Source organism: Sturnus vulgaris, chromosome 7, assembly GCF_052056855.1.
Source record: "Sturnus vulgaris isolate bStuVul1 chromosome 7, bStuVul1.hap1, whole genome shotgun sequence".
NCBI lineage: Eukaryota > Metazoa > Chordata > Aves > Passeriformes > Sturnidae > Sturnus > Sturnus vulgaris.
In genome coordinates, this window is record NC_142249.1 from 24,964,741 (window position 1) to 25,252,640 (window position 287,900).

Below are 287,900 nucleotides of genomic sequence, written 5' to 3' on the forward strand. Positions count from 1 at the left end.
CCAGACACTCTGGGCATTTCCCTCCTGTTCTCTGTCCCATTTTGCTCCTTCTGAACTGCTAAGCACAAGATAAATGCTGGAGGAAATCTGCTATACTGCTAAAAATGAGTTTTACGTTACTGCAGCTATACCACATGGGTGTAGTTTATCAATTTGTGTAATAACTCGATGCCAACCAATGACAAAGCTGTTTAAGTGCTCAAATCCAGCTCCCAATTAGCAGCTGTAACAATAATCTATCCCAGCAGCTATTAGCAGAGTCAGTAATGGGATGTACATTTACAACCCAAGACTGAAGAAGTAATGATTATCCCTGAATCTCCTGCTTTGAAAAACATAGTAGGCTCTTCTCATTCTTGCAGTTTTTCTTCCAAAGATCTTATTGGTATGCAGTTGGAATAAAGTATGCATTAGGGCGTATCTGATAAGAATATTTGGGACTGGAATTTTCAGTGGCTGCATGGTGAGGCATAGAGTTTAGAACTTAGATTTATAAATGTTTTCATCCAAACCAAATTTTCAGACATACAGTTGAAGTGACTAATGCAGCTGAGAAGATTTGCCAGCCTATGCATTTATGACTGTACAATTCAGATATTGTTTTGGAAATATTTACATTAGTGGATAAGTACAATGAGAGCAAGAAGACAAAAAAAGCCTTTGCAGTGCTCTGCAATCTGTGCTCCTCTGAGCACAAGCCCACCCAGACTGCAGAGGGGGGGACGCTGTGTAGGCAACCAACACAAAGTTGTGCTGCAGAGCATCAGCTTAGATGAGGCTTTCTCTTCTCTTTGGTGGAATATTCTGAGGTTTTGTGTTTGGACATCTGTAATTTATATGGAGAAAGACAAGAACCTTAATAGATTGAGTCTTGCAGATAGTGATTTTCTGTTCTGTTCTGTTCTGTTTTGATATTCTTGTATCTAAATATTAGCAAAGATTTATGAGCTTTTATAGCACTTTTTCCTGTGGCTCCCTGTACCTGGAAATTGGCAAAGCCAAGCTCTGACATGAAGCAGATATTTATGTATCTACCCAGCTATTAGGATTTTTTGCATGGATCTCAAGAAAGCTCAGGCTTCTCCTTTGTAAAGCACACTAAAGCTGACTGCTTTGGGCATGACATTCAACCTCCAGAAGTGAAAACAGGTTCTTTTGCTCCAAGATAATAAAGTTAAGGAAGTTAATAGAGGAATTAGAAAATAATTGTTCCAAACTGCGCCACTGAAGTACCAATCTCCTTCTCCTGCTCTGATTTTTGTTGTCACTTTTCTTTCCTCAGTGATAAATTTCATATAATCCAACCTGAGTTCTCTGATGCCATGAAGCAGATATTACAAACAGTTGATTCACAGCTGTGGTAACAGAAAATTCCTTGTTAAGGTGCTGCAGTGCAACTTCTTGGTGCAATGTTTGGGAGAAACCTCAAAGCAGCTTTTTGTCCATAAAGGAGGAATTCCCATTCCTTTGTGCCAACAAAAAGGTGGAAAATGATTCTGTATGATGGCTTCCCCTTGAAGGTGTAACTAAGAAAAATGATTGCTGTTATTTAGGAAATTTGTCAATTTATAAAACATTGTTGAGAACAATAATCTGAACCATGGACTACATTAAAAGAGATACCGCAACAGCAATAAATGGTGAAATAAATAGAAAGTGCCTACAACCCTGCTTAAGATCCATGAGTCACAAAGACTACATTTGGCTCACTGAGTTAAATGCTGAATCACTACTCTGGGAGACAGATCTGTCCCTGTTTCACCAGGTGCAATTAAAAACCTCAGAAGATGTCTTGTTGTTCTATAATAATGACTTTTCTTTCAACACCTAAAAGGGTTGAGATAGGACTGCACACAAGACTGGGGGGGGAAAGGCTCATTTTTATAGGGTTATCTAGTTTTTCCGTTGCAATAGGAAAAAAAAATCTGTGAAATGGTTGTTTTCTTTTAAGGCAAGTTTTACAGATTATTGGTCCAATATGTTAATTCTTTATCCAGTATACTGAGGATAATTTAAAAAATAAATTGTACTCTTTTCATTTTGATTTTGTCGTTCGTTTTACAAAACCCACGAAACATCCACAGAAAGGACTTTCTGATCGTGATCAGCTCTGTGTTGATGCTAACGCATCTCCATAGTAATCAGTCTGTTATTATTAAAAATCTATTCTTTGCTTTTCTCTTACAATTGCCTCATGATAAGGAGGACAAAGGAACAAAAGTGTGGAAAGAAGCTCAACCACAATAATTAATTAGTAGGAAATAGTGTCAGGTAAGGATTTGCATACATTTTCACAAATGCAAAAGTATTTTGTACTGTGCAGTGAATAGGCAAGAAGGAAAATACAATGCTGACTACTGTAAGGTTAGGGGGCTAGGCATCAAACTCTTTCTTGGAAAGCTGGTCTTGATATCATTCCATCCTATTACAGAATATTTGCCACTTCCTGTGTGAAAGTGTGTATTCAATGGTCCCTCCCCTGGCACACACCCAAAAAACTCTATCCAGAGCCCTATTCAGGGTAAGCCTAGTGTAAAATGGGTCAATTTAACAGACTTTAATTGGATCAGTTTTCAACCATGAGTAACAAATATGAGTCTCTTCTTTTTTCACTTAACTCTAATTGCTACTTTCCATGTACTACATGCCTGCATCAAATGCTGAAGTACAAAGCTGTTGCTGTAAACTGAGCACCTCATTCTGAAAAGGGAGACCTAACTGGTTTCTCAGTAGAAAGCATAGAAAAGCATTGTACAGTGAGTTACTTAGTTCTTAAAAAGATTCATTTCTACTTACATTGTTCTCTATAAAAACAGAATTCTCTTCTCTCAGCTACTTTTTAAAGCCTCTCATTAATTTAAGCCCACAAAGTCCTTGCTGGTAGAAAAGGAAAATGGCTGAGAGATTGCTGATTATCCACTTTAGGATGACTCATTCAGTACGAGCAACTGTGAATCATGAAGAAACTATCTACAGGCAGTATCCGTAAGACTTAATATCTTCCATGTTACTGGATGCTTCTAATGTTTCACATTAATGTTGCTTTCTTCTTAAAAGCCCAAAGGCTCACAATATTGTATTGAAGAATTACCAGTTCAAAAGTTGCACTGAAATATTTATAACTAGTTACCATTGCATGGGCTTTAGCCAATCTTTTCAGATTCTTGAGAGTGTAACTTCAAACATCTTCAAAATTAAAAGGAAAAATGCAAAGATTTGTCCATGGCCACGTACTGTTATTACTGTGTACATGGGTCATTGCAAGACTGAAGTTTCTGGTGCACTGCTCAGCTGCTTCAGCTGGCATTGCCAGTAGCAGGATGCTCCCCTGGATGGTGAAGGGACAGCAGAGGGTGGGAAAGTAGCTCAGTACGATTTACAGATGTTGCTAAGAAGAGAGAAATGGTGAGATTTTTCAACATTTGGGTTCATACTGACTGCAGCATGCAGCATCCAGTAACAGGTGACAGTCAGAAGAGCAAACACATAGACTGGATTTCTACTGCTACTCCAATCTCTTTATCTCATCGTGATGTACTTAGACATCCAAGAAATCTACTGTATTTCTCATCCTGGCCTTCATCTTCCTCCTCAGAGAGACCTATTTTTCCTAGTGTTGCCTCCTGGCACTAATCCCAGTTTCCTAGCCAGTGTGGTACTACCTGTATCATCCCAAATTCTTTTGCCTCACCTCTCTCCTCCCTTTTCAGTTTCTTTGTTCCTATTTTTGGTCTGGTTTCTTCTGCGTCTTACTTCACATCTTTCTTTACTCTGCCTCACCATCTCCCCTTCAGGTTTCATTTTCAACCTTCACCTGACATTGAGCCTAGATCACAAGAGGTCTCAGTCTACTTGTCCAGTTGGTTTTATCTCAATATTCTGACTGGATGTATAGGCTGAATGATCTATAATCCAGGCTATACCAAACATGTCTGAGCTATTATATTGCTTATTGTTATATAAGCTATTTTCAGCTTACTTACTGGAGTAATCCTTCTTTGGCCAGTTCTACCTTGAGATCATTCTCTCCCAGTCAACTAATTCCCAGGCTTCCTATATTCTTCTTAAAAATTTTCGACCCTAACACAACCAGTCTTTCTATTTATTTCCATTTAACCACCCAGTCTCAGTATCACCAGATTCCTTCCTCCAGATTTCTTTCCCTCTTTACTTCCATATGCTCTCGGTATTCTGCCTGCATTTGTGTTCTGCAGCTCCTTGTGCACATTGTGAGTTCCAACAGGACAGTCTTGGAGAAGCTAGCTCGCCTTACAAAGACACTGTTCCTCAAGGATCCCTCTCCTGCTCTATACCCAGCTCAATTCATACAATTCTAAGCCCATTTCTGCAAGCACAGGAGTAGCCTCAGGACAAGCAGGAGCAGGCTCTGTGAATTCCCTGTGTGACTTCTTCCCAGGCAGTCCTGGAGCACATAGGATGAAACCCCAGTGGATGTGTTTGCACTGTAGGCGTGACTGCTCTGGTATTTGTGCTCTGCACAGAGTGCACACAGGGAGGGTGTCAGGAGCCCTCGATTGTTTGTGGGAGTGGCTGCACAGGGCCCCTGTACCCACAGAGCTGGAGACACACAGGTGATAGCACTTCTCAAATACTTTGTATGGTTTTAGCTAAATAACTGCTTCATCCTGGGGAATCTTTAATTACATTAAGAAATAGAAGTTGAGGTTTCTTTTTATGTTTATTTAATTAGTGAAATTATTCATTTGAAATGTTCTCATCTGTGGTTAGGTACTACTTTTATTAGTAGAAGAGTGGTCAGAACATGAGATATAAGAGAGAACACAGAGAAGACTATTAGGAAAAATAACTTCCTATGTCAGAGATGTTATGCTCTACTTTTGAAGAAAATTAATTTCCCTTCATAAATTGGTATGGCTTCCTGTGTTCTGAACATCTTTTATTGCCAGTGGTCCTTTATGTAAGGATCCTTAGATTAATCCTAGATGCTACTTATGTATAGCCAAGCATGAAAACTAAACACTTTGTTTCTGATAGTGCCCTTTTAATGAGTTGCAGGTGCCACAAACTTCATGTTCCCTTTAGTGCTTTATTGCTTACTAGATGCAGTAAAACAGTTGTCACACTGTAAATTATCAAGTGGTAATTATATTCATGGCCTCAATACAAGAAGAAAATCCACTGTTAAGAACATATTTCTTCCAAAATGTGGTAATGAGATGTGTTGCACCTCCTAAGAAGAGCTTGCAGGGTGACTCTCTATTTAGAATACTGCAATCACAGTTCTATTTTTGGCCAGCGTCTCCATGGTCAGAACGGAGAGTGACTCTGTACTCCCAAATATGTATTTCTCATTCACTATACCATTTAATTTTTACTCAGCCACTAATAGAAGGTAGTTCTGTGGTTAAAACTGGAAAGATGGGATATTTATTTACCAGAAAGGTATCAATGTGAATTTTTCATGTGATCTGATTTTTAAAAGGTGAGCTGTGAGCTACAATAACTTGATGGGTTAGCCGGGCTATTCTAGTAGTTTTCCAGTGTTCCAAATATCTCCTGTATGTAAAGACTCCATGACAGCCACATCTCAAATGGTAATAGTGTCTCTGAATAGCATAGGATGCTTCCTATCTCTAATAAGCTGCTTTAATATACCAGTCATATAATGATGCTCATCAGTACAAATTACCACTGCAAGGTCAATGAATGTTAATATGTTTCCTGCAACAGAACCTTGAAGAATAATATAATCCCCTCCTCCTCTCTAACAAAGATCATTCCAGGCTGAGTACTGTTCTACAGCAAAATAAATTAAGGAATACTGGAGTGTGTAGCAATGCTAATGGTGATTTTGTAAGAAAAAACAATCTCATCTTAGAATTCTCCTCAAGTGTTATACTAATTATTAGTTTTTAATGGTTTGTATTAATCCGTGAAAATTCTGTGGTAACTGTAAACAACTAGGATAATTAGGGAGCAATATTCACAGAAGATTTAATTTAAATAATTTCAGTTCTAATATTCGGAACCTTTCTGCAGGCTGCAAAACTCTACCCAAGCAAACACACACGTGGAGTCTATGTAATAGTCACACCATGAGAGAGCTGCAATAATTTCTGACCTTGTCATTAAAGAAATTGGGGTTTTAACAATTTTTTTTTAAGCTACTTTATGTTATACCATTTTTAAAAAGAAATTATCTGATTTCTAGTTATTTCTTAGGTATTTTTCTTGCCTTTTGGAAAAATGTACACAGAAATGAAAAAAATGTACTGATGTACACAGAAAATGAAAGTTAGTCATTCATATGCAGGCACTAAATCAGAAAAAATTTAAAGCTGTATTTGGTGCACCCCTACTTAGGACAGTATGTGAAAAATAAGAATAATTTCTTAACAGGAGCCTCAAGCAGATAAATGTTAGTGTATGAATCTTTAATTCAATATTGTCTCCAAAGATTCTTCAGCAAAGAGAAAAGGTTTTCTGAATATTCTGTCCTGTTTTCTTTCACAGCTAACTTAGCCACCTGTCATATTTGTAGCAGATAATTAATTTCAGAGCATACAATTAGTCTAGCTCAGAATAGTCTTTGCTGCATACTACCTTCTTATTATTTCTTTATCATGCTTCCCAGCCCATTGACTCATTACTTCTGTTACTACATTTACATTTTACTCTTGGGTGAATCCACAAAATAATAAAATGATAAGATAACAGACTGACACTGCTCATTATGTATTGTAATAACCATAATAAGAGGGATAATCACATCACGCTTATATTTCATGCATACTTCATTGCCTTAAACTCTGGCCTGTACTCATTGATGATTCACGGTTTTTTTCCTTGGTGTTTGCTAGAAGAACTTAATCTTAAAGAAAAAATACATTAAAGAGTAATGGACAATTTATTTCAAAATGAAAATGTAAAATAATGATAAACAGCTACTTGAAAAACACTTCTAAAAATAATGTCTTTATTTAAAATTATACTTCATCATTAAGATGATAGACAAATTAATAAAAATTTGGTTTGCTTCATAGCATATATTACAGATACAAAGGGGCTCTCATGAGAACAAAAAATGCATAAACCATAGTGTACTGCTTTTTCCTCAATACATAATTCATACATGCAAATGTTCTGCAGATATTTCACTATAAATATAATTAATTGCTGCAGATTCACAGATGAGGCTGTGTGACTGTGCATGCACACAGTGCCAGCCACACTCATTTATGCTGATTTCAGGCTAGAGACTCCTGTGACAAGCATAATAGGTAAAGAGGGGGGAAAAAAATCAGCATTTAGAGACACATAGCATCATGCAATACCATGTAGACAATCCTTTCAGAAATGACAGCATTTCCACCAAGAATCTGATTAAAGTGGTCTGAGGTAAAAAAAAGGAAAAGTCTCTCATATTAATAAATATATGTACAAAGTAAAGTTGCATAACATTAGCATACTGCAATTTGGTTGAATTTATTCCATTGTCACTCAGCAATTATCTCTTTATGCTGTTGCTTATTCTAACCATTGGGAAAACTGAAAATAGGTGTAAAAAGTTTTAATGATTATGATGTTTTTAATAGCTTTGCAAGGTAGAAGCTCTGTTGTTTTTCTTATGGGAGCTTTTGTTATCAAAATGTACAGAAATCTTAACCATAGTCTTGAAAAACAGGGAATTCAGGTTGATAAACATAAACGTAGGGGCCATTTTGAAAATTCCAAGCAGGGAGGAGTTATTTGGTTTTGGAGGAGGGAAGCAGACACAGGAGATGATCTAATAGGCCTCTCCTTTTCTATAGCATGTGATTTCATCACTGATAGCACAAAGCAGCTGTCAGCACAAAAAAAAAAAAAAAAAAGAAAAAAGATGTAGTAAATATTTTAGTGTTATTTCAAAATCTTAGTGTCAACACTGTAAATATTTAATCATAGTTTTGCTAAAAAGTCACTAAGACCAGGCACTGAGAAAGGGATTTTTCATTTCTACCTAGATTTTCTAATTCCTATCTTACACTGTGTCAAGAAAACAAAACAAAACAAAACAAAAAAAACCCCAACAAACAAACAAAACCAACAACAACAACAACAAAACACCCAGGAGATTCCATTTAGCGATGTATTTCCTATGGCATAATCAGGTGCGAAGTGTATACTCTGAAATGTCATTACAGTTACATAATCAATTTACCTATCTGATCAAACTCTGAACAAGCTGAGTTCACAGTCCTTAAAATCAAAATAAACCCCTTGATTTTTAAAAATCTGGCCACCAAAGGCTTCCAATGCCTCCAGCAGGAAATCAGTTAACCCCTTCTGAATACTAATGCATTCTCATAAATATTTAGAGATCATTTGTTACCACCTGGAACTTCTAACAAAACTCCAAATTTATGTCAGTGTCTAAAGACTGATGCCCTAATAGATTCCTGGAGTACAACATTTTATGGAATTTTTATGATTGTTGTGCTCCATTTTGTCCATTTCTGTGACTTAAAGTTTACAGGAATTCTCAGATTTATCTTTTCACTTGTCTTCTATGGTGTTCAGCTAATACCTTCAGCCTTGTTTGCTATACCTTTTCTAATTAATTTGTTGGCTATATTTAATTTCTTTAAATTATCTTATTTATTTTACATGGAGATAGGTTTGGTATACCAGCACAAGCTTCAGTTTCTCCTATTTTGGTATTACCCACTAAATATCAGAACGTGTTCAGAACATGCTGTCTGCATCTTTAGCAGCTTATGCACAATTTCCCAAAAGTAAATGAGACACAGATCCCGTGGTCTGCTTACACTGACTCTTCTGATATAGTATGTTCTAGAAGATAACTCCTGTTTTTGTGAATTGTTACTTAAAGCCAAAAAATATTTTTAATGATTTCCCTGTATATCATAAATGGTACAAAAAGAATCTAAAACAAATCTCAATTTTTGCTGACAAATCAATGTAAATTTTTTTGTCAGGTTCTCTTCTTCAACCTGATTCCCTTAAGGAAAAGGGAAAAAAAAACAACCTTTAAAATTTTCTATAGAATAAAATCCTACCTATTCTTCAACACTCAAAAGCTTATTGCAAGTGAAGATGAGTGGGAACATTTTTGTCCAGCAACATCTCTGTTCTTGCTATGAAAAGTTGTTACTATCATCTTTCCTTTAAAATTGACATCCCACAGGCTTTTCTTGTATATCCTTTGAAAAGCTGAAATACTTGCTCTTCTACCTTTACCAAGATTGCAGAATTTATAGACTGGTGTCCTACTCTTTATCTCAAAAAGAACGGCTTAATTATTCCCATCTTGTTATCTATTTTTTCAGCTCTTTAAGTGTCTATAAAAAATTTTAAAATCCATCCTGTGTATAATTTAGAATGGTCTTTCTCTTGTGAAAATGCTAGTGTTAGAATGTAATCATAACTCCACCCCGCCTTTGATTATAATTTCCTTTTCTCTCGTTACTGCAGATCTCATTAAGATTCTAAGAGATCACTCATCCTTTATAAAGACCATAACTAAGATACTATAGCTAGGAATATTTGAAAAGAGTTGAGAAAAGAATGAGAAGAAAGATAGATCTTCTTTTAAAAAATATACATTTTTCTAATTTGGGGTTCATCAATTTGTTATGAGTTAATGAGTTAATGTATGGCAATGTAATGTATAGCAATGTAATGTATAGCAATATAATGTATAGCAACCAATGGAGACATGGAAAAATTCTCCTCTGGAGGCACAAGTGCTTGCAGAACCCACAGCAAACACAAGACCAAATGGCAGAATTACAAAGATTCACTGATCAAAAATCCTATGCAGAGAGATGCTAGAACTATCCTGCTCAGAAAGTACTTTTTTTTTCATTTTGATTTCATCAATTAAGCTCATTGCTTGGCTGCACTGAATTAAAATAAATGTGGCAACTAGCAACAGAGGTTCATTGTCATGAGATTGCTCTGTAGAAGAATAGTCTTTGAATGTACAGAAAATAATTCATAGTATCACTATTCACCTATGAGAATTTACCACAGTCTATATAATAGCTATACTCAGTACAGCTACACTGCTATTGTTTTATAATATACTTGAGTTGTCATGGACCCATCACAAATAAAAAGGAAAATTGAGAGGATTAGCACGGATCCCATAATTTTTGGTGCTTGGTACCAACGCTGGTGAGCAACATTGTCTCTGAAGAGCCTTTACATGCCATTCTAAGAGCTTGGGCACCACGCAGAAACGGTGTTCTGAAGTTGTGATTTGCATGCATCCCGTAGAAATTCTCAATCCTGGTGCTGAAATTGTGGAAGATTACTTGAAATGAGGCAGAAAGGCAAAAATATCACCCATTAAATTCCAATCTGTTTTGTGAAAATCATATGAATAGAAAGAAAGAAGGAAAGAGACACCAGTCAATGCCCCCAGGAAGGGAGAGCATGGTCAGACTGTCACCAGCCAACCACCAAAAGTTGCCTGGCCAGCAAGCACTCTCTTGACTAGAAAGCAGTGGCTGGATCTGCTGCCTCTGGCTGAAGCAGTAGATGGAGGCAGAGGAGGTAATGTCAGGGAATGAGAGTGGCTGGGAGCACAGTAGGAACTGGCTTTGTCACAGGAATTGTGAAGTCGTAAGGGACACGAAGTTGGGTAGATGTTGATGAGAGGTTTCCAGTGCACAAACACACAGGTAATCGAACTTTGGTGGGTGTGTTGTTCATGGAATCTCATCACTCTCAAATTCTTCTGCTTCACAGAAAGACAAAGGTTTTATTTGTTTTCCATTCTATCTGTATAGAGATCTCTGTGTAGAAGTTGATGTGGACTTCATGGCTTCAATTTTTCCTACATTAAATAATTCATATTTGCATCTGTCCCATGTATGAAAGCATGTGTGCCCGCTTTCCTAGTGTGCTGCAAATCCTATTTGGAATAAGGACCTTTGGGAAGTGCTTTACAAAGGAAACTGTCACTGCACAGTTTCTGAGTGCTGTAAGCTGTTAGTAAGGAAGTAGTGAACCAAGGACAAGGAGAACAAGTATTTTCCAGCTTGCATGAAGAGGCAGAGAAGCTTTAAAAGGTTTATGGCCTCTAGGTCCCTTATTCTCATTTATCTCACATGTTCTGATGTGAACACATTAACTTTGAGTTATTCTGGATTTTGCCTTCAACCAAAGCCAAGGTGAAGTACTTTTCAACACTGAATGCTCACATGCTGTTGAAAGGGCCCTCCACAGCTCTAGAGATCAAAACTATAAGGCTTTTCACCGCTGAAGAGTTGTTGTAAACTAAAAACTAAGAAAGAAAAGTAAGGAAGGTTTTAGCAGAAATTTACCTCCCTTATTGAGAGCCTAGACACACTGTCCCTGTTCAGAAAGATTCAGATGTGGTGGATGAATCACTATAATTAATTCTTATACATTATCATTGAATTATGCTTTAAATTTCTAGTGGGCTGGTTGGGATAATGCTATAGAGAATGACTGACATCAACTGACATCCTATCAGATCCCCACCTGCTCCTACTCCTATGAGGATCCCTGGGAATATTTTTTTGTTGAAAGAAACCAGACCACAAAGTCAGTGTTTTTCCCCTCCATCCGTGTACTTCTCTCATGACCGGGTGGAAATACTAATTTTTATCTCCAACAAAATTTGATGGAAGCATTAATTTTAAACAGATGGAATATATGTAGATTGGGCTTGTCTATTGTTCTCTACTTTTACCTTCCCTGTTTATACCATCTGTTCTGGGTCTGTGTTAGTTTACATTTTAATCCTTTTGAAGGAAGAAATAAAGCATCTTATACAAAGCATCATTAATATGTAGCAAATAATAATGATAATGTAACTGGGAGATCAATTAGTTCCTTAATATTATCATACCCTACATGTTTCTATTAATGTTTGACTTGTAATGTACATAGTTCTGGATTTTTTTACTAAGGCAAATTATTGAAAGCATGTTTTCTGCTAAAATATTTACAAGGCAAGTATTTCTCTGCTGTTTTACAGTTTAATGCATGATACTATTGAAATTAAGGGGAATCACATTAATTCAGGGTAGACTTTTCCGTTGGTTTAAATTTTTAAAAAGCATTCTAAGTTTATGCTTTTTTTATATTCAGAGACTTTCACTTTTTTTCTTTTGTGTGTTAGCAGTTATAATTGTCTGAGACTGCTTGGGCTTTGTTGGCGCTGGGACTGGCAGCACCAAAATACCTTGATAAGGGCTGTTTTGTGCAATACTTCCTGCCTTGCCAAAGCCAGGAAGTGCTAACACCCCTGCAGAAATTTCACAAGTTTCATTGTCCAAAGCTGTTCAACAAAGCCACTGAGCTTTCTGGATGCTAAATGCTAACTGATCTGGGGGATTTTTATGCTTGCCTACCATTAGCACTGCGCCTAAAATGCTGCCGGTTTGTCCCTTTGCACTGTTGGCTGTCCTAGAAGACTAAACTCCTGTGCTTATTTATTCTTTCAGTATGACAACCACAGTTCTCCAACTTCTTTGCAATTTTTGTCCGATGTATCCCAATTAATTTCCTGGAATATGAAACCAGCATCTTGGGAAGTCACAGGTTAGGCCATAAGGAGTTTTACAACTCTTTGTGGTGTGACCAAAGTAAGTCACTCGCAAATCAGCTATGGTGAGGCACTGTTGAGAATCTTCCATAAGTGTAAAACAGAACTGTCAAACATGATGGTTTGGAAAGAAAATTACCTCTGTACAGCTCTCTTTTCTCTCTCTTTTTTTTTTTTTATTTTTTGTACAAATAGTATTTCCACTTGCTGTGAGTGCACAGCTACTGAGAAAGGGACAGACATTTCAAGGAACCTTTTTTAAGGAAGAAACAGGTTGTAAGAATTTGGAAGTTCATGGCAAATTATTACTGTGAACACTAGTGCTAAGTAAAAATGTTTATCCATCAGACTTACAAGAATATTTTTCTGATAGAGGTCTGATGGAGTTCTATGCTATGCAAAATGCAGGACAAGCCAGTGTTTTAAAGTAGTGCTTTTTTACTTTTGTGTGTAAGACAAGACTTGATAGTGAGATCATGATATAATTTATCTGAGAGCACGTATTGCAACTTCTTTTTCTAACCCAACAAAATAGTGTTTCATCTCTCCACCTGAGAGACAGGTCTACTTTAGGTGTTTTTGTGTTTGTGAGCATGTTTAAGTGAAAAGGGAAAGAAAAGATTCATAGGTGACAAGCTTGAAAGGTAAAACAGTTCTTTCTTGATAAGGTCCGCCCCTATCTCCACCTTTTTCATCTATAATTTTCAGAAACCAAACTCCAGAGCTGCAGAACTCCAGAGAGAAAAGTGCCTGCTGGTACTCTTCCTGGAGAAGGGAATCATTACACAGGAGACGATAAAAACAAAGAGACACAGAGGAAATATTTTTTTCCATCCTGTGTGAGTTTAGGTGCATAGAATAAAAACCTACAGCTTGCTGGGATCCTGTGCTCCATCTTCATGGAAGTCAGTCTATTCCAAAGGGATAGAGTCCAAAGTCTACCACATCAGCTTCCTCTTTATGAATAAGCTCTGTACAAGTTGTCTGCTTAGGCCACTTTTCTAGATGAAAGTGATAGCTTATTCATTCATTTTTTTCATAAATTGTAAGCAGCATATTTTTAAGATACAAAGAACCATAGCATAGATGACTCTTTATCCCTGATCCCTCAACCATTTAAACTAATCTAATAGGAAAGGATCAGAGATGGGAAGATAAACAGGGGCAGGGACAGCAGCATGGAAACAGTGGTGCAAGTAAAAGTAACTGGGTGACTATCACACCCATGAAAAGGACTATTCATAAGAATTGGATCATCAGACACAAGGCAAGGCCAAATGACCCATGTTAAAAGATGTGTAATGCTTACCTTTTAGCAATAAAATAAATGTTGTTCATGAGAAGATATGATCCTTCCCAAGCAATTTTCTCAGCTTCCTGAATGTACCCAGGGAAGGAAATATTGAGACATAAAAATTGACCCCTGGATTTGAATCATGCCATGACTGAATGGCAGACTGAAGAAAGGTCATTATGAAAGTCTTGTCTGTGAGCAGCTATATGAGCAACTGTGACTGAAGCCATGACTTATCTTTTCCTTTGATAAAGTGAAGAGACTGAGCTGAAATGTGAAGTCAAATATCAGCGTTCTTCATGTAAACATGTAATTTCTTTTAATTTTAACTATGCTATTTTGAAAAAAGGCTCCTCCCTGTTTGGAGGCCTTTTAAATCCACAGTCCACCAGATCCCCTCATTTGAGTTGATGATGTCCATGTTTATTTATGCCTACAAGGATACCTATCACACACACAAATGTGCTTAACTGCTCCCAGCTGACTTGGTTCATAAATACATTTTACAAAAGGACTTTATACCGAGCATGTGGTTTTTTAGGAATATCTTCACCTCTTTATCCTGCTAAGAAATTAGTTGATATCTCTGTCTTACTATATCCTGCTAAGAACGTACTTAAGTGGAAAGAAAGGAAAAAAATTGAAATTGAAAGAGCAAAGCAATCTATCCGCTGATTTAACAATCTATAATTTAAAAAGAGAGGTTTTTTTCCTTTTACTGGTAACAAGAATCTGTGCACTGTACTAAAAACTGACAGTTGTGCTTAAAATCTTCTATAAATATGTAAAAAAATATATGGCGAATTTCCTTAGTTCTGTTAAATATTCATGTAAACATATCATCAACAAGTATTCATTCCAGTTATTATAATTATTCAAATTTTCAGTTCGAATTTTACTTCCTCTGTGGGTGTTCTGAATGCTTAATTGGATTCTGAGATGGGGAAAATGTCCAGGGCTGGTAAGAAAATATACAATCAGTAGTTAAAGAAACTACTGTTATATGTATTATACGTGGCAACCATGATTAAAACAAATAGTATGAAAAAAAATATTAAAAGGTAGAAGGGCTTTCAGCATGGTCTGCTGTCTCTTTCTTTTTAAATACAAATGAGAAATAAGGAACAAAACTTATTTTATTTTATTCAGCATTCAGAATGATGTTGTAGCGTCCTTGCCCATGGCAGGAGGGCTGGAAATCGGTATTGAAGGTCCTTTCTGGCCCAAACCACTCAGTGATTCTGTCACCATGGTGGCGTGCGGAAAGGCCAAATTCCGCAAGGCTTCTAGGAATAGAAACCATCAGCGAAGGGAGCCGGTAAGGAGCCGGGCAGGAGCGGGGCCGCGGGATCTGCGGGCTGCTCCGGATCTCCCGTGGGACGTCACCTCCCTCATGGCAACCGGCAGCGTGGAGCATCTGGCACCTCGCAGCATCAGACGTTTCAGACGTGAGAACCGAAAAAAAAAAAAAAAGGCTGAGATGATGTTTCCGCGGCTGCCGGGCTGGCGGCATCCCTCGAGCTTTTGCCGGTACCGAGCTCCCCGCGATTCCCGCCCGGAGCTCGGCCCGGGATCCCGGCCCGCGGCCGGCCGCTAGGGGGCGCTGTGCCCCGCTCCGGCCCGGGCCGGCGGCTGCGGCGCCGGGGTCCGGCAATGGCCGGGATCCCTGCGGACTGGAATGGATCCCACCAGGCTGGAATGCATCCCACCGGGATGGAATGGATCCCACCGGGCTGGAATGGATCCCTGCGGACCACAATGGATCCCGATGGGCCGGAATGGCTGGGATCCCAGTGGGCGGGAATGGAGCCCACCAGGCCACAATGGATCCCAGCATGCTGGAATGGATCCCAGTAGGCCACAATGGCCAGGATCCCAGCAGGCCGGAAAGGATGGGATCCCAGTGGGCTGGAATGGATCCCAGCGGGCCGCAGCACCTGACAGCAGCCAGCCCGGCCTGACATCAGCAGCACACCTGGCCACGGGCACGGCCTGCACGGGGCTGCGCGCAAGGCGTCAGGAGCTACGGCTTCACAGAATCTGCTGGGCTGGAACGGACACACAAGGATCATCAAATTTGGCGTGTCCTGAAATATCACAAAATGGACCCAGAAGAATCTCAGTTTATCAGACTGACACTCTTCCTTTATAAATTTTCAGAAATAAGAAAATTTTTCAGTCACTGAGAAATACACCATAAGTGGGACATCTATCTGGGCCTTGCTCTTAGTTCCACAAGTTCCCATCAGCATTGGCATTACCGTCTGCCAGACAGAGCAGAATAAATGAAGTTGCTCAACTTTGCTTTGTCAGTGTTGCATGACTTGAGGACTATTTCAGAGCAAATGATGGGGCTTCCACAGCACGGTCATCAGCTAGAATGAATCACCCCAGCTTGACTGAAGAGCTGGCATTTCATCTAGACCACAGAGATGGATTCAAAGCCAAGGAGGAAGCTTCCATTTTTACAGGAGATCAAGGGTGCTGACACCTTAATATTGTTCTGAATTATGCAGTAGAGACACATCACCTATTAGTTCTGACAATGTACTGCACTGTAAGTGTTAATCTGCATGTACACAGTCAGAGTGTCCAGCATTTACAAATAGTTTGTGATAAACATGACAAATTGTGACTGAAGCTCAAATACATGGACTAATTCAAAATGGCAATGTGGTCTGGTCCTTTTGTGAGAAAGATGTTTCCTGTGTATAAAGAAAATAAAATAAAAACTGATAGGTATCTGTTGAGATAAATACTGTGTTTGGTTCATGTGAAAAAGGGGGCTCAAAAGTTCAGTAAAATTACTTATTATCTAGTTTTATTAAATTACAAATTTAAGACATCAAAAATGTAGAGCCTAATATTGTATATTTGATTATGGGTAAAATGCCTATGCTTTTTGAATTATTCATGTATTTTCTTAAGGAAAGAAAGCTCATGCAATTGTTTTCCCTATTCACCTTCATCATCCCTTATGCCATCATGATTTTTGAAGCCTTCAGCAGATTTCAGTGAAAGGTGATGGTAGAGCAGAGGTCACAGGTAGATGACCCTGAAAGCTCCTTGAAAGTCAGTCGGTGGGAAAGGGCAAGGAAGCTGGTGTGCTTCTTCAGGTGGGGTTCAGCCTGGCCCATCTGGCCAGCCAACATTTGAATTAAACCAGCTCACTCTTACATGGGACCACACAAAGGTGCGGGCAGCTCAAGGTGTTGCTGTGTGTGATGGAAGCAGCAGGAGGAGTTTGAGACACTGGAAAGATTTGCTAGATGGTTTATAAGCTGTAGAACTTGTCTAAAATACAACTGTGTATAGATTGGAGGGTGGACATTTCATGCTTTGGAATAATTTTATTCCACAAATAGGAAAATTTAGGGGCATTTAGTGTCTTATTGGAATGAAGTCTGAAGGATGTATCCTTCACTTGCTTCAGATGTGCCTAAAGACTGTGCAATATCACCCTAAAGTCTTTAGAAACAAGATGGCTGTTGTCTGTGATAATTAAACTTTTAATTTTTGTTTGCATGGCAGGCAAAACCTGACATTTGTTCAAAATTACCTAGAAATATTTAAAATCAATGGTTTGAATTCCATCAGGACCAACCATGGCTGGTTGGTCAGGCTGGTAAAAAGACACCCACAATTATTCCTATTACACTGCAGCCCACACAAAGCAGCCTGGGCTTGGTGTTTAAGGAGAAAGGGGAGGAATGGCAAATACTGCCCTGAAACTGAAATGAGAAAACTGAAAGGGAATGTCCTAATGGAGGAATTGTAGCTGGTGAATATTTTATAGAGGTACAATTATTCTGTTCCTTGTTCATGTGCTCACACAGTGAAGAGAGACTATTGCCAGAGAGACTCCAGGATAGTTAGGGACTAGGTGGGATAGAAGTTTCTGATAAATAATATATTAATAGAAGTGGGATTCTTAATTACCTCCACCCTAGAGAGAACACAGTCATGTAATACAAATCACTTTTGCCATCAGTGAGAAGACTATTTACATAAACCATGTATTAAATAGATCTATAGAGCTGGACCAACAAAAGGTGCCTCACAAGGATTTATGAAGAATGCTGGAAAAAAACAAATTGGTTTTAGTATGCAATCATCTCTGTTAGCTGGGCATCTTGGGGCAGACCAGAACTTAGAAAATATAGAAAATGGGGCAAATGGGGAAGGATGTTGGCAGGCCTATCTAAATGAGGAAAAGGTTATTACCGAAATTCATGGTGATATGTTTAGCTGCAAACACAAACAGTTCTCATGAGCAGTCTGGTGGCATCTTTTGTGGGCATCCATTGCCAATAGTGGGAGCATTGCCTGGTGCCTATGAAACCATGGAAGGGAAGGCTCAGATGCAGAAGCAGGTTAAGTGCCTGTATGTTAGTGCCAGTTAAATACTTCACTTGCACAATCTTAAAATAGTGTATAGCCCTGTATATTTTCAGAAGTGAATTACGGTGCCTGCAGCTGTCAGGAGCAGCTGAGCCAGTGCAGTGCATGGCTCAGCTGTAAGGATAAACAAGGGCACGCTACATTCAGCAGAGTTACAGGGAAATACTGTTGCACCAGGACAGCTACTGTAAAAGTACAGAATTGTAGTCACTCTGTTGAAATAAATACTTAAGAATTTGCTGAAAGGGTTAATAGCCACTAAAGCTAGAGAGCTGATTTAATTGATGACAACAATCAAGTGCTTTTCATCTTGGTGGCCCATGAACAATGGCCGTTTATTTAGCCTTTGTGCTTGAGTGTGGCCTAGTGCGACCTAAATTGAAGAGTCTTTCATTTGTGTTGCAAAGCAGTCAAGGCCCTGTGTTGGGTTAAGGGTGGCATTACAACAAGGAGGTTTTGCAAGTAATTGGAACAGTGTGTGTTGAAGGCGTGAGGAAAAGCAAAGTTTTGGTGGACAGCTTAAACCCCACCGCGTTTCTGTAGCCCTAACGTGCTGTCTGAGGATGTAAAATAGATTCTTGTTTCGTTAACATTTGTATGTGAATTAGGATGCAGTACCTGGCCTCTCTGCATCCACAACTGATGCATAGCCGCTGCTTCCATTTGTTTTAGTCCTTTTATGCGAATCGAACTCAGCAGATTCTTAGCAAGCGATTGTGGTGCCTGCACAGGCAAAGAATGGGGTGAATGTTTGACACAGTTTGCAAACAGAAGTAAGGCACAGGGTAATTTAGCGACTTGCTCACCCTCTCACCCACATGCTGTGGTACATCTGGTTTGGAAGAAAGACTCCAAAAAACTCCAGCTAGTATCTTAACTAGAAAAAAAGTCTTGTTCAAATATCCCTGACTGTGTCATAGTAATAAGGATTTCAGCATAAACATGTCTGTCTCTTTCAGCTCAACCAATGCAAAAACCACAAATGGTGCAGAGTACAGCAATTCCCTTGGTTGCTGAAGTGAGATGGTTTAAATACATTTCCCTCCTATTCTGCATTGCATTTGACTTTTTCCGCCTTGGAGTAGAACTCCTGATGTTTCAGTTAATCTGTACAGCATGAATGGAATTTCTCTTACAACACTATTAGAGCCAGTGCATAATCAGTGATTGGGTTCAGCTGAGTTGCCCTAAAATTCCTCTGACATGGCAGCACATACAGCGCTTCTCAGTCATTTGCAGCAAGAACTCAACTGTGTTTTCATCATATTTTAATCTCTCCTGATCAGTTAGAGAACATCCATGATAAAGAAGTAATGTAAAGGAAAAAAAAAGTAGAATTTAATATTGTTTCATTAATACTCAGTGAACTCTGGCCATGGACAAAGTTATGGAGTACTGTTTTCCTTAACATTTTGTAGGAAGTCAGCTTTTTACTCTTTTGAGTATCGACTTGCTTCCAGAACACACCTCAATGTTTATCTTCCTTCTTCTTCCTTCATAATTCTATACCTTGTGTGGTGCATAAATGGGGGAAGCATTTTAAACCTTGTGAGTATTTTGTCATGATGACAGGAGTTGGTACCACCAGACAGTATAAACGTTTTCAATTAAAAGTTTTTATGTGTCCTTACAATTAACATAAAATGAGTAATTAAATCCAAACATTTCCGTGAGTATGAAAAGTTAAGAAATTAGTAATTTGGTTTAAAATTTCATTTGCAATGCTATCCTGTCTGTATTTCACAACTTGCATTCATATTACTAAGTTAGCTTGAATAATCAACGTATTAAAAAGACAGAAGCAGAGATTGCCTTGTGTGATGCTAAATTTGATTTTTTTGACCCAAGAATTCTTCATTGATTAATTCTGTAAACATCTTAAATATAATTTTAAAAAATTAAACAATAAGAGTATTGAAGCTCATGTAAATGATTCCAATAAAATAATTATATCTTCTAACCTTTTTTTAATAAAAACTGGGTATAATTTTCAAACTCTCAATGATCATCACTGGGATCACTGCACTGTATAAGTTTGCAGTATTAAGTTGCAGGCTTATTTCTTAAATTCAATGATAAGTGTTAAACTATGAATTTTGAGCTTCTTTAATGTCAGCTTCACTGGTATTCCAATGGAAGTAGATCTTTAATTAGAAAATATTCTGGTTGAAAATGGAGCAAAATTGGTTTCGTCATTACATTAACAGTGACAAATGTTTGGGGATGAGATTAATCTTTAGAGCAAAAGACTTTGTTTGAGGAAGTTCTAAGTCTTTGCAAGGAGAGACTGAGGAGCTTGGAGAGCAGCTTTAGCTGTTATGGTTGAAATCAAATACTCTCTTAGCCAGATTTGTTCTTTCATCACTTCCAGGAGCTGTTGTGGCAGAGTGCATTGCTGCTCCTCTCACTGGCAGCCATCAGCCATTACCTATAACTTGACACAGTTAAGCTGGAGACTGTTGAAGTTGTAAATGCTGGAATGATATAGGCTGCATTTCCCCTCTTCTCATTTCCTAAAGTGTTTTTTTTTCCATCTGGATGCTTCTCTCCTCATTCAGGATTGCACAATATACTTGTGACAACCACAGTTGCTGTTTACAAGAAGATTGATTCTAGGAAAACACTCTTTATTTCCAGATGTCTTCAGTATAATATTTTCTTTCAGATCTCATTCTTTCCTTCTCCTCAGAAAAATCCCCGCAAAGTGCATCCATAAGTCTTTATTTCTTCTTCTTCCTTGTTTTGTTTTTCTTAGACAGAAACTAAGTGTACTAGCACCCGTAACCTGTCAGTTTATGAGAGGCCAACACACATTCTTTATAGTTCAACCAAGAACTTCAGACCACAGTTTGGCAGTTCTCAAAGCAGTCTACAACAGTATCCTCACGTATCTGGGCTGTAGGAACACATTTCCCCATGAAGCTCTGAAACTTCATTTCTGCTGTCCTCTGACCATGCACTACCCTGGAGCCATATTACCTGGCATTCCTTGCAGATAATTGCTGCCTGTATGCTTTTTCCACTGCATAACGCCAGTGTACAGAAGACAGCTGATTTTAGCCACAGCCATTTCAGCTTTTCCAGATGCACATTCTTAACCCCCTCAAATACCTGATATTTCTGTTCTGCTCAGCTTTCCCCTAGCTTTAATCTTTGTCCTTCTCACAGAAGACATTATCAGCTCCTATGTTTTCTGTGTTTCTCCTTGTTTTCATAGTCGTTCTAGCCGTACGCTAACAAACAAAAAACCATCTCAGAACAATCCAAACAAACCCCCCAAATCTAACCAAAACTCAAAAGCTTCCATGCCTCTTCTGGAGAAAATGCCTTCTCCTAAAGATGCACCTAGTCCTTTAATTTGTGTGGACTGCAAAGTGTGCACAATTCTCTTCTCTGGGAAAAAAAACCAAAAAACCAACAACAACAACAAAAAACTTTTAAAGTGATCTTAATAGCTGGCAAGGAGAGCTGCAATGTCATTTGCGTAATTGTCCTCTGCTCGGCTGGAATTTGGAAGAATATCTGCAGTTACCTCTCATTGCTCAGCCTGCACCACGGCTGCACAAAGGCTGCCTTTGCTATCACCCTGGGATGCCTGTACATCCTTCAGGTTTTTAATATTTCTGTCCACTATTATCACATTCAGTTTGGCTGATGCTAGTAAAACCAGGAGTTTTGGTGGACATTATATACATGTTTTATTAATCAAACAATGCCGCAAGACAAAAATGATTGTGATTAGTGTGACAAAGAAATGGCACCTGCTTAATGGTCTCAGGGTCAGCTTATCTTTGGGTTGAAAAGAGTTGGATTTGTCAGAAGTAAACCCACTGGACTGAGTTTTTTTACACATAACAGTAGAGCATAGTATGTCACTGGTCCCTACTTCTAATGTTCAGGAAATTAGCTTTCACAGAGAAAATATTCAAGTGAAAAAATACAGCTATTATTGTATAGAACAGGAATGTTTCCTGTCGGAGAACTCAGCACCACTGGCTAAAGTACAAATTTAAGAACGTGCAATGGGCCAGACAGAGAATTTGGTCTGGCTTTGTGGTTGCTGCTCTGTAAACTGATTTTAGCACTGCAGTCTCTTCTGCTCCGGTAGATAAATGGACCCTGTACCATTAGGCGGAATTGAAGACAAATTTGGTTTTCCAAAATTGTACCCAGTTTTCCCCTCCAGCTTGTGCCCTGCACCACTGCTCAGCAGCGGGATGTAGAAAAGAGGGAAGGCGATAACAAAGCTAATTAGGTCAGAGCCGAGCCGGGCGCGATACGGCCACTGCAGCCCTCCTCCTCCTTCTCCTCTCCTCTAGAACGTGGAAAGCCTGCGCTCCGCTCCCGCCGGGCACCGCAGCTTTCCCCGGCGCTGGAGCGGCTCTCGGGCCCCCCCGCCCCGGGGCTGCCCCGCCGCGGGGCCACGGCTGGGGCTCGCCCCGGGCTCCGAGCGGGGCTAAGCGCCTCCCCTCGCCCTGTCCCCCGCCCCTCCGCCAGCCCTGCCCCGCCGCCTGGCACCGCCGCGCCGGCCCCGAGCGCTCCCCGCGCCGCCGCTCCGCTGCCGCTGCTGCTCGGCCCGGCCGGGCGGGGACTTGGCAGGAACTCCCGGGCAGAGAGCGAGAGTGCCTGCCCCCGCTCCGCTCCGCTGTGGCTTTTGGGTGGAGGAAGGTCTGAGCTCGGCCGAGGAGCAGCAGCAGCCGCCGCAGCCGGAGAGGAAGAGGCAGGAGGGGAGAGAGAGAGACGGAGAGGCGGCTGGAGCCCCCCAAAGTACCCCCCCATCCCTGCACTGCAGGCTACATTTCCAGCTTCATGGGCAAAGTGTGGAAACAGCAGATGTACCCCCAGTACACCACCTACTACTACCCCCAGTATCTGCAGGCGAAGGTAGGGTCCGGCACGCCGGGCGGCGCGGCGGGTCTGGGGCTGGCCCCGCTCCGGGCGGCCGGACAGGGCCGAGCCGGGCGGGAGCTCCGCGGCTGGGGCACGGCCCGGGGTAGGCGGTCAGGTTGCACCGGGGGACGGAGACAGGAAAGAGCCGGCAGCCCCTTCCTGCCGCCCGCCGCCGCCCCGGGAGCCCCCGCCGGGCTCCCACCCCTTCCCCTGGCTCCCCACCGTGCAGTCTCCGACCTGACTCCCCTCTCGCCTTTCCCCTCCCGCTGTCGGTCCCTCCTCTTCCCCGGGGCTCTCGGCGTGTCTCCTCCTTCCCCAGCACGTCCTCGGCCACCCCGCCGCAGAGCGGAGCGCTGCGGGCCGCGCTCCCGCTGCCTTCGCCCAGCGCAGCCCCTGGAAGGCGGGGAGAGCCCCCGAAGTTGGGCCGGCTGGGGCTGCCATGGCCGTGCCTCCGCCGCGGCGGGGCTGCTGTGACATCCCCAGGGGTGACAGGGCGTGCTTACTGCTGCCTGGGGATGGCCGTAATTCCAGTTAAATACGGGCATTGGAGAAGCTGTCGGGCTCGGGTGGGTACTCATTGTCTGTGGAGTTGGACCTTTGTGAGCTGCCACCTCGCAGTTTTCAAACTGGATTAAAAAACGCATTAAGGGTCCAGCTCGTAATGATTAATGTTGTTCACGGGTAGCTACTGTTTGCGGGGATATTGATGTTAGTAATTCTTGCGGTGGAGGATCTCCGCCTTTTTCCCTTTCTCCTTCAAGTCTTTAAGGGCAGCCAGCCCCACTGCTCTAGAAGCATCATGCTGCAAACTGGCAGATGCAGAGGTGGTTGCATCAGCTGTCTGGAACATTTAGCATAAGCCTTTCCAACCACCAGTGACACTCCTCACAAATCAAAACAGACCCATATGAGGCTTCAATGTGTGAACTTTTTTTAGAGGTTATAACCGTGATGTGGGTTTGGTTGTGATTTTTTTTTTTTTCGCTGTTGAACTGTCTTACCTCTTCGGCAATGGCAGGAAAGAATTCCCTTCCCTTTATCTACACACTTGATAGGCGCTTCTTTTTATTGTGTTTGTGTTACTGTATTGTGAAATGTATTTTAGACTGCTTGGCTAAAAAATAAATTCCATTTGACAGTCATGAGACATTTTACAAGGCAGCAATGAGGAGGCTTTGAAATGTGCTTTCATATGTATGAAATTGACAGAAATGTGATGAAGGTCTTTAGGTGATTTGAAATGACTAATCTGTTAAATGTGTGGTTGACATCAGGCTAAAGATGTACAGACTATAGCCATTTAAAGATTAAGCTGCAGAGTAATCAGTACATTACTGTTTACATATATATTTAATGCATTATTTTAAAGAAAGGTGGAATGCCTAAAGGACAGCCTTTTGCATCTCTTAGCTGTATGACTGTATGCACATTCTCACATGAAACAAATGTCTTTATTCAGAAACTTTTACCTTCATGGTTTTGTGTGGCAATAGTAAGTCACAAACCAAGTACGTAACATGGAATATGTATAAAGCAGTATCATTTGGCTCTTTCGACCTGTAAATAATTGAAGAGGGAGATAAATTCTAATAGCTTATAGTAGTTAGTAGAGAATGATCCTAGAAATCCGTGATCCTATGAGAAAGCATGATGAACTGTCTTTTGAAAATGTTTCCTGTACAGATAATTTAATATTGATTTGTATTACAGTCAATGAGATCTTCAAACTGTCTTGCAGTCTTTGCTATAAAATTAAACAGCCTGAAATTGCATTGCTCTGTTTCAGCAGAGAACACAGAGCTGTTTGACCTACACACATGAAATGAAATATATGAGATCCAGGGAAAATTTCCTGTTTTCAGAGATCTTGATTTTATAAAAGAAATAATAGAAGAATAGGTGTCTCCTTGCTATAGATACAGGGACCAGTGACTGTAGGTTTTGATACTCAAGTATGCAGAATCCAGTAATAGAAGCAATCTTCCCACTATGGATCCTCTCTGAATATGTAGAAATTTGTTTAATTCATATTTTTTAGCTGTTACTATTCTTTGGGCCCTAAAACACATCACTGTCCACTCTATGTCCACTCTTTCAGTAACTCAGGAGAAATCTTTGGTTTTTATTAAACACAAGTGGTAATAGAAGTGGATTGCCTTTGCTGAATGAACGGTGGGTAATAGTACATAATTGCACTGGGGGAGGTAGGAAAATCTTCTAAACAAGAAGTTCTTCTTCTCATCTTTTCCTTATTTAAATAATGATAGAAAATCTGCTGACTAATAATCTGCAAATCAATAACTAGGAGGTGACAGGAATTTCTTGAAGATGGATTTTTCTGCGGCACGCTCAGAAATACTCATTAGATAAATTGCATACATTCCTAATGGCTCTTTAGGTTAAAATGTTGATGTGGTCAACTATTTTAATTGATATTAATATGTTTTAGATTTTTAAAAACAGATTTTGTATTTGACTGTTATGATCTTCACAATATTATTCATGAAGTATTCAAGCTGGTTCAGTGATATATTCTGTGAGGAAATATAAACATTTGCTATGATTCAGCACCTCCCTCCCCCTAGTCTTTGGGAGTTCATCATCAAAAGAGATTAGTGAAACCATGGACTTAAATGAAATGAACAAAATTAACATTGGAAAAAGGCTTTTAAAATGAAATATCATTATGGCAATGAAAACAGTTTGAAATGGCTTTAAGTTGAAGCTTATAAACCCTTCATTTTTAGGACAGTTTTTACTCTGGAATGATATGTTTGACATATCTGCTAAATTTTGTGTCTTCTAATGGGTGTATGCTTTAGGACAGTTCCTGTATTGCAGAATTGTATAGCTTGTCAGAGAGCATTAAAAATATTTTCCAAGTTCAGTGGATGTTTCCAATGGTTTAGGTGCTTTCTTTAACCATATTTCTGTAACATTGCTTTTCAAATTTCAACTCAATTGTATTTGATTTCCATACTTGAAGCTGTACTTGTAATTGAAAATTTTTGTATTTCAACATTTTTGAAAATTATTTTCATTAAGAATCCATGTGTTCTACCAGTGCTTAAAGGCCTGTCTGCTCAGGAGTAAACCCTGGCTCTGCCAGGCAGAGTATTGTAATATTTAACAAGACAGAGTACACATAAACAAATACAAATGTATAGAGACATGTTTAGGCCACAATCTGTTCGCTTTGGTCAAGTAAGAAATAAAAGTGAGTTTATATTTTGTTTTCCCATATCAAATGGAATTCAGACTCACAGTGCACACAACAGTTTACAATTAAATTGTGATAACTACCTGTATTACTGGTATTCCCTTGGAGAGTCATTTGACAATATGAGTAATTCCACTAGTGGGCTTCTGTATCATAAAGGAAAACTCTTGGTGTAAGAGAGAGTTTGTAGAAGACAGCAAGATTTCCTGTAGATAGCATGGCTTATCTGAAGTGTAAGCATTTAGTAGTTGTAGATAATACCTATGTGATACTTGAATTCTAGTTATTTTGTACGGTATTAAGTAAGAAAACCTAGAACTAATGGAGTCTTGTGAATCTTGCTAAATTATCTTCGAGTGGGCTTTGAACTTTACCATTTGGTAACTGCAAAACTGGTGCTCTGGCAGTTCTGAGAAGAACCAATATTTCTAGAATTTGTGTGGGTTTGTAGGCAGGACTGTAGATTGATATAAACTGTAGTGAGCAGGCAGATTCTGCCATGTCAAAACCTTGTTCTCAGGTTGTTGAAAGCAAACTTTAAAATGGGAACACTTAATTTTTATCCAAGGCTGTTGATGGCAGAGTAAGAAGGAAATCAGTCAACAGTATTAAACCAAGTAGACATGAAATTTTCTTACTAGCAGACACTGGATAAGCTGCAGTTTAGTGTCAGTATATGAAATTAATAGACCAGTGTAGAACCTTCTGCTTCTAAAGCAGAAGTAGGACCTGCTAATTGTCTGCTGCTAATGTTACCTTGGCACTGCACTCTTCACCAAGCACAGGTCTGTCACCCTTTAAAAAGTTTCAGTGGCTTATGAGCTGATTTTCATCAGCATCAATGATTACTAATTCTAATCAGTTTAGTTAGATTTATTCCCTATGCACCAAGACTGCAAAATCTGTACGTAGTAAAAGACAAGTTTAAGTGAAGCAGAGTACGTGTGTTTATAAGGTTGGACAGAAGTAATTTGCACATTTTATATTCTGGGAAGTTGTATTCACTGTCCTTAGTTGTGATCTCTGTGGTTCTTGACTAACTTAGAAATTCATTGAAATAAAAGAAAACACAGGTTAGTTGCAGGCAAACTTTTTGTCTCCACGGGGTTACCTGATCCCATTATCCTCCTCAGCTTCTTAAATGTGTTCTCTCCTATTCCAGACAGGCTGGAAGTTTATTGTGAATCTATCCAAAGAATTCCTTCCAAAAATGTACTATACTGTGGAAGGGAAAGAATTGTAAAAATCTAACCATTCTAAGAAAAACGTGAATACTTTGGTGGCAAAATAATACCTCTGACTCTATAGAATTATTTCAGAGGATGGAAAATGAAGAGTATTAACTAGAAAGAGCATTTTCTCTTCTTCCAAACATCCCAGTCCAAAACTGAGAACATCTGTTTGCACCCATACATCAGACTAGTAACTTTTTGTCACTGGTCACAATGATTGTTCCACGTGATTGTTCCAGCGAGCTTGTTTTGTGAAGGGCATCTCTATCCTTGTCCCAGTTATAGCTACTTTGAACTTCTAAAGTTTGGTTCAGGTAGCCTGTGATGAACTAGAAATATGCCCTTCAGAAAGTATTCTAGAAACTCTTGATGGAATAATGCTTATATATGCAAAAACATCTCTAGAAATGGGTTGAGCAGAGTTCATACAAAGCTCTGCACGTGTTCATATCATGCATTTTAGTGTACTTTACTAATTAATTTACTAAGTTATTTTACTCTCTAAATAACTCTGATAAAAGAACATGAACTGTAGAAACACTTCACACTACCGTCATCTTGAGGACTGACTTCATTGAAGTCAATGTGAGTTTTGCCTTTCATTTCAGATAAGCAACGTTTATTAGAAACTTGATTTATGGTTGGGTTATGCTGATCATGCTTAATTTGGAAGTGATTTGCGATGCCATGATGGTCATACTCTTCACTTCAGAGGAGCAAAAGTTGGGGAGTGCAACTCAGAGATGTGTGATCAGGGCTGGAATCAAGGAAAAGTTGCAATGGCATCCATAAGATGTGTTAATTTTGTATTTTTCTCCTAGGGACTCTGTTAAAGAGAGTTTTTAAAAAGCCACAACTTTCCTCCGTGAATCCAAGCTCCTTATAGAGAGGGATAGTATAAATATACACATGCTACAGACTGAATTTGCAAATGACAAAGTAAAAATATTTTCTCCACTGAATCAGTGGTGGAAATTAGGTTCTTATTAGCTTTGTAGGTCTAGAAGTTTGAGACTAAACTCATCCCTGGAGTACCCCACGCTTGGGGCTTAATTTGATATTGTGTGATTTGCCTCATTTAACAAATGTCAGCAAAATCTTGGTCCCTCTTTGTGTTTCTGTAGTAACTTTGCTGCAGACATATGAGCAGATCCTGAGTCTGATGGTCTTATGGGACTGACTTTAACAGAAAAGTGATAAACCGATATATGACTTGAAATAGTCTTGAGACATTTATTCAGTGCTGTTTTCCTTTTGTATTTGATTGTTAACCCCCTCCAGGCACCAGATTTGTGAATGTGAAGTTTATATCCAGTAGGTAGGCAGCAGCTGTAAGAAGCCAGAATTACACAATGTCTGATTTGTGCTGGTGTATTTTCTAGCTTTACCCTCAGCACAGGATCCCAAGGCAGTCATGAAAGGTGTGCAATAAGTTTGTGTGGGGAGAAGCTAATTTTCTTTGAATAAAACAGTTCTTTACAGCATGTATTTTTCAAAACTCAGGTGGTACTCTTCATAATGATAGTAGTTTTTTTTCTCATTACTTTTAAACCAGAATTGAGCATGCTATGTACTTCTAAATACTTTGATTCTAGTTAGAGCATGTCTCTAGATCTCAGTCTCAAGGATGAAATTTCCTTAGTAAATTTCTGAGCTTCCACTCATGTTGAAAGAACAAAGAAAATGTAGGCAAACTTATTCATGTTTTCCAATGAAGAACGATACAGTGTAGTAAAGCATTATTTTCTAAATCTATTTTTCTATAAAACAGTACCTTTAAGAAATATATCTTTTTAGTATATACATCAAAAAAACCACCTTGGGCTCAATTTTTCATCTGGTTTGAAGTCCAAGTAGCAAAGTTTGAGCTATCAATGTTGATAGTAGATGCATCACTCAGAAAGAGAATTGATGCTACTAGCACAGTGCTTCTAATGAAGGAAATGAGATTGTGGTAGTAGTAAAGAAGTTTGAACAAAGGCGTAGTATTAAATGGGAAAATATGTCTTGGTACAGTTATGTATTTCAGTTTCAGTCTTCCATAATCAAGAGCAGTTAACAATGGTTTTTAAGAGAAATTGTTTTTCATTAAATTATGTTTTTTGTTTGAGAAATAGTCCCTTGAATATGTATGCTCAGATTTAGCTAAACTTATATAATTGTTTTTGTTAAATTGCACAGACTTCTTGTGGCCTGTGCAAAGTAGTATTCACAACTATTTCAACTGGGGAAACTCCTACTTTGCTAAAAAAGTGAAAAATGATGGAAAAGCATGTTGATAAAAATCTGTTCTATCGAGTTTAATTAATTTCATTCAAAACTGACACAAAACAGACTCAGGTCATATTTACTGTAGTTAAATATTATTATCTGACTTCATGCATCCTCTTAGTCTTCCTCAGCTGAAAATACCAAGATCTGTGTTTAAATGTTATTTCATTTATTAGTAAGGTAGTTAACATTAGTTAACTTACTAATGTTATTAGTAAGTTCTAAGGTGAATTATGTTATCTCAGAATAGAGGAAGACAAAGAGCTTAGACATGGGTAGGTATAATCAGAGACATGGCTCACTTGTTCCATGGTAGCTTTTGTAGCACTGTGTTCTTGTTCATGGTCTGAGATTGTAAGAGCACGTTTCGTCTCAGCTGCTCCAACTTGATGAAAACATTTCAAAATATATTTAAGCTAAATTTGTGAAATCTCAGCATGCATGTAAGGCCTCATGCTTCAGAATTATTCCAGGTAGATAAACAGAGCTTACTGATACAAAATGTTTGGTGTGACTCTTGAGAGGGAAGTATTGAGGTTTTCTAGAGAGGTAGAGTGAACAGGCTTCACTTTGGGGATTTTACAACAGGTTAAGAAATGAATTCCTGTGCTTGTCTCTTGGCAACACACACTGACACAATTTCCACAGCAGTTTATAGGCTGTGGTAGTATCTGTGACCTCTTCTATCCCTCAGGCCATAGCTACATAATCACTTTAATTTTACATAACTATGCACAGCAGCCAAAAAGGGCAAACTTGTCTTCCCCTATTGCTCCCAGCAACCCGTTCCTCTCCCTTCCCCTGTGCTGGCCCTGGCATTTGTACAATCGGTCAATGAGCTGAATCAGGAAACCAGTCTGGTTGAAAACTAAGCCCAAACCCCCCAGCTGCAGTACCGTCTTACAGTGGAGCAACTAATGAGATACTTCAGAAATTTGAGATTTACATGGCTATGGGTGAAGTTGTCTCCAAAAGAAGTCTACTCCCTTGGGTCTCACTTTTGTCTGATGCACTGGTGCCGTGTAGCTCCTCTGGATAAAAGGTTTTCTGGGGCCTTGGCCAACAGGGCTGCTGATTACACATAAATTTGCTGATTACACATAAATGCAGATAACTGCTAACATAATTTTTTCTATGAATTTATCTTCTTTTTTGTTGTTTTAAATTGTGTTAAATATTGGTTCTCTAAGAGTTAAAAAACCTTTTGAGTCTGTCTTTCATTCTTAGGACCAATGATTGTGGAGGTAAGTGTGAAATAATTTGCTGAGAGGGCTTAAGTTAGGTATAGGCCTGGGAGGAAAGAATCAAATGTAAATGAAACTTCCAGAGGCCTTGTAGCATAGTGTTACATCTAACTTTCCATTTTCAGCACAGTGCAACATTGATATTTTATTTCATTCTGGGGAAAGAGGGGAGAAGGCTGGCACTTCAAATTAGCAGCAGCTGCAGAATTAAGACAAGGGTGTTAGTGACTCATTTGGAAAAGTACTAGCTAAAACATTCTGTCTCCTAGAAAAAACATTAAAGAAGGGTTTATGATACAAACTTTGAATTTTGTGAATTGTCTCAGTGACCCTCTGGTTCCCTCCGGGTAGCTTTCCTGATTAGTGACCATTTGCTTTCGACTATTGTACATGAAAGTGAGGAGAATACACAGGGACATTTTGGAGGGGGAAACATGGCTCCTGTCAGGGTCAAATACTCCAGAATAACTCTTAACTTCTTCTGACCCAATCAGTTGTCCAAAAGCTCAGACTATTGTTGTTTCAGGTAGCTGGAAAAAAGGGCTATTATATGTAGTCGTTTCTTTGAAGCGTTTGAGTAAATGACAGAGTAGTCAAGCTCCAGTTTCTCTGAACACAGGAAACCTGGATCATAGAAGAAGTTTCTTTGTTCTCAGTCCTAAATTTCTTTCCCCAGTTCACTATTCTCACTGTTCAAGCCTTTTACTAGACTGTATTCAGTGTTTATATTTAGGTTGTTCTCTACTCTTTCCACATCTGTATTTGGGAAAGGTTTTTTTCCTTTCTGTGATGAATATGGGTATTTCCCTGGTTTATGCCCAGGTCCTGCAAGTGGCTTTATTTAGAAGAGCAGGCTATTTTAAGAAGAGAAGGCTAAGGGCAGATCTAATCACTGTCTAAATGTATCAAATAAAAATGCATTGAAAAAGTGGAGACACACTTCTTGGAGATGCATGAGGATAGGATCGCAGGATTATTCCGGTTGGAAGGGACTCCAGGAGCTCTCTAAATCAGCCTTCTGCTCAAATCAGGTTTGTCTAGAAGATCAGACCAGGTTGCTTAGAGCATTATTTGGTCTGTTCTATAAAGTCTCCCAGGGATGGAGATGCACAGCCTGTCAGCACAATGCTGTTTCAATGCTAGCTGTTCTTGTAGTGATTTTTTCCTTATTTCCAGTCTGAACCTCTCTTTTCTCAATTTAGGCTCATTGACTTATTCTCAGCCATGGACCACTGTAAGAACCTGGCCCCTTCTCCTTGATAACCTCCTCATAAATTTCCATTCTATAAATGGAATGCTATTAATTCCCACCAAAGCCTCCATTTCTCCAGCCAGAACAAACCCAGTTCCTTCAGCTTTTCACAGAATATGTGATCCAGCCCTCAGCCATCTTGACAGCCCTGCACCGATCTCACTCTGGTTTATCAGTGCCATTTACTGGGGGCTCAAAGCTGCGTGTGGGATTCTGAATGGAGCCTTTCAAATGGGGATCGTCTCCGCCCTTTGTGAATGCAGCCCAGCAGGAACACCAGAGCATGCTGCTGGCTTATGCTGGGCTGGCTGTCTGCCACAGCCCCCAGGTCTGTTCCAGCAGAGCTGCTCCTCTGCCAGCCAGCTCTCAGCTGACATAATTTCAAGGGACTCTTCCTCTACAGGTGCAGAACTTTGCACTTCTCTGAGGTAAAAATGTTAAACACACCAGTCCCAGTATAATGACTTGCAGTGCTCCACTTGGTCCAGGCATGACATTCACTGCTTTCCCCTTGTCTACAGAGCTGGTGGTTTTATTGTAGAGGGGAATAGGCAATAGGGGGCAACACAGTGGACACAAGTTAGGACATAAGAAAATTGGAATTACATATGAAGAATTTTTTTTTTTTTCATCATAAGTGTGACCTGAAGGTACTGAGAAAGGTTCTGGAATCTCTTGGAGATGGTAAAGAACTCAACTGGACAAGGTCCTGAGCAACCTGCTCTTGGAGGGAAGTTGGACTGTATGACCTCCAGTGCTCCTTCCCAAACTGGTGTGATTCTGTAAGGCTGGCCCTGGTAGCCATCCATCAGCATAAGAGGCTGTAAAGAAACTGTTACTGTTCCTTCCATGTTCCATCCTTGTAAGCTGTGCTATTGAATTTGGAAAGGAAAGTTATAGGAGGAAATCCCTTTTTCTGTTTAACAGAACATGCATTATACAAGTATGCAAATGACATTTCAATAATCATAAATCATGCAAATTCCCTCATCCCATTTTAGCAAATATCTTGTTTAAGCTTCTTAAAATTTGAGGTTTTAGGTTTGTCTATTTATTTTTCTCCTGGCAGAACATTATAGTGCTACAAAATTATGCTGTAAATTGTGACAGATTTGTATACAGTCTTATACCAAACTACTTTTTTCGGCTGACATTTCTTGTTCCTGCATCAAATCAGAATGTGTTGATAAGTTTTTGTCTGGAAGATGGATTCAAAATGAAATAAAACAATAATTAACCCCCAAATCTTGTTTCTTTCCAAGCAGACATTATGCAGAGGTACAGTAGAATACTGAGGAAGGCAGTATTCTTTCTAGTAGAAAAAATTGGAAGAATTGACATATTCCTATTGCTTTTCACTAACAGTTCTGCTATATTTCACATGACTTTTCTTCCAAATTACAGTAAGTTCATCAGCTGCAGGAGCTATGGATACATGAAAGGCTTCCAAAGCCACCCACCCAACTTCTTTAGCTCTCTCTGCTTTTATTAGCACTTCTTTCCAGTGTCTTTTATACAGTCTCCCCCAGATTTTCTAAGGATTTTCAATGGCAAGTATAATAATAGGAACTCACATGTTCTCAAATCCCAGAGTTAATCTTAAAGATGCTGCTTTTACTAGATCTTAAAAAAAAAAATCACAGCTATGGTTGTCAACCAGATTGGTGATGAGAAAAACATGTAAAACCCACCAAATGTCAGCTCATTTTCACACTGCTAACTAAACTGATCATAGTTGTCCATTAATTCTGAAAATAAGGTTTCTTGTTAAGTGCCAGAATATAAATTTAGGGACCCAACACTGGACTAAGTTAGCCCTAAGGTGACTTTCAGTGCCAGAAGGTCAAAGATAGCAGCATTGTCACTGCAAGTCATTATACAGAAGTTACCAGTTGAACACTTTACTTTTTTTTCTTTGTCCTGGAGTGTTTACCTTGATGGTGACTGGGTTATCCAAATATAAAAAAAAAAAAAAGAAAAAGTTCAGATTTTTCCAAAAATACAGAATTGGGAAAACATGAAGATACATTTGTATATTGGGGTTGTCTTTGCTCTTAGGAATTTTAAATGCTATTCTTGGAAATTTATTTAGTTGAGGGCCTGAGACTAAGGAGGAGTGTTACCAAGCATCTAACACTTACATGCTGAGTAGCTATGCTGCTTTCTGGGAGAAATAGCAAAATACCATTTTAAAAATGAAAGAGAATGACAAAAGTTTACTTTGTCATATTGCCTCCAGAATAGGCAGAAAAGCAGCTATGTATATTTTATATTTGTTGCCCCTTTCCTTCTTTTAAAGTTGAAAGTGGAATTCTATGTCAGATGAATAATTGAATAATGATCAAATGAATAATAGATACCTTTTTTATTCATATGAAATATAATGGGTCATTTTCCATGCTTACTTACACTCTAGTCAGCTCTGTCAAAGTTAGTATAAATGGCTGTTCTTTTACTGATATTTATATGGAGTTTAGAAATGTATATATGCTGAACAACAGAACTCCTGGCATTTCCGTGGCACAGCTCTTAAGAGTAGGAGTTTATCTGAGTTTATTCTGGTCTTCTCATTGGTGGAAACTCTGCTACTGTTGTCATCCATGGAGGATGCTGCACATCCCAGTGCTCTGGTGGTGGTTGTATACACACATTTTTAAAATGTGTTGGATGTATAGTCTAGTTTAGATTTACGTACTAGTTGTTAAAATATATTCATAGTTGATTCAGTTTCCTTGATTGATTAGTTACTGGTATTCTTTCATCTTTGAAAGTGTGATGCCTCCTCTGCAGGATAGCCTGTGCTTCAAGTAATTTAGATGTTGGGCAACTAGTGAAGTATGGATGTGCATGTGTTATTTATACATACTCTGGGTTGCTGTCTGTGTAATGAAGGTATTCATGTGTAAAATGGGCACAAGTTTGTGACTTTTTCTTAAATTAGGACCTCCGTCCTTCTCTTGACGCTGATACTGAGCTCCATGTTCTTTAATTTAAATGTCCCTAAAATCTCGTCTTTGCAGAAAAATCATGCACCAGAATCTTCCTTTTATGTCACGAAATAATAAACATAATCTTAAGTTGAATATTTATTTTATTACAGCCCCCCATTTTTCAGTTTAAATGATCTGGAAAATCTCCAGACCGTAGCAGACAGGCCATAGCTTTGAAGCAGAGTTCAGGAGCCTCTGGATGCCTTAGAGACAGAGCAAAGAAGTCTCACCAGTATCAAGGGTTGTGTACAAATTTGAGCAGCTTTGTCTTGCCTAATTATTGGAAGGTGTTGGGAGCCTGAGCTGGGATTTCTGGGAGTAGAAAGCTGAGAGCCATGTCTGAGAGTGACAAATGTTTCACAGTTTTAGTAAGAATCTTTTGATAATTTGTACTTATAGGAATAGCATCTGGAAAAGAGGAAAGGAAAGCATGTCTCAGAATGCCACTGAGATAACAGCAGAGAAGTACTCTGGGTTCTGCAGTTTTATTTAATGTTGGCCTCATGGAAATGACAGACACCTTTAGAACTACCCACTGTTAGTCCTTGTGCCACGTTGGGGCACCGAGCCTGATCTTGAGAGTGGTGGCTTTTCACAGAAGGGAGATGGTTCCATGGGACTGTTCCAGTTTGATTTCTCTGCCCCCAGCACTGAGCTCGTCTCTGGAAGTGGCTTAAATAGGCTCTGAAAAGCTGGCTGTAGACCTGCCTCTTGAGCCTTGTGCTGTCATTTGACATAGGAAAAGAGGAAAAGGTGACTGAAAAGTATGAAGCCAGATGGAGGGAAAATGTGAGGAAAACTAATTTTGAAAGAGGAAATTTGCTGTAGGGAACAGATAAAGGAAAAGAATGAGTGAAAAGAGCAGAGAAGGGCAGAAGCCAAATTCAGTGGAGAGGCTGTGGCATGTGTGCCAGAGCATGGCACAAGAAGACACCTCCATCTGCCAGACCATCCATGGGGAGTTGCACCTCCAACAAAAGGAGATTGAAGGCAGTATTCTGCAAGAGCTCAGTTTGGGGACTGCTAAAGTTCAGCAAGAATAAAAGGTTACTTTCACAAAAACAATGGATGATTTTGGGGAACAGACAGACAAGACCTCTGGGTAAGGCCTTGTTTTATACAGATTGTGAGAGGACAATCCTGTTGTGATACTGGATATAAAGTTACAGAGGTAAACTTCTCAGAACTGAAGAGTTTGGTATTTCTTTTTACTTCTTGTAGTGTATACATTTGTTTTATTATTACACTGAAACTAGAATAGATTCAAGAACTTCCTGAACACTCTCTCAAGCAATGTGGTGGTGGTGTAATTTTTTGATATTTTATATGTTCAAGAATTCTCTTATCCTGATAGGCCTGTCATGAATCTGAATCCAAGAGAATATACAGTATAGCAAAGACTAAATGGAGTTAGTGTCCACTTAGTAGACCGAGTATTACTGCTCTAAGCAGAAGTGGCTAAACAGAAAAGAAACCTAAAAGGCTCCCATCTCAATATAAAAGATCAGAAGAGTATCCATGGGGAATAGAGCTTAGTTGAAATTATGCAGTATATCAGTCAGAATGAAACTTAGAACTTACAGTAAGATATTCTTTTGTCTTTAGACTTCATGCATAGAGAGACATGCTTTCTTACATTAAAGTTTTCCTTGCTCATTTGTGCTGTTTGTACTACGCCAGAACCCTTATGTGTCCAAACACCCTGCTCTGCCCATGTGTCAGTCAGCTCAAGGCTAAGGCCCATCACTGCAACCCGAGGAGATCCTGTGTTTGGACTAGAAATAAAATTCTAGCCTCCTTTGGTGACCAGAGAAGTGGGCTTTCTGTTTAAATTAAGATCACTTGGAGGAAAAAACAGGACCTAGAGCAGGTTAGAAGTGCTCAAGTCATCACTGCAGAATAGCATTTGTAGTTTCTATAACTGAAATAGAATGATCTGTATATTTTAATTCATTTTATGTGAAGTGGCCAGAATTAATGTGTGTTATGGCCTTTGGTGGTGGTGGAAATTATGATACTCCAAAGGAGTGGCACACAGTTTGTGTTTTTCTGTCACAGTCTACCCTTGTGGAGCAACACTGCCACAAAAGGGCTTCAGTTTTATGAAGGAGTTGCAAATAATGCAGAGTGATTTTGCACTTTGAGTGTACTGTCCTGAAGCTATAACGACATCCAAACAAGAGAAGATCCTTTTTATTTTGTTCAGATTTAGCATCTATTTAGCTCTGTTCTGTAGCTTTTGGTTTTCTTTTTTTTGCATGTTGGGTTGTTTTTTTGTATTTTTTTTTTTTTAATTTCTGGTTATATTGGTGATGTTAACACTCAAAAATGATAAAATCTCAGAGTTTTGCAGCATATAGTTCCATCCTGCATCTTTCTTGTGTGCAGTCATCCCCTGAGAATGGTAATTGGCATCTAGTTCCTTGATTCTGACAGCAGGGATCCTTGAGAGGTAACTGCTGTGCCAGCACTGGGCATAGTATTGGCACAGCGAGCACTGGTAGAAGGCCAGGTATAAGGATTTGTTAGGTATTCTGGAAAATTTATTCCCAAATAGTTTCAAGTGGACGGAGATTTCTCCTTGAAAAAAAAGAGTGCCATTGCCCAAAACAACATAATCCACTTTCAAAGCCAGATGAACAAGGAAGGGAATTCTTCTTCTGCAAGGTGATTGCCTTGTCACAGCATTACTGGTAGAAATAGTTAAATTTAAATGTGTTAATGGATGCTCAAAGCTTCTATTCCTGCTTCTTTCCAGGATGAGGCCTTAAAGGTTTGATGGTTCTCAAGTAAACACGCTGGAGTGTTGGAGAGTAAAAGCTGTCAACGATGCAGAATATTGATGCTAACTAGATTTAGAGCTTGTCTGCACTTAAAAATATAATGGAGTTTATAAGGAAATGCTTTTCTGGAATTGTTGATGATATTAAATTCCTATATAGATGCTCATGTATCTACACATCCCTATCCAAGGTTATTTCAGAGTAGTTCTGGTAATTTTCCAAATGTAGACAAGACTTAATTAAGCTGACTCAGTGTGCTAAACTCATGTCACCTAAAACTCTATTAACTATATTGTCCTCTAATTAATGATTTTAACAGTTTTAATTATATGACTAAATCCAGTGATAGCAGAAGTAAATAAATGCACAATGAATATTTATTCTCCTCACTAAGTGAGCATTTTGTCTGCCTGCAGTATTCAGGACTGGGCTGCAGAGCACTTGGCAGAGCACAGATGAGATTTCTCTGCATTCTTTTTGATGTCTCTTTTCTTGAGAATTATAAGTACCGAAATTGCACATGTATCTTGGATTTAATTTTAAATTGAAAGGTTTCTAGGATGTGCAGTATTGCAAAACACAAGTAATTACGTGAGTGTATCATAACTATATTAACACATTTAATTAAATACCAGGAGTTTTAGAAGCCAAAAGTTATGTTGTACAGAGGAATGAATATGAAGTTGCTTAGCTTTATAAAAACCACATTTACTGTGATGCATATAGAGATGTATATTTAATTTAGTTACAGTAAGGGTTGGCATGAGAGACCAGCTCTGCTCAGTTGTAGCCCTCCAATTAAAATTGGAGGGGAATGGAGTTAAATAAGTAATGCTGAGTAGAATTTGACGCTAAATGCAGAAAAAAACTCAGCTGAAGTGTGCAGCATGTTCTACTTGTGACTCTTACAGACTTCAAGGGGAATTGTATATTTGCATCCCAGGGCAGAAATTGGCCGTGTGCTTGGAAGCATGAAATCTCTCAAGGTAATACTTCATAACTATGGAATGTATCCCATGACTGATATGTAGCTAAGAACTGAGAATCAAGTTACACATTAGGAATACTTGAAATTAAATATTTTTCTAGTTAAAGAGAGCATTATGCTGGGTAAACAATCTATGTTTTCTTTTTCTAGAGATGCATTGGAGCATAAATATATGAAGCATTTAAATATGTATGTTTGTATTTCCTGGTCTTTATTGGATTTTAGTAATAATTCCTTAAGAAATATTAAAGATCTTTCTCCTTGAGTTAATTTATTAGAGTTTTATATTTGACTTTTGAAGTATCTATTTTAAATTTCTTTTTACATTCTTCTTTTGTTTTCATTCCAATTAAGTTTGGAATTTCTGATTTTAGGCAATTAATTTCCAAACATACCAATTTGTTTCAACAAGAGAGGACCAAATATCCCTAAAAATCTTATTAGCATCTCCATAGAAGCATTTACGAAGGCACTGTCAGTGGTCTTTTATGAAAAAATGTTACTGAGAACAGAAAATAGATTGGTGAACTTTGTTGTATCTAAGATGTACAATAATTTCCTGACTTTTCATTTTCTCACTGACCCAGACCTTTCAAGGTACAAGGGAGCTGTTTTGTCCTCAAATGGACTCTTTCTGTAGTGTCAACTCTGCTCACTCTTCCCTGAATCCATTCCCAGTACAAGCTGAAGCCCCATACTGGGCAGGTTTAATGAGGGGTGTTGGATCCCTTCTGTCTTGTTCTCTTCCCATGATACTTCTGCCTTCCTAGAGTGTTGCTGTGCCAGGGAAGGTGATGATCATGATTTTGGCTAAACAGCTCTCATAGTTGTGGAGACCCTTCTCCTGCCTTTGAGCAATATAAGAAATTACTGAGGATCCAGCCAAAACTTCAGAAAGCAATAGGAGAGGATGTTTATTCGAAATTAAATAGTAAAGGAAAAGCAGATTTTCTTATATTTGTTCTTTGGTTTGATGTTCTGTTCCTGTGAGCCCGGGTGGTCAGGAGAGTTGTCTCTGGAAGCTGGGCATGACACACTGGAAGGTACTTGGCAATGGATGCAGTTTATTGTTCATTCCTCTTTGGAATGTCCCCTTGGAGCAGGCTGGCAGCCCTGCACAGGGGATTTTGTGCCTCAGGGAAACCCAGGGCACAGTGCTCTTAGGAATAAACAAAAGGAATCATAGAAGTGTTTTGTGTGATAATCCTTGGGTTTAAGGTAGACTAGTACTTCTTTAAAAACTTTGTTGCATTCTGTGAGTTCAATATCCTGTGACTAATGGGTACTATTAGGGAAATCTCGAATGTTCGGAGATAATGTCAAGCTCATCCCAGACCTGATAAAGAGCAATGCAACACATTAATCTCATTGTCAGAAGACCTATATATACATCTCAGCTGCAACAGATATGGTATTTTTTGCTAATACTTTATTTCTATCAGTTTTAATAGCCTTCAGCTCTGCGTCACAATTCATAAAATGCTTAATTATGAAAACAGAATTTGGAACTTACTAATGTAGTTAAGAATATTCACATGATTAAAAACCTGAAGTTCTATGTGACCTGTGCAGGTCAAGTCTGAAGTCTTGTGCCTGTCTTTACCAGATCTGTGAATTGCTTAGATTCTTACAAGCACTGTAAATTGTGTTCTTTCAGTAATAAATGAACTTTCTTCTTAAATTGAACTGAAGTTTAGGAATGCAGTGTTCTTTGTCTCATAATTGTCTGCCTACACACACTCAGTCTGCACTTCGAACAACTTGCCACTGAAGAAGCACATGTCCTGTATTTTTGGTCTCAGATGTATATTTTTGTAGCTGAAGATATCTTATACTAACAAAAATAACTTCATAATGATTATACATTAGAGGTAATGGTGCCAGTTTTACATTATTATGTGCGTACATACATGTTAGAACATGAATGATATTTTCAGAGTAACCAACCATACATTTTGTGGAACTTCTAAGTATTTCTGGCTCCATTAAAGTCTTCAACACCCCGTTGGTTTTTCCTTACTAATCCAGTATTGCCATTTGTTAGGCAGTGATGAATATGTTCTCCAGACAAACTAACGAAAGAAAATAGATCAGTTCTCCATCCAGGAAAACAACACGATGTAAACAGAATATTAGACAAGGGCTTTAGAGGACAATCTATCAATCTGTAAAAGAAAAAGGTCAGCCTGGTATGATGCCTCTAACTGTGCTTCAGAAGAGGTAAATATAAAACCATAAAGAAAAGCAACTGTCATTAAAAGTTAAGCCTGAAAAGCACAAGCTTCATTATCGTGCTGATCTGGATGAACCTTAAACAATGTTTACAGTAAGGTTTGGAGAGTTGCCTAGCACTGGGGTATACACAATTAAACAACATAGCTGAACTTTTCTTTCATGTCAGCATACTGCTAAAAAGACCTCCATTGTACTCATGTGATAGTCATTCTTGGAACTTACAACATAAACAGGAGGAGAGAGCACTGAGTATAATTCTATCCCATGGTGGCTGAGTGCATCGAGGAGCATGACTGCATTTTCACCTGTGCATCTTAAGGAGTAAATTATATATACAAAATAATGGTAAGGGTATAGCAAAACCTGAACTCAATTCAGACACGTGAATGTGTACCTGAATTTGGGAGTTGCAAGTATGGACTAATAGCTATTTAATATATTGCAAAATGAATTCTGATTGGTTTGGGCACCCTTATTTCTGTGACTAATGAGCATCCATATACTCATCTTTGTTTTGGTACAGTTGTGGACACACACATTTAGAGAGCTAGGGAATTACAGCTTAGAAATTTTTTTCAGGCCTGGATTTCTCCTGACTCTCAGCTCCATTCCCAGGCTGACAAGCTGACTGCAGCTTCAGTTAGGGAGGAAGTCTCCCAGGGTGATAACATGGTGAAAAACAGAGTGGAATTCATAATAAAAATTAACACCTGGTGTCTTTCCCGTGGGATACATCCTGAGGTACTGTCCCAAGGATGTTTTTCCCAATTGTCCAATGAACTACTGTCCTGTCCTAGCTGCACGTGACACACTTTAAATATGGGCTGTCTGCACAATAAATTGGCCTTTTTTCCCCAAAGAGGTCTGTGTGTGTTACTGTCCTTTCTCTCTCTTTGCAGTGCAGTAACCACAGTATAGTAACCCATGAAAAGCAAACACAAATTACTGAAGGAATGGAGAGCCACAGCAGCAGGCCAGTTGGTAGACTTTGAAAGTGGATAATCTGAATTCTAACTGCAGTTCAGCATGTCATTAGTCCCAGAAATACTTGTGTTGCACATTATAACACCAACAGTTTACAGAATCACCAGTGTTATTTTATACTTACTCAAGTTATTTTAATTTTTTTATTTTAAAATAAATTATTTTTGATACTTTTGCATACATATACATCATAACAGTTATTGTAGTGCATGCAACTAATGTTATTTCTACACTTTTTCAATAACTGGCCACCCTCAGTTCCTATTAAGCTGTTTATGTAGAGACTGTACCCGAATGAACATTTTTAATGAAACACTTTGTATTAATGGATGTATGTAAAAATGGAAGGTAATGTAGGATATTAATTTAAGTATACAGTGTATGGCTTAATTGTACAACAATTAATGAGATTGTTTACAGTTGATGACACTACAGAAGAATAGACACTAATTGAATGGTGTATGCAAAATGTTCCAAACTTTCCATGTCCAGAAGAGAACAGTTCAACGCTTACAAAGAAATTATAAACATAAATCACAGAATCACAGAATGGGTCAGTTTGGAAGGGACCAGAGTAGGTTGTTTGGTCCAACCTCCCTGTTTAAATGGAACCATCCCAGAGCACATGGCACAGGTTGTATCCAGACAGTTCTGCAATATCTCCAGTGAGGGAGACTCCACAACGTCTCTGGGTAACCTGTTCCAGTGCTCACTCACTGCTCAGTAGAGTTCTTCCTCATGTTCAGGTGGGACTTGCTGTGCATCCATTTCTGCTCTTTGCCTCTTGTCTTGTTGGTTGGTACACTGAGCAGAGCCTGGGCCATTCTCTTAATCACCCTCTCTTCAGATACTGACAGACATTGATGAGGTCCCCTCTCAGTTGTCTCTTTCTGAAGCTAAACAGGCCCAGCTCCCCCATCCATTCCTTATAAGAGAGATGCTCCAGTCCTTTAAATATCTTTATACTCCTCTGCTGGACCTGCTCCAGGAGCTCCATGTCTCTCTTTTCCTGATAAGCCCCGAACTGGACACAGCACTCCAGATGTGCCTCGCCAGGGCTGAGCAGAGGGGCAGGATCAGCTCCCTGACCTGCTGGCCCTGCTTTTCCCAATGCACCGCAGCATCCCATCATCCTTCGTGGCCACCAGGACACGCTGCTGGCTCAGGGACAGCTTGTTGTCACCAGGATCCCCAGGTCCTTCTCCACAGATCTGCTTCCCAGATCAGCTCCCAGCCTGTGCTGGTGTGTGGGGTTATTTCTTCCAGGTGCAGGAGCCTGCATTTGTTTGAAATAGATAATGTTTTCTTTCCAAAATCCTTTTTCTTAATCAAGACCTCTTGACCTTTGCTTTCTGTTGGAATAGTACTAATCCTGTGCAATTTCAGATAATCACAACACTCACTCATCAGAGATGAAAACAGATTTTTGTGTTACTTGCAAACTTGAAATGAAAGTGTTTAACCTATACATTCTTTTAACTTTCACTGAGCTGTTTTTACTGCTCATTGACCAAAAATTATTCCCACAGCTGTCTGAAATTGCAGTTTATTACAGTTGTGATAGAATAATTATATTCTACTCTATACTAGAGCTGATAATAAGAGGAAAAATAATCATTTTATGTTGTCAAGACCCTCAGTCCGTCAGTGGTGAATAACTTTCAGTTTTCAAAAAAGGCTTCTCGTTTGTTTGGACAGATACTCAGCTGGAGAACAGTGACATGCCGGTATTATTGCTTTAAAAAGTCAGAATTTAGGAGTAGTGTGTGGACTCTTGTGAGAGAAGTAGATAAAAAATTTCATTAGCAATCCTCTGGCCTGTTTGCTAACAGCATTAGAAAGTGCTCTTCCAAGCAGCCTAATCAAGAAGTGAATGCACAGGGACTTTATTACCTTTGAAGTATATTTTCTCAAATTACTGTCCTTTGAATTAGGCCTTTCTGTCAGATTCAATTCATGCTATCCTGCCAGCTGTTGCCAGTACCTTTTCCTCATAATTTTAATAGAAAAAAGTTCCTTCAGTATCTATTGAGTTCTTTCTTTTTAAATTAGGTGGGTTTTGTATATTCTGAGAAGCCAAAGGAAGATCCTGGTTTGCAAAGTCAAATGAATATCTTGGTGGTCTAGGTGCAAAAATTGATGGATAGCCACTGGATAGACTGAGAGAGGAATTCACCATTTGCTGGTACATGGCTTTTTGCTTGCAGGTCTGAACAAATTCCCTGTGGGGATACTCTGGGTTTAGACAGTGACTGGTACTTAGATGTGCAAGGATTATAGTCTGAGGAGAGTAAAAGGAGATGCTGGACATAAAGGCACATGGCTGCTGCACATCAGTAAAGTCAAAGCTGTGTCTACTGTGCTGTGGGGAGGTTTCCCTTTGAGCTTTGGTGAAATTTTTGTTGCTATGGGTAACATCACCCATATTAACTTGAATGGGCTTATGCCCAGCTAATGGAGAGGGAAAAACTCCGAAAGCTGTTAGAGTTCACTTTCAATTGCAACTATCACATTTCCTTTCAGACTGTAAGAATATCATGCTACACAGCATGTCTTGTGGCTGTAAAGAATTCTGCCTTAATAACATTTTAATGTGTACTGATATAAATCTACCTTCTTGTTGCTGGCAGCACATTATTTTCTTCTAATACTGGCATGCATTTGTAGCTACTCCCTCTGTGTACTGGTGTCAAGAGTCCTGGTGCAGATCAGGGGTTGTCACTGCTTCCGTGATAAATTTGTATTAACTGGAGCTAGAGCGTATTTCATTTGTTACATTAACTCATAAACTGTGACTTTGCTCAAAACTAGTTTGTAGAAAATAATTTATATGAAATATGCTTCTCTGATTGTTTTTATCTTAAGAGGAAGCTACCATCTTATTTGACTGTTGTCTTTTAACAGTGACAACTTAACTTTTTAAAGTAAGTGAGAGAATGTTACTTGGTGTTTCAAAATGTGAGTCAAGTCTTTATACTTCAATGATAATTTGACTGGATTAATTTTCTAAGGCATTTACTCAAACATTAGTAAAGTAAATATTAAAATAAATATCAAAAGATAAAATAGAAATAAAATACATCCTCTGGTAAATATTTTCTAGCTTATGTTGCTTTAAGGTGCTACAGAATTATGAGGTCCTATTTATGTACCAAAACAGGCCTAAAATGATACATGAGAAATGCCCAAGCATTACATTGTTCCCTGTCCAGTTTCACAACTGTTGTGATTATCTCATTAGATCCGATACATCCAATTGCTATACATTCATATCAAGATCACTTCAGCTACACAAATCATTATTTCTGTGGAATTAATAGTCCTGTGTTGCATTCCAGAAATTCAGTTATATATGTTCACTTATTTGTTGTTTTCAGAGAAAACTAACATGAACTTGTAGACTTTTCTGCCCAGCACACCCAGACATGCAGGTTTAATTTTATTTAAGTATTCTTTATTTGCTCAGTCCCTAACCACTGATGTGATTGGCAATAGATAAATGAGGAATGCAGATACAAATCTTGCAATAGGCTTCCCTTCTAGTGATCCCCATAAAATCGTGATGCTTAACCTATAAATTGTTTCAATAGTTTTGGGTTTTCTTTTAATATAAATTCTAAGTACAAATTGATGGAATGTTGCTATTGTGAATTGTTACTGAAATTTACTGAATTGTTACTGAAATTTACTGAATTTAGATTTCTTCATCAATTCTTTCTGAAAACTGTTGTTGATTTTTTCATGACACAAGAAGCATGACAAAAAAGGCAGGAGCCAGTTCAATTTGTAGACAAAAAAAAATACAAACCACTGTAATCCATCAAGCTAATTATGGTATTAAAAATGGACATCTCCAGACTCATGCTTCCTTTTTTTAACTTCTGCACAATGACAAAAATGGATGTGGCGTACATGTGAAGCAACATAAATTTGCAGTCAGAAAAGAGAACTATTAACAATAAAGCTCCATGGATGCAGTCCTGAAGTACTTTATGTGTCCTATTGTACAGCACTAGGATTACTCACAGTAGTAGGGATTTGTTCTGGGACTTTACAGGGTTGCCACCCAACCATTTTGTAGCTCCCAAGATATGCAGTTTTTATAAAACACAGAAGAGCTGAAGAGCATAGGGAAAGCACTTCTTTATATGTAGCCTTGCCACTTCGGAGACGCCAGGACATGCAGGTCTTACGGTGCCATCACATTTTAAACAGAACTCTCCAGTGCTTTCACTAGTTAGTTGTACTTGAGAATTGAAGAATATGACCCCGGTGTGGTGTGTGCTTGCAGGCTGAGCGGTGGTGGGAGGCCAGCTGTGGAATGTGGGAAAGTGGCTGAACTGCTGAAGTCATGCAGGGAATGTTAAATGTGTCTCCAGCTGGCAGGGAGCTGTGGCTTAAACACAAGCTCCAGGTTCTGGGTATTGCCGAGTGTTCCCGGCACCCTCGGCTCCTGCTGCCCTCAGCATGGCGCCGGTACAAGTCACAGATGGATCGAGAAGAAAATTAGATGCTTGTCGCCTTTTAGGGGAGTTTTAATGGCAAATGGAGTGAGGCAGTGAAGGCTTAAAGTTTCTTATTATGAACTAAGTGTTATGGTAGCACAACCAGTGAGAAGTGTGGTCCAGAAAAGTTAATGCTGCAAAGAAAAAGAGCTCTCATATTTTTCTTTTAATCCTTGGGGTATGGTTCTCTTAGAGAAAATGCAATTCACCCCTCTTTAACAACCTGCTAAATTCGGCAGGGGAGATGTGAGTGGGTGTGCATGTTCTCCTGCAGCTTAGCCAACACCTTCCAGCTTCACAGTAAAAGCACCAGAGGCACGGACTGCCACCTACCCAGCATGGCAAAGGGCAGAGCCGGAGTCTGTGTGAGATGTGATGCAGCTCTTCTAGGTGGGCAATTAGAATTTCCTCATCTCCCCCAGTATTCCTTGATTAGCAGAGCAGCTGCTGGGAATACCCCTAAGAGATACCCCTAAGGGATATCTGCAAGTATTTTCATATGAATTTTTTTATCATGCTGATAATACTTTGCATCAGCCCAGAGTCAACAGGAAAATATACTGGGACAAATCCTGCCAAGGTGCCAGTGAGGTGACTGCTGGTGCAGGTGCACAGGCTGTGTAATTCCAGGTCTATAGGGAGAAGACTCTGTAGATATACCCTGTGTTATCTAAAGGTATACTGGGAGAATGACTGTAAAGTTCAGAGGCGGCAACTGTGTTATGAATAACATAGAAATTTAGAGTACCATCTATTAAATATTATTAAATCAACTGCAGAAAACTGCTTATTACAAACTGCAGTATTTTACTGCCAAACCATGCAAGTCCCTAGAAACAGTCCTCTGGAAATTCCTTGTTGCCTTCCTAAGGTTAATTTTCATAACAAGATTACAATTTCAAATCATGAAGAGAAAGCACTGATGGTCTTTTTCAGCTTTTGCTTAGTTAAAGGCTCCACCCTAGTAACTCTGGTCATAAGACATTTTCTTCTGTTAGAGTCATAACTCAGGATGTGTCACAAATGCCATTAACGTCAAAAAAGACACAGGCTGAGCCTCCTCCTTATTTTTAATCCTGACCACAAGCCTCTTGACTCTGGATTAGGAACAGAATGAAGAAACATGAGGAAAAAAGCACTTTCAAACTGTTTCTATGCAAGCAATAATTTAAGGGGGTTTAGGGATTAACTTTGGTGAATCTGGAACAGATGTCAAACATTACTTTCCCCATCTAACCATACCATCCTTGCCTAGCCTCTCCCTACTCACCTCAGTGAAAGCAGCAAGGGGACACCTTCCTACTATCTTCCCTGGAAGAGTCTGTCACTGCCACTCAAATTTGCCTTGCTTGATCATATAGCATTGTCAGCATTGCCTCTTTGGAGGAAGGTGTCCCCTAACTACCTAGGACCAGAGAGGAAAGTGTGTTGTAGGTAGCAGGTGAGAGGAGAGCAATGCATCTGGGACAGACATAGAGCCTCACTGAAGCTTCCTTCTAGTTGGGGAGTAAGGACACAGCAGTCAAGGGAGCACAGGAGAGCAGCAACAGAAGGAATACCTTGTAAGCACGTGGAAGCTCACCTTCCAGCCTCCTCCTCAGTCTGTGCTATGGGAATAAAATTCTTCTCCCAGTCATGAGTTGGAGTGCCTGAAAAGTAATTCTAGTGGTGCAGGAGGCTGAGGAAATGTGGAGGGAAAGTTTTGCTGAGCTGAGATACCACAGGCTGTATTTGGAGCAGCTGAGGCTCAAGCATTCCCTTCTGCTCACTCTGCCAGACCGGCATTATTGGCAGAAGAGCAAAAAGGACACCTGGAGGCAGCAATACCTCAAATTACTAGAGGCAGGCTTGCAAATACTCATCTGCCAAAACCCAACTTGTAGTAAGAACATTCACTGCTCTCCAGTAGTCAACAAACAGAGTCGTTGCTGTATGGTATCAATAGAAGCAGCTGGTGCAAGTAGTGGGTCTGAAGGAGATGAACAGCAGACAAACATTAAGTGCTCGTAATTTGTGCTCCAGGGTCTGCAGCTCAGTTCAGATCAGTATCCTGTAATACAGAAGATGCATTGTAAAACTAAAGCTGTGTTTTCAGACTTGTTCTTTTGTAGCAGTACCAACTTTAAGCATCCCTCTTTCTCTCCAGCCATTCTTTCTCCCCACATTACCCCATCAACAATGCCAGCAGAGCTGTTAGTGGGGCCATACAATGAAATAGATCTGGGAACCAGTCCAGGTTAAAAATAAACAGCAAAAATGAATACTAGGAACAAGCAGGATAAGGGGGGAAATGTTTATGCTAGCACTGTTGTTGAAAGAAATTGAAGAAACTTTGCACTAGTGAATTCTCATTTACTATTGGAGAAAACAACTGATGATGTGCAAAGTTAAATGTGAGATCAATGTCCTGGAAATCTGAGAAAAGCAATCACAATTATTATTTGCCTTTATATCTTATAAAATGGATTATATTAATGTGAAATACTAATAATTTATTACATAAATGTTATTGCCATATAGAACACTGTCTAGAGTCAAGCACTTCTGTAATCTGTAAGTAAAAAATTAGTTTCAGAAGTTAAATATTAAATATTACTTTCATGGTACAGTAGAGGAAAAAGTAATTGTGAAACTCAAATTAGAATTAGGAGGTTTCTAGAGAAAATTCTGTGTTAAAGTATTTCAATCCTAGATTTTGTAGTCTTTGGTATAAAATAAACCAACAGTTGTGATAAAAGTCTAATTGAAATATATATATAAAAATACATATTTATTTTCATAATTACGAATGAAATGAGGAAATTAATTTAATCTCGAAGTGTGGAAATAGGGGGAAAATGAACTACCTTTTTTTGAGTAAAAAATTGTTGTTGTACAGAATAAGGAAATAATCCCATCAGTCAGTCTATTCTTACTGGTGAAACCATCTTCATATCACAGGACATGAAAAAGTTCATAAAACGAAAATGGAATGAAGAAAGCATGTAATATGTAGGAAGAAGTCAGATTTGCAAAGGCTGAGCTGTATTTGTAAATAGATCTTTTCAGTCATGTAAATATGGCACAGCACACTTCATCTCTGGAGCTAAAAACAAGCAAGGAAAGGACCAGGGTGCTACAGGTGAGGTTTTCCACACCCAAGGAGCTTTGCCAACCTCTTCTACCATCCCAACACCTTGAAGAAACCTATTTTGCTTTAAAGCATGGGTCTGTTAATTAGTTTAAAACATAACTATATCTTATCTGCCTAGGGTTTATGCCTTATAAAGTGGATCAAAGGACTGGATAGTTTGGAGGACTGTCATTTATCTGATAAGGCAAGAACTATTTGAAGAATTTTTTGAGTTGCTGGAATTTGGAAGCTGGGAGTGAAAGGCAATGCATGTGGAGTCCAGCTGCAATGGAATGTTTTAGTTCACCTGAAATGTATCATGTTTAGAGATTTCAATGAAACATTAAGTTGAGAGCATTCTACTTCAGGCTGAGTTGTTTCTTTGCGCCAATTAATTTCCAAGATTTTTAAAGGAAGTGAAGATCATTTTGAAATTATATACCTAATTATTTAATAAGAAAAAGTTCAGAGTGAAGTAAAGGGTTTTATTGTCAGTAACTGTTGTGAGGTTTGTTGTTTTTGCTGCATGGTGCTTATGCCTGATACTGATGGAGAGATTAGCTCAGATTGGTTGTGTTTTTTCTCTGGACCCTCCTTGTGTATCCATCTTCCAGATCAAATGCCTCCTTGTACATTTAAAGCTCTGTCTTTACTTCCATGCCCTGATAGGGGTAAATCCCTTATCTTCTTCCTGATTAATAAAAGAGTTTATTGAATTATATTGCCGTGAGATAAATAATTTTTAATCAAGTGCTGCCAATCTGTGGCCTGCTCTCTATACTTTTGCCTTTCACAGATTGTGCAAGTAACTTCAGCAGAAGTTTCTGAGTTTTCACTTATTTTACATCTGGCCAATTGTCTCATTGTTTATAATGCTCAAGATTTTACAATGAGAGTGTAGTTAGTTTATAAAGAGGTGTATGATTTTGACATGCCTTTATTTAAAAAGATCTTTGTTTCTCCCAAACATACCTAATTTCCAATCTGATGTTACTGTCTAAAGGCATAGCAGCCAGTAGGAAGGGGACAAAGTTGTCAGTGTTCCATGGCTGTTTGTTGGTGATGTGAAATGAGACGCTGGTCTCAGCCTGTGTTTGTTGTACTTACAGAGGCCACTGTCTCTGTTGTCATCCTTCCTCAAACACTCAGCAGAGAGTCAAAAAAGGGAACTGCACGCTCCTTCTTTTTGAAAGCAAATCTCCAAAAGCAGGTTTGAAGTAAATCCGCAGAGCAGGTGGGGAAGCTTCCTCTCCCATTGCCCATACTGAAAAATGTGATCTTGGCATTTCCAGAGCAACTAAACCAGCTTTAAGAAAGAAAATTAAGGATTTGATGTTAATTTCAAGAAGAATTTAAGTTTTAACTTTACGATTAATGTCTTAATCTAAATTTAAGCAAGTCCTTAACTACTAAAAACCAAACCTTTTTGAGACTTAATGTGAAAATCATGCCATGCTGGCTGTGGTGCAATAACTGAGGGTGCAGGCCAGATGCAGATCACTTTTTCTGTAATTGCCTTACCACCAGACTTTAAGATTTCAACGACATTAAGTAGGATTGCATTCAGTGAAAAAAAAATTATAAAATTGTGTCATCAGATAGATTTTAAGGACATGAAGAGGCTGGGAATAATAATAACAGACTGCTTCAATACGCTTGATGACCAGGATCCACTACAGCTAAACTGGGAACTATTGGTTATTTCCTATTTAGTCAAGCAAGTTCAATGCTAGAGGACATTTATGTTCTGGCCCTTGTCAGCGAGGTTGAGTATGGCATAGATGAGCAAACAATTTTATTGTGAAAGTGTTAAGACACTGAGTTCTCAACTGGATGCTGTGTTAGTGAACAGGCTTTTAAAAATCAATGCACAAATGGGGAAAAGTGTTTAAACCTTGCTGTCTTCTGTTTACACTTGAGAATAGCTCTCTAAAATGGTTACAGATGTTCCACCATCTGTAAATGAAAAGTTTAGTAATAATAATAATAAATATGAATAGTAGTAATAGTGTTGAGAAGCTTCATTATTTGTGCAGTGCTTCAAGAATGAAAAATGTTAAATAAATCCAATTAGTAATTAAAGTTTGTGCATGCAATAGAAAAATATGCCAAGTGACTTAGATTGGAAAGCACTTAGTCAAAATTTAGCCTCTTTAGTCCGTTCTTTGTGGAAAGATGAAACCCAGGATTGTTATTTTATACACTGTGAAAACTGAGTAAGAATTAATGGGTGTTTTATAATTCATTGACAACACACCACATTCATTAGCAAGCATTTGTGGAACTATGATATTCCCATGTATATATGCCATATATAAATAAAAATAAAAATCTTGTATCAAATAATATACTGATTATGTATACTGATAATGTAATGTATATATAAATAATATACTGTAAGGTATTTTTATTTTTTAAAACATTAATGTGCTTATATATTTTAATGCTGCATACAAGTACAACTTCTGTAAAGCACAACTTGTAGTTACATGCTGAGATCTAACATTTCAAATACTCTGAAAACAAAGTGCTGTGTGACAGAGCAGACAACAGGCTTGCAAAACTTTGTACTTGAAAATAATGAATTCAGGAAATACCTTGTGCCTGACCCTAGCAACAATCTCTTCCTCCCTAAGAGTGATCTGTGTGCTCTCTGCTCCACAGTAATGGCAAACACACAGGCTGGAGGGAGGGGGGCATGGAGAAAGAATCTGTAGCTAATGCAAATGTCTCCTTTTTGTATGGATCCATGTCGCCATTTTTGGGGCAAAGTTCTTTACTTCTGTCAGGGAAGCTCTGCATTGTGCAACTGAAGGCACCATTTTATTCTCAAAGAATAGGCAAAAACATCCTAAAGCTGCCTGAGATAGCAGCCACAGCAGGATAACGTTTTAAATCCAATCTGTCTTTGCTATTCAGTCACTATTTTCAAATCAGTATTGAATTATTTCCGTAATTCTCCTCCCCTCTCACCTGAATTTTGTGCTTTGTGATCAACTGAGCAAGGAATCTATCCATAGATCTAGAGAGTCAGTGTTATTTCTAGGAATTTGAAAGAATGAGATACTGTGGAGTTGTTTTACCTCTAGGACTGGTTTTATCTTTTGATATACCTCTGAAAGTGGAAAAGAATAAATAAACGTGTTAAAAAAACCCCTATGATTTATGTTGGTGGACACCCCTTCCACCTCTCTGTGAGGGTTGAACTAAGTGTAGAAGAAAACAAGGAATGTCCTTGATATTGCTTGCTGATCATCATGAGTTTTGTGTGTGTTCCTAACCAGAACAGACAGGGGCTGTTTCTCTTCATTGCCTTGCCTCTTGTGAAAGTATTTATAGCAAAACAAAGTGGGCATAAGGTGTCTGTTATCCAGAGCCTCCAAATAAATCTAAGTCAAATCTTCAGTAGTCTTCTAACACTGGAATAAGTAGTTACCCAGAGCATGGGGAATTCATGAGTCCGGTCCCACATCTCCCCCATCCCAAACTACCTGCTTGTCATCTGCTTTCCAGTAATGGATAGCTTGAGTAGTCTGCAAATAATCAAGACAAGAGGTTGTTCCAGTAATACTCAAGATAGCAGAAAGTCTAGCAGCCGGGCCACCTCCTAGAACATTGCAGTTCCTGAAGTGTCCCTTTAGTTAAAACACTTTTGTACCTCCAAAGAAATAAATCCTGACTGTGTTTGGAAGAATGGTACTGCAACTGTGAATTCCCTCTTACAGGTAAAGAAAGTTCTCATTTGCTTTCTGTTGCAGGGCTGGCCTGTCAACACAATGTCTGGTTCTCTTGGCTAAACTAAAAATCTGGATTGGTCTAGATACATATATATACATTTTTTTCTATTTTTTTGTCATTCAGATGCTTAGATCAGCTCTAGTCCCCTTTATGAATGTTTTCAGGCTGCAAATACAGAGTTTTCTGTCTGGTAACTGCCTCCATGTTTCTATTTTCCATATTTCATAAAGCCATTATCTATTTCATAATATTTGCAGTAGCCTGCCAGACCACTTCAGCAAGGTAGACAGAAAAATGTCAGTTTTCCCTATGTGCCTATCACATTTTCTGTTGTCTCCCCTTACTTTTCCCAGTTAAAACCAGCAGTAATTAAACAGGAATAAGATAACAGATTACTACTATTTTTTATTTCCTTGTGTATTAGCTCTATGGTATTTTAGATTCTTCTGTTTACTTCTAGGTTGTAAACTAAATTATCTGAAGTTATCAGCATATCAAAGTAGAACAGTAGTCAGTGTGAAGTGAACAGTACTGGTTCCAGTTCTCAACTCAGCTCTGCAGTGCAAGGAACTTTTCTCTGTCCCACTTGAAGATGTGTCGTGTCTGCCGTGTTGACTACTGAGGTTTTAAGACACTACAGTGAGTATTAGGTGACAGCAATCAGTCAGGGTGCTGTGCATTCTGCCATAATCACCAGGAGAATAGTATTCACCTACTTTATATGGTTTATACCTGCTTTATGCACTATTTTTATGTGCATTTTTATGTGCAAAATTATATAGATATCAAGACCTAAGGTCAAAAAAGCATTGAAACACCATTCCACCTAGTGACTTTCTTGGCCCTGCCTAAACAGTGCTTGTCAACTATTGCATGTTTCAGTAACATTTTATTTAGATGTTATTTCTTCATAGTAAGTCCTGTTTCTGAAGTACTGCAACTATTCTACTCTCTCTGCTGTTACAATCAAAAGCGGTATTAAGTTGAGAAGAAGACCTAACTGGATCTCCAAATGTTGTATGAGTCAACTATTGTAAAAAAGAATTGGCATAAAGATCTAGATTCCAAACAGGTAACATGAAATACGGGCAAAACTATCCAACTGTTTGGATCATGCTCCAAGTGTACAAGCAGAATGCTTTGAAGTCAATAGTAATAACTAATATTGGATCAAATAAAAGCTCAAAGTACATCAAATCTTATTTAAATTCCAAGGGTAATAAATTGTTGATAGAATATATGCAATAACAGGTTTTTTATAAACGTTCAAATAAGAATGGAGAACTAACAGTAGATAAGGAACAACCATAGCTCTAATATCATAGTATTAATGCCTCCTTTTTCATTGGTAGGTTCAAAATAGCTTTACAGTATGATCCCAGGATTATCAGTGTATTCCACTGAGAGAGAAATGAATTCACAGTGGAGGAATTATAAAGTGGCAGAAGCAGAATAGAACCTGTATAGCTCTTACATTCTATTGCAGTGTGTTAACCACTAGCCCCTTTATCACAAGTGCCCTTTCTGATAGGGCGTTCAAGAGGACAAACTTAAAACTATGTAAGTTTTATATTGGCTTTGGAAGCTTGGATGTTGTTACTGTAGTTCTTTTGTTGAAAGTAAGTTCAAAATTAGTGTTCAGTTTAGAATCTAAGCAGTAATAAACTGTAATGGTGGGACAACTGATACACAATTAAAATTATAAAGGATATTCCAAACACATTAGCAATATGTTACTGAAGTTTTAAGCAAATGAGTAACAATATGGATTTCAGTGGATGCAGAAATAAAAGCATGTCTTGTCAAACATCACATGAATAGACTCCTATTATCCCAAATAGGGCCTTTTTACTGCTCAAATGTAGGTCTCAAGCTTTTGTGCAAAGTGGTTTTCTATTCCTTTTCTTTCTTGCAGGAACTGTATTTCGTAAGGAAAAATGTTGAATAGGCAAAGAAGAAACTTCTAGTGATGTTCTTAGTTCAAGGCAAAACACATCTCTTCTGCAGAAACCACATTTTGTGAAGGGGCTGTAGAGCATTTTGGATGGATGGAAGTTAACTGACAAGTGCATCTCAGCACTGTACCCATCTCTACAGCTTTTTTAGCTGATGCCCAAGAGCTGCCTCACTCCTGCAGATTGTGTGGAACCCTACAGCCATAGGAACTATAGAGCCAGAGAAACAAGGGACCCCTCCAGTTAGGTTCATCTAGACCTATCTCTGCCCCCACTGGATTCAGACGTAAAACGTCTGATGGTTTAAGCAAAACCAGAGTTTATTCCCTATTCCTGCACATCAGCCAGGGAAGCCTCGTTAGGGTTGGAAAAAGGGTTTTTGTGATCCACATTCAACTTGTGCGTGTGGATGTGTATCTGTCTTTCAGACTGAGCATACTCATACAGAAAATATTTTAGGGGGAATTTTGACTTCCATGCTATTTCTGAAGTGCGTTATGAACCGGTGAGTTTATATAAATACTGCGTAACAGTGATAGCCTCCAAACTTCAAGGTTGCTTTATATATTGCGGTGACTCACGGAGGCTGTTGGCAGCAGAGCGGCAGCTCTGCAGCACTGGCGGCTGTGGGCGGGCGCTGGAGTGTTCTAAATACATCACATACAAACTTTCCGAAAAAGTCAAAATGCAATTTCCCTAGTTGAATGGTTTTATTCCTCCTGCCGCGGGGTTTTGGGGCTCCCTCTAGAGGGGAATTTTAGCGTGAGGAGTTTTTCTTAGGGGCTTGTTCTGCTCGGCGAGTTCCAGAGCTGAAAGACAAGATGGCTGCGGGAGCCTCCAGAGCTGGAGCTCCTCCCGCGCTTGGGGCCGGGCTGTTGCCATGAAGTTCAGAGAAAAGTTAACACCCGCTATGCCCGAGCGCCAAGGCTCTGGCAGGGCTCGCTCCGTGGGAGCAACCGCTGCCTTTGATTCAGCCAGCGCTTCTCAAGGCGCTGCCGGGCTGTGTCCGAGCCGGGCGGGCTTCTCGGCGGCGCCGCGGGCAGATCGGCCGCCCCGAGCCCCGGCAGCCCAGGGGTGTTTCCCGGTGCCGCGGGCGGAGCGGCCGCCCCGAGCCCCGGCAGCCCAGGGGTGTTTCCCGGTGCCGCGGGCGGAGCGGCCGCCCCGAGCCCCGGCAGCCCAGGGGTGTTTCCCGGTGCCGCGGGCGGAGCGGCCGCCCCGAGCCCCGGCAGCCCGGGGGTGTTTCCCGGTGCCGCGGGCAGATCGGCAGCCCGGGGGTGTTTCCCGGTGCCGCGCTCGGAAGCGCCGGACGCGGCCGATAAGGAGGAGGCGGCGGCGCGGCCCGAGCCCGCCCCGGGCCGTGTGGGCCGCGCCCCGCGCTCGCTGGCCCGCGGCAAGAGGCTGAGGCCGCCTGTTAACTACAGATCTTAAATGTCTTGAGCCCTATTATAATGAAACACGTTTATTATTAACATGGGAAGCGTTTTAGGGACCTCGTTTACTCTTGATTGCTTCACAGAAAATATTTTGTTGTAGAAAAGACGAATTTTTTTTTTCACTTCCCTCCCCCGCCATTTTTTAACTCTGTTTTACTTTCCGGTTCTCTTGTCTTAAAGCAGGCGAGTCAGAGATGAAAATGGATTACTACTGTGTATTTCTACCTCTGTTAAATTTTAGTTTCCCTAGTATTAAATTTTTTTATTTTTTAGTTTCTGGGGATTTTTTGAGACTATATTATTATTGTTTTTAATTATGCGTTCGGTGCTTATTTGACCAGACAGTGCCCTGCTCAAGCTCGCATCGCATGGAGAGTGTGTGCTTGTCATCCGAGATGTGTGTAAAACAGCCGGGGAGTTCCTGCAAGGAGAAATGGAGGTCTGGGCTGCTGGATACTGAATCCAGCAGTTATCTTAGCTGCAAAAGTAATTAAATTTGATTATTTTTTTTCTTATTATACTGGCACAAAATGAGAGTGGGAAAATATCACTGAAACAATTAAAACTGGCAGCGAAAAATAAGTGGGTTTTTTTTCCTTCCCATACCTCCAGCATAGTTACATTTATAACTGAGTATGTGTCTCTTGTGGTCTCGATTACATCCTGTGTTTTTAGCTGGCAGCGTTTCCTCTGCAGAGGCCCTGTTCTGTATGCCAGCATACATTTCTGTGTATATTAAAAGAACAGAACCGAGATGAAATAGTAAATGAAACTAAACTACCCCCCACCCCCCAAAAAGTGAGGGTTTGATGCTAATGCTTGGCACAAAATAAAAAGAGGTATATCTACCATCAGGTTTCTTTTTGTAAAAGCAGAGAGTCTGCTAGCTTTGTGTTGTCAAAGAAGATGGTGCAATTCGTTTAAGTCATCATATGTGTTCCACAGACCTCTTCCATTCTTTAGTATTTAAATATTTGAAGATTTTATTTTTTCAGTAGTGTTTTCTGGAAAATGGAGCTTGGCTGCAAGTCCTCACCTACAGAAACATCTCCTTTGCAGTTTGCATCGAAGCATTTTTTGAACAGTGAGCTCTGCTAACAGCTGTGTTCAATCTTGAGTAAAATCACTTCCTGAAAAAAGTGAAATTAAACTTAATATACAAGCTTGCTTGGAATATAATACCATGGAGTTAGGGAACTTTGTGATTATGAAACCAAATCCGCTCACCCTGCTGAGGTAATTTCTTGTAAATTGTACACTATGGAAATGTTTAATCAATGTCAATGTTTTTAAAGCTAAAATTCATACGATTCAAATGTGCTTTTTATTTCCCCTCACACAGAGAGTTTGGTGGGTTTGCTTGGTTTTATTTAAAAAAGAATTTTCTGCTGTAGTTATGTGAGGTAAGAGTTAGGGCACGTAGAATGGCACTCTTACATGCCCTAAGTGTTTGAAGCCATAAGTCAGGTCATGAAAATCATAAGACTGATAAAAAAAGAGAAATATTTAAAAGCTGCAGCTGATTCTGTAAAAAAAATCAATTACAAAATCTGACTGTTCTTCAGTGTAATACTGCAGTGTTACATAGAAGAGATGGGAACTGTTTAGTATTTTAAAATGTATTTAAGATGAAATACGAGATTCTTTATATATTTATGGTGTGATCTAAAGGTAGAATCTGAGCTCACCTCAGATATTGGTGAGCATCACTCTTGTGGTGTAGACTGAACCCATAGACTAATGCTCAGCTTGCAGCCAGACTTAGGCCACTAAGGCTGAGCCCCACCTTTTGGAGACTGCATTGCTCAGGGAACAGGAGCTTCAAGAGGCAAAACAACCAAAAGCATCCATGAACTGAAGTGACATGTTAAAGTTGTTGACACAAGCCTAACGTTCATGAGACTTCATGGTCCAGGGCCTTAAAACAAGGCCAGAAAGACAAGTCACCAAACCCAAATTGCTCAATTGTTTTTAATTAGAGGAATGGAGTGTTTGAATCCTTACAGGGGCTGAGCAGCTGGGTCTGTCATTGGGTCACTCCAGTAAGCCCTGCCTTAACTGGTACCTAATTCTGTGGGTACCTGAGGACCAAAATATACTCTGTGTATGTTTCTGCATTCAGTAGTTTGGAAACAGAATATAAGGGAAAAGATTCTAATGTGGTTTTCTTATATTTGGGATGAGTGCCATAGCCACAGGCTACAGACTCTATTCCTCTTTTTCCTGACTAGGTTTATTTTATATAAATCTGTGGCCATATTGCTAGCAGAAATTGAGAGACATCCATGCCTGAGTGCTCAAAGCAGCAGGCACAAGAATGGGGTGTGAGTGCTGGCTCCAGGTTGAATTTGGGGCTCCTGTTTCCATGGGGTATTCCAAATGTCTGTTTCTTCTGCAGCTCCTCACATGTATGGTTTTCTTCAGAAGCATGTGTGGTTTCTCTTCCCTTTCCCTTGACTCATGGCATGAGTAACCTGAGGGCCTACCTTGGAGCAGGAAATTCCAGGAGGGGGAAGGCCACCTCCTATGTGTTACAATAGCTAAGTAAATGACAAACTGCCATTTAACTTCTCATGCTGTCAACTTTAAAGAGAAACCCTCCTGTCAGCAGAGTTTTGCTTTAAAATAAAATTTCCTGATTTACCAGGAGACAACAGGAAAAAGAGTAATTTACAAAGTGTAAAATACTCCAAAATATAAGGGAAATAAAATTCTATGTAAGCACTGGCCCTTTTGTCGTATTTAGCTAAAAATACATATGGAAATTTCTCTATCATATTGTTGATTCTGAAAAGTAAAAAGGTGAACATTTTAACTCTTAACCCATGTGCTCATATGCACAACATTTGCCTTAAGTCCAGTCTTTCGTAATATTTGCTATTTTTGTGATTCATCAGTCCTAGAGAACTTTCAGTTACTTACCTAGTGTGAAGGTGGTGGGGTTGCTGCTTTATATACTATTTTGCTTTATTGTTGGTTGATCTGAATTCTTCTGTGAAAAATACTGGTATAAAAGGCAGTCCAAATATTTGTACAAAAAGATACCCATTGAAAGTTTTATTTTAATGCAAATAAAAATAATTGCTGTCTCCCCAGCTGAGCTGGGTCATAGTGCTTAAGGAAGCGGAGGCTATTCCTTAGGGCTTTGGTTGCCTTATAGTTGGAACACCATATTTGAATTGGATTTCTTGTAAAATGTAGAATGCATCCTCATCTGCTGGGTGATAAAGCCTTCTTGGGAACAATTCATTTTTTTCTTAGTGTGATTGTTCTTTATTTTATCCAAATTCATGTAACTAAAATTAAAATTTGGACCACCCCAACCATTCCTTTTTATTTTGCTGCCGACAAAAGAGCATTTTTTTCATTCCTTGTTCAAATTGTTAAGATGCCCCTGAGGACCTTTGTTTACAGTGTCATCTCATTCTTTTTTCTCCTTGACATGCTCCCCTCCCTCCAGCAGTGAGATACTAATTAAAGAGAGGACACAGTGACCCTGGGTTGTTTAGAAGTCACAGGGGAGTGGTGGTGGCACAATGACAAAACCATCCCTGCAGGAAGTAATCAGGCTGGAGACTCAGCACAATACTCATTTCCATCACCTGAAAAACCCTTTCAATTTGGAGATCCATCCCAGAAGCAAATTTATTTTCCCTTTAATAAAGTATCTTCATTACAAACAAAGCCTCCATATATGTGTGTCAGTCTAACAGAGTAATTATACAAGTACTGGTTTTCTCAAACAATTACTGAAAAATATTTCTCTTAACGGAGTTTGTAAAGTAAAAGCAGTATTAAGAGTAGCATGTCAGAAAACATCATCACATTTATGTTTTATTTCGAGGAAAAAGGAATTGGTTATCTTTATATCACCCATCAGGATTATAGTCTTATCTAGTATATAGGAATTTTGCAATTTTATGATGGCTATTATTACTTAATTACTAGCTCATCGAGACTTGCGGTGTTTTATGAGCACCTAGCAACAGAGAAATCCAGGATTCATTCCCCACTGGGTTTTGTAAATTGGACTAAAAAGTCACTTTGGATTGACACCTGTGAAAACAAGATTTCTGTTTATCCAGAGCACTCTGCCGCAGGGCATTTCCAGTGGAAGGTGAGGCTGGGCCGTGCAGTGAGTGCTGGGGCACGGCTCCCGTGCAGAGCTCTGCTGGCAGAGCCACGGGGGCTCTGTTGGAATGTTAGTGCAGCCAGTTAGAGAAATCAGCAGGCTCTAGGCCTAGCCCTCAGTCTTCAGCCTTATCTGTACACTCTTATCTTGTACCCTAAAAGAATCCAGCTGATTTCAGTAGCTCTCCACTTGGGCTGCGCAAATCAGATTACAGCATTGAAGTTAGCAACATGATACCCATCATTCCATTACGTGGAAAAAAAATCCAACTGTCTGCAAGTTGGATCAGACTGCAGACAACATGCACTTTAAAATGCATAATTAAGGGATTCTTTTATTTTTATCTTTATGGATTTTTTTTTCCAATTATGAGCAAAATTAGCTAGGAGAAACATTTAGAAGAATCCCGTATGAAGCAGAGAAGAGAACACCATTGTGTCTTATTCCACAGCCTGAACAGATCAGTGTCTTAAAAGTAAACTCTTAACTGAGGTTTTTTCTGTTTGATTTTTAAACTAAGTATTCTTGGAGGTACGGTGATATCTGTAATAATCACAAGTTTTAGTGTGCCTGTTTTACTGAGCATCAATCTGTGCAACAAGGTTTACATTTAACAATTAGACATTGCTTCTTTAGCCAATTCAAAGTTTTAAGGTAACCCAGGTATGGTAGACATGGATCCACACTTCTAACATGCCTTTCACTTTTGAGTTAAGGGTGCAAAACACGTAAGGAAAAAAAAAGGCAATGTATACATATTTACAATTGTTTTGCAAAATCTTTGATTATACCAGTCAAAACCATTCTGATCGAATGTAAGGTTTTGTTTAAGAGCATCTATATTCTAGATAGTAGGCACTAGAATTTTGATAGCATTTATTCTGTAAACTCTTTTTTCATTCTTACTTTTTACTGACGTATTGATGCCTCAAAAACTAAGGTGCTGTCTGTTTAGATTGGCTCGTGGCTTTACGTCTTCAGGAAGGCACTATACCCCAACACCTAAACCATCCTGGAAAAGAGATTATGCCCCTCCCTGCAGTGACTCCGTGACCCTTCACACCTACCCAGAGTGTGAGCTGGCTGTGTAACTGGAGACCCACAAAGTTATTACTGTCTGGGCAGCAGGAAAGAGCTGAGAGTATCGAATACTATCAAAACCTAACACTGTGACCAGGTCTGTGCCTGGTGGGACTGTTTGGCTATGCAGATGTGGCCCAGGTCAGGTAGGAGCACACACGAGCTGCATTGCTGCTGCTGAGGCAGAGTGCACAGTGCAGGGCTTACATTAGTGGAGGCAGAGTGGTACCTGGAGCCCGCCTGGAGCTCCTTGCAGCTTCCTGCATTGGTGCCCCATTCACTGAATGCGGCAGTGTCACAGCACTGCAGGCAGGCGGGGTTTCTGGCGCTGCTCAAGGAGCAGACTCAGTGTTGCTGCTGCAGCAGGCGCTGCCCTGGGTAGAGCAGTGGTGATCAGCATCCTCCCAGGTGCTGGCGTTTGGCTGTGTGGGCATTTGGACCATCTGTGAGAGGCAAAGACAGTCGTGAATGTAGTGACCGTCTACAGGAAAGGACCTGCTTAAAATGAGAACACTGGCCTTTTGGGCACCACTGGGGACTGGGAGGTTGGAGTAGAAGGGAGGCAAAAAGTGAATAAAAAAATGAGTCCATTTGGGTAATCTTCAGTTTCAGAGCAGGACAGATGTTTGAGATGATGATGAGGCACAGCTATTGCTGGACTAAAGTTGTCACCTTTCAAACACTTGGGAAGAAGATGACTATTAAGTGACCTTTACCAAGGAGAGCCCATTTGTGCCAAGTTTTCACTGCATCATATAATGCAGCTCGTGCAGCTTTGGTCCAGATCAGAGTTTACTTGAACTTCATTTAATATCTCAGGGAATCACAGCATCATTGATTTCCAACCAAAACGTGCCAGCCAATGTTCTTGACATTGCTGTTGCTTATTGCACTGCCCATTTGACTGGATTGTTATTGTTCAGATTCCTTTCTGGTTTTGTAATGGCTGCATTTCACATTAAAGTTCAATGGTTTAATTAAGGAAATGACTGAATAGGAAGTTACTGTAACCATGATTTCAGCTGTTGAAGAAAGATTTGCCCTGCACGTGAGGAAATTTGTGAACCTAAGCTTTTTGTTAAATGTGGAATATCTCCACATTGTTTTTTAAACCACTGATTTTCAGATTAATAAATCACACCATTTGCCTTCTCTTCGTGGAGGTTTATTAGTTTACCACCCTGTCTTTCACTGAAGCATGCTTTTAAACAAAGATTATTTCCTTTGCAAGTTTCTTTGCGACTTGAAGACAAAACTAAGGACATTCTGTGTTTGCAAATGTCTCTCAAAATGAGAACATTTTATGTGCAGCTGCATAAACCCCCGAGTAACTGCTTGCTTTCAGTTTTGAGGCTGGTCAGGGCTCTGCAGTCAGACTGCATCTTGATGTTGCTGTTCCCTCAGCAGTTGGGTGGGATTTAGAAGTTCTGCTTCTTTGCCCAGGTCTAGCCAATCCTGTAATGTGTTACAGCTGCTCTCTACATCAAAACATTAGGAAAACATATATATGAATATCTACAGATTTAAACTGTATCAGTTTTCTTTTCCACTTCGTAGCACACCCACATAAAGCATTTGATTCAGTCCTGCAGAGGAGTGTGGTAATGTCTGCTCTGAAGGGTGGAATAAGTGGCTGGCATGGACATGGAGAGGGAATGCTATGGCAGGGAGAGACATCTCTTTAATCATGTCTGCTACAAATAGAGTCTCAGTGAAGAAAAGGATCACATCTATTCAAGTAATCCCAAGTCCCTATTCTGGCAAACAGTGTGTTTATTGGTTTGATCAGCTACCGAATAATTGCAGTGGTACAGTCAATAGTATTAAGCACTATCTGTTGGAGTTTCTCATCTTGAAAAGGCAGGGTTTCCTCCCCCCCCCCCCCCCCCCCAGTATATTTACTTTATAGTTTACAGTTCATGAAAGAAGCAAGAAGGAGGAATAGTGCAGCACAAGAGATCTGTAGGTAGATACCATAATATCATTTCCATTGTAGGGTGAGCTGCCTAGCAGGCAATCAAGTGTCAGTCAAGAAGTAGCTGTGGGTAATGAGAGGCATGACGCCTAAACCTGGCTGGTTTAACATTTTAACAACGGAGTTCTAGCACAGGTTTGATTCAACTTGAATTTTATCAGCCGAACAAAGTAGGAAATCTGTAATTAGAGAGTTTTAAGTATTTTAAACAACTGTAGTTGAGGAATCTGATATATAGATTATAAGAGGATGTACTATTTTAAATGGAAATTTTATGGTAATACATTCTAGAATTAACCTTTTAGTTAATTTAAGACTGTCTTTTGTTTTGTTAAAAAATCAAAGGTCGTCTACAGTGGTGACATTTCAAAGACTTAACCTGATTTTTTTAGTGGAAATAAACATATTTTTTCTGTATCCTGTGATGACATTAGTAAAAACTGCAGCAAGGAAGCCCAACATGAATTGTTATTTGAGATGCTGCTTAGGCTGACTTGAGGCCAGGTATTACATATTTTGATACAAAATATGTAGTATTATTGTTTAATTTTTTCTTTAAATGAAGATGCAAACTGGGCTTTATTTTGCAGTTTAAATAATTTTTTATCTCAAAGACTCAAATTCTCCTATTTTTCTTTTCCATTCTGTGAGACTGAAGAAAGGAAAATTTGGTCAAATCTGCTGGTGAAACTAATGCATAGCCCACTGAATATAGTCACCAAGGGATTAATGCAGCTCTCTTGCCTTTTTTTCACTCTGGCTTAGTTCCTGCAAAATCATGTGCCTACATGATTTACACCCATGAACTGTCATATTGTATGTCATCACTAGGTAAGAAAGGTTTATTCTATCTCAAGTTACCGAATACTGAATCAGATTTAAGAAAGTTGAAGACCTCGTAGTGTCAGAAAAAGTTAGGAGTTAGTTACTGGTGGCAGAAGCAGCTGAAGTTAGTATTACAACATAAGGATTTTTCTTTACTCATACCTCCTGTCATTACATTTGTAGCTGATTTCAGAACACTCCTTTTTCTCTGGGTGATGTCAGTTCCATACATGCAAGCACAGAAATTAATGGTGTGCTTACACAGTCTGAGGCACTGTTGGGAACAACCCTTCTGTGGAATGAAGTAGCAACTTTAGTGGAAATATAATGAACAAGGGGATTAAAATGGAAGCATTTAGGAATATTTAGATTTTCAACTTTCATGTCTTTTAAGTGATGTCTGTAATTCTGATGAAAATTCTTCTTGAGTTGTGAAACAGTGGGCTCTACTCAGAAAACAATCTAAAATTCCTTGGATGCAAAATGTATTTTTTCACTTAGTGCAGAATGTGATTTATATAACATCTCAGCTGACATGATCTGACATGTTTTTATGAATTCCTTTGCAAGGCAAAAGTGCCTCTAGTTGCAATTTATAGTAATGAGACTGTCTGCTGTAGAGTAACTGATTACAGTGAAGGTATAAGAAGCAGGCATGTTTGTCTTTCCAACTCATTACCCTTTCCTTGCTTCTCGAGTACCTAAGCCAGTGTTCTGGAGCAGTGATATCTGTGGGTTGCCAAAGCATTCTGTTTGTCCAAACACATTTTTGTGTACTTCCCCAAATATAGTCAGATGGTATTTTGGACTGAAGTTCAGCTAATTGTGTTGAATACTATATCTGACAGAGAAATTTGAAAAATACAACAAAACTCCATCTGTAAACAAATTATGTAAACAAATATTTACTTGAGAATTTTTCATTGAGCTTTAGAATAGTGAATGGTAAATTGTGTCTTAGGGTCAAAGGCAATATTATGATAGTGCCCAGTTGTCTTTATTATGTACTTATGGATTATATTAGGGGGCAAGTGGACCAGGTCCTGAAGTAGGCAGTTGTTTACTTGTAGTTTTGATGGATAAGTAGCAAAAGCCTGATGGGTATGCATGGGCATATATTCACAGATTCATGTTAAAATACTATTGAGAAAATATCCAAATTTAAGTCCTGCTGGAAGAAGGATCATCTCTTTCCTCCTAGTAAGTACTCATAGAAAGTTCCCGTAGCCATTTGCTGAAATAATTTTTGTCTTAGAGCCCCATTCAGCAAACACAGCTGGGAGTTTTGCTTTTCTGAGAAATGAGTGTAGCAAGCTGTACTTGCAAGCACGGAAACATTGTGAAGATCTGGCCCCTGGGGAGCTTAGTGCAAAATTCTTTTTTAACATCCCAGAATGGAGAAAATCCTGACTATGCAGAGCCTCTGACAGAAGCTGCAATAGTGGAAGATAGGGGGAGGAGTTGCCAAGGCAGTGAAGAACTTCAAAGAACACTGAAACTAGGGGCGAAAGTTCAGCCTAATTCCTGTGTTATCTGAACTCACCCACCTCTCTTGCAGCCGCATCTGCATAACACGTCTGGGGTCTGGTTGTTGTAATAACTTCACTTCTCTGGGATATGACTGGAAATGTATTGTTAAAAAATGCTTATCGGTGAAAATATTTTGAGTAAAATTCCATGAGGTAGGCCTAGACTGAGTGAATCGACCCAGCCTCCTCCCAGGAGGGACACACACCTTCCCACCTTGCCTTCTCCCAGCTGTGTGCTCCTGCCACTTGTGATGATCTTGTTAGACACCTCAGTGACCCAAGTCAACTCCCTGCCATGGCAGAAAGAAAAGCTGCTGGGTTAGTGACTTGAATCAGTGAGAAAAGGAGCAGGGGATTAAGCAAAGGGCTCATCACCATGAGGCTCAGAGCAGGAGGGGGGAAAGGAGTAAAAGCTTTCTTCCTTTTCAGCATCCCTGAGCATTAAATATATCGAGGAATAAACTCAGTAAATCACAAAAGCATAGTGTAAGTGCTTTCGTTCTGAGTGAAATCTGGGACTTGCTGGTAAATCTATTGATCAGACCAGGATTTCATTTCAGGTTTTATCTTTGATTTATGAGCATTGATATTCACGAGCAGACCTTTGAAATATGGGTGTGCAGTATCTGATAAATACTTTGAATCCAACTGAAGAGAATGTGTTGAAAACAACTCTAAGAATCTATTTACCTAAATAAATGTAAAACTTAATTATGATGCAATAAAATATTTTCCCACCATGATTTGTGCTGCTGCCAGCCCATGACACTTAGTGTGGAACATTAGTAAATAAGTCTGAGAGTTACTCCCTGAAATAAATTGTCCTAGCCATCTTGATTAATTTACTGATTACTGAACATAAATATTCAGATCATATCTGAATTTAAATTACAGAAACTCAAATGCTGACAGTGGAGACACAGACTTGGGGTAGCAATGCAGTTGGTTGCTAGTTTAGCTCAGAGTAGAAGTGGCAGAAACCTCCTGTTTGCAGCTGATGGATGGACAGTGTGTCAGAAGATGGCTTTGGTCTTCAGCTCCTGCTTTTCACCTGTCTGTGGTGCATCAGCCACACCCTACACCTTCAAGATCCTATAGCCCTTAGGGGAAGGGCTCCATCAGCAGGAGCTGCACCCTTCTTTCACCTCTGAGGGTGGACTCTGCAGGTTACTGGGGCGTGGGGAACCTTCCAATGCCAATACTGAATGCCCTGATGGTGGAGGTCTTTCATTGCTATGACCATGAGCCAGATGACCTTTATGAGCACTGAATCACATGGGAGGAAGAATTTTCTTGTCCTGAAGATGTATCTGTTGATCATTTTGTTCTGTGCTATATTGATGTTGTGGACGTGCTGCAGATGTAGCAAGTACATGGTTTCAAAACTCAGAGGGGTAGAGTGTGTACTTTTAGAGGAAAAAATACAATTTACAGCTTCTTTGGCAGACTGAAATACATAATGCCTCTCAGAAATGTAAGCTATTCCAGGTACTTCAGGAACTATTCTGTCAAGGTTTATGTGGATATTTTTATTTTAAAGATACTGAAAATGAGATAAGATTTAGGCTCATTATTGAACACTTGTTTAACTTCTGACACATGAGTTTGTTTCTTCACTTTGTACTCTAAATTAGGTCATTAAAATCAGATTGTGCATTATAAACAAACATCTTTCTGTTTACAGGTGATTATAAAACAAACACAGAGGGTAAAGGCTGTAATTTTGAAACAGATAAAATTTATATGCTCCTTTGAAATCTATATGTAAATTAGTTTCTCACACTCCAGCCGAGATGATGTAAATGGACCCCAGAGAGCTGGTACAGTGTTGATGGTGTACTCAGGGGAGTTGAAGCACTGTAAAGACATTTGCAGGTCAGAAATGAGGTTAATTGACAGGGAAGTGTGTGAGGACAGGAAAAATTTGCACAGTGCTTGTCAGTGGGTAGAGCTGTCAGTTCTTCACTTGACTACTAGTATTTGTCGAACAAACACGACAGGACTTCATTTCAGGGAAAGCAAAAAAAAAAAGCAAGAAGAGTCATCTTAGGACAACAACTTTGGAAAGAGTGGTGTTTTGTGGTTTTGTTCCAAGTTACCCACATATATGCAACATACTGTGCACAGTCCCCAGTCTGGCTCATGGCTGCTGCTGGTGAGCCTGCTGTCTGCAGCAGAGCTTTGCAGAGCAGGACCTGCTCTGGCTTTTCCTCAAGTATTCTTCAAGCCCATGCTTGAGTGTACAAGCCTGATTTTGTACTAGTGATGACAACTCCATCTTTTTGATGTATTATATCATACATGACTTTCTCTGTCTTCTACCTTTTTTTTTCCACATGTGTTATGATTCCTACCTGCTCCTCGTTGCATTAGTACCAAATCTGCTTACAATGCAAATAGTGCCTGTTTCATTCAAGGGTTCAAAATGTATGTCCCTATTTATAGATGTGTAAAGACCAGGCAAGAGGCTGAATTTTTTTTTTCTAAAGCAGTAGTGCACTGACAAATCTGAAGCTATTTCTTGGCCTTAGATACCAGAAAAATAACACACAAAGGAATAAAATTTATGTCTGGATGATTTGTGGTCACACCTTCCACTCTAACCATTGTGCAGTGATTTATCTTTTCATTGTCATTAACTGTTCTCAATCTTTAAACGTACTTTAATTGTAGGAGTCTTTTAATTTCTTTTTTTTCTTATTTCTAAATTTCTCATGAAATAGTAACCATTCAATCCTGGTCAATATGGTGAATAATGTCATCCAAGAAAACCCAGCATACCAAAATTGAACATATTGTGGCTAGAAAGAGCCTTTTTTCTGGTTAAAAAAATGAATATATGACCATGCTTTAGAACCCCACTAAGAGAAGTTTTAGAAAAAATCTGGGTATATTTCCAAATTCTGCTTCATATATTATTAATATCTCTATTAAAATGTAAATATGTAAACATATAAAAATCAAAAAGCTGCATGGAATCATTGTTTCCTAGAAAATACTTAGCAAATATTTTTGCTTTCTTCTTCTATTGTTGCATAAATTTATTCTGCACAAAATGTAAAAATGCACAGTCAAAAAAGCGTGTCAAAAGAGTGAGCTATTCTTAGCAGCCAGCCACTGTTAAAAAATAAATATTATTCAATGTTGATGAACTTTCTACATAGTAACAAAGCAGAAAAAGCAATATGCTTTGTCATTTTGAACCGACTTTATTATTTTATTCTGCCATATATTCGGCAACTCTTTACACACTTTGACTGCTTTATAGTTTCTAACAAGTGTCTGGCAACATTATCAGGCTAATGGCAGAAATGAGATTTTTAAGAGTCATTTCAGTTTATTCCGAAATGAGGATTAGATTTTGTCTTATGTTTTGATTACTGATTATGAGCAGCCTCTTTAAATTTGTCTTACATAGTAATCCTTTACAGTAATTATGTTTCATACTGGTGCTTCCCAGAATATACAGGGTATATTTAGGAAGGGGATTTGTTTGACAGTGGAAATGCTCCTATAAAAAAGTATCTTGTCGTGTCTTTCAAATAATAAATAGTGCTTTCCATAATATAAAAAGCTGGCATGGCATTAACAGGAGATTGTGTTGCTCACTATGTTCATATTCTTAATACCACTCATCAGTGAAGGAATGGCAACAATTATGTATAATTGTGCAATTTATATTAAGCGTCTTTCCAAGAACATTTAAGGAAGCATGGAGGGAATGAACAAGAAGCCAAAATGAATACGAGTCAAAGCATATCACTGGAGGTGCAACCCCAGTGTCCACAGCAGATGCATTCTGTGAGCACTGCAGGGAGCAGAGGACTGCTCTTTTTTCACAGTGAGCTGTTGGATTTAAAGGAAAAACCTCTGCAGTATAGGTGATGGGAAAATCAGAGACAAGTTCGAGGACTCCCAGAGAGAATGAGCTGATGTGTTCAGATAAAAAAAATCTATTACAGTGATTGTGCACATGTATTTTATAATGAGTGATAATGTGGCCTTTTTTTCATATTCTAGCATAGAGTATAAGTAATTTGGTACTTTGGTTCCAGTATTTGAAATGGTACAGCTGAAAAAGATTATTTGTTTTTCCTTTTCAGATCATCATGGAGATGTTTTTCTTATTGTTGAATATATTAATGTGATTATTTTGAAGACTGCATTCTTAAACAACAGCTTCTCATTGTGTATGCAATACCTCAGTCTTAGCAGATCATATACTTCTGCAGAAGTCATTGTTTCATAAAAATTTTCTTTTTCTAATAAAAAAGAAAATTTGCAGGAGATTTTATGTATAAAGTGTTTGGCATGTTCACAACATTACTATGTCCCATTTTTACTGACCTCTCCTCATCCTCACTTAGCTAGATACAGATTTCTTTTCTGCATACTGGAAATACTTAACTAAAAACAATTAATTGTAAGCTAACTTATCTCCGAAGGAGGGTTCCCATGTAATGAAGTTTACTCTGTTCCTTTGGCTGTTGGAAATTCTTTTCGTGGTTTCAGTTAATAGATGAATTTAAGCCAAAAATTTAAAATCTGTTTCAGTATGATACTCAGCTTTACATATCCCTTTTTTAACACTTTACAGGAAATGCTTAATATCTCTCAAAGTTCAGTCCTGCATTCTGTTTCCTTGGCTTGCATAGGGTATTTAAAAGTATTTTTCATTATTGTGGCTCACCTTCCTGCCTACTGTAGTTTTTATCTTTCTCCATATGGGTGTGATGAGAGGACGGATGCTCAGGGAGCTGAGCATTGTGGTGACAGTCTCCTCAGTACCCTCAAGGTGGGGAAACGAGGTGCCCACAGTCACTTTTCCACCAGTGGGTCTTCAGAAGGCCCTGAAGTGGTCAGGAGAGCAGAGTTGTAAGGAAAGTCAGGAGATGCAGTCTGGCCTCACAGGGGTTTGCAGTAAGTTTCCCATTTAAAGCAGATCCAGGGCTGAGAGACCATCTGTCCTACAGAGGCACTGAACGCCCTGAGGGGAAATAGCTACTTCGGCTGAATTTTGAGATAAGTAAGGGAAGCCATGAATTTGATTTAGAACAGAAATGGTAAAGTAGCAGCTTAAATGCGTAGAACTGTTTTTAAAATAATGGCGTAGTTTTGCTTGTCTACTGCTTGTGAAGATTGACAAAGAAACATTACTGGAAAGATTCTTGAATACTTTCAGTTATCTCCAGGTTTCCAGACAAGTTTTTCTTTCTGTTTTTACACCATTACTCTGCAAACCTACAAGCAAACAAACAAAACAGAACATGTAAATTGCTGCACTGTATTTCCAAAATGCACCAGACCTGCTCCTAAGTTTTCCTTTTTTTCCCTTTATAAGCAACCCTGGGCAATTTAAAGAAGCTCTGAATGATTTATAGAGGCACTCTTAGATCCTGTGGTCACCCTTTTCTCTCAGGACCAAAAGGAATTGCTCATTTATAACTGCAAGCAGCAGTACGCCTGGCTACCTGCAAGTCTGCTCACACCTGTTGTATGCAGTTAATAACAAAGTCATTGAAAATATGATTTTTATGATCATATTTGCATACATTTTATAGATTAGGCATCTCAGTTTTGGCATTGCTAAGTCAGTAAGACTAAGACTGTTCTTTGCAAACAAGGCGTGCTTCCTGCATCTCAGAAAGTACGTAGGAAAGCTGTTGTCTGTACTTGAACTGATACATCACTGCACGAGTGCTGAAAAGTCCGGTACTTTTCTTGAACTTTATCAACATAATCTCAAATATAGGGTTTTACAAAGAAATAATTTTGCCTATGTTCTAGAGTAAGAATAAAACAGATTTTTCATATGAGCATAGCTTCAGACTGGAAGGAACCTCAGGGGATCTCTAACCTCCAGCCCAAAGCAGCATTAGCAAAAAGATCAGGTCAGGTTGCTTTGGGCTGTATGCATTCTGGTCTTAAAAATGCTCAAGAATGGAGAGTGCACAGCCTCTCAAGAGCAATGTCTGGCTGTCCTGATGTCCAGTCAGAAACCCTCTTGTTTCGATTTAGCTCTGCTGTCCCTTTCTCTCCAGACACACTGCTGTAAGGAGTCTGGCTCTGTTTTCTTGATAATGTTGTCAAATCTATTGGAAGGCAGCTCTTTCCCTGTTTGAGACAAAAACGGAGACAGATTACTCAAGCCTTTTAAAAAGAACAGATAACGTTGATAGGCACATTAGCACTTAGGAAATTACATCAAGTTTTCTTCCCAGAAAATTCTGTAAAGAGTTTTTCCTTAACAAAAAATAAATAATCAGATACTTAGATAATTAGATTGCGATGTAGTAGATGTTTACAGGATTGTATTTGTTGTTATGTGTTTTCCTAATATGTTTTCTGTTTTCCTCTCTTTCCTAAAGAAAGAGAGTACTGGTAACTGAGAAAAATATGCCAAATACTGAATCTAAGGGAGGGAAGTCGTGTCCAAATCACAGGAAGCCTTGGGATATGTGACAGCACTGAGGGCAAGACAGCAGCATTTCAGATACTGCTTTGGAATATTCTTGAGAGCCTTCCCTGGTATGATAGTGTCTGAGAGCCAATCGAGCATATAGTGTTTACATCCCTCCAGCCTCTTCCCTGGGGGATGGGGCAGGAAGAGGAGAGGGAAGGAAGCAAGGGATGATTGATGGCTTTTGAAAAGCTTTTCCCTCCGAGGAGAAGGTGTGGTCACTATACACGTCTCCAGCTAACAAAGCCCTCCCGTAGGTGGAGCAGATGTAAGCTTTGTCACCCCTTTGGGGTGACTGCAACACTGTCCAAAAAATATTTTTCTTGTTTTTCAGTTGGGAATAGAGAACAGCAAGAGAAGTAGCCTGTCACTGTTCCAGTTTGTACTGCTTTAAGACAGTTCTTCAGCACTGAGTCTGATTGTGACATCTGTGGGCTGAAATCAGTAAGATCAGAGCACAGCTCGACTGCTGCGTGTGGTGCATCTCAGGAAGGCATAAGTACACAGCTACATTTCTGTCAAATTAAGCCACAGGTACATGAACATATTAAGCCAATATAATCCAATACTGCTGCCAAAACAAGCTCTCATATCCACCCTTTTGCTTTTTGCTCACTACTACCTCCTCCATTACCCTGGCACAAGCAGCAGCACAGCCACACGCTGAACCCAACAAAAGAAATGATCTGGAAGAAAATACACCTGATCAGAGGAGGAAAAAAAAAACCAAACAAAATACACCAAAAAAACAAAGAAGGAGGTTTCACCCAGAATCAGTTGCAGAACTGTTGCTTTTTCAGCATTGATGCCAACTTATGTTGTGAAGCAGGCATGAGGCCTTAACCAGACCAAGGAATCTGAATTTATCCCAGCATTAAGCCTCTGTGCTAGCTTTATGCCAGCAGTGGGAATACAAATGTTCCATGATCCAGCATGAAGTTAGGGTAGTACAGATAGACGGAACCTGACCTGACATAAAGTCTGCTGGTACAAATTTATTCCATCAATTATTTCCTAGCACCAGTGATCGCCATGTGGCTGCAGTGCTTTCCCTCCAGTATTAGCAGACCTTAAAACTGTGTTATCAAATCAAGGCCAAAGAGAATGAGATCCATTTTAGGACTTGAAAGAGGGAAAAAAAGGAAAGTTACGCAGAATGTAGTTCTGCCAAGTGTTGATGCTTTCCTATCGTTCACTGTATTCAGATGGGCTCTGATATGTATTAGGATACCAAAATACTTAGAGATTATTTCTAGGGAAGTCAGTAATTGAAGTTTATATGTTTTTGTGAATACTAGCATTCTCAGATGTTATTTGGCTTTTCAGTAATGAACTACCTGGCAATTTTCTGTTTCGTTCCAGCTATTTGTCATGGCCATGTTGGGGTGTATGCGATCGGGGCCACTGTATTGTCAGAAAGAGGAAGAGAAACCAAAAGGTGCCTGATGATGCATGTCCGTGACAGAAGTTCTTTTACAGTGTCACTGATCAATCAGTGGCCTGACAGAGCTATAGCTCTGGACTTTCTTAGAAACGAGATTGTCAACATCAGTGGGTAATGTAAATACAGTAATGTAAATAGTGCAGACTACCAGGAATGAAGTTGGAAACTCTTGCAGCCTATAAACTACAACGTTTCCTAGGCTTAAATTTCGTGAAGAAACTGAGTATTTCCCCTCGCTTCCCAAATGCTGCCGTGAGGCACTGGAGGGGACTGTGACCGGATGTTCCTCCCCCCTCCCCATCCCTAGTCAAGAAAAACTTAGGAGAGTTAAAGGGCGCAGTGTTTATCGCCTCGGAGCGGTCAGCCCCGCGGCTGGGGGGTGCTCCAGGCGCGCAGTCCCCGCTGCAGCCGGGCGCCGCGGGATGTCCCGCTCGGGCCGCTCGGGGGTCGGGACCCCGCCGGGCGCGCCCCGCGGCGGAATGCGCGGCACGCGGGCCCGCCGCCCCCCTCTCAGGCGCAACCATTGCGCGGCGCGGGGGGGTCCGCGCCCGCCGCCCCGCTCCGCGCCCGCCCTGGCGCCGCGCCCCGTTCCGCGCCCCCCTCCCCACGCAGGACGGGGCGGGGCGCGAGCTCCGCGCCCGCTCCGCGCTTCCCCGCCGCGGCTCGGCGCTTCCCCGCCCGCTCCCTCCCTCTGCTGGGCGGTGGTTGAGGCCGGCGGGAGGTGGGGCCGGGCCGGGCCGGGCTGGGCTGGGGCAGCCGGCGGCGGTCAGCGGGGGCCCGTGGATGGCAGCCTGGGCGGCCGCCGCTGGGTAGGGTCGGCGCGGAGCGGGGCCGGGCAGGGCGGGGGCCGAGCGGAGGGTTCGAGGAGCCGCAGCCGGCGGAGAAGGCACGGAGGCGGAGAGCGCCCTGCAGCCCCGCCGCGCCGCAGCCCGGCGGCCGCCAAAGTTGCTCCCCATCCCGAGGGGGAGCGGGGGATCAGGCGGGGCGATGATCTTCCCCAGCAGCAACAGCAGCGCGGCGGGCGGCGGCCGGACCCCTTATCGGAAGCAGGTAAGGGAGGGCGTGTGTGGCTTTGTGGCACCCCCGCGCTCCCCCCGGGCCCCGAGGTGCTGGGGGAGGAGTGGGGAGAGGGGTGGCGACTGGCGTGAGTTGCGCCTTGCAGCCTGCTCACTTCTCGAGAGCTGGGATTTGAAAAAAGAAACTCTCTTCTGCTTTTCTATTGTTTTGGGATTTTTTATTTTTAACCTCCTCTTAAGAGCCGCGCCGTGACCTTGGCGAGTGTCGGGGCGGCCGCCGCCGGGTCACCTTCGCGGGGCGTGCGGGGCGGTGCGGGGCGGGTGCCGGCCCCGCCGGGCTCGGCAACAGGTTAGAAAGGAGCCGGTGTCGCAACAGCGAAACTTGGGGCTGGATGTTTTTCCCTCGGCGTGAAATGAGCGAGGGGATCCGGGCGCGTTTTTTTTCTTTCAAACAACCCTCCAGAAAACCTCCGCCTCCCTTTGGGTGCGCCCCGGGGGGGCACAGGGGGACCCTGTGACATTTTATGGGCTGAGAGATCTCTCTGATAAGCTTGGAGCGCTCGCATCTATAGAGCTGTACCGAAAGAGGTATTTCTTTGTTTGTTTGTTTAGTCGCTGGAAATAAAATATTTGAAATAGTTGCGTTACAACCTTTCTGGACCGTTTGTCTTATGATGCACTTTTTACGCACACAAGATGCAGTGTTGGTATTAATCTTACCTTATTTACTGCTTCGTGTATCATTTTTCATTGACTCTTCGATTAAATTTAAAAACGAAACGAAAAAGCTTACTTTCTAAGTTAATGGGAAAGTGTGCTCTGTGTGTGTGCCAGAGGGTAAATGGAGTAGAGGTCACTGACAAGCTACTGGCTTGACAAAGCATGCCAAAAATACTATGGCAGGCTTCTTTCCAGGTGAGAAAAAAAATCCTTCTGTGTCTGCTGCGCTTAGTAGCTGAAACGAGTAATTTGATGGGTTCAGTCAGCAATACTGGGGAAGTTTATCCTATTTTGCTTGGGGTCAGAATGCATTAAAGGTAGAAATAGGAAATCAGATACCACTTCTGCACGCAATGAAAGGTTTAATATAAATAATGAGGACATAGGCTTGGAAATTTTGAGCTCTTGGTGCATTGTTGGGATGACACATGATCTGTGCGGCTAACCTGCATGAAAGTTAGACTCTCATATTTTCTTGAAGCTTAAGTAAAAATTGCTATTTCCTTTCTCCTCCCTGTTATTTTATAGAAATAGCTTTTTGATAAGAATCACTGGTGTGTTATCTCAGCAGTGCTCTGCAGATGCTGCCCAGCAGTGCATGGAGTTATCTTTGCATCTTGTGTTCAAGTCCATACATAACAAAACATGCTTATTGTATGCACTGGTTTTGGTTTGTTGTTAATAAATGTCCTGGATACGCCCATGCTGATCATCTTGTCTGGTGCTCCTGCATACTTTATAAATGAAGCCAGTGCATCAGATAGTATTTCGTGCTCTCCCTGGGAAGGCCATTAATCAAGGAAGGCCCCTTGTGTGGCTGTGCAGTGTGTCGGGTGCGGGGCAGGGTGTTGGCAGGAGCCGAGGGCAATGGGGCCAGGCCTCGTGCTGGCAGGGCTGTGTTTTATGTGCGGATGTGAGTTTGCCTGCTGGTCTGGAGCAGGCTGATAAGATGCTCTTCTTTTCACAGTGCACTCCTTAGATTCAAAGAGCTAAAAGGACCGACTGAATCAGAAAAACAAACAGACCCTTTTTCCCCAATAGGCAGAGAAAGAAATGAATGCAGGGGTATTATGTGGGCTTAAGACCCTGGGTACCAAAGGTTTCTTTTGTTAGTGTGTAGCTATTCTCTGCTCAAACACTTCCTACATAAGGAGCCAGGGTCTGTGCTTTTTTCCAGTTAAGTCCATGGAAAACTCCTATTAACTTCATTCATGTAGAGTAACGTCGATTGGGGATTGGCTTTCTGATCTCCCTTTCACTCAGACTTTACCTGCAGGAGCGAGCTGATGTCAAACAGTGCTGAAGAGCGCTGCAAGCCTAATTTTTCAACTCTTGATAATTAAGAAAAGTTGAGATTATGTCTCTGCATGCTCCGTGTAACCTATATTCAAACAATTACATTGTAGTTGAGCTTTAGCCTGAGACACTAGGACTGTTAGCGTAGGAAAAGTTGTCAACGAATGTCTCTTAAAGGAGTAACTGGATCTCCTATGCTAACAGGGTGTAGTATGTGAAGCTGAAACCATTTTAAGTAACTTTAAACAGAAATTAAAATTCTTTGAGCAGCTTGTATGTCTGTCTTGGTATTTTAGTACATATCAGTATAATAAAGAACACTTCATGTTTAGTACTATCCTGTTTCATTTTTAAGAGTCTATAGCAGATTGAGTTGAAAAAATGAGTGATTAACTGATAAAAGGCAATATGGCACTAACTTGATTTATTTTTAAGGCATTGTAATACAATGTGGATTTCTGCCTTAATTTAAAACATTGACAAAATGTCGTATAGGTAGAGTAGGTTCAGATCTTTACCCATATTCTCTTTTTGTTTTCTCAAATAACTATGTTTTGTTTTATAAGCAAATCTGTGCTTGTAATATTATGTTTGTTGCCTGTTGTATCTACACTGTGCAACTCAGGCACAGGTAGGAGTGAATCAACATTCTCAATTTCAGGTCATATTTGATTGGCCTGATCATCTTCTCTCTTCTAGACTACTTGCAAGTATACTAAAATGTGGTTTCTGCTCAAAAGGATTTCCTGCATTATGGACATATTAGAAATACTAAAAATACTGTTAAAGGCATATTAAAAATACTCTTACTAGGCTTAAAATTGAGACATTGCTTAAATGAGTGACAGCTCATCTGAGAATTAATTTGAAATGCAGATGTAGGTCTTGTTTAAGAATGAAAGCCACACAATATCTGCAGTAATAACGTATCACAACACTCATAGCCATACATCCTGTCTGAAAAAGGTAGTTGTAAGCTAATATTTTTGCTATCAAGGTTACTTGAGCTATTGCAAAGAATGCACGTGTGTGCATCTGTAACGAAAAGGAAACAAAATTACATACAATATATACAGGCTTTTTTAGCTCTTGGTTTCTTGAGAACAAGATGATTCTCTGTCCCTCCTCCCACTTTTGTCATTCTCATGTAAATCGGGAGGCGCTCCTCTGAAGTAAATATTTCTACACTCCGTAAAATTATCGTAAATGGAAAATTAGGCTTTCTCCTGCCATCTGCTCCTTGAATCTACAGAGCTACTCCAGCTATTTGATTAGGGATTTTAAATCGCTTTGTGCAGGGAGGTTCCTCTGCTCTCAGGTTTCTTGAAGAGGAAGCCAGAAGCAGCTCTGGAGGCCTGGGAAGGAGGCGAGTGCAGGGTCCTACCAGCACAGCCTGGGTGCTCAGCCCAGTGTCTGTGCCTTTTAACAGCTTTGCCCAGTAACACTGGTTCTTGTTACGTTTTGATGAGTGTAATGTTTATCTTGCCAGCATAAGGAGATTTACATAGTTTGCTGCTTTCGGGAAGATTAACTGGGTGTAGCTGCACGTGAGGAATTTAACACTGATTTGATATTTGGGCTGTGTATGGAGGGACAGACAGAGCTTTCGATCAGTCTTTTCAATGTAGCTCTGTTAATATCAAGTGTTATGTTGCAGGTTGGGTTTTCTAAAAGTTGAAGGTTAAGGTGGGTTTCTAACAACAGTTAAATGGAGAAAGCTTTTTCCAATCTCAGGCTAAAAATGTAGATTAGCCTTTCACTCTTTAAGTTTAACCTATCAAGAAGCCACACCTGTAATCCTGCTTTACAGTTTCCCAGTTGGCGCTGTGTGTGGTGTCTGTGTGTGTGAGAAGAAACCTCATTAAACTTGCAAGAGCTGGGCATGGTCATAACTCAAAACATGCAGCTCCATGGAGCAGTCTGTGCCCAGAGGGATTTGACATGACATCTCCTGTGAGTATGGATGGTGCTGCGGTGAGGGGAGGCTGAGGTCCCTAAGCCTGAGCAGGTATCTGTGACTACTGAAATAAATGGATTAGTTTCTTTTTGTTTCTCTTAGAACTGTAAGAATTGTAATTTTGTATCACTGGTTCGAGGTGACTGACACTGTTTCCCTTTACACTGTGTACAATGTTAAAGGGTCTACCTAGGTTTCAAAAAACTGAACTCAATTTAGTACCAGCTGCTTTAATTTTTTTGAGTGCATCTATAAGATTGTGAAGTTCTGCTTTATTCTCAAGAGAGCAAAACTACTCAGTTAGTGGGTTTCTATACTTGTACCAAAACGTGAATGAAAGAAATAAAAGGAAACACCTTATCTTGTTCAGGCATGATGTTACAGATTATGAAAAGTGATATAATTGTCTTATCTGTATTTGGCAATTTGAAGTTTTTGTTTAGTATTTCTAACAGGGTGAACAATATATTTTTGTCTCTTTGGAAATGTTATTGTTTAAAGTATGTGTCTTTACCATTTAGTTTCACATGGAAGGGAAGATAGAAGTCTGTGTCTTGAACATCTGCTGTTTTGTTTTGGGTTCATTTTTTTTCCCCTGAAACTTCCAACTGTTAAAAAAAATTGCTTGAGTTAACACATTTCAGAAGAGTTAGATCCTTTAAACTGTAACTGCTGGCAGGGAGGAGAGGGGAAGGAAGGAAGGGAGTGGAAAATCCTTTCCTGAGAGCTTGAGATGGCTCCTAAAACATCCGCACAGTGCTGCAACCAAGTAAATAAAAATAATGATCATTTGACATTATAACTGTTTTGGCCTGCATTTTTTCACCCTTTTAAATTTGTGGTTGAAATTGACCTTTGCTTGTTGCACAAGATGGTGTATAACAAAAGAAGTCAATGGAGACTGGGAACCTCTAGTGGATTTCCCTCATGGATCTGTTTCCAACTTCTTCTGAATGTTTTTCTCCTTTTCTATAGACAGCTGTTTTAAAACAGGGACAGTGTGAAGGCTTATAAATCTGTAATCCTAATGAAGAGGTGCATGGAGATGTTTTGATCTTGGAAGAAGTGTTGGTCAGAAGTATTCTAGAAAGCCAAGAGAAGCACATTTGAAAGTTCTCAAGCCTTGTTGAAGTAATTGTGAGTTATTTTGCGTACGTTTCAGAATTGCAGTGTACTGTGGTAATTATAACAGCTCTGCAGAAGCCACTGTATTTGCAGCTTCCTGATGCAACAGGAAAGGGAAGGGATGAGTTAGAAATAGAGGAGAAATGAGGAGGGGAACCATGGATTAGATAAGCACAAGCTCCTAACCCAGCAACTTAGGAAACATACACACAACAAAAAAATCATGTGCTTTAAGGGCTGGTTACTGTGATTAGCACAGCTTTAGCTGTTTCCCTCAAGAGACTGCAGTTAAGGCAGTGTAGCTGCAGCTGTATATTGACTTACAAAGTAATTTTAAACTGCAGTTGAAGTAATTGAATGCTGGTGAGAGATTGCTTTAAACAAATTCAAGATTACCTAGGTTTGTAGCAATTAGAGTTAGTTTATTTCTAGGAATTCAAATTTAGTAACTTATATTACTGTTTATGTAAATTGATTTTTAACAGTAAAACCCTATACCAATTTTAAGACTTAACCTGTGCACTAAGATGTATTGGCTTAAAAATATCTAGCAAGAATTTTGAAGTCTTACAAGCTCTTCAAAACAAAAATATAGTTGCAGCATTTCAAAAATGTCTTTTTTTGAATTTATGATGTAGTGTAAGGATATATCAGCTCTAGGGTCTGTTGCAAAATAATAGCTGACAACTACAGAAATGTATTAATGTATAATAATATGATTTATAATAATACCTTTCTTTTTCATATATCCTCATAAAAGCCGCGTTGTATGCTTAACTATAATTGTTTAGGAAATCACTGGTGTGTGTCTTATTTGTTTAAAGTATTCTGCTCTAGAAACATGATGTGTCAAATAGATGGGTATTTAGAATTTACTTATTTGATAGAATTGCAGATCTTTGTGAGATTGCAGTGGAAACAATCAACACCTTGTTCTGGGGAGCCTCATTTGGGCTTTGTTTTCCTTTGTTGAAGAAAGGCAGAAACACCAGGGCAAGGTAAGCATCAAACTTAGTCTAGCTTGATGCTTACCTGCTTGTGAAATGAAATGCTTCTTTACTGCAACTAAATATATATAACTTTATTTCACCATTGATTCTGTTTCTTTACAGTGTCTCTTATTGGCCATGGCACTTTTGCACCTTATTGTGTGGGGTTTTTTCTGCTTAGATGAGGAGGGGATTTATTTCTTTTCTTCTATTGTTTTCTGTCCTTTTATATAAGCATCTCCTCTACCATATGGTGCTTTGTTCAATAAAGTGGAAACATGAGTCCTTTGGTTAACTACAGCTCATATATTCTGTCATTTGGGTGCTACAGCACAACAATGTTAGAATTCAGTCCTTTAGGATATTTGAGGTATGTGTATGGCACTTCCATTTTTACTGTGCTTGAGGACTGAAATCAAAGGATTCAGGTGTGAGTTTGGATGAGCATTATAAGGGAGCTTTTCTCAAGATTCTTTCTCACTGCAGGGCACTTTTCATGCCTGTGGTCTTACCAGCTCGCAGGAAGGCTGCTGCAATTTGGTGAAGGATTATCCAGTTATCTTTGAAAATCTGAAGCAATGTTCATAATTCTTGGCTACTCTGAGATGATTTGCAATCCTGCTTTAAGGTTTACTTGGCCCACATAAACTTTATTGGGTTGTGCTTGTGCCACTGCAACAATCCAAAATTACTCCAAACACCAGACAGGCAAGGGTAAAATCAAATGCAGATCCTTGTTAACAAGTCCACAAATAAAAATACAGAATTTTTAAACCAGAGAAATGAAAAAACCTCAAACAAAATAGTGGTACAGGAGCTGGAAGTTTCCTTTACCTTATATGCAGGCATGTGGCATATGACCTCCAGTCTTCTCGGGGAGACTGGTTATTGTCCAACGCTGTCACCTCAAGTTGTGTTTGGAGAAGAGACTCTGATTTAAGGCTTTATATTTCTCTGTATTTTATTTGCACTTAACCCACTTGAAGGGTAAGGGGTAGATATTGTTTTTTATTTTGTAAGTCATTGATCCTCTTTCACCAGACCATAGGTTGTTTTTGCCTGCTTTGGAAGCAGTGGTGTCTCTTGGGCATCCCCAGGTGCAATGCTCCCTGTCCAGGCTTTGGAGTGCTTTTCAGCTGAGCACTAAAGAGGTGGTTGGTGTGTTGCAAAGAAGATCCCATGTATGAAATCATGAAGGAATGTCAAGTCTTGTGGTATTTTTCTATCTCTTCTGCCTATGTGTGCAATTTGCTAATAACGCTTTAAACAGTTGTGCAGCAGATATTTTGGTGAGCTACTATGGGAGGGGGAGGACCCTGTCACTCCAGCTGCTGCTGCTGACTGGCAGGTGTGTGTCACCTGTGTGCCCACCTTTGAGCACGGCCTGGTGACCCATTTGGAACTTTGTATTGCCGTGTGTGTGTGTTGTTCTGGCTTAGCTTGGCTACTAGTTTAGCCAGGGTTTTAAATAACCCATTACAACATGAAAGTCTTTGAAGTATGTAGTGTAGGAGTAACATAAAATACAAGTCTCTGTTAACTCGGCCCCCTGTGGCTGTGCTGTGGGAGAGCAGGGACGTGGCTGGTGTGCCATTGCCATGCCCTGGCCAGGGATGTGCCTCCTGCGAGCCCAGAAAGCAGCAGCCACGCCGGATTAACCTGGACTTTGGCAGAGCTGGCACACAGTTCCATGGATTTCTGTCTGGTGTGAAAACAACTACCAGCAGACAAGATCCTTTGAAGTGTTTAGTGGTCTGTCTTCCAGATGAGTTCAAGAAGAGTTCTAAAATTGTGGGTCTGAATTTTAAGACTCTTGCTTATGCCAGTGCATATTTACATAGCCGGTGGTGCCACTGCATGGGGTGGGACTGCTGACATCAAAAAGTGCTTATTGAGACAGAGAACCAGAAGACTTCTGAATTTTCCCAATGAGAAACCCGAGTTGAGTAATTGGTATATCATGGGGTTAGTGTTAAACTCACATTCAGAAGAATCAAATGGTATTTAAATTGTTTTAGTATTATTCAACCCAACCTATTTGGCTTGCATGATCTTCATTATGATAGTATTTGTGCTTATTTAAAAGCACTTTTGCATAATTTCGAAAAAACATTTGAGATAGGTATTAAATCTGATTGCTTAGCTACTAACCTTTGAAACAGGGGCGTTTTTTTGGCTTTCATTTAGTTAGCATTCCAGGAGATATATCTCTGAATGCTACTTGTGAGAAACACTTACCAAAACTGGGGACTAAGAAAAGTGTTTCACTTAAACAGAAATATAAATGATAACATTTCTTTATTGTCTTAGGGTAACAATGCCTCCAATGCACACATATACATGTAAATATTCCAGAATTAGGGACATTATTGAGATAAGAGAACCAGTTATATCCTGCAGTACTGAAGTGCTATAGAATACATTTGAAATCTTCAGTCATTTTAATGGTGAAGAATACTAAGATGTAATTCAGTATATAGAATTTCAGCTGGTTAAAGGTGCTAGTGATACCTAGAGTACACTGTGGCACCAGTAGAAGAATGCAGGGGGTTTTTTATTGTTTTTGAAGAGCTCTAAGAGCTGACTCCATTCCCAGTTACAGTATTCTACATTGGAGGCTAATGGGAGATGGAAATGGTTAAGGAAGTAATTGTTTCAGCATTAGGTCGATACTTTAATTGCTCTAGTGACAAAATCATGTTAGATTTTGTTAGATTGCCAGCAAACATACTATTCTTAGATCTGTCAGGTGTGGAGTGTCATGGTCTCAGAAGTCACTAGGGGCTGTAGACTGGTGTAGTCATTACAAAAGGCACTTTGGCTTTTCATGTAACCATTCTTTATGTATTCTGGTAAATTGTTGGGAATTCCCTGCTCTGAAGCTCCTGTCAATTTGGTGCTTTCTGGCTTAATGTTTGTGTTACAACTTTATTATTGTTTTAGTGTTATTAATATATGGTTTTGTATTTTAGTATATTAGATGATGTAAAGAAACATCTAGCCTATCTGTGTGTTTTATCCTTCTAGCAAAAGACATTATTTTAGTATGACACTTCTCTGTTGACCCTCTTTCAAAATGTCTGAATCCATCTCCACCATTTTCATCCCCTGAAATGTGCTGTGTTGTGTCATTGTCCTGGGTAATAATGGGAAGTCCCAGGTCAGCCACACCCATAAAGGTTATTCGTAAGGATTAAGATGGTGACCTGAAGTTCAGAATGGTCCTGTCACTGACATTTTGGATAATCTTAACTAAATTGTTAAGGTTTGACTCTTCAAAAGATACTTGCTAATATTAGTTTCCTACATCTCAGATTTTACACAGAAATGTGCTAACACCTGCAAGTGCTTCAAATATTACAGCAATTAGTACTAAATATCTTGAAAAAAATTATTTATATACACATGCACACATACCTACAGATGTCTATGTTTGTCTGTCCCCTGAAGCTCAGGATAGAGCAGATTATTTGGAATGATAGAACTGTGTTCAAATTCTGCTTGTTGCATATTGTGTAAGTAGTTTCTTTATGGTCTACGAGAACATTCTTCTGAATGCTATTATTGCTAGATTAATATTCCAGATTAATAGCAATGGCAAAGTTCATTCTGGCAAGAAACTGGACTGTTGAAACTGTGTAGAACTCTAGTTTTCAAAAAGAATAAAAGTTGGTTTACTGTTAGCAATAGGTAAGTTTATTTCTAAGCAGATGTTTGTTGGGCAGAAAGGCAGTCAACCATGAAAATATAACTGAGAACAGGAATAATTCCCTGAAGTTCAGTGGCTTAGACTTTACAGAAATTTAATCTAGTTTTCTTTAGTGGTGTTACGGCCTTATCTTTCCTATGAAATGAACTTCCTTAGAGTTTAGGGTTTTTTTCTCCATTATTTTTTTTACTTTTATTTATTATTTTTAACTGGGGAGTACTTATTCCAGTATTCTGTTGTCCCATTTAAATTTTGAAATCCACTTAAATTGCATAAATTCAAAATTCAATATTTGGTTTTGTTTGTTTTGTTTTTTTAAAGGAAATTCAATACACAGCCATTCAACTTATGATGACTTCTGTAGTGAACCAGTGCTGGTGTACAAGATTATTAGGGTTAAACATCCAACTGTTGTGCAGATGGATAAGCTGCAAAGGTAGAATTACTGCTAAGAAAAGTGCAGCTGAATGTACTATTGAAAATGTGATTCCTTGAATAAGACAAACCTGAAAACAGTTGCTAAGCACTGGCGTTGTGCAGTAAGCAGAGGCAAGTGATTAGTTTATCTTAAAAAGTTAGCCATTGGCTGGGCAGATTCCCTTTCACTGCAGTATTTTAAAGTTAATTATCTATTCCAGATGTACTTATTAGAAGCATTTTCCTTCATCTATAACTTTCGGGTGCATTCAGAGGTATGATTCCTCAGCTGAATTCTTGTACCATGGGTAAGAACATGACTGTTAAAATTGCGGGTGAGCTGGGCTCTGTGCCCAAATGAACCGGTTTATTCCTGACTAGTGTTTGTCACCTGTCCATACGTAGCACCAGACATGGTTCAAGCCGCGTGTCCCTTCGGCCCCCAGAGGTGGAGGCTGTCTCCCACAGGTGCTGCAGCTGTTGTGCCAGCTGTGCTGCTGTGTGACCTGCTGGCTGCAGGAGCTTCTGAACCCTTTGGTGGCCGCTGTGAGCGCTCCTTGGATCATCTCTGCTTGTAGCTGTAGCCGCTCACTTGTCTGAGTCAGACTGCTACCTGCACTGCCACGACCAGTTCTGCCTGGCAGTTGAATTGCTCATGTATTATTTATGTTGTATTAGTAGTACGTCTGGAAGCTTTCCTAGGTGTTATCTAATTCTTGTGTTTTTTCATTTCAGAATTGACAATGATTCATTGTGCAGTCAGACATTCCCCCAGCAGCTATTTTGATGCACCAAGGAATGGCATCCTGCATTTGCTTAGCACACAGCTGCTAAATCTTTGTAACTGATCTTCAGAACTAAGTTTCTGGGTGTAAAAGGGATTGTTCATTATCATACACTGTGAAGTCACAAACATTTTAATTTTAGAATACCTCATATTTTAACTGAGTTAAAAAGTAGCTGCATGAGTTAGAACAGTAGTTTGCAAAAGAAAAAAAAAGGTTTTGTCTCTTGGTTCAAATCAAGAGTGAAATTTTAAATTAGAAGACAATATGCAAGAAAAATTGATGAGGGCTGTGCATGTGACATAGAACAACTCTTCTGTTTGTGTCATTCAATATAAATTACAGCTATCAAGAAGAACAGGAAATAATAAAGTAATATCATGGGGTTTTTTTTGAATTGCATGCACAAGGATTTTGGACAAGATTGTCATTTGTAAAAAGTCAGCAGTCAGAAAGTATTAGATCTAATAAGTGATAAGCAGCTATCAAAACATCATCCTTTAAAGACGGAGAAAAGATTGTGTTGGGTTTGTTTCAGGTAAGGCTGTAAGGAAAATCTGACCCTAAGGCCAGAGCAGCATTGCTGCATGTGGTATGTACACAGGATTTCACTTCGTTTTAGCAGGTTTGTGCATGCTACTTGTCGCCTTATTATAAGATTCAGTTAGCCAGAGGTACCACAGGTGTTTGCTGCAGTTGTCTTAGTTTGTGTATGAAAACCCAGCGTTAGTTTAGTTCTGGATTGTTTGACAGCTTAATGCTGTTTTGTTGCCACTTTCATGAGTCAGCACCATCGGTAAATGAAGCAGTCTGAACTTCCTTTTTCTTTTTTTTCTTTTTTTTTCTTTTTTTTTTTTTTTTTTTTGATTCTTCTTGTTCTTTTGGTGAACAAGGGGGAGACACCAGGAGGAAGAGTAAGCAGCTACAGGGGCAAGGATGCTGCTTTTTGGAGTAATGCCAGACTAAGCTATTCCTTGAACTGCCATCTTGGTCTGTGGCTCTGCTATTGCCTCTGTTGCACTTGGATCTTTTTAGCCAAACTGAGGGAAAGGTTGACTTGCAAGCTGAGCTTCCAGCAGGACCATCTTTGCTCTTTCTTTGGTAATGCACCAAAGCCGTTTTATCAGACCAGCAGATCTAACCACCTGTCTTAAAGCTTTTTGACATCCCTATGCTGCTCTTTTCCTTTTCACCTTCTGTGCATCCTAGATTATCTCAGAAAGTGCTGTTTCTACTCAACAGCTTTATCAGGAGTTGAATTGCTATGTTAACACACCCAATCAGTAATGTTTGAAATATTTCAGCTTTCCATGCTGTTCTTAGTTGACCTGGTGCTACGTTCAGGCCATCGAAGGTCAGTGCAGTCAAATCATTCCTAATGAGCAGCTCGACATCTACTGGGGAGCTCCAAGAGAAGTTACCTGCCCTTGGAAATCTTGCTCTTGTTTTTGTGGATGAATCTTCAGTTTTAATTCAAGGCCTACCTTTACAACTTTGAGGATTTCATCCTACTGACGGAATGCCATTTTCCTAATTTGTAAGGAGAAGCAGACTGCAATCTATAAAAGTAGACTCATGTACTGGATTTTGCTATGCTGATTTTAGCAAACTCCTTGCTACGTTTTATCAAATCCCCAGGTTTGTTGTGTTCACAGTATTGTAGTGAATTGCCTTCTCATCTGTGCATCCTTGATCACTTGCATTTAGGAAAATATTTACAGTTTTCATAACTTTGCATAAGGAGGATTAGATTTACTAATTGGTTAGATTCTCTTACTACTGCTACTACTTCTAATTTAAATGTGTCATGCTCCTATTTGCTAGGGCTTAAAATTCAAAAAAGTTCACCCACAGATTGTCTTAAATGAATGTTCAGCAGCTGTATGCTTGAAACAGCCTGAAATCAGATTCTCTAGACCACGGATGTAGACATGCTGCCCAAACTGACTTCATTAAACAACAGAATGGTTTTGCTGGAAATAGCCTGGATCTGTTGAGACTGATGCTGAGCAAATGCTAACAAGCCCTGCTTGATCCAAGTTAAATGGGATTAAATAGTTTTTGTACTATACTAAGCATTGTGTTCTGGAGTATCCTAGTCCCAGTTCCCTGAAATGATGCTGGAAAAATGATCACTCCATTAAGCATTCTGGTAATGAAGCAAGTGATTTTTGTATTACTGTAACATCTAAAATTCCAAAGAAATGAAGCAATGCTCCTTTTTCACTCTTGTGCATTAAAATTATCTATTGAGAGAGAGAAGAGTGTGTTGGAGGGCATAGCCACCGAGTACTGGGCGAGAAAAAAGATGTAGTGATGGCAAATGTGAACAGAAAATGCTTCCTGCTAACTTCTAGGAAGCTAAACCAAGCTAAAACAGTCCTAACCAAGCAGGTTAGGGTTTTGGAGGTATCTAAAGACAAAAATCATTACTTTCTTGTCTTTTCCAGGATAAAATTGTTCAAATGTCAACATTTTCCTAGTATTCTTTATAGCAGATGGTTTCAAGATAGCAGCTCATAAAGTCTTGTGGAAGAAAGAAAAATTAGGTGATAGTGTCTTGATCCATGGTGTTCAAACACCCTGTAATTTAATTCAAGATTTGAATATATGGGATGCACAGATCTAAAATAATGTTGTCTGTAAAATAAAATAATGTTATGTCTGTATACTTGGACACACACACTTTCAAGGGCAAAGGGATAACAAATGAGAGAAACTCTGTGTATTTCTTACTGTTTGTCAAACTACATTTTCTGCTGCTAGTTTCCTGATCAACTAGGAAGTCTTGAGTTGTCTGTACCATCTTAGCAGCACTTTCTGTAGTAATAGCAGCTGCAGGAAAGGTGGTGTTAGATGTCTGTCTGAACCATTCATTGGCTGGATGAGCTGTTCTTGTTTCCATCTTCCCCAAGAGTTAAACAGCTGCTTTTGTCATGCTAAACTGATTGCAATTTGTCCTGTGGTGCCCGTTCGTGGCTGTAAATCCATGTGCTACATAGAAGAAAGTTGTACAAATTGTTTTGGGCATGACAGACCGCTCCTTTTCTCCTGAAGAGCACAGGGTATCCTGTATGTGACTATTACATCATACATCTGGAGAAAATGGACTTTAATGTCAGCTATGCTGGATATGCTGTAGTGGACATTTGGCCAAAAAGGTTGGATGTGGTGGGCTTTAATATGGCTCTCTAATGGTGCAGGATCATCTCTGAGAAATGTCAAAAGTAGCATGGTGTCCACTGGCCCCAGAAATTTGGGAACAGTTGTCTTCGGTGCTGCCTGCACACAGCTTTTTGTCAGCTCTTACTTTAAATCACTTTTGCTGGGTATAAGGCAAAATTAGAGCACTGCAGTGTTCATTGCCTTCCATGAGAGCACAAATTAGACCTTGTCTGTCCTGGAGGTGTCATTGTGTGTGTAACTGCACTGATACAGTTGAACTAATGAAAATCTTTGGTAAATCTGCTGCTGTGTCACACCCTCGCTGCAGGCACTGCAGCCAGGTGCCCATAGTGAGGCCACACTCTCTTCCAAATGGGAAATGATGCAGAAAGAAAATGTTTTAGAGGCAATGAAGTTAAATTCCAGTTCTTTTCTCATGAGATTTGAGCTTCTACGTTTTATTCTAGGAAACCACGTAGAGTGTTGGGAGTCCTTTAGAAGACTTTGGGAATGTCATTTGCAGTCTCATACATGCTACACGCTCTCCTTACACTCCATAGAAAATTGTTGTACATGTTGCAGCATGCAGAGCAAGCAGAGTTTGCTCCCTGGTGCTCTGTAGAAAAGCCCCATGTAGAGAAGTTTTGCCAACATTATACACTGCTGTCTTCTGCTCTGTCAGTTCTATGCAATGTTGACTTTTATAAAACTTCTGGACAGATTTTCAGCTTGTGCAAATGACTGCACACTCACTGGGTGAGAGTGGAACTAGGCTGATACGTGCAAGTGCAGAAAACTAACAACTCCTTACATAATGAGTCTGAGGGTTTAAAAAATTTCTACTCATCTTGCTTGTGTTTTAAAACTGTATTGCTAATTTAATAATACCTGGCTGCTTCTGTAGTTTGGTGGCTTTGCCATGGAGGAGAACATTTATGAAGAACTCACGTTTATGGAGGTGTGGTCACTCTCTAATAGCAAATTACAAGTTCAGTGTCAGACTATATATCACAAATATAAAACATATATATATAATGTGTGTGTATACATACATCACTTGCAGCAACATAGTCTCATACATGGACTCCATGAATGTCAAAATGCCATGACAAATTAGCACAAATTCCTAGCTGAAATTTGGTGGATAGTCACTTCAACCTTTGTTGAAATAATTGTAAAAGTATCTTGTGCTTCGCTTTCTCTTGATTGTAAAAGGCAGTGGAGTATGAAAGCCTGATGAATTCTAACACTGTTAGAATTTCTTGGATTTGGTATGTACTTTCCTAGTTATACCTGAGACTTGCTTTAATCCTTTACCAGCAATCCTGTGCATGTTGTGTTTCAGTGTGTTGATTATAATGAGTTGTATCTGCTGCATTTTATCATATTGCAGAATATTAAAATCATAAGGACACTTCTTAAATTTCAGAAGCGAGGAGCAAAAAGATGAGTGGAACTTTCAGTCCAGCAAAGGTCATGCTGACCTCAATTCTATGGCAAATACTATGAAAGACTATGGAAATAATTGCAGTGGAGTAACTAGGAGGGACAGTGATGCTCTGATTATGCTTTCCCGTTCTTCAGCTCATGGAGAAGTCATTTATTCCCACGGAAAGTGATGCAAGATGCTGTTCTCACTGAAATTGGTTCAACTATAACTTGATGTAGGCACATAACAAGCTGCTGAGCAGCAGAATTGGACCTTCTTAGTATCAAAATTACAGTAACCTTTGTGTTGCACTCAGGCTGTGTATCTACACCACTTAGGCCTGGAGACACTTAGAAAAGGAAAAATATTTACAAAATGAGTAGGAAGGATAAAATATCTCAAGCGATCTGTTCTTTGAAACATAAATTGTGCAGCTTGATGAGCCTTTTCATGGAGGCATCCAGATTCAGTCTTGTTGATGAAGTCTTATAAAAGTGGCTTTTTATACCCTTTTTTTGTCTGATGTGCCACCTTTACCACATCTGGAGATGCTGGCTGTGGTGAAGAGGGTGTGGTCTCTCAGGGAGATTAAGATTTAGGAATGCAGAAAGAAGGGCCAGAGCCAGCTGCCTCATCTGTTCCATCGATGTTGTCAAAGAAAGCAGCAGATACAGACTGGGCTACCTATTAAATTCTTGTGTAATGGCCTTACCAGGAAAAACATACATTCTCTTCTTTAGAATGGAACAGAGAGATTCACAGTAACAATGCTGCTACTACTCTGGGTGCAGCATGTTGCCCATAAGGAATCAGCAATCATAGACAAAGGGATTTTGATAGCAATTGACTCCCTCATGCACGGTCGGGCACAAGTTCTTCAATTTATTTAACTTGAATAAACAGAAGATGACATAGTGGATCCCATGTCAGCCAAAAGAGCCATCTGTGGTCTAACCCTGTGACAAACAGTATAGCAATAATTCCAATGCCACCAACAATGTGGAGTTTGCCAGAAAAGCAGATGCTTCTTTTGACATGCATCTTCAATGCGGTGCCATTCCTATCCCATAATTGCTGTCTGTGGAGGGAGGGTGGATAGGATAGCCAGATGAGCAGAATGGTGACACTGTAGTTTTTGAAGGAAAAGCCAACAGTTTGGAAAATGATAAAAAAGGAAAAAGAAAAATTATTTTTTTAAAGCTGAAAAATTCTCCTGTGTGCATCATGAAATCTCTGACTTTTTAAGTAAGAGACAATATTTGCATGGATTTGTCAGAAATCTAAAATCTAATACAATAAGGAAGAAGAATAAACAATACTTCAGAAACTTCTGTGCAGAGTTTTAAAATTTTTTTTAAGCATTTCCTTCTCTATTATTTTAAAGAACTAAAGACTGGCCAAACATTCTTAACATAATTTTTTAATTTTTTTTTTCTTTCTGTACTGTCAGCTTTTGTAACACAGATATTCAGGCAGTTCTTGAATGAGCTAAGGTGTCTGTATCTATGCTCTGCTTTTTAACCAGCTTTATGAGATATACAGACTTAGCAGGATTAACCTCCAAAATACAGTGATGGATGGCATCCCTAATAGTTAAGAGGCAGCATATTTACTGCTTTATGAAATTAAAAATATAATTACCTACAACCATAAAATACTCATTTTAAACATCATAAAGAGAAGCTCTTGAAAGCAGCACGTTTTTGATCATACTGAATATTTCCATGGCCCTGTTTGTTGGCACTGGAAGTAAAAGTTCGCAACAGATAATGACAAAGAAATTGAACAAATAGCAGTAGAGCTGGAGATTAGCATTCTTCTAATGAGAGTCTGTCCTCTGAGCAGAAGTAACTGCATTATGTGGTGCAGGAGTCTCACTGCCAGATCTTAGTTTTGTGGGATTTGCTTAGAGAAATGGTTGCCTGCTCGCTTTTATTTTCCTACAAGGGAGCAAAAAATTATCCAGGATAAAGCCATGTCTCTAGTTTTCCATATATTTAAATCCCACTTCTTCCCATTACACTATGAGTGTAGTCAGAGAATAATACGTATTATTTGCTTTCAGATTTTAGTGCACTGACATCTGAAGATTTTAAATGGAGGTAGTGAACAGGAGTTTCATGTTTAGTAAATGTTAAAGCAGAGTCTTATATACAATGAGAAGTGATCACAATGAACCTCTTAATGCTTATGAAAAGCTTATTGAGTAATTTTTACTTTAATTCCATGAGTACTGTCCTCTGAGATGCTATTGAAGTGCTTGTGAGCTGTATGTGATTTGCAGGCTCTGATGTGACCATCTGTGGTTTAGTCTAAACTACTGCATGACCCAGGAGTTTCTAAGTTAATTGCTGTTTCAGGTGAAGCATTTCTCCTATCAAGGTTATCTTAAATGTTTCCTGTTGTGAAGAACATTGTAAGACTTTATCCCCTGCTATGAACACGTACCAAGAGATGTGTAATACAAGGGAGGAATTTTTTATTATTTGGATTCAGTGTCATGTATTGGACTTGCTACCGTTCAAGTGCTTGCATAAACCATTAGTATGCAAGTTACACCTCTCTGAAAATGAATTTATTTTCTTTTAAATGTAATTTGAATCCTCAGGCTGGCACAAAAACTTAACATAATCTAGATATTCAGTACTCTGCTTTCTGGATCCTGAGTAAAAGCCTTGGCGGGTTTCACTGAAGAAAACAGGCCTGTGTATGTACTAGAATTAAGAAAGAAGCTGGCAGTGAATTCTTTCGTGTCTACCACTCGGTGAAGGGCTAAACATAAAAGAATATACATGCTTTTTTGTCTGTCTAATAGATCTTAGTACCAATGCTCTCTTTCTTAGGGTACTTCAGCATCTTGACTTTCATTTTAGATTCTTTTAATGTGGCCTAGCTGTTGGATTGCTGCAGATGGTTCACATTTCAGAATCTGAAATATTTTGCTTTGTCTGTGTCTATAATTCTGTCATGGCTAGGGCATGGTACCAAGGTATTGTTTCAGAAGGTTGTCCAGGAAATCCAGGTATAAAACTGAGAGGGAAGACAGATGTTGTGATTCACGATGAGCAGGTGGAAGGGGAAAGGGAGGGTTCATAACATCTGGAAAGGAACAGGATGTAGCCCAGTTCAGCACTCCCCTTGATCTCCTTTAGGATAGCTTTTATGCTGCAGTGTGGCTAGGTTTGTGTATTTTGCACTTTTTATTTGTCTCTGAACTGGGGGAATCAGTCAGTGGAGCACTGAAAAATCCCTGACAAGGGAAAAAGTTAACAGAGGGAGTTTCTAGGAACTCTGAAGCTTTTTCAATTATCACTGAGACTCTAGAAGAGCTACCTGAACCAGAAGGAGTTTCTTGCACTCATAGCTTGCTTTATTGTTACTATCTTGCCTGCCAGCTCCAAGTTAGAAAGCCTTTTTTCTTGAGTAATAACAATAAAAAATTCTCAGCACCCTATTCTTAGAGAAAAAGTCTGTTGAGAAGCATCAGTGTGGGTTTTGTCATATACTGCACTGTGGCCAGGATTATGCTCACGCTTCTTCAAGTGTCTTCATAGAAAGGATATAGATAGATTTTGAGCTTTCTTCCATTGCTAGCAGAAGATTTCTGGTGCATTAAGCTTTAAATGTGTAATTTAAATAATACTGGTTCAATTTCCTGTCAATATATGAAAATGTGACATTTTATAACAAGTTGGAATGGTTTACTTCAATACTTACTGGTTTTAGTAATTGTTTTCTAGTGAAAACAGGTTCAGTCCTGCTATGATGCTGTAAGACCTGAGGAAAAGAAGCAGAACAGCTCAGTGGGGAATGAGCTTGGGTTGTAATCAGAGGAGTCTAGAGGTGAAATTGTTAGGAGCATCTGAGCCATGACTAGGGGTTTATGCTAGACTTCATCTTGTTTCATTGCTGATAGAGCCACTCTTCATGAAGATATTTTAAAAAGGAAGCCGTGAGAAGTACCTACTCGTTTGTGCATTTCTGTATTTCAAGGAAGGGCTTCTTTAAATGGCTCAGAAAAAATGCATGAACTGCTTCCCTGGATTTTGCCAGAAACATTTGTTGTAATGGCAAATTGGTTCAAATTAGTTAAAGTACAATAAAGAAGAAAGAGAATATTGGCAGTTTAAAAACAAATATCAGAGTGAAAATAATTTTTTTTGTTACCTTCATAGATGCATGATAATATCCACCTACAGTTTTGTTTCCTTTTAGTATGGAATAGACTTATCTGTATTTAGAAAAATAGTTTTCATAGGAGTTGTCTGTAACATACAGGCAAGAAAAAAGTATAGCCCTATATTTTTGTCTTGCAAAGCTCCTTTTAAAACTTACCTGTTGAGGCAAGGGGGCTTCCCTGTTCAGTGTGTTGTGGTTTTTTTTTCCTTGATTACTTAATTTTCATCTTATATATTGCAGTGCATCATTGCTGTAATCACAACTGTAGTGTTCTGGGCATAGTTCTTTCATACTAAGGTGTGGAACATTTGGAGTGTTTTTTTGGGAGAAACACAGGGCTGAATCTCCAGGTGCTCCTGGTCTGCCTGTGATATTTTGTAACAGGCCGTGTCTTTGCCTGATGCCAGCCTCCAGTCTCAGGGTCCTGCATCTTCCCAGTAGTTCTTTCTGCTCGGTGTGGCTGAACCACGAACACCTGTAATCACCACCTAAAGAAAGATGGAATAGGCTTGCATCCTGGGTATGCAAATAGCTCAGCTCTGTCTGATTGCAAAACATGAGATCCATAGTTTCTGCCTTGTGCAGTACATCAGCCCTTTCTGGAATAGTCCTGTTGACTCTTAACAGTGTCACCGTGAGGTCATATCTTTTACCCGTGCAAAGAGAAGTTGCGGTCGGTGGTTTAAAGGAGAAAAAAGAGGCAGGTATCAGGGGATTTGCTGCCTGAGGAGATTTTCAACAGAAGTCTAGAGCTTCTGAGATACTCTTTATACTGATGTCATGCTGAAAATGCTTAGATTTCGTTGCTGAATCTTTCTGTGACAAGTGCTTACAGACTAAAGAAGAGCAGTTGGAGAAGCTACCCTAAGGCAGGAGATGTAAGTAAAGCAGCAGCAAAGGTTTTGGCTTCTACTGGTTGGCTCATGTCCACTGAGAATTGAACTTACAGAGGGCTCCAGAGATTCAGTTTTGCTTGCTGTAATATTTCAGACATGATGAGGAAACACATGAAACAGAATAGTGCAGGACACTCAAAATGGCATCTCCGCTGCAGCTGTCACTTTCCTGGCTTAGAATAAGTGATCAAGGTTTAATGTGTCCTTATTTAAAGAAAGGTAATAAAGCAGGTGTCTTCATCCATGAACACTCATTTCTGTTAAACACTTGGAGTTCTTCTTTCTGCTAGGGACATGATTTAATTCCAAACTAGTTCCTGTTTCCTAAACAGTGTTGCAGTGTCTTGCTTCACTAGGTATGGCATCTTCTATTCTCCTGAGCCCTTGCTTTCATTGTACATGTAAAGCTTTCTCTAATCTGAAGTGTTAGATTAGTAAATAAACAAGCAACCCCCAATTTAACAAAAAACAGATCCACATTTAATACTTCTTCTCACTGTTGCACACATCCACGAAAAACGTATGATAATTTTTATATCAATGCTAGTTACTGAAGGTGCTGCTTTCAAAATCAGGGAGGTTAAGCAAAGGCAGGGTAAGCAGATGCTTGTAGCTTAGTCACTTAGTGACTTAGTGACTTTGCTTAGTGAGCAAAGCTAAGGAAACACTGCTGATTGAGGTTCTGATACTATGAGATGATCCAAGTAACAATTCTGGCTAAATCTGGTAGTTAATGTGTGCTGCAGTTTATGGCTTGAATTTAGAGTAGATGTGTGAGAACTAACTCTGTTGTTAAAAGTCATGGTACTTTTCCCATTAGGAATTTTGGCTGAGTGATTAAACTCTTAATTAAATACTAGCATGTAATATAACTTTATATGCATGCTTTTATTGCACAAAGTTAGAGACTTAATGGATTGCTACTGTAGTGGTCCTACTCTGTTTCAGGCCAGTCATTGTCCAAGTTATCTTCTGCTCATTGGAATTCTGTAGTCTGAAGGCAGCAGGGATCAGTATCTCTCAGCCCCCAGTCAAAGGAATTTCTTGGGGTTATTCCGTTTTGGTTTGGTGTCTTTTTTTATCTGTTGACAGCAACAAGATTCTTCTATTCCTTGGTAGACAAAGTCCTGCTCTGACTCATTTGCAGTCTATAAGCATAGAATAGTTTATAAGAAAGACAGGAATGGCTCATATAAGATGAGTATATTTGCCAGCTGATTTTCAGTACTTGAGATTATTCCCATTTGGGGTTTATACTGAGAAGAAAACACAGGCAGACAATTCTCCTTGTTCTAAGGCACTTCATGGGGACTGTTCAGTCACTGAGCTTTTCGTTTTCCTAAGTACCTGTGGTTTTCCCATTGCTGTGGTGGGGCTTTGGAGCACTGGAGGCAAAGTCCCTCAGAGATCAGGCAGGGGTGTGTTGGGAGCAGATGGGCTGATTATTCTGTCACTGGCCTTTTTTGCTTAGATGTTTGTTGAAGATGACAGGAAGGAAACTGTAAAAAGAATCACTAATTAACCTTTTGGAGTGAAAACTAGAGGAGGAAATGGCAAACCAGAATGGCAATGGTATTTCTTGTGAACAGGAATATTGTCGCAATAATAATGGTCTGTTGCTTACATTCATTTCTCCTATCCTTGAGTTCTGTGTTTTAATTTAAGATGCAATGATTATGAAGAAAAATTAATAAATGTATTTTTGCCTATGTTGCAATATTACAAATTATTGTGAGATCCATATAGTAAAAACTTAAGAACAGCTTTTGATATGGATTTTTAGCAAAAACTACCGTTTGTAAGCCAAAACTTTTCAGATTTGATTTCAGGTTTTAGACAAAGCACTCAGTTAAGGTTTGTGAAAGCTGTTTTTAAACAAACAACTCCAAACTTTGGCCAGGTCTCCACTGCAGAATGTCTTGCCAGCAAAGCACTGTGTATCAGCCAGGGGTGTGGAAAAAAGTCATACATCCTCGCTGACATCAATATGTTGGCAAAAGCCCAGGTGTGCATGCAGCTGTGCAGGCAGGAGAGAGCTTTTAGCGGCTTGGCTGATGTTGTTTGGGGGGTGATGCAACGACGCCAGCAGACAAACTCTTCTCCTGGCCTGCTCCAGCTGCAGTAGGAGGTCACGGCGTGGAGGCTGCACTGCCAACCAAGCCTCTGCAGCAAGAGCAACTGGAAAAAAAAGACCCCTTTGAACAAGAGAGGGACCTCTAAAATTTAGTTTTTACAAGTAGTCGTCGATGAAGAACAGAGTGGAAAAAGTGATTCAGATTTTAAAATTAGAGTTCTAATGTAAAAAACGTGGTTTAGTTGTATGACTTTGAGATGTCACTGTCCCTTTAATGGCTGTCTGTCATTGAGTTGCAGGCTTTGAGAACTGCAGGACACCCAGCATGTGTTCTGTAAGCCTTTAAGGCTTGTAAAGGTATGAGTCCCTCTGGAAGCACTGAAAAACCTTCTGTCTGTAAACTGAAGGAGACAACTATAGTCCCCATTTCCATTCATGTTCAAATGTGAGCACTAACACCAGAACTTCTTAATGTTTAAATAGAAGTTTTAATTTCTCAGAATGGAGTGTTTATGTTTTACAGGCAGACAGAATTAGAATTCCTACTCTCTACACACAGACACACATTTTCCTCTCCTGCCTTTGGCCAGCTGGTGACAAGATTTTACAAAACTCTAGTTCTTCATAACATAGAAAAACGAAGATTTTAAAGGGGAAAACACTGTAAGAAATAAAAGAAAAACCAAACCAAAGATACTGAGAAACTTAATAGAGGCTCTTAGCCTTCAGTTGTAATTATCAGTTTATATGAAGACAGGTATGTGTATTCTGATTTTTCTGGCAGCTGTGCATGCACATTTTGAAACCATGAACAGAGCAGTTTTGCATTCGATCACTGCATCTTGAGAACTTCACTGAAGGCTTTTTGAAGAGAATATCACTTTGCCAGACGAAGTTTGTTCTGTTGTGAAAATGTTTTGAAACTAGTTGCTCTGTCATTCTGCATTGCTTGTAACCCTAAAAATAATTGCCTGGCATTACTGGAAGCAGAGTGGTCTGACAGACTGACTTGTGCTGCTATTGTTAAAATCCGTCAATGTTTCCATTGCAGACTTGGAAAGGAACATTTAATCTTTTTCCCTGGAAGAAATTCTAGATTGGTGCTTCAATTCCAAATATAAATATTTTGGAAAAGATTTGATATTTCTAAAAATCTTTATTAAAAACCAAAACAATAAAAATCTCTAACCCTATGGCAATGAATTATTGATACTCAGTTTTGAAATGCTAAATGATCAGGAATGTATTTTATTCTTTTTTGTAATTTTAAATTCAATTAAATTAGGCAGCAACAATGTTACTGCTTATCAATGTTGATTTTGTAGCAAGTCTTGCAGTTGGCTGTTCCAGGCCATTATAGCTGCATAATAAACCTTGCAACATGCCAAATTGGAAGATTTCAAAACCGTCCTAGGGAAACACAAAAAAGAAACACATAATTACCATAAAGTATCTGATATAAGGCATGCATTTGTACTTTTCTCCCACTCACACTTCCATTCCAGTTTCTTGAGGTTATCTCCAAAATAGCTTCACTTTTCATGTGCTTTCTTGTGTGTAGTTTCATGGGTAAACTCTAATCCTTTCCTCTCTGCCTTCACATTCCTGCTCCTTGCCTTGTGACAGCCAAAGTTTTGCGTAGTGCAAAGCCCACATGTGGTGTACCAGATCAGGGAAGATAATTTTTGGTTCAGTTTGTAGCTGTACAACTGTTTGTACTAATCCAAGGAAGAGGGTGGCACTAGGGTGGGAACAAGTGAGTCTACATTGACATCTCACTTTCTATTCCATTTTATTTTTTCCCCCTCCTGTGCCTTTCCTCTGCATTCACAGGGCAGTTCTTTGTTACGAGTTTGTGGTGGAAGCTCAGGATTTGCAGGAAAGGGGCCACATGCAGCCACGTTGTCAGTGAAAACCATGTAGCTGCAAGATGTTTACAGGCAACTTTAGTTCTCTAGTACATTTTTAAAAGTTATTTCTCTCTTACAACACCATGGACATGTTGATAGTACTTTTTGTACAGTGCCCTGCTATACTTTTCTTAATGCAAATTATTTCTCTACTGCAGATTTCCTCTAGGATGTTTTTATGTTCCATTGGGGTCTGATTTTAAGAGCAATACTGTTAGATACCTTCAGGGGTAGGTAGAAGTGCTTATGTGCTTTTCTCCTTTTGAAGCTTGAATTTTTTACCATTACATAGGGCCTTTTTCTTGACAATTGTGAAGTAATCCACAAATATGGAAATAGACAGCAGTATGAAAGTTCTCCTAAGGCACACCATTTATTTCAAGTCTGGTCCTTAAGCTATCTGTGCTCCTTCTCTATCTCTAAAAAAATAATAGCAGTATTGTGTGAAGTACTAAAAGCCAGAAGAGATACAAAAATAATTAGAAGCTTCTTTTCTATTTTTTATAGATTAGGGAAAGAGCATGATCTTTGTGTCCTCCACAATTTTATATCATTATGACTGTTTCACATGTCAGCTTTGTACCTGCTGGAACCTAGAGGAACAATAGTTCCTATTTCATTTTCACATCAGATGACACAACGAAGAGTGATAAAATCCTATGAGTAATATTCAGTGGAGGTTATATATAATTTGACCCTGTGTCATGCATCAAATGGTGGTTGGAGATCCTAGGATGTGCCAGTGAGTCCTGTTGCAAACGTGGTGTGAAAGCAATTGTATTTAAAATCTGATTGAACATGGTGCTCCAAATGGTAACCAGGCTGCTGTAGACTGAGCTGATGTGCATGCTGAGATTGCTACCTGAACTTTACTCTAACGTGCTTTTTCCTTTGCAGCAGTCCATTGTACCAGCCCACCCAATGGCTCCTCCTAGTCCCAGCACCACCAGCAGTAATAACAACAGTAGTAGCAGCAGCAACTCAGGATGGGATCAATTAAGTAAAACTAACCTTTACATCAGAGCACTGCCTCCAAACACCACTGATCAGGACCTGGTAAAACTATGCCAACCGTAAGTACTATGTCAAAATGTAAATTATAATGTCATACCTTAAAAGCTTGTAGTAGGTATCCAAGATGAATGTTTGGATTTTGAGGAAAAAAAACCCCCAGATTCATAAACAGACAGCCTCATGCTGTGATATGGTGGCAAGTTTCAACTTTGTTGGCAATCAGAAGAAAAGATTTTTTGATACTTTGGAGAAGCAAAGAAAGTGGAAATACAGTGATGAACTGAAGCAACCCACTGCTTTCATAAAAGCTGTGATTACCCATAGTGCTGTTGAAATCACAGATAAAATTAATACTTAAATGTGAAACTTGTTATTGAGAGCCTGCAAAGAGGGTCTCCTCTGTTCACTGCTAAGATAATCTGTTGGTACAAACTCGAGTAATTGTTCTGAATCACTGTAAAATACAATGTACATTTGAAGGCTTAGCCTAGTTTCAGACTAATTTATGGCTGTACTTTACTGCACAATTATTTTTATTATTAGAAATAGCTGATCCATGTAAGAATCCTCTCTAGTGGCTGAAGTTCTGAGTAGACTTGGCTTAGCAGAGGACTTTTAGGCAGTGTTGTTAACATAAGATTTTTTTGCTTATGAGAGTTATTTGTTCTGTTTTTTTATTTTTACAGTAGCACATGCCTCTTACTTTCAAATATGGATTGTGTGACAGAAGACTGTGCAGTTGGGTTGTTTATACACTGTTTAAAATCACTTGCCTTAAATGTTTTGCTGGATTTTTAACATGTCTTAGTACTTCTGAAATTCATAGTGCACTGTCTGGACTATTTTGAAATCAAAAGTACTCAGCTAAATTTTCAATACTATATGTAAGAAAACATCCAAATCTGTCTATTTTGGATGAAGAATTATTAAGATTTGTATATAATGCTGCTGTCTGAAATTTTAAAAATTATTTTATGTTCCATTTAGCAGATAAGTATCTAAGAAAAAAATAGAGCACAACACAAGTAAGAAAAATAGATAGCAAGACCTCTAAATTTTGGATCCAAACTTATGTGAAATACCTTTGGTTTTGAATACTGCAAAAAATCTGATACCTAATTTATAGAGGAGATTTTCTCTTTTTATTTTTAAAAAATTGGATTTTCAGGGTAGTAGTCACATATAAGTCATCTTAGTATTATAATAAAAAGAGCTTGCTCTCAGGTCTTTAAAGAAAAAAAGTTCTATTTGCTCATTTCTCCAACAGCAAATGAAATCCTTGTGTTTTGCAGAGAAGAGAATAGATAATCAATCTGTGGAAAGACTTGTTGATAAATTAAACATTTTTACAGCTTCCCATGTGACAATGACCTCTCATAACTTGAATTTTAGTTGCAAATGCATGTTTTACAGAAGTGGATTTTTCCTTCCCGTTTTTGTCTTTTTAACTGATGAAGAAACCTTGGCCTGTGTACTCAAGTTATGTTAGGACAGAGCTGTGAGGTTATTTTGCACTGGAGCCGCCCCAGTAACTACTATTTGTGCAGTGGTTACTATAGCTCCTTAATCTCTTTCTGAAGACATTTTGGTTTGCACAGTCTCAGATGTCATTGATGCATGAACAGCCTAGAAAAAAATCTGTTCAATACTTTGCTGTAACTGGTCCCCTTCCTCTTAAATAGCCAAAGATTCCAATTTTGTTGTTGCTGTTCAATATATAATTGTAGTTGGAGTAGCATGAATCATATAAATAAAGAACAGGCAAGAACTTCAGCCATGAAGTTGCTAAATCAATTCTGATGTGAATTTACAGACTTGGAAGGTCATGGCATTTATTCCTGTGAGATATTTCCGTCCTAAGCATTTTACTTAAGAGGAAAGAAGATTCTGTCTCAGAATTTTCCATTTCTACTGTGGAAGCAAGTGAGATGTCCAGAAACTTTAGATTGGACAACATAATTGCTTAGCAACTAACTGGATGTGACAATAAGATAGAAGTTTCTTTCCCTGTTCACAGGCTCAGTAATCCATTTTGTAGCCCATGGGAAGTTTGAGATGCAAACCTTTTTCTTCTTATAAATCTGCCTAAACTTCTAAAGTGCAAAAGGCAAGATATTCTTGAAAGCAAACCTGACATGTTTATTGTTTAAGCTGAGATAAATACAAAATAAATGGAGAATGAAATATTGGACACATAGTAGTCAATGAAGAGACTATTGTTTACTCTGAAATATTTTTTTAGCTCTTTCCAAATTCCTAAGATTTTACCGAGAGGCTTTTAGACTAATTTTAGCTCCTTTTCTCGATATAGAATGGGTCTTGCTAACGTAAGAGGGTGTCCACTGCCGTGCTTGATGCTGAGAATAGATAGGCTGCTCTGCATATTGTAGAAATGGTCTTGCTAGTTGGCAATAAGCAGCTTTTGTTGGATGTACATAAAAAGGTCACTGGCTTGTTTTGTGTCTTTTGGCTGATGTCAGACAAGGCAGAGAAACACCTGTGGGCTGAGGAAATAATGGTTGAAAAGCGTCATTGTCACTGCAAGTACCAGAAACATTCCATCTGCAAAGATTTTTCCTTCTGATCATAATGGACTTGTATCATATATACTCTACTGAAAAGTTCTTTTCAATGATGGTTATGGTAGAGAAAGATTGCTTTTGACAGAAGCCCTCAGAATACAAGCTTGAATAATCTATGGAAGTATTGTGTGCAGGATTGTTGTACTGTGACTTTTATTTGATATACTCAGCATTTGCATTAGTTCTTGTCATGACAGCAATGCTAATTTTGGCCATGTTTTTGCTTTGTTTAATTCTTTTTGGTGAATCACTAGGAAAAAACCCTTATCAATGATGGAAGTGTTGGGCTTGTTCTCCTGTTGTAGCACAGCTATGCCGTATTTACGAACACAGTGAACAAATGTTCATCAACTTTGTGGAAAAGTATTTTCCTGGCAAGAGCACAATTTGCCAGTATGCATGCCTACAAATCTGTCTCCACCTTCAACTGACTGGCCCTTTCTGTTTTTCTATTAGGTGAAGCTTTTTTCCGCTTTTCCTAGTTGAAAAGAGTACATTATATTTTTGTGAGGGCTTGGGAGCACGGCTATTTTTCAGAGTATATTGCTGGTTTTTGTGTGGGAAATGAAGCTGCTGTGTTTCTGTTCATTCAAACTTGAGCCTGCTACTCCAGTTCTGCACTGAGAAAACAAATTTCTTCATATCAGTTGTGCCAGAGGCACAAGTGTGCAGAGGACTAAAGTAGGTATTGTTTGTCACAAGGATGTCATAACAGTCAGCCCAGAACCAGAGGAGTGTCAGGGGGACATGATATGAGTCAGTCCTGACCATAAGAGCTTCCCATCAGGTTTGTGAGAATAGGCAAAGCAATCAATGCAGTGGCCCACAGATCCTGTCTTTTCTGTGGGAGGCTGGACAGGAGCAGTCGGCTGAATAGGACAGGAACAATTGGCTAAATAGGACAGGAGCAGAGGACAGGAGCCAGTGAGGTTTGGGAAGCCTGCAAGAAGCTGCCTGGCTGTGCTGTGTGGTTTCTTTTCGCAACCATAGAGTGCCATTGCACGGGATCTGCTGCACTGAGCAAACCTCTGCCATGAAGAGCTGGTTTGACAGGGTTGCTGAAGCAGTGGTTAATTCAGCCATGCATAATTGCACTCCCTTCTCCTGGTCTGGATATCAATACTTGATATGCTTTCTTCAGCTCTTCTGTTGGGTTTTGAATATATTACTTAGGCTTTAACTATACTTTCTTATTTGGTGACTCTTAGTAATTTCTTTTAACTTCTTGACTATCTGGATCTGAAGATACAAAGTTAAATCCATTCCAGTTATTCACTGAAATTGCTGAGCCTGTTTATCTGATTAGCGACTTACGTGATTGGGTCTTAGCAGATTCAGTCAGGAGTTTGTAACTTGCTTTGACATGTTTTCTAGGTGCTTTCCAGACTCTCACTAAGCACTGTGCTTTGCTGAGGATGACCTTTATGCTGAAGCCACATGGTTCCAAAGCCCTGTACTTTCCACTGTCTTGCTTATGATTTACTTGCTGGCTTGCAGCAGCATTGTGTCTGTGTAATGCTATTTCTTCAGAGACCTCCTTTTGTGACACGTACATCATTAAATGAGGATGATGCAGCAAACCCTTCATCCTCCTGACAATCCCCAGTCCCTGGGTGAGATTTCAAGCTTTGAGGCTTAACTCAAGTCTCCTGTGTTCAGTTCAGCATAAATCATCTGGTCAGCCCACCCTTTGGTATTCTCCCTTCCAGGCTGTTCTCTCACACTGTACTGCTTGTATCAAGGTGTTTGTAGTCTAATAATAATTTTGAAATTGCTTTTTCTTCTGGACAGTTCCACTTAGTTGGCCTTCTCCCTTGAGTTATCAATATAGAGTCATATTGGGGGTTTTTAATGGGATTACATTCAGGAAAGCAGCTGCTTTAAGGTAACAAAATATAGAATTACCACAGCAGGCCGTTGTTCTGTGCCAGGATGATTTGCACACAGAAACAGAACATTGCAGTGGCTGCCTTTGCATATGTGCATTTTGAAATCATCTGTCTTGTTGAGAGAATAATTTAAGGGTTCCTTGCTAAATATTCAGCATCATGAACACAGGCATAGCTAAAACAACTGGCAAGCTGATGGTTTTCTTGAAACACGTGACCCGGCTGTGATACACAGCTCTGTTTCCAAAACATACCTACTTCTGTACTCCAATGTTTCCCAATTTTGACGCAAGATCGCTTGAAAGTCGTTTCAATTCCTTGTTCTTAATAAAAGACGTATTTTCATTGTTATGTGACATCCATTAACATATTAATGGTTCCAAGTTCTTTGCTGTGTAATTCTGACCTCTCCCATGCTGCCATTTCTCATCTCCTTCAAACATACTTAGGACTGAAAAGAGGTGAACTGGAGCTCAGACATTTACTGTAGCAGGGAGCTGGCACCTCTGTGGTCACTTAAGATCAAGAAACTTATTTATTTTACTCAGCATACCTTGTTAGAAAAAAAAAAGGCTGGACTTTAGAAAAGTCTGAACATCTCTTGCATTGAACTCCTTGGGAGGGTGGTCTGGGTAGGTCATTACTGCTTAGAAATATTTATAGCATATGAACACAACCCCTTTAGATAAATGGTATGGCTAAGTGAAAGTGGAATGGAAGTTTTCAAAACTGATTTCTCCAATTCTTTTAAAAGTATTTTCTCTTTATTCCTTTTTCCTTTTTCTCCATTTTTCTTGCACTTTTCTTTCATGGTTTGCTGGCTGCAGTGAAGTATTGCATTCATAATTATGTGGAATATGATTTCATGTCATATCATTAAATGTGATACATCAGTGTCTCTGAAACTGTTCCCTTTAAGAACAATATTAATACTGATTATATTGTGTCAGGAGCCTATCGTTCTCACCTTTTAGGGTAGAAAGAAGCCCTTTGCAAATTTCTTTTTTTTCAGAGTTATCTGTGCATTTTTAAAAACAGTATTATTGCATACATGTCTGAATAAATAACACCAGGTTTACAGAATAATGTTTGGTTCTAGGAGGAGATAGATTCCTTAGGGATTGAGCAGTATGTGATTTGTACTGTTCAGCTCTATTGTGCAATACCAGCATCATGTTTTTCCTTTATTCCCTGTTCAAGGGCTATGGCATGGTTTGGGGTTTGTATTACCTGCAGTAGGTTTTCCTTAGTGCACTTTTCACTCAGTTTTGCTCTTCAGAGCAAACATAGCCCCAAGGATGGTGAAGGTGTTCTCCCTGGATGTATTAATTGATTGTGCTGGTGCTGTTGCCTGTGCAGTGGTGTGGAACACAGTAGAGAAACACCCACAGGAACCCTGAGACCAGATTTAGTTAATCTCAACTGTGTTCTGCCCAGCTGATGCACCCAGTTTCTCGACCAGTCAAACTGTCAGAGGAGGAGTGGCCTGCCACTGTGGTGTGTAAACTGGCTCTGCTGGCTTCTGTCTGAGCTGGTGATCTTCTGAGAGGTTGCTGTCAAAAATATGTATATTCCATTTCTACAGCTGAAGAGAAACAGAATTCATTACTGTATGTTCCTTTTACCAGATGCACCAGAGATGTAGACCTGATATGGAGGCTGAAATGCTCCTTTTAGTCAGGGCTTCACCTCCACAGCAAGTAGTGAGGCGTTTGCTTGGTATGCCATGGGAACTGCGATTGGCCTGGAGATGTGATGTTTGCTTTAAATAGTAATTTCCTTTATTGTTTAGCAACTGATTTCAGCAGTCATATCATGAAATGTGTAGTCTGGCATAATGTGAAGGAAGACTCTCTATCTTCCGTCAATATTTGGACTTTAATTAGCTAGAAATAAAATTCAGGCAGCTTTACATTCATAATCAAATTAAATCTATACTGAAATTCTCTTTGAGAAGTTTCAGGGTGTTTTACAGTAATGCTTTCTTGTACAATGTTATTAGGGTCCCATAGATATTTTCAGGGAAATTGTAGTTAAGAGAAAAGTTAAAAAGTTGCCCTGTGCTTCAGATGCAGATAGTTTCTTGACATGCCTTGAATTTAAACATAGTTTTGATTTTTCTTTCATTTTTTTTTATTAAGCAAAGACTGTGGTTTTTCAAAGTCAGTTTTTCATTTAGCCTAACTGAAAAGCAATTCCTCTCAGCACATTGTTTAAAAAACAAGTAATCCAAATACAGACGTGCAGAGGAACTCTGTGTTTGCCCTGTGCTCGCAGATGTGGAGATGCAGTGATTGCACAACTCCCTGTCCCCTGGGAGATGAGAGTTCTGTTGCAGTATGGGGCCAGAGGAATGGTGATCCCATGGAATTTCCTTGAGGAAGTGGGGGCGAGGGAGAAGAGAGTGGAAGGAATGTTTCAGCCGCAGCTGCTTGTAAAAGAAGCACTAGGAAAACAGATTTGGTAAAAGTTACCACCATTGAAGGTCTCTTCTTGGAAAACAAAAAGCTGGTTTGGTAGCACAGGGCTGGGTATTTGTGGTCCAGAGATGGAACTGCAGAGCTGCAGGAGAGAAGTGTCCAGTGGCAGCTGTTGGAATGCCTTTGATCAGGGTCCCAGTCCTCAGCTCCCCAGCGGCAGAGACCTGACACAGATGGGAAGTGATTGCAGCAGTTATTCTCTGGAATAACCAGTAATTCAAGAACATTTTGAAGGGATAGTTTAATTCCAGTGGACTACTAGAAATGTTAACAAGTACTAATCAGGCTTTTTAGTGGGTTCCATGATGCCAAAACTGTCCCTTCTGTCAGAGATCCCTTAAGCAGGCATCTCAGTCAGAAACCAGTCCAGAATTGACTCAGCTTAGAGCCCAAATTGGTTTTGGCCTCAGCGTGCTTACATCAAGCTTGTCCTTTTCTTCAGGAAACCATTCAGCATAGAGACCTGGATCAGTATTTGCAAGCAGCTTCTTATATCCAATGTCCAAAATCTCATGTGGTTTCACACAACTTGGAGATATCTTGTGAAGTCTTGTCTTTGTTTGCTAAAAGTTCATTCTGCTTAGCTCTGATTTCTGTAATGCTAACTTCTTGAAATTAAAAAATGAGCTGATATTGACATGTTATAAGGCTACTCATTTTTTTATAACCTTTTAACCTTTTTAAACCCAAATTATTGCCAAGCTACATTTAGGGTTGACAAACAACACTTTGCAACCCACATAGTAAGTATTCATATTTAAACCTGTAGAATGAAAGCAGCAGCAAATATAGGTAAACTAGTTTAATTTAATTAATTAGTTTATTTAATTCAGATCCTGCTACCTCCAATGAAACTCTCCAGTGTAACTGAGGAAATAGAAAAAGCAGTGTTTATCTTTTAAAAAAACTCCACATAATGTTAAGCTTGATCCTCGTTTTTTTTCCCCACAACTCCTAAAATTTTACCCTGTTTTGACATCCAGAAAATGTCAGCTGCCTCAGTTCCATTAGAGCAGTGGCCTTACTCAAGGCTCAGATCAACTCTATAGAAAATTAAATCATAAAACGGTTACTGAGAGAAAAATTAGCATTTCATCATTTAAATGTCTGATCTTTGTGGATAAATATGCTGTACCTGGGAAAAAAGTCCAGTTTTAATTTGAATGTTGACAATGTTGTGATACATGGACATAGAGGAAAAAAACACCAATGAAAACTCAAAAAGAGAAGACTTTGATTCAGGGTCTGTTTTGACTCTGTTACTAGTACAAATATTCTACTTGAAATAACCTGTGTGAGTTGAGTTAATAATTTACAGAATCAGTTGCAGTGGAAGAAATGTGTTCTGATTTGTACTCCTTACATTTCCATTTCTTCTCTTGCTTATTTTACCAGAAGAGGAAAATTAACCACCAAAATGTGTGTAACTTCACTTTTGGTTATAAATAAGTGCATTTAATTAACAGATCATTTTGGCTACTTTACCCGAAATATGTTTCAGGTAAAATGTGTGTTCTTCTTAAATGCTTGTTTTTCATGTTCTGTGCAGTTGTGTAATTTTATATGTTGTCTTTAGAAGACAGAGTCTGAATCAGTATTTTTTCCCAGGAGAACATTGTGGACTTAGGTCTTAGACATTGTTAATATTTCTAATCCTAGGGCTGCTTTTTGGCTTATGTGTAGTCACTAATAAGCTTTCACAAGTCTTCTCAAAGTATCAACAATTATTCTCTTGCATTAATAAGGGCTTTAACGTCTGAGTGAATGCAATAGTGAAATAAGTGTTATGTTAATAAAATATCTAAAATTGTAAGAAAAGAGCTTCATACAGGATAGTACAGATACATAAGAAACCTCATATCTTTTATTTGTAAACCCTTAATGTTAGAAATAAATCTAAAGACCTGTAAAAGAGCCAAACTACGTACTTCTGAAAGGGTAACTGAAGAGCTTTTGGAGCCCAGAGTTTTATAGTTCAGTATATCATTTCATTTAGTGTATATATCAAAGCCCAAGGGGACTGCTGTGCTCACAGACAGAAATGCTTCCCCGTGCCCCAGAGCGATGGCAAGCTTGACTGGAGCTGTCTGTGTGCAGTGTCTCGCAGAGACCTGATCCTGGAAAGCACAGAGCGCCCGGGACCCACCGCTCCTGTGCCAGCGCTGGGGTTAGAAACCACTCCCTGCTCCAGAGTGTGCTTGAGGATTTATCTGATAGTGAGGGCTGAGCTTCAGCTACCTGAGTGCTGACTGCCAGATGAACTCCACCATGTCTGGTTCTTTTGGCATTGTGGTTTCTTCTTCTTTTCAACTTGTAGTTGTGCGGTACCCCAGGCAGAAATCTCGCCTGTGTTAACACTGAAAGCCTTGGCTGAGTTCTGGAGAAGACATTTGGCAGAGAGAAGAGAGAATTTTTTCCTTCAAGGCCTGAGGGTATCAGCATGGTGGGGTATCCAGCTGAGTTGATGTAGCAGTGTGCATTTCCTTTCCCTCATTGCTGTTTGTTGTGCTGTTGATCTGGAAAGGACTCTTTGTAAATCATTTGCCTTTCCTCCCCCTCCTCCCCAGAGATCCTGGGGATTATTCAAACTCTTACATTTCCCGTACTTGAAGCTACATGTTTTTTATCATGTTGAAGGCTTTGTCTTCATTTTATTGGTAAGGCTTTTTTATTTTTTGCCAGAAGTCTGTGTGCTACATTTTGAAGATCTCAAATAATGAAAGGGAAAGTCTTGCTCTCTGTTCCTTTTTCTCTGTGACAGCTTAGAGGGCTTCCATATTTGAGAACAGAGGTACAGTACTAGCAGTGAAAGACTACGAAGCCATGACTGCTGCTGAAAAGTCCATCATCATACAAAGGCCTCAGCATGAATGTGCTTTATAACTGTAAACTAGGATCAGTTCTTTTTGAACATCTTATAAATAGTCAGTTATGGCATGTTAAAAATACACAAGAATTTGTCCCAGTCCTCTGTTTGTCCGAATTGCATATTACTTTGTCCCATGGGAAATTCTGAAGGTTTTTTCCACGCATTTTATTTGTTTCTTAATTAATTATATATTTGTTAATTCTCTTTGAAGTCTAGGACGCTCACTCTGAATTACGCAGTTTCACAAATGTCATTAAATATTTTGAAAAGAGTGGCCCTCCCAGGAAGAGGGGACAGTTCTGACTGCCACTGATCAACTGTTTCCCATATAACCCTTGAACTGAGGTCGAGGTGATCATCTAAGGAGCACAGGCTCACTGGTCTGGCTGTAGCTGAAAGGTGAGCAGTAGCAAAACCTGACTTTTAAAGGTAACTGGTTACTAAACAAGTATCCGAGTGGTGGATGTAGGTTTTGGGAACATTGTTAGTTTCTTTATCTCATGGGATTTATAAAAAAGTAGTTTAATTAGAAACAGAGCAGAATGCATCTAAATAAATAGCTGTAAAGCCAGATGCTTATAACGGTATAATAATATAGCAATAGAAACTTTACTGAGTTTCGACACTGCTATTTATATCACCACAATAAAATTCGTTGATTTTTTTGCTATGAAAAAGGAGAAATTAATTTCTGTCGCTATGAAGATTTTCAAGTTCTTGTGACAGAAGACATTCGAGTGCCTTTAGGGCATTTAAATTTGCTCATCTCTGGTAGTTCCTGTGCCTTGTTTTGTCCTTTCCGTAAGTGAGAGATGGGAAGGCAGCTTAAAGTGCAGAGGAAAGAGTAAATTTTCAGAATTTTGTACTGTAGTCAGGAAAGAGTATTTCTGAGGGCAATGTTTTCGTTCTTCTGCTTGCTAGTGTCTTTTCCAAAATTTTGCTTTTTTCAAGAGGAGAGAATTTGCAAAAAAAATTAATTTTTCCTCAAAAATTTTGCTGGATTTTTATTTGGATCTGGATCACTGTTGTTCTGCCTTCTTCAGGGCCCAATACTTCTGTTCATGCTTGTGCTAAAGATATTTGACAACTCTTGAGTTCTTCTTCAGTGGTGGAAGAAATGTGAGACTGTTTCTCTGAAGTTGTTTTCCCCTAGTGGTAGAGGTCAACATTTGGCTATGACAGTTCTCCTTTATTTCTTTGGCAGGCAAGTCTCTGACATTCCTGTTGCTGAGATCATCCTTGCTAGGCTTTCAGAAGAACATCTGTCTGGGGTTCAAATTCTTCACTTTCTGCTCTTCTGATCATATAGTGTGTTATAGGACAGATTTTGGTCCTTGCCATTGATAATTAATTTGTTACTAGATACCTTTTGTTAACACTAAGATCTGTTAATTTCTGGTTTCTTTCTTTCACTGTGATTTGGTTTCATGTTAAGGGTGTGGATTCTTTTAATCCCAAAGATAATTTAAGGGAATAAAAGTATCATGAAATTACTGCAGTCTGAGTCATAGTTGGTCTGTGAGTTTAGTTCCCTGGCCTTCCCACACAGCGTTTCCGATATGCAGTGAGCTGAGGGTGTGCAGGAAAGACTTTAGAGTGACCTAGATACTGTTTAACTCTTTACTAGGGGGTGGCTCTCTGACACTGGTTATAGCCATTGCCTCTTTGCATTCTTAGTCCTTTCCTGTGTGATAATTGTATCCATTACATTTCCCCGCCTCTGAGTGTTTTTCATAGAAAGTATTTCAAGGTTTCTGTTTGAATCGTTTTAAGTATCTTGTTTAATTGGATTGATTAAAAATTAGAAAATTAACTATTTTAAAACCTGAAGTGTAAGCATGGAGATTCATCCTCAGAAGTTATGGCTTCTTTCCTGTAGTATTTTAATCACTTCTAAGAGAAAAGCTTCTTCTGCTGCCCTCTTGCAGGCAAAGAAATAGTCATCTCAGGCCCTCTGAAACAAAAAGGTCTGTAAAGCCCAGAAACAGTGTGATCATGTCACACAGGCTTCCTTGCTGATGTGTAATGTTGAGTCTGCTCAAGAAAGGTGGTGATGCAGGATTGGCTTTACCGACTTTGGGCTTGCCTGTCAACTTTGCAGTCATGCAGTGTTTGATTGATTTTCCTTGACTCTGTATAAGAACGTGTTTTTGACTAATCCCTTCTGTGGCTGCTGATGTTCTGGGCTTGTGAAGCTCCCACAGATGTTCCTTTTAAGAAACTTTGACTGTATGTCTTATTCTGTTTAATGTAGTTTCCATCCAGGTTTGTAGTTGACACAGCCAACTGGAGGATCCTAATTTTCTCTGAGCCCAGCTGACTCCTTCCCTTGCACAAATGCTTTTGGGTTGAGTTTTGCCTGCTAGGCCAGGATTAACCTCTATCATCTGTGTACTTCACTGTGAAGCCCAGTGATCCAAGTGTTTCCTTGGGCACACTGCCAAAAGTGCAGTCTGGGACACTGGACTCACCCTTCCATGATGGTATTTTACACAGTCATTAAGCAAAAGTCACTGGAGATGAGGGGCTGGGCATCACATGAGTTTCAGCCAGCTCTGTGTGTTCTACAGGGCAGTCTGGTGGTGCCCAGGATGTGTGACTGCAGCCCTGGCTGCAGCTCAGGGCTCAGTGGGCTGACACCGCAGTGGTTCCAGAGGGCTTCAATTGTCCTGGGCTGTTGCAGTGATGGGATCAGAACAGGTTAATGACGTTTTTAAAAAAAAAGGTATATTTAAGCTACTGAAAGCAGATTTCCATGTACATATCTATTACATACTCTGCAAAACTGCAGAAATCAAACTCTGCTTCCTGCTTGCTTCAGTCAATATTCAAAAGACCATCTAAGCAGTGTGAAACTGCTTAGATGAGGAAGTGTCACTGAATATGACCCTGACACATCAGCCACAGAGGTTGCATTTTAGATTTTGTGTTACAGCTTATGATTGCTCATCTATCTAAAATTTGGCAACAGATGGATAGTATTTTTTTTATGCATAACACTCCTGTCTCTTTCTCAGCACTTAATACTACTGCAGGCATCTTTTCAACAGAGCTGTGCAGTTACAATCAATAATATGTGAGCTGATGTTTCTGCTCAATAACATACAGCCACTTAAATGCCCTTCTGAAGTATATTGACCCCTGGAGAGAACTACTTTAGTACAACCGTCTTCCCTATTGAAATGGAGATATTTGCTATTCGGCACAGCTGGGACTTGAGACTACAGAAGCAGATTCAAATAGAGATAAAGTCTACATGCTGTGCTATTAAGGGAACAAGGCATCTGGAAGGCTTAGCAGTGACTTTGAGTAATTTGTCCATTTAGCTCTGTTCTAATAAGCTTGACATTAAGTTACCAGAAATTAAAGAAGTTCGTACCTTATTTATTGTAGTGTCTTCATTACAAGGCGTTAATTCCAGTATAGAATAGCTATTGAAAGCAGGATCTTACTATGAGTATTTCGTAAAAGAACCACTGTAAAATGCAGTTCAGAGAAACTGGAAGTTATTTGAACGTATTGGGATTTTTCCTTTCCTGCCTTCCAGACAGAAGAGAGGCAGTCAGCAATTTCTGAGATGGGGTGTTAAATTAGTGCAAGATAGGACAAACAGTTATCTTTATGTAAAGTCCAACAGGCCAAGTCTTGGAAATCCTGTTGGCTTTTGAGTTGTCTTAATGTTACAAAACCAGAAGGAAAACTTACAAAATACGGTGATGCATTTTGAAAAAGTTACCAATGCTAGGCATTATACCAGCAACAAATCGTCTCAAGTGCAAGAAAAAGCATTATGTATGCATGTACATATGGATGTATATATTTTTTATAAATGTATTTTTCACAATATGTGAAACTGTTTTTGTAGTTCAGAGTTGGCAGATGGATCAGGGGTGTGGTAGAAAGTGCCCTTTTATGGCAGTCTTCAATCTCATAGTTTTCTAGACTGATGACTTCCTTGGGGCATCATCTGTTTAAACTGAGTGTATAAGACTTGGTTAACAACCTTGACCAGAAGTGAAATTGATATGCAAGAATAAAATAAGGAGTAATCTTCTGCAAGTATGTAGGCTTGTGGTATTAATAGGTGTCTGCCTATCTATGCTGTGAGGAGGTAATCTCACACCAGCTAAGCCTGTAGCCAGATGATAAAAACATTTTGATTTATACTGTTCTGACTAAACAAGAGGAAAAGTATTGGGAAGTGTAGATAAATGATTTTATTTTCCCTTTGCTTTTTTCTTAATTCCCTCCCACAAGAAAAAGAAATAGGCTTAGGAATAGCCAAAGTAATGGACAATGCATCATATGCTGACAATGACTGAATTTGGCTTCCTTGGATGGAGGAGGAGTAATTGAAAAATAAAAGGTCTTCAGGTAGAGAGACTCATTTATGCTCCCAAGCTGATCTCTACTGTTTAACAGAGGGAAAAGGAAAGAGTTATGAATAACAAGAACTGCTCTGTTATGTCTTATTCCTTCTGTTATGTTTTATTCTTTCAAGCTGTTAGTGTAGGCTCTGCAAAATTGGTGAGGCTGAAATTTGCCAAGATTTATGGTAGTGTGGAAATACTGCTGTACTTTCAGATTAAAACAGTGAGCAGTGGTAAATCAATACATGCACGTCTGCAGACCTGCCATGAGCTCGGCTTATAAATACATATTAATATTCATCTGGGTTAATTTCTTTTCCTCCCAAATCATTGTCCTGAGTAGTGATCATTTCTCAGTATAAAGAAAAAAAAAAATCACTGGAATGTAGAAACAACATTTCCTATTTGTAATTTGAACCTTTATGGTACTTTCTTGTTATACTTGCAAATGAAATATTACTTAAAAAAAAAAGCTGTATCTTACGTGAAACCCTGTGCTCTCATATTTTTTATATTCTTTCTGGGAGCCATAGAAACTATAGTAATTTATTTGCAAATAATATTGTTTCAAGCTTTCAGTTGTGTGTAAAATGCAGATTTTTTTCAATACATAATTTGTGTCCATTCTGTAGCACTAGGGTAAGAAAACAACAGGGTGAGATCGTTTGCTTTCTTAAAATAACATGGTTTTGTTCTTCCATCTTGTAACAGTAGGAAACTCTAACTTCTTCCCATATACTTGAATAGCCTTGTCAGTAGTTGTACATGCAAATTACTGCAGAAAACATAGATTATCCTGTTTTCTTAAGTAAGGGTGATGCTAGTACTAAAAAGCGAGTTAGCCAAGAATTCCGAGTATCTTTTAATTTAATTATCTTTTTTTCTTCTTCTTCTTTCCTTCTTTTTTCTTTTCTTTTTTTTTTCTTTTTGTAAAGTCAGAGTTCTCCAGAGCTGCTGAACTGGGTGCTGGACAGTAGAGATTAGGGAGTGCAGCCTTCTTTGTGAAGCAGACTCCTTGATTTTTCTGATGTTGTAGCTTTTACTGGCGACTTCTTGTTTGGATCATCTTAATGCATATTAGTTGATTTATGATAATTTATAATTCTGAGATTTATTGTTTGTGACTATCTGAATAACTGCGAAGTATTTTCATACAAAGGATCCTCAGTTCCATGTTTTATGGTAAAACTTTCTGTAATGCTTTCAGTGAAAGAGCACTTCACATAAATTACAATATTCTATGTTAGAAGCAGAATAGTAGCAAATTAGTTTCTAAACCATTCTATCTGATTTGCGCACATCACTTCATATTTAAATATTTTTCTCAAAGGAACAATGACACATAATTTATAAGGAAAACCAGAGTGGTCTTTCACTCTCATTGGTTAACAAAATCAATAGATCTTTGGCAGAAAACAGCATTTTTAATGTCAACCAGCAATTGTGTCCCTGCAAACAGATGTTTGAAAACCATAACTCTGCATGGTTTACACATTTAAAAATACTTCATATGTGTGTTTTTGAATGGGTAAAGAGAAAAATCTCCTAAAAGTGTAGGCAAAAATTAGTCAGAAAAATCACTTTAGTTTTGTTGTATTATTAATTTCATAAACTATGAAGATTATGATAAACAATTTCCTTTTCTGAAAGAATAGATATTTGTTTTCATGCATTACTTGGATTTTTATTTTGTTTTTCTTCCATTTAGGAGTAAGCAAGCTATGGTTACTTGGACAGTACTTGCTCTTCAAAGTATGTCGAAGAGGCCAATCTGTTTGTGTTTCTGATAGGTTATTTATCCTGCTTAACCTATAAACTGTAAAGTAACAAGGCTACTGAACTGACAGATAGCCTAGCAGATGGTTCAGAGATTATGCAAAATCACCTCAGCTTGTCAGAAGTCAGGTTGGGTTACTGCAGGGGCAGAGGCAGCAAGAAGCACAGAACAGGATCATTTTTCGTGATTTGTTGCTTGAAATTCCATTTTTCTTCACAGCATGTGACATCTTGTGTCTGCAGTTAAAACAGCTATGCAATCAACAAATTTAGGACCAGCATGTTCGTATTCTGGCTTTCATAAGTCATTAGGTTGATGAGAATCTTTAGGGGTCTATGAAATATGAAAGCTGATCTCCAATGCAGAGCAAGAGGTCAGCTCTGCCACTTTAGCTGCTACTGCCCTCTCCTTTTTCCGTGTCTGGAGCTGTTGTCTCTCCCTACCATAATGTTGAGCAGCATTATCTTGTTAGCCTATGGAAGATTAAATGGAAATTAGGTGCCATATGTTTAGTAGTAAAAATCATGCTGCAGCTGAGCAAGGATAGGCCAAGATTGAGGGCTTTGACAAAAATCTCTCCCTGAAGAGAGGGTGATTATTACTCATAGCTCTGCCAAGTATCTGAACTCACATCCTCAGTGGAGCAGCTGGGGCTGCAGATACTGATAAACTTCTCAGAGCCTAGAATAGAAGTTAAAGGTTCATCCTTCAGAATTTGCCTTTTTCTTTCTTTTAAATTAACAAAAAAAGCCCCCAAAAACCCTAATGTAAAGATTTTTATACTTAGGTTTTTAAAACTCTTTTAAAATTGGTTGTACAGCTGTTGTATTTTTTCTCAAAGTAGCATCAGCAGAATTTTTCTTGGTGCCTGACAGGGCATAATAAGAGAGCCTTCCCCTCCAGCTCCAAAAGCTTTTTGCTGGGAGTGGGTGTGCATACTTAACAGATTATTTTTAATTTTTCCCCCCCCCCCAAGACTGTGTTATCATGGTACTGAAGAATAACTGCTTTTTCACATATTGCAACATTCTTTAGTAAAACTAAATAAGCATGTCCTTACATTTTTGTTGATTTAAGATTGACAGAGAAAACACCTCTGCAGGCAGCTGTTGAAAGTCTGTTCATTAAGAAACACTAGAAAGCGACATTGGGAAAGCTGCTTTAGTGCCAGCTGTAATATTTCTGAAATGTTTAAAATGCTCAGAGATGTTAAAACCCAAAGTCTTCCTCAGCTGTGCTAAATAAAAGGAAGTTGTGCAGTGGGTCTTGCTTTTAAGATAATCAATTTGTTGTGCAACAAGGGTCATTAATTGAAAAACCTTTGGAAAATGTTATAAAAACAACTGTAGGATGCTAACGGGACTCTTTCCCCTTGAATTTCAGTCAGCTTCTAAGGGATGGTTAGAGGTTATTCACATCTCTACAAAGCAAGAGGAGAAGGAAGCAAACATTTCCTGATTCTAAAAACATATCTTCCCTGTCCCCACAGCTTATCTTTGTCTGAACCAGGAAATAACTACTCTTGGGAAAAACAAATTGGGTAGCTGAAAAATAATAATTTCCAAAATCTTTTGTGTGTCACTCCACTGTCCATTAGGATTTTGAATTCCTGATTATTTTTAGTTCTAAGGAACATTTGCATTTGTGTAGAGCCTGTACACTACAAACCAAATACTTACTCATAAAATACTGCTTTTTATCTGTTGAAACTAATATTTTCCAAGAAACTTAGAAGGCATTTGTTCACACGCTACCAAATTGTGTATGTCCATTGTGCAAAGCATCAGCTCCTGTGAGGACAGATAATCCTAAGACATGAGAGAATATCTGGGCTTGCACCTGGTTTTCTGCTTTTGATTACTTCTGAGCGAAAGCTGGAATTGTAAGTTACTGAGACTGAAGAAAAAATTATTTGTACCAAAATAATAGTAGTTTGCACTGTGGAGGTGTTGGTAATTGCACTCGTCATGATGATGGCATACATTGATGCTTATTGAAAGCAGAAAATAAATTTAAAAGAGTTAAACATAGACATCTTGTGAAGAAAGCTTTGGTGATCTTAATGAAGAGTTTACAGCAGTAATTAAGAATATTGATTTGTCAGTAAAGGCAAGGTTCCTAGGAACCTAGGGATTTTTGGCTTTCTTGGGAGATCTTTTTCCCTTTTTTTTTTTTTTTTATTTTTTTAGTCCACAGGTCTCAAAAGTAGTCTTTAAATTAATAGACAAAATGTAATTTTTGTAATATTGTAAGGACAAAACAATAGTTGGCTTTTATAATATAAATTCTAATTTATTTGGAGGTATTATTTATCTCCCAAATAAAATAATAATAAATTCAAATGAGAATTACTTGGATACTTGGGTATTTTGAAAATACCATTTTTCTTCTGAAGTACCAGAGAGTAAAAGGGACGATTAGTAAGAAAGGAAGGAACTAGCTTTATGCCAAAACCACATGATCATTTAACACCATGTCATCAAAATAACACTCTAATAAGTAAGTTCTGTTTTGCATATAGTGCAAAATATGGTCTAATGCCTGAAACAGGGCACATCTGGTGGCATTGGTTAGCCCAGTACTGACCAATATCTGAAACTAGGAAAGGAGACTTTACTGAACCAGATAAATTAGCCAAATCTATAACAATTTTAAAACAGAACTCATACTAAGCTAGACTATCCATACCCATTGACTTGGAAAATAAAAATATAAAAGTATAACTGCAACTTTTTATGTGATTTTTATTTATGCACTTAAAATGATTGGTCCAGCTTTTGGTGGTAGTTACTTATTATGTTCTAGTAGAAAACCTTCAGGCGCATGATGGCCTTGAAGCAACTGAGTATTCCAAAGAGTTTCTCCAAGAACAGTGTGTCTTCCAACAACAGAAAACAAAATATGGACAAAATGTTCTCAGCAATGTTTCCTTCTGAACGAGGGCATAGATGTGGTGAAGAAGAATTTAAAAATGGAAACCATATGGTTTGATTCTGTTCTCTAAACTCAGTATTCTGCTGGATTGAATAAATTTCTTTATCAAGTTTTTGTGAGAAACATTTACCCATAACTAGAGAGTGGGATCAGAGTAGTCTATCACAAGGACTAGCAGTGTTGTATTGACAATTATTTTCTGAAATTCCCCCTTACTGGAAAATTGAGAATTTGATACATAGAGAAACAAAAAATCCCTGTATTTGTCTAAGCTTAAAAGGGACCAAGAGCTTCTATTGAACCTTGTTCAGTACACCACTTTCCGAAAATGCAGCAGAGGCAGAGGTATAGGAGCCAGATAAAACTTTTTATGCTCGAGTTTTGGATCCAGGAGGAAAGATTGATGGGGCTGATCATGTTCCCTTAGCCGTGCTGTTGGCTTAGAAATGCCCTGAGCACAGGAAGATCAGTGAGGAACAGGAGTGAGCTGCACCAAGTCAGCTCTTGCTGACAACTCTCTTGGCTCTTTTTCTCAAACCTGAGGAATTTTCTTTGCTCCTTTTGCACTGGGTGTTACAGAGAAACTGGGAATTCCAGCAGAGATCAGGCCTTCCCATGGGCTGTGAGGGTTTTTCCTCGTCAGGTCTCAGCTGAGATGAATGGAGTGGCCTCCACCCACTCGATATCACCATGCTGTCACAGGCAGGATAGATGGTGGTGTGGGCCTGGCTACTAAGACCATCAGTTATATGTTATATAAATGGTTTGAGTCATAATGTTCAAAACAGAATACTTTGTGTTTGGAGAGGTGAGGATCTTAACATTTGCACATCACTGATTTGCAGAAGTCCGTGTTTGTTGTGTGCATTAATTTGAAGTCATACTAAAAGATTGCATGATTTCCTTTCAAGCAAGAATTTGCTGCATTAGAGTGCATGCAAGGTACCCACTGACCATGTTGTGTGGTGAATAAGGCCATCTTGAATAAGAAATATTTTGTTGTTGTTGTTCTCTCTTATTTTTAAAGCTGATTTACAGACTGAGCAGGCCCACCTGCTTTTTCTTTTCAATGTTAGAATTAATATATAGAAACTGCTTTGGAAGTATTTGCTTTGTGCATTTTCATCTAGTTACTTACCCTACTCAAAATTACAGTTTATTTTGATGTGGATCTAGTCAGCAGCTGCATTATATTTTAGGATTAATTAGTCTGCTCTCCTATGTGACATTCCCTGTGACAGGCCAGGTCTGCCTGTTTGTTGTGCTCTTTCCGGTCTTTGAGTCGCCTGGGGAGAATATTGGCTCCCTATCAGAATATTTTGTCTTCAGCCAGGTTCTCTTTCCATTCACAATTCCACCTTAAAGTCAATTAATGTACTTGGAGCCACTTACAAGTTATGAAATCCACGTCTGGTTTTACTGCACAATTCTGGATCTTAAAAATAAGAGCATTCCATGAAGGGCAGTGATAAGATGCTAAGATGTAAAAATTAATCTAAAATAAATGCAGAAGATATGCAGCATTGTTTCTGTATATCAGAGGATTTTTGACAGCACTACAGTAATGCAAATTATAACAGCAAGATCTCTAGGAATGTTCATTTTACAGCTGGACTGGACATAGGCAAGGGGAGATCACTGTTAATCTTTAAACAAAGTTCTGGACAGTTCAGGAGGGAGGACCTGAGCAGCATTTAAAAGGCAAGGACTTTCCATGGTAGCAGAGATCCTTCTGGCATCGTTTTGTCCAAGTCAACATCTTGTGGTAGAGAAATCTTTCACAGCAAAAGCTGAAAGAGAGGCTGAAAGTATTGCAAAGGGTAATAGTGTAAGCTTGGTGGTATGAGGCATATTACATTATGTTGTGGACAAAGATTTAAACAATTCATTCCAGACAAACCTTATCAAGCCTCTCTCTGCCTGTTCTTACTGTACCTCCCCTAATGCACACACAGATAAGTTCTTTCAAGACTCAGAACAGCACTTGGGGCAGAGACTTCAAGCTCCTTCCCATTCTTTGTCATGCTCAGTATGGCATCTTTTAACCCTCACATTTCCATGTATGTTTGTCATGCTGCCAGATGTACAAAGGGAGAAGAAGAAATAGTGTTTCAGGTTGATTCTTGTACTTGGTTTTCTAAGGACCCTTTTCTTTCAACATTGTGGAGATTGCCAAAATTAGGCTTCAGAGATGTTTTAAATATCAAATGTATCCCTAGCTATTTGCAGTGAATCTGTCAGGATGATTTTTTGCACTGGTTTTAACTATGTTGCTGAACAATATGATTTAAAAAAATTATGTGGTGGTGCTTTGCTTCTGGTCTTCCACTTCAAAAGCATCTAAGACAAAGGTATAGTGCAGTGTTTGACATTCTTATTGCCTGGCACCACATTTTGGGGCAGCGTGAACAGGTGAGGGTTATTTTTTCATTTCTGCACTATGAGTATGTAATGAGCAGCAGTAAACATTATCCTGTTAAGCAGCTGTACTGCAGTTTTTCCTAGCTTGGCTTTGAACATGATTCTTCTTTATCTTCTGTCCAGACTTATGTTTATATTGGTGTTTTATACCACAACTATATCTTGTACACTGGGTCACAAGCACTTACTGAGCACACCCCCATTAATCCCATACCCAGTGCACCCTGACAATTATTTTATATTTATATTTATATATTACACACCTGCCTCTTACCCAAGCCCTCTCTTTCTCAATGTGTGAGTTGATATTGGTACAAGTGCTGTTCAAAAAGGAGATGCAAAGCTGAAAACATCTTTCCATCTCCAAACGTAATTCAGACTGAAGAATGTGTTAATAGCACTCAGAAGAAAAAAAAATACTCTCTATTGCTGCTGAACATGCGTTTGATGTTATTTTGGGGAGAAAAATAACCCACCTAATAAGAAATATCTAGTTGTTTGTCACCAGCCAGATTAGCAGTTATATCTGAAGACTGGTACTTAATTTAAAAGAAAGCATGTTTTTAAAAGCTGTCTCAGCTGAAAGGGAATGAGCAATCACCAAATGGTGCAGAAGTGATTCTGCCAGCCATAGGAAGAAGCAGTGCTCTGCTGTAGCTACAAAATCTCACCAAGCATGCAGTAAGGCTGTGGAGCAGAAGAGAACCCTCAGCAAGTGCCTTAGACAGCTGGATGTATATAAGCTTTGAGAGGAGTTAGGATTTTCAGGCAAAACCTAACATCATAGACATCTTTGGAATACAAATTTTCTCTTGCTTGCTATAATCCTTTTTGTAAGCAGGCAGTACATACCAGCTTGCATCATGACTGGTGTGTTTTATAGCTCATTGATTTCTCCAAGGTCTTGATTGCAGTTGAAGACAGAGGCTTGTGTTAAAAGCAGAATATAAGGACTGTAGAATTCAAGGGGAATAAAAGTTTTCACAATGGCCATAATGTGAAGGAAGCACTTGCAAGAAACTGCAAGGAGTAATTCTTCTGGTATCTGACCACCTTCTGGGAACAAGGAGGGTGTGCATCCTGCTGGCCAGGCTCAGGGTGGGTAAACTGCTTTTCTGTGCCTCATGGCATGAGTGGAGAACAACTCACACATGGGAGGGAAAATCGTAGGAGAAATCCGGGTGATAGCTGCTATTGTTACACTGGTTTCCAGTTTGTTCCTAGACTCACACTACTGAAGTTTCTTGGCAGCCTTCCATGGTGGCTGGTTCTTTGCAGGAGCCATGCTCTCTAGGACAGTGCAATCAATCACTAAGCCATCTTTGCACAGTGGAAGGTGGACCATGAAGTTTCTGTACAGAACAGATGTGCAGAGATGTGTTATGGGCTGGTGAGCATCAGCACCGTGGGCTGGAGCAGTCCAAGGCAGCCCCAACCCAGCTGGTCAGGTCACTGTGTTTATATAAATACCCAGTGCTGTGCTTCTTCACCACCACCACTTGCTGTGCTTTCAAGAACTGACAGAGTAGCAGAGACAAGATCATCCTTCAGGGATTTTTTTCCCACAAAAGGCTGTGCAGCTCTTCACTTTAAGAAGCTTTAGGGAGGCTGATAGGATATGGAGAATGCTGGCTGTCAGATGTCATGCTGGATGCAAGTGCCCTGAGCATTTGCCTCTCTCATTTACAGCATGTGCATTTACTCTGCACTCAGAAAAAATCTGGAGAAAACGTGAGAAATTTTGACTTGGGGACTATAAAGCTTTCTGAATGGATTGATGTATTTGGAAAATAAGTGGTATGAATAAGGAAGTACCTGCTCCAACTATTATGCACAATTTTTATTGCTTTATTACAGCTTCTAAAATGGTAAATTTAGGTATGCACTGATTTTAATTGATGCTTGTATGTTTTTAGGCTATAGATGCATAGTTCTATTTTATATCAGTGTAGATGCTCACAATTTCAGATAAAAGAAGGAAGCCACCACCTCATGGCTTGTGTCCTGGGTTTACTGTCTTGCAACTATTTGAAGCCATCCAGTAACTGTTGCATAAACTGCAAGGTCTTGAAACTGGTCACAAAAAGTGATAAATACACTGAAAGACATATTTAAATGCTCTTTGTGGGGAAAGTATTTTGTAAATAGGCTTTGCCTTTGAGTAACTATCACTTTACAAGTGAACAGTTAATTGAGTACTCTTAATAAACAAAGCTTAATTTATTAGACTTCTAATATATTTTGAAGAATTTTTAAGACTGATACAGCTGCTGCAGAAATGGAGTTAATTGTCTTTTGATATAATTCTTTTTTTTAAATTATGCTCACTCTGTTGAAATTCTATTAAGCAGGTAAAACAGCAAAAGTTCATTTTTCCCCAAATTCCCCTTTCGTATACTGATAACATTTCTCATAATTCTCCGTTCGTTTTGGGTTCTTGTACAATGATGAAGAGCCTCTTATCACACAGTGCATAGATACAACTGTTAGTGTAATAAGTTACATTGCATTCTCAAGTGAAAGCAAACTCCTTTTGCATAATTTTTTTCTTCTGTCCTCAGAGCACCCTAAGAAATGTAGTTGACAAGCAGACAGAGGAGGATGTGGGAAGGAGCTTGGGAAAAACCTGTGCTCCATTTCCAGTCCCACTGTTGATGCAGGCCTAGAGAATTGCTGTTTTAAAATTGAAAGTGGGATTTTTATTCCAAGGGAAATTGCAAGCAGGAACAAATTCTAATCTAAAAATGATCAAAATACCTAATTCTGATAAACTCTACAGAGTGCATCAGAAACAGCCATTGTTCTTATAGCTGGGATTACTCTCCACCTGTTTCCCAAGCTTAGTTGCTGAGATCTCTGTGTGCTCACCTTTGAGCTGCATAGCAGACTGGGCTTACCAGGTACTGAGAAGCTGAGAAACTGGCAATAAGAAAAAGAAAATCAAAACTTTCCCGAGGGATATTTTTGTTTTAGTTGAAATTGCTTATGTTTACAGAAATGTACAAATTTTTTTTGCCAACTTTGTTGATCAGCTTTCATAAATCTTGCCGTTGTCACATTCCAGAACAGAATGATATTAAACCAGATGTAGTATTTTTTGTATTTGTCAGTTGGGGTTATGCTGGGTTTTTCTCTCTCTTTTTTTTCTTTCCATACTGTGCTAGCCAGCAAGCCTAGCACTGACAAGGCAACTGGTCTGCTTTAACTAGTCTATATACTGAGAGAGTCCCAGCTTATATCTATATCAAGGTGTCCTGTACATACCAGGATTTTAACTATATGATTTTTTTTTTCTATAAAGCACTCTTTTCAGGCTTGTTCTGTGATTCTGTGATGCCACTGAGAATATAGGGCAAATAGAACAAGATTGTGCTGGAAATTGTTAATCTTTTTTGTCACTTCCATCTATATATGAGTTTGCATTCCATAATTAAATAGTTTATATATTGTTTCATTTTGCATAGAGTAAAGAATATAGATATAATGATATAAAGGATATAAAGATGTAAGATATAGATATAAGATAAAGATATAAAGATACAATGATATAAATAAAGTGATTTGTGTGTCTGTTATATTAGGATGTTCTTTTCTCATTTTCCTTACACATGTATAATACATTTTAGGTATGGGAAAATTGTATCCACGAAGGCTATTTTGGACAAGACTACAAACAAATGCAAAGGTATGTTTATTTTCCCTTATACTACATTCCCCTGAAAGTCGTAACTGATTCCATAAAATACGTTAATGTTGTATTTTAAGTGCTTTTTACCTTTGTTGGTTTGGTGTGGGATTTTTTTTTCCCCATTGTTGCTCCTAAACGAGTTTTATTCTTGCTGGTGGTTGGTGTATTCAATGCATTTGCCTCCAGCGGAGCTGGCAGGCAGCCGGTGTCGGTGGCGCAGCCAAGCCAGAGTGAAGCTGACATGCACAGTGCTGGCTGGCAGCTCGCCTCTATTTTAAAAACAAAAATGGAGTTAAAAGCAGCTTTTCCCCTTTTGCCTGGAGAAACTAGGGAAGCTTGCAGATGACCATTCAACTATACTAAGTATCTTAAAAAATTATACATTGTGGAAATAAGCTCCATTGATTAGTGTAGCTTGAAGCAGTACTTAATTACATGTTCCAGTACTCTAATTGTGTTTTGTTATGTTCTATTGAATGTATTGGGAGCAAAGAGAGGGTTCATTTTCAATGAAGTAATTGCAGCTGGGAAAAAAAAATTAGAACTCCTCTAGATAAGCTGGATACATCAGTTCATGGATTTTCATCACTCACTGCAATTACACCTATTCGGATCCCAGCATGTTTGTGGTGGGAGAAGATGTGGTAGCACACACTGAAATACCAGATTTCAGACTTTAATTTTTTACAATTAAGAGGGTAATTTCTAAGCAGAGTGAAATATTCAGTCAGCTGATTGAGCAGTGTTAATAAGCATAGTGCCCGTGAATGAGCAGAAAGCTGATAGGCAGAGGGAGGAGAGTTCATCATTAATTAAGACAAAGCTTTTGTGCAGAACTTGGAATCAGTGCAGGGACATAGCTTCTCAACTCCCCATCTTAAGCAAATTAAAGAGGCACTGACAGTTAAGAAAACAATATTTCTAGAAGATTTTTTCCTAACTTGTATGCCGATGTTATTGTGACTAGGAGAGAGGAGATACCCTTTTCAATTATTTTAATTAGTTAATGCCTATGATTGCACTTAACTGATTTAGTCTCTCCATTCTGTCAGTTACTGAAGTGTTCAGTAGTCCTTTCAGAGATACAGAAATTCTCACATTAATTCTTTAAGAGATCTAAGATGACTTTTTCAATAAAGAATTTAAATCTCATTGACAAAAGCGGTAGCTAACAGCCTGTTGTGACAATACACTGCAAGGTGAGTTCACTGTGTGTCACTGAAATTGCAATGGGAACATAAGTAGGCAGAATGCAAATATCTAACTGGAATTTAACCAAAAGATTGACAGCATCTCTGGCTTTTGCCAAAAAACACACCATGGGGTTTAAACTAACTGGAACAATGAGCAATTGAGTTTCTGTATCATCTGGAAGGTGGCAAAGCCAGCTTTGATGGCACGCTTGGTGTCAGTATGAAACTTGGTCTGTATTACACCCTGCAGTGTGCTGGTGATAACCCAGGCTGCCATGGCTGTGGAGACCTAGTTTGGGGTATGGGAAGTTAGTCTTGCCTTGGCAGCACAAAACTTTGTATGAACTAATTCACTTTGTTTCATGTCAGGATTTAACAATCCACACCACCACGTGTTACACAAAACAATATGCTGCTTTCTTCAGTTTCTTGGCAGCATAAATAAGCTTGCACTGATGTGCACGGCTGCTTGAGCTGTTTTTCCCAAGTTAAAAGCTTTAAAACTTGTTCTGTTTTAACGTTAGACAACCTTTTCTCAGTATAGATATATTGTAAGAGGATAGTAATATATTTGAAGAGATATTTCCATTTTCTACTCCTCCAGAGGTTAGTTCATTGTTGGTTTTTTTGCTTTTTTTCTTTTACCCCAGCTTTAACTCTGGAAAGGGATTTTATTAATACTTGGGCAGTTCACTGGTGGAAAACGGGGATTGAAAAATGCATAATGAGGTTTGCAATAACATCTAGTGGAAGTAGCTTCCAAACTCTGACTGCCTCTTGGTGAGCCTTGAGCCTCCAAGTCCCAGGCTGGATTAAAAATCCCAGCCTGTAAGGTCAGTGTCTGTTAAGGCCAAAGTATATTGCTATTTGGACATCCTGGAATCCCTTAGTTATATGTTCTTGTTCAGAATAAGAAAAGAGGTTATTGCAAATATATGGAATTTGTTTAAATTGGTGTTGAGCTTATTTTAATATTTGAAGATTGCATTATATGGCATAGAAAATGCTTTCAGGACAGTTTTTCACATTCTTTCAATAATAGGAAAAACCATTTGCTTTCATTGAAGCTGGGTTTTCACTCACTTTTAAATTTAACTGTTTTAGGTATATACAGTGAGATAAGTAATTTACCAAAAATTGGGTACGTGATGTGTCTTTTAAACTAAATTCCTCTCCCAATGCTGAATTAACGAGAAGTAACTTACAGACTTACTTGTCGTTTATTCAAACTGTAATAAGAATTTCTTCAGAAAAGTTAACAGATGATGCTTTATTTGGTGATCTCTGAAATAACCTGCTATTAGAAATTACATACCGGATAATACAAAGCAAAGGACCATACTGCTTGTTAGCAATTTGACCAAAATTCTGATAATGAGTGGGCATGGAAATGGATTTGTTCCACTAGGGCAGATCTCCACCAGTTCAAGAGCTTTGCTAGGGTTTTTTTTTTGTGGGGGACACTGCATGAAGAACTTGAGTTCAAATTGTCCCTCTTCACCAACAAGTATTAAATAACCATGCCAGTAGCACGGCTGTTGGCTATGAAGTGTTTGCTTATGAGCTGGTTGCCGTCTTGTTAACAAAATGATATTTTCTCTTTCAGGTTATGGTTTTGTTGACTTTGACAGCCCAGCAGCTGCTCAGAAGGCAGTTTCTGCTTTAAAGGCCAGTGGAGTCCAAGCACAGATGGCAAAGGTGAGTTAACCAGCTAGTTCTTGCAATGCGTTGTGAAGGTGAACAAGCCTGTACAGGGGCACAGCAAGGGCAGTGTGGGGTTCCCAGCTGCAGGGCCCTTTGCAGAGAGCACAGCCCTCAAGCCACGTGGTTATTAACGTAATGAAATGGAGACACTTTGACTGCCATATCCCAAATAATCTCTAATTAAGTAAAGAAGCATGATATTGTAAAGTCTTCAAACTGATCTCATTGCATTTATCAATTTATTCATAATAGTCTTTTCCATTGGCTTCATCAAACAAAAGCTTAGCAATAATTTGTAAAAACTACAGCGGGCTTAATGAATTGATTTACAACACAAAGGTATGAAAGTTTTCTTAGATTGTCTCTTTGTTACTAAGGTTAGAAGCCTTGTGATTTAGGGATTAATTTTTAAGTATACCATGGCAAAAATTAACCTTTGAACTTCGTTTCAACCCTTCTACTATATTTTTTGCTAATATAAGTAAAATTTGGAATCTGAGCATTAATGATAGATGTCTTGAAATTCTTAGCCAGCTCTTGGCTGACCTACTTTTGCATCAAGGCAAACCCAAGAATTATTAAAAAATAACAGAATGAGAACTGTCTTCTTTTTCTCTAATTTTTAATGAACCTTGCCTCTGAACCAGCTTATTAGCCAAATGTGATCTTCAGAGCATCCTCAGTGCTCTTTTATGAAATTAGGGAGATGATGCTTTAGTAATGATTCCATCATGCATTCTTGTTGGGTCAGATGGCCTGGTTCCAAAAGAGAGCCATAAACACTTCTACAAATTTGTTAACTAAAGAAAATATTACCAGTATAATCTGCTGATATAATTCTGGTACCTCTTAAAGCAAATTTATTTTTAGTTTGAAAATTATATACTGATCTAAAAAACCTAAAATCTAGTAATCTCAGAGGCTTTTTTATTAAAGTAGTCTGCTAAAAATCTAGCAAATCTTTTATAGTTTTCCACTAGGTACAGATTTTTTTCAGATGAGATATTTTCCACAGCTTCTCAGCTGAAGAGAACAGTTAAGCTAACAACATAAATGTCTTTGGATGGATTCCAGGACAACAAAATGGAAACCATATGCTTCATACTTAATGCGTGTTTCATTACAGCCATGACACAAACATACATGCTTACTGGAAAACACTTGTGGGGTTTTTTTTCCTTTTATAGGGTTTTATGTATGGTTAATAAAGGCCATTTATTTAATCTTTAGGTTTTAGGTGATCACTTTAAAATATACCCAGATTTTTCAAAGTTCTGTCTGCCATCTTATGAATATGATATCTAGGTAGGAGGGATAAAAAGATTTTGAAGTCATGTAAAATCATTTTCTTAATGAACTTTGATGTCTGATTTAATTGTTTTCTTGAGTAGATGGAGAAGCTCTAACAATTAACTGTAGTAACCTAATGAATAGTTTCTTAATCTTTTTAATAGTATATATTTCTGACTCATTTCCTCTGACATTTGCAAGATTGGTAATATTTCTTTTTGTTAGCATTAATGAAAAAATGTGCACCAAAATATCCTAGTTTTGGGTATTTTTATGACCCTGTGTCAAGCTTGATGACCTGTGGGAAACCTGTAACTATGAGGTTTGCATTCCAGTGAAACTTGTTCTGCTAATTAACATAGAGAGAGTGTTTGAATTACTAAAAAGACCAACCCCAAAATCAGCCCAATGAACCGTATCACAACAAGCAGTCACTAGTGACTGTGAGTTTGAATACTTTGATTTTTGTCTGTTTTGAGCCATTGGATTTTTTTTTCCCCTAGGCAATGCTGCTCTCCTTTTGTCTAAGAAATCCTATCTCTGCTTAGATGCTCCAAACTGGAATGGCCAGTCACAGTTGCTTTGGCAAGATTAGCAAATCACACCCTTCACATGCAAGACACTACAAAACTTCGTGTTTGTGTGTTTAGTATTTTATCCTTTTGCATGTGACCACCTGTGCCATGGGGTGGTGGTCCTGCAGGGACACTGCTTCAGGCTTAATCCTGAGTGTCACAGAGAAGGATTTGAGGAGTTTCCTGTCTGGGCAATCGATTTTCTTATTGACCGCCACAGCTGCTGCTGTTCAAAGGGGAAATCCATGCCCAGGGTGGATTTTTCCATGGGAAGGTGTTGTAATTGCTCTGTGCCCAGGGTGTCAGGAGCAGCACACCTCCTCAGTGCTCTCCCCCTTCCCCCAGACATGGTTCCTGACCCACAGGAAGGAAAATGAACAGGGAGGAAAATGTACTTGCTGAAGCCCCCTTGTAACTCTGGCTGCCATAAGGTCCTTTTTGCAGTGTCCTGCTGTAGCTCTAGGTTAGCGAGCTGAAAACTACTCACATCAGCAAGTTTATCTGCAAATCCTGCTTTAGTCTGGAAGTGGTTCAGATTTTTATATATTAAAATTTTTGTTGTTTTGTAGAGATAACGTCAATTACAGTTATATAATTTTTCAAAACATTAAGTAGCAAATTACATTATTATTATTATTATTATTATTATTATTATTATTATTATTATTATTATTATTAATAATAATAATAATAATAATAATAATAATAATAATAATAATTATCCTATCCGTAGGATAAAATCATGCTGTACTTGGCAGTCTGATTCCCAGTTGATCTGACTTGAGAAAAGTCCCACCTGCTGTGTTTTACTGTTGCTGAGCAGAGTGGGAAGGCCCAGGGCCTGAGATACAGCTTCAGGCGAAATCCTGCCAAATCTGTTCTGGGGCCACTGTTGGAGGAGAAGTTGCCACCACTCAGGAGATGCCACAATAATGGAACTCAGTGTCAGTCCATTGCTCATGAAATACCATGTCTTCACTCTTCTGCTCTTTCTGAGATCAGAATTGGGAACCCTTGGCTAAGACAAGGCAGCCTCGGAAGAGTTGTGCTTTGTGCTGGATCGGTGTCTTCTGGTCATTGCTGAAACAAATGTTTCCAGTGGTTCCTTTTGGCCAGAAAATGTGGCTAAGAGCTCATATAAGGTGCTAAGTGCATAGCCAGGGGATGGGAGTAGTTTTTGGATGGAAATTTAAAATTGATTTAACAAGCTATTGCCCCTCTTCTCTCTTCCACTTGAGTATTGCTAGTGGTAAGTCCATCTTTTTCAGAGTATGTAAGTGGCTGTGGAAGGGATCAGATGATGTGAGCTGTACTGGTAGCCAACTTGTTTCAGGACCCACCAGTAAATACCAGTAGATTATGCCTTACTCAACAGATGTATTGCAAGAGTAGTGTTATTTCTAAGCTAGTTAGAAACTACTGGGTGTCCAATTTTAATTTTCATTCCTTTTAATATATCAAAATTTATTTTCTTAGTTAATTGTTCTTGCTCTTGGAGGAGTGATTATAAACCAATAATCATAAGTTCAAAAGCTCTGATTTTGTAGAGCTGTGCAGTCTTATAAGATTAGTAGTAGTATTGAAAAGCTCTGACCATTTTGTTTGTTAGAAAAGTTGTGGTTGCTGTCAGAGTGATTCTTCTGAGAGCCCTCTTCTCTTCCCAACACCCCACAGGTAAAAGTGAAATAACTCTAGGTTTCTACATTATTCAGAGCAGACAGAAAGTAATTTTGTGTATAGGAAGATAGATACACACAGAAAATCCACTATATATTGGTATTTTGAATGGAGATTTAAAATACCGAGAGTCTGTAAGGATATTTTAGAACTGGTGAGGTATAAATGCTATGGAGATATCAGACACCTAAGTTCTCTTGGACTTTTGACTTTGAGGTTAACATAAAGCATTCAAGTCACTGCTCAGACCAAGTTCTGTCCCATCAAATAGTGTTAACTGAATTCACCTGTAGCTACTGTTTCAAATGGAAAGTTGACTAATTCTTACTTTCTGGATGTAAACTGATGTGTAATTATACAAGGTAAAAAAGAGCTACTAAATAAGAATGGTTAATAAAAACCACAGTTCTTCTCATCTTTCTGTCTAGCAAACTTAAGACAGGAAGAGAATCATTGTGTTTGCAGCCCAGATAAGGTCAGCAAGAGAATATCTATATTATACTGACAGCAATGTAGAGCTGCACAAGCCAACTGGAATACCAGTGTGGCTCTGCCAGCTCAGACTTCATTGGGTGTTAACTCCTTCCTGGCATGGCAGGGACATTTGTACAACCAGATTGTCCATCTCTTGGTAGGGTGGCAGATTTCTGAGATAATAGTGAAAGGATTATATCTACTAAAACTATTCTACATAAGGAATTACCACTTTTTGCAAAGAGCTTGCAATGTACTTTAGGCATCACAAGAAGGATTAATGGACGTTCTCACAATTGAACTTCAGCCATGTGTTTAAAATTAGTGTAGTGTCCTGTCTTTAAAATGATTTAGGCCATCCAAGTCCAACACAGCTGTGATGGACTCAATGACCCTGATTCTCCACACTTTGTTGTTGAAGACCTTGTCTACTCTTGTCTCTTCAATTCTCTCTCTCCTCATGAGATTTGTGATTCTTCTGTATGTACAACTTCACTATAAGATAGTCAAGATAATTTTTAACTTACACGGTTGATATTCATTATTTTCCAGTTTGTGTTTTCCTGGGTTTTTTTCCCCTATGGAAGCATAAAGTTACCTTTAGAAAACATGCACTACTTACAATAGAGCCATGAAAGTAGTCTTATGGACATGGAAGATTTCTGTGGTCAGTGAGACTTGTTAATTTGAGCCAAGGAATGCTGTTCTATGTACTAATGTGCATTTTTGTGGGAAGACTCACTGTTTATCCATTTGAAGATTTCCCTAGAGTTGCACATTTTTAGGACACAGGACTTCAGATTCATAATGTTACAATTTCCTCCTCCTTAAAGTCTTTGCTTCCGCTGACACAATGAAGTGTGGTCCTGCTTATTTGTATTAGCTCTCACATTAACAAATCACTAAATACTTTCAAATATTTTAAGCTTGTGCAAAAAATTAGGGCCATCTTAACCATTGTTTCTTATTTGAATTGTGTCAGAATAACAAGGTGCTAACAATGTAAAGGATCCTCTCCCATCACATACTGACTTCCATCATTCTTTAGACATAATCTGTGTTTTCTGGAGTGGTCTACAGGCTCTCAAAGCATCAGACCAAATTCTGAAACGTGTAGGGGTGGGTTTTAGCTTATGATGAATATGAGCCCGTTGTCTGAGTTCATGTTGATCCTCTGGAGTACAGAGATGGCCTGAATTTGCAATCTTTGTATTTTTCACTCATGGTTACAAAGGCAAAACGGTGATATATTCTCCATGTGCAGGTAGCTTTATCTTTCTTTCTTAAGTTTTTAAACTTAAAACTTACTCTAGGTGACTTTTTTCCCCAAATGTATTTGGAAAAGTTGAATTGTCACATCATATGAAGTGTGAACCTGGAGAGGGAAAAGCTGCTTAGCTGCTTGTCTTCATCTCTGTAACAGAAATCAAGGTTTTTCCACAGCTAATAAGCATAATGTGTTGAAGGCAGCTCTTCCTTTATGTTGCTGATGAAGAATATGGTTTTAAATGAGCAAAAATGAGAAACAGCTAACTTTTTTAGGTTCAGTAATGTATTGCTTATAGTACTTGTCTTCACTGTGACAACCTTCTGGAGAATTAAATCAGTTTTCATTCCTACAGAGCAAAGTAAGAAAAATAGTTTAGGTTACCATGGTAGCTAGTGCACTTAATCTGACTGGAGAAGGTAGGCATGTTGCAATTTTTCTTATTCTGCATCTGGGCTTTTGAATGCCAAAGAACAGATGACAGGCAAACTGGAATTATCTCAAGCAGATTTCTACAGCAGTTTTTAGCAACTGTCTTGAAAAGTTTTCTTTTTACCTAGTTTGTACTACTTTTTGTAGGTAATAGTATTAAATCTTACTGTAATAGATTTGTAATAAAGATAATAAATTTTTCTCCTTGTATTTGTAAAAGTTCTTAAAAATCATTATAAATTTCAAGGTAACTCAAATTTTACTTACCTGAGAGCCATATGACTATCACTTCAGGAATTGCAAGTGCACTAAATAGACAGTTAATAACCACTTGCCTTGGATAAGGAGCTTCATCCCACAAAAGTCTTATCTCAGTTGCTAGGTAGTGCTGTGGGTTGTTCTGACAAGGGTCTGGTGCCTTCTTATGAGCTGTGGTGGGCTCATTCAGAGCTCCCAGGGAGCACCTGCATGCCCTTCTGGCAAAGGGAAAGCAAAATCACTGAGAAATAAAGAAGGAATGTATTCATGAGGTGATAGTCAGATTGATCACAATGCTTATTGTAGTTAAATTCCTCTTCTTAATACAGATGTGCCTGTAAATAAATTCAAATGTTTAGTTTATTAATCATATGCAGTTCTGGAGAACAAGTGAAGATTATGATAGTGATTTCTCCCTGAATTGTGTTGCTAACAGTCTGTGGTCAGACAGTATTAAAACTGTGGCTAAACCAGACATATTTCAGTGAGACACTGGCCAATTGTACATTTTGAAGTAGTATCTATATGAAGGCAGACAAGCATTTAATCCCTCCCCTATCAGGCAGAGGATCTTCCATGCTGTGAGCAGTGCCTAGTCACATGTTTGTGAATGGCTATCTGTTCACCCTGACCTTACACACAGCAACAGAAAACAGATGTCTGTGCCTTTTGCCAAGTTTCTTGCTCACAATTTAGGAACAATTCCGCACGCACAGGGAGGTTTTTGTTAATTTCTTTCAGATGATGGTAGAGCACTTCACGTTCTGCAGGAATCCTAATCACCTCTTTCTGCAGAAATAAATATTAAGAGTTGATCATTCCCATCACTTTTATAGGAAATGCTGTGTCTTGTAAGAGCTCTCTGGGAAAAAGCAGCATGTTACTCTGCAAGAGCTGTGCTCTGCATCTTTATGTTGTTACATTCTGGTAGAGCACTTCTGGAGACACAGCTGAAGGTGTTTGGTGAGAAAAGACTGATACAAACTTGATGACTTGCATTGCTAAAAACAAGACTTACTAACTTCCTCAGTAATATGGATACTTACAGTAGCCCACAAATTCTCTGACGTTGCCCATAATCTGAAAACGCTGAGAAATTTTAGCATCTTTCAGGCTCTGCTGAGGGTTCTGTTAACTAAGGAGAACCCTGCATGAGATATGAAGACACTCAAATTAAACAGATTTCCTAAATTATACAGAATTTAAAAAAAATAATTCTGTTCAGTAGTTTATATGTTAATGGAAGCTTGTTGCCCAAAATTAGGGAACTTCCCACTGACTTTAATAAATATTTTTGATAATTTCCAAAAAACAGTGTAAATAATTTCAAGAGATTTAAGGTATATAAAGGGAAAGAGGCTTATAAAATGTTATGGATTTTAAGCAGAGGAGCACCTACCTTTAAATCCTATAAATGATTAGAGTGTATAGGCAAGGTTTGGGCTGAGTTACATTGCAAGGTATTTTTGCTAGTTTCACTTTTTTTTTTCTTGATTCTAGAAGAGGAATTAAAAACTCAGGTACAAAGGAATTATTTTTCTCTTCTGAGACAGAATAGTAATAATCCTGTGAATTAAGCTAAGGTGAGACAGGTTTTGGTAAGGAAGAAAGGCACAGAACTTAAAGTATTAAACTCCTGCTTGCCAGAGAGAGGGATGACAAATCATTTGTCTTTCTCCTAACTTTCTGAATTTTAACTGCTAGCCTTGTAACCATTTTCCATGACAAAATCTTGTATAAAGACGAACATCTGTTTGTACAGTGCCTTTTGTGTAAGGTAGCACAGAGATGGAAGGAGGATCCTAGCTGTGTCTGCTCTTTGGAAGTCAGCTTGGAAATCCAGTGTGTTCTAAGGGGAAGGAACTAACTTGCTGTTTATGATCTCCCAAAACATACCCAGATAGCTGTTTGAAGGTTTAATAGCCTTGTGGACATGACAGAAACTGCAAAGTGAAATAAGTTATTCACGGGAAGAGAGGAGGTGTTTTGCACATTAATGGGTATAAGTCTGCCACTGTCAAACCATATAAAATTCCAAATACACTCTAGAAAAAGGTCAGTCTTGCCTTGCATCTATGCCAACAGTAATAGGGGTTGCAAATGAGTCCTTTTGTGAATTAATGGCAGTCTCTTTCTTTTCTTGAAAAGTGAAAAAGTGGATTAAATTGATCTGTCCTGACCTAGTTGGACTTGGTGATCTTTATGGATCCCTTCCGACTTAGATATTCTGTGATTCTGTGATTTATTCTTATAGCTGAACTGGGTTTGCACCTGTAGTGCAGATACCACTTCAATGCACTGTGGAATGTGTTTGTTGGCATTTCAACTATTTTGCTGGAAGAATTACAGATGGAAGAAATATCAAGTTGTTTCCAGGATTTCAGTGAGACATCCTCATCTGTTGGCAGCTTTTTTTCTTTTCATTTCCCTCCTATGCCTGCCATCTTTAGCAGTGTGTAGAAGTATCTTCAAACTCCCCTTTGTCTGCTGTGGTCTGTGTGTTCCATCAAAGGATCAAATCAGAAGTAACTGACTCCCTGGGAATATTCAGGCTGTACTGGATTGATGTGGAGAAAGGGTCAGGAAAGAAGTCCTTTCCAGTCAGCCATTCAGCATGTACCTGACCAAACCCCAGTAATTAATAATGCAAAATACAGATTGTTTCATGGGTCACAAGTAAAATTTTTCAATCACAAAATGCTTTCTGTTCAGAGAATTTCCTTAGAACAGTTTCTTCAGATGCATTTCTTTTTTCTCTTTTTTTCCCAAGAGCTTTGTAATGTGGGTTAGTGTTGAAGTTGCTAATATTCTTCCAAAGTGGAGCACTGCCTTCCCCAACAATAGTGTTACATGATTTTGTGGCAGGAAGTTTTCTCTGGTCGGTGGGTAAGTACAAGCATCTGATGCCCAGCATGGGCAGTGAATGGCAGCAGGTCCTTGTGCCCCTTTTGGCAGGGAAAGTTCATGGTCTCATCCTGAATACAGTGCCAGGATAATGTGGGAATCTGGTAATTCCCACAGAATTACAGGACCCCAAGAGAGCAACAAGAGAAGGGGAGTGTGCTCTACCCACTTACCTGAACAGGTTTCTCTGAATTTCTGCACTTGACTGAATTTCTTTCTCTGTTGGGTGATTCTAAATGTAATATTTTGTTTGGATTTTTTGTTTGGTTTGCTTTGGTTTTCACTACTGTGAACAAAATGGGGCCATTTTTATCTTTTCAAATGTTAGAATTTTTCTATGAGAATACTTTAATACTTTCTGTTATTCTAGAATAAAAACATTAGGAAATTAAATAAAAATATGCAAAGAATCTGGCTTTCCAGCTGATACACTGTTTTAGATTATTTAAGGAAGTTTTAGGATATTTGCCTGCAATATATTTTACAGCTTTATTATAAGAAGTAAAAAACCCAAAACTTTTCCTTTGAAATACTATTTGGAATTCCAGAAAATCTTGCTATGGCTACAAGTGCAATTTTGGGATGCCAATGCCTTAAACCTCCTTTAAACCACCTCCTTTTGCTAATAGAACTCATTAAAGAAGGAAGTTAAGCCTACATATCTCAAGGTGCAAAACAAAGTTGCTTAATATTACCTAAGCAACAAACCAGTTCTAACACTGTGAAAGCTGTTCTTCATCTCACATTCCTGCCTGAGGAAATTTGAGCTGAATGTCAAGATATAACTACTGTAATGCTGCCCAGCAATTAATATTAATATTGATACCTGCTCTGGCCTCGCAGTGAATCCGTTTTCTTGTCTTCTCTTTCTGTTGATTTTTCTAATATGAAAAAGAATTCAGATACCCTGTGTATGATAATCTGAACCCCAAACTTGTCTGTGTACTGTACAGATTGAGTATTATTTGGGAAGGGGGGTGTCTCCACTAGGTAACAAAAGAAAAATCGTACAGGATAATCAAATGTCATTTGTAATGGACCATAAAAGAGACAATGAGGGCAACACTTGGGAGCTGGAAAAGGTTGTTTTGTAAGGTATGTGTGATTTTGGTATGGCTAGGAATTGCAGTCATATCAGTGGCAGAGTCATGCACATCAGGAGGATGTAATGGAAGAACACTTCCCTTTTATAGGTCTTTTATTCAAATTTCTTTAAAAACCTTTTTGGAAGACTTCAAAACATTAACTCTTTTGAACTGAATGTGAGGCTTGGAGTAAAAATGCAAATAAGTAAAGGTTTTTGGACCTAGAATTTGCTTCCCCATTTTAAATTTTCAATAGTTTTTGGAACATGATAATTTCTTTCTGTGTCTAAAAGGACAATGAGCAGGAACTGATGCATAGGGAGTTCCACCTGCAAATGAAGATGAACTTGTTTACTGTGCAGTGACAGGGCACTGGAACAGATTGCCCAGATAAACTGTGGAGTGTCCCTCACTGGAGATATCCAAGAACTGTCTGAATACAATCCTGTGCAATGTGATCTAGGATGACCTGCCATGGTCCTTTCCAACCTTACCCATTCTGTAATTCTATGAAAATTGTATATGTATATCAGTAAAATTGATTTCAGATCGTATCACTGCTGATGCTAGAAAAATTCTACTGATTGTTGGCATCCTGCACGGACATTAGTTTATACCAGGGTAACAGTGATGACACTGAAGTTTTGCACAACTTTAAGGACCATGTCACATCAATCTGTGTAGATTAAGAATATGCTTCAGTACAGAGCATGGCCAGTGATCACCAGCATGAAAGAGATGCTCCCTTGCCACAGCTGGGAAATCCATAGAGAAACAGGGGATATCACCAATTTCAACAAGAAGGTTTCTTAGAGGTGTCATTTTGTGGCACGCACATAGATAACACAAAGTAGCGAGTAGCCTAAGATCAGGGGAATGGCAAAGATGTGGCTGCATTTGTCTCCTCCCTAATTGCTCATCTGACTGCCCTCTTCTCTCATTTTGTCTGTTTCTAGAGAAAGTTTTTGGAAGACTTTTGTATTGTCTGAGTGCATAACGTAGAAGTTTGATGAAAAGTCAAAAATGTTCATGTGTGGAAGGAGATGACAGTACACTACTCACTTCTGTATCATGCTGTTCTTTTGGTATTATTATGGCAATGTACATACTCTTAAATCAGTTTCCTCATTTTTCCTCATATTGTTTTCCAATTGTCATCCCAGTCTTTTCTTTATTTACATCTGGCTTTCTTCGTGCTTTCCACCATTCTTGCATTTCTTGTCTGCTTGTTTCTTTCCTTTATCTCATTTTTACTTCCTTTGTCTTTCAGAAAAATTTGAAACATGGAGTTTTAACATGGACTATAAACTGGTCAATTATTCACCTTTATCTCTACTTAAAAATGTCAGTGTCAGCAGTAATAGGAGAAGGGGAACTTTCTCAGGAATGCTGCAGGCTATGACAGAAGATGGAGGTCACTAATACTAGGAAAGAACAGCATTTACAAAGGGCCTGAGAAGTAAAATCTGCACCAGGAGTCACATGTAATTGTTTGTTTTAAATTCAGAGTGTCAGTGGCAACAACAATAACAGTTGGTTTTAATTCTCTTTCAGCAACAAGAACAAGACCCGACTAACTTATACATTTCCAATCTGCCTCTTTCAATGGATGAGCAGGAGCTTGAGAACATGCTGAAGCCCTTTGGGCAGGTTATCTCCACGAGGATACTGCGGGACTCGAGTGGGACAAGCCGTGGTGTTGGCTTTGCAAGGTACTTCAGTGGTGTCAGCCATGCTGGCAGCCTCTTTGCTTTGCTTTGATTGAAAATGCAAGAATAGATGGAAAAGGCAGAAATGTGTCTCATCTTGCTGAGATGGCGAAATCTGAATTTATTGCTCTTACTGGACAATTATCTGGAATAAGAATTCATTCTAAACCGTTTCCTTCTCTTTTCTGTACTTCTCCTTTCTCCTCTATCCCTGAAGCAGGAAGCAAGAATTACATGATGTTTCAAAGAAACTTCTCTTGTAACTTCTCTGGCTTGTGAAGTTGGAATCCCAACAGACCAGAGAGAAGAACCTTCTTCCCCACCCCCACACCTTTTTTTTTGTTTTTCTTCATTAATTCCTTGGAGAAAATGAACTCATCATTGCCCTTTGAACATCAGCCCTTTGAATTTTCAGGCTCATTAACATGATGTCAACTGGGAAAGAAAATATTTTTATTCACTTACAGCAGACCTCATCTTAAAATGTTTGTGTGCTAAGTCAAATATCTCACTCAAATTAACAAGAACAAGTATTTTCCATAAACTAGTAGATACCTCCCAAATATTCTGTCCATATGAGTCTACTTTTTCTCTAGTTAATGTGGTTATTTTTTTCTGGGATCTCCTCATCAAAAACTCTTCTCTGTGCCATTTTTATTTATCTAAGTCTTGCTTTAAACCTAGTTTAACAATCAAAATTTAGAGGCTTTAAATTGAAAGTTTCTATTAACAAAAATAAGAATTGGAATTCTCAAAATATGTTGTAAAATCTCTGCAAAATCAAATTTCAGTTACTCAGATGTTGAGCCAGTATTACAATAGCTCTGTATTTGAATAAATAGCAGAGTCTAAAATTAGTGCACAGAAAAGGACTGAACAAATTTATCTCCTGATGATGCAAAAATTTTTAGGGATTGGTTTTCCTGTGAGTTGGCTGGAGAGTATTTCATAGAACCGTAATTTTTATTTTTCTTTTTTTTAAAATCTCTTCCCCCTGCAGTCTCCTGACCCCTAACTTTATATGCTTGCCAAGCTGTCCAGTTTCAAGAAGGTATAACAAAGGAACAAAATTAGAAAAAATAGAACCATTTTCATTATTTGAGAGTGGAAAACCACCAAAGTTCGGGCTTTGCTAAAATTTCTTCCTGTCCCCTTTAAAAAAAAATCAAGAAGTGTTTGTAATATTTTTGGGGTAAAATTAACTGGGCATTTAAATTTCATTAATATACATGTATTTTATATGTAGCTTTCACTTTTTTGGTACTATGAAGGCTAGAATCCACTAACACCCACTCTAAAATTCAGTAGGCATTTTGGATTAATTCAGTCTCTTCTCCCTAAACTTGTTTACCACCTCTACCTTGGTAAATGTTATAGTAGGAAATATGGTAGGATATATTTTTTCTAATATAGCTGGAAGTGTTCTAGAATCATATGCAAAAGTCAAAAAGACTTGTGTGTATCCAAAACTTCACTTGTATTGAAGACATTAAAGTAGAATAGTTTTAAAGTTGTTTCTCTATTATGCATTTTGTGTTTTTTATATACATGAGTGAAGTTATTTTGTTTATAAATGTTTATTTATATACGTAAGTTATACAGTAAGTATTGCTTCTATATCTAATTAGAACTTTTTTTCTTCTACAAAATGAACATTTCTCTTGTATTGGAAGATTCTTGGATAAATATTAATTAAAGTTAAAATTTTCTAAGAAACCTGTAGACATTGAATAAATATTTTAATTTCTTGCCTTTGGGAAACTTTTATTAGGTTAATAGGGAGTAGTGTATTTTGTCAAGTCCAGACTTGAGTCTAAAAAGTCTCTGAAACTAAATTATATTGTTTGTTTCATGTGAAACAAAAAAAAAATTAGATTTCTTTGATGCAGATCCAATAATCCAGAACTTCTGAAAATTCTCTAAGAACAATCTTTGGAATCATTAGGAAAACCTCTTGTTCTGGCTTTTTGGTTGTATTGGTTGTTATCTATGCTTATATTCTGTCAGCCTGTGCAGAAAGGATATCAGAATTAAAAAGATGCCAATACTTAGTAATTTTTAAGTCCTGGTTGTTTGCTGCTGAGGTCATTGGCCTAATTTGTGGATATGTATTGCAGAACTTAATGAACAAATGAAAAGAAACTTTCTGTTCAACATTAACCAAACACCATCTTGCAGGCAGCTGTAAAATCCGTTCTTCTTTTAAGATATATTTTGTTGTAATTGCACATCTCAGTCGTTGGCTGTGACTGAGTCTGAGCTGACAGCTGGGGCTGGCACATCCACACTGCAGGTGAGGCTGCAGCCACAGCCTCCAGAGCCTCTCCCAGGCCAGCAGGAGCTCTCCAGCTGTCTGCCCAGTCTGTTAAGTCTAGATCTGACAGCCTAAGTGCACAAACCTGTTGAAGATTTTGGATACATTCTCAGTAGCCATCACAGCTATGCTGGTATTGGCTCCTGTTTTGAACTTGGAAACATTAAGAGCCAGGTGCATCATTTAGTGGAGATGATGTTATAAGCTGAAAGCTGCCAAGTCATTTTGGGTCATGCAGTCAGGCAGGTTTATATTTGAGTTTATTACCCTTAAACTGTGCAGACAGTTCTGAATCCTCTCTTAAGAGTGGCATTAACCTTTGCTGCATGTAGCATGTACACTAAGGATTCAGTTATGAGTGATAGTGAGTCAGTCCTTCTGCTTCTTTCAAGGCAAGAGAGGTTCTTCAGGCAGCTTGGACAGCTGCAATATAATTTCTGAGTAAGAGTATTATTTTCAGTTTGGCATTGACTTTGGACTCAGTGCATAAAATATTAATTGAGTTTGGCTTTACCTTTCTGAAGTTACATGTTCTTAGAAAACATCTCCGTTGTTCACACATAGAAAAGCAAGCCACAGTGAAGAGGGAAAAAGCAAGAAATATGATTTGAGAAAAAGCAAGAAATTTGCTTTAAAAAATCACAAACATGGGAATCTGGTTGAGTGTTTAATTTATGTAAATTATTCATTATTTTCTTAGGATGGAGTCAACAGAAAAATGTGAAGCAGTGATTGCTCATTTTAATGGAAAATTCATAAAGACACCAGCAGGAGTTTCTGGTATGTTGCATATATTTCTTACAAGATGTATGAATGGGTTACTGCTTACATGGTGGAAGCCTGTTACACTGATTGTTGTATCTGGCTTCTCATTTAGAGGCAGGCTTATTAAAATTAAACTGTGTCTTCTTGGATGGCATGCTTGCTTGCTTGCTTGGAACACTGTATATTGCTTTTCTGTTGTAAACCTTTTCTAGGAATTTAGTAGTGTTCTCTCCTAGCAGAGAAACAAACAGCTAAGATGCCAGCTATGTACAAATTTACATCCCACGTAATTCCAGTTGAAGTGAGGAAACAAATATCTGTATCAGAACAGAATTTGGCTGATTGTCCATGGACAGGGCTTTTTTCAGAGGGAAAAATGGGCTGTTTTTGTCATCTGTTGATTTTTTGGAAGTATTTTAAAAAAATATTTGCTTAGAAAAAAATGGAATCTGCAGCAATGCCTTACATGATCATTCACTAGGGAGCTGCAGCTCTCAAGTCAGTGTAGGTTTTAAAGTCCTTCAGGAAAATGGAAGGAGGTCAGCACAGAATGCTGCTTCTAGAAATATTGTGCAAGGGAAAATTCAGAGAAGGCTTAGTACAATTTTGTTGTCACACCAAGTTCCTCATCCGTTTGTCTGCTTTGTCAGCATTGTTTCTAAGAGACAAAATGTATATTTCATGAATACTGAAAAATGAGGAGAGGAAATTCAATGCTGCTGAGTAAAACAGAAAGTAAAGAAGACAATAAAGAAGGAAAGAAAACATGCGTGACATTCCAGGCAGCTTTCAGTAGGCATTTTATTGAGAATCCCAAGTGGGAATTCTACAAATTGCAGTGTTGATGTGGTTGCTGAAGCCGCCTTTATCCCACTGGTGAAATGTTCTGTGCAGCCAGACCCTGTCACTGAGGAGGAGGAAAGTAGCCCTGGGCAGGCAGACAAGAATGTGGCTTGTTTAATAAAACTCCAAACAGGCCCCATCCCTGAAAGATTGCTCCAGTTTGAGGCAGTCTGTGCTGCTGTAAGGATGGAAAACGCTTCAGAGCACAGGAAACCACTCCCTTCGGCAAAACTAATCTAATGCAGTATTTTAACTTCCCTAGCCTTGCACAGGGATTAATTGCTGATACTATTATTTGTTTAAAACTTTGTTACAAAGTTTTGGTAAATTTAAGTACATTGTTGCATTTGTTACTTTAGCTATATTTGTTGCATTTAGTAAAAATGTTACAGCTTGTCTATGTAATGACACTAAAGAACTGTAACAGAATCTCCTATTAGTACTTTTTAGTTTGTTAATTTTTATTTTCACTTGCATTCTCCTGTTCACAATGAATGAGCCATCAAGCATCTCATTGCTAATCATGCTCTGTCTCCAGTGGGTCCTTGCTGAAGCTGCATCCTTACAAGATGAGATTCAACTAGGTTGAAATAAAAAGTTGCTGCATTGAATTGTAAGAATTATGTTTTTAAAGACCCTCAATTTTTTTGTATAGGGTACAGCATCAGCTCTGTTTCCATGCTGGTGCTGTGAAGTTTCATTGCTCCTTGCAAAGGTTTTTATGGAGTTCAAATTCTTCCCAGAGTTCCATACCATATAGCAAGCACCTGCCCAATAATGCAGTCTTATTAGAGAATTCATCTTATGCATAATAGTATACTGCAGTCTGCCAGAAAATGGGGCAGAGTCATGAGGCAACTGTGATTTTGGACTACCTGCACAGGAGAAAACTGGACGGTAGTAGGAATGCTCTTGAACAAGCAAAGATTAGGAAACTGTTTTGAAATAGATTAGTGACCATTGGGATTATAAAAGATCAAGTTTAGACAGATGCAAAACAAAATCATAAAACCAAATCTATGTTTAAATTAAAACATTGTGTCCTAGAAACTTGGCTAAAATCAGCAAAGGGAGCTGGCTCTAAAAACACTGTTATCAGGATGAAGAGGGCAGGAGAGATGGGCCTGTAATGAAATAGGTGTGAGAGGAAGAACATTTGTTCAACAAAAACATGCTTTCATAATGCAGCTTTGTTATTTTAACTAAGTTTGGGCTTTAATGGAAGAATGGGTTAAACAGTTATAGAAAGCATAAGTGAAACCTCCTCTGGAGTATGAGAAGACACAATGAAAAAAGCCTCTAAGAATCTGGGAAGGCCAAGGATTAACACAGGGTGGTCACAGAAGTGTCAGCTCCAGAGTTAGGTGAGTGACTGGGCATTGATGATGCTGAGCAAGCTAAACCCAGCTATAACTGGCTATTCAGGCTTTATTTGGCTTAATAAAATATATATTCAGTATTTAATGTGTACTTGTTTATCTTCAATAAAAAAAAAGAAAGGTTAGCTCAGAGAGCAATTTGAAATTCACTGCAAGTTGGTATAATCCTGAAACTCCTAGAAGTGATGTATTAGTTTCACCATTTATAGTTGGGCTTTGTCCTTTTTTTATGTGTTATTGTATTAGTTGGTTGTGCTTTATGATCTATGGCTTCCTCTCCATTTTGTCAACGAAAACCAAACTCAGAACTTTAATTTTTGTAATTATCTTCTCAACTGTGATATGTAACTATTATATGATTGCTATAATTTTAAAGTAACTTTTGCATTTAGTTTCACTCTCCTCCTTGTTTTCAGTGAGGAATGTAATATTTAAGGCTTTTCTATTCCTCTGTGAAATGTATGCATCATGATGTGAATTGAAGGAAACAGACCAGACTGGTGTAAAGAGCCAGGAGCCAGCAGATGAGCAGTGAGAGCAGAGCAGCAGCACACTTACCCTTCCTCCTCTAAAGATGATACTCAGTGTTCACTGGCTTTTAGTCTTTTGTTGGATCCATAGTGATTGTACAAATTATCTTCCGGGCTAAATCTAGAAAGACATCTCCTCCCAGTCATAGTAGCATGTAGCTGTGTGGTGATACATGAGAATAGTTAAATAAATAATTACCTAAGGCTATAGGAGTTAAAAAGTTACTGTAGGTTTATGCCTGTTCTATAGGCTTTATGGATTATTTATTATTTCTTTTACTGAAAGAGAACTTAGGTGATTTGGGTTTAGTGGGTGTAAGGTAGAGAGCATTTTTGCTGAGCAGCCCATGCCATTTTTACTTTACTTTACAGCCAGGAATGGCTGGCTATGGTGATGATTAAAAAATCAAAAATTATCCATGACCCACCCCTCTCTTCCCACTTAGGATAAAGCTATTGGTCGCTCAGATTCACTTTTAGGGAGAAAATTGAGTGTGGAAAAGCCCTGCTCCTGCCTGTGTTCCTGACTAGACTAGGAAGAGGTCCACCAGCAATAATACACACTACAGTTTCAGATGGCCTTGGACATCTTTGTAGTGTGGGGAGGAGTGAAAATGGAGCCCTGAAGTAGCTCTGTCTCCTGTCAGTCATATTCGAGTGTTTTCAAGTTTCTTACCTTTATCCAGAACTGAAGATCTCTAGTGAATTCAAGCTGCTTGACCATAAATTCAATTTTTCATTCAATTATCTTTCACAGATCCTTTAGAAAAAACATATGAACCACAGCCTGAAAATCACTGCTACAGGGTATCAAGGGCTGACACTGCTGATGTTACTCCTGGCTGTCACACTGAAGGCAGAGGAACAAAAATTTCATTCCTTTGATCAAGACTCTGAGATGAGCTCAGCTGGTCAGAGCAGGGTGCTGGGGCACCAGTGTTGTAGGTTTGGTCCCTGTATGGGCCATGCAATTAAGATTTGGACTTGGAAGGGACCCACGAGGATCATCAACTCTGAATATTTTGTGAAATCTGTGTATTGGAGGCTTTTACTGCTCTAACTCCCATAATTTGCAATTGCTGCTTAGTTTTAAGAAGCAACATAGGAATAGGAGAGAAAAAGGCTTCTTAAAATTGCTCGAAATATCCTTCTGTGACAAATTATTAAACCTTGTATAAATTATAAAAGCAATGTAATCCTGAGCATTATGTTTAAGTGAAGACTAGGATGGTGGAGAGTATAATATCTAATTTCTCTTTAAACATATAAAGCTACCCTGATCTTGGGTTGCACAATTTCTTTTTTAGTTCCCACAGCCTTTGGCAAAAGTTTCTAGCTGTACAGGCTTGCTCTATCATTAAAGTGATGATTTAATGTCAGAATTCATTAAGTCCTATATGCTTTGCACTAGGAAATAAGCAATGAAAGTCTCTAAAAGATGCAGTCTAATTGAAAACTGACTAAAGGAATAGTATTTTTCAACTCTTTTGTTGTATTTTTCAGTAACTGAAAGTAGGGTTTATTGACAAGTTGATAAAAATAGCCCTGTAAAGTCAAGAGTGTAAACTCAAGGTCCAGCAAAGAATATCAGTTTTGTTCTTACATTTATACTATCACCTGGTACAAAAATTTTGGTAGACACTGAACAAAAACTGAATTCTAATGTACAGATGTGCACAAACTGTCTACAACAAGGAAGAATTTACTTCTGGACTAATATTGCATTCATCTCTCTCTTCTGTAAAAAGAAGAGGCCCTAGAGGAGGGTGATTCAGGGCAGGAAGAGATGGTCAGCACTTCCCACGCCCCAGTTTTAAAGCCCTGACCTGATGTTGCCGCCCAGGAAAGCTCATGGTTACAGATCCCCTCCATAGCTGCAGTTCAACAGGCAGGCACCTGCAGACCACTGGCAGTGTTGGTTTGCACTGGGTGTCAAGAGTGGGCATGTTAAACGTGGTGTCCTAGCTGCAAAAGCTGAACTCCACTGTAAGTTGTAGCCTTTTACATCCGGTACCTCCGAGCTGTGAATGCAACTCTGAATATTTGTACTCTTCCTTTGTCTTGCACATACAGACAAGCCACTGAATGATTAATGATCTGCTTCATCACTGGGCCTGCATAGTTCCCAGCAATTAAACAATAAAAATGACTCTCCCTTCCTTCCTGTACTACAGAAGATTGCTTAACTGGTCTGTAAGGCTTTTTAGAGCTTTTTGTTCAAATACGTATCATATGTGTGCTCTTATGTGAAAGAGAGAGAATATGTTGCATATTCATGAAGAGCATGAGAAAAGGTAAGCTGAAGAAGTAAGGTTCAGATTTAATTTTGAAGAGAGTCAGGTCTGTGTTCATTCTTTGGTGGGAGGGAGATCAGTAGGTCGAGATAAACCCAGGAAGGTTTATCTCCTTCTCATGACCCTCCCTCCGGTGCCCTTCAGTCATTGTGTTGTTGCAGGAATGAACATGGTACTGTTCAGGTCACGTGTATGGAGCAGCAGCCAAAAATTGCAGTTGGGCTTTTATTTGGAGCTGTCCCCACTGTCAACATTCAGCTCCTGAAGCAGAATCAGGAAAGGCAAATGCTGTACAGCCTGCTCACAGCAGCTGCTGGCATTAGGTAGATGGTCTGTGTGGGGCTTTTTAACGTGGGTTGGAGCGTTCACAGCATTTGGCATCTTTGGGTGCAGTGACGAGCAAGGGAAGGTGGAAGGTCGGGGAAACAAGGGTTCCCGTCCAGATCTGTGTTCAGTAAGATGGAGCACTGACTTCCAGTATATCACAAATTGATAGCTTTTTAAATGTTTGGGTTTCTTCATTGATGCATGTTTTGGATATTATGTATGCAGAATCTAGTACATGTGTATAATTCTTACTCCATTTTTTCTTCCTCTTTAAATTTGTCAGTGAATTTTTACAATGCAGCACAGAAGATGTTTAATCGTCTAAAATGTAGCTGTTTTGAGCTACTGACAAAGAAATCAGATTTATTTTTAAAATAGGCTTTTATGAACATTTAATTCAAACAGTTGGACAGGTTTACTCTGCTTTTTTTAAAAAAAAAATCTTTATGTTGAGATAGTGTTGGGAAATAATAGCACAAATAATGCTTCCAGGAAAGTTCTTTACAATTCATTGTAGGGATTTTTAATGAAAGCATAATGCAGCTTTAAATAAAGCATTTACTACCTGTGAGTGCTCTAATACTGAACGACAGACTAGAAACCTTTTTCTCATGTCTTTCTGTAGAGTTCTCATGCCAGAGAACCTGAATTTTGAAATGAAATTTTGATATCATCCAAAATTTTATAGTGCATATTTTGAAAGTCACATATGCTCCTCATAAAAGTAGAGTTTTTGAAATAATGTGTAAGTAATCAAAATATTCAACTTGGAGAAGAGCTTTTTTTCATTTAAGGCAGTTAACTTCAATATTTGGACCTCCTCTCTCAGTGTCCAATGGATTTTTGTTTTCCACACTGTGTAAAATCAATCAAAATAATTTCAGACCAGAACCTGACAAATTTATCCATATTGGCTAACATATTCTGAGATCACTTCCTGTTATTTCAACAGAACTGTATGTGGGGTAAAATTCTGTGTGCTATGACCAAGGTTATTTGATATAGCTTTTATAAAGCAACATCAAATCATCCATCGCCATATTGATATAGTATCTTCTTGCTCCAAATATGTTGAAACAGAAGTTGCTTCACATAATAGAAGAACCCCAAAGCAAAACTCAGTTTTGGGAATGCCAGAAATCCCTTCAGAAATGCAAGATTTTGAAGACAATCTTTTCCAGTTTGTCTCCTACTTTAGGGTTTCTGTTATTTCCTTGTTCACTTACTCCATCATCTGTAGATCTCCTGTATTTTTCCAGTGTCATTAGGCTAACCTTTTCCTGGTTTATTTTATGATTACAGGATTTTAATTACCATTCTCTGAAGTATAATACATTTTAAATTAATTTGGCTGTCATGTTTAATGTTATAGTCTGACACTCTGTATGACTGCCCACAGGTAGGAGAGGTCCAGGTCTCTGACCTATGTGGTCAGTGCTGGAGATGAGACAGGGAACCACACACCAATTCTGTCTCCCTTTTTTATAGAGAAGGCTGTCAAAAGATGTGTCATGCAGGAAGTGGATATTTTTCCAGTAGAACCAGACCTAGTGTTTTAGGTGTGACATCCAAAGCCAGGGATGACTGGGCCATTAATGCTTGTTTTGTGCCAAAGTTTTAAAAGTCAAGCTCTTTGTGAGGTTATACATCTCTGAGGTTTTCAATACCAATCATCTTTTGCAAATGCAGACAGGGTGAAGAGACATCAGCACTCACCATGATTATATTAATAGATTTTGTTGAAAATTTTTCTTGGGGTTGTTTTTTTTGCAGGTGGCCTTCCCACCCCATGTGTTTACTCTGCATTTGGAAACTTGTATGTTTTCAGGTCCAGCCATGTCTCCTGAAGATGTTTCCAAACAGAGAGTGATTGGAGGAGTGTCATAGTAAAGCTTAGACAGCTCATGTGTCAGGAATTATTGGCAGAGAAGCATTTACATCCAAGTCATAACAGTGCTTCCACCCTGTGATTAGGAGGGTGTGGTGTGATGCAGCAGAGCTGTGCTTCAGCCATAGGTACTTGGAAATGTGGAAGCTAAGAACAGGGAAAGAAAGAATACTACACAAACCTTTTCATTGCTTCAATTCTTCCATTAAAAATTGAACTCATGGTCAAGATTGTATTAGGAAAAATAATAATAACAATAAAAAATAATAAAGTATGGTGATGCCGTTTCGTGGCAGTATGCAGAAAACCCCAAAGGACAATCTTGAAAAATTTCTGGTTGCGTTAAGTGTTCTTTTTCAGAGAGAAAATAGGAATGGATAATTCTGGCATTTTCTTGGTGCAAGGTGTCAGGAGATAAAGCTGCTCACTCTCCCTTGCTAGCTGGAGTAGTGGGTGTACTGTGCCAGCTCTTCTGCCTGTTCTGGATGAGTAAAACACTTTTAAGTTTTGGGACATCACTGAAACCTCCAAGGGGTGGGGAGAATATGTCATAGACCTTTGGCCGGATTTTTCTCCACCCTCCTTAGATACACTTCCAAAGAGACAAAGCTGACAATTCAGATGGCAATTCTTGTTCAGCCCAGACCAAGAGATACATACTCAGGATATACAGACCATATTTCTTTCCAACAGGTTTTACAGCAGTAGCTTCAAATAAAATATATAAGGCATTCCAGGTGCTCTGTTTGTGTGGGGCAGCTGTCTTTGTGCTATGCTGAATGGTTGTTGATGCTGTAGTACGGCTCTTTAACTATCATATTTGGAATATAACTTAAAACCATACCTCATTTGGAGAGTTGAACACCTGTGTATGAGTACTTCAACTAATTTTTCTTCTTTCTTCTCAGTTCCTGCAGAACCTTTATTGTGCAAGTTTGCCGATGGAGGACAGAAGAAGAGACAGAATCAGAATAAATACATACAGAATGGAAGAGCATGGCACAGAGAAGGCGAGGTGAGACTTGTAAGTCCTCCCTTCAAGCTTTAGTGTGGGTGTGCAATAATGAATACTTAGGAAAATGATAGGCATTGAGACTTCTTGGCTTGGGTCTTTGGCATATTAAAAATGTGCAAGCAACTCTTACCTGACAGTTAGTGTCTCTATAAAAAAAAAAAACACTTTACTATGTCTTTCTTCTGAGGAGAAAAGGCAAAATGTGAAACACTGAGTCCTGTCTCATTAAAGGGAACAATAAAATCTCCTTCAACGTGGTCATAATATAAACTTCAGCTTTCTCATATTATTAAACTACCAGAAACATAACTGTGCTTACATGCAGTAAATAATCCTTTGATCTGTGTAACACGAAAATGCACATCACTTTCACAAGATTAAAATAGTATACCAGTGCCATGCAGCATTATTATTTTTAGTCAGTTGTTTTAATCTTTAATGTTCAAGATAATAGTTTCATAGACCTACTGTGGTTAGCAAGCCTAGACGCTTCATTTGTATAAGACAGGAAAATTCAAATGTGCCTTCTGAAAAACTGCACTCGCCATTCATTTTTATAGTTCATATATTGTAGGCAACACCCTAATGTAATCATCTGCATGTTCTGAATCTCAAACACACACATGTTCTTTTAGCCAGGTGTTTAGTAGATTTCATTTTCTTCCTCAAGATGGGAACATGGAAACTTGCATTCACAATTAGTATTGCTGATTCTCTTCACTGTATAATTACTTCTTTCAATTAACCTTTCCCTAAGTTTCGGTAATAAATTATTTCAATACACATTTTCCGTTAAATATGAGATAACTAAAGAAAGAATAAGAGAAATAATTTACAATTAAAATTAATTTTGTCAACTCTTTCTTTTCCACTATTTTTTTTAAAGGCTGGAATGACACTCACATATGATCCAACCACAGCTGCTTTACAAAATGGGTATGTTGAGTAATAGCACATTAAGAAAAAAAAATGTTTACGTTATGAAAAATTCACAGAACTAGCATTTAATATATGTTTCTGCATTTTCTAGATTTTATCCATCACCCTACAGTATTACAGCAAACAGAATGATCACTCAGACATCCATTACACCATATATTGCTTCTCCAGTTTCTACATACCAGGTTTGTATTTAGAACTCGGTAGCTGAAGTGGTTCATTGGAGCTTATGTTTATTTATCAATTGTTACATCTGGTTCTATGAGGTCTCCAATAATGCTTCATTTTAATGAAGTGGGCTCCTTGTGCTGTACAGCATGAAAGTGACAGCCTGAAAACCTGAGTGTGTGTTTCAGGAAGCACAGTGATTTAATGAGATCCTGGTGTCTTGCAAAACCAACTCTCCAACTTGTGCTGATGGCTGAGGGATTTGTAGCCACTTCTGCATTTCACGGGAGATTTTTCATTTTCTCTCAAATTCTTTTAATGTCACCAGTATATCTGAAGTAATTTTTCTTTATTTAAAGCCTTACTTGTGTAGTAAAATTCACTTTTAAAGATGTTTTTCCATGCATTTTGAGTTTTTCTCTGTGTTTTTTTCTCAGAAAGCCCAACAATAATATCTTATGTAGTTTTACTAAGAAGGGTACAGAAACATTCTTGACATTAGAGAAAGAAATTTGAAAAAAAGAACTCAGAGTTGAAATTACTCTAGCAGTCAAATCCATTGTTTTTAAATTAGGAGTAAAGCATTTATTAGCCTAGGACAGTATTTCTAAACCAAAGGTTACTTTATTTTGAACAATAAATTGTGGACATTTTTGGTCCAAAGGTTTCTGAAGAGGGATTTTGATAGGTGCCATCTTGAGTCCTCACAAGGGATATTGATATACAGTTTAACACATTGAGAAATTATATGGAACACTTTTAGCACTTTGATATAGATCTCTTAGGAATCCTCAATTTTAGGGCATCCTACAATTCAGTTTACAAACAACTTGCTTTAAATACAACCAGTATGGCAGTCTCAGATGTGTGCTCTGTAATTACTACTTGACACATGCCAATTATGCCAGTGTACGCTAAATGATGAGCTATTTTGGCATTTTACTATTTAACACATAGATGGAGTAAACAGCAGTGATTCAGGTCATAAATAACCCAAACTAATTAAATTTAGAGAATTCTTACCTCTATGTGTCAGGGGAAGGAGAAGAGGCTGTTTGCTTTCTAGTGAGAGAGACGTGCTGAGCTTTCTAATGTGCTGTGTGTGTGAATGAATGTGGAAGGGTAGGTAAAGGGGAGGTAGAAGGCTAACAAAGGCACTGTGGGCCATTTCATCAACTGTCTCTTGCAGAAATTTCCATGTAGCCTTCAATTCCAAGTGAGGAGGCTGAGGAAGAATTGTCTCGTTTTAGTCTGGAGTTCTAATGCTGTCTTGCATGAGCAAAGTGTTGTGTAGGAGTTAAAACAGTGTTCTCTGGTGTGAAGGGCAGCTGGATTATTTTTATATTAATTTCTGAGGTAACTTATGCAACACAATGTTTGCTCTCGGCAGACAGTGCTAGACTGTATTTTTCAGTGTAGTGAATCATTCTGCTTGGTACTGCATTACCTCAGAAATTACAGTAAGTTCTTACCCAAAAAAATATTTCAGTAAAATTAACTGCTAGTCTTTATTAAAATATAAATTATTTATCAATATAAGACTCTGATATTCAGAATCCAAGTAAAAATTGGCAGTTGGCATGGAAACATACTACTTAGCAATACAGTATTATTTTTTGGGCTTATTGAGATAGGCAGACCACAATCCATTATGTTTCCACAAATGTAGTTACCAGTATTTCAATATACATGGCATGGAGCTTAAATTATTGTGGATGGAGTTATTAATATCATTATGCTTGAAGTGACACAGTAATTGGAATTGAAAATTAAATTGAAGTGTTCTGTATTTGGGAGGAAGGAGGTTCTTGGCCAGAAGGGTTTTGCAATTTGAGTATTAGTCACATCTTCATTACTGATCCCTTCTCACTGAAACCTGCAGCTTTCTGTCTTTTACACAACAGGACCTATCACACAAGCAAAGTTTTTGTTTTGTTTTTTTTTTTCTTTGAGGCATGGTATAACCTGCTCCTAGATTTATTCTTATTCAGGTAAACAAATTTAATAAAGTTTTGGCTAGTGTTTGTTTCTGCAACCCCTGTATACCCAAATGACTGCCCTGAGCCAGTTACTATCATAGTGTGAGATTAGCCAAAGCTTTAGTCAGGCTGTACTGGTATTTTTGCCATTAAGATTTTGCCTGAGGAAAGGGAGTGTTCCAGTCTTTTCCATTCCATTTCTGAACTCCTGTTTGCTCTCTTCCTGACTGAAAAAGAAAAAAAAAAAACAATTCTGGTTTGAAAGTAAGTACCAAAAGGAGGCAAGAAGTATTTCCATCTTCCAGAAAATAGCTCACCTGGGCTTTTTTCAAGGCTATGTGCTTACCTGTCCTGTTCACAGGACTCTGGGAATGATGGTAGAGGTATTTAAAAGGCTTTAAATGTCCAGCAGCAGTGGTAAGCCTGCTGTGTGTGCCGTGCAGGTCAGATTCCTGTCTTACCCTGCACACCTACAGTGGGTGGGGAGGAAACATTTTTGTCCTTACCTTTAGTATTTCTTGCAGCACACTTTTTCCAAGAGCTGTTGCAACCAGCACTTTTTAAACCAGGATAACAGTATAACCTGTTAGTTTCCCTTTCTATAATTCACTTTGTCATGGAAAGTTAGGCGTTCTACTGCAATTGAGGTATTTGGGCGGTCACTGATTTTGGAGAGAAAATGTGGTTGTTGCAAGAGCAAGGACTCTCATCAGAACCTCCTCCTCTTCCTGTGCTTTGGGAATAACACCACAATGCCTCGAGAAGAACAGTTCTCCCAGATATTCTCCTTTTTCCTGGAACAAGATTATAGCAGAATTCCTGATTTTTTTTCAGTTGTGAAAATACAATAATTTATTTTATTCAGATCTCACTAGAAGACAAATGGTGCTATACCTCTTGAGATCCCAATTACTTTTCCACAAAGGAATTTCTGAGAAAGAAGGAGCTTCCTTTTTCAATGTAGCAGGAATGTGCCATTCATCTATTTTACTCCTTTCATTGTACTTGATAAAGTTTCTGAAACCTGCACTAAAACATTGTCTTTTGTTCTGAAAGGTTTATGTGGTATATGGTCTCCAAATCTTGTCTCTGATTTACAGGTTACAATTAATACATTTTTCATAGAAATCAATGTTGTTCCACAGAGGAACTAAATTGGGTTAAGAAGTCAATAAATAAGGGAGGAGGCATGTTAACATGATTTAAGTCATTACTTTATCTAAGCTGGAGTATTCCAAAATGCGTAAAATGAAAAATAAAATGCCCATTTTGTTCTAGGTTCAGAGTCCTTCTTGGATGCAGCCTCAACCATATATAATGCAGCACCCAGTAAGTTTTTATGCTTCTCCATTGTTGTGTTTATCTATTACATAAACACTTTACATACTTTAAACAACAGGAAGTATGTCAATTCCTGCCCAATTACTTCCATGGATCAAAATGAAAAGTGAAACAAAGGCAGTAAGCTGAACTGGGGCCTCATTTTATTAGGAAAAAAAAGAAGGCTACCTTCAGAGTATGAATGTGATGAGGACCATTAGGGAAAACTTCCAAGAGGAAACTTCGTAGTGTTGTTTTGGTTTTTGCTTTTGTTCTGTTTTATTTTATTTTTCTTTAAATGGAAAGCACTTTGCAAATACCAAATGTTTTACATACTGTCTAAGTTTCAGGAGCTGAAATTGGAGACCCAGTGTTTTAGAATAGGTCCACAATAGTTCAGACTGAATAATTTGTGAAAGACAGATGCATGTAGTGATATGAATGACATTATGGGCATTCTCTTGAGAAAACCTGCATAGCTTGTTCTGGCTTCACTGCTCATGAGTAATGCTGGTCTCCCTACACTTTTGGCTGTGGCATCTGTACCAGACTGTCAGGCATTCTAATCTCTGTTCTCCCATGATATTTTGCTCCTTGTCTATGTCATTTGCCGATTAAGTACCATTACATCTGAGACTTGTGGGGTTTCCTGAGATGAGCATTACTAATAATAACAGGCACTTTAATACATGCACTCACATAGTTAACAAACAGGTCTGTTTCCAGATATAGAAAGGATATTGTCTTGACTTTAATTAACCTCTCCATGCAGATTATAGAATGTAAATCTTCTTGGCAGAACATTTTCTTCTTGGGCATGCAGAGAAGATGATGTTGAACCAGAACACCCTCTCACACACTTAACTGTTGTTGTATTTGTGGTTTTTGATGTTAAATACACATATACAGAGCAGGTTTTAACTTCCTTCTCTATAAACACAGATTTTCATAAAACAACATCCTGCAAATAATGCTGTGAAAGACAAGAGTTGATAAATTATAATGGTATATGAGTTTAGGTATATTAGTCTCACAGGTACAGAAGATGAGATTTCACAGTTGAAAATAAAGACCTAGATTCTAGACTGAAGTTCAGTTTTGGCCTGTGCAGAAACGGGTGCTGTCTTGCTCATTTGCTTTTCAGAGAAGCCTGCAGTCTACAGACAGGAAATTCTTTCAGTGTTTGATGTGCCTGTGACTCATTTCATCTACACTGATCACATGGTTGTTTTTCCAAGTATATTCTATACTTTTTTTTTTTCCTTTTTAAGGATTAGTTATTGATTCAAAATACTTGCTTTCAGTACACTGTAATTATTTCTGTTAGTTTTGAGCCTCCATTAATTTTAATCAACACCTTCTGCAAGCATAAATCATACAAAGTATTTGGAAATGTGTTTTTGTGGAACATGATTGGTAAAATGAAATTTCTTGATAATCTTCCATTTCAGTTAACTCTGAAAACCTTATGAGCATGCCCTCCATATTTAGCAGTCTAAACTGTTTAGAAGTTTAGAGTATAATTTTTATGAACTTAACAAAATGGTACAGAAGCAATAGAAATGTCATCAAGAGCAGCTGGTATTTAGACAAAGAATCAGCATTGCTAAGTCTCTTCTGAAATGTGTGTGCAAATGAAAGCAGCCACTAAGTAGGGCAGCTGTCTTGTGTGTGATGGGAAATGCTCCTCCTCCAAAGCCACCATTCCTGAAGATGAGATAAAAGTTTCTTCCTGAAGCATGAAATTCCAAAGCTTAAGCTAAGTGAATCTGTACCAGGTAACATGTCCAAATTTTTGCTTTCAAGTCAGCATCTGGTTAAACTCATATTTTACAAAGCATTTTCAGCAGGTCCCTGAAGTGTATTGCACATCAGTTGAATATACAACAGGAAGTCAGAGCAGGTCTTCCACCTTGAGCAACTACAGATGCTCCAGTAAAATATTCAGAATGCCCCAGATCTGCTTTTTGAGTCAGTGCCTGGGATTAAGGAGAGTTCTTGTAGTACATTCCCTCAGATAGACAGTCCATATTTAGATTCTCAAATCAAAAATTAAATAAAATCTGAGTGCTACAGCCATTTCTTTGTTTCTGTGTTTTAACAGGGTGCTGTTCTGACTCCCTCCATGGACCACACCATGTCACTACAGCCTGCATCAATGATAAGCCCTCTGACACAGCAGATGAGTCATCTTTCATTAGGCAGTACTGGAACAGTATGTAGCAATTTGATACAAATAGAATTTAGCCAAGTAGAAAATACTGCGTGTAGCTCACAGTATCTCTGTGCAGCTTGCATGTGGGAAAAAGTAATCCTATAGGTCATCTTATGTCCAGTAAATTATTAGAAACTGTCTCCATTTTAAAATTACATGGAGCAGCTTTTATTAAGTCTATTAACTGATCAGAAACTGGAAAAGAATAAATAAAAATAGACCAAAACAAATGAAAGGAATCCACCAGGTAACTTCAGAGTTGCATCCAAAATATTAAAAATAGTTAGTTTTACTCTTTATACTCCTTTCTGCAACTCTAATTTCTTAAAGTGTGGAACAGAAATTAAATCAGAAGAGATTCAGACTTGCTTTTAAATTTCAAAACTCTTCTTTTCTGACCAGTTCGGGTTATAAAAAGAAAATGCGATGACTGGGGTTGACAGAGAAGGAAAAGTCCTTTACGTAGTCTTTGAAGTCTAAATTTGAATTTTCTCAAAATAGATACATAGCTCTTCTGGAAAGCCTATTGATTTCAGAAAAAAGTCTTTCTCTCATGTATGTTGCTTTAGGGAAACAGTCAATATCTGTTAAACAATACCATGATAAGTATTTTGAATACTTTTATATTTATATTTGGCTTTAACTCAATGTAATGGGCTCTGTCTTTCTAGTACATGCCAGCCACGACAGCTATGCAAGGAGCCTACATCCCCCAGTACACACATGTCCAGACAGCAGCGGTTCCTGTTGAGGTCAGTATATTTTATAAAAGACCAAAGATAAGATATATCAACATGATTTTTTTTTTTTTTTGCTAGGAAAATTAGTACTCAAATGCAAGTATTGTAACTGTGAATGTACTGTGAGTGCCACATGTATTAAAACTATAAAATGTCATTGTTCTCAACTAATATAGCCAGTATTACAACAAAGAATTACCTGTACTTATGGCAGTACTTGGAGCAATCTTGTCTATGAGCATAGCTCAGGCAAACCCTGTGTTTTGTCAAACATAACTCCAATAGTAACAAGCCGGGGAATGTATTGTAGTTTCACTTAATTTACCTGTGTACAAAATTTCTGCCAGCAGACCTTCATTGTAGCTTTTTGCGAAGAATCCTGATTTGACCCTGGCATTTCAGGATACTGTGCATGTCTGTCTAATAAATCTCTCCTTTGAAGAGGGATTTTTGACTTTCACTGGAGAGCATAACATAAACTAAATAATTTATCAACTACTATGGCTTACCCTACACCCTTTCATAGGTCAGTACTTCTTTAACAGAGGAGCTAGACAAGGCATGCTGCCTCTCATGTATTCAGAATGAGTGCCAGACAGTCTCTTCCAGAGCCTTTTAGAAAAAAACATTTCATTTCAAAGTCTTATTTATCCAGAAACTCCAGAATTTATTTGATTCATTTTGGTGCATCTGCCCATGTGGATCAGAGAAGTTCTTTTGGTAATTACCCAATTGCTCTGTCTACCAGAGCACTCTCAGCTGAATTAATTGCCTGGTTTCTGGGGAGCCTGGTGCAAAGTCCCGTCTACAATTCTTTGTGTTGCCTTGTGCCAGTCCCATCACATTACTCAGTGTTTTTGTGGTAAGTAGATCTCATTCTTCTCCCTCCCCTTCAAAAGGAGAGAGACAGAATGCTCTTTTACATCTACAGATAGAAAACATTCTAGCAGTTTACTCTATTTATTTCTGTAATGTCAAAAGTTTGACGTTTTTTACTTCATTAGCATTAAAGCACCTGAGGAATTGCAAAGTTTACATGATCATTTAATTTCTCTATTTGCTGAAATATTAATCAAGGTAAAGCTAACACCTCAGATTTTAAATACCTCACTTGAGAAATGAGACAAAGATTTTACATTTGAAGACTGTTAATTGCATGAGTCAAGTGGAAATACAGATTGCAGGTAATGGTGCTTAATTTTGTGACTCATGGCTTGCCTTCCTTTTTATTTGCAGGAAGCCAGTGGTCAGCAACAGGTTACAGTAGAGACATCCAGTGACCATTCTCCCTACACGTATCAGCAAAATAAGTAACTGTGAGGTAGGGGTTCATCCTGTCTCATGAAAGATGTGAATTCAAAGATGCTTTATTTCATAATTTACAGTACTCTGTATTGAACTTTTTTTTAATGTTACATAAATAATACTGATGATAATATCTGGGCACAGTGAAGCTGATTTGAACTTGGCCAGAGTCAAAAGCCAAGCAAAAAAGGGAAGCAAACATGGAATCCAGAAGTGAATTAATGAATTCTGAGTAATATTGTTTTAATAATTTCTCTATACCTTAACTGGATTATGTTGGATTTTAATTTGTTCATTTTAGCAGCGTGCTGTATACAGAACAACAATGAATTAATGCAAAACTACAAGAATCAAAATGCTAAAGGGAATTGTACTGATAGACATATCGTGCTCTAGTTTTGTGGTACATGTAAGATTACAATCAGCTTTGTGGCTGACTTACAGACTACGGGCAGGGAGGCGATCTGGTAGAAATCCTTGCTGACCTTTTCTCCTGAAGACTTCCCTGCTCATCCTTTTTCCTAGGAAAAAGCAGTTTGGTCCAGAGTTTTGTCAATTAGTTTTTAATCCATGTCCTCATTTGGCTCTAAATTCAGAATTTTACTTTCCTACTCCCGGTTTCCTCTGTTTCTGCTTGCATGGCCTTTTTCGCTAGCAAATCATTAGCTTTACCTGAGCTGACTTCACACAAAATTGTTTTGTCTTTTGTACATTTCCATCCTGAAAATGTTACTTGCACTAACTGTTCTCTTTTCCATGATCCATGTTTTAAAGTTCTGGAATTTAGTTCTTCCTTAACACCTTTTTTTTTAAAGTGCTTTGTAAGCCAAGCAACTTGGCTACGTAATTTTTTACATCACATTTTCTAAGACTTCACATTGAAAAATTCCATTCATCTGCAATAATGTACTGGAGGCCATTTTGAAAAGGTTTTTCTACTGCCCTTGTGGCATTTACTTGATACTGAAAAATCAAAACCAGTTATGTGCTACCGTTGTGTGATATCTCTCTAAAATGTATTGATCCAACAAAACACATATTTTGGCATTAGCTTTGATCCTGCAGGTCAGCTGTGCTGTTTGTCAGCAGTGCTCTCATCCCCATTATTGGCATAACAGCTTCTTATATGGAAAGATAGAAACAAACCAATGGGGAAACTTGGCAAATTCAACAGATGGCAGAGCCTGCGTAGCACAGCATATGACCTGTGTTATTCCTGTAGTCGGGCCAAATGCTGGCATCTAGAGGAAGCCCACATCCTTGATTTGCTTCCAGGGCAGGCAGAAAGCAAAGCCACAGGCTCTTCCCGTTACCCATCTCGTGTTAAAATCGTGACTCCTGCACGTTTCCCATGCCAAGGCTGCTGCCTGGTGTTAACCGCTTTTCAAGGAATTATTTGTTTTGCCTTAAGTCTTCCCTGTGGGCATGTAAAACCTCCTTACCAACAGAGATCTGTGGTAGCCAGCGAAGTGTAATCCTGCATGTCACATCCCCATCCTGCCTCTCTCTCCCAGCCTGTCAATGTCTTTCCCCATAGACTGAGGCCAGGCAGGAGGAACAGCCTTAAGTCTCCTGAAAGGATGAGTTGTTGTTGCCATCTGAGACACATTTTGTATTGATGACTCTGTGTAGAATTCCAAGCTCTGTGAGCAATTCTGTGTGTTTGCTGTAAGTCAGTTCTCCACTTACTTTATTCTTCAGAGAAGCACTGTTACCTGTATTTATATGCAGTAGGAGCAAGTGGAATCTGTGTCAGCAGAGGCTGTAGCAGTGGGGACGTGGGGAAGGTTAATATTACCCAGCTGATTTCAGCCCCAAAGCATGGCATTTGGTATTTCTGTCCCTGGAACATGCTGGTACTTGTCTTGTTTCAGACAGGTGAAGGGGAGGGAATCGACAATTATTTCATGCCCTAAATACAGGGAACACTGCAGCCTCTTGATTGTTGCGGCTTTGTCACTGTTGTCAAACTGAAACTTCTTTCTAAATGCACATGCAGCACTTTTGGGAATGTCCTATTTAAAGTCAGTATCCATATTCCCATAATTCGAGGGGTAAATTACAACTAGCACATTTGCATGAGTTAATGCAGTCAGTCAGAAATACACAGTGTCTTTCCTCTGGCAGCTACATTTAATAAATTTATAGCTGTTTTTCAAAAAGTTGCTCCTATGTGAAAAATAGTCAAAGGGACTTGAAAAAAAACCACCTATATGCACCTACAAATGTACGAGCCTTAAAATACCAAGCTTTGCCTTGCTTTGAAAAATTAAAAAATTGTCTAAACTTTTTTTGTCATTAGCTGGGTATTCTTTTAAACCCATGTGGCAATATAAGCCAGTACAATGAAAAATCTGCCTTCAAATTTGATGAGGCCTGACTTGCTGTTCATGATTACCATCAGGGAGGCTCAGTAGCTGTGTCTGTCTTAGCTGTTGTACATAGCCTCCTTGAGGCTGCACCACAAGAAGGTTATTGTTCCTTTTCCAGAGATCAGAAGCCTTGGGGATGCCACAGGAGTAGCACACTCGACCACTTTTGGTCGATTAAAAGGAACAACAAAACAAAGATGGGAAGAGCTTTGAGTGCAGCCTCACAGTTCCCCCACAGTGGGAGCTCTGTGTGCTGAGCAGTGTCAGACAGAGAAGGGGAAATGCAGCACAGGCTCTGTCCTGGTGGAGAGCCTTATCCTGGGAAGGGCCAAGCACCTGCAGTGCTGCCTGTGTTACTTCCCAGGTTTATACTCAGCTTCATTTAGTCTTCTCACAGCTGTCTAAAATAGAAAATTGGTTCATTTTGTGAACAGCTACATTAGAAAAAAAGTGTGTGATTGTAACTCTGCTCTAGCTCTGACCTTTCTGTGTTACAGATGTCCAGTGTTGTCCTGGCCTGGAGAAGGCTGCAAAGGCTGAAACAATCATGGATTTTACTGATCAATTGTGCTTTAGGAATTATTGACAGTTTTGCACAGGTTCTTGAAAATGTTATTTATAATGAAATCAACTAAAACTATTTTTGCTATAAGTTCTATAAGGTGCATAAGAAAAACCTTAAATTCATCTAGTAGCTGTTCCCATGAACAGGTTTATTTTAGTAAAAAAAAAGTTTTTATCAAGTGTTATGACGCAAAAAAAAACCTTCAAATTTCTGGGTATGCACAGATGACCACGAAGACTTACTCACGTGCATGACAGAATTTGTGTTTTGGTTTATTTTTATTTTGTTTGTTTCTTTTATCTTTTTTTTTTGTATGAAATGGATTTTCTGAAGTTTAAAATAGTAAAACATCTAAGACGATGTTCTGTGCTTGCAGTGTGTGAGTGTTGCTTTAGTGCAGTGTTGCAGTTATAGTGTCTGGTCTCTTAGCTTTCTGTTTTTCTTTTAATGTAGTGTGAAGTGTCTTATCCTTTTCTATAAATTCCAATTTGCCTTAAATCTTTCAATGCTGTAGCTGTTTCAGTAAGTAGTCCAAACTAATGGTGTAGAATGCTTTGACCAAATGAGCTGGTCTATTATGCCTTGTAAAACAGCAGCATAGGGCTTTTAAAGGTAGTCAATAAAAATTGCTGAAAATTTGGCTTTTTTAATGTGTAGTAAGTGTTTTTAATGATTTTTTCACATAATATGTAAGGTAGTGAAATGCAAGAGGGGAAAAAATGTTTTGTGTGAAACACATTTTCTGACTGGGGAAATTTTAATAGTATAAATTGTTTGTAAGGCCATATGCCAATAGTTCCCTCTGGTAGTTTGAATGATTTAGGAACTCTGCTGTATGATGCAATGTAAAATCTTTTTTTGCCTTTTTTCAGAAACTAACTTGATGTTCTAGTTTTAGCATAGGTAGAGTAGGGAGTTTGGGGTGGAGATATCACCGAATGTTTTTGTCCTTCCTTTATACTAATGATAGTGCTTTAGGATGAGGATTGTGCTGAGACTTAGCAAACAGAAAAGTTGCTATTACAGCAAAATGGCAAAAGCTAAAGGACTCGTTTTCAAACATATGCTGAGATTTAAGTAGAAGCATAATTGATTGGGTACTAGCTCTCTATAGTAGGTAAATAAAAATAAAAAGACTTGGCACTTTTAAAAGGTAACTTTACCAAAGAACAAAGAGCCAGTAACCAATAATTCTGATTTGTCTCAGCATTGCGTCTTCTGTACTCTTTATTTTTGCCGGACCAGTTTGCGGTTAAGAGAATGTGCCTTTTTTGTACATTTGCATTTAGGTTTTATAATTTTAATTGATGTATGGACACAAAAGCATGAAGGAAGACTTGGATCCAAGCAGTGCCACACTTTACATCATCACTACAAGTGTTAAGTGTAAAGAAAACCAATTTTGAAACTATGAAATTCCTGATTCATAAATACACAGTTATTTGTACTTCACATATTAGATAATTCACTGCTACTAAAGCTTTTTATTACAATTGCATATGTTTTAAATTGAATGATAAATTAAGTTGTCTTCCAAAACTGTGTACTTCTCTGGTCAGCTGTATATGATCAGTTATCTACCTCAAAGTTTATTTCCTTTTGTATTGGGACAGGTTGCTGGCCCTCCCTGTTTCCACAGACCAAATCATCCTAGCTCAGGAGCTAGGGCTAAGCAGTTGTTTCTTTCAAGTATTTTTTAGTTTTTAAATTTTGTGTGAGTATTGGAGTATAGATGTCGGTGACATTTCATAGTTTCAAAAGTAAATTGCTGCTCTGAGAAGTGTAGATTCTAGTGAAATGCATAGTCATAAGAGATGTGTTTTTGTTTTTTCTTTTTTTAAAAAGTTGTGGTATTATTGGTTCTATGCTCCCTGGAATATTACTGCTTTGTAAAAGTCCAGACTTCCTGCAGCACCTTGCCTGTATTTGGTAACTTTCCAAACCTGGATCTCTCACTACTTGCTATTTTTGCATTAATTAAAAACTGCAGTATGATAGCTGTGTTAGAGGGAGGGAAGAGTTGCTGCCAGAAATGTCTGAACTAAGTGCCATACTCATTGTCTGGGTAAGATTTGGGAAATTTAACCTCTGTACATAAAGAAATAATCAGTTACTTAAACATCACATAGTAGACAGCCATTAAATTATAAAAAATTAATTTATGAAGAAAGACCTTTTGTACAGATTGAAAAAAAAAAAAGATTTTCATAGAGATATCTATATGATCAAGAGAGTTAATTTTTTATTTTTGTTTTACTAGTGCCACAAACTTGCCAGTGGTAACTTATTTGTCCGGTTCAAGATAACTCTGTAGTTTTGTTTCCTAGGACTTGTTGTTAAACGCCAAAAGACATTTTTGAACTGTAAATTTGATTAGATTGTTAGCTTTTTCTGTTTTATTTCTTTGAAAACTTTTGAATAAAAAAGATCCAAAAAAAACCGAAAATGCATCATCTTTTTCCTTCAGACCTTCCTTTATTGGGGAAAATCCAAACAGGTTATGGTATAACTTCTGCATTTACTTTGAAATGTTTGGAATTGCTTTCTGCTTGACAGCTTGGGTTTTTTCTTCCTCTGTCTTTTGTCAAAATCAAATTTTATGCCACACTACAAAGTCACAAATTCTTTCAAACAAAACAGGAAAAGATATATGAAAAATATATGATGAGATGTCTCATTTGGATGCAAGAGCTCCATTCTGCTGTGCGTCAGCCCACATGGGGAGTTGTGTGTAACCAGGCTTGGTGGCTGTAAATGCCATTTTCCCGAGGTGAGGTTGGAGGTGGGGGGTCACTTTGGTAGCTCCTGGCACAGGATCACTGCCTTCAAATGCTTTTGTCTTCCCACATGTGCTGGCGTTGGCTGGAATACCCGGTTCTGGAGAGCAGAGGTGATACTTCACTGGGATTCAAAGAGATCCCCAGTGTTGGCCTTCCAGCTGCCGTCTTTAAGCCCTGTATTTCTTTCAAGGTAGTCTCTGATTTTATGATCCTTTTGGCAGGATCAATACGGCTGATGGTGTGTGTCACACAGAGGATGGCTCTGACCAAAGTAAGGCTTGGGAAAGCAGGAGGGGAACAGTCAAACTGTTGTGTCTCCTCAGCCAAGTATTTTACCAACTGCATGGTCTTGACATGACTTTGGATTGATGTGGGTGGCAGGAGAGGGGCTCTGGCCTAGACCTGGGCACCCCAGGGTATGGCCAGTGGCACAGAGCAGGGCTGGGTGATCCAGAGGGCTCCTGCTCCTTGCTTACCCCGGGCTGTGCTGCTCTCCAGCCTGGGAGACAGTTCTTTCCATTGCACACCTGGCTTTGAGGGATCCCAAGGGCTCTGCCAGCACCATGGCAGACCAGGCAGCCTGCTCTGCTGGGATGGCAGGAGGGGGATGCTGCTGGCAGTGCACAGGCCTGAGCTTTCAGTCATATGACACTTGTGCAAGATATTGAGAATAAATGTGTTTCCTGCAGACCTGGCAAAGCAACTCACCTGGAGAACGGGAAACTTGATTTACAGATGCTTATACAATGAAGACAACCTCAACAATGACAGCACTAATTGACCCAAGGGAATGGCCTGATGTTGTGTCAGGGGACTTTCAGGTTGGACGTTAGAAAAAGATTCTTCACCCAGAGGGTGGCTGGGCACTGGAACAGGCTCCCCAGGGAAGTGGCCACAGCACCAAGCCTGACAAAGTTCAGGAAGTGTTGGGACAATGCTCTCGGGCATATGGTGTGACTCTTGGGAATGGTGCTGTGCAGGGCAGGGAGTTGGATTCAGTGACCCTTGTGGGTCCCTTCCAAATCAGCATATTCTGTGATAAATGGAGAGAAAAAAACCATCACACTGTGCTACTAAACACTCAACTCCCACACCTGAAAAAAATACCATTTAACCATTTGGGGGGGGTCATTTAAATATTGGCCCAGTATGTTGCCTGTCCCAAATGCAATGCATGAGAAGATGAATACAGAAAAGTTTAAAAGGGTTTTGTTATATTATTCATGTTCATCACCATACTGAATTAATCTCAGATAAATAAGCATTCTTTTAAAATTAGGTATGAATACTCCTCATGTATGTAAATAGACTCCGAATAATACAGACTGGAAGTTGGTTTTGCTCTCTACTTGCTTTTCTAATTATCCCTATGATAAACTTCGCTCTCTAAGTATATTTGATAAGAATGAATGCTATTTTTCAGGTTAGTATCTTTTGTCTGATCTAATAAGGTTATGTGTATCATTCTTTCAGGTAATATGTAATAATACAATGTCCTTATGTAATATACTTTTATTGTATATAATAAAACTCATTCTCAACTAGTTTGTTCAAGCATTGACTCCATCCTCTTGTATACAACCTGTTTTGAACCCCACTTTCAAACCTGCTGTTAATAATTTTTTTATCTGTTAACAAATATGGATAAGTATAAGATTCACGTAGGATGATTGTGTTCTGATATAAATGTTTTGTGCAAGATCATGCACCAACCCTGTTTTTTGGTTGTTAGTGATTGCAAAGTAGCCTTTCTTTAGGCACTGAACATAATTCTTTATCTTTCTCTATTTTCTAAATTAACTACTCTGGGCAGGTGCAAGACAAGTGCAAGAAATACTTTAACAAGCAATATAACTAAGTACTGATGAGCAATTAGCCTATGCTAATGACTGCATATATTGGGTTAGAACAAAGTCAGAGTAGTCTAAAGCACTTTGCTGATGCGCTGTGTTAGCTTTTCATGGCAAAAAAAGTTAGTAAGTGCTGTTTTGCTCTCCCCTTCCAGCTTTAATTTCTGCCATGGTACCTCCACCATACCAGACAAAATCATGATTGACTAAAACTGTGCCACGTGATTTTCCACAGCAACATCATATCAGAAATGCATTTTATGTGCCAGAATATAGGTTTGTACTCCTACTCCTCCTGTGCACACTTCAGTGCACTTGTTCCTTTTGCTGTAGTCAACCACTCCAAAATCTTTTGCAAACTTCCACATGTGTTGGAATAAGATAATCTGTCCTGTCCAGCAGTGCCTTCTTGTGAAAGCCAGTGTGTCGTTTGGTGGCATTTAAGGCATGTGTTACCTTCCAAACACTTGCCACACTGACGTACTCTTTCAACTGTGAAAGATCATCTGTATCCTTCCCCCGCCAACAAATTCTGGCATTGATTAACCCAAACAAATCTGAGGCTTTTGGCTTCCAGACTCAGTCCATTAATTCTCTCCAGAATAGGGGTTAGGATATACAAAACCTATTCTGTTTGGCAACTTCTCTTTCAGTGACTAAGAAAAGCCAAGCTAATGTCAGAACAGCAAAGATTTACAGTGCAGTGATCAGAGGGAGGGTGTAAAAGCCTGCATGTGGAATGAGTCAGTCTTTCCTTTTCAGGACAGCTCTAACCACATCTACCATCTGAGAAATCTGTGCAGCCCACTTCTGTAGTAAAGAAGAAATCGTATCACGGGAAAATACTACTAGGTTTTTTCCCATGTCCAAGAAGAAGGGCCAGCTTCTCCACAGGAAAGCCTTAACTATTTAAGTTATCTTGCCTTTTTCAACACTGTCCCCTCACTCAATACCTACATCAGTGGCGTTCTGAATTCTGTTGTGTTATGTTGGTCTCCCTTCAGATGACTAAACTGACCTCTTTTGACAGCTTCACTACAATACAAAGGGATTTTTGGAGAACTGAAGGAATAAAGGTATGTAGCACCCCAAAAGACTTCCCGCATGCACACTGTAGGTGTTCAGGTCAACTTGCTCAGGCAGCTTTCTAAGTAGTGTTATTGTTTCAGAGCACCACATGCAAGTGTTAGCAAGGGAAATAATATTTGGAAAATGGTTTCTGCAGATGCACTCTGCTGATCTTAAAGAAGTCATCTGCAGGGGAAATTTTTCCAAGTATTTTAACTACCTGAAATTCATGCAGAGGTTTGATGGTTTTAAGCAATGTCTGTGAAGCACTTAAGGGTAATGGAATAAAATCATGATTTAAAGCAAGCCCAAGAGAAAATTTACTTGTAAATTTTATGTTTAGGTAAGTAGTTTTAGCTTTTTCCAAGTACAAATAGAAATTACCTTTCCTTTGTGTGCTTCAGGCTTTTCCCTATGGGAAATACTTTCTTACCAGTGAGAAAACACTGCTAATTTTTTTTTCTTCCAGTGAATTTCAAAAAATAAAAAAAATATATTTACAAGCATTTGTCACCAGCTTGTTTTTGCATCAGTCTCAAAGATAATCTGTAAGCAGAATATACATAACCAGGCACGTGAAGCAGTTATTTATTGACCAGCCCACAGAAGAGAAAGGATTTCACAAGCCATTGGGCTGAGCCTGAGTCTGCTCAGCCAACAGGTACCAGCAGTGGCTTTGGTGGCCAGGCAGACATTGGGCAGGAGGGGGAAGGGTCAGTCCCTGCAGCTCCCAGGAGCAGACCCTCAACATTGCCACATTTCTATCTTCTGCCAAGCTCCATCTGGGCCCCTGGCATGGGTGCCTTGGCCCAAGAAAGTGACTGACCTGGTGCTTCCTGACTTGCCTTGTTCTTTTCTTCCTTTAGATTTTATACCCTTTCTGCATTGCTTCTTTCCCTCCTAAACCCTTGAGCTCCTGACAGTCCTGTCCCACTAGCTGTACCTCTGTCTATAATTTTACCTTTCTTATCTCTCCAGACTTTGTCACAACTTTTTTTCCAGCGCTCTGAGCAAGGTTACACAGCTGGACTGGATCAGAGTTGGGCCCTCGTGCAGGGAGCTGTGGAGAGGAAAGAGAGGCACGGGACAGGGGCTGCAGTAAGGGCTGACATATTCCAGGTCTTCCTTGAGTCAGGAAAACATTCAAATGCAGTTGGAAGAAAGGGTATTCAAAGAGCTCCAAGTGTTGCTATCTTTGCCAGAACAGAATGAAAACTAGATTTCAAACAGCTCTAAGAGGCCAGACCAACTCAGTAGAATGAAATGCTCGAGAAGTCAGCAGCTGCATGGACTGTCAGTTCCTGACCTCCTTCAGCCTGCTCTGCTCACTTTCCATACTTCAACAAGTTCCAGCTGCCAGTAGGCAGAGGATTCTGACGTGAGTGGGAAGGAGGCAGCTCATCAGCAACTCACAGGCTTCACACAGCAAAAACCCTTTTGCCATTTGTGCATTCAAGCGAGTCACTGTGCCGTGAGCTGCCGAAGTTATGGAACAAAGCCAGCACTAGGGAAGCAAGCTCGTGCACAAGAGTGGGAACATTTGGGGTTTAAGTTGTCTCTAGGTAAACTGTTCATATTTGAGTGGTCTAGCTCTGGCTTTGCTGTGGTGTCTCTAGAAACAGCAAACATTACCCTGTGTTCTAGGGTGAACTTTGTACAACAGCATTGAAAATCCAGATTTCAGTTATTAAAAAACAAAACAAAAAATTAGGCAGTTACAGAAATTCCTCACCTAAAAAGTATTTTGGAGATGAAACTAGCCAGTCGTCTCTGGAAAAACAGTTCAGGACAAACCATACCATTCCGTGTATTACAGTCCACATATGCCCAGCTCCTCTCTTCCAAGTGGGGATCGCCTGATGAGCCCTGCAGTGTGTGCTGCTGCCCTGCTGCAAGCCTGCGATTAATTTCCTAAGCGGTGCTGTGCTACATCAGCAAAGCCAAGCGCTGGAGCTGCCCTTGTTTAACTGTGAGTGAAGTGTTTAAAGGTGAGGAGGGGTGAGAGCGCTCCGGGGGATGCTCTGTGCCAGCCGCGACTCAGGCTCCCTCCGCTGCTGCCGCCCTTGGCTGCTGGTGCTGCCGGAGGGGCAGAGAGGGCAGAGCCTCCCCAGCTGCCGATCTTACCCAGGAGCTGAAATTACAGCTCCTGGTGCAGCCACCAGAGGGCATCGGGAAAAACCGAAATTATCACAAAGGTGAACACACGTTCATAGCATGTCATTGAGGAGCGCTAATAGTTACCTGTCGTTAAAAGCAAAACCTCATCCTGCCTTTGCACAATACAGTGCAAGTGCTCACATTTCTGATAAGGTGTTTTTAGTCCTCATTAAGATAACAATAGGGGCTTTATTAGTGGAAAATAAAAACTAATTTTCTTTTGGTTAATGAAACGCGTAAGGATGCCTTCAGTGCACAGCAGGCAAGGAGGAGGGGAAAAAAGGAATCTAATAGAAACCACCAGAAACACAAATCAGAGAGAAGTGGTAAGTAGCTTGTATGTGACAGAAAAACACAAAATGAGACAAACAGCAAGGGAATTCTGGAGAAGTCAAACGGCCTGCAAAGGTTCAACCCAGACCAGAGTTAGAAATCTCATTCCCGTTAACTCAAAGTATATTCATTCCAAGCACAGTGTAAAACAAACAAAAACCTTCTCAGGAAAGAGATAGAGCTGTGAAAGTAAATTGGTGTCTTGGGGGCTAAATTAAAAATCTGTACTACAGACCAAAATTATTCTAAGTATTTGAAGTGATCCAGAAAAGACAGCTCATTTTATGCAAAGTTCATTCAAGAAAACCTGTCAGTGATCACTAAAGAGGGCTTCTTACATATCAATCCAGATGACTAATGCAGATGCAGCAAGTGGGAAAAGGGGCCCACAGAAATAGATATTTTTGCTGTTTGTCTCTATCCGTGCAGCTTGAATCTAATGAATAAATTAACCATAACCCACAGAGGATGTTAGTGCTTCAGATCCAGAAGCTGTTTGCAGCATCCCTTTTGGTCAGGGAGACTCATGTTGCCAATCCGTTTTGGACTATTGTGTTCCCCTCTGGTTCTGCTGGACACAGCCTTGCACTTCATCACCAGTGCCTGAGGCCAGGCCAGTGGCTCTGACCTGCACAGACTTGCTCTTAGATGGGGACTACAAGAAGCATTTGTTAATCTCTGCAAGGGATTTTGTGAGTCTTCAAAGTAATTAGATGATTCACTTCTGGACTAGGCCAGATTGCTGTATCAGGCACAATAAAAGACCCAAAGAGCAATCAGAGCAAGTAGGAGAGTTCACAGACAGTCATGAATAAAAATACTGTAAGTCTGGAAATATAAAGTATTTCTCTGTTTTGCATACACCCTAGCTTTAGGCTAAACAGTGCACAGACACAGACTTGAATTTCTGGGAAAAGATCTGATCCAGGCATGTGTTTGTAATTTTTGAGGATTTTTTTTTTTTAATGTTGAATGAGGGCTGGGGAGAAAAAGACAAAATTTCTCTGCCCCCCCCCCCCCCCCCCCCCAGTTTCAGACCTGAAACCTTTCCTTCACTGTGTGTGGCTTTGGGTTTTTTAATTTTGTTTTGGTTTTTTGGGGATTTTAAATTTTTTTTTCTTTGCAGCCTCAAGTACTTGTGATTATCTTTTGGCATCCAGCTCAATGTCAGCATGACTATGTTTGTCACAGGTTTTATATGCTGCTGCAAGCAGGACTCAAATTAGGATTGGTGTGACCAAAGGACAATAGCTCTGCCAACAAGACAGACTTTTTTTGATCTAACCAGCAGATGCTCTGCTAGCGTCTCTCACTTTTTTGCCTCTCTCTTGCCTAGAGGACTGAAACCAGCCTGTCAGTGTGATCGTACTCGTGGGAGCTACAACTGTTTGCACAAGATCTGAATCTAGCCTAATACCTACTTTAATAACTGTTTCCAACAGCTACTTGTGAGGGCTCTGGTGGTATACTCCATTCAATGTATCATAACTTTAAGGCAGAGATTTTTTCCGGAAATGGCTACTCTTTTAATAGAGGCTATTTTGCACTCTAGTGGATTATTTTAGATAGTAACAAATTGTTCCTGTGTATCTTTGGTTATCAATGATTTGCAAGAATAGTATTGCAGGAGGAGGAGGCTAAGAAGAGAAGCTGATGGGGGTCAAACCTTTAATTCCTTTTTGTTCCCCTCCTGTGTTATTTGACAGGAGTTTTGGAAGAAGAAGAGCTAACAGACATATGAAAGACCTGGCATAAAATATTGGACCAGCTTTTCAGGTGTCACTGAGGGGCAGCAGGCCCAGAGGTGTCTCTCTCGTCCAGACTAAAGAAGATCTCAACTGGCTTTAGCTTTTCATGCATGCCTGAAGGCTCCTGACTGCCAGTCATCCTGACAAGGTGATGACTAATGGGGACAATTAACTCCCTCCCCTAACTTGCTGTCTGTCATGGCGATTGGAAAGGAAATAAGAACACTTTTCTCTAGGGAAACAGGTTGGCAAATGGGTTTGGGTCTGTTAAAGCTTTAGTGTTAATGAAATTTCATATTAACAAAATATCAAAAAGTTGTTCCAGTGAAGAGCAAGTTCAAGCCCATATTTTATGCTCTGTAAATTCCTTTTTAATTCATGTTCACATATTGAAAAATTCAATTTGTAGCCAACCTGTAATTCTACAGGAGTGAGCTGCAGAATTGCCATTGGCTGCTACAGGAGAAAGATACAGTTTTGCATTGTCCACTTCATACTGTAACAGCTTTTCACTGTGTAATTAGTTAGTTTGAGTAAAATGAGTTAAAAAGCAGCAGGCATCAGTAATTTGTTTCCATCTCTTTCAGAATGTTGTTTTTAGTTCATAGACAAAAATCGAGGCACGTCTGACTGGTTGTTGTTACTCATTATCACCAAAATCCAGCTGCTAATCATTAAAGCTGATGCTTGCAGAGGTGCCCCATATCTCTGATGGATTGATATTTGTATCCATAGAATCATAAAACTTTACTTCCAGACCTGCAGACATGCCCAGAGCATGAAGGTTAGTTTGGGATGCATCTTTGCTGCTGAATGTTAAGGCTCAAACTGCCTTTATTTGGGCAAGTAAAATTTTTCCTTACTTCACACCTTTCAGGGAACAAGTTTTAGTATGGATGGCTGCATGGATCTCAGCAGAACTTCCTGAAAGGAAAAGAGAAAGGGAAAGGAGTCACCACTACTGAAATAGCCTGCTCTTTATGGTGACCAAGAAGCAGCCAGACTATAGTCTAAGAGCCACTGTGAAAAGCTACATGACTAATCTGTATTTGCATTGTGTGGCTGGTAGCAGGAAGGAGGATGTAGCACAACAGTCAATTTATTGGAAGAACAATGTAATCATTCATCAGAGCATTATTCTGAAACAATTTAAATGACAGTAGAGCAGCCCACTCTTGACTTAAGAAAATACAAGTCATTCAAATTCCATATCTAATAAGGAAATTGTTCCGCTGACTTACTGGTTGGCATAAATTACATGTAGCTAATATGTTCCTGTTGCAGACCCTGAGGACTCTTTGTTTATGCTAAATGTGAATATATTTTAGCACATGAATTACTATCCTCCTGCTTGCTTCTTGGGCGCCTCCAGAATAAGTAATACGTTGGCATAACTTTGCCATTTGTCAGCCAGCAGTCTGGTAGCACATTTGCTCGTCAATCTAATTTTAACCTTTTCTCATACGAGCACTTGGTATTTCATGTAAATCAACCAGACAGTCTGTCATTCAATTGGATACTATCTTCATAGTCTTCTAAAGTGTGTGCTCTATTGTATGTGCTCGTTATTAAGTAGCAGAGGTAAAGTAAAACTAATCTATTACTTCTGGTTTCTGAATACCAGAATGCCAGGAATCTCTTTATTTCCACAATAGAGACAAATGATATGTCTGGCAGAGGTTCTGGACAATGGGCCTGGTAATGCATTCAGCACTTTCTGAATTGAAAGGTCTGTCCTGAATGGTAAGTAGTGCAATGCATCATTATAGGCTTCAGAGCACATATTCTAGGTCTGTTCCTGTTATCACTCTAATTTGCAGTTAATAATATTAAAAAGTACATTCAACTGATGAATTTTAAAAGTATTTTTAAAACAACTTCCCTGTGTTTCCAACAAATTTCTTGATAAAATACAATACTGGCTGCAAAAGAGAATATAATTCATCATGAAATACATATAAATTAGTTAATGATTATTTATTTTCATAATTTGTGGAAAAAATATGAAAGGTTTAGTGGTATATCCTTTACCTTGTAAGGTTTGATGGAATTGTTTTATCTAGGAAAATAGTATATTTGAAGTTTAGCTGTTTTGTCAGTGTTGCTCATTACTGTAATTTCTTTGAATTTTTAAAACACTAGCGTTTATACAGCCTAATAAATAATAATAATAATAATAATGCTCATTCTGGCTTATTCAGATATTTTACTGTACTAAGAATGTTTTAAAGACAAGCAATTGTAGCATTGCAATTAAATTATCTGTGATGTTGCTAATAATTCAATCCTGCATGACACCTGTAACCATTTATTGCATGGTACAATAGTTACCTGTTTTATTAATTATGAAAATCATATTCTGATCTAAATTTTCCTTACTGATACTTTGAGACTCTTAGCACTACTTTACATTTCGCTCCACTCAGGCTTATGAGTGATAGAATAAAACCCATGTATTTACTACTCAGTTCTGTTCTGAACAGTGATTTCTGGCACTGTGTTTGGTCTGGGGCAGACCCTGAGTGGTGCTTGCATTTCTCCCTGCATAGTGCTCAGCAGAGCTCTCACCAGAGAGCAGAGGCAAAGCTCATCCCTTGCTGTAGCCCCACCAGGTCCCTCCTCAGTCCATACACTCTTCAGGTGCTCTTCACTTACAGATTGCTTCATGCTCTGAGTGCATCCCCACTGTCATGCCTCCCTCCTCTCTAGCAACTTCTATGCAAAATTTTCTTCTGCTGCTATAGAATTAATTTGCCTCTCTTTAATTTCTGGATATGAGTTGTATATACATGTATGATATTTGTGCAATTTCTACCACAAAGTTCTGTTTCTGATTGAAGCAACACTGTAATAGAAGTAAAAACATATAAAGTGCTTCCATCACTACCTCCAGCATCTTTTATATCTACAAATCAAGTAAAGGCAGTATTTGTCCTTCAGGATGTAAAGTGATACAACTTAACTTAGCAGTTGTTTGACCAAAAGGTTTAACCACAGATTAAGTAAATATCTTCAAGGACATAAGCCTGAGGCTTTTGGTCTGAAATAAATACATCTCAGATGAACCTGTCCCATAAAATATTCAGGTATTTCTATTACTTAATTTTGTATAACAGGGGTATAAAGGATTTTATTCTCCCTGCTTTGATTAAGTTCTCACATGGGAGTTTGTTTGGTTTCTGTATCTCTGTGTTTTATGCCAGGCAGCTGCATTTTTGCTCTCAGGGATGTATCTAGGCAAATTTAATACTGTCAGTGAGGTAGATTGTCTTAAGCAATGACAACATTTAATTGCACTGAGCCTTTCAAAAATAATTTTACACATGATTTTATTAATTTCATGCCTGATTCTCTGGTTTACCACCACTGTTCTTGCAGCTGTGAGTTTTACCTAGCTCAGGGAAATGTATATTACCAATAAATGTTTGCTCTGAAGCAAAGCAGTGAATTTGGAGATTAAGGGAGTCTGCATTTTATTACAGGAAAAATATTTTCAGGTCTTACTTATTGTTTGTGCATTAAGGCATACATAGTTGTGTTTAACAAACATCTTTTTTCCCTTCATATTTTCCACTCTTGATCCTTAGGGATTACTGAAGAAATAATCAATCAAGAGGACCTGAAATTACAGCATTATGCGTGGGATGAATCCAGCCTGAGATTTTTATTTAAGAAGGAAATTGATTTTTAATTCTGTGCCTGTATGAAGAAAAAATAAAAATGAAAATTATGGTAATAAGTTGCTACAATTACAGAAAACCTGGGTAATATTTTTCCCTGGAGTACATATCTAACTACAAATTCAGTTCTAGTTACTATCAATATATTCCTTGTGGTATCAAGGCCAAAATCCAGCCATGTCTTTTGGAAGGTGCATGGTAGGCAGGCACAATGGGGAAGAGTTTTGTCTTTCTCTTTTCATGCTATTTTCAAAATTTGGTAGAGAAGTTTGTTTGCTATTTACTATTAGCAAGCCATTCTGTGGCTATTCAAATTCCATTTTTATTGATATGTAATAGAATTCCCATGTCTGTCACAGACCTAGTGCCACATTAATATTAATAACTCAGGAAGATGTTCTTTCTGACTGGAATTGTGTACATATCTGTAAGTGCATATCAGCACCTGGCACATGGGCTGGGTTGGTGGGAGAACAGGGGAGATCTCTGGTGCTGCTGACATGCTGGGTGTCACCTGCTGCTGTCAGGACAGCTCAGCCCCTCACCAGCCTCAGCCTCCCTCACCTTGTGCTGCTCAGTGACCCCGTGTGCCAGCCCCAGCTTTTCAAGGCAATTCCATCTCCCTGTGCTGACAGGGAGCTAGCAATGGGCAGGGCAGGGAGGCGCTGCTGCCCCACATGGTCCTGGCTGGAGGAGCCTGTTGGGCTTTCTGGCTGTGTCCGTGTTCTCCAGCCACTTCTGGCCTCCTAATCAGCTGCCAATTTACAGCTTTAGGCTCTAATTAGATTGCAGGGACTTATCAGTGGAAAGTCATGTTGTGGGCTTATAGGGGGGCACAAGTGTTACTTGCTCCTTCAGAGCAAAATTTGTGCTCTCTGAGTTTTCCCATCCAGTTCTAAGGGACTCTTCTCTTGCAGTAGAACCTACTTTTCCTACTCAGACCTTACTGCTTTGCCTGTTAATTCCACTTGAGGTCCATGCCCAGTTCCCTGAAGCTTTTTTGTCATTTCGTCCCCTCCTCTGTCCTTTCTGAATCACCTTCACAGCTCAGAAGCTCTTGCAGGAAATTGCCTTCCAGCACTGTGCTTTCATACCCCAGCACAGGCTGGACTGAACACGGAGCCGTCTCTGGCCCAAGGCAACTTTCTGCCAAAATCAAACAGTCATGGGTGACGCTGATGTTAAAGAAGCAGCTCCATCAGTGCTCATGTCTTCCCTCTCTGGGCTCTGTTCTCCAGACATGGTCCTCCCTGAGTGCCACATTGCAGCTCAACAGGCCCCATCTGAGGATGGCCGTGGAGAGGGATGGGCTGAGCAGAGCTGGAGTGTGGCAGAATTTTGTGGGGGTGCCCTGCAGCACCTGACATCACCCAGACTCTGAGGGACCCCCCAGCTACCCCAGGAGCTGTGCCACCAGCTCGCTGGTGGGAGTCACCTACAGGCACAAAGGGGGAAAGTTTGCTAAGGGGTCTCATTTCTTTATAGGCAGGAATGGGGGAGGAGAGCAGTATAGGGTGTCAGTTCCATGGCAGCACATCCCACAAGGTTTCAACATGGGGAGGGTTAGCACAGGGTGCTGTTGCCTCCCCACCTATGAGCCCAAAGGGCTATGCCCCAGGCATGATGAGACAGGGTGGTGCAGGAGCTGCTTATCTTACTGTTTGGGTCTTGAAGAGATGGGGTGGTGGCTTTATTTATTTCTGTAGGTAGAGGGAAAAGTGTCAGTACTGGTGGTGAGGGGTCCTCAGCTGGGACCTGTATCAGGGCAGCCTGGCCATGGGGAAGGGGCTGGTGGCCTGCTGAGTCCCCTGTGCCACTGCAGAGTGCCCCAGGCACTGCAGCTCCCAGCCCCACTCCAAGGATTGTCATTTCCTTCCCTCTTCACAGGTTTTTCTAATTCTCAACTAGGTGCATTCCTGAAAAGATATTAGATCTTCATCTCATCTCATCTCTGCCTATCTTTTATGTCTTTTTTCTTACAGTGCTCTCCCAGCTCCTTAACTACTGCCCAGGGAAATGATGTGAGCACTGGGATGCCTCTGCTCTTTATGCCTGGCTTCCTACCCGGTACCTTAGAGGAGTGTTACAGCTGTTTGCTGCTCTGATTTGCAACCCAGCTGGCACTGATGCTTCCTTGTGCATTCCCTAAGGTAATTCTGCCTCCCTGCCATTTTTGCTTTTGTCTGGGGCTTGTCTAGGATTCCTCTGTTCTCTATCCCAAACTAATTGTATTTTACTGTTCAGATCAAAGAACCTGGTTTTATGTCTATTAAGATGAACATGCAATGCAGTTTATGAGGAAGAAGCTCCTTTGGGAAGTGTGAAAGCAGGTGCCTGTGAGGTAGAAGCACTGCCCTGCAGAAAGAGGGGAGATTAGGATTGCAACAGATACAAAACCTCATCATTATTCTTTAAAATAATGGATTAATTATTCCAGTGACAATGTGTTGTGTGTCCCTGTGCTAAGAGGGCCTTTATTTCTTCCCTCTGAAATGGAACAAAAAAGTGATTGCTTAAATCCCTATTGATGTACAGCACATGAATTCCAGTTTTGATTTTATGAACAACCTCTATCATCCTGTCTGGACTGCCTCATTCTCATTGTACTGTGGGGTTAGACACACTGTCACCACTCCTATAAATAGCCTGCTTGCTTATGAAGGACCAGTAGTGTTTCCTCCGGGAATAACAGGATTTTGACTAATGGCATTTTAGGCCAGTTTTTGTCAGACTTTCTATAGAAAACACGGTTTGGAGAGTAGAAAGTCTGCTAAAGAAAGACAGTAATCAAAGTATTAATGTTTGAAACACAGACACTTGGTGAGCCTGTAGAATCCACAGAGAAAACTGAAATTCGAAGGAGCAGGATGGTGGTGTGCTTTTAAAGCAGAGGCTTGCCTTCAGGGCTGGTAAGAAGCAAGGCAGCTGCCATGTGGAGAAAGAGAAGCTCTCTGTGATCCTGCAGAAAGCTGGGCTGTGGTGCAAGGATGTCTGCAGTGCTGGGGAATCTGCTCTGTACACGAGAAATGTGCAAGTGCACTGGGGAGAAGCAGGTAAGGGAAGTTTTTCTGTAAATTTTTTGGACCAAAGGAGGAAGTGTGTAGAAAGCTTTGTGTTTCAGGTCTTTAGCTGTTAGTAAGACCATTTGAGTATGGAGAGCATGGGCAAGCAAACAACCTCAGCACTGGTTCAGTAAGGATGGAGGTTTTTTATCTTGTTGATGGAGCGAGGATCCCAGGTTTGAAGGATGCAGACAATTTGGGCTGTGTGACCCTGTTCTGTAGGATCCCAGGTTTGAAGGATACAGACAATTTGGGCTGTGTGACCCTGTTCTGTGAGTAAATGCCTTGGAGACACCGAAGAGAACATGCATCCTGCTGACCATGCAGCGAGGGAAGTTCTATGGACAGTGCCAGAGGTCACACACAGCAAGGATTGGAATGACAGGTAACAAGGCTTGGTGGCTGTCTTCTCCTGACTATTACAAGTACCAAATGCCAAGATATTTGGGGGGGTTTCTTACAACTAGCAACCGATCTGGAATTCAGATGCCGTGTTCCACAGCCTGGGCAGATTCCAAGGGTGCGTTGAATCGACAGCAGCACCCTTTGTGCAGAGCAACTCTGTACACAAGGAGAGAGCCCTGCTGAGAGAAAAGAAACAGAGCATTGCATTCAGGGATGTGACTAACTTCTTCTGAACAGCGAGGAAAGCACCACGCTTGCCAGTTATCTCTTCTGTGCGTTTCCTCAGTTGTGGCTGGGGCCATCTGATGAGTGTTTCCCTCGCTCCCAGCGCGCACAGTCTGTCTGCTGTCAGCAGTTAATGAAGTCACTCGCAAGACACCATCCCCTGGGGAAAAGCAGGGCTATGAATAGACCTGCTACTTGCATCTCTGGTTGCAATGCTCTCAGCACTGCTTTTGCTCTGCTACCATCTCTGATGATAGTGCCACTTCCCAACAATGGTCTTCCACTCGAGCTGCTGCTATTCCCAATGCCAAAAGCAGTGCTTTTGCTTCTGGCAGAGCTGTGGAGCTCAGTGAGTGCTTCTGTGCTGTCCCCAGTGACAGGCACAGGTTCTGAGATACCACATGCTTACCAAAAATGTGCAGAAAGTGAATGAGTAAACTTATTGTAGCAAGTGCTTTTAATAATAGTCCTCAGTGAACGTCATTGTCAAATGCTTCATCAGTGCGCATTCAACAATGAGGAGGGAAAAAAAAAAGGTTTTTTTGGAGGACAACGTATTTCCGTGCTACTGAAATAGAAAGGCAAACTGTTAATTTGATGAAAACATCACCTCTTTGCCAGCTGAGCTTGCTTATCTAGGTGTGGTTAAGCTTGTGTTTAAAAGGAGCTGTGTGTTGGTCTAGACAGAGGTGAGCTATAAAAGAAGCAAAATCAGCAAAAATAGAGATAAAGAATGATGAATCATGATGACATATTGCTCAAAGTATGTAAGGTTACGTAAATACTTATGTTGTGTAGGGAATACAATCATTATTTGTGCAAGCAAACCAAAGACTATTCAATGCACTTTAATGATTATGTTTATGATTTAACCCTTTTAATCACTTTGAAGTTGAACACCTTTGTAAGAAAATTTAGCTAACAATGCCAATAAATAGTGAAAAAGGGAAAAACTAATTAAGGCAGCATTCACTTTGAACATTTCCTGTTCTCTCTTGAGGAGATGTCAGAGAAAACTTATTTTTAAAAGGTTTTGTTTCATATACACTGTTTATTATTTTATATCAGAATTGATAGTCTTAAAAGGTTCCCCTAAACTAAGTTGTCAAAATTTTAATTCTCAGAAAGCTATAATAAGGTTTTCAACAAAATGTAAATGTAGATCTTTCTGCATTGTGATCCAAATGTCTGAATCATTCCTACATGAGCAGAGTTACAGTTGTTGCATATGAACCTTTGCTCAGGTGCCTCATCCTCCTGCTTATATAAAGTCAGAACGAAAAACAACCCCTCATTACTCATAGTTTTTGTATTAATTCTGGTTTGCTGAATTACTTGAAGTGATTCATGACCTATGTTAAAATTTAACACAGCCTTTAATGTTTTCAGCCTGACACATGGTGCCTTATAATATTGATATATCTCATCCACCAAGCAATGTGCATCAGCTTGCCGAAGCACGCCTTGAGGGGAAAATGATACAGTAGTCCTGATCTACTTCTCTGCCAAAGCTTTAATTAAACATTCATGCTATCAGTTAAGAGTGAAGGAGCTTGGGGACATGCATGAGATGCCAGTCCTGTCATTAACAATATTTCTTTTTGAAAGTTTAGGAAGATAGGAATATGCCTCTTAAATCAGACCTCTGTGACCTGGATAACGTCTCAGTGGTATTCAAAACTCTGATCTCTCTTGCTGTCTGGTATCCTGTATATAAGAAAACAGAAATCCATCTGATTTTCTGCACTCAGCACTTTTTTCCAGTAGCACCCAGAACAGATAGAGTTTAGCAGAGCAGAACTGAAGTAGTGGTGCTCTGGCAGTGGCTCTCATCCTTTTCTTAGGGTACAGAGTTGTGAACCTGAGGATAGGCTTCTCCTTAAGGTTTGTTTCCCATTGCTTGCACCTAGACAGCCTGAAGGCTGGGAAGGCAATCCTCAGCCTTTTGCAGGCCACTTGCGTGGGAGGTAGAGCATGGTCCAAATGAGGCTTCATCTAACACTAACTACCCCTGAAATGAGGCTCTGCCAGACTAAGGAATGGCACTTGTATGATAAAGCCTTCTGGCTGTGTCTGCAGAGGTGTCTTATGAGGGTCATGGAGAGATTGGTTTTTCTTCACTTAGCAGAACAGTCTGGGGGTAGAAAATGCAAATGCTGCAGTTTCTCCCCAGGGCAGAAAGCCTATTTGGAATAATGAACCTTGGCGTCCTTAGAAAATGCTTCTTCCTCCTTGAGAACCATGCTAACAGCAATTAATATCATCCAACAGCAGTGGATATTACAACCACAGCCAATACCTCAAATGGTTGTTTAAAATCAGCTTCAGCAAGCTTTGCTCCCTCTCTGACCCTTTCCTGGCTTCCACATCTCTTGTGCTTGGCTGTCCTCCACCCAGGCTTTCAGGCTCAGATTTGGAAATCCCCTGCTCCTAACTGTGGACTGTTATTTTTCTGGCAATATTTACCTGCCATCCTTGTGGAATAGAGTCAAGGCCTCTGTGGTGCCTGTGCTGTTATTCAGAGTGTTAATAGACATTGTAAACAGATAGAGATTGTCAGATTTCTGCCACAAGAACTGCGCTGAGGAATTTCTTCAGCCAGGAAGGCTGCCCAGGTTGGAGCTTGTGATGCTTTGTCTGACCCTGAGCCTGGATTTGTTCTAGTTGTAAGAGGGGAGGAACTACTTCGGAGGAACAGCCTTCCTCAAGCTTCACTATAACAACAAAAGCAGCACAGTACCAGTACATGAAGAAAACGATGCACCCTAAAAACCATGAACTTAGAAGAATGTAAGCAAAAGGCCAAGTCTTGAAAGATTGGTTAATATGCAAGTTCAGAAGTATGAGCTAAATCAAAGTGTCATTACTCAACCCACAAGCACAGCAAATAAACTTAAAAGGGAATTTTTAAGCAGCAGGGAAAGAAGAGAAAAATACTCCTTTTAAAGTGGTCAGGACAAATCAGATGCATGAGAACATAAACATTCAGTTCAGGATGAAGGAAAAATAGGCTTTATTACTCCCCTTGAGCAAACTGATGATGAAGACCGAGTAAAACGGAATGTTTTTATCAGTAATGTGATGCACAGGCATTGTAAATAGCTGTGTGTAAGCACATTCTGAATAAATAACTGCAATGGCTTTGTTTACTTTTCTGTTTGCTTAAAACTGTGAATATTGATCAAATTTCACAAAATTTGACAAAACTGTGATGTCATGAGAACATGGCAAACAGGCACTTTTGTCAGCCACAGGTGCTGACACTATTAGATAATCTAAATTCAAATTTTTACCATGATTTTTGACTGTTACGCCATGTACCCATCTTGTCTAATCTTCCTATTAACATGACACAGGCAGAAGAAGGTGTTTCTATTTTCTCTAAGTGCAGGAAAGTTGACACACTACACAGCTAGAGAGGAACTTGCCTGCTTTGTAGTACAGAACGAAAATGTGCTCTGTAGCATCTGATACAGCCGAGTCAGGAACCAGTTTGCTCCTGACTGGATCTGTGGAAAGTGCAGAGTGAGAGTCCTGTGTGTCAGCCCAAACCCTGTGTCTGCTGCTGCCTGGAGGTTTGATTGGTGCCATATCCATGACTTGCCATGGTCCTGGAAGCAAACATAGCACCAGTGTTTGACCTGTTTGCATTTTTTCTTGGTTTTTCCTGTTGCTCTCAGACACTGCTGAGCACAATTTTTCTGATTTTAGAGGGCACTCAGATGCCTCTTCCAGTTCCAATGTTGACTCATTGACCTCTTTACCTTTATATATGTTTCTTGTACTGTTTTAAAATTTTGTAGTGTTCTTCTGGTAGTTTGACACTCAAATGTCTCTAATGATTAGAGTGGGCAGGGTCTTCCTCTAACTGAGAAAGTCTCATCCACCAGATCAGTATCTTATTGCACATCAAAAGAAAAAAAATGTTGGAAAGAATCACATCAAAACTGAGTGAATAAGTGACAGCTATGAGTCAGTGTCTGCATTTCTTCCCTAACACAACACTACATGGTAGGCTGGTTCTGAATAGGTTTTTTCCCATAATTTCAGGTAATGATTAACTCCTAATTACTAAAATGTCTTTAGGAGAACTGATGAGACCTTTTGCAAAGCTAATCAAGTTCAAAAGTATATTCAAGCTTTCCCTTTAGCTCTTTCATGCAAAAATACTTATTTTAACAGAAACTATTTTAAAACTGCCTCATAAATATAAGTTCAGCAGTAGTATTAGAGCATAGTTTTAAGCTAAAATGGTTGTATTCCAGGAAAATACACAGTATGTGCATGCAGTTTATTATTTATTCCATTTATAAAACAGAATCCTGTGCTGCTGTGCTGCTGGCAGTGCAATCATTTATGGGATGAAACATAACTGTACCAGCTCACATTGTAGGATGAAAGACTAAAGGAATGAGCACTAGAAATAACAAAAAACAGAGGAAATCTGTGTGAGTAGGTTTGTCCTGAAGGAAAAGCTCTCACTGCAGGGTTTCATTCCTGAGGAGGGTGTGTTAAAGCATGCAAGATAATAAAGAGCAGCAGATGTCTTAAGAATTGGTGTTATGAGGAGTGTTGTAAGGAATTTAGCTTTTGAGAAGAAGGAAGATTTTTCACACAAACTGGATGATCTCCATTTGAGCAAACATGGCATTGATTTTCTGGAACCAAGATTGCTATAATTGGTATCATTATAGTATAACAGATCATGTAGTAGGTTACAAAATAATAGATTATAACAACATATATATATATATATAAGTACAATCAGTAAAATAATTCTAAGAAATAGGAGAGGATGTTGGAGAATACTCATAAGTAATTTTGATGCCTGGCTCTGAAAAGCAGAGCATGGTGAATAAGTAAGGGAGAAAGAAATATCAGATGGGAGAAAAATGGACAAGCAAAATCAACACTGACATGTGTGGGAATGTGGTGTGTGTGGCCTGGGTGTTAGGAATAAAAGAGATGTGACACTTTAAAAAAGAATTGCACATTGTCATAGAGGATGAGCCGAGATGTTTGTGTACAAAAACTACAAATGCAGGCTAGAGCTGTGGGATCCAAGATGACCCCAAATCTTCCAAGAATAGTGAAGGATGGTGGATGGGTGATCTGTGACTGAAACACACTTAAATTGATGTATAGTCTTGTAAGAAAACTAGAAATAAAACAAGTGGCACAGAGACATCCTTTGGTGGCAGAGAGAGGCAGAGAGAGGTGGCCTGGGCAGGATGGAATCTGTCAGACTTAAAGTCTTCTGAAGGGCCACTAAGGAACAGCATTTTACAGAGTGTTCTAATTCAGATGACTGCAGGCATGAAAGAGAAGCTCCCAAGCATTGCCTCACTGCAGGAGATTTTAACTCGTCAGAAATAGAGTATAAAGCAAATGTTGCTGATAACAGTAGAGCCAGTTATTCCAGGGTGTAATAGCTGGCAGATTTCATCAGTAAGCAGTCACTGGACTGCCATGATGCTATTCTAGGTGATCTTTGTTAGGTAGTGATGACATAGAGCAGCTGCTTGTAGAAAATAACCTAGCTAAAGTTATCCCAACTTGATTAAATTGAAAATAAATGAAAGAATGAACAAGAATAGGACTGCTAGTTTCTCAAAATTTGTCCTTGTGAAGTATTGTACCTAATTAGTGATATTAATTGGATGAAGGCTCCAAACTTATTAAAATTTAATTTAAAAAGTAATTTGAAAATCTGTAATTTGTACTATAAGGAGACAATGAAAATACTAGGAGTTAGCAAAGAGAGTGAAGGCCCCCACCATACCAGATCATCAGTGAAAATGGTATTTTGGGAACCTGGAAGCAGAGGGTGCAGTCAGATCTGTCAAGTTTGCAGACATGCCATCTGTAATAATATTTGAAAAAGTGAAAGTTTCTCCTATCACACAAATAAAAGGAAGTCTGATAGGTGGCAAGTACTCTCTCTCTGGTAGAGATTAAAGACTCTGTAGATACTGCCCATACCAAACAAATTATCTTCTTTTCTGTAAAGATGATGGCACAGATCATGGAGAAAAATGGCAGAATCTGTAGAAATAAAAGCTAACATTTGCAAACTTGAAAATTTATAAACAAGGTGCAGTAAGCCCATAGTGAAGTGGTGTTTGTTACCCATCCTAAATTGCTCAAATAAGAAAAAATAAATTTCTGGTACAGGATCAAGATTTCCTCTAAAGATCTCCGAAAACAAAGAAGAGAGAAAGAGCAGAGGAAAAAGTGACCACATCTACAGCTTTGTTAACTAGCCGTAGTAATCTGTAAATTTTGTATGCATTTTGCAAGAAATAATAAACAATTGTGTGAAGATAAAAATAGAGAAAATAAACAATTAAGTGTTTAATATAATGTAGTAGGGCAGGGGAGATATTTGTATGGTGCCATTTGCTCTAGGAAGGGAATGACTGGGCTACCTTCAGGTTGAGTCGAGGTTTTCAGGCTTTACTGTTTTGTCTAGTCCTTCAAAGTGTCAACACTTCCATTGTGGCTAAAAGTGGTGTGGGCAGATGAGAAAAATACCTGTTCCATTATGAAGGAACAGAGACTTGGAAGTGTCAGGTAGAATTTAATAGTGCAAGTGCTGAATCACACCCAGATTGAGGTAGAAATTATTTTTGTTGTAAACTGTGGTTGGGTAAGAGGAAGTCCAAAATGTTTTGGTCAGTCGTAGAAGGATCCTGAGAGAACTGAAGTGGAGCCATGGAAAAAGCCAAAATGATCCTCCTTAGATATCATGTAGGTGACTGAAAGAAGGGCTACCTGAGTACAAACACCATTGTAGGAGGCTCCTCTGGTCAAAGTTCCTCTGGGTACTAAAAACAGTCTGTCAGCCATAATTAGGAAAGTACATTGAAAAAAATGCAGAAAAGTAGTACTGGACAAAACAAAGAATGAAGGATTTACAATTGCTCTCTATAAATACATCAAGGGGAGGGGAAAGAAGGGCAGGGCAAATACTAGGGAGGAAAGAAGATATTTAAGTTGCCAGACAATGTTGTCATTAAAATAAATGGATATATATTGAAAGTTAGTCTATCCAGGCTGGAGCTGAGGCAGTTTCCAGCCATGAGAAGACTGAAGTCTCTGAAAACCTTCTAGTGAGAGTGGCAGGGACCAACCACTGTAGGTGTGGGTATCACAGTAAAATGGAATTTATTTGCTGGATGATACAGATTCACGTAGCTCTTGTGGAGCGGTGAGTAGAGCCACTTTGTCTTTGCCTCTCTGCCAGAGCCAAGCACTCTGGCAAGACTTAGGATGGATTTCCATAAGTTTATTAAGAGAGCTGGGTAAGGTGAAAGGACACATCTTCAATATCTATAAGATCCTTTGCAGTGTTGTGCCCTCTCCTTTTTATTACTGTAGCAATAGCATTTTTTGAAATTGCTGTTAATTTATTGGTTCAGATAGGAATCATGACTCTATGGCCTGTGTCGTACAGACATGCTACAAAATGTTAAGAATTAACTTTTATTAAAGGTTGATCTAAAATTTTGATAAATCCGTTCATTAAGTGTCAAACTAGAGCACGACAAACATGAGATAAGAAGCATAAGGTATCAGTGGATCTAATATTATTGACAGTATTTACATCGTTAATAAATTTGAACTCTCGGGAAACATTGTTTGAGAAAATTTGCTCTGCCTTATTCTTTTGGTATTACTCAGCAAAATACTTGGAATTGATTTAGTTTGATTTTCTTTTTTTTAGAGGTGGCTCTATTTACATATTTCTAGTTTTGCATGGGTTTATTAGATACATAATATTGGCAGTTCTGACCAGTACTTTAAGAATTGTAGAAGCAGTAATCATTCTGTATAATATTGATTTTCTAATGTTCCTGTTTGCATGTGAGCAGACACTGTTGGTTTAAATTTCCTTTCTGCTTTCAGAAGAAACACATAAGAATAAGGCAAGATTTATAAAATACAGTAATAATTTACACTGACAAAGATATTGCAAATTATTTCTGACATTTCAGAAGCTTGTAACCGAGCTTATAAAAAATAAAATGGAAGTAATGTTCTGTTTAATGTGAGAGATGGTATTTGAAAAGAAGATGCAAACAAAATTACAATTCTAATATAACATAAGTGAATAAATAGTTTTACAAAGATTTTTAGTATCTCCAAAGGTTTTTATATAAGTCACAAAGCAAAATATTGTTAAAAGATAATAGGACTCTCAGTATCACCTTTTTCCTGCATGAGTTTCTAAGTTCTCATTTTCCTACTCCAGAGGAGCAGAGTAGCCATAAGATGGCAGCACTCTGCACAAAAGGCTCCTGAAACCATAAATTCTGCTCTTTTCTCAAAAAGAAACGGCAGTCGCTGGAGAGGACGAGTGGTCGGAGCGCTGGGTGTCTGAAAATGGAATGAAACTGAGTCCAGAATAGCCCTGGGAGGCTTCAGAAATGGAGCTGCTTTCATGCGGTACCTGAGCCCACTTTCCTCAGTATTTAGCAGCTGCTTGGGTGGTAGGCAAAGCATTCTTATCTGGTTTGGTTATGCTAGAATAACCTTATTCAAACCCCGTGTTTTAGCACAGCACCATACCTCTGTAGGTCTAAGTACAGTAAGGTCAGCTTTAAAATTATTTCTGTGTGTAAAATCAGAGCAGAATCACTTTTTACAAGTGATCTAATCCCAGCTCCATAGTTTAGAATTTACATATGGGTGGTCAGACCCGAAGACATTGTGTTTACCCAACCTTACAGTCTTTTCCAAAAGCAAGCCCAGCCTGCTGCAGGGCTGGATAAAGAGTTGCCTTTCCCTTGGTGCTGCTGCAACAGCAAGGCCATCACCCTGTCCCTTCTGTGATAGGGGCTGCAGGTCTGGTTTGAATTTAGCATTAATCCAAACAAAGTAAGTTATGAAAAGCTCTTCAGCTAAAGTGGGGGGGTCTGAGCTGTGGAGTCAGTGCTCAGTGCAGTTCCCATCCCCAGCACGATCACCCAGCAGCACTGAGAAGTGCTTGCTCTGCTGTCCCTGCCCCACATTTTTATAGTGCAGAGAAAGCAAAGGGTACCACGTAACCAAGAAAAGCAAACAGAAACCAAGGTGAGATTTGATGGGCTGTGTGGAAGTCCCTGGCACAATTTGAGTGTCATGGGCTGGTTGGCAGCCCCACTCCATTTTCCTACCAGTTCTACCTGAGTCTTTCTGCAGTTCAGAGGTCTGGTTATTTCTCTTTGAGTGTGAGAATGTATTCAAATCTGAAAAGCAAACACATCTTTCACCTTGCTCACCCATGCCAAAAAAACTGAGAACAAAGGTTTGCTCACAGCCTTGGCTGGAACCAGCCAGGTCAGAGCTGTGGGCAAGGTGAATACAAGTGGAAAACACCCTGAGTTTCCTGCCTGCTGCTCACTGTACAGCTGGGGAGCAGTCCCTCCTCCTTCCTCCTCTGCCCCTCTGTTTGCTTACAGGCACGTTGTTGACTTCATTCCCTGCCCTCCTCTAACAGCAGCACTGCTCCGGAAACAAGAGGAGACCAGAGCATGAATCACAACCTGAGTCACCAATTCCCAACACCTTGTTTTGCTCAGAGCTGGAGGGGAAAATTCCTCTCCTCTATGTGATTCCCCATCATTCGTGGCCCTCCAGAACAGGCTGCAGACACCCCTCCCCTTCTTCCAAAACTGCACTCCCTCGTGTGTAGCCGTGCTTGCAAACAGCACCTGGAGGGTAGGAGAGACCACGTCCCACTGGGCTCTGTGGCCGTGTTTTGGTCATGGGCCCCTAATGGGATATGAGATTAGTACACCCCGAAACAGAGGAGCTGAAATGAAGCAGCTCCATCACTGTATGTTCAGATCTTTGCTTTCAGCAGGCTCCAGGTCACTCATGCAGGACTCAAATGCTTACGGCAGTTTCTTCAAAGGGATGTCATTTTCTGTTGGAGCAAAACCCGTCTCCCACCATGATGATTAATAAAGAAAGAGAGAGCAGATGTATCAACTAAAAAAACCCCAAAACCGAAAAAACCAACCAACAAAAAAAAAACCAAAAAAACCCCCAAGCCAACAACAATAAATACAACTGTTTGTTAGGGATTGTTGCTTCCTCTTGAAATTTTTTGCCAGCCCTCCCTAAAGCATTGTCAGATCTGTACTGCAGCAGAGGCAGAGACAGGACGACAGGACAGTCCTTGCAGTGTCTGTGCAGTCTCTGTGTGTGGTTTCTCTCCGTGCTGCACTGGGCTGTGTGCAGAGCTCACACTGCTGTGTGGATACTCATCTCATCTCTAGCTCCTTAGAGATGAATCAAAGTTTCAAGCTTAGAAACTTTTTCAGCCTTCATTGCTTAGCTAACTGACAGGCATCCTCTGAAACATCTGCCATTGCTGTTCTTTGGAACTGGATCTGTCAGGCTGCTGGGGGATATATTTTTATGCAGATTTTCCAAAGAAAATGCTTTCCATTTCTGCTGGCCCAAGAGTATGGAAGCACTTGACTATGCAGCTATGGAACATATGTCTTCTTTGAGAGATAAGTGTTTTAACCTCTAGACTTTTGTAGAATCTTCACTTACTACCTTTCAGGTTAAAAAGTTTGACTGAAATTTTAAAGTCTAATTTGATTCCCCACTAGAGACTGTCAGAAGCTTTCAGGATTTGATTGGGAACCCAGCTAGGCAGAGAATAAAGTCACCAGATGTTTCAAGTACAAAGCAACTAAAGGAGTGCAGCCCTTTGCCTCTTCCAGATGCATTGAGGAAATTAATAGGGTGGAGAGAAGGGAGACACCTGATAAACTTGAGAAAGCTTTTCTCAAGTGCAAGAGATGCCTCCCTACACCTTTGTAAATATTCTGAGAATCATCTCAGCCAGGGGATGTTCAGACTTTAAATTGTTCCATATTTTTCCAGGCTTTGAGGATGGGAGTGTGTATGACAAGATCACTGGGAATTAAGAGAGCTGGGTTGTGTGTGAAGCTCAGAGGTCAGGGCTATATTCATGCCAGGAGTGGAGGGAAGACTTGCATTGCTCAGCATTGCCTACACTGAATGATAAACAGATGTTTTCTGTTCTGACGTGTTATTTAAAAACTGTAACTCTGATTTAATAGAGATCAGAATTTGCTCCAAAATGAAGATATAGTGGTTGATGGAAACAATAATTGTGTTCTTTCTGTACTATAAACTACCTTTTTGTTATATCTCCTTGAATCAATGCCTTTAATTTGGGTGGGTGACATAAGACTGTATCAAATTCTTAAGAAGAAGGGGAACCCTACTGTCAAATCAAGCAATGCCAAAGCATTTAACATGTCCTTCCCACATCAGTGTGGCTACTCCAGATTGATATTCTACTCTTCTAGTGATAATTAAAGCAAATAAAGCACTGATCTAGTAGAGGAACTTCCTGGTCAACTTACATTTAGTTATCAGAATCATCTGATAAAACAAGGAAAATCTGTCTGCTTCCTGTCTTGGTATTCTCACCTTGCCCAAGGTTTATTCTTGGTGCACAGTCTCTCTTTCAGGACCTCTCTTAGGCTCCTGCTCTCCATTTTTTATCTTGTCTGTTTTTATTGTTTATTCTACTACTTTCTTTTCCTTGTCTGCTTTCTCCAGGCAATTCAGAGAGGCCTATTCCTAATAATTTGCAGAAACTTAGCTGGTTTATTCAGGAAAGACTTAATTCAGATAGTCTTTGGCAGCCACCTCACTCAGAGGCAGGAGCTTAGCCTCCAGCCACGCTATCCTTGCCAGGACCTGTATAAAATATTACCTCATAAGCAAATGGGGAACTGATAATATCAAATAGAATTTGTAAGTTTTATGTAGGCTGTATTACTAATTCTCTCTACACTTCAAAGTTTGATATCTTGAATTCAAGAATAAGCATTTGCTAATTGCCAGCTGTTCAGCTGGCTAGTCCTTGGTTTGAGACACTGCTGTGGCTGGTGCCTTCTGGTGGCTGAAGGACTGCCACAGAGCCCTGGGCTTTAATTTTGGTTATGTTACCAGGGGCCAGTAGCCCCTAAGAGCTACAAGGTGACCTTCTACACTGAAAGAGAAAGCTCTGGGTTTTGGAGGGCTGCAAGGCTGTAGACGTAGTAACAATATTAAAGGAGACATATAGAAATGTCAGTCAGACCCAGGAAAGCAGAATATTTAAAGGGCATGTTACAGGAGGATGTTTTTCTTAGCAAGAGCAAACACTTTTGGTTGATTGCACTTCTTTTTGACCTTATGTAATTACATAGATAGTGCTCTCACAGAGTTGTGTCTTCACAAACTGAGGGAACATAATCTAATCAATGCTTCTTTCATGGCACGGGACATTGCTGTAGCTGAACAAGTGCCTTACAAGGGGCACTCTGAGGCAGAGAGAGCAGTTGAAGGAGACTTAAGAATAATGTTGTAAATACAAATGTTAAGATATTGTTCCACAACAGCCTAAACTGGGCTATATTTGGCCCTAACATATCACCTTTCCTGCCAGTTCTGCCTTGAACCCTGAACTGGGCAGCCACAGGGTGCCCAGAAGAAAACCAGCCCTCCACCTTCCCCACAGAAGGGGACTGGGTTTTAGCTGGGTTGCTTTGGAACGTGGCATGTTTGGACGGAAACACTGGTGAGAGTGAAAGGGTGGAGCACAAGGGCAGAGCAAAGGGAGCTGTGATGTAATCCAGTCTGAGTTGTTATTGACACTACCCATGGTCTGTGTAAATACTAGTAAAATTGGATGTGCCTGGGAATATTTCCAGGCACTAGAATGAGATTGTCTATGCTATTATACTGTTAAAATGCTCCCTGGCATGAATTTGACCTCTTCCAATTAACACTCACTGCAAACAATTTACGGGCACAATTTGTTTGCTAGAATGGTCCTAATAGATACTTTACAATCATAAACTCAGTTCTTTCTGTGCCAGTTGGCCTCAATGCCCAGGAATGTTTCAGGCATGTCGAATTTAACTTATACAGACCCATCCCTACTTTCACTATTGCAAATCCTCATGAAAAGACAGGACTTGTCTCGAACAAATGAACAAATTTTTAAAACAGACAATAGCAGAGCATAAAAGATGGGAAGATATTAAATCCGGAAATAAGGAATTTTATTTCCTTCTAATAAGATGGCAAGAAATACATATTTTTGCATTCATTTCAGGTTGGGAAGGTGGAGGAGAGATAGCAATAACTTGTTATGCAGTTGTTTCTGTGCAGTAGAATATTTGGGCACTTACTAGGCAGAGTTAAGGCTGGCATGATTCTTTTTTCAATGTACTTGGTATCTTGAAGTACTCAATCCAAGTCCTCAATTTTAATCTGGGATTGCTTTTTTTTGTTTTTTGGTGGTGTTTTGGTCCCCCCCCCCCCCAATTGCTTTTATGAGTTTCCCTCCACATCAGGAAATCTGAAAAAATGGGATTTTTACTTCTCTCCAGGTATACTCATTGGCAATCTTAGTGGTCCATCTCCCCTCGGGGCACAACAGAAGGTGTTATTTTGAAGGAGCTTTAAAAGGGTTGTTGTACACGCACAAACACGGTCTCTTGGCTGGCTTGCTCTAGGACCCAGAGTGACTGGGACTGACAGAAATCTTCACCTGAATGAATTTTCCCTGCATGCCTTATAAGGAGTCCAGGAAAACAAGGAAGTGATAACCATGTTCATGTTACTGTGTGCACAGCTTGTCCTCTTTACCTGCCCAGGTAGCCCTTGTTTTCACTTTTGTTCATGGTCCGTCCTGCTGGGGTTGAAGTTTCCTCGCAGTCTGTGTACGTGACATCTGAAAATGTACCCTCCAGGAATGCATGCTTTTTACGACATTCTACCTTTACAGCAGACGATAATTAACAAGCTAATATTTTTTTGTCATGCAGCCAGCACTGAAAACGAATGGGGATTGAACTGCTTTGCCTCTGTTTCCTATTTCTGCAAAGAAATAACTATGTACAAGGTAAGGCTCAGGGGCAGGGAGATCCATTGCAAACCATTTTACATTGTTTCTTGCTTGAAGTTGACATTGAAATAACTTTGTGTCTTCTGTATTTAATCTTTCCTTTCTATTTAATGACTTTTTTTTGAGAGACTGCTGTGGGGCTGCATTGCCAATTCATCTACAATTTGGTGGTCATTACATAGCACAACAGATTTGAATGAGACACACATTCTAGCAATTTCGTTTTCACTAATCACAGTTTGATCTGCTAAGAATCTTTCATATTATACGTATGACCGAGTGTTTCTCTGGTAGTTACACAATGGATAAAATCATATCAAGTATCTATAGAGCTGAGTGAAGCAATTTTAAGCATACAGAGCAAGCATAAATCTGTTTTTTTAATATCCCTGGCTATGCTGAAAATTACTTACCTACAGCATACCAGAAACACACATAACACTCTGTCAGGTGCACTGGAGGGAACAAGTTAACGTGTTCTGAGTGAATGCCACCCATAAAGTATGCAAAAGGAGGTATGTTAATTGCCAGCAATTCTGAGGTTTTAATCTTTATTGGAGAGTTAATCTTTTACCAATAGAACTACAGTAAAGAAGAAATTTTGTCAGCAATCCTAAATATGGCTAAATGTGTGCATTTTCACCACCCACATTCTCTAAATGACAAGTTTCTTCATAAATTGAATGATTAAGCATATTATTAACAGCCTTTTATCTTCTTGGATTTAAATTCAGGGACCTGTTCTCAGGAAAGCGCAGTGACTTGTGAAGATTGTTTGCTTTCCGGACCACACTGCGCTTGGTGTTTGCAAGAGGTAGAGTGATAAAAAAATTTCAAAGTAAGACTTGAAGTCTTTGTAGTCACTCCGAGTGATGAAGTATTGACTTAATTGGGTCAGCCCGTGGTTTTGTAATGCATGCAGCTCTTAGTGAAGCCTTCCTGGGGATCAGAAGTGGAATTTAATCTGCTGTACATGGTCTGTTATTCATAGTATGGTTGTTTGGATGTTTGTTTGTTTGCTTGCTTGTTTGAAAAAAACCACAAAAACATCAACCTTCAAATCAAAGGCAGAAATAGAAGTGTTATTAGGTGGTCTCAGATGATCAGCCCAAGGGCTGACTCCCCCTTAGCACTGATGATGAAGCACCAGACACAAAGTCAGAAGCCAGACTGTATCTTACAGATTATGTGCCAAACCAGACAGTGTAAACAGAAGGTTTGCAGGTATCAACAGTGTAAAAGGTTGCGGATGTAAAACTTCTATATAGAAATTATGAATCTGTGGTTGATTTTATGACAATAATGTCGGCTTTATAATTTGTATGATATAGTTGTGTTTTGGCTAAAACATTGGACTTAAAAAATATATCTGGATTTGTCTCCTATACCTTTGTTTCAGATTTTCAGTACAACCCTGGTCAAGTGGCTTCACATCTCTGCTTTTAAAGTTTTCTCCTATAAATGGTGCTAAATATAATCTCCTCACTTCACAGTAAATATTCTAGCTCTTAGTTCATTAGCATTAACAAGATAGTCAGCTATTGTAACTAAAAACTTGACAGAAATACAGAGAAATAAAGTAAGTCTTGTTCATTTTAGTTTCTGGATTGCACCTTTGCTGCTAACATTTTTTATTGTTTTTGTGTACAGCAAAATGACACTTAGCATGGGACTAACATCCTCTTTTGCTATTTGCATGGAGGTCAAAAAGACCCCACATTAGTGTGTTTACAGTAGTTTTCATAATTGTACTATAAAGCAGGATTTTGTTGAAATTGGATCACATTTTTTTTTACTACTGCCATGTATTTTCAGGGAAAAAAGAGCCCAATATAATTTATTGATGTAAAAAACCCCAAAACAAAAACAAACAAAGCTATGGAATTATTGATAACTTCACTGTAGTAAACATTTCTCTTTTTTTTTATAAGCTCATTCTTTTCTTTGTTAGAAAAGAGCACATCAAGTGTGCAAAAGACATAGGAGCTTTAGAGCAAACAAAAGCACCTCCAAAGGAACCACTGTTTTCTGTAGGATAAGAATACACTTTGTAATTGTATTTGAAATATCAGGTTGTTTCTTCACACATTTTGAAAAGTTACGAACTGTGTAACTAAAGGAGACGATAGGGATCTCCCTGTGAAAGGTTTAGAACGGTACATGTAATTTATGTGTACAGAATTCAAGAAACAGTGAGTCAGAGTTTTGCCTGAGCAAAGGCATCAGGTTCAGTCTGGAGAATAATAAACCAGTGTTCCCAGCAGGTGCCTCAACACTGTTTCCAACAAAATATATAAGATCCCTGACAATTTTCAGGCATGAAGGGTGATATTTTGGTGGGAAAAAAGAGTCATAGTTCTGGTTTTAATAGGTTAAAAGTAAATTTGTTTTGTTTTGTGTGAAAAGTTTTTCAGTGACTGAACTCAGAGATTATTTGTGGCTGATCCATAGTTTCTTGCCCAAACCTAGAGAAAAGAGCAGATGTGTGGTATGGGCCCATGACCATCTGCCAGGAATTGAGTGTTTCAGAGCTGATTCTGCCAGGCATTGCCCAGGTTTTGGTCAAAAGGGCTTGCAGGTCAGAGCAGTTTCCTGGAGACAGCTGGGTGATTTTGAGAATCTTAACTCTAGACATATCTCTGGGAAAAGGTTATGAGGCACAGAAGCCTCTTTGTAAAAGTAACCATTAACTTCACTCCATGTGAGGTTAGTACCTACCCTGTAGCAGTGCTGTGGAAAGGAATGCATATCAAAGCTTCGAATTGAGTAATGGAAACCAACTGTGAGATATCCAATTGATATCTGAAGGCTTGTGATTTCCCCTGGCTGGGAGAAGGTCAAGGAGGAAGCTGGGACAAATTTAGGTGTGGGGATGCTGAGAGCACTGCTCTCAGTGCTGAGGAATCGTGGGGACAGGCTGTGGCCATTGCTGGGCACCAGGCAGAGGAGCAAGGACTTGATGCCTGCTTCAGTGAACAGCTTAAGTGAGAGTTGTGGATAAAGTGTAGATCAGAAAAAAAGAACCAGTAAACACTGGGTACCCACAATCAGTTTGTCACAAACTGTCCACGAGTTTATTATCAGCACGTCTGTATTAAATGATGTGCTTCAATCAGCAGTTCAAAACTGTCTAGGAGAGACTGATGAATTTGTGGCATAATCCTGTGACAGGAAAACCAGTGGCTCAGAGGGGCTTTGTGCTATCATTCTGAGTACTGTGAGAAGCCAAATGCAGTGAGTGGCACAATTCCCATTCCCCAACAATAGAGCAGTTTCTCCCAGGATAACAAGTCGGTGTAAGTTACATTAATTATACACCTGTGTGACATGACCCGTGAAGGGCAAATTTGGGTTTCTGTGCCACCTGTATCTAGTTCTGCACTAGTTTGCACAAACTTGCACCTTTGTGTCCATTCCCTGCATTTGACTGACCTTTTGTCCAGCAGGTGCTGGTGGCTAGTCAGTAAAAACATTTAACTCATCCCTTCCTTCTCCTGTTTGCATTAGAATTACACAGACTCGTCTGGAATTCATGGGAGGTGTGATACCCTGGAAAATCTTTTGTCCAAAGGATGCCAGTTGGATTTGATTGAGTTTCCCATTTCAGAAGTAGAAATTCACAGAAATGATCCCCTAACTGCATCACCCCAGAAGAACAATTCTGATGTCACACAGATTTCTCCCCAAAAATTAACTCTGAGGCTGCGACCAGGTAAGTCACAGTTCATAGGTTTATTTCAGACAGTGTGATTAGCTGAAGCTTCTTGGATTGAACAATCTAAAATATATCTTGACAGAATAAAGATGAAAACCTGTGTCTAGTCCAAAATTATCTGTTGACTCATTGCATGAAAACTAGGTTCAGCTGAGTTCAGAATATTTTCAGAAGTGCTGGGTACATCATAAAAATAAGGACATATATTTTTAGTTCCTCTCTTCTCTTGCCAGTGAGGTGGCAGGGAGAGAATGAAAGCCCCTGGCTCATCCCCAGCTGAGCTCCTGTGACTCTCCCCTGCTGGTCTGGCAAACAGAATATCTCAGAGGTGGCATAAAATCTTGTTTTGAGGATGTACAAGGTACCAGTGACATTTATGGTAGCATTCCAGAACTATCTTGGGTCTTCTAGATGTGAATTTTTTTCTGGAGAAAATTTGGAATAAAAAAAGTAAGATACATCCAGTTAGGTCCAGTCATAGTGTTGGAACTGGGAATAAAATCTTTGTGTACACTTTGACTTTCTTTAAATTTTTAAAGGATATGGTAGGACCCCAAAATGCTGCCTCTAGTTTTAATCAGCTTCATATCTACATTTTCTAAAGCTGCATACGGCGGAAGGGTTTTTTTCATAATTTTTCAAATTATTGCAATCAGTTTTAATCCTGTGCTTATGGCATTACTGAATAACTGTTTAGAAGACAACCCAAACATTAGAACTACTTTTAATTTTTCAGACCCTTATTTGAGATTTTTTTTGTTGACAGACAATTTTTGAAGTTTTTTTGTTGATGCTACTGGTAGTCTAAAATACCAGATAATTGTCACCATAGAGAAGTTTATCAAGAAATTGACATTGCTCGTTTTTTGCACAGAAGTGCTCATATGTATCCCACTTTTCCCTGACCTCAATAGGACATGAAGAAACAATACAGATCAAGGTTCGCCAGACTGAAGATTATCCAATTGACCTCTACTACCTCATGGATCTTTCAGCTTCCATGGATGATGATCTGAATACAATCAAAGAACTGGGTTCCACTCTTTCCAAAGAGATGTCAAAACTGACAAGCAACTTTAGACTGGGGTTTGGATCTTTTGTTGAAAAACCAGTTTCACCATTCATCAAAACTACAGCTGCAGAAATAAACAACCCTTGCAGGTAGGCAGGGAAAGCCCCAATATTTGTTTGCATGCCAACACTGTCATAATATTAATCTTTAGGCTAAAATTAATTTCAACAGCTTCACTGGAAACTCTCCTCTTCCAGATATAAATGAGTCAGCTTGTGGAACAAGATTTGGCTCTTTTAGTTTCACCTTCTGATCATTATTCTGTTGCATCTTACATTATTAGGATTGAGGAATCTGGGAGTGAGTCTGCTTTTTATCTTTTGCTGCTAGTTACAAATGTGCTTAATATGTTAACAAAAAGGTATGCAGCATGTAGTTTAGTATTTTTCTATAATTTCTTTCATTTTCTAGAATACATATATATACACACACATATACATATGTAAATACACACACACATATCCATCCATATATATATATATATATAAAATAATTTTATGAGCTATACTAAGGAGTTGCCAACTCAAACCCAACCCAGAATACCAGTTTCATTTAGCCATCTATGCTGTTCTCCTGCTTTATTCCCCTCCTTAAGGTGTAGCAGTCTCCCCAGCCCTTGGCTAACCTGTGTAGGGGAGAAGCTGGGGCTCTGGAACCTGGAGCAGGACTGCAGCACCTTGCTGGTTGTCTTTGAATTAAGGAGCTACAGATGCCAATATGCTTCCAAATATGAGGTTAAGGCACAGCAGGGTCATGGCAAGGGCTGCACGTTGGTAACTGGCTGAATTTCTCTACTCTAGGAGGGGTTTCCCAGCCTTTGTACAGATTTTTTCCATTGCCCAAGTCACTGGATGCTCTTTAATTATCTTAGGTTTTTCATGGAATCTTCTAGGTACGGGTAAGAGACAGAAGACCAAAACTAATCCAGGCAGGCCTCTGAAGTAGCCATTCCAGTGATTTTTCACTCTCTATTATCTATAAGCTATCTTATTTTTTTTGCAGAAGTGTACCATACGAGTGCTTACCCACCTTTGGATATAAAAATGTTTTGCCACTAACAAATGATGCTGAAAAATTCAATGAAATTGTGAAAGGACAGCGAATTTCTGCTAATATAGACACTCCAGAAGGAGGATTTGATGCAATTATGCAGGCAGCTGTTTGCAAGGTAATTGAAACTTCTAGGTATAATATTATTCCATATATTATATATTCTAGTATTATATGTTGGTATTTCAAAGTGACAGATTACTTTTCAAAAAATTTTAACACAAACCAAGAGCCTCATTAAATTTGTGTGAAAATACTTTTGGCTATACAAGTAAAACATGCACATTGCTGTATTTTAGTCTAAGTTTCCTTTTAATTGCTAGGGACAAATAAGCCCAAATATGGGTATAATTACTGGGTCTGTTATTTTGTTTGAATTTTTTTATTAACAATGTTTAGAGTAGTAAGCAGATTGACATGAACATGGCCAACCCATGTTATTAAACACAGGGATGGGGAAACAAAATGTTAGCCAAAGACAATGGAATGAACATCACATCTTAGGAGATGTGCTGTCTTCGATAATTCCTTGAGAATTATGCTATTAATTTATTTTGAGATGCCATTCTCCAAATAGTTTGCAGGTTTTGTATGTTGTGATTCAATGTAGTTTGCTAAACTGATTTGTTTTATATGACAGGAAAAAATTGGATGGAGGAATGATTCTCTACATTTGCTGGTGTTTGTGAGTGACGCTGATTCCCATTTTGGGATGGACAGTAAACTGGCAGGAATTGTTATTCCTAATGATGGGAATTGTCATTTGGACCACAATAATGAATATTCCATGTCAACTGTTCTGGTAATTACCTACAATTTTTGTACACTCTCACATTCTGGAAATTTAAGGACTAACACAAACAACTTAGAAAATTAGTGAATTACACTTTTAGCACTGAAATGTGTAAAAGCTGGGGAATCCAGATATTTCACCTAATCTATTTTATTTGTAACTACACTTTTCAGTAAAGAACAGTATTTGTAAGGAATTAGGATAGATTATAACTAAGAAAAAAGAAAGAACAAATACAATTTCTACAACAGGAAAACCTATGGAATTAGACTTAATAGTATTTCCTTCTGCAGGGAAGGCAAGATTTTCTTTAATTATGTTCCCTGAAAGGGTGTGAATTCAGGACCAGTTCAGGAATTTGCAGAACACTGTTTCTGTATGAGAACTTACCAGCTTAAGATTCAGTGTTCAAAAATACTGAATATATACTCTATGGTGTTCATTGCAGGAAAAATACCATTGTTCTAGTGCAGTGTTGTTCTTTGGATTAAACATGTACATATAACACAGATGCTACTGAGCCAGAGCCCCCACCATGGAATCTGGCTCTGTACTTTTCACAGAGGAGTTTCCTTAAAAACAAAGTGAGAAATTATATGTGCTATCTTTTATTTTGTGTACATGTATTCCTTATAATACAAAGAGAACAAATTGCTCATTATGATCACTTGAATGTGTCTTTCATGGGACACAGGAACTGAAAGCACATGAGAAACAGATTGATGTGCCTCTCTTTTGTTTGTTTGCAGGAGTATCCCACAATTGGACAATTAATTGACAAACTCGTGCAAAACAATATTCTATTAATTTTTGCTGTAACAAAGGAGCAAGTTCACATATATGAGGTGAGCAAACTAAAATGTTCAGTTAGGCAATGTTTGTTTTAAAGTTCAGCTTTTTTTACTGCTGATACAGTAATTCTAGTACTAAGGAGAGATATTTATATGATAAAAATAACTAGGAAATTGTGTATCAGAGGAAAGCCCTTCTGCTTAAGTGCTTCTTCGTGTATTGTTTTTGGTGTTCTAAAGTAACTTTAAAATCAGATTTCAAGTTGAATCATATTAATCCTTTAAGTCAAGGATTGACAAACTATGCATTGCTAAACTGTTCAATGTAATCATTGTGCTTAGCCTTTTGTATTTTATAAGGCTAGAGGAGAGCTGAACCTTTTATTTTTATAAAACAAGAATGTACCTGAAACATGCAGTTATCTTCAGGCTCAGCTCTGAGATCTTGGGTGGGCTTTTGGGGGGGTTTTTTGGGTGTTTTTTTTTGTTTGTTTGTTTGATTGGGTTTTGGGGGGGTTTGTTTTTTGTATTTTTGTTTGTTTGTTTGTTTGTTTGTTGGTTTGTTTTCTGTGACTCTTTCAATTCTTATTTCATTTTCTGTCCAGTCCTGCTCCTGGGAAAAAAATCTTCACACACCGAAAAAGATTCTAGATAAGAGTTCAAAGTGGGCAATAAGGGATTTTGCAGCCTAAGCTTGGCTGCCTGGCTACACCCTGCTGTGTGAAAGGGGTCAAGCAGAGAGAAATTGGTCCAAATTTATTCAGGTTGGTTGAGAGGAAGCCAATAAGGATGATCCTGCTGATATAATAAGACTGGCTTTCTGAAGGAGAAGCCTTTGCAAAACATTCTGTAACCAGAAGTACAGTAATGAGGAGAGGTGCTCCTCTGCTGTGATTACCACATGGAAAATAGGAAAGAAAGAGCAGAGAAAAAGAGAGAGCAGCTGAGTCCTTGAGGTAGTCACCAGTAGGATGGTTTTCTATTTCTGACCTCCATGTAACCCAGGGAAGACCCCCCAGTACTTCTGCAACTGATTCCAGGGGGGAGTTTTGAGTAAGACTGATGCTCCAGCTGTGTGACAAAAGTGACAAGAGTCACAAATTGCATAAACTGGTTGTCAGATTACAGCCTTCACAAGGGAAGGAGCACTCTGTGTCTTGAAGCACTGACTGCCTTGCTTTTTTAAAGACTGTATTGAATACTTAGCTGGATCATGAAAATTTAGATTAATAAGACTAGAAGTCAATCACTTACAAATGCAGTGGCTTCAAGACTTAATAGAGATCCAAATAACTGCAGGTGAAATATTTTTCCTTGTAGGTACTTTTTTTAATAGATGCTTCATGAATAAAGGTTGTTCTAGGAAGGTAGTTTGGAAATACTGTTTGATTTACAGAGTCTTTTGTTTGTCCAAAGAAATATTTCTCTTGCTGATGGCACTGTATTTTACCTTGGAAATTGCCTGTGGTCACCCTCGAAGTTGGCCACCAGCATTCTTATCTAAGTGTTTCTATTTCAGTAGCTCAGTGTCTAATGTCAGTATCAAAGTCACCAATAGTCACCCTTTGTGAATGGGGAACACGAAACCAGGGCTTATAGCTAACACAAAATTCAAATCATGGGTAACCCAGCTAGGGAATGGTTTGCTCTTGTTACTTTCTTCGTTAGAAAAAAGAAAGTACAACTACCTTTTAACTTATAGGGTGTATAGTAATCCCACTGAATATAATCTATCTGCTGATTTCATCTTTTAATACTGCTTTCTTCCACTAATATGGATAGTTGTATTTGTTATGGCCTGCCTTTTGTCCTGTAGGTTATGTGGAAAATCAGTCAAAGCAAGTAAGAAAATCATATACAAGTGTCACAGTGTAGTTTTTTCTTTAAAGGATCTGTGTAGGACTTGCAAACAGAGAAATAAATATTGCCATGTTTTCATCTCTGTGATGCAAAATTTTAATATAAATATAAATAACCAATATCTATGCTTAAGAATGTAAAAAGAACAAAGCAAAACAATAAGAATTATTGTTGTGGTAAGGCCCCTGCTCAGGTAGCCTGGAAGTGGTGGCAGAGGACTCTCAAATCTAAAAGTTTTGGTGTTTCACTTCTCTTGAAAAGCTTCAGTGGTGGAGATTCTGTAGTGTCAAAAAACCCTTCCATTCATCCTTTGAGGAGGGAAGACTCTCCCCAAATACCTCATCTCAAATCTACTTGAACTCAGCTTCTAATTACATCAGATACCAATAGTGACTATTGCTATTTATAATTGAATTCTCAGAGACAAGCTTATATTAAAATTACTGTGAGGATTTAGAAAGCACTCTTTAAATAGACTTCATAAATTCCATTAGTCTTAAGGGCAGTGTTCAGACTGTCAAATATATATTTTGTATTTCTAGCCCTGTATAATCCCCAACAATTTAGCCCAAAATAATTCAGTCATGTAATATTCCTGATCCCCTTCAACTGAATTTTCAGTTTATCCACTTATATATGTATTATTATTGAACACAAATATTAGGGGCGGCACAAGCACAGAACACCTATGCTTGCAGAAGAGCTGGTCTTGCTTTTGATCCTCCCATGCACCTAAAAAGCTATGGCACAGTAACCTCAAGAGATCATTTAGATCTGATGCACAAGAAGAGAGAAAATTCTTTACACTGAGCCCTGATAATTTGACATTATTTTTAAAAAGGATTTTTTTATTAAAAAATGGTATTTTATAATATATTCATCTAGCATCATTAATCTTAGCTGAGTCTTGCCAAAGCAGCAGGGGATGTTTTCATTCTGTAAAAGCTATTCACTCAAAAAGCATCTGTGAATTTGGCAATAATAATTATATTTTAACAAATCCTACGTTGGTATAAAAGAAAACACTGGTCTTTAAGCTTTCATGAAGTAGTTGCTACTACTGATGATATTATTTGTTTTCAAGCAGAATTCTTTAAAAAAGTATTCAAACTTAGATAAGGGAAAGACTCCATCTTTAGTCCTGACTAAGCAGCATTTCTTTTGAAACAAAAATTACTCTTTTTTGGATGAATTATTTCTTTTTATATCACAGGAGAAATAGCTTGAAAATTAGGGTTTCAGGCTGCACTGCTGAAAACTGAACTAAAAATACTCTAGTCTCCACACTCATACAGAATTTCAAATTACTTTTATATATTTGGTGTGGCACATTATTAATAATGAAAACTCTTCTATCGTTTACACTGCTAAAATATAGCAAATATATAATTGTCACAATTGTATAATTGTGAGCTCAAATATATAATTGTCAAATTTCTTTTACATGAATCAGGGTATCTCTATAAAATGGCAATTCAATTTTTAATGAATATTTGCCAAAGGACTAAATTCCGTGGTGCCCTTTGGATGTTCTGCAACAGTAGCACCCCAATAACATCCATCTGCTCAGCTTGGCAATGGATGATCAGAAATATTTGCTAAGAGGTGAAGTTTAACCAATGGACTGGAGACACACATTCAGCCTGGGTTTGAAATGCCATCCTTGTATCACCATGCAGAAAATTTTTGTTCATAGAGGAGAGATCAACCAAAGTGTTCAGAGCAGCCTATCCCTGCTGTTTGTTTTGCATACCACAGATTAAAGGAGACTTTATTTTAAATTCCGGGTCTGTCATCTTTTCTCTCAAAAGGTCCACATGTACGAAACAGAGAGTTTCATTATTCCAAGAATCCTTGAGAGGGCACTAATCACAGGAGGAGTCAGGAATGTAAAGTCACCAGCTGTAACATAGAATGCAGTTAATCCCACTGATTTACAATAGCACGAGAAATCTAATGAATGATAACTATTCCATACATAATATATAAAGCAATCACAGAGCTTTTGGGGATATGAAGGATAAGAAGGATATAAGAGTATCACATTACTCATGTTTATTAATAGTTTTTTTATATCTTTCTTTTATCCAAAATAACAGCATTGATATGATAATTATAAAGGAAAACTAGTGCTACAATGCTTTTTTTAAAATGATGAACACATTGTTTTCCAAAGGCATGGATTAAAGCAATGGAAGTTTATGTAGTTAGCAATCAGGCAAGACAAATTTTAATTCACCATATTTAAAATCTAGCTGTCAGGTTTCATGTTAGTGTCACAGTGCAATTTAATGCAAAAAGAAAAGAAAACTTATCACTGAAATAAATTGCTAAATTGGCACTGTATTATTCATAGAAATTCTACATACAATCCATGAGAGCCACAGAGCACTGAAATACCTGTGCAAACATAAAAAAGTGACTGCAGTTGCTGAATGGAGAGTCCAAGACTCTTAAGCAGTGCAACAACAGTAGAACAGCTGCATCTGTTTCTGGATATTTTTATTAAAGAGAATAAAACTGTTGATAAAACATATCTTCCCTCTAAATTTGAAGAATTAGAGCTTGAAGAAAACTATAGTATCAAACATTTAATCATATAGATGTGATTTAACAATATATGTTCAATGAATTTTAAATGAAACCAGCTCTTCTCTATCTGACTTTTTCATTAAAACACCTGCAGTGGAGCCCGCAAGAATCCTTGAAAATGTTACTGTCATTTATTTCAATTGACTACTTGGTTTTGTTGCCCTTCATTTTTGTTTTGTTTTGGTTTTTTTGTTGTTGTTTTGTTGGGGGTTTTTTGTTTGTTTGTAGTTTTTTGGTTTGGAGGTTTGGGGTTTTTTTTGTTTGTTTGTTTGTTTATTTCTTTCTTTGAGTTTGGGGTTTTATTTTATGGTAGGTCCTTCTTACCTAGGCTTTTGTTGTTCTTTAAATTAATTTTTTATATTTCCAGAATTATGCAAAGCTTATTCCTGGTGCTACTGTTGGACAACTACAAAAGGATTCTGGAAATATTCTCCAGCTGATCATTGCTGCATATCAGGTAAGATGGTAACAATGCAGTTTCTTCCTTCATGTTTACGTGATCAACATTGGTTTGCTGTTTGGTAAAAAGAAGTGTCTTTGATTCCTTTTATGAACTGATTACATCATTTTTTATGTTAGGTGCTGACCTTAATAGGAAAAGTGTTCACTCTGAGGATTAAGAAGCAAAATTCCTATAACCTTCTGTCAATTCTTAGTTCTGCTGGAATGCTGAGTTTAAATCAGTGTCATCTGCATTGCCTTCTTCATATTCCTATATTTTGCACCTACTCTTAAGCCTTCTTTAATATTCAGGTCTCTCAGTTCCACATCTCAACAGGGACTCGACTGTCTCCCTGTTGGTAGCTGCCACCAGAGCAGACTAACAATTGCTTTGCAGGAATATCTGGGGGAAAAAAACCCCACAGTTCTGTGCTCAGTGCTCTTCTCTGCTTTAGCAATTTGATGCTGCCTCTGTGAGGCTGCTCTGAGGTTTTCAAAAACAGGAATATAGGAGCCAACATGGGTTTGTTTAGGTAATGCCAGGACTTGTATGGGTTTGTTTAAGTAATGCAAAGAAATACTGCAATGGTGTCAGAACTGCTCTTCAGAGCTTTGTTTGTAAAATGCATCTTGGGTGCCTAGTTCTCTTCTGCCAGAGGAATGTTTTTAAGCAGTTGTGCAAATATTTGCACAAATATATTCATTTACAAATATGCTGATATTCCATAGATTTCTCTGTTCTCTCTCAGCCCATTTTTATTAAAACCTGCTCTACCAGTTTTCTACAATGGCAAATAACTTTGCAAATAACTTCTCTTTCTTTCCTTACTTATTTTTCTGCTCTTCCTTCTATCACCTGAATAAGATAGTCATCACTGTGCCAAAATTACTTTGTTCTTAGTGATAGGAAGGAAACCAAATTCTTTTAACTCTTATAAAAACAATGAAGGCAATAAAATTGCTGAATTATGACTTTTTAAAATGAAATGCAACACACCAGGAGATTCTCCATCTTATGAAAAATTATATAAGGAGAGAACTTCAGGGTCAATCTTGGGAGTGTACAAATTGTAATAAAGATGAGGAAATTTTCTTATGAGCAAAGTTATTGCTAAACTGAATGGCAACAGAATTTCACTTCTGGATTCCAACCTGCTGCTAGTCACATCTGGTTCCTATCAGCATTTCTTCAAGCTGGCAGTCTAATGTACAGACACAGGTTCCTACATTTAACAGCTAAAATACCATTTTGTTGTCAGTAAATAATGGAAAAACACAAAAAAATTGTTCCAGTGCTCTGTCCTGGTGCTTTTGCTGTAACATAAGTGTGGAATAATGCCTCACTGGAATATTGAAAATGTGAAGACTGAATCCTTGCCTCTTCTCCTCAGCATCTGCTCATGTTCTTATGGCCTATATTTTTTTCCTGCTCTCCTTTTTGAACCTCCTGATATTTTTGACCTCTGTTGCCTTCTATGACAAGAAGGGATTCAGTTCCACTATGTCAAGGCAAAATTTTCTTATTCCTGTTTTAACCTACCTCTTATGCTTTAAATTTTCACTGAGTGCACCTTAGCTCCCGAGTTGTAGGGTTTGGTGAATAACAGTTCTGCATTCACCTTATCTTTTTGTCTTCATAATTTCATTATATTATGTCACTGAGACACCTTCCACATCACTAATTTTCTCTCCAAATTAGAGCCCAAGTCTTTTAAGACTCTCCTTGGCTGCTCCATTCCCTTGGTAACTTTATCTGACCATCTCTTTACCCTCCCTGACTCTCATGAGTGCCTCCTGAGATGTGGAGCCCACAAGAGCTTGCAGTACACAGTGCAGGGCACACTAAGGCTTACACAAAGGCACAGTTATGTCCTCTGCCTTGCCTCAGCCTCCTGGTTCTGTTGGCTTTTTAGCTGCAGGTCCTGAGCTGTTTGGGCTGATCCTGTTTCCATCTGTTCCATGGGCATGGTTTGGAGGGAGCTCTGAGCTCTGTGCTTGCTGCACTGCAGCAGTGGCAGGGAGGAGGCTGCAGGAGGGCTGCTCCTGCCTTTGGGCTGTAACTTGTCACAACCTCATCCAGGCACAGCATGTCTGGACCATGCACCAGAGCTGCACGTTCGTTCTTAAAATCCCACATTTCTTTCAAGATGTAAGAATTGTGCAAGCAGCAACGTATCGCACTCAAAATTTCCCAAAGTTCAATTTATTACACTTAACCTTAAAGGTTAACAACCCTATTGTTTTGTGATTGAAAAATCTTCCAAGCAGGAAGCACTAAGAAACTAAAATTTGATAGGAGTAAAGGTATCTGAATTTTTTTTGACTGTGAAGAAGGAAATGACAGGAGATCTACAGTTGAAAATCACATGCAAAACAGAACTAATGCTACTTTTGTTAGAAACTTTTCATTATAATCTCAGAAATGTAAGTCAATGTTCTGTGTCTCTGCTCCTTCGCTCACAAGAAAAGGAATAAATAACTTTTTGCCCCCTGGGAGTAGAGTTAGGCTAAATCTTTTAACATTTTTGAAGTGTTTTGGAGTGTTTACTTGCTGTGCAAACACAAGGTTTGCTAATGCCATTCACCATGTGTTGCCATGTAAAATCTTCAGAGAGGAAGTAAGCAAGCTAAGAAAGTCTGAGCTGTCAAAATATTTGTTGCAAGGAGTTCTCATGTTCTTTCCAAGCATGGTTCATTCTCCTCTGTAAGCATATTTCTGCCTGCTTTGTTTAGCATTGAATTCTGCCCAACTTTGTGTTGCAGAGCTGTAGGCTAAAATGCTTTGTGACAGATAGCAGGCCATTTGATTAAAGCCATTCCAAGAATTTAAAATTTCAGAAAAATTACCCTTTTTCCCCCCCATTTTTTAGTCCCTGCACTTACGCAAAAACGAGAACAAAGAAATAATGTATTAGAAAGGACACAAAAGGCATGAGCATTTAGCACTTATTTTTCTGTTGCTTCATTCAGAAAATTTTTTGAACTACAAACGTTTCTCTGTGAATGGCTTAAAGCTGCTATTTGCTATTAACTGTCTGCTATCTGTCCTCAAACTCTGACCAGACAGCTTAGTAGTTTTAAATCATTAGTAGTGCTTACAGATATTAGGATCTCAAACCCTCGATTTTATCATACTTTGTGTTCACTTTCAGTGCTGTAAGAAGCATAATTTGATCTGTCACAACAGCAGGCACAAAGAATCAAAGGATCCAGTATAGATTTCAGAATTCAAAGTATTGCAATTTGGTGTTCAGCAGGATTTAGTTTTCTCTCACAGTTACACTCTGTTTGCACCTTGCAATTTTGCAGCTGGTAGAAGAGGGACTACAGGTGATATTTCCTGTAACATAAACACAGGCCCACAGTCGCAGCTTTGCCTACAGATTTGCTGTTTTGGGTCCTTTTGGGAGAGCCCAGCTATGGCAAACAAATTATTATCGACAACTCTGCATTTTTCAATAGCGACACGAGCACCTACCTCCAAATCAAAGGGAAATGGAAATTTGAACATATCCAAAGTTATCAACACTACAAACCTGATCCCAGAGCACAGTTTTACAACCCTAAGACAAATATCACAGGAATCCAGAACATGTACGTAGGACAGGGAGTTGTCTGTGCAGGTTTATACCTATTCTGTTTTTACTTTGATTTACCCCACCAGACCTTTACTCCAGTGAGTCATCCTGCTGCCTTTAAAAGAATGACTCACTGAAGTAAGGTGAGCAAGTTCCCTGTGTTCTGATTGAAGGGCAGGGGGTATTTTGCAAGTAATTAAACTTCCATGAGCATAAAGTCAAGTCAGTGAGGTGTTTTCTCAGCAGTTGCTGAGGTACTTTTGAAAAGTTTCCATTTAATGGATCCACAGACCAATGAAGTCATAGGGAATTTCCCCTTGGCCTGTGATAGGCTTTGGATTAAGATTGTGTAAGCAAAGTTGCTATAAAATATTTTAAAGGCTTTAAATATAGATACCTAGTAAGAGCGGTTTCAGAAAGACGGTTTGTGACTTACAAAATGCAAGTTTGATCGAATTGATTTAAATAATGGGGATGTGTTGAGTGCAGGTTAAAATAGCACAAACAGCTCATGAAGCAGGAATTTCCATTGTGAGAAGAAAGAAAGGGAGGGAGCAATATTGACACAGTTTGGCTAATCAGGAAAAGCCCAGACCTAACAATGCAATCAGGGATGCAAATCAACCCCTCAGAACTTTCAGACCTAAAAGAAAAGCTGCATCAGTCAGCAGAGTTATGAAAGGTGATTTAATAAACCACTGAATTTGTTCTCCTGGAAGGGCAGGAAATAAGCCCTGTGATAGAAGATATTAAAGTGATACTACTTTCCACTGAAAGCTGGGTCTCTCGGCATTTGCTTCAGTTTGCTCGTTCCCCATTTTTCTTGCAATAGAGGGCTCTGTAAACAAAGTGCCAAAGCAGGAGTGTGCTCCTGTGTAAGTCAGGATAAATTACAGTCCCTGTTACACGGACAGGGAGCAGTGGCAGCATGTGGCAGTGTTATCACTCCATTCATCTCACGCTTTTTTCTTGAAGGAGCTGAGGTCTGAGGTTGAATTGGAGATTCTGGGAGAGACAGAAGGGCTCAACCTGTCCTTCACGGCCATCTGTAACAATGGGACCTTTTCTCCACGTCAGAGGAAATGCTCTCGTGTGAAAGTGGGGGATACAGTAAGTGAAAAGCATATTCCCCAAACACGGTAAAGTTCATATAATTTAGGACACCAAGGCAGAGTTTGCTCTTTATTAAATGAACTTCTCCAAACAAGTCACCGAAAAGCAGGCAGTATCTACAACCCTCTTGCTCTATCTTCTGTATGCTCTTCCTGAGCACCCTGCAGAGTTCCCTGTGCTCCCAGCAGCCCTGTTCTCTCTTCCAGGTCTCTTTCAACGTGACCGTAAGTCTCTCTTCTTGTGAAAAAACCAGAAGGCTTATCAAGATAAAACCCGTGGGGCTCAGTGACGTGCTGGAGATGGAGATCGATGCCCTGTGCAGCTGTAGCTGTCAGGCCAAGGCGGAGAAGGAGAGCCCCAAGTGCAGCCAAGGGCAGGGCTCGCTGGAGTGCGGGGTGTGCGTGTGCAGCCCCGGCTTCGTGGGGCCGCGCTGCGAGTGCCACGAGAGCTCGCTGGGGGCCAGCTCCTGCCGGGGCCCGGCCGAGCGCAGCTCCTGCAGCGGCCGGGGCGAGTGCCTGTGCGGCCGGTGCCTGTGCCACCCGTCCCCCTACGGAAAGGTGTACGGGCCCCGCTGCGAGTGCAATGACTTCTCCTGCGTCAGGCACCGAGGGCTGCAGTGTGCAGGTACGGTCCCTCGGTGCTGGGCTAGGGTGAGCTTTGTGGGCTCACCTCCGGCCGGGAGCTCGGGAATTTGTGTTTTCGTCATATATTCAGTTGTAGTCAATTCCCTATAAAGAATTGCTGCTAGTTATGAATGGTCTTTAGACTTAAAATAGTTTCGGCTGTGCCATTGTAAATCAGAAGTATTTACAAATTAGGTTGTGCACTGCCAGGAGACAAGATCTGCACGGAGGACTCCAGTAAAGAGAATGGAGCTGCACTGGCTTACAGCCAGTCTAAGCAAAAATCTCATCCTCTGGCTTAAAACTGAAGATTCTGGGAGAGAAAGAAAAATGTTTGGAAGAAGAGTTAGAGAGAGCAAAATATTTTCTGTTAAAAAAAATAATTTTAAAGATCATCCTTCAGATTCTTTTTGAATTATAGTGACTGATTTGAAGTATAATAAATATTTTTCCAGGCAATGGTGACTGTGACTGTGGGGAATGCAGGTGCCACAGTGGATGGACTGGTGAATACTGTAATTGCACAACTGATACCAGCACCTGCATTGCTGAGGATGGGACGCTGTGCAGTGGGAGAGGTGAATGCATCTGTGGGACATGTGCTTGCACCCATCCAGGGGCTTCGGGCCAAATGTGTGAAAAATGCCCTCTCTGCGGTGACCCCTGCAGTTCCAGATGGTAATGTACTGTCTTTAAACCTCTGGTGTTTATATCATCCAGCTATCTATTTCCTACACTGCCTCAGCAGTGTGTTTACTGCCATGTGTGTAAATTAGATTTACAGACCAGAACCCAAGAGCTTCTTTGTCCTTGGAGGTGGGTAGTCACAACTCATACATCAACCATTCATGAGCATTACTCTTGTACAAAAGGACTTTATGTGAAACAATTAAGTCAACTTCAAGCAGCACAGGTAAAACTTTACACTTCCACTGCTGTCCCTGGCTGTACAACTAATCAGAATGGTGGCCTTGTCTGACACTTATATGGCCTTACAGAAACATCTGGCATTTGTATTACCATTCTTATACATACGAATGAGTAATGTCATGTTGTCCACTCAAGCTTCACACATTCGCAAATTCATAGTCCAAATTCAGTTAAGCTTGGCTAAATTAAAGAGGTGTAAGTATATATAATAAATAATATTAATATTTTATAATAATATTATTTAACTATAATAAGCTAGATAATAGTCTGGGAATGAATAAGTGGGTAGCTGTATGTCGTGTAGAAGTTGATGATAAATTCATTGTAAATGGTGAAATGTCTTCTGTCCACTGAGCATACTCAATTTATGTAGCTTTCCTGCTGTGATGTAAGGTATCTGCTATGGTGCATGACAGGAAAAGCAACCAAAAATACACAGGTTGTGAAGGTGACCACTCTAACTACACCATTGCTCATACTTACATGAGCTCTTGTAGGGCTACAGTTCAAATGGAGCAGTCTTCAGAAAAATTTAAGCTAGAAGTTGGGTTAGACTTCACAGAACACACATTATTAATGGCCCTGGCTTTGCTTTCTGAGTGCTGAGCAGTTTAGGTTTCATGGTTCATGATGATGGCCTGTCTCCTTATTCAGAGTTGAGGTCCATTTCTCTCCAACACTCTATTTTCATACAGTATATCTGAGTGAAAAGCTATTCTATGATGTGATTAATTCATTGATCTCTTTTGGTTAGTGCTAAATTTGCCCTAAGAAAACTGAGCCTCTCAGTATGTTCAAAGAGAATTTCTGCATGCAGCTGACCTAAACAAAAAGGACAATGCTGCTGCTTTCCTCTGCCTGATCTGGCAAAGAATAAGAAATATAAAGTTACATTACAGGCATTACACCAACCCGTTTAAACATGTATATTGTATGCAGTGGTGGATCTTTTCTTTCTGTTTCAGTGTCTACCCTTGCTGAAATGCAGGGCACAAAAAGCCAAAAGAGAGAGAACACTGGGAATACCTGTGTAGGTAACTGAGAGAGCTGAAAGACCAGGTCAGATGGGGTGGAGATCAATGACAAGGCAGCTGAGAAAGAGTATAGCATGAGAAACATGGTGAATATGACAAAACCACCACCAACACTGAATTTATCTCCATGAGATAGAGGCTATCCCATTACCCACTCACTTTTACTATTCACCATTTCCAGAGCCAGGGATAAGGTCACCTCCATCCCCTGCAGATAAACTCAGCAGCCTCAGCTTATTCCCATGGATATATGTAACTCAGTGCAACAGGAGATAGCCAAGAGGGGTTTTGATGTTTTGTTGCAGTTCTCCTTTTTCCTTTCCTTTTTCCTCTCCTCTTCTCTGCTCTCTTCTCCTCTGCTTTCTTTCCTTTTTTTTTAATGAAGTCAGTCCTTCAGGATTCTTCTCAGAGTCTCAGCACTCAATTTGGCTGAAGCTATTTATGAAAAATCAGCAAACACATTTTCCATCAGAAATGGTCATATATGAATTCTCTTCATTGTTTAATTTTTCATTATTAAATCCTGGATTTATTAAAATCCTCATTGAATTTACAGGGAGATTTCTAAAGGAATTGGCCTATACTCTGTGTTTTTAAATAATATTTCAATCATTCCACTGCTGAATAAAAAAATGATCTTCCTGTAAGTTTCATTAGTATAATTAGGATCTAAGTAATTTCTGAGACAAGTGATCATATTCAAGAGACAACTGTTGAGACACCTGGAAAGCGTTTTAATGCATTATTCAATAGACTTGCAACAAAGGCAGACTCATAGTAGGTGCCTCAGCTTGATCTCTTTGAAGTCAATTTCAGATATTGTTCATCTGATATGAATTCCTTCAGCTGGTATTTAGTGTGAGAATATTTAATGTTCAGAATATTTATTTTTTTAAATTTTTGAAGATGAATGTTACATGTGAGTAACCACATGTCTTTGATAGACCTCCATGAATAATGTTGCCTGAGGTTCTGTCTGGTAGCTAACAAACTTGGAGAGAATAGAGGACAAGACAGAGCTTATTCACAATACCTTTATTCAGGTTGGGGTTTTTTTTGTTTGGTTTTGTTAGAATTTTTTTTGGTGGTAGCACCTATCATATTCCTGAGAACTGTATCCATAGCAGAAGACCTTTTATTTGGCTGGTTTTTAAAATGCAGATGCACACATACTGGCTTTTGTATTGTTGCTTTGTGGTAGGCAGAGATTGATGAGCTGCTGAATTATTTTCCACAGGAGCTGTGTGGAATGTCACTTGGCTTCTGATGACAAGTCACTGGGAGATTGCAGTGAAAAATGCAAATTGGTTGATGCAACTATCAGCATGGCAAAGGGTTGGTATACTCAGTCTTCCTATCTTGTGTGTGTATGATTAGCAGAAGTTTCCACTTTCAGTAATTTTATTTTTGAAAGTAGCCTTGTTTTTCTGCTGTGGAATTATATTATGGGTCATAAAGGAATTACTGTCTGTGTATGGTTCTTCTGAGGCAAGTAGGAAATGCAGAACAGGGCTGGTATCACCCTTCCAGGTAATTAACTCACTGGATCATGCCTATTTTCTAAGTAGCTTATGCAGGAAAGTACAGAATTTAATAGATACCAGTCCCTGCAAATCAGTGATAGATGAAAGTTCCTGAGTTTAAGTTATGCCTGTACCATGAGTTCCAGTGGGGCTTCTTCAGCCTTACAAATACAAAACCTGCCTCCAGTCCTTAGGCAGATTCTTGATTACAGCTAGTGACTAAACATAGCCCTTGAACCAGTGGAAAAGACATTTCTGGTATTCTAAAAGGCTAATCACATCTTTCAGCTTTAATTCTAAAGTGCCCAGCATCAATGGAAATTTCTGGAAAAGGAATTAATTTTGTGTAAAATACTACTATCAGGAAAAAAACCCAAGAAACCCCACCAAAATCAGTAAGAACCAAATCAAACCTTTAAATCCAAAAAAGCAATTTACTTTCTGTAAAGGAAGGTGCCTCCTCAGCAGGCAGCCTGGATTTATTCTAGTGGCAATTCTAGTCCCAACCCTGGCACACTTATTTCTGGTTTATATTTTAATTTCTTTAATGCTTCAAGGCTTTAGAGGAAAGAGAAAAGTAAAAGCTCTAGGTTAAATAAAACATTAGCAGTTCAAAAATTTTGTTTCTCTTTTGCATGTGGATGTCGCAATATGATGACTGGAAGTGTGGAGCAACAAAAAAGCTTGGGCTTCATATTTTCCTATTTCCTGGGAGTGCCCATTTTAGGCTGAGTCCTGGCTTTCACCTTTCTGCTTTGGTGCTGGCTTTGCCTGGGGTTTCTTCTCCTGCTCCCCAGCAGCAGGTCAGGCCAGCCCAGGGATGTGCCAGGGCACGGGGTGTCCAGTGGCACTGCAGGTGTGATGGCTTCACTTCACTGGGCTTATCTCCACAGCTGCATCACTTTCAAACTTTTGTTTTCATTCATTTAAATCTTGAACATTTAAATTAGGCGAATTGCCCCTTTGCTACATACGTGCAGGAGGAGCTCTTGTTGCTCTACTCACTACACAGGAGGAACCAAAATTCCATCCCAGCCACAGGGCACCGGGCTGCTCCTGCCACAAGCCCAACAGGGACAGTTATAATTTCCTTCTCCTTGGAGAAGTTTTTCCTACCCCATAGTGCTGATGCCTCACAAATTCCCAGTGCAGCAGCAAAGTGGGTACTGGAGGCTGAATAAACCTCTATATCAGTGCTGCTCTGTTATGAGTCAAAGTGAGGTGAACTCTGCTCAAAAAAAAACATTTTGTTGAGCAAAACGCAAACAAGAAAGGGCATAATGACATTTAAATTTACAGTCAACATTTTTGTTGTTGAATCTTTTATAAATGTATCTGCTAGGAAACAGTCTTTCATGCTTTGAGTCTCCTGCTTGCCACTGTTACCTGATTCCTCCTCCAGTGTGACTGTAGTTACTTAAAATACAATTTAAATTACCAGAATTAAGCTGCAGAAGAGTGTGACAATTCACTGCAGAATGCAGAAAATTGCACAGATGTAAATTACAGGAATTTACCTACCTAGGCAAATTTTTGTGCTGGTGAACTGCAAATAACATATGCAATAGTCTCTCTTTAGTGATATCTCATTCTTAAAATAACATCAGAGAAATAAAAATGCTAACCATAAGCTGGATTCTGAATAGCTTTTTTGCTTTCATTTCTACATTATTGGACATAATCAGTATTCCGCACCCCTCGCTTTCAAATTACGACATTAAATAAAAAACTACCATGTAAAAATAACAAATACATATGCAGTTACTGCCTTCTGGATGATATCCTATCATATATAACTATCCTTTTCCCTTTTTTTTCTCTTTGTAAGCAAGTTAATATTCTGAATCTGCTTGCTCGAAAGAGTTGGGAAAGTACAAATATTGCAAAACTTTTGACAGTGTTACTGGAACTGTGACGTGCCAACAAGAGCCATAAGTCTGCAGTTCGTGGCCCTTCTAACAAAAGCCAGTCTTGTTAAATCAGCAGATTTGCCTTAGTAGATAACACATTCCTCTGCCACCAAGGACCAGCAACAGGCTAAATACAAGGCTCAAATCAAGAGCTGGTTTGCATTAAAATCCAGGCAGCTGGGGTTCTCTTTTTATAACAAGTCTCTACAGAAAAGGACTGGAGGGTAGTTAATAGGTCCATATTTTCTATGATGCTTAATAGTATTTTCTATAAGATCAAATCTTATGATAATAAGCAAAATGGGGAAGAAAAAATAGAGTGAGCACTTTTTTTCTTAAATGTAGTGTAGGTTTCTTTAAAATGCTCTCTTCTTGTCTGATAGCTATTCAATTACTCTTCATATTAGAGGACTTTAAGATTTTTAGCACAATTGCTTATGAAATTTCAGTATGAGTTTTGAAGGGGTATAAAATAACAGCCAGTGACAATTATTTTAAAGAAATGTTTGAGAAGCCTACTGTTTTTATTCCTTCTAAAAAATAAATCCTAAGAAGTTTGACTAAAATATATTGAAAAGCATACCTAGATTTCCAGTGATACTCAAATCACGGGCTGTGTTTTATGAAGACATAAACATTCAGCCCCCACAGGTATTATTGCACACAGGTATAAATTATTTTTTCTCTATAAAATATTATAGTTACACTCCGAATTATGACATTTTTGGTTCTGCACTTGTACTCTCACTTTTTTATTGTCTTATTTGCTTTACATTGTCCCTCAAAGTCAGCTTCCTTCTGTCTCTCTGTTCCCTTTGAATGAATTTTTCTCAGCTCCCCAGTTAGAAATAACCTGGAAGGAGAAAATGGATTAAATTTTTGTGCAATTGACTGTAAGTGGAGGGATAATAAATGGGGTCAGGCTGTCATCTCAGGTCACTTCATTTGCTTCATCCAGAATCCCATGACAAAAACCCCAGAATGGCAGTTTTCTGTTATTAATCTTTATTTAGTCTTGTAACAGTACTGGACACACAGTGACCTTGGAGGGGCCTATTGTGTAGGAAATGAATAGCAGCCCTTTTAACAGCATCCATAGCTGCTTGATGTATGTGTATCTACTTCTGAAACATGATCCAGAGGTGGCAGGAGTAGCTGCAAACCAAAGGAACATACTTTCTCCCATAATTTGGGGCTATTACATTTCCTGGACAGCTGCCAGTTAAGAGTCTTGGAAGTACTTCCAATTCATTGAAATTCACAGTACATTAAAGTTACAAGGTGCACTAGATGGTCAGTGCAGATTGACAACATCTGGATCAGTTCTTCAGAAATATAAGTGAAAAATCAGAATCTAAACAAAATTGGGATTGGAAGAAAAGCCATTAAATTTAGTAGAAATTCTGATAGTATTTCTCCTTTTGTCTTTCACTCTTTACCATCTGCAGACAAGGCTATGACAAACATGATGCCAGTAGTCTCTCTGGTTATTAAAGGTTAAATTTCATTTGATCTGATGAATTACTTTTTTCCTTCCCTCTGCAGATTATTCAGAGGATAAATCCATTTCCTGCTCTTTGCAGGGGGAAAATGAATGTGTAACCACATTTCTACTGGCTGTGGATGAACAGGGAAGGACAGTCATTCACAGCATAGAACGGAAAGGTAAGCAGGGAATATTGGTTTTTGTAGGTGAAATCTGATTAAAAACCACAGACAGGGTTAGCAATCTAGAAGCAGAGCTCTTTGAAGCAGCACATCACCTCCTTGTGTTTGTAGCTCATCTCTGCCCAGCCAAAGAGCTCCTCAAGTACTTATTTAATGCAGTGGTGACATAAATACTTGGCCTCATGAAAAATGGGCAAAATGATCCTTGGGCTGTAAGAATAAGTTAATTTTTTCAAAAGCTTGTGCAGTTCTAAGAGGATGATTCCAAACATCATTTGCATTATATATATTATATATATAATATATTATATATATATATATAAACCATAATTCACTTTGAAATTACATATACTTCATAGATGGACAAATGTTCAAATGACTCTAATTCCGTACACCTGATGAAATTCTAAAATATAAATATAATTATTTTTACTGTTGCAGTATCATAGAATCATAGAATGGTTTGGGTTGGAAAGGACATTAAAGTTTAGTTAGTTCCAACCCCTCTGCCACAGGCAGGGATGCCACTCTCAGAGCCCATCCAACCTGACCTTGAGCACTGCCAGAGTTGAGGCATCCACAGCTTCTCTGGGCAGCCTGTTCCAGTGCTGCCCCACCCTCACAGTAGAGAATTTCCTTCTAATCTAAACCTACCCTCTTTCAGTTTAAAGCCATTGCCCCTTGTCCTGTCACTACATGCCCTTGTAAAAAGTCCTTTCCCCAGCTCCCTTGTAGCCCCTTTAGGTACTGGAAGGTACTCCAAGGTCTCCCTGAAGCCTTCTTTTCTCCAGGCTGAACAGCCCCAACCCACTCAGCCCACCCTCGTGTCAGAGTTGTTCCAGCCTCCATTGAGTTTTGAATATTTTGCAAAAACTAAAGGATATAGAACAGGTCTCTTTATGTCCTTCCATTAAACATCAGGTATTCATTTACAGCTGTTTCATTTCTGATTTTTCATTAAATCTCCTAATGGAGAAGGACAGGAGAGAACACAGATGCCACTTTTCAGCAGCCAAATAGTTTTCCAGGGAATAAAGATGTATTTGTACTAAGTATTAGTTATTTTTTAGGCAAAGCCATGCAGTTTGTAACTTCCTTGTGTTTCCACAAATGGGGTTTATTTTGTTAAGTCTTTGTGCAGCCTTTCTCTAAAAAATATGTGAGAATAAAACTGATTTTACTGCACAAAAAAAAGCAGCTCCTGCCATAAGAACGTAAGTCTGGTTTTGTATAGGTTTCTAGTACAGCAAAGGTGCTTGTGTACTAAAGAATCACACCTCTTAAAGTACACCCAAAGATTCAAGAATTTAGAGGTAAGATTTAATCTTTATTAAATGTTTTATTATGCATTTAAAGTAGATTTGAACCCCCCCCCAAAAAAAAAAAAAAAAAAAAAAAAAGAAGAAGAAGAAGAAGAAGGAGAAGAAGAAGAAGAAGAAGAAGAAGAAGAAGAAGAAGAAGAAGAAGAAGAAGAAATGTCTTACAGAAGTACAGAAGGCACAGTTCATTGACCTCTATGCAATGGCCCTTCCAGAACACTACAATAACCAGTTTTACTGTCATCTGCTATTCTGCTCCTGGACCTTAAAATGGGAACTGGGATGAGACCTCTAGAAATACGATTTCATCATGGAACCGAAGTCAATATGGCACCAGTAGCCAGAACCCCAGCCCACTGTTCAAACCAGAGCTCCTCAGAATTAGTTAAGCAAGCAAAAACAGAATGTGAAATGCAATCATGTAAGAGCAACCAGACAGAAATGAATTTTTTAATGTTCTGAAACCATGGTTCAGCAGAAAATTTAGTAAAATAGTAGTGTTCACCAACTTCTAATATTAAAAGAATCAAACTTCTTTGGGTTTTGGTGAAGCAAAAATTTCAGTTTTAATTCTGCCTCTCTGAAATATTTTATCATAAAATTGATTGCAGAACTTGAAAAGCAAAATTCCTTCCAATTGCCCAGTCCTACATTTTCAACAAATTTGAAGGAATTTTTTCCTCATTGTTTTCATGAGAGAAATGTTTCCTCTATTTTATCAAATCATTGGTGGCTTTACCCTGACATAGATCTCACTAGAATCTTTTCTTCTGCAACCCACTGAATATCAGTTAATTGAACTAGAGTTCCAGCCATAACATTGCAAAATTCGTATTTTTATCAACCCAGCCCTGTTTTTTTATAATTATATTGAAACAGATATGAAATAAATTTTCTGACTTTTCAGAATCTGTGTCTGTATCCACCAGCCTCTAATTGTCATGGTAAAAGAGCAGTGAAATAAGTTAGCAAATAATTTTGGAAACATTTTAATGCAATATTTTTCAGCAGGTTTCACAAACCCTTTTGCAAGCTAGCAGGAGAAAAATAACATGAACTTGAAGAAAAAAGTATGCCCAGCTCATGGCAAATGAGAATCTCCTCACATCTCTTGTCTGTTTTTAATTGCCTAAAATTTATTGATTGGTTATAAACAGTCATAGCTGTTTTTGTTTCACAGATTGTGCACAGCATCCAAATATCCCAATGATAGTGGTGGGTGTCACCCTTGCTATCATTCTCATCGGCATTGTTTTACTTTGTATATGGAAATTATTGGTGTCAGTTCAAGACAGAAAAGAGGTGGCCAAGTTTGAAGCAGAAAAATCAAAAGTAAAATGGCAAACGGTATGTGAAATACATTGATTTTATACAAGGTTCTTTACTTTGGTTACATGATGCACAACTGCCTTTAAAATTCTGGGTCTTGATTTTGTTCTTTTAAATGGATAGATTTTGCTGATAAGTTTTCACCATATTTAGTATTCTATACAGTAAAATTATGATTCTTTAATGGAAGAAAATTATCTAGTCTTTAATCTCCTGGTTTAATTTCTTCCACATGTAAGAATGTGTAGATAACTGGTTTTTTATTAATTGTTTTTAATTAGCAGCCAGTCTTTGATTAATCCTAGCAGTGCTGTTTTCTGCTTGTATGATTACCCACGGTGTACCCCTCTGTCCAGAAACAGCTGTTTAGGAAAGGGAGGTTGTTCCTGGCCTCTGTCATGATCCAAGCCCACTCCCACCGAGCAGAAGTGAATGGAACTGTCCCAAATGTAGGGGAAAGGACAGAGAAATCCAGGCCTTGCTTTCTATCTATAGCTCTGGGCATCTAATGTGAGCTTACACCACATGTTCCCTTTTCTGCTTTCTTTTCTGCCCTAGACTTTTTTTCCCTTTTGCAAAAGCTTTAGGACTTCTGAGGATCTTTTAAAAAAAAACATGTTGAGTAAGCATTTATGGCGGGTGTCAGGAGGACAGGCAATGTGTTCATGTGGCTCTGTTCTCCTGCAAAGTCCTGTGATTGCAACTTTTTCCAAGAATGGGCACTGTCAGCCTTTCAGCTTTTGACCTGGGAAAAATCACTAACTTACAGGCAAGGCCACCTGAGAATGTTTTCTTGATCCTTCAGGAGAGCTAGGTATGGTAAGAGGGAAGGGGAGGATATAGTTGATAGGAGCATTTTAATTTTCTTTTCTTTCACAAGAGGAAAGGATAGGAAGTGATTGATGAGAGGCCAGGTTGAAAAGCTCAGGTGAGACTTGCCCTTGTCCCAGCACACAGTAAGTGCAGTGTGTGACAAGCACACCATGACAAGTCACATCTGCCTGCTGAGACATTCTCTGTGGTTTTATAATGGTCTCCAACTGCCAGATTTGATACACAAATTGTATTGGACACATTTGATGAGGAATTGTTTGATGATGTGCATTACTTTAATCTGGGAGGCTGATGTGAAGGAAAGCAGGTTCCTGACCCCAGGCTGGTTTATGCTGCCTGAATTCAGATCAGTCTGAATTTCAGTGGCTTGGAACACAAATGAGCTAATGAAAGCTATTCTGAAGTTCCTCAAAGATACAACATTACTTCTATACAAATATTGTAAGACCCCCATTTAATGTTTTTGTTTGTTTGTTTGATTTGTTTTTTAGGAAACAAATCCACTGTACAGAGGCTCAACAACCACTTTTAAAAATGTGACTTACAAGAACCAAGATAAGCATAAAAGGCCCATGGCTGCAGATTTCTATTAACACCTCTAACACTACAAACTTAGTTTTACTGGCAAGAAACCTAAATCTGAACTTGTTTTTTCTCAGCTGATTATGTGATATTTGTTTGCAAGTTGCAGTGGTATAACCATTCTGTTAGAGAATATATATCTTGTGTTGGGACAAATAAAGATATTGTATTAGTAGTAAAGGTTAGTAGAAATATTTTTTTAAATGACCCTTTATTGTTAAAGCCCCCATCTTAAAAAAAGTCATCACAAATAATTTTAATTTTGTCTTCGATACTGAGGATTATAAATTATCATGTAACCTTATTTTTTGTTAAATTAGATATATACAGTGAACTTCATACTACTTTGTTCATAGACAGAATCCCATAAATTAGTGTTTAGGAATGTATTTGGTGGGCTGGTTTAAATTTAGAAGGGATCATTTTTTTTCATTAATGCAGTTTAAACTACTGGGGATTGAGCTTTCTCATATGACCTGTGTGACTGAATCGTTTCTCACCAGAAAAAATTAGTGAAGTAGTGATATTGCCTGTCTTCTGTAAATGTAAGTTATACAGAAACATTTCTTCTCTAATTGTAATTTCTTGTCCTGTTTCCATCTTTCATTTTCCTTGTTGCTCTTTGATGTTCTTTAAGAACCTAGACCCTGGGATTATCTCAGGGAAACTTCAATCAAGCCTTATTTTTTTTTTTTTAATTCTAGTAAAAAGGATATAGAGAACAGAGAAAGAGATAAATATTTGTAAGTTAGAGACCCAAGTAGACACACTTTTAAACCAGAGGATTAGCAGAACTCCATTTCACCATTTACATCCTGTAAATGATTTGGGTGCTCACAATACACCTCACATGCTGGACCATCACACAAAGTGGCTCAGGAGCCCTTTACATGCAGAAATGTTCACACAAGAAGTTTATTATCACACACAAAGACAGTATTATTTTGTTGTTATGTCCCAAACTGTGAGGGTCTTTCAATGCCCAGTAGCCAAACTGCTTATTCTTGTGCATAAAAACATATTCAGCTCTTTTGGGCTGGGTTGTTCAGTTTTGGGTTTGGTTTGTTTTTTTCCCCCAAACTAAACAAAAAAAAGATCTATGGATTTCACTTCATATTCTTTTCCTTATGTTAATGAAGAATTTTAAATCTCGATTTTAGCTAATTGCAAATGATTTGCCTAAATTTTTAAATTGTAATCTGTTAGCATGTATATCACTGGATAAAGAAAGTATAAAAGTAGCTAACATGCTGGCATAGAAAAATTACAACATTGGGCTATTTTAAGGGAACAGTAATGAACTTTACTTTTTACTATCACTTTTCAGTTGCAATTTTTGCCACTCTGAAACAGATGGTCAAAATGTACATATGAAGGTACTTAGAAAAGAAGACTTAGAAATCAAAGGTACTTTGACACTGTTACAAATGATCACATACATTCCCTAAGGTAAATAGGGAATTTGATCTGAAAAAGTATTGATCTGAAAAAGTATTGATCTGAATGTATTTGATCTAAAAAGTTGATGTCCATTTTGTAATAAATATTTACCAAGTCTGTGCAACTTCAGTCTCCATATCCTCCACGATTTCTGGAACTGAGACTGGTATATTAGCTAGCTCTGACCCATGCCTGTTTTAGGGCCTGATCCAAAGCCTACTGGAGTCAATGGCTACAGATGTGGATCTGGTTTCAGTGAAACTATTAGTTTTGGTTTACAAATATTGTTTTGTTTAAACAAACTGGTTAATACTGTCTATTAGTGAATTAGAATCTATAGTACATATATCTGTGCAAGGATAAATAGTATCAAATGCCTTTGGAAAGAAGGTGATGCTAGAACCATGTATTAAATACAAAATTATAGCAGAGCCATGGAAATGATGTCTGTGATTTAACTGGAACAGATTCACATCTGTGTTCTGGCATTCCTGCACATCTCCTAGTGAAAACTGCACAGATAAAGGCTCACATCTGTGGCCCTTCCAACCACTAGACTCCCACAGATGTCAGTGCAAGTTACATGTGGGACCAAATCCCATTTCCCTGGCACATGGATAAACTCATGGGATGCAAAGCTGACCCCTGAATCTGTTCAGGTTCCACTTGGGTGAGGATTGCCTAAGGGACTAGGGAAATCTGGATTTCACCTGTGTAGGTTATCTGTTACTCTTTTGTTTCTCACGTAGAAGTTATCAAATTATAAACTTTCTCTGAAAGAAATTACAATATTTTTATTACTTTTCAAATAATAAAAATCTATACTGTTTATTAAATACCTTTTAAGTTCTGTTTCTGAGTTCTGATTTTGCTGCTCAATATTAGGATTAAAGCCTTTCTCCTGTCGGCCTCCTATTTCAATATTCCAACACATCTCAGCCTTCAAATGTTAATAACAAAGTGGTGCTTGCATTTCATATCAAATGCTTGGTGCTCTACATTCCCTGCTCCTACAGGAGATCTCGTTTCACAAACCTTCTCACCCTCTTCCCATCACTTGTGTCTTCTGATCATCAGCAGAGATCCAGTTTGTTATGTTTACAGTCCAATTGCTCCTCCTAACAATCTCTCTCCAAATTATCAGAGATGTACTGGAGCCAGGCAGGAAGATTTGCAATTTCTCTGCTCTGACTGACTGTACCATAAATTTTCTGTGCACCTCCTAAGTTGTCAGGATGGAAATCACTCAAACAATTAAGAATTCATCAGAAGAGAGAAATTAGAAGGACTTGGTGAGGAAGGTTTCTGTTATTGAGGGATATCAAATAACTCGACTCATACATATAATCCTTTAACAGCATTAATTTAGATCATAAATTTTTACTAAACTCCCAGATTTCAAGAACTTTGAAGATCTCACTTGGCATTCACCCTAGAAACAAGAGTGGTATTCATCCCTTTTTGCTAACTATATCATTTTCATCTTGTAGAATTTGTATCAAAGTTCATATTTTTCTCTTTTCAAAACTTTTTCTCCACCAAGCTATAAGTGAGTTTGTGTGTGGTGAGATGAAAGAGTTTTTCTGCTGTTTTCACAAGCATTGTTTTGACCTGAGGCTGGACCTTGAGAGTGGCCAAAACATTTTTTAGTAGTAATACTTCTATTCACTAATGAGTTAAATTGAATAAAAGAATAAACACTAGCAATTTCATGGTATTTATATAACTCATACACCTTATAGAACAGAAATTTCAGTAATGTATGTTAAATGGATAATTTTTCATTTGGTTTATAAAAGGTGCATGTTAATTTGTATTGTAAATGTCCGGATTGCATTCAAGTTTGTTTTGTAATGTAACTAGTGGGTAGTGAGTCTGGGATACAAGATTTGGGTCAAGTGCAATACTCCCCATGCCTCATCTGCCTTTATGTAGAAGTTCAAGTTTGTTTTGCTGTGTATAATGGAGTTATTGCCCTTCCCCAAAACTTACCACACAATCTAAAAAGAGAAAGAAGAATTTTTAGCTTCATCTATTTGAAAGTAACCAGTAAATTATTCAACTTGTTTGTGTAATAAAGGAGTTACTTGACCTTGAATAAAGATTGTAAAATTGAATCATTTTATAATACGTTTTCTGTTTGTTCATTCTTCATTTTCCATTTTGGCATGTGTCTTTGTCACTTTTTTTCACATGATTCCACAAATCTTAGCAAATTTCTCTGCTTTGGCATACCCTAGAAATTATTTTCGTCCCCACTTTTAGGAGGCAGAACATGAAATTTAATGTCTAGATTTTTTCATTTGTGATCCTTTTATTTTTCAAGGAAATTACTTAATGGACAAGTGCTGCAAGCAGCCTATTTCTGGAATACTGATAGATGGCATTTGTCATTCTTTCTTCCTTTGGAACTAGATGATCTTTAAATTCTCTTCCAGCTCAAACCATTCCATGATTCTTTCGTACAGATCCCTAAATTGCACAAGTTGCTTAAAGCTAGAGATCCACCCATTCTGTCAGGTTAACAATAGTAACATCTTTTTGGAAATACACAGCAAAGTGCGTATTTTCTCTCTAGTCCTTTCTTAAATGCTGGTTCATAAATCCTGCAGTATGAGACTGACTCTATATCTGATTTACCTTTATTTTTACTGATTTATCTTTATTTTAGAAAGCAAAATACTGAAGATAACAAAAAAAAAAATCTGTCTACTAATTTTTATTGAATACAAAGTAAGGTATCTAATACAAGGATTATTCCACCTGAGAAGAAATTGATTTTAAAAAGGGGAAAAGTAAAATTTCTTTGGGTTTCCTTATGCATATATTCTCTATTGAACACAGTAAGTATTTTTATATTAGCTGTGGGATTTTTGGAGCCTAATTTTGGAGCATGTAAGCACAGCTGAGAAAACATGATCAGCTCTTGTGGGAAGAAGTGTACAAGGTGCAAAAGCACACCCTCTCCCAACCTGTGGAGATGTCAGCACTGAGCAAACATTATGCCCTAGAATTTCTGCAAGCATATATATTTGTTCCAAGTGTTACACAGTCAAGCTTTTTTCCAACCAGACTGATAGTACTTTGCTAGTGGTTGTCTGTTCTTCCTGAGTTGTTCACAGTCTTCCAGTAAACCTAGAGTGTAATATTAATAGCTGTATTTTGGCAACACATTAGGCATTCTTTTGGTGGCAAATCTTTGCAAAAACTTCTTCATTTTTCTATTGATTTCACAGCAACAGTACTAACAAGAATGGCAAAAAAATGACTGTGTTACATCGAAGGATGCATGACACAGCAGGTACGGTTTTGCCAAGGATCTCAAATGGAAAGGATAAGGTGAAGAAAGGCTTTGAGAAACAAAGAGAGATGGGCCAGATGGCTCTGGTCCCATTAGCCATTTATGTTTTATTACAGGTATTTAAAAATCGGATTTTTTCCCTTAATGCCATACCAAATGAACTACATGAATATCTGTGTGCTATTAAATTTGATATAACTCCCAATTAACAGCCAGTCTGAGATGCTAGATTTATAGTAAAAGGAAAATTTCTACCTATTATTAGATCATATACTATAACAAACTATTCTAGACTTGTGCCAAGTGAGCATTTATGGGGGTAAGAGGGATGGAATGCTTGGAAAGGTTAGGATTCAACTGGGGATGGCTCATGTGGCACAGTAAGAGCCACATAGGTAGTAACTCTTCATTTCATGCCTGTGAAAGAATAGCTGCTATTTAGCAGAATTTAGAAGCATAAACTCATAGTAATGCTCGTCACCCTTCTTTAAAGGAGTTTTTCACTTTGAAAAATAAGTTTCTAGCCTAAAGCTAGCCAGCTAACAAATAAGAAGTCATATTTAAGAAAAAAACACATTCTGACTAATGAACATAAAACAGGAAATTTACAGCTGGGGATTTGACTTAACCTGAAACTGGCCAGTACAGACTGTTCTGTAAGGTCGCATTACCCAATGTGAGCTGACAGGGACAGAAACTGCAGAGCCTGGTGGCTGCAGCAATTACCTGCAAGCAGGGGAGACTGGAGTGGTGTCACAGAAACACACAGGTGGGGCTGCCAAAAGGAAGAAGGTTGTCACTGGTCATGGCTGGGATGTGTCAAAGGAGGTAGGGAAGGTGGGAGCAGTGCCTGTAGTGACTATACCCAGATGTAACGTGGCTGGCAGAGCTGATAAATGATAGTAGTTCTATCTCTGGGGTAAACAGCAAAACTTTTAAGTGAAAGGGAGGTTGAATGCAAACTGGTGAGTGGATTCAAGATGCCTGGGAACTGTCATTTTTCAGATCCAAACAAGATGTAGGACAATGCCTCCAGAAAACATGGAATTATGGCTTGCTGGGCACTGCTAATACAAGGAATTTTGGGCCTTCTTTTTCTTCCTCTGATTTGTTATTCCCACTCTGGCTGATTGGGGAAAAGATGAGACCTGTCTTCAGACTCCAGATTATGAGCAGAAATTACTAGGAAATTACTAGTAGAAATTACTCCTTACTGTGTAAGGAGGTGCTGAACACATGACACATTGGATCTGTGTGTGTGCCTTGCAAAAGCAATGGGTTTGTAAGCAAACTGAATTAATGTGAATTTAATAAAGGCTTTTATTTGAGGATGCATGTCATGAACATGCACTGGATTCATATCTCTCTATAGATCTTGCATAGAAGGTGAAGTCTAAGAAAAGATGGGGAAGGAATTGAACATTTTTGTACAGCACCTAAATAGCAAAGGCAGATCAGCTCAAACAAGTGCAAAAGGAAAAGGCCATTAAGAAAGAAATGAAGAAAAAAATATTTACAGAAAGTGGGTTCCAGACAGAAAATAAAATAAAGGAGCCAAATCACTATGCCAAATGCCTTAAGGAAGATAAATTAAGCTTCAAACCAAAACCCCCCACCCCCAAAAATTGGAAAGTTATACCATTTCATGAGCATGGTATTATAAACTGCCATCAAGTTTACTTCAGAAAATGTTGCCAGTCATGTTGGTTCTACAAGCCACTATGCCAGCCAAGATGTCTTATTGTAAATAAGTAATTAGCTATAGCTATTTACTATATAGCTATAGCTTAGCTATAAATAGGCAGGTCAGTATAACTATAGCTGCACTAGAAAGGACTAGAAAGGTCAGTATAAATAAAGCTGCGCTAGACTGAGAACAGTAAAAAACTGTTTAGTCAAAGAGAAAGAACTGAACAGCAAAGAAAACATAGCAAGGAAAGCTAGTTAGAATTAATAAGTTGCTAATTTGCATTTAGCAAAATATTTACAAAAATACTTTGATAAGTTAATTATTAGGAATACAGAATCAGAATGTGAGTACTTTGATCTTGCTGAAATCAGCAGAAAAATCCAGTTAAAGTGGGACACCTTCCCACAGCAGCCTCATTTTTGCTCTCTGGCACCATTATTTTTCAATGTTCTATCAAGAACAGAGCTGAATTTCTCACTGTGATCCAGCAGAAGAGCTCTTTTCTGGAGCTCAGTTCTCAAAGCAGTGGCCAAACATTTCTGAAGAGATGTAGACAGGTCTGAATGGCCAGGTTTTCATAAATGGCTCATTAATAAGCTTCTCTCGCAGAATCTGAAAATTTCAGAAGGCTGCGGCTTTCCTGAGAAAAGGTACAACTCTCCATGAGAGTTACAACCCTTCTGTCTTGCAAAGTCAGATCACTCCTAGCCCAGCTTCTGCAGCAATATTTCCTGCTGTTTGTTCTGTCAGACGCTTTTATCGTTTGTTAAAGGGGGAGAAACTCCTCCACTTATCTACTTCTTTCTAAGGGTTTCTAAGAGTTCATTTTCTCTTGCTTCTCAAGTCCTTCTTCTACCAAACTATAAGAAAGAAATTTCCTCAAGCCCAGAGGCTTCTGTTTTCCATCCTTGTATCATGATTGAAGTAGATATGGGGAAAGAGTGTCAATTCCACCACTTCATTTTTTTTACACTTACGTACATGTTTATATACTTATTTGTCTACTCTGCATAAAGAACACACCAGAAACATGCTTTTTACAGATTAAAAACAGAGTCCTGTGGATTCCTGTAAAGTTATTCTATTTTTAACCAAGAGGTTCTGCTTTTGACTTTCTGCAAGACTGAAACTCAGCCCAAGGGGGCAGCTCCGGCAAATATTCGACTGAAGACAGAGATGAACAAAATGGAAGATGATAATTATTTTTCCCCATGCCAAAACATAAAATGACTTCGAGGCCAAAGCTGACCTAGCTGAAAACACAAGAATCCGAGTGGGGTCTGGGGCAGTGGGGATGTTCAGGTACAGATCAGCGAACCTGGGAACACGCACTGTGCTGACGGTGGTCTCCCACCGCCAATGTCTCTATGTGTTTTCTGGTTCTTTTTAAGATAAAAGTACTTGGGGTCCACGCAACAGGAAGCAGGTGTTTTCAGATGAAAATAAGGTTATTACAGAGTATTTGTCCGCTTGAATCCACAGCTCTGACGTGGGCAGCCGGCCCGAGCTGCATGAGCGGCATTTCCCGGGGCGACCTCCCCCGTTCCGCTCCCGCAGCCCCGCGGGGGGAGCCCGCGGGCCGCTCCTCCTTCGCTGCCGGGGTGGGATCGCCGCTCTGCCCTCCCCAGGGCCGGGCCGGCCCGGGGGCTCCGGTCCCGCGGCGGAGCGGAGCGGGCCGGGCGGGCGCAGCACCGGAGCGATGCCGGCAGCGCGGCTGCGGCTCCGGGCCGGCCGCCTCCTCCTCCTCCTGCTGCTGCTGCTGGGCGGCCGCGGCGCCGCCGCCCTCGGCCGGGACGCGGTGCCTTCCCTGCGGAGTGAGTGACGCCTCGGGGTGCCCCGGGGGTGGGGAGCGCCGCGGCGAGCGGGGCCCCGGGGCTCCGAGCCCGTGCGGGACCGCCGGGCTGCCCGCGCCCCGCCGAGCCCCGGCGGCTCCGAGCGCTCCGGGACCGGGGGCTGGGGGCGGGCGCGGAGCCCCGGGGACCTGCCCCGCTGGCTCCGCTTCGCGTCCTCACTGCTGCTTATTCAGCTGCCCATTGCGGTCCTCTGTACACCCGGAGAGAATAGGGATAGTTTTAGTCTCATTTCCAATAAATCCCAGTTACTTTCTTTCTTATCACATAAGCAATTTTGGAGGGAAGGAAATGGGAGGTAAGGAGGAAGGAAATTAACTATCTTGTTCTCCTGGTTTTGTCACGGGCGTTTATTCCCGATTAGCTGTGTTGAGCCCAAGTAAACAGGAACTCGGAGGTACCGGTCAGCAATTAGCTCTTCATCTGCGGCTGCACATCAGCCCCAGGCTTCTCCTCTAGAAATATGTTTCTTGTCACCTTGTCCTTGTTTGGAGGGGCATGGATGTAGAGAAGTGCATCTTTTCTAAAGATTTCCCTTCACCCATTCAGTTTCTAAAGCATAGATCATCTTTCCTCTTTGGGTCCTCTGAGGCCACAGAGCTCTGCTGCAGCTCTTCCTCTCCAGGACTTCGGGCACAGACCTCTTGCTGACACCAGGAGCTTTGAAACAAAACCCATCTACATGACCAGCTGTAGAATGGATGGTGTAGCTTTGCAAGCTGAAAGGAGGTGAGCCTGGAGGCATTCCCAGGCTTGATGTTGCTCCAGTTGTCTCATTGCCTCACTTGAAGACAGAGCTGAGCTGGAGCTCATGTTGCTGTCACTGTGCCTGCCATCTCTCATGTCTTACTTCTGTGGTGAGCTGGCTGTTTCCTGGCAGTCTTCAGGCCAGCACAGCTCTCTTGCCAATTGCATTTTGTATGTGGGGAATGGAAACCGCATTTGGAAGGGGGCTCAAGAATTATGGTCCGGCTGTTCTTGGCACAAGTTGCCCCAGAATGCAGAAGAGATGTTATTCACAGAGATCATCCATATGGGTTATTTGTGTACTCTAGGAAAGAGCCTTATCTTTTCTCAGCAGTCGCTGCAACTCTTAAGAGCCTTACAGATAAAGGCTTTCAAAGGTTGAGAATCCTTTACCTTTGGGTTGTGGTCTTGCTCCCCTCACCCCAGGAAGGTGCTGTATGGGAGACACTGTGTGCTGTGGATAAACTTCATCAAATTCACAATCTACATGTGAATCCCAGCATCCTGGTGAATTAACTTCATTAACCAGTCAGTGTTTACTAGTGCTAACATCCCAGTTTTTAGTTATCTAGCAAGTTAGCAGTGTATTTTCTGGTCAGCAAAGATAAGACTGCTATGGAAAAGACCCTTAGCATGAGAGGCAGAAACTCTTTCTGGCCATGTAGATAGAGATACTTGGGTTGCCCATGGAGGATTGGGTTGGATAAGAAGGGTGAAACCAGTACAAACTGCAAAACTTCATGGAAAACTCAAAAGCAAAGGTATCTATCACAGTGTCTGATGGGTTTTCAGTGAGCTCAAACACCTGAGAGCTGTAAGAGTTGCCATGGGTCAAAGGAAACTTGCTCACCCCTAAATGGTTAAGGGCTTAATATAGGACAGCTGCCAAGTGCTTGACAATTTCATGTATCAGGTTTTCACCTCCTACCAGCCAGAAGGGCTTGCTCCTTCTCCATCAGACTGCCAATTTCTATAGCCATGGGGAAAACAGCCACTGTTAGTAGTGCCACAATCTGCAGTGCCACTTCTCTGTAAGTTATTATGTGTTCTATGCAGGATCTCTAACTAAAAACCTCTCCATCATCCATATCCTCTCTGTTCTGCTTGTTGTATGCACGTTATATTGTTGAGCTGATCTCCTGTGTGCCTGTTACACAGCACTGTAATGGCGCTGCTTTAAACATCTTCCTTTTTTAGGGTCACACCTAAGCTCTATGCACTAAACTCAGACGCAGCATCTGGGTGGACCTCTGCATCTCATATTTTATTTGTGGACTATGTCTATTTGAGAGGGATTTTTTATTATCGTAGTTAGTGCTTCAGTATTCTAGGTGTAGTGAATTACAGAAACTTGAAAGCATGCATGGCAGAAGTTATCGCTGTAAAATTCGAAGGCAAAAGGGAAGTGCTGCTCAGGTTCTCAATATGTAATCTCCTGAGGTGTAAAATAAATATCTCACGTATAATGTGAGTAGAACTCCCAGGGTTATTTACCATTGGATTTCTGAGTGAATCAAGTAGCTGAGCTGTTACAGGCTTACATTTTGCTGATTTTCAGTTCCTTGACTGCCCTCTTTTTTTTCAGTCTATATGATCAGTTAAACTTTTGCTCCCAAGACATTGAACAGCTGACTTTTTTCGCATACTTATAATATGATGTCACATACTTCAGTGAATTTCTATGTGATTCCAAAAAATCAGGCTAGCCCCACAACATCTGCTCTTGTGGAGGGTAGTCACAGATGGTTGGACAATATGTATCAAATAGGAAAGGCGTACTTTAACCCTTGGCTACCAGTTCTAATGGTATAGATAAATCCTGCTATTTATGTGTCCTATTGACAATGCAACTTATTTTCTTTCTTTCTCTGTAGTTGCAGAGTGAAGAATAAATATGGTAATATCAGTCTTAAAGTATTTAGCTTTTACTTTAGTTGCACTCTCCAATCTACATTGGGAATTATTTTGCAGCATACAGCATGAGTTCTTGTATTACTTTAACGTTTGCTCCATTACTGTGACCTTTACTCTGTCTTGGTGACCAGTGGCTTTTTTCTTTAAACATGACTGATGTTTTTGGGCACGTCTTGTTTCTGTTTGGGGTTATTTTTGGCTATCCAACTTGAGAAATACATCCTGGTTTTATTTTTGTGAGCTTTCAACTAGTCCACATGTTCAGAAAAATCAGCTGGCAGTAAATTTAGACCAGTACTCCTTAGTTTTCTGGAGTGTCAAATTATGGATATTTTCAGTTTTCTTCCTAAATAGCTGCAATTAAAATGTTCATCTTTTAATACTATTTAATCAATTGCAGTATTCTACAGGCTGAAAGTTTGTTGGGTTTTCTTCCCCCTACAGATAGAGGGATGTTTATTATCCAGAGTGAAAATTCCAGCTTGTGCATTAAAGCGGACAGAGCTGGCCTTGTTCTGGAGGACTGTGCTCAGCTGTCAGCAGAGATGCTCTGGAAATGGGTGTCCAACCATCGTCTTTTCAACACAGGCAGCAGCACCTGCCTCGGGCTGAACATCAGCAAGCCAGAGCAGCCACTGACTATGCTTGAGTGTGATTCAACTCAATACTCCTTATGGTGGAACTGTGATGGAAAAGAGTTAGTTGGTGTATCAGAGTACAAATTAGCAGTTGAAAACAGTAAACATATTGTGGCCAAGAAAAAATCTACTTCTCAATGGAAACAGTACATGTCCTATGATGAAGACCTTTGTGAACACCCATTTCAAGGTAAGAATAAAATTTTGTCATGGAAGTATAGCTGGGAAAAGTTTCAGAAGTTCTATTGGAGGGAGGTTGTGATCCCTTCCAGTCTCTATTGTGGTTTGGGACTCAAGGTTTGTGGGGTTTTTTTATGTGCAGTGGTTGAGATGAGCATACCACACAATTGATATTCATTCTTTACTGACCCCCAAACCCAGCAGTATCCTTACAAACCAGGAAATGCTCATTTCAAATCACCTGTAAAATTAAAAGGGTTATTAAGGATTTGCTGTTGCCTGTCCTGCAGCTTCCATTATCAGATAAACCCAAAGAGAGATAAGAAAAGATTTGGAGCTCCTGTCGCTGGAAATCAGTCTGTAATTGCAGTGTGCATGGACCAATGTCTGCAGTGTTTTCAACACCTGGACTCTGAACATGCCAAACTTTGAAACAGAGATCAGAATTTTGATAAACCATGCAGCACAGCTAGTGAAGGTGCAGGAATGTACATCAGGTCTGCAGACCTGAACAGTTGTCCAGGTTTAAGGACTAAGATAAACCCACCAACTTCAAACAGCAACAGCCTGTACCTTTACCCCTTCCTCAGCATTTCTGTAGAGGGAGAGACCTGATGTTTGCACACTGTCTCAGACTGAAGTTGTTGATTTTCCCCACTTGAACTGAGTGTTTGGGTTCCAGATTTGGTCTTCGTGGCTTCCCCTGCAGGTGTAGCTCTCCTCTCACCAAACCCTTTGGGACCTGTGATAACTGGGAAAGTACTACAGTGCCCAACCTCTTTTTAAAGCCTAATGGAATTTACACTTAAGACCAGACAAAAAATATTTATATCCATGAGATGTCATACACATTTGCCATGTACACACAGTGAGATGAAAGTAGACTGGTTTAGCCCTATTACTGCAACATCTCAGATAGGTGAGGAGAGGATCGTCATTAAGCAGGCACTTCTAGCCTAGTTTCAGGACTAAACTATTTCATTATGTTGGCAAAATTTCTTGCACTTTCAGGTTCCGTTTTCTACCTTCTACCACAACTCATGCACACGTGGAGGCAAGCCAGCCTGTTAGTCCACCAAGCAAGGGGTGTGAGGGATAGCTACCTTCAAAGAAAAAAAAAAAACGTGACTGTGGTTAGAGATATGTAGCAATTGAATTTGGTTTCTTGCCAGGACTGAGGTAATCTCTCCGTACCTGGCAGCACGGTAGCAGGCAGACAGAAAAGCAATCCTGCTTTATTTTTTGACCTGTTCCTTTTATTTTCTGTTCGTTCACATCAGAAGGAGATTTACAATGTGTAAACTTCTCTCTTATATGTGCACAGCCAGCCATTAACTCTAGGAGCCTCTAGGAACCAGGCAGTATGTACTGATTCTGTAGTTGAAGGACTTTGGTCTTAAAGCTATCAATGTGGAATCTTTCATAAATAATTCATTCGAAGAGTGATTGTGGTTCTTTGACCTTTTTTAGAAGCTCTGAGGTTTAGGAGACACTCACTGAGGTAAAGCTTTTACAGATTTCAGTTGCACTGGATTGCCTCAATATCTTGGTTCTCAAAGTACAATAGGAAAATATTTAAATACTTTGTAAGGCATTGTTTGTGGCAACAGATGTATGGAACATCAATTCTTTAATTATGTCATTATTCTCCACAGGATAAAAACTTATTTTTAAAAGTCTATTTAATATTCCTTTGTCTTGTGCATTTCCTTTCCCAAAGAATGACAAAGAGAGTGGAAAACCCATTAGAAAAATGCTTTATAAAGAGTGGGAGAAGCAGGGGAATAATGTTAAATTACTTGTCTGTCATAGACTAATAAATAAGTAGAATTTGCATCTGAGTGTGTACTGATTTGTTGTTTTATGTGGTTGTTCTGAAATGTAAATGTAGACTTAGTGTTAATTGATCAGATTTTGGGGTTGTGGTTTTGTTTGGGATTTTTTTTGTGAATGGAGTAAGTGACAAGAATGTGCGTCATGGTGAAAAATTTCATAAGTTATTATTTCAACATTCTATTTAGTGAAATTATGCTGCTAACGTAATGCTGTGTTATCAATTATAAATTAAAATTTGACAGTGACTTTAGACATTTTATTTTTATCACTGCTGCTAAAAACAGGAATAATAACATTTGAGGGAAAAAAAAATTTTCTGGTCTGCAATCTTTTAATCTCTGCTTTATTTTTTACCAGAAACATACACCTTACTGGGAAATTCTTTTGGTTTCCCGTGTGTTTTTCCATTTAAATATAACAACAAGTGGTATTATGAGTGTACTAGAGATGGAAAGGAATCTGAGTGGTGTGCCACAACAACTCACTATGATCAAGATGAAAAATGGGGGTTTTGCCCAAATGCTGGTAAGATGTTGCTTGTCTTCTCTCTTCACCCTCCAAGAGTTTGTTCTTTATTAGTAATGCTAGGACATGGTCTCATTTTGGATTACTTCCCTTCTGTTAGAAGGGAACGTCTTTTTAAAAAGCTCAAAGGAAGACTTGAGCAAATTTGTAGTAGTTTATCCTGTTTGACCTTTGAGACTCAAGTCCTCATCACAACAGCAAAACTGCAGGGGGTAGCAGAAGAATCTTATTCTGTGCATTGACCTTACCCTGCATCCAAACCCCTCTGTCCTAGTGATACACAGCAGGTTTTTTTGTGGAACACATAACCTAAGGGCTGCTCTTGCAAAGTCACGTTCTGCTTTTGACTGCATTGCATCTTGCACACTCCTTCTGTGCACTGCTTGGATATGTCTTGGGCTTAAAATACTAAAAAGCAATAGCTTTAAAAATACTTGCTGTTGAAAAGATTTTGGATGTGTAATCTTTGTGAATATTCCAGCTTCTCGTGTAAATAAGCAAAATAGTGTCTTCTATCAGTAGAAGTGGTTTGGAAAAGCCTTTCCTGCTCAAGCTACATTTCAGGTCTCAGTTCCAAAGCATCTTAAAAACAGCTATAAGTGTGTCTTTGTAGTGGGTATTTCTGGGCAGCCGTTAAAATAGATGGTATTTGCAGCCTTGCTTATCCTATTTGATTATAGTAAGTTTATTCTCTTGAGTACAAGGTCCAAGGAGATCCAGTGAGTGTTGCTGCACAAGTTGGGTGAGGTGTTCACAGTTTGAATACTTTTTAGAAACAAATGATTAGCCAGAATTAATTAAAATGTAGCTGTCTTGGCTTCATGAGAGTTGTGAAAATCACCACCAGCTGCAAATCAACTCCTGAATATTTTATCAACCATATGAAATTTGGAGCAACATTTTATTTCATTAGTGCTCTATCTTGCCATTTGCATTAACAAAGGAAGATGAAACGCAATCATAATCGTGCTTCCATTGGGATACTGCTGTCATTAATTAATTAAATTGTTCAAGGTGGTGTGTTTCTGATTGGTTTGGAGTCTTGGGAAGCTGGTGGTGACGAGTCTGTTTTTGAGTAGGGAGTGGCTGTGACATCTTTTGGAAGAAGGACCCCAACACACACGTCTGCTACCAGTTCAACCTGGAGTCCGTGCTGAGCTGGCGTGAGGCTCGGGCTGCCTGTCAGCTGCAGGGAGGGGACCTGCTCAGTGTCACCAGCCCTGAGGAGCAGAACTACATAAGTAACTTAAGCAGTGAGTAGACCTTTCTCTTCCTACACCTGTAGGAAACCTATAATAAGATTTCCTCCTTACCTGTGCAAAGGGGTAAGCTTTGGTGCCTAATACCCTGTGTGATGTCTCTCCCATTGCTGCTTATGGGGCTTTGTCCTGTGACACACCTCAGCAGAGCTGTTTGAAAGAGAAAGGATGAAGGTGACTTCCCACCTTAATAAGCTGAAGTACAGAAGTGGTGGTATGTGTTATGTGAGGGTGTAATTTTCTCAATTCTCCCTCTCCACAGAGATTCCCATTCATCCTGCAGCTGTGCTTAGGGAGTGTGTATGTTTACTCTGGAGAATTATACATGTATTTACCTCCTCTGCAGTTTACCTTGGTGTCCCTTTCTCCTGCTAGGTTTTCTTTGTAAGCTAGACTTCACCAAATGGCAATGACAGAAACATTTCTGCGGGCTTAAAGTAAATGTCTGATGTGGAAAAAATGCCAGCTCTATAAATGGATGTTACTCCTTCTCTGATAAGAATTTTGCTTTTCCCCTTGGAGCAAATGTCTCAGAAAAAATTGTGCAAAGTCTTCTGAAAGCAGGGCTTTCATGGGTGTTTCAGTGTGAGTGGAGAAAATCAAGTGGAGGAATGGGTGGTGGAGCTCTGATGCAAAGGTTGCCTCAGATGTCCTGTCCATTGCTTCCCACTATTGCTGGTTTTCAATTGAAGGATATAAGCTAACCGGAAGTTTTAAAAATTATTTCATTAACTTTTTTATATGCCTGCAAGGCTGTGAAGGTTTCTGAAAGTTGTTTGGTTTATGAAAAGCTGAAGCAGGCTAGTGTTTATGTAAACAGGCTGGCATTAATGTAGCTGCTTGTTCTAGAGTTAACTTCTAAGGTCAGCAACAACTTTTGCAGGAAGGGTTTGCAGAATGAGTGGTTTTTGAAGGATTTCAGGTTTCTGAGTTATTCCTTTTCATCTCTGTGTTAATTAACAAAGCAACTGACTTTTTCTAAGGACAGGAAAAAACAGCCAATCGGCCTGAACTTTCTGGAGACTGCTTTGAAGTTTTGTTTTATTCCAATTTTAACAAGTCAGGACAGTATGTCTTTGCCTGTAGATATTTTAAAGCTTGGGGAAAGCATGTGGTATTACTTTGTTTATTTTTTTCTGTTTCAGGGCAATTAAATTCCACAGACATTATGCTGTGGATGGGCCTGAATCGCCTGGATGAAGATGCTGGCTGGCAGTGGTCAGATGGAGCACCACTAGTGTTTGTGAACTGGAGAGCAAGTACTTGATGTTCCTTTTGCATATACTATAGCAGCATAATTATATGCTCTCTATAACTGCAGCTTAATACAACACTGCTGTTCCTACAGCTATGGTTGAAAGTTAAATTAAGTGAATGAGTGCACTTTTTTTGGTAGAAATATTTATTCATATTCATGAACTGAAAGCCCTTCTAGGGCTGAAATATCAAGTGAGATTAATCTGTTCAAAGCATTAATGGTCTAGTCCTCTTGTCATTTACTTTTAAATATATTTTTAAGGTTCCAGTTGCATATTTAAAAACTGTAGCTACTTTCATGGACGAAAGGAGTTTCAATTTGTTTATGTTGACAAGCTGTACTTATCATTAGCACATTAACATGAGTTTTGTGACTGGATTTGCTACATTTTGAAGTCTGTCCACCAGCAATTATAGACACTCAAGCTTGTTTCAGCCTCTCATCTGAGAGCAGCAGCCAAGAACGCATTGCCACACATGCAATTCATGGTAAATGTTCAGCTGTCCATAGTACTGGTATAATAATACTAGAAGTTTGGGTGTGCAGGGATGTTTATACATTAATTCAAGAAGTTGCAGAGAACTTTACAACACCATTTTACAACTAAGAACTGATTTTTTTGTAATTTTGTGCTTCTCAAAAATGTGTTTGCAGATGTCTCTGATAACCGTTTTAAAGAAAATCATTGTGCAGTGATTAATCCAAGACTGAGGTATGGCTGGAGCAGTTACTTATGTGAATCTGGATTGCCTTTTGTATGCAAAAAATATTTAAATAAGACAGAGCATGAAGCTCTGGGTAAGTGTCTCAATGTTACTGTATCCTAATTGTGGGTATGCAAGGAGAGCAAGAGAAGCCACCTGACTGTAAAGTCAGCAGAACAGGGTCACAGCTGCCCTAAATGTGCCGGTTTGCTAGTTTAAGTTGAATACAATTTACTTTAACAGATATAATAACACTTCTGTTTAAATTCAGTCTTTGAAAACATGTTGAGAGTCTTAGAAAAAAGGATTTTAATACAAATGGCATTTACTCGATTCCTTATGCCATCAGAATGCTCATTCTCTTTTATATTACAATAAGAGCCACACTTATGAGCTGCAAATTAGGTTTTCAGTATGAATGGAATTAACCAGTGGCACACTGGGAAGAAAGCTGTATAAATGCAGCACAAAATTTGCAGGGGTTTTTATGATGTCCTGTACTTTTGATATACCAAAAAAGTATTGTACATATACTTAAAGGGTTTATACAATGAGTATAGGATATATAGAGCATAAAATGACTCAGTGTTTTGTTCTGTGTGAAAGTTAAAAGCAGAATTTAGTTTATTTTAACATAAATTTTTGGTTTTGTAAGAGCTACTTACATGGGTTCAGCTCCTTCCTAGTAACTTGAAGTTTCCTGGTTTGTTTCAGGTAGTAAGGAAAGACTATCCAAACTTTCTGTAGGTAATGCATCTGAAAAAGCTTTATCTGTCTTTGAACTAGGTTCAGAGGTCATAAGGGAGATAAACTGTGTTTTAAAGTGAATTAGTGTTTGCACTAGTCCAGCAGCCCGATCAGTTCAGTCATTGAATAAAGTGGAAGAAATTTCAGTTTTCTTGGTAGGTGATGATCCACAGAGCAGGTGTTTTGGCCTCCTTAAGCCATCTTGGAAAACTCTGTTTTCAACGTTTGAAGGTTTAAACAAAAATCTGAGTGTGTTATGAACACAGCATAAGCTTGGCAATTCTATCTAATGTACATGAACTTTGTGTGCTCATTTAAAGGTGCATGGAAGTATTATGCCACTCGTTGTGATGCTGGTTGGTACCCACACAATCGCAACTGCTACAGACTTCATAAAGAGGAGAAGAGCTGGAACGATGCTTCTCTCTCATGCCAAAGGCAAAATAGCAGGCTCATTAGTATATCCTCCATGGCAGATGAAGAGCTGCTCCTTAACTTGCTTGAAAGTGGTGAGTTTGGGGAGTGTGCAGGTGGTTCTTGAAATGTTTTGTGGTGCTCTTTTGTGCATTTTATTGCCATCTAAGCATTGTATTGCGTGGCTTATCCAAATGATGTTGGCAAAAAAAGAAATCATGTTGTGTGCCCATTCTAGGAGTCTTAAAAATGCCTTTTCCAATACCATTCTTAAAATAAAGATCTGACTTTGCAAAGCAGGCACAGTGAGGCCATTGTCCTTTCCTGTTCTTTCCTGGTTCCTTACAAGCTGTTGCAAAATATTCAGTCATCAACGTCATGCTAGAGTTGTGCTTAGTAGCCAAACCAGTTCAGTGTATCTTTTGCTTGCAAGCCAGCCTCATCCACACTGCAAAATTGCTGCTGTTACTGTGAGGGCAGAGTCCCCTTTGATGTCAGCAGGGCGTATCAAAGCACTTCTGCTAGTTCATATTGTCCTAAGAGGAAGCAGTATTACACAAGGAACTTAATGAACAAAAGCTCTTTGATGCAGCAATGCCAATACTTTTGTTGTCATAACAGCACCAAAGAAAAGTGAATATTTTCTGCCTGCCACTGACACCAGTGTGCTGGCAGAGCTGCACAGTTTGGCTGTGAGTTTTTCTCGCAAGAGCTGGGGCACAGTGACATGTGGAGATTAGGAGATTAACCTCCATCATCTTCCTCACCTCCATAACAAATACCATTATTTGCAGGGATGCTGTAATGGATAGATGTAATTGTTCTCAATTTGTATTCAGCTTCAGTGTGTTGCTTCTCTCCAGCCTCCTTCAGGAGGACTTAGACACCTGAAAGCCTGTGTGCTTTTTCTCCTTTAGTGGCTGGTCAAATAAGACTTTACATCGAACTGCAAGCCTTGTCTCTCGCTGGCTACAACTGTGCTGTCACTGGACCCTTTAACTCTCAGAGAAACCTAAAGCTGAGTGTGCCATGGAAAATTATATGAAGAAATATTTCACTTCCATGTCAGTTTTTCTGCCCCATGCACTTCAAGAAAGTGCATATGCTCTTAATTTGTATTTTTCAGGATTTTACAGCATATTATCATGTACGTTGATTCTATTTTTTGAATTATTTAGTTTTCAAGAGCAGTAGAACATAGTCTCATCACTAAGGTTTCCTAAAGTTTATACAGCTTTTTTTTTTTTTTCCGGGAGAAGGACATTCTTATGAAAGTCGCATGAATAATTTTTAAAGGTGGTATCATGTTAAAGGAAAAACAGGCTTTATCACTTCACCATTAAAATCTTAACTCACTTATTCTTTTTTTACAGAAAATGTAACAGAGGCATGGATTGGATTATACAGTAATAAGACTCCTGTTGTTTTTGAGTGGTCAGATAGCACCCCAGTAAAATTCTCTAACTGGCACAGACAAGAACCTAACACCTTTCAAAGAACAGGACAGCTCTGTGTTTCAGCACAAGGACCTGTAAGTTTTATTTTAAAAGTAATTAGGCTCTTTTGTTTTAGCTCATAACAATTTTGTTTCTTGTTGTGCATACTTTTTAAAACCATTACCTGGGGTATGACTTTGTTTTTTGATTCCTAATGCATTCATCATATCATGTTATGATAAATGCAGTGCAGCCTCTAGAAACCAATGCATTCTGCAGTCCTGATGCACAGAAAATTAATCCCAGATTTTGAACTTATGTTCAATAAAAAAATACTACTTATATAAAGCCTACCAAATGGAAGAGAACAAATATGAGTATTTTGATAGAGTAATTTAAAATCCAAAGAGTTTGTATCATAATTTGTGATGTGTAAGTCTGGCCTTGAAAGTTTCAAATTCATGTTTTGAAAAACTGTCAGCTGTGCATGTACTGTCTTGGTGTAAATATCTATAAATTTTATGGAGCCTCTTTCAAAATCACAGTAGTCTAGGTCTACATAGAAGTTGACAGTAGGAGAGATTGATACCAGATCAGTCAAGGGTTGTAAAACAGGGAGTAATGTTAAAACAACACTGTCCTGTCTTGTTGGTATTCATGGCACTGTCAATTCTTTTGTAATGTGATGGTGCATTTACTTTACTTTTCCATTTAATGGTACTTAAACTCATTAATACATGACTTGCATAAGTAGCACTGTAATTTAAAAATTTTTTTTTGCAAAGTATGTTTTCTCTGAGTGTGAAAACTATCAAGAAGAGTTTCTATTGCCTCCACAGTAGTGGGTCCAGGTTGCAGTCTTTAACTCAGGGGAAAGCCAAGACAACTACAATAACTGGGGAAAGCATGTTCCTATTGGAAGCAGAAAATAGGACTTTGGAACAATTGGGGTTTTAGATTCCAAAGTTGTATTTTACTCAGTTTGCAAGTGCAAACAAACAAATGAAAATGTAAAATACAAAGGAAAAGGAGGTTCAAGATAAAATTTTTCAAGCATTGTTTTTGATACATGTCCACTATGTACAGATGTGTGAAAATTATATAATGAAAAGTTTGTAATATCTTGAGTAAGGACTGTTGAAATACAGAGATTAATCTTACAAAAAACTGTGATAGCTAGGAAAAAAAGTGCTCTGGCATGGCCATGGTGTTAGCTAATTAAGATGCTTTATATCCTGAAGACTGATTCAAAGAGACAAACCCATTTGTATGATTGATTTGAGATGTCCTGCTGACAGTGTTGGTAGAAATAAATGGACCATCTAAGGATAAGTAAATGGAGTGAGTAAAATTGCTCATTTTTGGTGAAGAGTTAAAAGAGGAAAAGAGAATGTAATCTAATTTTTTTATATATATACATTGGAATATGAGTATATATAAAATATACTCTTTTTTATTCCTTAGGAGGGAGATTGGAGGATTAAAAAATGTGAAGACAAATCTTTCTTTATCTGCAAAAAAGCAGGGGAATTTAATAGTGTCTCTCCTGAACTGGAATCAAGTTGTCCAGAGGTAAGTGGGTTTGTAGTTGTTTTAGAACTATACTAATGACGTAGAATTATATAGGTAACCTGTAAATACAGCTACAGAACATACGGATGCAAATGGAGAGATGATTTTAGTTTTGCATATTAAAGACATGCATGTTTTGCTTGGAAAAGTCTCATTGTTTGCTTTAAATGTATGTAAACTAAATTTTAATGTAAGATTTAGAGCCTTCACAAGGTGCCTTTCATGGCTTGTTGTTTCATCAGCGATTGTGACCCAAATTCCTATTTCTTTCTAGATCAAAAGTGAAGCACTTTTGCCCACCATCTGTGCAAATAATGGCTGTTATATGATGCCTCATCCCACACATGGTTTTCATACATTGAAATGGAATGTCAGGGTGAAAAACAATCGGTTTCATTGACACAGAGAGTGAACTCTTCCACTCTTACATTAGAATTCCATTTGCTTTCAAACACAAATGGCAAGGAGCACAGCTATCTAACTAGGACAGTCTGTCATATTTTTAGGCATTTAGGCTCTGCATTCTGATAGTAAAAGGAAACATGTTAAAGTATGACTTTATTTGCCATCAGTTCCTTTTCAGTGTAGAAAGAGGAAACTTGTTGAATTTCTGTTAAATTCAAAACTGTGGAGGAAAAAGATTTCTCTTTTCTTAGCTGCTTTATTATTTAGCTCATTGTCTTCCTTTTTAAAATTTTCATTTCTTGGGTAATGAAGGAACTCAACCAGTTCAGTTGAATTACAAGAAGGTTGAAGTTGAACTGCTTGGAGTCAGATGCAGTCTTTTGCCAGATGTAGTGTCCAGATCCAGAATTCTTGTCATACCATTATGGACATTATTGCTTGATTCCAGCTTAACGTTTCCAAAAGTTTAGGATGACTGCATTCATTTCATTTGAACCAATGTGTTTTGTCACTCAAGAATTTTGTGTGCTATTAGTGTAAGAAAGGTTTGTCACAGTCCTGACTGGATGAAAAATGTGCAGAGCATCCAGGTTTTCTGGACAAGTTGTAGTCAGTAGTTTGACAGCACTTCAGCTTCTTCTCAATGCTGTGTCCCACAGGACTGAGTCTCAAGGTATTGAGCCACTGGTCATAAATATTTTGATCCAGTCTGGCAACTTCTACTCGGGATAAATTTCCACTTCTTGGTGTTTCATACTCTGTGAAAACATTTGCTGGACCCTCTTACAGTCCCTTGGCTTTGATCCTTTTCTTTTTAATGTGAAAAAAGTTACATTCATTTAATCAAAAGACTGAGATTGTATTATCCCTTTATTCTCTTGTTTATTTAAAACATTTAATCATAAGACTAAGCAGGTATGTTGCATGAACTTATATCAGCAGAACTTACATCAGTCCAGGGGCTGTCTTTTGGATACCCAGGGGTGAATAGTATAAAATAAAAAACTAATAATGAGATGAGATGAAATGAGGCAAACTGACCACTGACACAGTGTTCTGGCTCATCTGATATCCACATTTTCAGTGACTTTGAGGGTAACTGCTCTTCAACCAAAGTAAGAAAGAAAAGATCTGTAGGGATGCCAGGGATCATCAGACAGAAGGTACAAAAGGAGACAGGTTTTTAACAACTATACAATAATCTACAAAATAATGTTCATTTCTTTTAAGGGATGGGAAAGACATGGTGGATATTGTTACAAAATCGACAGTACCCTTCGAAGTTTTGAACATGCTTCCAGTGGTTATTTCTGCCCATCTGCACTTGTATCAGTAACAAACAGGTAGTTAATCCTATTAGACAGTGTGAAGATACCTCTAACAAGAGCTATTCTAACTTTATAAAGCGTTGCATGGCAAAAGATATTACCATTGTGAAATAATATTTGCTTGAGAGGTGAGCATAATTACTAACATCAGCTAAAATCCAAAGTGTGCTTTCCCTTGCTGTTTAATTAAAAATAAATTTAGTATAAAGCAACTGTTAGACTAATAGACACTTGTAGCAATGTGCACACATGGTCTTGCAGAAATCTAAAGAAAATACTTTCTACAGGGGTATGTAACATCTTTAAGAAACTTTATTGGTGTACTTGGAAGGTGTACTGAAAAATGAAAATATACTTACTTTTTATAATGAAAAAATATAACATTTTAATCCAAATCAATTAATGTTTTATAAATGTTTATATTTATGTATTAATTTTATGTGATTTCTCAGCAAACAGGGTAAGAAAGTAAATGTTTGAAAGCATTTGTCGCTGTTTTCCAATGCCTTGTTCTTATTTGCCTCTATTTCAGCTTTATCAAGAGCTTTCTCCTCTGTAGATGTCCAGATGCTTGGGTTTTCTCTCCTCTCTTTGTTATTTACCCTTTATGTTGGCTTTCCATTAAAGCCATTTTATCCATTAATAGATAAATTGCATAGATACTTTAACTGCTGTACATTTATTGTTAAAAAAAACCCAAACCCTAAATAACAAGTAAAACCCTATACCCCAAAAATATAATGAGGAAATGTCTGCTGCCTTTAGACCAGGGGAAGTAACCCCCAGAATTTAGATAAACAATAGGTAGGTATTTTAGGAAAGCACTGGCTACCCTACATAAGGATTTACATCAGTGGGAATTTGCCCTGCCTTGTGGTTTTAGGATTGTGCACAGGGTGTGCAGCACTGAGCTGTAGTGTGACAAAGGTCCTTTTAAGGGAATAAAGGACAAATTCTTGCAGCTCAAATGTGGCAGGGAGCTGAGGGCATGCTGCACATCCCTGGAATCATGTCTTCTCTCTTTTTCTGTTTGTTTCTTTTTTGGTTTTTTTTCCCAATTCTGGGTGTAGCCATCGCTAATTATGATGTCAGTTTCCAGTTCCAGTTGGCAGCAGTGGCAAGGAGTAGCAAAAACATGTTTGTTTAGTGGTTTTTTCAAATTACTTCTGGGGTTTCTTGTTCTGAAGTGAAAACTTTTCAGTTATTGATCCTAAAATATTCACTATATAGTAAGTTGTAGAGGAAGGAGAGTAGATGTAAAAAGAGAATATGCAGAGGAAAGTGCTTAAGTACTAAAAAAAATAGGGAAAAATTGTCACTTGTGCTACAGACTTGTGCCTCAAGTTCCTCACTGCATTCTGTAAATAAAATTAAATACCTCTGTTACAATTTTCTTTTCTGAGATAACTTAAATTATTTCATGAGAGCTATCCACTGAGATACTGATTTACCTATTTTATTCTAAAACCTTTATCTTGATTATCTTATTAAGGTTTGAACAAGCTTTTATCAACAGCATGATCCGCAGCATGGCAGAATCTGAGAGAACTTATATTTGGATAGGATTGCAAGACCTTAATAACACAGGAGAATACTTCTGGTTAAGTACAGCAGGAAAGAATCGCTCTGTGAGCTACACAAACTGGAGCAAGTACCAGCCACGTGAGTAGCATGCTGGTAAAAAAACCAATGACTTGGGAATTGAGGAGTGTGCTTCCTTCTCCGTGGCACCAGTGGCTTGGCAAGGACTGAAGAGTCCCAGTCCTTTCCTCCCTGCCTGGCCAGGAGAGCAGAGAGGTAAATTTACATCTGCTGTTGGCTCCATAACCTGAAGTTGCCCATAGTCAGACCCTCCATACAGACACAGCTAATCCCTGAAATTCTTCTCCTGTGAGATGTTTTTCTTACGTTCCTTTATGAACCATAACACATTTGTTATATACATCATTTTTTTAAAAAAATGTCAAAAACCAAACTTGATGATTTCCATCCATTTCTTTATGAACTTTTCAAGGACTTCCTGAGACTCCCAGAAAAAGATCCTAGAAAAGTAAAGAATTGCATTCAGTAACAATCACAATCTGAGATTTGCATTTTATATGAAAAATAGGCCAAAGATTGCCAGATACATGTCTGTGAGTTACAGCACTTTGTGGAGCTTTCTTCTTCTTCCCCTTTAGTTTGATCTAGTTTTTAATAGTAATTCTAAGGAAAATATTCCAAGGAAACAAAGTGAAAAAATTAAATAGCTGTTGAATCTTTGAAATATAAACCACTAAGCAATACCTGAAAATAGAGACACAATTATAAAGATACTCTGTTTCTATAATGGCTATCTGATTTGGACTTTTTATTGCTTTACTGCTGCATTTTGCAGAAGTAATGTTTTTAATTGAGTTTCTTCTGTATTTTGTGAGAGGAACCATTTGTCATGATTCATTTTACAAGTTCAAGTCAGCCCTAAGACAGGCTTTTAAACTTATAAAACAGGCTGCTGACCAAAGAATTTGCCAGTTTTCTAAGTTCGTTAAGGTTTTATCCAGAAACTCATGACAATAAAACAGCCACTTGACCAAAAAAAAAAAAAAAACAACCCCACAAAATTCAGATGTTTTATTCTGATATTCAGCTTTTATTCCCATGTCTAGGTCATTCTGGAGGATGTGTGGCTATGCGAGGGCAGCAGCCTGTTGGTTATTGGGAGGTGAAAAGCTGTAAGAACTTCAAAGCAATGTCATTGTGCAAGCAAAAAATCAATTCTTATGAAGAACCCGAACTTACTTTTCAAAAATATTCAAGTTCCTGCTATTTTGGATGGGAGTCAGAACCTAATTTGCTCAACTGCTACAAGGTACATGTCATACTTGCTTTGAGTTTTTCTGATTCTACACCTGCTTAAGGATATGCTGTTCCAAGCTATGCTTGGAATATACATGACTTTAGTTTGGAAAAACTGATTAATATTTGATTTTTATGGGTTTCTGAAAGAACTGCTCTCTAAAATGAACTGCATTTATGACAATGTTTATTTTATTGCAGATATTTCACAATGAGAAAGTTCTGATGAGAAGAACATGGGATGAAGCAGAAACGTTATGTCGAGATTTTGGAGCCCATCTTGCTAGTTTTAGCCACATCTATGAAGAGACGTTTTTAAACAATCTGTTATATACAATTTTTGATAGGTAAGTATATTTTTAAAACCAACAAGATTCATCTTAATCATGCTAATCTACAATTTACCTTATTCCATCCTCTTTGCTAGTGTCCAAAGAAGTTCCTACTCTAACGTGAACTTAAAAATGGGTGAAATGCATCAGCAACATTACAATGTGATTCTTTTTGAAGATGATCTTTGTGGTAAATGTTGAGCAGCTGTTATTGTCAAGGTGGTATTTTTGTGAGTTAACATTCCTCTTTGAAATGGACGTTCAACAATTTTAATCCTGTTTTAAATGTTTTCGTCTTGTAAAACATAATCTAATATTTTAGTAGGGAAGCAAGAGTTTACTTCAAGGATACTAAAAAGTTAAGAAATGTATTATGGAATGATAAATTGAATTCAATAAGAAATTAATATGTATATTTGTACTATTAAAAATTATTTCAGAAATGGCTAAGAAAAAGTGCATGAGAAATGTTATTTTCTTTGTTTCTGTTCTAGAACGGAAGAGAGGCAGTTCTGGATTGGATTTAATAAAAGAAATGCACTTCCTGGAGGGACATGGCAGTGGTCTGACAGAACACCTGTAACTATCTGTTTACTCTGTTTTTCAGTAACCTCTTAAGTCATCTGAGCATACATTGAACCAAGGCAAAGGCTTTTAGATATGGGCAGCTGCTGTTAATCATGTCAAAAAGTTGTTAGGTTTCATAGCTATTTAGTTATTTTTATGAAGAAGAAGTCTGGTATAAGATGTGTAAGTTTGCCAGGACATTGGGAGAACATGGCTATGGACCTTATTATTTGTATTTTACCATCATAATTTGGGCAGTCCTCTAATTTTGGTTAGATGTTCCTATTGTACATACATGTCTAAATGCTTTCTTTTTCTCCATGATGAGTTTTTTAAATGCTTCATCTTGGGTTGTCAGTGAAAGAGAATGAATGTGCTGTTTTCAGGTTGTATCTTCGTTTTTGGAGGACAAGTATGTCGAAGAGGACTCAAGAAATTGTGGTGTGTTCAGGGTAAACAGAACAGTCTTTCCAGCACACTGCAATGAAAAACGTGAATGGATATGCAAAATACCCAAAGGTAGAATGTTAATTAACATGCATTGTCTGTTATACACATTACTTGCAATTCAGTAGAGACAGGGAAAAAATTATCTGGAAGTCTCCTTTTTAGCCACCTCTAGAGTTCTCACTGGTCTTCTGCATGAAACCATGGCAAAGCCAAATGGGTTATTCCACTTGTTTGTTGCCCAGTTTACGGATCTAATGTGAACATTCAACTTAAAAACATATAGTAATATTACCAATTAGTTAGAAATACTCATTCAAAGTTGTTAGTCATAAAAACTATAGTAATGTTTTTTTATTGAGTGTGCCAATTATTTTATTTGACATTTAAGTTCTTTTCTTATCCCTGAACAAGAATAGCAATGTTCTTAATGATTTTTGTTTTGTATTTTTTTTTTGCAGGTGTCAAACCAATGAGTCCAGCTTGGTACACAGCTGGTATGAAAATATTTTCTTTTTTTTACCTTGAAACCATATAATTTGGAAATACAATTTGAGCCCTTGTTAAAAATAAAATAACTAAAATATTCCAAGTTGAAAAATTACAGTAAGGAGCTCTGTAGGAACTTCTTGTTACAGATCAAATCTGCCATTGTTGTTTAGGAACACCACAGCATCAGATAATGCTTTGGTTGGGTTAGGGAATATTGCCAGTAATAAGTACAGAAGTTTGATAAACTGATCATCACATTAAAACTGCCCTGCTGTTAAGCCTGGACAAGACAACTCTTGATATCTATCTCAGGAGATAGAGTATTAGAAAAAAAACCCAACTCGTAGTCCATTTTTATCACCACAAATTGATATGCTGTTCCTAGTGGCATATTTGTCCTCTGACATGTGGCTGCAGGCAGGCCATGAAGGTAAAAAAAATGAGACTTGAAATGAGTTTTTTACCCCTGCATACCACTGACTCTTTTGCTCATTTTCTAGAACTTCCCTGGTCATATTATCAAGGAGCAGAATATCTTTTCCATGTCAGCCCTGCTGAATGGGAAACCTGTAAGTTTGTCTGTGGCTGGCTTCGTGGTGGATTGGCAATTATAAATTCTTCTGGTGAACAAACCTTTATTCAAAATAAAATAAGGAAGGTAAGAAAAAGTACCCCTTTTAAAAAATAAACCCTCAGGTGGTAACTGGCTGTATCTTTCAGAGAATCTATCTGCCTATTATTCCAGGTAGAATCCAAAAGAGATTTTACTTTAGAAATAATGTTCTTGCTGTCTTCATTTCTCATGTCTCTCCCTGAAACTCTATTTAGCTTAAGAAGCCAGTAACATTTCAAATCTGCAGAATCAGCTCTACTAGTGAGCAGGTTGATCAGTCTGCCTCAAAAGACCCAAGAGAAGCAAAAGCCAGCTTCCAATCCCAAAGCTGGGAAGGTGTTGGGGGCAAAGAGAAAGGTGTGTTTCATGTATGGTGTACATCCTTCTCTATTTCTTCCTCTGCACCCACCCCTTTCTGGCCAGGGGGAGCTCTCCTGGTTCCTCACATGCACCCAGGGGTTCTGCATCCACTGGGATGTCTCCTGATCCAAGTGCAGTTCTGCTCCATTCCCATTTTGTCACTTGGCAGCTGGTGGTCAGGTAGCAATGCAGAGGGATGTTACAGAGTGGTGTTTCAGAGGGTGTATTAGCATAATGTGGGCAGCAAATGCAGGTGTTTGAAATGGTCTCCGTAGTTCCAAAATCATCATTTGATGATTTGATCATCCAGAAAGATAATTTGAAATGTTACTGTTGAGGACAGCTGGCCAAGAGTGACGATTTACCAATTTCACTGCATCTTAATTATATCTGGATCTAGAAACCATAGAGGAGGATGCTTATGGCCATGGAAATAGGTTACCTTTTCATCTGTGTACACCAGCGTGGGTAATATTCCAATGAGTCCACAGATTTGTATGATGTCTATTGATTAAACCCCCTTGTGACTAGGGATTCTTATATGGGGGAAAAAAAGACAGTTTCCTCTAAATTTCCTCCTCTGGTTTACAGCAGAATTTATCTAGAACGTTTCTGATGTAACAAACAGCTTTGAAGGTGAGAAATAGCTTCACAAGCAGATGCATTCTCAAGAAACTGAGTCTGTTTCCTTTTAGGTGTTCTCAGTAAAAGCAAAATAATTAAAATTTTAAAAATTTATGCAAATAATCTGCCTTAGTGAGGACAAAAATTCTACAGCTGTAATGTAAAGGAATATTGTAGTGTAATCTTTAAAAGAACATCTAGTTCTGGGTAGAAAAGCTCTCGACCCACACTTACTGTGTACTGAGGCCTTCTCTGCTTTTAACTTGTAACACAAAGCATAAAAAGAATTGTGTTGCACTAATATGAGGTCTTTCAGTTTCCAAGGAATTCTACATAATTTTTATATCCTATTTAAGTAATTAAAGCATGATGAAATAGATTTAAACCAGTAGATCATAGCAGGAAAAGTTTATGATGAACAGCAACAGAACTGGTTATGCTGTCATGTCTTCTTCCACATCTACCAGAGACTGTGATGTGATATGGTTATATTACCTAATTCTGAATATTTATGACTTTAAAAATGATAGAAGTTTAAAAATATATTTTTCCAGCTTAAGATCACTTAAAATGTATAATCAAATGCAGCTTCTGAAGTCATGTTTACTTACATAAGATCTTTTAAAAGTGGATTTATTATTAGAATTAGTGATTATTTCAAAAGTTTATGTGCAGAAGCAAAGTTTAGTCTCTAGACACTGGAAATCAGCTTAACCTTCCTAGAAGATTTGTCTCAGCATACAAAATACACAGCTATTTTAAAGCCTGCTGGGTTTGGCTGAGCTTTCCCAGCATAGCCACGTTTGTCTCTGAGTGATTATAACTGTTTTCCTTTGGAAGTAGGAGTAAGTATGGCAATCACTAAAATAATATTCAGCAGTCCAAACAGACTTTGCATGTGTCATTTGAAAACTTGGTCAAAATTTCTTAGTGTGGAATTTGGAATCACATTTTTCACTATTTCTTTAAAAACTGTAATATGTGGGCTGAGTGCTGTAATTAGAAAACTAAACTCAGGAGCCAGGCAATACCAAATCAGAGAGCATTCCAGAGTCTTTTGTCAGAAATCTGTTTTCTTCATTTGATATTGCTGTATAAGATGTGAGCTGGAGAAATCCTAACTCAGACAGTGTGGAAGCACTACACAGGCTGGACTTCAGTTCTTTCTGTCAAAAAATAAATGCTCTACAGATACAAAGTGGCTTCTTTAGTGACCTGCTCATTCAGAACTTTCTGTTTTATCTTGTTCCAAAAGCCCCCAAACTGTGACTTAGTGTCAAACCCTGAAGTGAAACCAATCCATAGATCCATAGCTAAAATCAGTTCAACTAAGCAATAGCACATGGCTGTTACTATTATATTACATTACATTACATTATTTCCATGGCTTTTCAATAACGCTTTGCCTTTTAGAAGCAAAGGTCTACATCCTTTCATGACAACAGCAATCAATATTGAAAGCATCCCTAGAAAACTGTGGTATGAACCATACAAAGTTAGTAAATGTTCAGAAAGCATTTGGGAAACATCGAGAATCAGCACTGTATTACTGCTTAAAGGAAATATTTGCTATTGTTTAATTTTAGGAATTGGGGAAAAACAAATTCTGGTCTAAGACCAGATAGGCTGTAAATTCCTAAAACTGTAAATTGCTAGGTTACATGAGACACATCAGCAATCCTGTGGAAAGATGGGAGCTAAATCATGCTCTACTCAAGTAAATAACCTCACTGAAGTTGCATGAATTAACGTGGGCAGGATTTAGCATGTGTTCTTCCCATTGGAACCCAGTGGAGATGCTATTTGAGTACAGGGTCTGACTTTAGGGGTTTGTTAATGCATTGGTAGAAGGGCAACAACATCTAAACACTTGGCAAAACATTTCCTTTCTAGCTCTCGAATAGCGACGTGCACTGGTGGATTGGATTGCACACAGAAAACCTCAGTGAGGAGTTTCGGTAAGAATTTGTGTATGCCACAGCTGCTGTGGGTTGTGCTTGGCATGCCCTGTCCCAGTAGGATGGGCCAAAGCAGTTTGGTGACTGAGTGAGATATGCAAGAGACAATTTCAATTCTCATGTAAATATCATTCAGAATAATATTGCTCTTAATTTATCTCCAATTGCAGTATCCTTCTGGCAGGGTTATAAAAGGCATTTATATTGACCTTGGTCACAGTGGTTGGTTGTTTACTTTCTCCCTTGCATCTCCTTTTGAACCCTCTAATGGAGGGTGTAATTTTAGGTAAGGATAGGAAAAAGTGAAACTTTATTCTTAATATTTCTGTGCAGATGGAGAGATGAATCTCCAGTAACATACCAGAACTGGGATGAAGGGAGGGAAAGAGATCTGCAGAAACCAGGGAAAAGATGTGGCTTCATTTCATCACAAACAGGTTTCTTTTCTATTTCCTTTTGCTACAGTAATTGTAACTTGATTCTGTTGTTGGCCAAAGGGTTTATGTTTTCTTTCTATTGCTTTTGAGAAATGCAGTCCATATTGAAGTCCTGTTCCATGGTTATAATTTGTATGACTGCTTCTGTGATTGAGGAAGGCATAGGGAAATATTAACATGCTCAGAGACTAGGTTGTAGTTTTAAAAGTATTTTAGTATTTGCAGTTCTCTAATGTCAAAATACAAACATTCCAGTGCCATTGATACCTCAGTTTTAATTGGGCTTTTATATGGAACAGCAATAATGTTAATGCATTGCTGGTGTTCACAGATACTTTTCTCATAACCAAATGACACACATGGACTTAGCAACAAATTTTCCTACATCTCTAAACTGTTTTAGCACAGGACTTCAAGTACTCAGGATTCTACCTTATTTTTTATCCCATAGCCAATCTGCTGAGGGATTTTTGGGTGCCATAATTTTGGTGCTAGCCTTTCAATTATGGCAAAGTTCTATATTTTACTAGGGTATTAAAAAAAGTCACAGTCCTGCTTGTTTAGTGATTTCTGTCATCTCACAGTGTCTGCTTTCTACTGATCTGCAAGTCATATCATAAAGTAAACATGTCAGGTTCCAATGAAAATAAAAATAGCTAGCTTTGTATTTGTGAGAAGAGCTGAAAAAGATTAATGCAGCTGTAGTCCTGTAATTCCAGCCTCGAAAGTCAAAACTGAAAAAATGTAAAACCGCCTTCTTTTTCCACACATAATCTCGGGGTTTTGGTTCATGATTTTTGAATGCTTGAGTTTGCAATTGCCATATTTAGTATCAGAAAAAAAGGAAGACATGCCCGCCCTTCCCCCTCAACTGGCCAAAAATTTGTTGAGTTTCCTGAAAAGTATGTTTTCTTTCTAAGCAGATCAGCATTTTTTATCATCACCTGGATCTTGCCAAAAATTTTCAATGTAAGGAAGCAGAACTATTTTATCTGGAAGGCAACTTTTTTTTTTCATAATTTATTTTTCAAATGAATGATTATATAGTCATATGTTATGTGACTCAGTGTAGAGGAATTGGTTTTACTTGATGAAATTACACTGGAAATAACAGTATGTGCCCATGAACCATCAGATCCACTATAATGCAGTATGTCCAAATGTATTTGATGTAGAATCTCTTTTTACTCAAACACTAAACAATATCTTAGCTATGTAAGAAAAAAACCCTTTCCAATTCTCAAACCAACGCTGAACTGTGATTTTTCTTTTTGCTCAGGACTGTGGGGTGATGAAAATTGTACTGTTTCTCTTCCCTGCGTTTGTAAACGCAAAATTCCAAAGAAGATAGAGAAAGAGATTCCAAAAGACCCGAACCAACAAGGAGCGTGTCCCAAAGGCTGGTTACATTTTGGATTCAAAGTAAAAGCCTTTTTTTTATGCTGTTTCATTGTTCAAAATGCATTCCATATGTAGGACAGAAATTGTACTTAAGAATTGCTTAATATTTGAAGATTTTCTTGCTCCTTGAAAACAGGGCCCTTAGGTTTATAATCACTGACACGATGACACCAAGATTTATTGCTGTTAAGTAGCTGCCCACACTTTAAGAAGTTATCTTAACAAGGTGTTAAAAATTTTACTTTAATTTCAGGAAATAAATACTCATATATATATGCAAAAGCCATTCAATTGTATTTGTTCCTTTGCCATGAAAAGCCTGTCTTTTTGGCATAAAGAGCCTCTCTTTTTCACATATTACAATTCCAAGTGTCTTTTATGATCTCAAAAGAGGTCTCTAACCTCTTGATGTCTTAAATGAATCCCTAATTGCTGCTGTCCTCTGAAACGTGCTGTTTCAAATGGACTTCATTAAAGATAATTATAAGCCAAAGTCTATTTGCAATTGAGGGTCAAAAGGTAAGTATTTCATCTGTCTTCTCTTAAATGCCTAAGTTCCTTAATAGCGACATGCATTGAGGTGGCTGAATTTAGCCCAGTGCTCACTGCAGTGACTGCAAGGATAAATTTAACCTCAATTGTTTGCCTTGAGAAAACTGATTTGAATGCAATCCAGATTACAGCTGAAAACTAACACTGAGCATGCTGGAGATGTCCATAGCAGGACAGAAACCAGTGAAATATTTAACATTCAGTAACAGCACATGAAATGTTTTAGTGATCCCTCAGTGATTGATAAATGACGGGAGGAAAGCAAACAAATCAAGTTTGTTTCTTTGGTTTTGTTTTTTTGAAACAGTGCTTTTTAATACAAATGCCAAAGGATCCAGAACATCTGAGAAACTGGTACTCTGCACAAGAATTCTGCAGTAACTATGATGGGTCACTTGCTGTCCTGGAAGATGAACTGGAGCAAGGTAGAGTGAAAATACTGTTAAATAAATAAAACATCATCTTCATTAGGATGCTGTAGTAAAGTTTGATCTTGGATACAGATTTAGGAAAGAAGATTGTTCAGCTCTTACCCATGGTTCCACTGCTTTAAACGCATTCATGTTTCTCCTTCTCAGTTTGCCAAAATGTAAAGGTTCACTGAGATACATGACAGGAACATTTTAAGGAATAATTGCAAATTCTTTTGTGCTTACCACACGCTTAAAAAATACTCCCAAAACTGGAATAGTCATTTAAAAATTTTGCAGTTTAAAATTTTTATTACCTCATTTTTATCTTTTAGTAGTACTTAAAATCTTATCTGTAGTATAGCACAGGCTGGAACTGTCAGAGAAATAAATGCCAGCAAATTTGGAAATATTTATGAACCCTATTCATAAAAATCCTGTAGAAAGCTTCTTCAATTGGATTGTGTTGTGGTTGGACTGGTATTATTAGCTAATAGACTAGATCCTAACCCGATTGAAATTAATCAATTTAACGGAATTTTTAGTTAGATGGTACTGAAATGCCACTCATTCTTATTTTCTAGTAACTATGTAACGTCATTGATTGGAAATTAATTTTTCAATGCTTTAGAGTGTTGCAAGACACCTCATCTATCCCTAAGTGTTTACTGGTTTATTTTATTTTGTTTCTGTTTCATTTTTTTAGCTTTCATAACAATGAATCTATATGGGTGGAAAACTAGTGTTTGGATAGGTTTCCAGAGTGATGATTATGAAAAACAATTGAATGAAAATCCTCAAATGTATTCCAACTGGTCGCCTGTTGAAGTAGTGGATGTGAGTATTTTCAGGGGGGTTGTGACACTGAGAAGTTGGTTTTATGCACAAAAGTAATGACTTCCATAAGACATTGCCAAAGTTGTTACAGCAGTTTAAGCTGCTCTTAATTTTTGCAATTTCAAAGAACTATGGGCAGAGATTTACAGGCATAACTAGAAGGCACCATCAAGACAGGCATTTACATAATTTGTGGCTCTACCCACATTCTATTGGAGCTGGTTTTAAGCAGCAAATTTAGAATCAAGTAGTTAGTATTAGATGCTTGGTCTGAGCGAAGTTTAGGAACAAGATTATGAATTTCCTGTTTTAATACATTGTTTTACAACATGTTGGTCCCAATTGGGGTTAGCAATTTGGTTTGTTCACTGAAAGCTTGTGACTTTTTAATTGTGAGGCTATTGTTTCAAATTGTATTTATGTGACTGTTCGTTGTTCTACTTAAATGTTTGTTTTAGCAATTGTGAGATAATGATTCTCCTAAATTTGATGCAATAATTATGCATTGTTTTACACACTGTATTTTTAAATTAATATAAGGTTCTGTGTTGATTGCAGAGAGAGCATTTTAGCATTCAAGATCAACTTCCACTGTGTACACTGGTATCAAATAACCCTAATTTTTATTTTACGGGAAAATGGTACTTAGAAAACTGTCAGAAAAATTATGGGTTTGTCTGCCAAAAGACTCAGGGTAAGGTTTTGTCTTGCTTTGCTACTGTTCTTTTTTCTTACTATATGGGATTTGTCTTACTTTGTTTTTATCTAGAAGCAGCTTTTTATAAGTGTCTCTAAAACAAGGAACATAAAAGATTTCTAAGACAGCTTGCTGCTTAGGCAGGCTAGCTTTACACTATGTAATAAATCAGTAGTTGGGATGTAGAAATAATTGCTAAAAATAAAATTATTCTGTTCTTAAGTTTTCCTCCTAACTTTGAGCATTCTGTATTGCATCTTTGAATTAGAAATAGAGATGAAATTTCATATTTTCTGTCGTGGCTGCAGAGTAGCCACATGAAATTACAAAAGGCTAAACTGAGGGTGATTGTGATGAAAATATGATTTAGTAACTTGCAATGTTAGATCACAAGAGTCTCTAGACAATGTATTATTCTGAGCAGCGTGGATCTGACTTGACTTCTCTTGTCTGGTACCACATTTCTGTAATTCTGGTACCACGAAGTTCCCTTGCCAGAAGCAGGGAGTGTTTGTGAGGAGCTCGGTTCATGGTGTTTCCCCAAGCCCGTGCCTGTGCTGGCCCTGGGCTGGAGCCGTGGGCACCCGCAGCCGTGCCCGGGCAGCCACACAGACCAGCGGCACAGGGAGGGCTGCAAGGACTCTCCTTGGCAGCTGCCTTTACTGCGGGGATGGTTCTGTATGGCTCAGCCCTATGTTATATTATCACCCCTAAATTTAACCCTAAAGTAAAGAGACAACACTCTGCTGCTGCTGCCTGCTCGGCCAGCTGGGAAGCAGAATGAGTCCAAGCTTTGGGCAGTGCTTACCTGGGACTCATACAAAGCATAGCTGGATTTTCTATCATTTATTGGGAACTACAGTTGCAGAAAGGGCTGGAGTGATCCTGTACACAGTGCAGAAAAAATAAATGCGCTTTCCTGCTGGTTTGTTTCAGTTACATCCCAAACATTTGTATTTTAACCCCTTGCTGCTGCTTGAGATAGATGGAGAAGGTGTGCAAAGGCAGGAAGGAAAAGCCTTATGGTGGCCAGGATTCTGACGAGGATTTGGGCTGCAGTGGGTGTTCAGGATTTCCCAGTTGTGTCACTCAAAGTCAGGAATAAAACTCTCCAACACTGTAATTTCAGTATTAGAAAGTTGCATTACTTTATTTCAGTGCCAGGCCTGCAGGGAGTATCTCCTCCTATTCCATGCCCTGCAGCCAGCCAACAGACTAGTTGAAATCTGTGAATCTTATACATATTCATTACATCCCCCAAACTCATGCATATATGCTAAACGTTGCCGTGAGTTCATTTGCATATTTAAATCACTTCTTGGAGCTTATTTACATTGGAGTAGGGGTCTTTTGAGGGTCTCTGGTGGCCATTCAAGGAACATCTCATTCGTCTAATTACCTTTTTTTGGTCATAGCCCTCCAAAAATGTTTCCTTTTTTTGGAATGAATCCCAGTGATGTGGGCAGCTCAAGTTACACCTTGGTATCAGCGTTGCTTAGACCCACAGTCTTCAAGATGACCACTTGCACATGTTAGCACTGTTGGTTAAAGCTAAAGGAATTCACAAGACTTAAACTCTATTTGTTACAATTGGAGGTTTTCTCAGCAGGGAGGTGAATCTGAGTGGCCCATGGGCCTGGCTCTACTGAGCTTGGCACTGCCCCATGGACAGCACAGTGTTCCTGGGTTAAATGGACCATCCTGCCTCCCCAGTGGGACGCCCATGGCACTATGCCAAACGATCAGGCAGTTCAGCTTGATAGTTCAGCAGAAAACTTCCCTATATTTTTTTTTCGTTTGTTTCCTGCTTTATTTATTTATTTTCATCTAATTAATGTCTTTTTCTGCAGCTTTTTACAGGCTGTGGCAGCTTTGTTCAGGGTCAGGCAAACACCAGACCAAAGAATTTGCAGCAGGAAGAGCAGAGAAGCAAGGAAAGGAGTAGTGAGACAGCCTCTTGCTGGCAGTAGGGAACTGCTAAATTTGCTGAAGTGTCCAAATAAATGTGTCAGTTCCTGGAAAGATGAGCTGATGCTTTGCTTCTGCTATTCTGCCTGCATTCCATTTCTCCTTTTTTGAATTATTTTCTGAAGGAGACTAAAATGAAAGAAAGCAGCAGGGGTTTTAAACTGAGTTCTGATCTCTCAGCGTGTCAGTGATTTACAGCGTTTTCTGTTTTTTTTTAAGCAGTGACACATACTGAAAGCTGTAACAGAGCAGGGTGCTTCAGTTAGCTCAAGGGCAGAACTTTTTCTTGCTTAGAAAGTTCTAATTTGAAATGGTTTGTGAATGACTAGTAATAAATTCATTTACTATTTTAAAATGTTTTTAACTCTTCCTCCTCTATTAGTCATAAATGGAACCAAGCCTAAAAAGCTCTTTGCTACCTTGTAGCAAAGCAACCACTTCGTTTTGTAATCACACAAAAGCTTTACAGTGAGAAATAATTAATCCAAACTGATAAACAGGATCAAAACTGCATCATTTTTTGAAGTACACCGGAAGCATTGACACACATTAGCAAAGGCATTTCCCTCCTCTAAGAGAGTGAGTGAAGCAGCATCACAGACTGGGCAGGGGTGAGATGGTCTCTGTCTTCTGGGGTTTTTTTCATCATGAGAGACCCTCTGACTTTCATAAAGCTAAGAACCCTGCTTCTTCCTTTTATTGTTTTAGACATTGCTGTGTTAGTTCATCATCAAAAACAGATTTAAGTCTCCATGCAGAGAGGATTTCTGTTTAAGTGTCACACTGTTGTCTTCCTACATTGGCTTATAGATGTTAAATATGAGCTTGAGAAGCTCCCAAGCATGCACTTTGTTATCCTATTGGCTGTATCACTTATTTGAGGCCAGGGCTTATGATTTAAGCTGATTGTGGAAATTATTAATAATAATAACTCAAAAAAGAGGTAATCTAATTTACATGTGAGGTATCTGGGGATAAAAACACTCTGCAGCCCACAACTACTGGACATTTGGGATATGCCCAGGTATGCAGGTGATTTCTTACTGACCTCCAAAGGTGCAGTCAGTGGAACTAAGCTCATTCAGGTTTGGGAGTTTTTTTAATACATTAAACTCAGCCATTTATGTAATGAGTTTTGTGGTAGAAGTTCAGATACTATTCTAGTAGTCACTGTCTTTTTCTTTTCTAAAAAGTGCCTTCGTAAAACCAAGGAGTTTGTAATTTTTTGATTTGTTTGTAACGATAGTTCTGATTTTTTTAGGAGCTGCTCAGCTGTGATCAAGTTGCCTGTTTTAAAAATAGGTTCTTTATTTCTGTTTATAACAGACGTATCCAGACATGTTATCAATGCATCTGATATGTATCCTGTGCCAGACACTTTAGAATATGGAAACAGAATGTATAAACTAATAAGTGGGAATTTTACATGGTCTTCAGCTTTACAAGCCTGCATGGCAAACAGTGCAGAGCTGGTGAGCATAACAGACCAGTACCACCAGGCTTTCCTCACAGTCATCATCAATCGCCTGGGATACAACCACTGGATCGGGCTCTTCACTTCCGACGTACGTAGCAGAGTCCCTGCCTCTCAATGTGATAATGTGATGCTGCCAAGGAGATTTTCCAGTAACAAGCTAGTGCACTGTGCCATTGATTTGAAGTCACAGAAAGTTTGCATCTGGAGAGGAAACCCTGGAAAATTTGAGCCTTAAACTTTCTTTTTTTTTTTTTTTTAAACATGATGTATAAGTTCAGTGAGAGCCAGTTTGGTACAATGACTACTGAAAACTAAAAGCCATAGAAAACTTTTAAAAACATAGGGGAAAAAAGATCTCTTATGCTGACATTGAAATTTCATTGTTTTATTTGTAGTAAACCAATGGCCCAAATAACTGCTTACTGAAAACAGAAAATTAGATATAGTTATATAGTTTCTAGTCTCCCAAAAGTGAGTTGGGAGGATCTTGGCTCTGCCTTTTATTGATCCTTGCTGGGCTTTTAGAGAATTAAGACATTCTGTAATACTTGGTGAGGATGCCACCAAAAGAAGAGTAACTTGTGTGGTGCTAAAGTATATCAGAAAGATAACCTGAAATTTGTTTTGCAGAATGGGCTTAACTTTGAATGGTCAGATGGGACCAGGTCTTTGTTCACCTTCTGGGAAGATGACGAGTCCCAGGCTTTTGGCAGCTGTGTTTACATGGATACCTCCGGGCACTGGAAAAGTGCAAATTGTGAACAATTTCTGCAAGGAGCAGTTTGCCATGTGCCACCCAGTGAGTCAGTCGAGGTTTATATATTAAATTGCATCTGCAAATGTGTGTACTGACAGTGGAAATATGTGAAAAGAGGTTAATTGGTTAGAGGTTAGGTACTGTTAAGCAAGGCTTAACTTAAACTTAAAACGGAAGTATATTTCTCTGTATTTCCTATTTATGAAACCATTTTTTTCCAATAAAATATTAGCCATCAGGTCTAATCTGTAGGAGAATGGAAAGAGAACTTTCATAATAGAAAAGAAACAGGGAAAATTACTTACTCTGTCTCTTCAGTGAACACTATATTATCTGTGAAAAATGAGTATTGCTAATGACCTAGCTTGAAGGGAAATAAATCCAGTTTGCTGCAATTAACTGTGGGTTGGGAGAAGGGAAGCATTTAGAGCAAAGTGAAAAACTAATCCTGTCTTCACTGATGAGCACATCAAATATTGTGCAATTTTTTTTAGTGAAGGTAAAAATATTTTTCTGTATCCTAAAATATGCTGTGTTCTCTATGCTCTGTCAGTCACCTGGGGTTCAGTTAAATCCAGAATTCAGGTGTGGAACTCCATTCAATGCCAGACTGCAGGGTCTTGTGGCAGCATCCAGTTCTTCAAATATTCCCTATTGAATGGTGTTGATCACCTGGGCCCCTGGGTAGCTCATGACCTCCTCTGCACATCACTATCAGTTAGATTGTCCTGATCCTGCTGTTGTAATCCAGCAAGGTTTTTGATCATAAATAAAACCAACTGTACTCATTTAATACAAATATATGCAACTGCTAGATTTTCACTTTGAAAAAATAGAGGCATAACACAATAACATGCTTATTAGCATTACTCCAAAACAGTGTGTGGAATGTTATATTAATGTGTATTTTGTTGTGCCAATAAAGCTGTGCTGTTACTTCACAGAAAAGAAACTCAATGCCTATAAAGGCTTATGTTCAGAAAAAACTGTACCCTGGATCAAATTCAAAAACAGTTGCTACAGCTTTTCCACAGTTCTGCAGGGCATGAGTTTTGATACAGCATATGAGGTCTGCAAAAATCAAGGTAAGTGATTATTTTGTAGCTACCAAATGTCATTGTGATATCTTAAATCAATATTTACTTTCTGAAATGACTGAAATCATGGCATATGTTTTCTCTGTTTCAAGATAATGATAGTGGAACTCATAAGCCAACTATGAAGTTGGAGGCACCATGCATTAAAAAAGTGTTCCTTTCTGTGTGAAAATACTGGTTTCTCTAATAAAACATAACATGAACATTTTTTCTTCAAATTTATTTTAAAGTCATGTGAGAACAGTTTTGTATTTGCTTGAGCATTTTCACATTAATTACAAATTTAAGAACTTAAAATGTGTAACCAGGCTTTACAAGCTCTTCATTTAAGAATCATAATGTTAACCTTTTGAAATACAATGTTTCATTTTAATGGCATGGATTACTTGAAAATTTGTTCTGCGTTTAATTTGAAGGATCAAATCTTCTGACTATTCAAGATGAAGATGAAAATGCCTTCATTTTGGAAGAATTACACAGTTTTGGTTATTCTGTACAAACGGTTTGGTTGAACGTTCTGCTTGTTACAGATAGTAAGTTTGGGGAAGAATAGAACTGCATGTAAGAATCTGGTTTGGGTTTTGATTCTTTTCCAAAAACCATTTCCAATAACCATTTTTCAAAACACTTTTGTCTTTTGAGATTTTGTTCACTAATTTGTGCCTGTTTCTGATGTAGTAAAATCAGTGAGGCTTTCTGCAATAAAGTATTCTGAATACTCAATATGCATACATGCATGTAAATGCCTTTTTTACTTCTTAAAGACACACTACAGACTGCCTTCTGTGTTAACTACATAGGATATTTTTAAATCCTTCAAGAAAAAAAAAGTAATACAGTGGCCAAACAGACAAAATCCTGGTATTCTGTAATACCGTATTTTTCATGTGAGGGTAAATCTAACTGAAACAGAAATATTTCTCAAAATACTGTTCTATTTTGTGATAATTTTCAACTTCTGCCCATAGATGAGACAGTCTCCTGGTTTGATGGTTCTCCTTTAAATTACTCTAACTGGGGCATCAGAGAGCCTGAATTTGATCATCTCAAAGGGAATTTCTGCATCAGCTTGAGGACCACGGATGGAGTCTGGCAGTTATCTCCATGCAGAGAAAAAAGGGGTTTTGTATGTAAAATGGATGCAGGTATGTGCTTCTGTAAAATAAGGCAATTCTGTCCTTACAATCATTGTTTTACTTGTTCCTTGTTGCTTGCTTACTTGGTGTCAATTTTCCTTTAATTAGTTCTCTTCCTTGGCACTGGGGAAAAAAAAGGCCCTCTGAAAGCCCCAGACAGCTGGGGTGACCTCTGTCTGGGGAGCCCAGGCAGCCACTGCCAGCTGCAGGAACCTTCCTGTGCATCAGGGTGACCTGCACAGCCCCCAGGGAGGGCAGGTCACCAGGCAGCTGTGAGCCCACACAAAATCCCTCAGCCACTGCTGGACCCACTAACCAGTGTTAATTTGTACTTTAAAAGTGAGTAAATACTGCTGCTCATCCATGCACAAATGCCAATTAATATATTCCACCAAATTAAAGGGATTTTAAATAGCATATTAGATTATGTTTAACTTGGCCAGTTGGAATAACATTGACATGAGTCTAATTAAACAAAGAACAGTCTATTCTTGTTGGTTTTAGGTAGATTGTCTTCTCAGTATCCATTTTTAAATGAATATACATAATAACTTCTGTGGGTAATTTTGTGACTGTTCTGGATTTTATTTCAGGTACTGATACAACAGAATCCTCTGGAAAAGGTAAACTGTAGTTTTTGTAATAAGGAATAATACACATTTTGAGCTGATATTTTGTGAGATAATATTTTTCACTGTTGAACCTGTAATTTGAAATATGTCACATATAGGGAGTAGTAATGTTTTCCTTTCAAGAGCTATATGTTTATATTTCAAATTATAATTGTAGCTGTATTTGCTTAATAACAATATCTGTTCTTCCCTTTCAGCATCATACAGTGGCCTTGTAGCTCTGGCTGTTCTGGTGACATTGGTGATGTTGGCTGCCATTTCCCTTTTCCTGTGGTGCCTGCACAAAGAGAATAACCAACTCTTCCGCAGGATACTGTGGGTCAGAAATGCCTATTTGCCACAGATTAATGCTGATAGTCCTGCTTTGGAAGAAAGCATCCTCATTTCTGACTTTGAGAAAAGTGAGAACAATTAATTGATCAGAAGTAGCAAGTGGTCTTGTCTTCTGTGTGAAATTTCACAACCTACAATGGTTTTCTCATTCTCGGGAGTCCCTCAGAGTTCCCATGTCCTGAGAAACCCTCATGGCCATCAGTATCAATGCTGGAGGAGCACCCTATCCTGGAGAGCTTTTGCTTTGTGGCAGGATGAGGTGAGGATACAAGGCAGAGCCATGGAGAAAATTTCCTCTCTGGGACAAGCCAGGAATTGAAAACACTCACAGACCATAAACCTCCAACTACTCACTTGGAGCAGTCACGTTTGAGGTGCCAGAGCAGTGGACATTTTCATGCAGCTTTTTCCTTTGGGAATGTTTGGGCCTTTGTGTTTTCTTTTTCTACTTTGCAGAACCTGCTTATGAGCTGGCATTAAAATTTGGCCTTAAATTTAGGAGCTCTGAAATATATTCCAAGGATTATGGGGAAGACTTTCTTTTCTCTAGCAAAATGAACAGTTATTTTTTTCTGCAAAATGAAGTTATTTTTCAGACAATAGATTCTTATCACATTGATTTCCAAGCTTTCAGGGAGATGAAGTCGCTCTTGACTTGAGACTGCCAGAGTTTTGGTAGTTTGGCCTGTGATGCCTAGTTCATGTTATAAAATAAATTAGTCTAGAGATATAATGGCGTATGGGCATTGTCATCTTGAACTTATATTCATTTGAGATGCATCCAGCATCCTATTAAAGATTTAGCTAAGTCATCTCTCACCTAGATTATTTCAGACATGGAATCCCATCAACCTTCATTAAAAACATTTTCAGGCAATATCTGTTTGAAGAACAATCCCCAATTATAAATCTTTCTGAAGGTATGGAACAAATGGCTTTACTGTTCACCTACAATGTTCCTGTGAGCAGTATTCATGGACATTCTTGCTGAGACCCTGCTCTCCAAAGTGAAGGGGAGCCACATTGCTGTTTCCAAAGGGTGCTAATCCTCTAATCCCATGCAGCAGATGCTTTCCCTTTCAGTGTTCATACCAAGGTGCTAAGAAAGAAGATGAATTTTGCTGATCTGTTGCTCTGCAGGCTGATGGTTGTGAAGGAGCAGCTCAGGTCTCTGTGCTGTCTCAGTTGCAGCAGCCCAGGACAGAAATGTTTACTCTCCTTGGGATTCCCACCACCCCAACCAGTCCTCCACCAGCTTCTCTGAAAACACCTGGGAGCTTTTCAGGGGTTTTAGTTTGTATTTTTATATTGAAATGTGGAAAAACAAATATTTAGCATTTCACTGTGCACTCAGTGTCGTTTTCACCATCTCTAAAAGCTGCTGCAAAGGGCTGCAGTTGTTGTTCTGTTTCTCAGTTTCCTTGTTTTAAGGTGACTCATTCTAAAAATTTTGCAAGAGTCCTGAGGTGGAAGTGTGTTCCTCAGACTTAAGGAAGCAGCTAAGGCCAACTGAAATGCTTTTATACAATATTTGTGCACATGCACAGGAATGTATGACTGCCTTTTAGTTAGATTTCATATGGCCAAAAATTGCCTGTTCGTGCCATAATTTTGTGTAGGGGTATTTTTAAAAATTATTTTGTACATAGAATATTTCTGTGCTGGTTTACAGAACTGGTTTACTCTTTTTGGTGACTTCTAAGTTTGTAGCTATCACAAATTCTTAATCTGAATTTTTTCTATCATATGAAATATAAGTAGCTTTTCTGTGTACATTCCTTCTAGCAGTTTGACCCCATACATTAGTCTTCAGTAATATTTTTAAAGTTTTGGTTTAGTCCTTTAGGTTTATCTATTGGACTGTTTTTATTTGCAGTCCACTATTAGAGTTTGTGGACTGCAACTTTTGAATACAATTGCCAGATAATCTGCTGTTTATATGTATGAACTGTGATAGCTTTTTACCACCAAAAGAAAAGAAAAAAAACTCCTTATGACCTCTTCTTTCCCCATGACTGTTTCACCTATTCAAACTACAACTGGAGGAATTTAAACCAACAAACCCCCTTCATCACATTCACTGAGAACTGTGTAAAAGCTGCTTTCTTAAAGTAGAGCAAGCAGAGTGGCTTGCAGGGTGGTTTTTGTTTGCAAGAGTAAGCTGTGTCATCTCTGAGGACATGTATTTATTGGGCTACAATGCTGTTGACAGTTACACAGAATCTGGTCAGATTCATGTGGTTAATGAAGTAGTTTTTTTTCCACAAAACTTGACATAGATGTTTTATCAATTTTCCTTGAGGTATGTTTAATTCCTTAAAATATATCTGAAGGGTAACGGCATAATCAATAAACTTAACCTCAAAATAATGATTGTTGATTAACATTGATGAAGATGAAAACAAAAATTTCAAGCAATGTTTTCTTCCTACTTTGAAATGGTTTTGAAGGAACAGACCCTTAGATATTTATTTTTAAATCTTTCATCATTTAACTTTTTGTAACTGCAGATATTATTAACTCAAGAATGTAATCGATGATTGCTTTCTAATCTTCCTTCTGGATTTTGTTATCAGTGGCTTTCAATTTTTTTCCCTTAATCAGAGGTCTCCTATACTGTCCCTGATCAGAGTATGTGGTGACTGTGTTTTTATTGATGACATTGGTAGTGAGATTCACTGTATTATTTCAACTGGAAAATTAAAGCCTGACTAATAGTTGTCCATGCTGTAATTTTTCTTGAATCTTTACCCAGCTTTACTAAGAGGAGAGGCTTTAGTGTCTGCTAAGAGCAGCGCCCAGGCCTTGCACTGGCTCATGCTGTGTGAGAACAGCTGGCTCCAGGCTCCTCTCAGGCTGTGTGACTGGACTGGCCCCGGGCACAGCACACGGTCTCCACGCCGCTCTCTGGGTGGTCTGAGCATTTCCCAGGGCATGGGTGAGGATGCCCCAAAACGTGTGTGCAAAGGATACTGTAAGGAGGTGGGAGCCAGAATCATGGCATTAATTTACAGATATTCTCCCAGCCTACTTCTTATGCCCTGCAGTAGTGAGCTGAGGCCTCCAGGGATGAGTGAATGGCTGGAGGGATTTTCCTGCTGAATTGTGGAGGGTGTGTTGTGTGGGAGTCCATTTGTATGTGCCACAAATGAGGTAGAGATATATGGACTGCAGCACAGCAGCTTCCATGGATAGCACCAACATGCTTTGTGTGTCCAAGGACTAGCTTCAAGAAGGCCTGAATAGGCAAGTGAATGTTGTGGGCTTTTGCCATGTTAGCTTCTTTCAATGTTCTTACCCAAAGAGAAGTTTTATATCTTTTCATACCACATCTTTCGCGGGGGATGGAAGAGTATCCCCACCAGAGACAAGTACATTCAGGTCAACGTGACAAACTTTGTCTGCCAGATGTTGGGGCTTGTCAAAACTCCATCTGCTTGTCTTTGCAGATGCCATTCCAGGAGAAAATTTACTTCCTTGTCCCTTTAACAATCCTTACAGCATGTCTCTGAGGAAAAGAGATGTTCAATGCAGCTGCCACGTCCCAGGTGGACACAAGTCTGTGATGAGAACGTTTGTATGCTGGAGATGCCCAGCATGACCAGACACAGTAAAGGGTTGTTGTGGCACAAGGTTTTAAGTGGGCAGCATGACTCCTCAGCAAAGTCCTTTCTGCCTGTGCCTCCCCTGGGCACTGCCATTCCTTGTGCAGGGACCCTCCTCCTGCTCTCCTGCCTCTGCTACCTTTGCACACACACACTTGTGCAGCTGGGGCATGATGAGGGAGCCATGGGCTGTTTGAAATCTCTGCTGTTCATTCCAGAGGGACCATAGGGAAAAAATAGGGGTTTGCATGCTCTGTGCCACTTGACCACCTCTGGCTCCCAAGGCACCATTGCACAAATTCCCATTTAATTTAACCCTCTGCCTTTTTATTAAATGGTGTTACCCGTCCCTCAGTGTAGTAACAGGTACCTCAGTCTCTTGTAATAATAAACCCACTGTAATGAAAACCATGGCATATACTTCCTCCAGGGCATTTACTCGGTTAAAAGCTAAATTGCACACATTCAGCGACTGGGCTCTAAATCCTCAGCTCAGAAAAAAAAAAAAAAAAAAAAAACACAACCAGAAAAAAAGCAACAAAAAAACCCCCCAAACAAACAAAAAACCAACTCCCCCAAAAATAGAGGCCGCTGCTTGAGCTATAATAGTATTATAATATTTCCTTTGGCACTGGTAGAATGCTGGTTTTAAACCCCTGCAGGCCAGCAGTGATATCTTACACTCTGGTGCAGCCCTGACGCAGATGTGTGAGTAACCATCGGGAGCAAACCCACAGGCGTCCTTGCTGTTCTGCCATGGAATGAATTAAGGAAGCCCGCGGTGCTTGGAAGCACAGCCAGTCTCGGTTTGGCCAGTAGATGGTAGTGGTACACACAGAGCTGACAAAATGAGCTGTGCAGCAGAAAATACCACAGGGATCTGCTCTGGATCCTTTAGAAGTTTAGTTAAACAAGCAGCAAAACTCCCAAGTCATAGGACAGCAAATACCAGTGTGGGTTCTGAGCCCTGGCCACAACGTTACAGAACTGTGTTTGGACAGCTTTGCAAGCCTCAATGTTCCTTCTCAACTACTTCAATGGGATGCATTGAAGTGCTTGGAAAGGGATGATGCAAGTCCTTACATTGGTGTGTGAGCTTTTAATTTCTATGGTGAGTCAAGTGAAAATCCACTCAGGTTCCCAAGTAATAAGTAAGCATATCTATTTGGTTTATTTTGATTATGGTGCCTTTCATGGAAAGGCAATTCACTGAAAATGCTTCAGCTATGTGTCTCTCTGGATTTAATATTTTATTTCTTGACTGTAACAGCGCAGGCATTTGCTTACTACTTTTTATGGGAAATGAAAAATTAAGACGTAGAAATGACTGCATAATAATCATTCTAACGCACTGTTGAAAGCAGATTTAATTTCTCCTTCTCCCAGTTTATTCTCTAGCTTGCCCAAAGCATGAGAGTTCCTGATATCTATCTATCTTCCTATATCCATTATATATGCAGAATGACCATTATTTGGATTTAGATCTTAGAAACTTAACCTTAAAAAAAGGACACTGAGGATAATTTTGTAATAAAGCCTCACTTCAAAGCCTTAGTTCTTATAATCTTATTTCCTTACACTGCAGCTTTTCCAAGACTTTCCCAGCTCTCCTGTGATGAAGCAACTGCATTTGTCTAAGGAAGTGTACTAGACCCAGCCTCCAGTACTTATGAGTAATACCATGGTAATTTATAACTATGGAAGTGATTCTCAACTGCAATTGTTCCCAAAAGTGCACAGCTAGGAAGCAGCAAAAATACTTCTCCTACCTTAACCTACTTTTTGCTTAACCTCAGCCTAAAGACAAAATTTCTACTGTGTTTCTCAGAAAAAGATGCTTGAAAATATTTTCTTTTAGTGAGCACCTCAGCTAAACTTGTAGATAAAAAAATAAACCTTGAACTGCAGAGTGGGCCAAAAGTTCCTCTAGCTAGCAAGGGAGAATAGGGAAGTGTGTCTTTCTGAACCATGTACAGAAAAGCACAAAACTAACAGCCTTCTACAAACAGAGGTAGATGGCAGCAGCATTTATGGTTTGCACTGGGTACATGAAAGCCATCTACCAGCACTGGGTGGACCAGGAGAAAGCAATAGCTGGGTCAGTGTCTTAGAAAACATGGGAGAACAATAGCATCCCTGTATCTTTTCAGATTTTTATAGATAGATGCTCATCTTTAGAAATTAAGTTTCCATTTATTTTGTACAAAAAAAAATCCTTTTCTATTTTTTTTAACTGAACACTGAAAATTATCCCATCAAATACTTTCCTCTTCTGCAGCTATTTATTTAGGTCATTTGTTCTAAAGTGTGATCTCAGGCCTTTGATCCCAGCCATAACCTGATTAAATCTGCTTTGCCACTTATTTCTGCCATAAAGCTTATGTGCATTGTAGATGAGAAGCCCCTGGGAAGTCCCCTCAGAGGTGATAACAGACAGACTCCACCTCATCAGCAGCTTTGGGCTGTGTTGCTTCACTGATACTGGAGTTGGGATAGCATCTCAGAGCTTGATGCTTCCAGGTTCATTGAGGCATGCAAGCAGAATCCCTAACATTGGACATTGCTAATGAGCAAAGTACAGACTTTTAATATAAAGTAAAAGAATATTCTAAGTCATGTAAGGCTTCATTTGTTATGAACCCAATCCAAATCTGCTTTGTATTAGTTCCTTTTGGTAAGTTACTCTTCATGCTATCAGGCTTACCTGCTACGTACCTGAAATCTGACAATTATCTCACCTAGGCATGATATTCCTGGTATTTAATATTCAAGAATACCAGAAGGATTATTTCTGAAAAGGTAAGAAGGTAAAACTTCTGCTGCTGTATATCATGCCCTGTTAGTCTTGTGGGATGAAAATTATGTTGAGGGGAAAATTTAATTACTTTGTTTATGGCTTCAAAAGCAAATCTTAAAGATGGACTTATACACATGGGATATATCATGACTCTAAGAGATATGAGCATTCAATTAAATGTGGAAATGCATCAGAACAGCTCTGTGAGGATTTCCATCTGGAAAGAACAGATATTTAGAATACCTATAGAAATAGTGGCTACTTTATCTGTTAAAATACTTGTATAGATAGCAGAGGGGCTGTTCCCCTCTCACCATAACCAGGAACCCAGCTGATGTAGCCTTTATCCCTGCAGGATCCTGGAGTGCCTGTCTCACTGACACGGCATCTCTGGAGCACACACACCACATGTCAGGGTATCTCAGTCTAGTTATGAAAGAAGGAAGAAAGCTGATGTGGGCTCTTTTCTTCATTTTGTCCTTGACCATCTACCCCCCTAACCTTCCAGAATCTAGTCTGGGTTGAGGTTATGTTTTTTCATTGTTGATATTTATATGTAAATTTGCTTAAATCTTTCTGGTTGAAAGAATGTAAAGTTGAAGTTGGGTAAGTCTCAGCTGTTTTTACAGGTTGTTCAACCACTTGTCCTGATGTAGCACAAAGCAAACCCTCATGGAAGGAAAGATGATAGGAAGAGCCATTCACTGGTGAAAGCAAAAGTATAAAGAGAACAGGGAGCACTTATTCCTGCTATTTGGGAAAACTAGAACGAAAAGTGAGTGAACCACAGCAGGAAATACTTGATAGGTAACTGTGGGGATAGCTGGGCTGACAACAAACAGCCAATGCAAGTGGTGAGGTCAGTGTGCACTGTTACATTCAATAACTGTGATTTAGAAATAAACAAATCGATCTACCACAGCTGCTGGGGATTTGATTCACAGCACTGCTGGATGGCTCTTTCAGGTCACTCTAGGTAAAGATGACCTGAAAATACGGGTGTGTATATGTTTGTGGGACTGCTGATGCATGATCCATCCCACTGCCTTCTAGCCCAAACCTACCTTCCAGCTTTCTGACCCAAACAAGTATTCAGCAGTCAGAATTCAGGATCTCTGGGCACAAATTCCATGCAACTGGGGCATGAGAAACACCTCCACTTAAATTTGTGCTTTCCCTCTGGATAGAAGAAGTTGTTTCAAAGTTAGTGAAGCTGAATCATCCAATTCATCTACTACAGCCAGTAGGACACAGGCACCCAACTTGCCCTGGCTACCTAAAATCCAAATCCAGGCTAAAGGATGTGAAGGTTCAGAATCACTATATAAAGAGCACAAAAAAAGAAGGATATATGCAAAAAATGAAAACTTTTTTTCTTTTACTTTTGGTTTTTTTTTTTTACACTCTTCTTTTTTTTCCCTTTGTTTGTTTTGTTTTTAGCCCTTGAAGTCACAGACCAGGTGCTGAGATGCCTGATGATCTCTTTACTTGGGCTGTACTTTGAGGATGTTTCTGTGATGCACTTTTGAGTGGTCCAGTTGCCTCAGTGAGTCTGAGCTGGAGCCCAGGTGGGGAGCAGCAGCAGTCCTGCCTGCTATGCAGGAGGCAGCAATGTCACAAACTCCTCTTTCTTCCTCTTGTGTAACATGGTAGTGGAAACATCAACTTCCTGCACAACAACTGCCTGGTTCAAAGCACTGAGGCCTGACTCACTGAAAGGACAGCTTTTGGCAGGTTTACAAATATCTGTTCCTAGCTCCATGTGGATCTGCTGAAGTAGATCTGTGTCCAAATCTGGCTCAAGAGCTGTGGGATAGACTGCAAAGCCCATGACGCTTAAAGCAAAGCCATAAGCTATGAGAAAGGGCAGGAATGGTTGACCCCAGTTCTACCGGGATCATAAAACCATTAAAAATTTTCCTTTGTAAAATTTGATACATTTAATTCATTTTGATAACAACAGCTAAATCAAGAAAATTATTTCAGATGTGGACATTTTTCGGTCTTTCTGGAAAAGGTACTTAAACAGAGCTCTAACACAGCTTGGATGTTTTCTCTCTCCCTCTGGGGACAGAGGAACATTCATGGGATGCTGAAAAAAGCTAGAAACCTCACACTGGAGCACATTCCCAAATATAAGGACACCCAGTACAGATGTAAAATTCAACCAAAAGTGTACAGTGCTATGTCAGGGCCAGTGTTTATTGTTTTTATGATTGTATTTTTAAGCAGTCATTCTTTTGATCCATACTAACTGCTGGTCAGGGAAAGAAAAATAAAGCTTACACAGAAAATAACAAAATTTTCTGGCTGGAGGCCAAAACTTCACAAGAGAATACTGAAGCCTAATATGTTTTGTTTGACGTCTTTGTTTCTGGTAGATGTTGACTGAATTCAGGAGGATGACGGCACTTTGAACAAAACCAGCTGGGGAAGTCAGTTTGCTAATTATTAACCCTCTGGGGAAGAGACTGGGTTGGAAATGTGCATTCCAAACATTCTGGGAAAATATAAAACCTAATGCAGATCTCTTTGGAAAATAAATACTTTACATTGTGGTTTGTATTTTTAGGAGGAAGGGAGGAGACAGCTTGTGATATGTCACTGGATTTCTCAAGATGGATAATAATTCAGTCTTAGACTTCTTTTCTCCCTCTAGTAGGATTCAACAGTCCTGAGACTGAAGTAAATTTAACATTATGGAATGAATATAGGGAATGAGGGGAAGTTTTACATTTATTCTGATAGAAACCATGCGGGAATGGAACAATGACTGCTGTCAGCCTCTTGACCATTTCTCGGCAAGAAAAAGGGGGATTTTCAAAACTATTACAAACTTCACACTGTGCCTTACAAAATATTATTCAGAAGCTACTGTGATATTCAGATACCCAAATGTAAAAATATAGAAATATAAATCCCAAAAACTAAGGGAAAAAGTATAATAGTCTTAAACCATAGGATCTACTGAGACATATTTTCATCTCATTCTCCCCCGATGCTCTAATCCTTCCTCTGTAACCTGGCCAGAGAGATGGCTGTGTAGAAAGTACAGGGTTTTTTTTCCCTTCCATTTCAGGAGTTTTTAGGAGTAAAAAAAGAGTTAGATATGAGCACTATACCAAATTTCAGTGCAGTTCAGTGTTTAACTAGTGCCAGTCTTAGCTAAAATTATAGCATGAAATAGAAACAGAAGAGAGCGAATAAGGGTGGCAGCTGGTGGAATCCTGGTAGAAAAAACAAAACAACCAAAGATCAAAGGTGAAAAAAATTTAGGAACAATATTGACAATTTTCTTAACATTGGAGCTATTTTCCTGCTTGACACGTTGGTTGCTGCACAGAGACATTGGCTGTTACAAGTAAGTGCCAAAATAGATGTAGTAGAATGCATTATTGTTTAAAACAAACAGGTCAAATGGGATGCTGAACTGATTTTTGTTTTCTTCCTCATAGTTCAGTGTGATGCCATTAGGTGTCAGACAGTTAAAGAAATTCCTTAGAGTCAGACGAGCTTTTTAAAGTTGAACTGCTTGATAGTTAGTTTAACATCAGAATCGTGCATATTTTTTGCTTTTTTAATGTTGTGGGTGGTATTACATGCCTAGGTAAAGTAGTAACCAGTAGAGAAGGTGGTAGGTAGCAAAGTACCTTCTAAACTTGTTCATTCTCTATTTGCTGCTCTCTTTAGTTGCTTTGGTATCACTTGTGTGTGAATGTGTGTACTGACAGCTGTTACAAATGATGAACTGGAGTAATTATGGAGAGTGATATTTCCAGAATGCTGCAACAGCCCACTGTCCCTCCAAGGATTGATTTAAAATTGCAACTGGTTATGTAAAGTGAACACTTAAGTGAGTATTTTTGACAGCAAGCTAATTAAATTCATGTATCCCAGAGTGACCACGAATGAGAGTCCGAGTTTGTTACCACACACTTCAAGATTAGAGAGAAAATCCACACATTTGCACAAGAATTAATGCAAAAGGGACCCAACCCTGACTGTCAGCTGTATGAGATCCCTTCAGCTGTGGGTCCTGCTGCTTTCATCCTGCCTGTGTGAGAGTAAGAACAAGCCTCCAGCCAAGCAAACAAACCCAACAAGTGGAATATTCAGGATCTTTGGGCATTATCTGCTGTTTCTTTGCTTGGGTAGGTACAATACTAGTAAGTAGCCAAACGACATGAGAGGTTAGTCATTGAATAAACTAGATTTTATTTCTCCATTTCATAAAAAAACTGGGTTAAGTGAAAGGAAAATTGTGCCTTTTACTATTGTGCTTTTTGGTGGCAGATACAGGCAAAAGAATTTGTCCAATGCAGGGAGTTGGAGAGCAGGTCCAGGCTTTGTTTCCTGGCATCAAGATTGTTGTGTCATCTTGGCCAAGTCACCTGGTTTTTTGCTTTGAGTTTTCCACATTTAAAATGGAGAAAAACCCTGATTCTTTGGAAAAATTCTTTTGAGAAAGATTGCCAAGAACCATGTAAGCTGCAAAACTAACACATTGTTACTAAGGGGGAAACCCACTTGCAGGAATAGTGCAGAGTACCTCATTCCATCACTGTTTCCAGGCTACTTCCAAGGCCAGGCAGACACATATTTTGTCAGAAAATTGTTGTTAAATTTAATTTTCAAACATTTTTTCCCAACTAATCTTGAAGTAACTTCTGTTCTAAATTCTAATTCCTGTTCTAATTTCTAATATCTTCTGTTCTAAATTCTAAAGGCTAATAGCTGTAACAGGAAGGGGCTAAAATGGTGGTATAAAGAAATGGATAAATTAAGAATATTTTAAGTTTTGTGTTGGGTTAAAAATTTGAGGCTCTCATCCTGGAGTTTTTTATTAATGTTCCTATGGTGTTACATTACAGCATTAGCAATCTTTTGAAATCCATGGTATTGTTTATAAAAATAAACTAATTGAAGGCAAAGTGATCTCTAGCACTATTTGTGTTTGCTCATACTTTGTTTTCACGTCCAACACTTGTGTTTAAACTTGCTTTGTTAGAATTATAAAAGATACTCTGACTTGGAATCTCCACTAACCTTTGCTTTTAAAGTCAAGACTCTTGGCTTCCCTTTTGCTCATTCCTAATTTGCCATGTCCATCACGTCCTCTCTGGAGGGTTTGTGGTTGTAAAAGTGTGTGGGAGTAAGGGTTAAATACAAGGTTTAACAAATATGGTTATTCTTACCATAAGAATTCACTTCTGAAGTTAGTGTTTGGTTCATCCTATTTTTAAGGTAGGATCTCCATTGTATTCCATATTCGGGCCTGAGTTAAAGTTAAAATCAATATACTTTTAGCACTCTGTCTCTCTGAAGACTTCAGGTTGTCAAGGGCTGGGTTTGTAAAGGGAACATAGTCTAGCCATTGGACTTTATACCATAAGTAAATATTCAACAGTTCACAATAAGATCATGAGTGAGACTGCGCTCCACTAGTAGCAGTACTCTTTTGTGGGGAAACAGAATAAGGATATATAAAATTTCACTTTGTATACTAGTAAATATTTCAGTGGTTTGAATGAAGTGCATCAGCTCCAAAAGGAAACACTGAGCACTTACTTTAGCTTGGTAGTTATTGAATTAATCTGGAGCAATGTGGATTCAGATAAAGAGATTGCATTTGAGTTTTTAATAACAAATATGCTCAAGCTGTTGTGTATGTTTTAAAAAGGGGACAACACCATTTTCTCTTTCACTGTCTGGGAAGTTTCCTAGGCCACCAGTTCACTGACAGTTTAGAGAATAGGGAGGAGCTGAATAGCTCTACACTGTCGGTTTTCTGCAAGTGTATTGGCAGATACAAAATGTGAGCCTGCTGCTGAGTGGGGTTGTAGTAACACAGGATGTGGGCAAGTCAGAGATATTCAATGCCTTCTTTACCTGCCTGTATTACCTGTAAGATTTGTTTTCAAAAATCCCAGGCCCTTGGACCAGTGGCAGCATCTGAAGCAATGCAGGCTTACCCTTAGGAGAGTAGATAAAAACATTTAAACAAACTAGACACAAACAAGTCCTTGGGACCCATGGGCTGCAGCCACAAGTGCTGAGGGAGCTGGCAGATTTCATTGCAAGACCAGACTCACGTATCTTTGAAAGGCCACAGTGATCAGAAGAGGACTAGAAATTCAATGCAGATGCCATATCTTGCTTCAAGGAGAAGAGGGAGGATGTGGACAACTACAAGCCAGTCAGCCTTGTCTCAATACCCAGAGAGGTGTTGGAGCAAAGCATTCTGGAAACTATTTCAAAATATATTAAGGATATTGAGATGATTTGGAATTATCAGTATGGATATATGAAGGGGAAAATTATGCCTTATCAACCTGATAGCCTTCTGTGATTAAATGTCTAGCTTGGTGGATGAGGAGAGAGCAGAGGATGTTAATCGTCTTAACTTCAGAAAGGCTTTCATCACTGGCTGTATCCTCATTAACCAACTGCTGACTAGATAAGGAGATAGTGAATTAGATTGAAAACAGGCTGAAATGCCAGGCTCAAGAGATTGTAATCAGTGGTGCAAAATCCAGCTGGAGGCCAATCACTAATGGTGTACTCTTGAGGTCGATACTGGGGCCAATACTGTTGAACACCCTCATTAATGATCCTGGCTGATAGAACAAGTGCACCCTCAGCAAATTTGCAGGCACTTGAACACTGAGAGGAGTGGCTGATACACCAGATGGTTACACTGCCATTCAGTGGGATCTAGGCAAGCTGGATGGATCAGTTGAGAGGAATCTCATGGAATATAACAAAGGGAAATGCCAAATCCTGCACCTGTTGAGTAATGTCACCATACATATTACTAGGGGCTGAGACCAACTGTCTGGAAGTAGCTTTACAGGAAAGTATCTGGGAGCCCTGATCAACACCAGCTTGAACATGTGCCAGCAGTGTTCTTGTGAAACAGCTGGCCAACAATATCCTGGGCTGCATTAGGAGCATTTCCAGTAGGTTGAGGCAGGTGATAATTTCTCCCTAATTGGCATTAAGACACATCTGGAGTGCTAGATCTGGTTCTGGAGTCCTCAGTGTAGGAAAAACATGGTTTCACTGGACTGAATCCAGCAAACAGCCACAAAGATGATTATGGGACTGAAGTGCTTGTCATATGAGGAGTGGCAGAGAGCTGGAGGAGGGAAGCCTCAGGGAAATCTTATCAATGAATCCAAATGTCTGAAGTTAGGGAGAGTAAAGAAGATGAAGTAAGACTCTTCTCAATTGCATTCAGTGAAGGAACAAGATGCAATAGGCACAAAGTGATCCATAGGATGTTTTTTTAAACAAAATCAAAAAGGTGGGTTTTTTTACTATTGTAGCCATCAGAGAAATGTCCAGAGACACTGTGGAGTCTTTATCCATGGAGATATTCAAAATGCAAATGGAACCAGCCCAGGGCAATCTGCTCTAGTTGACTCTGCTCTAAGGAAGAGGGTGCAGTAAATGATCTCTACAGATCCTGTGATTCTTTGACTTAGGTAATTTAATTCATTTCAATACCATCTGAGTATTTCTTCCACTTCTTTCTTATAAAGAGATTTCTGATGCTTCCAAAGTTTTGCACGCTGATGGGACTTAAACTGTGGGCCACAGGTTCCTGCTGAGACATTTAAATACTGCCTATGATAGATCCAGCCCAGTTTATTCTGCATGGCCAAACTGTTTCAGCTTGAAATACAAACAAACCTTAAGAAACTTACGGACTTCATAGAATGAAGTGCCATTGATTAATAGAATATATATGTAAATAGATGGTTAAGTACTATGGGTGTATTATTGCCTCCAAAAAAGAACAAAAAATGTAAATGCACTTATTAAAGTAACAGAACTATTTAGGTGAGCATCGATTAAATAGATCACTAACTAGAAATCTACACACACTTTATTACTATAACCTCTCGTTTGGTTTTTGGTTATTTTGGGGTTTTTTTGGCAATTTTGTGATTTATTTGGGTACATTGAGAATTAAGCCATATACACAAATCAAGGAGGGATTCTAGTACTGTTCAGGTATTTTACTGAATATACAGTGTTGCTGTGCTTTTCTTTTTTCTCTTTTTAACATTTAAAAATATAACTAGAATTACTCATGCAGCATTGTAAATATGTCTTCCAGAAACTATCATAAAGAGCAGCATTATTCCTTGACAACCTCAGGAAAGGAAAGACTGAGCTTTGCTTTTTCAAAGCCAGGATCAGGTTCAGCTTGGACACAACTGAAGATCTCTACAATAGAAATATGTCACACAGAGATGATCTCCGAAGTGACCAAATCCTGAAGCCTTTATAGCTTAAAATCTACTCTGGAGTTTTGCCTAGAGGTTTATTACTGGTTGGTCTGTGTGCACAGCACTGCAGATCTGAGTCATAAGGAATCTGTGCTGCTCTGTGCTATCTTCATCTTTCTCATTTTCCCTCGTGCATTCTGTGTCAAGCACATGAAACCAGCTCACCAGCTGTACTGTGCAGTGATGACAGCCTGATAGCAATACCCTCTGAGTCTCTCCCTGATTCACCCATGGTGTCAAGCACACATAGAAATCCTACAAACTCATTTATATGCACTGTCCACCCACAAACTTATCTCAAGTTGTGTGAGTGTTGAGTCACAGACAGGTAGTTCTTGTTCAAGTTCCAGCTTCATGTAAGCTGTGGGTAATAACAAAAGCTATTTCAGTCTCACAGAAATAATGACTAAGGTACAAATAATTTTCTTACAACAAAGGCCCCTTAAATCAATAGAAAAATGCAAAAAGCATGTTCTTGTGAGGAGGACCTGCTGATTTGTTCACCCAGCAGGAGCTTTTATCCAGATAACGAAATAACTGGTGGGCCATATCAACCAGATCACTCTTGTCTGGATGCTTGCAGACCTCATTAAAAACCTGTCTAGAGGCCTAGATGGTAAACACTACATTTAGAGAAGATTCACTGGCGCTGCCAAATAGATCATGTTTATGCAGATGCACATGAATTCTATTCTGCATTGCAGTTTCTGCTGCTTTGCCTGCTACTAATGTTAGGCTTGACAGCCTTTATTATTTTCCATCATATCACCTCATTTACTCTCTGGAATCTTTTTTAGAAATTGGTGTCACATTGCCACTCTCCAGACCCCAGGCACATAGAAAGTGTGAAGAGAAAGGTAGGTGCATTAGGCTCTTGCTCAGTGCTCAACACTACCTTTAAAAAACTCACGTCTGCAGATTTGTTACTCTGCCTAATTTGGTTTATAGCCTTTCCCAGTTAGCACACTTTCAGGAAGAGTCTCTGCTGACTCTCAAAAAGAAGGGTTCAAGTATGGGGATCATTGGCTTCTTTCAGTGAACATATGCAAATAGATCATTTAGCTTCTCTAGAAACATTTTGGCCTCTCCTCTTTTTTGCTCTGCAATCGCCCTTTGATTTGTCAGACTCCAGTGGGCTTTTATTTAATATTAGTCTGGATTTGTTTTGTGAGTTGCTGCTCACACTTTTTTATTGTTCCTTCACTTCCATTAACATGATGGTTTACAATCCTGTGGTTTTGCATTTGGACAAGACTTAAACTTCTGATTTCTAATAATCTACACTGTGGTGAGGTTATTGTGCCCACTTCCTTTTGCCAGTTCTCAAGACTTTAGTAGATGGCATACACTGATGCTGTGCTCTTCATTCTACAGGAAGTTCATCTCCACTGGTAAGAATTTGCTGTTCCTAGCAGCTGCCTTTTGTTTCCTCTTCGCACGCTTTCTCATTGCTATGTCTCTCTCCCTTTTGAAACTGGGTGCAACTGCTGTGAATGCTTGGCCTTTGTCAAGCCCCTGGAAATTCTGAATGTAAACACAGGATGAGAAACCATGAGCTGAAGATGTAGGTCAAGATTTTGCACATAAATTAGGATTAAATGAGGGGCTGCATCTATTCTGTGGCTTCCCTGTCCCACTGCTCTGTGAAATAGCATTGGTGGAGTCTAATGTAGTCTGTGTTACATAACAGTACTGCAGTGTCCAGACAACAAGGAGCTTATCTGAAGTACAGTGCTGGTTGTGTTTCCCACCCTCTTTGCCCATCTGATCATTCTCAGCATGCTGTCTCTGTCCTTCTGGTCAGGCAGGCAAGCAGCAGACTCAGGACTACATATGCTTAAAGCTGACATTTTGGTGCACTGGCATTCTGTGCCACCTGCTGGGTTCCTATTTTGTTTACTTGATCTGACTATAAGATCTCATTAATAAATTTCGTTATCCCATTACCAGCAGAGGTTAGTCCTACCTTTTCTGTATATTTTATATTCTAGTACTAAAATGTCCTGCATGTGTGTAGCGTGTCATTGCCCTTGTCTAAGACTAGACATTTGATTTCCCTCCACTTATTCATTGGATGTTTAGCATTGATATAGAGGTATGTGTTGTCCTGGTGTTTGTTTCCTCGCTCATTTCCCATTTAAAAGAATTTTTTTTTCTTATTTTTTTATTTGTATTCTTATTTTTGCTCTCTGGTCTCTCCTGCACTCAGAAAGACACAATTTCCAAACCTGCTGCTACTCAGTTTGGATCTTAATCAATCACAACGTTTAATTCCCAGCAGTTTAGCCCTCACTGAGTTCACTGCTTCTGTACAAACTCTTTTCATCTCAGAAGTACTCCCAAGCTCAGATCAATCTGGAATTTTGCCCTTTAAACCATTCTCTCATCTACTTATTGAAAACTTGCTCCTTCCTGGTCAAACAGGCAGTGGGGTCATTTTAGAGATTGCTATGAGTCAGGGATTAATTTTGTCTCCAAAACATGTGAGACTCAAAACTACAGGCTCTTCCCCAGCACTTTTAGGAAATTGTTCTGCTTTGCATGTTTAAAGAACAAAACAAAACAACCACAACAAAAAAACCCAAACACCTTTAAAATTTAAAATTAAAAGCTCTTCTATCTGAAATTCTTTCTATTTGCTTAAAAACCATTTTCCAAATTATAACTGCTTTTCTTTTAAATCTTTCCTTCAAGTTACGTTTTCTGCAACAAAGTAATATGGCACAAAACGTCATCTTATTTGCCAGTTCTCATAATCATAATTTGAGTAATAATCCCACACTGACACAGTGACAAGGGAGAACAGCTTTTGAGGAGACTGAGCATATTAACTCTGCCAGTAGACCTACTAAACGAAGGCACACTTTGTGTTGAAGATGCACAGTTCAGGTGCCAGAGACCCTTTTTTAGAGTGCTACGGAAGAGTATCATTTACCACTTTACAATTTCAAGAAGTTGTCTTAATGTTAAAGTACTGCTTATATTATTTTGTCATTGTTCCAGAAGCACACAGAGATCCTAGCAGGGGTCAAAGCCAAACCAACACCCAGAGAAAGACATTCCTTGCTATCAGCAAACATGCAATGTGGATGTGTCCACACTCCTTTCTTTGTCTTATTTCCCAAAACTGTTTCTAGTATTTCATTGGGCCTGAATATGAACGTTTGAATATGCATCAGGGCAGAGCTGGAGGCAGCAGTACAGAAGTTGCTACTATCACATTTGAGTTAAAAAGGTGGTTGATATTAGAAAAATGGTCTGTAATTATTTTTATTATTTCTGAAAGTTATCTACCACATGCAGTAGAAGAAACAGAACAATCTCTAAAATGCTATAATAACATCTAGGTATTTATTATGAATGGTGACACTTAAAGAGAATCAAATGTAAGGGTCCCTAACAATAATAAACCCTTCAAGCACAATAAAAGCCTCAAAACTTTGGAATTCGTGCCGAAGATTCATACAGAGATTGTAGAAGAGATGTAAGGAATACATATAAACTCAGTTGAGAGAGCATTTGACTCCATCTTAAATTTCCTGTGCAGTATGACAGTTTCATAATGTGCTGAAAGGTTAAGCCACCACAACTGCAAACAGGAAATCTAGAGCAACAACAGAGAAAAGCTATCTTCCTTTGTGTTCCCTTTTTTTTGCTAAAAGCAGAGCATTCTTTCATGTTTAAAAATAATTAAGTCCTCAATATCCATTAAAAAAAAGAACAAGGCTTCAAATAAAGTAAGTGTCCATGAAGAAAAGACCATCCAGATGGAGTTAATGCAAAGCTAAATTGAAGGTACTGCTCAAAGACCTCTCTGGATAGCCTCTCTTACTCCAAATCAGTTGCTGGTTGCTTGTCACCTCTCCTTTGCATTTTCATAGCCATGCATAGGATCAACTCTATCAAACTAAACTTGTGTATCTGTCAAAAAAGAATAATTTGGCTTCTAGCTGCACTTATGGTAAAAGTTGCAATTGTCCAACTTTCTTCTCCATTAAACTATCTTTAAACATGTCCAGGGCTGATATTTTAGATGATTAGCAGACACTTTACTCAAACCAGAGCCATGTTCTAATATTAAACTTAGCAGCAGAGTCTAGGTAGCACTGAAATCTTTGTCTGCTGGCTGCTTTGTAGGTACCATCACTTTCTTGCAGAGTCCTCTTCCTCAGGAAATAACTGTTCCTGTAACTCTTGTAAGGCTTCATGTGGCTGTTGGGTTGGGTTTGGTTTGGTTCATTTTTTTTCTGTAAGGACTTAGGTACTGTAAGCACACATGTTGCAAGGTTACAAATGTAATAACTAACTAGTGATCCCTGTTCATATGTCCCAGTTTCAAAATCATTGCTGGAGGAAGCAGAGAAAAGCAGAAGTTACCATCTTCAGAACCTCTTCCTACTCTCACGAGATGCTGTAAGGTAGCAAATCCTTTTCCCCCATTCCCTTTGTGCTCACTGGCACATGTGGATGCACTCATCCAGAAAAACTGGATTACATGTTGAATGTAAAAGGACGAAGGTTGCTCATGCAAAGCATCTATTTCATGTGGTGAGCAGAACAGAGATGGAGTGGAGATTTATGGATAGACGGGTGTTGACACTTTCTACAGGCAATGCTATTGTTAAAAAATATGGGCATGAGGGCAAAAAAATAATCCGGTGATAAGCAACAAAGACTCTTGCTAGAAATACAAGGCTCTTAGCCATGGTGTTGGCACCTTGAAAGGCTTTTTGTTTGGAAAGGCAAAGGAGTCTTCTTGGAAGCAAAGGGCTGCTGTGCATTACTGTGAGCTCTGTGGTTGGGCCCTCCTGTATCTGAAATTCTCTATTTGGTTATCTCTACAGGCATGGTTGAAATTTGCTCAGCCATTAGCTCTGCTTTGAAGTGAGCTATAGGTATTCATGGGGATGTATAATGCTTGTGATTTGCCATACAGAAACTGCTCACCTATTATGCTGAGTAATGGCTGCTGTACAAACTCACATTAAATGCAGAAGTCTCATTAATAAAGGATAAATCCTGTAAGAAATAGGCTTTGGCATTGTTACAACTTTGATAAGATTTAATACAAACACACTTTTTCAATAAGAGAAAACTGTATTAGAGTTCCATAGGTTATCACATGACATACACCAAATCTCCTTTTTTCCTAGATGTTCTTTCAAATTTTTTTGTTGGTTGGTGGGCTAACCAGGGATATACATTTTGTATTTCCTCTTACATTAATGTATATCCGAATTTAAGCATAGGACATTCACATGAACTCAAAACTGAAACTAAGAGGCACCATTACAAACTGCAATTTTTCCTGTTCTTGGGGCATTCTTTAATTTTTGAGCCAGGATCAGGGTTTGAGTCTGTATTATCAAAGATAATATTTTACAAACCAATAAACAGAAAAGGAGCTGAAATCAGAATGTGTATCTAAAAGTATATGTTGCATATGTTAAGATACCTTAGAGAACCTCCCCTCTATTAATACACATATTTGCTGATTATATATGTGGTAAGTAGCATACTGGTAATTTCAGAATTGCTGTTCAGTAAATATGTGCTGCACGCTATTAGCTTTAAAGTGAAAGTCTAATACTAACCATTCCCAATGTGGGGCAGTCAGTACATTAATAATAACACACATTTGGAAAGACTGATAGGAACGCAAGGTTCACACCTGCTTCTTGTTTTATTTTTAAAGAGACACACCATCCCACCACATATTTAATTTTAGTTTCAATAGCTTGCTTTTGTATCAGGCTCACCAGTGGGGAATTTCTGCTTCCCATTGTCTGTGTGGAGACTTTAAATCTTTGCTCTGCTCTTCCTGAAAATTAATTATTTCTGGTAACACAGATTTGATTTTACTACGTCTACAGATTCCTCTCTTCCTGAACCTAATTTTTCAAATAGCCCCTGTCTTGGCTGCCATGTGTTTCTCTGAAGTTTCCAGCAGGAGAGAACACTTGTTAACTTGCAGGTTAACTTGCAAGTGTTAACTTGCAGGTGTCTGTTTTTATTCACTGCATTTCCACTCAATTCCCAGCCTGGCATACCCTCAAATCCTGTGTCCCCAGGTGTACACATTCCTACATGGGCACACTGGAAACATATAAAACAGACTGCACATTGCATTTCCCATCTCTATGCAAATTTAGTATTTCTTTCCCTGAACAATGACTCTTCCAAGTCAAATTAAAAAAAAAAAAAAAAAAAAAAAAAAAAAAAAAAAAAGGAAAAATAATA

The 287,900-nt window shown here is 38.9% G+C and overlaps 3 protein-coding genes across 7 annotated transcripts; all 3 read left to right on the forward strand.

Annotated features, from left to right (window-relative positions):
- Nucleotides 1-22,752: 22,752 nt before the first annotated feature.
- Nucleotides 22,753-164,404, forward strand: RBMS1 (RNA binding motif single stranded interacting protein 1). Of its 5 annotated transcripts, none has more exons than XM_014880859.2 (14): nucleotides 22,753-23,144; nucleotides 101,102-101,277; nucleotides 126,167-126,225; nucleotides 129,028-129,119; nucleotides 140,642-140,799; nucleotides 143,811-143,890; nucleotides 152,045-152,160; nucleotides 153,038-153,087; nucleotides 153,182-153,275; nucleotides 156,516-156,566; nucleotides 158,662-158,772; nucleotides 159,444-159,524; nucleotides 160,749-160,833; nucleotides 163,687-164,404. In XM_014880859.2, exons 1-13 carry the CDS (start codon nucleotides 23,070-23,072, stop codon nucleotides 160,824-160,826), a joined length of 1,221 nt encoding a protein of 406 aa, XP_014736345.1. In that variant the 5' UTR covers nucleotides 22,753-23,069; the 3' UTR covers nucleotides 160,827-160,833; nucleotides 163,687-164,404. The 5 variants fall into 5 exon arrangements, with proteins under 5 accessions (XP_014736345.1, XP_014736346.1, XP_088024273.1 ...); XM_014880860.2 differs by having other exon boundaries at nucleotides 22,756-23,144; nucleotides 152,045-152,151; XM_088168147.1 differs by having other exon boundaries at nucleotides 22,783-23,144; nucleotides 101,105-101,277.
- A 15,796-nt stretch (nucleotides 164,405-180,200) lies between these two features.
- Nucleotides 180,201-227,309, forward strand: ITGB6 (integrin subunit beta 6). The gene is made up of 16 exons (XM_014880898.2): nucleotides 180,201-180,423; nucleotides 194,916-194,992; nucleotides 195,730-195,809; nucleotides 198,503-198,707; nucleotides 199,625-199,871; nucleotides 200,785-200,950; nucleotides 201,473-201,634; nucleotides 202,375-202,470; nucleotides 207,236-207,325; nucleotides 211,863-211,997; nucleotides 212,207-212,624; nucleotides 213,079-213,301; nucleotides 215,825-215,922; nucleotides 219,566-219,685; nucleotides 222,188-222,354; nucleotides 223,662-227,309. Exons 2-16 carry the CDS (start codon nucleotides 194,932-194,934, stop codon nucleotides 223,761-223,763), a joined length of 2,370 nt encoding a protein of 789 aa, XP_014736384.1. The 5' UTR covers nucleotides 180,201-180,423; nucleotides 194,916-194,931; the 3' UTR covers nucleotides 223,764-227,309.
- Nucleotides 227,310-231,855: 4,546 nt separating this feature from the next.
- Nucleotides 231,856-269,684, forward strand: PLA2R1 (phospholipase A2 receptor 1). The gene is made up of 30 exons (XM_014880864.2): nucleotides 231,856-231,997; nucleotides 235,139-235,522; nucleotides 237,706-237,873; nucleotides 238,953-239,126; nucleotides 240,278-240,391; nucleotides 241,045-241,188; nucleotides 242,162-242,350; nucleotides 243,629-243,786; nucleotides 245,156-245,263; nucleotides 246,899-247,011; nucleotides 248,489-248,658; nucleotides 249,645-249,847; nucleotides 250,036-250,181; nucleotides 250,661-250,745; nucleotides 251,120-251,252; nucleotides 251,642-251,677; nucleotides 252,173-252,330; nucleotides 255,163-255,227; nucleotides 255,561-255,664; nucleotides 256,944-257,086; nucleotides 257,925-258,042; nucleotides 258,734-258,864; nucleotides 259,423-259,558; nucleotides 262,856-263,094; nucleotides 263,637-263,805; nucleotides 264,708-264,848; nucleotides 265,277-265,393; nucleotides 265,829-266,005; nucleotides 266,590-266,619; nucleotides 266,826-269,684. Exons 1-30 carry the CDS (start codon nucleotides 231,883-231,885, stop codon nucleotides 267,041-267,043), a joined length of 4,386 nt encoding a protein of 1,461 aa, XP_014736350.2. The 5' UTR covers nucleotides 231,856-231,882; the 3' UTR covers nucleotides 267,044-269,684.
- The last annotated feature ends 18,216 nt before the right edge of the window (nucleotides 269,685-287,900 follow it).

Coding starts and splice junctions, on each gene's coding strand:
- PLA2R1 (XM_014880864.2), top strand. CDS start 231,883: ATGCCGGCAGCGCGGCTGCGGCTCCGGGCCGGCCGCCTCCTCCTCCTC. Junction 237,874..238,952: donor GGGGTTTTGCCCAAATGCTG/GTAAGATGTTGC, acceptor GTTTTTGAGTAG/GGAGTGGCTGTGACATCTTT. Junction 258,865..259,422: donor CGCCTGTTGAAGTAGTGGAT/GTGAGTATTTTC, acceptor TGTTGATTGCAG/AGAGAGCATTTTAGCATTCA.
- ITGB6 (XM_014880898.2), top strand. CDS start 194,932: ATGGGGATTGAACTGCTTTGCCTCTGTTTCCTATTTCTGCAAAGAAAT. Junction 211,998..212,206: donor GTGTGAAAGTGGGGGATACA/GTAAGTGAAAAG, acceptor TCTCTCTTCCAG/GTCTCTTTCAACGTGACCGT. Junction 213,302..215,824: donor GACCCCTGCAGTTCCAGATG/GTAATGTACTGT, acceptor TATTTTCCACAG/GAGCTGTGTGGAATGTCACT.
- RBMS1 (XM_014880859.2), top strand. CDS start 23,070: ATGGGCAAAGTGTGGAAACAGCAGATGTACCCCCAGTACACCACCTAC. Junction 153,088..153,181: donor ACAGCTGCTTTACAAAATGG/GTATGTTGAGTA, acceptor TGCATTTTCTAG/ATTTTATCCATCACCCTACA. Junction 159,525..160,748: donor CAGCAGCGGTTCCTGTTGAG/GTCAGTATATTT, acceptor TTTTATTTGCAG/GAAGCCAGTGGTCAGCAACA.